The sequence below is a fragment of the Amblyomma americanum genome, chromosome 1, assembly GCF_052857255.1.
Source record: "Amblyomma americanum isolate KBUSLIRL-KWMA chromosome 1, ASM5285725v1, whole genome shotgun sequence".
Classification (NCBI taxonomy): Eukaryota; Metazoa; Arthropoda; class Arachnida; order Ixodida; family Ixodidae; genus Amblyomma; species Amblyomma americanum.
The window spans coordinates 193,433,057-193,721,414 of record NC_135497.1 but is presented as its reverse complement, the minus strand read 5'-3'; the positions used below and the strand labels follow the sequence as shown (position 1 = coordinate 193,721,414).

General features: G+C 45.4%; 5 protein-coding genes across 11 annotated transcripts in view; 1 reads left to right on the top strand and 4 right to left on the bottom strand.

Annotated features, from left to right (window-relative positions):
* Syn1 (Syntrophin-like 1) overlaps positions 1–57,845 on the bottom strand; it is a 102,395-nt gene extending 44,550 nt beyond the window's left edge. Inside the window, exon 1 of one of the 2 annotated variants that reach the window (XM_077648164.1) lies at positions 57,266–57,845. In XM_077648164.1, the coding sequence (XP_077504290.1) occupies positions 57,266–57,713 (448 nt within the window). In that variant the 5' untranslated portion in view covers positions 57,714–57,845. The remainder of the gene's footprint in view (positions 1–57,265) is intronic. The other variant, XM_077648163.1, reaches the window with a different exon arrangement.
* Positions 57,846–60,097: 2,252 nt separating this feature from the next.
* Positions 60,098–70,321, top strand: LOC144114428 (Fanconi anemia core complex-associated protein 24-like). The gene is made up of 5 exons (XM_077648165.1): positions 60,098–60,392; positions 63,534–63,673; positions 67,564–67,716; positions 68,349–68,493; positions 68,608–70,321. Exons 1-5 carry the CDS (start codon positions 60,260–60,262, stop codon positions 68,706–68,708), a joined length of 672 nt encoding a protein of 223 aa, XP_077504291.1. The 5' UTR covers positions 60,098–60,259; the 3' UTR covers positions 68,709–70,321.
* A 3,147-nt stretch (positions 70,322–73,468) lies between these two features.
* On the bottom strand, positions 73,469–75,545 carry DENR (density-regulated protein). 4 transcript variants are annotated; one of them, XM_077648162.1, is made up of 3 exons: positions 75,408–75,545; positions 74,141–74,464; positions 73,469–73,747 (listed from the first exon to the last, which is right to left on the bottom strand). In XM_077648162.1, exons 2-3 carry the CDS (start codon positions 74,458–74,460, stop codon positions 73,516–73,518), a joined length of 552 nt encoding a protein of 183 aa, XP_077504288.1. In that variant the 5' UTR covers positions 74,461–74,464; positions 75,408–75,545; the 3' UTR covers positions 73,469–73,515. The 4 variants fall into 4 exon arrangements, with proteins under 4 accessions (XP_077504288.1, XP_077504287.1, XP_077504285.1 ...); XM_077648161.1 differs by lacking the exon at positions 75,408–75,545 and adding an exon at positions 74,687–74,943; XM_077648159.1 differs by lacking the exon at positions 75,408–75,545 and adding an exon at positions 74,735–74,941.
* Positions 75,546–81,009: 5,464 nt separating this feature from the next.
* On the bottom strand, positions 81,010–243,078 carry Piezo (piezo type mechanosensitive ion channel component). 3 transcript variants are annotated; one of them, XM_077648156.1, is made up of 43 exons: positions 242,669–243,051; positions 237,134–237,323; positions 235,522–235,620; positions 232,179–232,305; positions 228,380–228,525; positions 227,524–227,842; positions 219,012–219,192; positions 215,869–215,994; positions 201,871–201,906; positions 196,341–196,714; positions 193,903–194,092; positions 193,063–193,141; positions 191,618–191,835; positions 190,217–190,365; positions 189,512–189,661; positions 186,514–186,770; positions 179,274–179,410; positions 175,997–176,170; positions 175,782–175,898; positions 175,514–175,714; positions 173,176–173,377; positions 172,989–173,090; positions 170,975–171,146; positions 168,849–169,034; positions 165,797–165,854; positions 159,638–159,743; positions 155,866–156,089; positions 151,404–151,524; positions 144,366–144,496; positions 133,831–133,992; positions 129,594–129,908; positions 120,713–120,922; positions 114,918–114,985; positions 110,192–110,263; positions 106,390–107,008; positions 102,891–102,951; positions 102,703–102,766; positions 96,266–96,413; positions 94,668–94,715; positions 94,191–94,522; positions 88,937–89,342; positions 84,364–84,965; positions 81,010–82,155 (listed from the first exon to the last, which is right to left on the bottom strand). In XM_077648156.1, the coding sequence occupies exons 2-43, from the start codon at positions 237,195–237,197 to the stop codon at positions 81,891–81,893; spliced, it is 7,818 nt and encodes a 2,605-aa protein (XP_077504282.1). In that variant the 5' UTR covers positions 237,198–237,323; positions 242,669–243,051; the 3' UTR covers positions 81,010–81,890. The 3 variants fall into 3 exon arrangements, with proteins under 3 accessions (XP_077504282.1, XP_077504283.1, XP_077504284.1); XM_077648157.1 differs by lacking the exon at positions 242,669–243,051 and adding an exon at positions 242,019–242,127; XM_077648158.1 differs by lacking the exon at positions 201,871–201,906 and having other exon boundaries at positions 242,669–243,078.
* Positions 243,079–249,908: 6,830 nt separating this feature from the next.
* Positions 249,909–278,415, bottom strand: LOC144114423 (N-acetylated-alpha-linked acidic dipeptidase 2-like). Its single transcript, XM_077648155.1, has 18 exons — positions 278,007–278,415; positions 276,150–276,569; positions 275,598–275,863; positions 274,444–274,600; positions 272,186–272,311; positions 270,170–270,485; positions 268,935–269,034; positions 268,426–268,509; positions 265,654–265,736; positions 264,721–264,932; positions 264,194–264,257; positions 263,729–263,793; positions 261,150–261,232; positions 259,211–259,292; positions 258,069–258,327; positions 256,099–256,180; positions 253,584–253,679; positions 249,909–250,171 (listed from the first exon to the last, which is right to left on the bottom strand). The coding sequence occupies exons 1-18, from the start codon at positions 278,286–278,288 to the stop codon at positions 249,967–249,969; spliced, it is 2,982 nt and encodes a 993-aa protein (XP_077504281.1). The 5' UTR covers positions 278,289–278,415; the 3' UTR covers positions 249,909–249,966.
* Between the last annotated feature and the right edge of the window lie 9,943 nt (positions 278,416–288,358).

Here is a 288,358-nt window from a genome sequence, read left to right as displayed (position 1 = left end):
ATTCGTCGACAGCATATCATTGCTCAAGACGAAACATGGTGTTTTCAATACGATCCTCAAACAAAGAGGCAGAGCGCCGAATGGCGGTCCACAAGCTCTCCAGCGTCGAGAAAGGTGCAGCGGCAACAGAAGAGCAAAACAAAGATGATGCCGATAGTTTTTTTTCGATGCCAGAGGTGTCATACACCACGAGTTCGTCCTACAAGGGCAGATGGTGAATCAGGAGTTTTATATCCACGTTCTCCAACACGTGTGATGCACTGCGCGCCCTGACTTATGGGCATCTGGACAATGGAGCCTTCTCCATGATAACGCAAGGCCGCACACTGCTCTCAGCGTGACAAAATTTCTCGCCAAGCACAGCATTACTGTACTTCCCCATCCGCCATACTCACCTGACCTCTCCCATTGCGATTTTTTCCTGTTTCCTCGTATGAAGAGAGCCCTAAAAGGTCGCTGGATGGGGAACGTGGAGGCTATTAAAGGCGCCACGACAAAGGAGCTGACAGCCCTGCCAAAAGAAGCTGTTCCAACTGTTTCCAAGACCTCAAGAAGCGTTGGAAGCTGTGTATAGACTGCAAGGGAGACTATTTCGAAGGGGTGCTGCACAAATGATTTCAGTGTTAAACGCATTTTTTAATGAACTCAGTCTCGGAACTTTACGGACATAGGTTGTAATTAGTTAATTGGTTAATTAGTAATACTAGTGGTTAGTGTAGTATGTCATAACTGGGAACTCAGTATACGATAATGCACTGGGCTTCAGCCTACTGCGCATGCGTGTGACATCACTGAGTTGCGCCGCCATCGATCGAGAGGAGTGCTCCCTAAGAAATTTTGCCAGACGCCTCCTGAACGCCGATCTGGAAGGATAGCGCCTACAACGCTCTCCTGTGTCTCCAGCAGCCAAGCATGCGCGCGCTAATGAATGACAGCAAAAGTGTCATGAAGCAAACAGTTGTGTCGTCTTTAATCAACATCTTCACCACACATCAGCGACACAAGCAGCAACACCGAGCTAAAGGCTTTCGTCTCACCGCACTTTAGGTCAACAAAGTGCCCCCCCCCCCCCCCCTCCCCCTGGATTTTTCTTCATTCACGGCTTGAAGCTCTTTCAGGTTCCTCCAACTTTTCTTAGAATCCTTTCAGCTCCCCAACCTGTTGTTCATGCCTTTAAATTCTTTCAGTTGGCTCAAGAGCCGACTGAAAGCACCAGGAGCATGGAGATGCCTGCTCGACGTCCGGCGTGCACGCGCGTACGCCTAAGAAGTCTTCATCAAGTTGCCGTTTAAGGACTCCCTGAGTTGTGCATTTGTTTTCCCTGGGCCATTCGCGCCTTTACTGGCCAAACGCGATCACATGGTTGAAAAGCCACGGCTGGTCTCGAGGGTAGCGGGTGCTTTTCTTACGGCCTTCGCAATGGGGTGTATTTCCGCCTCGCGCCGCACCTTGGTGGCGTTGCCACTGCCCCACCGCTCCTAACCACTCCGCCACTGCGACCGCCGTTCACTCCGAAGGAAAATGCGCGCTCGCTCCCAGTTCGGCCCGCGTCAGTGGTAACCATCAAGCCTTTACATTTTGCCCCTTATGCTTAATGCAAAGACCGCGTAGTCAGCCCCTTTGCCATGGGAGAAATCTGAAACAACAGATCAACGTTTGCGCGCTCTCTCCTTGAGCCCGACTGTGTATGGTCGAACGTATGCTTCGAGCATAGACGTCAACACGTTCTACCCTTATATTTGGCTAAAAAACAAGGCTTCAGCTTCTACAGTTCGTCTTCCGGCAGGTTCTTTATGAGTGCGTAGAATGATATGCAGCTTGCAATACTTGGATGGCAAGTTTCAGAGTAAAGAATTCTGCAGAGAAAATACAGCTACTAAAATTTCAAGCGCAGCTGCTTCAAGTTTGCACAACAGCGGCATTAGCAAGAATTCACAGTGCTGCCCAGGAAAACGCGTCATGTCATTCGCGAAAGGAAGGCTTATAGACGGAACCCAACCCTGGCTGCAGGAGCAGAGCACGTTGCAAGCATGCGACGTCCAAGATTTCCTCTTAGAAAGGCATTTTGAAGTTTGGCGGCGTTTCACGACCGCCCTTCCCATCCCATGACAACGCGAAAATCAAGTCCCTTGTTTACAGTAACTGCAAGCATGAACTAACTGCCAGCAAAGCAAAATTAGTTAGGAACTGCGCTCTGTCTTAACAAAATCGGCCTTTGTGAGCGAGCAGACTTATCTGTGAGGCGAGGTGATGACTACCAGCTTTGCATTATTCTCCTGCATATCTGCAGTCTCGTCATCACTTTCGATAAACCTCCGTGAGCATGAACTTTCCTGACGTCATTCAGGAAACAAAGTAGCAACACAAAAAGAAGTTTTCCGCAACTTAACGGAGCTCCACTAAACCTCACAGCAATGCGCGTTATACCAGCTGGCTTAGCTTACAATGTAAGGAACTACTAAAAATGAACATTTGCAATGCTTACATGTTAGTAAAAGCTCTTGACTTTAAGAGAATAGAGGGCATTGGGCATTCAAGTGCATAATCTGATGTCTTTTACAATGATATTTAAACCAAATATTTTCGGCAGTTTCAGGACACGCCGCAGGTTGAATATACGTGGACAACAAAAAATGGTGCTCTTTATGGTAGCTGAAGTCACTCATTGGACATACATACTTTCTGATATTGCAATACTCAGTACACGTCAATATCTGTGCCAGCGTACACAGCTTGTACTGGTTGCTTCTGTATGTTCTATTAATGTTAGTCAGGCCAGAATGACGACAAGGAAGCTTGCGTCCAACTAGAAAATTGTTTATTGGACTCGTGTCCTCAAACAGAAAGCATGCAGTTCAGCGGCGCAGCGATAAAACAAGTGCTCGGTCACCAAAGGTCAGAATGACGGTCGCCCTCGCCCTTGCAAAATTTAAAGGTGACCAGGAACTTGAAACATTAGACGCCTAATGCACTTACGGCAATTTTGAACGTGGAGAGAGACTTGCACGCGGCTACAGTCAATCCAGAGAAATCTGGTGGCCTCTTGTTTGACAACAAAAGCAGAAAGGCCGCAGGCCATTGGCTTCGAGCAGAAAACAATTCATTAGATGCTTCTTGACGCTTGCTCGCACATTAGTAATTAGCATTCTTTTGAGATATCAATACAGGCCTCTCGTTTAAGGAAGTTGTGACGTATAAGAGGATGAAAATAAGTTCATTCAGGACTTGCGAAAAGCGATATCGGCGTAATTCAGATTCAGTACTATATACACCTCCCAGCAATCTCTCAATTTATCTGACAGTTCAACGACTCAAGTATCGCCTCAAGCCACCAGCTACGGCGCTATTGGATTTACGGCTCAAGCGTCGTACAGAATTTTTTCCGCGATATAGTACATTTTTATGTTTTATGGGACGAGCACAAAACTTTTGTTCTCCGAATTTTCATTATCTTCCTCTTAGCATTAACTTGTCATTTAATCACAAACCATGATATATACGAGAGGAAACGATCAGAGTATTTCCTTCTGGATTTAAAACCACAAATGCTCGACATAGTTCTGAGGAATGGGATAGTTCTGAGGAATGGGAGAGTGATTCCTCATTTTAAATGTTTTCATCGAGTAAAGTTTGCGACGAAGAATCTGTGCACATGTGGGCTATGTTGCAGATACGCAGCTTAAGCATCTGCATTTTGTTTTCTTTGATTTCGGTGCTGCCCTCACCATGAACCAGCGGGCTACAGCGCGAATCCAGGCAAAAGCCACTCGCCGTCGCAGATGCACGCGGGGAGCGAGCGGTGGGGTCGTCGCGCCTCTAGCGGCGGCGGGCGGCGTAACTCCCGGAGAAAAACTCGCATTGCTTCCGCGGCGAATGCGAAGGCCGTATGAAAGAGCGCGCGCGCCCCCCTCGAGACAGGCCGTGGAAAAGCATGGAGGAAAATAAAACTGAGGAGGGAGCATCCGGCGAGACTTGAAGCCTAGTCGTAAAAAGTAAAAATGCATTAAAAAGAAGAAAGTCGGTTCCCCCTCCCCTTTCCCGTGACCACGTCACGTGATAGCGTGCGGTGATATCTAGCGCCGCTGGGCGCGCGCATGCGCGGACTAGCGCGGCAGACTGACTGTAGATCAACCTCATTGCTGTACACGCCCGCGCTACAGTGAACTAGAATATTGGATAGTGTGCTCACTCCGCAGCGGCTCAATCGGGAGGGGTGGCCCCGCGAATGTCGACAGGCTTCTGCTTCGCGGCGCCGACACGAGGTGGCGCCACAGTAGTCTTCACGGTAGGGTTTGCCGTCGCTGTCATTGCGCCGCGTGTGAGCTTGCGGGTTCGTTGTTGTAAATTAAATTAAATTAGTTTTTTGGAGAAAGGAAATGGCGCAGTATCTGTATCACATTTCGGTGGACACCTGAACCGAGTCGAAAGGGGAGGGTTAAAGGATCGAGGGAGCGAAAGAAGAAAGGAAGAGGTGTCATAATGGAGGGCTCTGGAATAATTTCGACCACCTAGGGATCTTTAGCGTGCAGTGACGTCGCACAGCACACAAGCGCCTTTTGCGATACGCCGCCATCGAAACGCGGCCGCCGCGGCCGGGTTCGAACCCGAGTACTCCGGATCAGTAGCCGAGCGCCCTAACCACTAAACCACCACGGTGGGTCGCGTTTTTGTTCCGTTGTGCGGTTTTGAGCTGGTTTGAGCGCTTCTCGGGGTCACTTCACGTTTTTGTTCACGTATGGTGACGTTCACGCATGAAGGCATTTTTAACATTCCTTGACAATTGGGAGAGGCTTGTAAAAAATGGTCGTGGTTTTCTGAGCGCCTCAACAGCCGCTGTTCTTCGTTTGAATATTTTCAGCACACTTCAGCTGTTGGCATACCTGACAGAACAGCTGAAGTACAGATATCTGATGACTTCAAAGCTTAGCCAAGATCCTCTTGAGAATCTGTTCGGAATCATAAGGCAGTCTTCAGGATGCAACCAGCACCATACACTGACCCAATTTTTTAATCCTAGGCAATTGCCTTTCATTTTATGGGCTCATAAAATGAGTATCGCACGGTAATCATCCTGAGACAGTGCTAGATTCTCTGCTAGACTTTGAAGACGGAGGTGATATGGAGCATATGCCCAGATAAGCAGCCTTCAAATGCAGTGTCAAAGCCTTCCATCAAGAACAGAATTCAGCTTCTATACCAGCGCATGACCACGATGAGCACGTTGCTAAAAGTGACTGTAGACTTTTTTTTCTACCTAGCAGGGTATATTGCACCTAAGTGTGTACTGAAGACAAAAACCTTGCTTACAATGTAGTCTCCCGATGAAAACTTTTTCCTTGCGAGGCTGGCAAAAGACCGCGACCACGGAGGACTGCTAGCTGTACCCATCGGCGCAGCTTTATGGCTTTGTGTTGAAACTTGAAAACTTCTTCACATAATGGTTTAGCTGGAATGAATTGCATTCCGAAAGTGTTCTTGATGTGTTGGAAGTGGTTGGAATTAAGTAGACTGCAGAAAGAAGTTGGTTGCCCCGTTCACCCAGAAGACATCTCTGAATTAAGCAGTAATAGGGTTTTACCTAATAACTAGACTGCACTTCTCTATGTGAAAGGAGTTAATTAAAAAAAGAGGCAGAAAAACGCGAACGGGCGAAGCACCTTAAACTGAGCCGTTGCTAACGCTAGCTGTGACGTGCTAGAAAAAGTTGAAGGAGAAAGAGGCGAAATGCAGCGAGCATAAATACATGAATTGGTGACAAATCTGCCTCATTTGTTTCAGTTAACAGCAGTGGCTACATGGCTGTCCAAATAACTAAGAAGACACTGTTACTGTTGTGTCTAAATGGCTTGCGGATATGTGTCTACTTGCCGAATTCCTTCTACCTATCGTTTTGCTACCCCTCTGTTTTCTGTGCATCTCGGCTCCTTGCGAATGAAAATAATTGTTGCCGCCGTCACTCTTTTAATTCCGCGTTTGACCCTCGCATGAATCAAATGCCGCTATAGCACATGCTACTACTGTTGGCGTTAAGTATTAATAGAAAAAGCTGTACAACCCCTCTGTGCGCAGTGGATTATAATCTCGAGCAATGCTCCCTCATGCAAAGTCCCTTGTGAACATTTGAGGAAGGAATAAACATGTGCACAGGCCAGAAATAAAGTTCCATTCAAGGTCCGCTTAGCCATTTCGGCGACACCCACGCGAATGTCGCGATAATAATTCAATTCGTCGGCGTGGCTACCACGCCAACTGCGACGCCTGCCGAATGCGCCCCTCGTTTTTACCAGTGAAGACGCGTGCAGCGCCGCCACACGCTGCCGCGCCCCGTCGACATCGGCGGGGTCACCCCGAGCCGTGCCGCCATTAAACCCGCGCTACGGGCCGCGCAGGCACGCGCGCACTAAAACATACCAACACCAAAATACTAAGGACTGACTGGGAGAGCGAAAAAACGGGCGAGGGAGGGGCTGCACGAGCGCTAGGCTTGCGAAGGCTGACCGCTTGGCGTCGCGCTCCCTCAGTTTTTTTTTCCTCCATGTTGAAAGGCATCCATGAATTGTGGGAAGAACTCCTTTGCATCGTTTAGCACCATACCGTTGCTGACAGTAATTTCGCACACCTACTGTTCTCTTGCTTTACATTTTTTGGGGGCTCCCAGAGAACATGTTATGCACGCATGGCAATGCGAACTTGCCTTTCGGTCCCATGATTGTCATAGTTTCTTTGTCACGTACACCTCCCGTCAAAGGTATACACGGCCCAAGGGGTTTGTTTGTTTGTGAGGCCTGTTGCATGCCTCGTTATGCATCCTCAGCGACCGTGACCTCTGGAGAGAGGAATGGCATCGCGTTCTCAATCCTTCCAAGCTATGGACTAGTAGATATGATAGGGAGCCCTGCTAGACAGCTTAGAAGCAAACCCCTTGGGCTGTATACCTACTTTTGACAGGGGCTGTACGTCTGGCATTGAGACGATTTTAGCATGCCGGACACTCCGACGCATGCGCAGTTGCCCCGCCTGACCCCACCCATGCCACTGCGCGTGCGCGGGAGGGGTCCGGTAAACCGGTATACCTCTCCGCTAATACGTCTCCGGTATGCTGAAAACATCTATTAAACCACCGTGACAGAAGCATATAACGTTTTTAGCATACCGGAGACGTTTACCGGACACCTCCTGCGCACGCGCAGTGGCTCCCCCTCACCCCAAAAATGCCACTGCGCATGCGCAAGAGGGGTCCGGTAAACGTCTCCGGTATGCTAAAAACGCCTATTAACGTTCCGCTGTTACTACGACGCATGATCACAATGTGCAAAGCAGAAACTCTCTAACACAGGAAAATAAACAGAGCAACGCGACTTGCGTCTTTTAAAGCGCAGAAATTCTTTCCGGCACCCTGTGCTCCAGCAGCAAGTGGAGTCACGTGATCACCCTTGCCGCGCAAGATCGACACCAGCGCTGCGAGCGCTCCGCGTACGAAAGTGTACGCTCGCGTTGCTCCGCTAACTCGATAGTCTTGACTCGATGACCACTGGAGCAACTGGCCGCTGATGTGACGGGGGCATAAGCCGAAAGCTATGCGTTGGCGTGTCCAAGTGGAGACCATCACCAGTGTTAGCTGTCCCCGCTTATAGTTACCTAATTTGAGTTTCGCAAATCGACACACACTCCGTCTATGCAAGGCGACGTATTTGGAGGGTTTAAATTAGTTTAAGACTGACCAATTTTTTTTTTTTACTCCGGAGAAAGTTCAATACACAGATGTGTTTGCATATCGCCCCGAACGAAAGCGATCCTGCGACCTCGTTCCGGCAGCACGACACCAAAGCCCCTGGGCCAGCGCGCCAGGTCACGGCCGGTGCATGCTGCGGAGGCGCTGAGCCGACGTTCGTCAGAACCTCAGAGGTCGGTTCCGGCTGCAGCGACCTAGCGATACCTCGACGTGATGGCACGGAACGCCGAAAAGCGTGCTTAGCACGCTGCGATTCCGATATGTGTCGATGAACTGCACGCGGCCGGTGGAAGTAAATCCGGCCCTCGCGACAACAGAGTTTCGCATGCCCGTGCAGAGACTCTGCGCGGAATTACATATTCGCATACCTGCGGCCCGCTTCCCACCGTCTCGCAAAGCCACGCTCGCATGCACGGTAAGTTGTTTCCAATAAGCGCGTTCAAGAGGTGCGATCAGCCAGTTCTTATCAATCGTGCAACGCGTGGCAAATTCGTGCACTCCCTTCGCTGGGCGCGCGCGTAACAGAACGCGAGGAGGCGTCGTCGTCGGCCGATGGATCGCAGCTGGCCGATAGTCGGCGGGCGGGCTCGCGCGCGCCAGAGTTCCCCTATTTAGACGCGGCCAATCCATAATGGGGGCCGGCAGAGATCCACCTGCGCACCTGCTCACCCGCATTACCCGCATCTCCGGCGCTCGGCACGTCAAGTCACACGCGCGGGCAAAACAACTGCCGGAACGAGCTGTTACCGCGGCTCCTACTCCCACACACGATTACCCGACAAGTGCGAGCGAGAAGCACTTCTTTGCTCGTTTTTTTTTTTTTCCAAGTGCTCTTCGCCTAGATGCATGATACACTTAATGCCTTTTCAAGTTCGAAGCAGAGACGAAAAAAAAAATGTAGCTATCGAGTGAGGACGGTTTCCCTTCAGATTCGTCGTATACAAACCTAGACATACTTCGGCTAGAGAGCCGAAGCTGCGCAATTAATCCACTTTACTGGCGCCATTTACCAATGGCTCCTAACCACTGCCACCACATCGCGCACGCGCTTCTGTGTACCCCTCCGCTGTTCCCTCCGGCAGCACCAAATGTCGCCAACGCACACCGCAACGCGCTGTTGGAGCACAGTAAGCCTGTACACGCGCTCGAGTCGACGTACGAGCAACGCCTATCGCCGACCGACAGCCCGGGTCGGTGCCCCCTGGCAAAGAGCGGTCGCGAGTTCCGAAAGCGGGAAGAACGAGAGCGTTCTAGCGACTATGCGCTGCCACGCTTTCCCCCTGGCGCAAGCCGAGGTCTCGCGATTCCTCGAAAGAGCGCAGGGAATCGTCGAGGGCCGGGCGTAAGACCGCCGCGACCACCAACGAAACTGCAGCATGAACACAAAGTACGCTGCTCTTTCCGTTACAGTGCCGAAATAAATAATTAGGGAGTAATTAATCACTGGCATCCACCCAAGCGCAGCCATACGGCCTACAGAGGAAAACTACACAGCTTTCACAGAAACTTCCTAGTTGCAGAAAAATTGGTCCTGGAACTCGGGACCACCGTCTGGACAGTTTTTATACTTCGAGTTATGCTGCTAAATTCACTCTCGCCCTGCCATCTACTTCCCCTAAACATTGGACTTAAGAGTGCCTTTCTGCGACAAACGACGTAAAACGAGTACACTACGCAGATTTAGAGGGGGGGGGGGGGGGGGGGGATCGTTCCTCCTTGCCCAAAACGAGATATTTTACTTAGGAAAACTATGCTGAACCCCCTTTTTTTACGAAAAATGTCCCGAAAACATGGTTCAAACGGGACTGCCCCCAACTAAAGAGGTCCACAAATCAACCCCTGCAGGAGAATGAACAAAGTTTTAGTCGCCGGAAAACAAAGGAACGACAAACAGAAGTTCCTCTATTTGTGGCCCTGATTTGCGGCAGACGTTGCACCCTCGGAATGGGCCACTTTGACGAAGAATCCCCGCGTCATCTCGTCCCAGCGGAAGAACCGTCTCGAATTCTGTTCGCAGAACTTGAGGAAACCGCCTTCGACGACACACGGCAGCCGCAGTGTTGACAAGGGCGTGGTAAACACACCTATATATTACAATGAAAAAAAATCGAATTGTATTGAACAATTCGCTTCGTTATGGATACGCATTAACGAACACTGCAATGCGGAACGCCGCCGGTAAGCCCGTGCACCCCGTGACTGCTCCGGAACTAGAAATACCTTTGCTGAAATCGATAGTGCGTACTATTTTGAAACATTTGTTCGCGCTCACACTTTCAGAGACTAGACGTTCTTGGCTCGCACGCAAAAAAAAAATTAAAAATGGTACACCTTTGCAGCCTACAACGGCGCCATCTGCGATCAAGGACACCGCAGCGGCAGCGCGCCGCTTCAGCTTGAAACGCCAGTCGTACGCGCTCTGCGCAGGAATTAATTATCTGCCACCGGGGCGAAATGCCTGCCCAAGAGCCACACCGTCGCGCGCACCACACAGCCGAGGAGAAGCCGTGCGGTGAGACCTGGGGGTGGAGCGAGGAAGGCAACGGCGGGAATCCCCCCGCTCGGATTTTCGCACTCAGCGAAACCCTATGGCACCGTGGCCAGGAATATGGAACCAACGGACTCGGGTTAGCTGTGTGGCGTGGCGCCTTAGGCACTGCTTAACCAGGGTGACTATACGAACAAGTATCCAAACGACACAAGGTAGAAGGAAACGCATGTTCTGGCTTTCATGCATCCCTGCGCGTTCCTCGCGCGAATTTTCCGCCTGATGAAGCAAAAAAAAAAAAGCGTTTTCCAACGGTACGTACTATTAGCGTAAAAGCAAGAGCGAACAAGATAAGTGAAACGCAAACTGCAAGATATTACACTAGGGAGGCAGAATACCATCGAAGGCGTAAAGACCGCTCTTTGCAAGTGTTAACAGGCCAGGCCTGTGTTTCCTCTTCAGCCGCCAATATTTTCTGTTGTTTCTGCTCGCGTTTCAGTTGTTTCGTTCGCGTTTCATTTGATGCTGGTAGTACATAACAGTGTCACGCCACAACCGCTATTTAATAACAACCGCTATTTAATTATTATTAAATAGCGGTTGTGGCGCGACACTGAGCCCGTGCGAAGTGTCCGACTGACAGCACCACATGTGCGAGGGCAATCCGTGAGCTGCCAGCCCGGAAGTCGAGCTTCCATACGAGCACACGCCGAGTCGTAACCTTTGCTTCAAAATTATACGTTTAATTACTTGGCCCGAAACCCGCACTTTTGTTATAAGCAAAGGGAGGTGTGCGCTCTTACTCCACCTCGAATGATCTCTCTAGTCGAATAATGAAAATAATGGTAACAATAATAATTGATTAGCGGGAAAGGCGCAGTAACTGGCACTCAGGTTGGTCGTCTGAACGAGTGAAAAACTGAGCTTGCGGAAAAGAAGCGGCACTCAACGATCGCGGGTACCACAGCAGCCGAGGCAAACTTGCACGTCCCCAATCGGTACGCGCTCGCGAGGACCGCATTGGGGGCGATATGGCATGTGCCAGAAATGAAGCCCTGCAGGGTACACCGCCACAGCCGCCGCAAGTACGACACTTGAGAAAGAAGGTGCAAAATGGGCTACCTTGATGCTCAACGCCGGCTGCGCAGTGCGCGACTAGGGTGTCATCGGGGTGGAGCTTCGTGTCGCATCCGATAGATGACGCCGCGACTTAGACTCAGCGGTCGCATTCCAGTGGTTCCGGGCGGCATTGTGCATCCTCTCTAAGCGACAGACGGTAGACTTAATCGTGTTTTCAATAAGGGGGAGAAAGCGTGCACGAAGGCACGTCGGCGAGAAAAAAAAAAAAAGGAACGGAGGGGGAGGAGATAACACGCAAACGCTGAGCGCGTGATGTCAGCGTCTCACTATCAGTGCTTGTTGAGTAGGGGCTCCTGCCCACCTTACTCCTTCACTCAACAAAAAGCGATGAAAACATCGACTGCTAAGCAGAAGGACAGCACCGTAGCGGGACTTAACCGAGTACGCCGAAATACTCCGTGTAACGTTGCAATGAAAAGGTCAAGTCAGTCGAAACTTACGGCCTATTCCAGTCGGCGATCCGGAACAAGTTTTCTTCCTCCGCGAAACCGAAGAGCGTGTTTCAAAGGACGTTTCGGATTCACATCCTGGGTTGTGATTGGACTGCAACGGTACATGACCCCTAGACTCGCAGACACGGTGCTTCCCCGCAGATTCAGATGGATGTCCCGGATCGCCGTTTAGAATTCGCCACAAGACTTTTCTTCCAATTACTGCGCCGCTCTCTGTCCGAAAATGGCAGGACTGATTGCTTTATTGCTGCCCGTAAGAAACGTGCAATAAGGAAAGCTCAGATAACCGCAGCGTCTTAGTTTGTTTCGCGCGGATGCATGTACAGCCTTTGTCAAAAAATATACAGCCCGAGGTGTTTGCTTCCAAGCCGTGCAGCGGCCTAAAGGTAACGCGTCTTTTTTATACCGCGGTAACTCGATCTACACGTTCCGAGAATTCTTAGAAACTTGGAATTATTGTCCTGTGCGGTCTATTTCCCTAATTTAAATCGGATTAAACGCCCCGGCTCCTGCCTTTTTTTGAACTCAACGCTGAAGGTGGGAGAAGTCAACCAACGCATGGAGTGCCTTTGAGCCAGTCCCGTGGAAGCTTCCCTTTAGATTTTATTTTGTTTTGTAGGTTTCTGTTAGTAAATATTTTCAGTCGCAGACAGCATAGCCGAAAATCAGGTCCACGGAAATAAAAATACAAGTGGACTCTTTGAGTTACGTATCACTCCGCCGATGGCAGAGCGGCAAGCCGCCACGGGACTGGCTGAAAGGGACTCCACGCGTTGGTTGACTCCTCCTACCTTCAGCGTTGAGTTAAAAAAAAAAAGGCGGGAGTCGGGACGTTTAATTCAATTTAAATTGGGGAAATCAGCCGCATAGGACAATAATTCGAAGTTTCTAAGAAGGCTCAGAACGTGTAGATAGAGTTCCCGCGGTAAAAAGACAAGTTCAGATTCCCCTTCAGTGCTCCTTTAAGCACATCGGACAGTCGCTTGGGAGGGTTAATGACTTAAGTTCCTCCCGCCTTCGTGAGAATAGGGGCCCCGAGCACACCAGAGGAGCAGCGCTGAAGGGCTCAGAAGCAGACCCCGTGGGCTGTATACTTTTGACAAACACTGTACGCCATATACCTGACTGTAGATAAAGTTAACACAAAAAAAAAGAAATGGCGTGGCGTCCTTGCCTTTTTCTAACTACACATTAATGATCCCGGAGTTAAAGCACACTGCTCGCGCACTATACAGCTTCAATTCATCGGTGCAACGCTCTCGGTCAATCATAGCCAATAGGTCAAATTTTAAGGTTTATGCTTTTTAGGGTTTAGCGTCCCTAAGCGACTCAGGCTATGAGGGAGGCCGTCGTGGAGGGCTATGGATAATTTCGACCACCTGGGGTTCCTTGTCGTGTACTGACATCGTACAGTATACACGGGCATCTAGCATTTCGTCTCCATCGAAATTTGACCGTCGCGGCAGGGATCGAACCCGCGTCTTTCGGGTAAACATCCGAGCCCCAAACCACTGAGCCACCGCGGAGGCTTGGAAATTTGGCGGGGAGTCAGTGATGCGTCATTCGGGGAATTGTTCGTTTTTCTGGGAATGTGCTGTTTAAAATGAAGCCATAATCTAATTTTCGTGACTTTTCAGAGAAATTTCGAAACGAACAAAACAGCGCAGTAACACGGACAAACACAAATAATGAGACGCACACCAACGCCGGCTACCAATTGAAAATTTATTCCACAGCAACATGTTTAAATACGCAAAACTAAGGGGCGGAAAACGAGGTACTGCTGCGCGGTCGCCGGGAATCAGTGTAGTCACGTAAAAGGTTACAAGAAGGACGCAAAAATCAAGCGACACGCGATAAAAACAGACGGTGTACAGGGCCGTGACAGAAGAATAACGTGTAAAAACTATATAAAAGAGTTGGCAAAAGGGGGCGGGTAAAAGCTTCGTTTAGTTTATGGGGTTTAACGTCCCAAATCGACTCACGCTATGAGGGACGCCGTAGTGAAGGGCTCCGGGAATTTCGACCACCTGGGGATCTTTAACGTGCACTGACATCGCACAGCACACGGGCCTCTAGAATTCCGCCTCCATCGAAATTCGACCGCCGCGGCCGGGGCCGAACCCACGTCATTCGGGCCAGCAGCCGAGCGCCAGAACCACGCAGCCACTGTGGCGGCACATCTTCCTTTGCCTATTTCAACATTCTGCTCCAAAACAAATTTTCAGTTGGCAGTCAGCTAGCCCTCGCGTGCGTCTCACTATTGGCGTCTGTCCTCGCGCCGTCTCGTTCGTTGTGCAGGATAAACTATAGCCCAACACCTCGCTATAGTGAATTTTCAGAATTAGCGAAAAAAAAAAACGAGGAAATTTTGTTCGTGCGCTTTTCCTGCAAAATTCCCGCACTTTAGCCTTCACTAATCCCGACAAACAGCAGTGATTAATATCAATAACAAAAACAATATAAATCATGCGGATAAAAATGTAGCGATATTATACCAGGTGTTTCAGGGAAGACAGTAATTTTCAAATACAGGCTTTCTGCGGTAAAAATATGGCTTTTGTGGCACAGTATTACCAGCGCTGGCGGACTCCGGAAAGCCGGTGAATTGCCTTCAGTAGTAAGCTGGTCAACCAGCTTCTGATAATTAGCTTTTTAATCATCACAGCTAGGCAACTGGTTGCAATTAGAGATTTGTACCCGGTCGTTAGTAATAGCCATATCAGTCTTTTTAGAATTTCGAAAACTCGAGCATCCTCGGTGCTGTGCCTCGACAAAATCTCGCCGCATTGTGCGAAACTACATGCGATTTCTAAAGCATGCAAGCAAAGGAACACCTCCAGTGCACGTAACTAGTCAAAAAAGCCAAATTTTGTCGAGCCACAGCGCCAAGGGTAATCGCGTTTTCGAAGTTCTGAAAACTGATACGGCTATTACTAACGACCGGCTACAAACTCGAATTGCAACTATAGGCGCCTAACTCTACTAGTTAATTATTAAAAATTAGTTAACCACACTAGTACTTAAGACGATTCACTGGTTCTCTGGTGTCGGCCAACACTAGTAATACTATGCTGAAAAAGCCATACATCAAAAAACCTATTTTTGAGAATTACTTAAATTCTCCCCTGAAACACCTGCTGGTATACCGCTTCAGAAAAAAAGTTCCCAAAGTAGATTTTTCAGGTCTAACAAGAGAATGTTTGGTCACAGCATAAAGTATCACTGCGTAGCACACCCGTGTTGACTGGCCTCGTGGCAGAGACAACCCAACTGCATGGAATTAATGCCCTACGAAACTACACCCAGGGAGACTCGACTGTCGCTTGGATGCACCGGAGCTGCTGTCAGTGCAGATCTTGTAGTAAAAAAAATGTCGATGCTCGCGTCCCGCTGCCGTCGACATAAATGCCAGAAGCAGCAGTGACAAAGCTGCAGTGCCGACAGCAAGCGAAGGGAACCAACGAAGGAGTTTCTACGAACGAACGATCCGAACCGAATCAAGGAGCTCTCTGCATGTACACCCGTGAGCAAGACGAAGAAGAGCCTGCCATTTAAGCCTCATGCGTACTCTATGACTAACAATGATGGCAACTCCACGTGTGCTTTTGCGGCTTGCACGTTCCTGACTACCAGCTTCAACAACAGCCGACGTGCGCAGCATCGTCATGAGGGAGTTCATAGGCCGCTCTAAATGGCAGGGGAGGCTCTTATCCTTGCTCGCAGCTGCACGTGCTCGACGATTTACATACCATCCCCAAACGACCCTCACTCGCTGTTACAGATGGCACAATTCTGATACATTTCCACCGAGACTCCCGCGTGAGAGCTGCAGACCCGCCGTGGTCGCTCAACGAAGGCACACGAGGAGGGCGTAAAACTACATATAGAGTGCAGTTCTCCATCTCCCCAAACACCCCTTCCACTGCCTTGGTATCCCGATCACGACAAGACTCTTACTCATGCGCTGTCATCCATTCTGACAGGCCCGCTGGTCTGGCAGAGGCAGTATACGCGCAGTTCGCACTCCGGGCTATACGCGTACAAGCGCGCCTCTCCAGTGCGGTTAATCTTCATCTTGGGCGCCCCCTCTGGCGATGAGGCGAAGGTGTAGGGAAAAACGCGGAAAGGGAAATGCAAGGACAGCCGAGATGAAACGTCTCGTCGCAGGCCCTGACAACTATAATGCGAGGATTACGCTGAAAAGAACGCGCGCAAAAAAAGAAAAGGAACTACAAGCGGGATAAGCCACGCCGGCAGACTCCCACAACGCAGCGGACGATCAAAAAGACCGCGCTGACGCTGCGTGCGGCGAATAAAACCTTGCTCGGATCGGCGTATACAGCTGCCGCGCATGAAGAGAGGAATGCGTGCCTCGGAGAATGTCGAACGAGTAAAAAAAAAAAACTGGCAGCAAAAACAAAACGGCAAAGGAAAAACCGAGCGGGAAAACATAACTCGCGCAGAAGAACTTGGCACCGCTGACGGCCGCCAGCTCCGGCGTGGCGGGTGCACCGAGCGGAGCTTAATAGCGCGCCGCCACCCACACACACACTACACGGCCGGGTAAAACCAAGCGAGAAGTATTAAAAGAAACGGAGCCGTGTCGGGACAGGCAGCAGAGGGGAATAAATAAAGGTGCCCACGAGAAGGCGCACAGAGGCGGAGGCCAAAGTGAGGGCGCAGGCATCTGCGGAAAGCGCAGGTATGAGGAAATGTCAGCGCGCGAAAAATATATTGCCGCGCGGCCCCCTTTTCTCCGTCGCCCTCGGCCGCGACCACCTTGCGTTCGCTCTGCGTCGGAATTTTCATCTGGCCCTTTTATATCTGCTTCCTTCACTCAACACGCGACCACCTCGCCGCTTCCTCTCCCGATGGCGGATGGCCCGAAGCAGGTGCGGCGCGCGAGGTTTCGAAAGTGCCAACACCTGTTCTTCGGGGGGCGCAAGAGCCGAAGCGGAGCCTCTTCTGGTCGGCACGCCCCGCAGAATCGGTGGCTCAGCCCGAGGACGCGAGACCGAATCTCGGCCGCATTTCGGCGGATGCCAAGTGCAGAACACGCACTTCAGCCCTCCACTGCATCTCATAACACACATGCATTTTTGGCCATACCGGACTCGGACGCTTGCCGCTTCGGTTCATCAAAATTAGCCACCGCAAGCTCATTTCAGTTCAACAAACACTCACTCGAGGAAACGCGTCCCAGAGGCCCCCCCGGAAGGTTAGTTCAAGAAGTATTTTACAGTGTACGGTGCGCGATTAGGCAATGCGCGCGCGATGCTGTCACGAAGCATGCGGCAGCACGCAAGGCGGGAAGCGAAGTAGGTGCCCTGTCAGCATGACATGACTAATTTTCTCCGGCGGCAAAACTTAATTCTGCGAATTGAGAACAAAGAATCTGCAATTTCCCGCGGGAAGCCTCCCGCATGTTAGCGTGCGCTTCCTTTCGCGCAGAAGCTGCCGCGCGCTTCGCCTCGACGGCCCAAGGTCGCGAGGCGAAGGGTAACACACACACACACACACACACACACACACACACACACACACACACACACACACACACACACACACACACACACACACACACACACACACACACACACACACACACACACACACACACACACACACACACACACGCACACACACGCACACACACACACACACACACGCGCGCACGCACGCACGCACGCACGCACGCACGCGCGTGTTCGTAGATGGGTTCCAAACGTAACGAGGGGTGTTTTTTTTCTGAAGCAGATGATTCAAGAAAAGAAAAAAACGCCTTACATATCAGTGCTGTTTTCGACAGACGTCAGTATCGTCACTCATCCCATGCAAGCGTTCGGGCGAGTTGTTGCCAGAACCACAGCACTTGACGCGCTTACGTGGATGGGGTGCAAGCATGTGAGGGCATTAGCAGAACTTCGCTCGTAATCAGGTTCTACGCTTCAATAGAATGCAGACAATTAATCACATTCCCATCATTCCTACTGATGTCCACAAACGCAATACCATAAAAAAAAGAACGTGCCTGCTGACACGATTGCGCGAAAAATGCTAACCCGCAATTTTTCGCGGAATCGTTACACATGACAGCGTTGATAACCGACGAGTGACAACAGGTATCATGGACGCGTCTCCAATTTAACTCTGGCGCTCCACAAATAGTAATAATTACCACACACAGCTGTCACAAACGTGGCAGCATTTATGCATTGTAATGTCTTGTTTAATTCAACATATGTCGGCGGCCCGTGTGGTTTACGTATACCTTAAGCTTTGGGATGTAGTTCTATTCGTCGTGTACGAGCACACGGTATTGGGCGTACGCGGTTCCTCTGGTCAACACCCGGGCACAGAGGAGAGCGTATGCCCGTGTCCGCTAAGTGGTTAGAGCGCTCGGCTACTGATCCGGAGTTCCCGGGTTCGAACCCGACCGCGGCGGCAGCGTTTCGATGGAGGCGAAACGCCAAGGCACCCGTGTGCTGTGCGATACCAGTGCACGTTAAAGATCCACAGGTGGTCGAAATTATGCCGGAGCTCTCCACTACGGCACCTCTTTCTTCCTCTCTTCTATCAGTCCCTCCTTTCACCCTTCCTTTACGGCGCGGTTCAGGTGTCCGCCTAGATGTGAGACAGATACTGCGCCATTTCCTTTCCCTAACAACCAATTGTTATTATTATAATTATTATTATTATTATTATTATTATTATTATTATTATTATTATTATTATTCGTCTTTTTTATTTAAATTAAGAGTAAAGGAGAGGCTGGTGCTGCATAGCGGCTCCGGCTACTCCTTTTCACCAATTCGTAGCAACCACTTGGTCCGACGATGTACAGCTCAACATAACAAAAACACAAACAATACACAACATATAAAATAAAGTACATACAAGAGTCAGTAAAAGAAGCAATAACGAGAGAACAAGAACACCTTGAATGTTAAGAGAACAGTACACAATACAATATACATAAGAGATATGAATAAACAAGGACAGAAGAACATCAATAAGCTGATTTGCAGTACACACAGCAAAAGTATAGATATACGCTATTAAAGCACTAACTCATCAAAAACAGAAAAACAAGAAACAAAAATGTGTCTCTTTCTTTTGGTTTTTCTTTTCTGGTCTTCATTCAAGGTGACCGATATAAAGTACGGAAGTAAGGGTGCACGTGACTTGTTTTGTTTGTTTGCGATGTACTTTTTTCGGTGTCGAGGCGATCCCAACCACCTTCACCCCGCTGCGACAAGAAGGCCAAGCAGTGGCAAAGTGGTGCGTGAACGTGCGCAATGTTTGAGGGGTGGGGTGATTGGTGAACAAAAAATTCAGGGGGGCACTTTGTTGGCCTAAAGTGCGGTGAGGCGAAAGCCTTTAGCGCGGTGTTGCTGCTTGTGTCGCTAATGTGTGGTGAAGATGTAGATTAAAGACTACAAATTAAGAGCTTTTAGGCGGCACCCTTCCAGATCGGCGTTCAGGAGGCGTCTGGTAAGATTGCCTGGGGAGCGCTCCTCTCTAACGAAGGTGACGCCACTCAATGACGTCACACGCTCATCAGTCACACGGCTTTCTTTGCGATGCCACCAGACTTATCTCGATTGATCGCAGCTGCGCGCAGCTGCTGCAGAATGTTGTAGTGGCTTTGGTGCCTTATCTCGATGACGTCATTTAGTTGCTGGATGTAACGGACGCCGGACAGATCCATGGCCGCGAGTATGAGCCATTAAAGGCTTTCGCCTTAAAAGACAGTGTCCACGAGGGACCGTTATCTGCTTCAGTACGCCCCTCGGGGGTCGGGGTAGAACCGCCGCCGAGCACTCCCGGGACTTCAGGCCGCCGACGACACCGCATTTCCCTCGACAAGCCGTTTGCTGTTCGGGAAGGGCCACCGCCTTCGAGAAACGCTCCGTGTCGTGGTGAATGGACTGTCGCTGCGCCGCCGGTCACCGTACGCTTGTTCTCAACTGCCCTTCCATTTGAACTTTTCGCTTCATTATATTATTTATCTGTTTTATTTAACTGTAATCGCCTGTGCGTGTGTAAACTGCATGCACCTCAGCGGCAGAGTGTAAATACGTTCGCGTACACAGTACTCTGCCAGCAGCCGTCACTTCGTATTACCTGATTAATGTAACGCCGTGTATGACCTGCCTGAAAATTGGAAACTGGTTTTTGGCGAAAGGAAATTGCGCAGTAATTATCTGACATCTCGGTGTGTGCGCGTTTTCCTGAAAATATATTTGTTGTTCTTGTTACCTGAATTCGTGGCTCTCTCACGTTGGCAACGCCGAACATAAAACCGGCTAGCGCTGGGCGTTAAACTCCACACCCTTTTGCCTCAGTACGGGAAGGTGCTCGCATTTCTCCCGAGCCGTGACAACACCCAAAAGGCCGCCATCAACCGGCACCATAGAGAAAATGTCGCGGTGAAAATCGGTGAAGATGCTCCGAAGGTGTTCCTTGCTCCGCTACTTTCCCGCCCTCTTTCTACCAAGACACGCACACATCTCCGACGACGCATCTTCGGCGCCTTCGCTCGCCAACGGCGCAGCTCCGCGCTTGAGGGGACAATGTGAAGCGGAATGGTGCGCTTTCTTACAGACCGCAGTGCGAAAGCGGTGGGCTCTCAAGAATGCGGGGCGCGACCGTGGCCACAGCCCTCCCTCCAACCCTCAGCAACGCCAGCATCCGCAGAAAGGGACAGACGCTGGCGATGTCACTGGGAGCACAGCAATGGTGAAATTCGCCGGCTTCCCAAGTTGCTCGCCAGAGGTATACAGTGGTACAACTCTTACGGACAGTTTTCAGTGTTTTTTTTTCCTTATTACACAAAGAATCACATTCTCTGCAGCAGGCTGCGCGTGATAGCATACGTGCCGGAATTCAGTAATACACGGTTCAAATGGAACCGCCCCCCTCCCCCCTCCCCATCCCAATTGTCCCCTGTGCAGAGTGGCCCATTATTCCGCCCCTGCCCCTTACCGCAATTAACACACGGCGTTCAGCTGCTGAGCTGAAGGACACGGGATCGAATCGCGGTCGCGGGGGCCGCGTTTCGATAGGGGCGAAATGCAAAAGCGCCTGTGGTAGTGTGTGATGTCAGTGGTCGAAATTCATCTGGAGCTCTCCCCTACGGTGCCGCTTTCTCTTTACCGCCTTTCACCCCCTCATCTACCCCTTCCCTCACGGCGCGGTAGAGGTGGCCACCGAGAATGGGGCCGTCACTCCTTTCCTGATAGCCACATCTCAGTTGCTCTCGCAGTGTATTCAATTAGCTACTCGTGAACATTTGAAATAACGTACTGGCTTCAGGCAACTATACCTCAGTCATCGAGTGTGTTAAAAAAAGCTTCAGGAATATACTATCGGCCAATCTTCCCTCCACCACACTACAGGACCATGTGCATGGTAAGGAGTATTAAAAAGGGTTGAGGTATTGTGCTGTCGGGGACTAAGGTCTCTGGACCGTGTGTCCTGTCAACGAAGCCGATAGTTCTGTTATTAGCCGCCGGCTCACTACAACGCTCGTGGAGGAGAAAGAACAAGGATTTCCGACTTTCGCCTTCACAAGTGTGGTCTCCATCCGCCGGCTATAATTAGAGCTATCGGCTTCGTTTACGAAACATGTGGTCCAGAGAATTTTGTCCCCGATTGAACCTCCCGCAGTCGAGATTTCTTCATTGCACGGATCTTTGCTCGTAAAAGCGTCATTGGAAGAGAAGGTAACTTTTCCTGTCGGGAGCGCACTGCTTTCTGTGTAGGAAGAATAAATCGGCATTTGCGTAGCATGTTTCCTTTCCTTGGCATGCTGGAACACTTCTCCTGCGACGCCTTCCAAAAGACCTACCATTTGTCGTTTGATCCCCCACCGAATCAGATAACCTCTCTCCCGACTGACAAACAAGATGATGTGCCGTACTATCTTGAAATGGCTTCGGGCCTGCACAGTTCATGGTGGAGCAAAATGGAAGTGCGTCATGCAAATCTTGACGCACGCCCGGTTTAACAGCACACTAAAGAGTTAATTGCAATCTGCGCTGAAGTTAACTATTGAGAAATCAGCATCGGACTGGATCCCTTCCACCGAATCCCTGAAGGCAGTTAAAGCTTCCTAAGTCAATCACAGTGCGATTGAACATTTCGCAGTACCCTTTGCGCAATATATGATTCAAATAAAGAAAAAAAAATGCTGGCCCGTGATGATTGCGTCCAGTTCCTGATCCGTGAGTCATCAGTATTATTACCGGTACGTACGCCACTTTTAACAGCTTCTGCGGAAGACTTACTAAGCCCCAAGAAGGCGATTTGTCAGGGAACGAGCAGTTAAAACCCTTCGCGCCCAGTGACAAAAAGGACGAATTTCCCCCAAAGAAACTAACCTCTCGTGCACATATAATGCTTCTTTGCTCGGAGTGTAGTCGGAGAGGCTCGCACGGCGTACCTTCCTCGGCCAGAGCGGAGGACAGGGCTCGTGTGCAGCACACGAGAAAAAGCCTCGGAATTTTTAACACTCGGCACTGCCGCAAGCAATTACAGAGTTTTGCACACACCGTCTACAGACAACGTGGCAGTTACTTAGATGCTGGCAGACCGGATGATGGTGATGACGTTTTTAATGGCGCAGGGGCAACCTGAACTTGGGCAAAGAGCGCAATGGCACAGGGCGTTTCGCTCTACAAAAGAAGTCGAGCAGCGGACAATTAAGCTTAAGGGAAAGCATATACTCACTGCGAAAGCGGCGAGTGCCCGGCGGCACAGGTGATCGAACGCCGCACCTCTCACATACTAGGCGGATGCTGCTTTATGATCTAAGCAGACCATAAAGCAGAAAGCTTTTTTTTTTTTTTCACCAAATGCTGGATCGTATTCTCAAGCGCAACATCTCTGGTTCACTTCAGTTGACTTTCATACTTTGCCCGTAGAGGGTGCAAGCACTCCTTCCTTCCCCGGCGCCAGCTCTGTCGCAACCTCGGAAACGCTCTACGGACGTCAACGCCGCAAGCCCCATGAAGCCGCAACCAAGAGATACCGATCACCACAACGCGCTCCGACTAACCATACTGCACACCGTATACGGAATGGAAGCCTACATACAGGCGCAGTCATTCAAATAAGGTCTACCAGTACCGCAGGGTATCCACCAGTTTCCAACATGGGTGCAAGCTTTTCCCGAGCCTGTTGCTCGACTACCCTTCGGTGAAATGTTCGGGAAATGGGTCCTAACCCCAACTTGTGTAAGAAAGAAGAACGCCTTGTGGTATGCCGCTCTTTGGTCACAGCTGCCATTGCGCCATTAAAATTAATCGTCATCAAAATCTCACCCCTTTCCATTCTCTCTCTCTCTAGAGCGAGAGGCTGCAAAGAAACTTTCCGCTCGCTTCCAGTAACAGCCTCGACAAGACTTGCGCATTTCGACGTATCTCGCTAGCCCCGTCCTCAAGTCACCCTGTCGTTCATGCACCCAGAGCGAAAAATTTCAACGGGCGAGGACAGAGGCTAGACGACACAAGCGCTACCTATCAAACGAAAACTTCATTGAAAGAAAAACGAAATATATACACCTCGTACAGAGTCACCTTGTCGCACCTGTCCTGTATCGCGGCGTGCGTTTCGCGATAAGCCACACGCCGGCGCAGGGCTTCCCGGGGCGCGACGCACGGCGCATTGCGCACTATCAGGCGCTGACATCGGTCGACGGCCCGAGGAAGGCGGAGCTGTGCCACCGCCTCCAAGACAACCGCGGCCCGACGAGAGCCTAGCGACAAAAGCGAGAACAGCGCGCGGCTCGGCTCAAAGGGGCTGCGCGCCGAGAGACAAAGCGGAGCCACTCGGGCGTGCAGCCCCGATAAGGCACGCCCCCACACTCCGACGACGATCAGCTTCCGAGCGGCGCGCCTCGACTCCGTCAAGAGCTGGTCTCTCCGCTGCTGCATCGCTCGAGGGGTGCTACCCGCGGCGATTTTGCTGCACACAAAAACGTCACCACGGGCAGTATAAAAAACAAGGCGGAGTTTAATGCGCCGGCAGTACACACAGCAATCCTCCCGTGCGTTCGCGCAAGAACGGAGGAGCACACCTGCAAGCTCGTTGTTGACGCCGCAGTTGTCATGCACGGCCCCCTCCCTCTTCCCATCCACTCGTTTGCTGAAACACGGCGGGAAGCCGATGACTCATTTAAAGAGGTACCACGCATTACTTTATACGCGCAATAAACAAGCCAACAGGCGCGACGAATAATCGGAATTTTCTTAAAAGAAGAGTTCTAAGAAGCTACGTTGAGCTTCGTGCGACAACGAGGGCACGAATTAAATTTGTCACGCATTTCAAAAGGGATGGCCAGAAACATTTCCCCTAGCAAGAAGCCAAAGATTTCGGCCCCAACAGCAGTGATGTGCGGATCAACACGGAATCTAGTACACTGTGAGAAAACTAATATTCACAGTTTAAATATAAGTGTCCATCTTGCACAAAACCAACCAGGGTGTTTGCAACAAACGCGAGTGCCGAGCTTTGAATTTGTACATAGAGCTTAATGCAAGCAAAGCGATTATACATCTCGCCGCTTTGTCGACGAAGCCGACTATTTTCGAGCATACCAAAACGTTTGAAGCGCAGGTGTAAACAATGTGAAAGCGAACAAGCATGCAGACAATAACACTGCTGCCAAAATAGGAGTGAGTGGCACACTTCTTTTAAGTATAGCTTTTCTCCGTAAGCGCAACTCCTTTATTACTCTCTGTACGGTTGATGCAGAAGGAAAAAAATGTACTTATTTCTTGGACGCAAACCAAACGCTCGCCTCTGTATTGCTCACGTGAACCTTACGCAAACGAAATTAACTTTGACCACAACGGGGCAAAACTCTGAACTGTGACCGTAGCTGTTGCCCGGTGGGCATCTGAAAGAAACTCTGAACGTGCGAAGCTGGTAGACGAATTTCAATAGCCCGGACCGAAATTTTGCAACCTATAGCAGTGGCGCAGCACTGTTCCAGTTCACCCACACGAGCAGCGATTACTTCGCGCAATCCTCGGTATACCGGGTGTTTCAGCGAACACTTTCGAAAATTCAAAAATTTTTCAAAATTTTTACCGCAAAAATTTTTGGGGTAAAAATATGGCTTTTGCGGCACAGTGTTGGCGGACACCAGAAAACCGGTTAATCGCCTTAAGTAGTAAGCTGATCAACTAATTTTTAATAATTAACTTTCTAACTAGTAGAGTTACACGCCTAGTTGCAATTAGGGATTTGTAGCCGGTCGTTAGTAATAGCCGTATCAGTTTTTTTTTATAATTTCGAAAACGCGATTATCCTTGGCGCTGTGCCTCGGCGAAATCCGTCTTTTTTCGACTAGTTATACGTGCACGGGAGGGGTTGCTTTGCCTGCATGCTTTCGAAAGCGCCTGTATTTTCGCACGATGCAGCCATATTTTGTCAGGCCACAGTGGCGAGGGTAATCGCATTTTCAAAATTCAAAAACTGATATGGCTACTACTAACTACCGGCTACAAATCTCTAACTGCAACTAGACGCCTATCGGTAATAAATAAAAAGTTAACTATTAGCCTTTAGTTCATCACTTTATTAACATGATTCAGTTTTTTTGACGTCCGCCATTCCAGTATTACTATGCCGCGAAATGCTTCTCTTTAGAACGACAGAAAGCTGGGCAAGTTGGTTGCGATCCACGGTATCACAGCGAGGAACACGAGGACAAACGAAAAACCCGACAACACGAGCGCCGACTTTCAACTAAACTTTGTTACACACTTGCATATATTTATACCTTTCCTGCCAAGCCTAAGTTTAAAAACCAAACCTGCCAACACTGACCAAGCCCTACAACACCGCAAAGGCACCATCCAAAAATTCCACTTCCGCGGTTGTCAAGTGATAATGACGGTTCGCTGACACACAAAGCACCACCCTAACCAATATGGTAAGTCTCGACTATCTCCCTTACCGTCTGATCGCTATGTGTGAAAATGACTGACGATTCACGAACCGTTTCTTTTCTCTTTACCTAAAAAAAATAATTTTTTTATTTATTTGCCCCTTATATAAAAAAAAAAAACACCAGGTAATACCAGTACGTCAGTACCAGCGCCAGAATTAGAACTTCCTCGCAGCTGCCGCCAGCAGATCCCTCACTTACAACTCCTTCGTCAGAGATTCGGAAATAGTTGCTGCAACGGCAAGAAAAAGCTTCCCAGGCGGAACAATAGCGGGACGGACCGAAAAAAAGAAGTAAAAACGGAAGCTCTCGACCGCGACAGACGGAAACCGATTTGCACGCTTCGGCCGAGCGTTCGGCGCAATCGTGGCATCGGACTCCGAGAAGTTAGGCCTCCTTTAAGCAGTAAGAAGACACAACGGAGTGAGACAAATGAGCCGACAGCAGAACGCGGGGCGCACAGCCCACCTTCTGTGGCCGCCGCACGAACGGGCCTTCGCGAGCGCGCGCGCGCGTCCCGATAGAGACCGCTCGCACAGACGCTGTTGTGACCAACGTTTATGGTTGTGACGACGACAATCGGCGCGTCGCACAGTGCATTTGCTGAACTTTCGTCGTCGGAAAAAAAACGGGGGCCAACGCGATTTTTCCATGGAAAATTTCGAGCGGAAAAGCACAACTGGTCGCGACGGAATTCCCACGTTGCTACAGCGCACGCCTTCCACGAGACCGCGGGATCGGATATCGAAAGCGACACCGGAAACGAGACAGCGCCAAATCCTTTCGTACTATATTCAGACAATAATCGAAAGACAACACTAGCGAAGGCTTCAGCGTAGAAGGGAAAACAATGCCGGAAGTCTGGACGACTTACAGTGTGGGAGGTGAGCCGGAGGGTAAGCCTACATAGCCATGCACAAGCATGTGCAGATGGCCTGCTACGCTGCGCGCGCTTTTCCTGCGTGACCACTATGCCAGCAGGAGCCCAGTGTAGCACCTGCGATATTTTCTCACCTTCTAAGCGCAGGCTGTGCGTTTTTCAACGTAACAGATGACTACGTAATCAGTATTTCATCTCCGACTTTCAGTCAATGCCGCCATTAGCTGGGCGAAGTCCACTGCAAATAAATCAACTTTACAAAATAGAAAAATCCACTACAAAAGCAACTCGATAGCTCATCATTATGTGGCCTCACCTAACCCGTGACAGCCTCAATACCGGTAGGCAGAAATCGTTATAAACTAACACTGTAAAATTATATCTAGCCAATGATCCGTAGTCTGGACCGAAGTCGACTGACTGTCAGTGTCCTTATCGCTGAGTGACAGACAGGGAACCTGAAAAAAAAAAAAAAAACGGAAACTAGGGCGGGATCGATGGCCAGATTCAGAACAGCCCCCCCCCCCCCCCCCACCCTTTTTTTTTCCCCCTGTATCCCTTTTCGCTACAACTCAGAGTGTCGACGCGACAGCCGAAAGCGGAGCCCCCTGCTCGTCGCTTATCTGCCCGAGATTCCTCGCGGGGGAAGCTTTGACAAGTCCTTCGCATTCCGCGGGCGCGTGCGTGTACGCGCTAGATATGCCTCAGCGGGCGAGGTCGGTCATTGAGCTCGAGACGCGGCGACCATCAGGGCATCGCGCGGGGACCACATACACAAGCCGCCGCCGCGACTCGGCCCCGGCGAGACGACAGCCGCGGGCCAGCGCCATTCAGCGAAGTCGGGGGCCGCCTGGACTCGATCACGGAGCTACGCCCGACTGAGGGAACCAGCGTCGGCGCAGAGAGAAGAAAAAAGATACTTGAGAGAGGAAGGGGGCAGGCGGAACTCCCCGTCATTGCGAGGAGCACAACGAGCAACGGGTGTCCTCGGCGGGACGGGCCCATCAACGTCGCGCGCTGACGAGAAAGGGAAGGCGGATTTCAGCCGCGTGCGCAGTGCCGGGAGAGCTGTAGCACAATTGGTTTACTGTGTACCACCAATGCTGCTCGCTCTGATCCACAACTCAGCACGTTTACCACCCACACACGTAGGCTGCCACAGCCGGAGCTTCCACGATTCGCCGCGTATATTCACGAATCTGGAATCGACAAACTGGTGCCCAAATCTACCACAGCCACATCAAACCCGTAGTTGCCGAAAGTATTATACTAGAGCGCTAAACGCAACTTCAAATTCATGCAGACCATAGCACACATGCCACTTTTTCCTCGCAATTTGAGCAAAGTCATCCCGCGTATCAATTCCAACCTCAACGACTGTTCTCGCGCCTACACTGAGACAAGTTACCGACACCACAATGTGCGCATGTACCTGTACACACAGTCGTTAACTTATTTGCACTCTCCACCACAGCAGCCGCAGGTGTCGCCATCAAAATAACCCCAACACTCGATGCCTACGAAGCTCTGCGCTCATCTGACGCCCCACGGAGAACCGTGAAAGTCGACTGGCGAAGCACTACCGTTTTTTTTCCTACGCTCAACTTGCTGTGTCGCCACATTCGGCGCGCAGGGATAAAAGGCGTCCACCTTGAGTAAGAAATAAGTGAGCGCAGACACCGCGTCCTTCTCCGTTTGAAGCGAAACTAAAGATCGGATGACGAGGAACCCGCTTCCCGAGCGTGGGCGGAGAGGGCACCTGCACCTGACGGGCCCGGGTGCGCGAGACGGCGTTTTTCGCCGACTGCCTCCCCGAAGGCAGCATCCGAGGCGGCGGGATCGATCAAGTGGCCTCCTCCTCCCCCTGCCAGCGGGAGGAATCAAACCGCATTTTAATGGACTCCTAACGAGCGGCTCTAATGAATTCTAAAACGGCCACCGCCGCAGCGCTGCTGACCACAGCGTATACGCGACGCGTGGACAGCGGTGCATACTGCAGCATGCGCACACCACAGTATGGCTCGCCGTTCCGCAACCTCGATCGTCGATTCTCCGGGGCAGCCGCCCGAGGAAAGGCGCGCCACCACGTAGCTGTGACGAGTGGCCAAACGCGCTTAACTTATTCGCTCGCGCCTTCCCGAAAAGGTGGTATACGCGTCCGACAGTTATTACACTTAGCGTAATGGAGACGCACCAGCGTAGACGTATACCAGATTACCGGCTACCCACGCGCATGCAGTGGCCTCGACTGGCCCCACCTCTGCCACTGTGCGCGCGCAGGAGGCGCCCGGTTTTGGCTGGAAAACGTGTATTGCCAGCATCGAACCATATATGAGGGCACTATACTAGATGGCCCGGTAAACCGGTACGCGCCTGCTTAATCTCTGATCAGGAAGCCTCAGAAGTACAGCTATATAACAATCACCTCGTGTTGACGTAAAACGGCGAAGGCACATAGTACAGTGACCGAACACGCTATCTAATAGACGAGGAGTCTCCTTACACGCATTATACGGCGACAGCCACACGTCTCCGAGGCAAAAGGGCGCAGTGTGTACTATAGTAGGATACAACCTAAAAAAAAAAAAACAGCAGTTGCTGACAATAGTAACGACAGCAAAGGAAATCCGCTTTTTGATGTTTACCTAATCAAACAAGCCAGATGCATAAAAAAACTCTTGAGCTCATAATTTCGTCTGGCTGTTAGTTCCTCGTTTAGGTAGCAAGGAAAAGCTTTACCAGCGAACTATTTTTTTTTTGTTACGGAGGAATTCCATGCGGCGGTCACTGTTCCGCGCACAAATACGATTGCGTGCAACTACTATTGCGTGCACAAATATGATCAATATGAATCGCGTGCACAAATATGATCAAAGATAGGTTTTTATTTTTTTTCCCTTGATCGCCTGTTCGAACCCCCACAGGCTGTGACATGCTGACGACATGCGACACACTGTCGGGAGAAAGAGGGGAGCACAGTACCACGCGAACTTCGACTAAACTAACGTTCCTCTACTGAGTGCTTCACCTAAGATGTTCTGCAATGTAAAAAAAAAAACGCTTTTGGAGTTCGAAGAGCACTTTTTTCGGCACAGCATTGTCAGCGGTGTAGCGCATCAGAATACAGCTAAGGCGTGTAATTAGTATGCTGTTTAAATAATACTGAGTAAACTTTTACCTATTGCTGATAGTCTCCTTATTTACCGGGAGTATCCATATCATCTTTTATAATTTCGAAAACGCAGTTACCCTCGGCGCTGTGGCCGAACAACGTCTGGATATTTCGACGAGTAACGTGTGTATTCAAAGGGCTACTTCGCATGCATTTTGGCGCGATGTATAGCAAAATGTGTTGGGCCACAGCGCCGAGGGTAACTGCGCTTCCGAAATTCTAAAAAACTGATATGAACATTACCCACGGTGGGCTACACGCCTGACAATAGGAAGACTAGCAGTAATAGTTACAAAGTTAACTAAAGAATATTAGTTAAACAGCATACTAATTACACGCCTTAGCTGTATTCTGACGCGCTACACCGCTGACAATGCTATGCCGAAAAAAGCGCTCTTCTAACTCAAAAAGCCTATTTTTAAAAAATGCAGAACATCTTCGGTCAAGCACTCCGTCTACTGAAGGTAGCGCCATTCTTTGCCAACCTCGTGAACCCCCCGACAATCGCGGCAGAAAAGTGCGGCAAAAGATTCGCGTTTCTTAAATCCGCTGACGAGTCCACCTGTTAGTGGTGGCACTGGCAATAAGCAACGGAGAAAATGAGCAGGAAAGATGCCGCTACCGTCTACGTGTAGAGGGACATTAAAGCGCGCATCTCACGCTTCCGGCTTTTCGGATCGGCAACAGCGCGCCGCTACCGTCAACGTGTAGAAGGGACATTAAAGCGCGCATCTCAAGCTTCCGGCTTTTCGGATCGGCAACAGCGCGACGACCCGCCGCGGTGGCTCAGTGGTTAGGGCGCTCGACTACTGATCCCGAGTTCCCGGGTTCGAACCCGACCGCGGCGGCTGCGTTTTTATGGAGGAAAAACGCTAAGGCGCCCGTGTGCTGTGCGATGTCAGTGCACATTAAATATCCCCAGGTGGTCGAAATTATTCCGGAGCCCTCCACTACGGCACCTATTCTTTTCTTTCACTCCCTCATTTATCCCTTCCCTTACGGCGCGGTTCGGGTGTCCAACGATATATGAGACAGATACTGCGCCATTTCCTTTCCACCAAAAACCAATTATTAATTATTATTAACAGCGCGACGCTGTGGAGCGAGGAAACGGGCGCCCACAAACCACAGTTCCCACTTTACACCAGGCGCGGCCGCGATGTGCGATGCAGTTCAGTCGAAGGTCGCGTGGTATGCAGCACCTCCACTCCCGGGAGTGCTATCCGGCCACGCACGTACATTAAACCGCACAATAGCCGTGCAGAGACAAATTTTATTTTTCAAAGCATCTCCGTTGGCCCGCATATGAACGCGGGCGTTTCCGCTTACTGCATATTACGACGCCGACGCCTTCTTGTTGCAGCGACAGCTCTTGCGAACAGTTTTCCCAAGATCACACAGCGTTGGCGGTCTTGTCCGCAGATGAGTCGCACGCAGGGAGCAAAGCGCCCGCGAACGCGCGCTTCTTCGCCTTTCTCTTCGCCACTGCCCCGAGCAGGCAGTGCTCACACTGGCAGCGGCCTGCGGGCGCCAGCCCCTTCGGAGCGTGCGAGTGGTCTTGAGCGATGCGCTTACGTGCCGCAGTAGACCGCTCGGACAATGCAGTGAACCCCAGTGAGTGACCACGGAGATACAGACCCTGTGACGCAGAAGCTTCATAACGGACACGAGAACGGAAGAGCCCGGTAAGATCCGGCATGTATACATGCCCGAGTAGCACTTTTTGACGAACAGAGGGAGAACACGTGTGTCGTGTATGTTCTCCCTCTGTCCTCGTCTCTTAAAGTTGCTTTTCAAAGTATACATATGCACTGCAAGCAAAAGAGTGCGCCAACGTCGTTGTGCCCCGATGTCGCCGCGGCACGTGGACCTTCGCAGAGAAAATCGCCCGTGCCTGCCTTGAAGCTGTCGCCGCAAATCGCGCTGCAGGTGGTAACTATCCCTGCCAGTTTTTTTTTTTATCACTCACAAAGCGCCACATAGTCACAGTTGCAAAAAAAAACAACAATAATAATAATGACGTAGCACAGGTATTCGTGCACTCCTGCTTGCAGTTGGCGAGAAACGAACAGAACTGGCCCGAAACCGAGTCCGGCTGGGTCGGCGAGATGCTCGCGCCGAGGGACAAGGCGGCGCCTTGTCCTCGGCGTTGTGCGCCGCTCGAGATGAGCCGCGGCAGATCGATCCCGCTGGACGCAACGGTACACGCAGCGCCGCGAGGCCCAATTGACGCGCCAAGGCGGCGAGCAGCGCGCGAACGCGCGGCTGTATGGGCGAATTAGCGGGCAATTCGATTACGCTTGCCGGGAGCGCCGCGGCTCCATCCCGCGTGTCGCCACACGCACCGCGCACATCGGCGGCACCCGCTCCGCCGCTGGACTTCGGAGGCGGTTCGACGCGGGAAAGGAGACAAAAACCCACCTCGCAAACGAAGAGAACCTCCCACGATTGACTTTTTCTCGGCAGTCTTTCAGCCGCCAACGCAATTAGGAAACGATTCTGCGCTGCGCGCTAAAGGGTGAAATGCGCGCTGCCTCGACTGCAACCGAACGTATTTTTTTCTTCCCGAAGCGCCCCGCCTCATCGCTCTGAAAATACGCGAGTGCACTGACGGGAGGCAGACATCGCCTATTTAGAGAAAAGCGGGTGTGCGCGAGGAAGGATGAAAAACAACGGGGTGAGGAGGGGGTTTAATGAAGGGTGCAATTTTAGAGCACTTACACGGCCGCGTTTATAAGCATTTAACCGATGTAGGCTACCAAAGTTGCGCGTTATCTAATCCCGACGTTTGTTAGGCCAGTCGCGGCATGACGTTTGTTAGGCCAGTCACGGCAGGGATGGCCCGACCAGAATACACGAACCCTGGCTGTGGACCCAAGTATGACGCCTGCAGTCAACGGCCTGGTGTCACGGCAGGCCGAAGCTCTTGACCGCCGCCGCTCCCTCGCCGATTGCATTTTCTTAGATTTTTTCCAAGGTATTCGACAAAGTTTGTCACAAGCTGCTACTATTACAATTAGCGCAACTGAACCTTGACCCCCCCCAAAAAATATAACGTGGCAAGAACACTTGCACTGTCACCGTTCACAGTTTTTAACTTGTAACAATTATACTTCAACTTGTAGCTCGGTCAACTCTGCATGATGTACCTCAAGGCTCGGCTTCGGGTCGCCTTTTCTCAATTACATTAAAGACCGACCACTGCACGTAACTTCTAACATTTATCTGTTCGGCTGATGACTGCGTTGTGCTCCGAGAGATCATTACTGACCAGGACGTTAACACGCTACAAGCATCTAAACGCTATTTTTTTTATTAGTGCGTGTATCCCGTACTGAGTCACGTCCAGTTGTCTACCATCTTAGTAACACTATCCTTGAGTCAGTAACATCGCTACCTTGGAGCCCATGTCACGTCACACATAACATGGTCCCTTCACAGCCATATAAAATCCAACGCTACTCGCCTGCTCGGATGCCTACGTAATTTTTCTTCTGCCTCCGTATCACTAAAATTGCTTCTTTACAAAACATTAGTACGCATTAAACTTGAGTACGCCTCCTCTGTACGGGACACGAGATCTGCTAAGCTTACTTACACCCTCGCTCGAACTTGTTCTGGGTAATTCTACTCGGCTCATTCTTCAAAACTTGCTGCCAGTATCTACCATGCACGAAACAAACCCTGAGCCTACCGGCACATGCTTCTCGCCTCCGCCTTTTGCACAAAATATACTTCTGTGGCACCCACCTGCACAATGAACTAATCTCTAATCCATCCTATCGTTCTACCGGCAGTGACCACTCCCACAATGATGTCTTGTCGTACTGATTGCTGCTCCCACAGTTTTATTCCAGGCACATAACAAGACTGGAACCGACCTCCCGGACTTATCGCCGCCGTTGAAGACCATAAACCTTTTTTTTTATATATAAACAGCCTAGCTAACACTGTATAATTAGGAACAGAATTTGTATTTTTCATTTTACAGCGTTCCTTGGTTTTGTTTAATCTGCAGTCCATTGAATCACCCCACTCTGTAATGCCAACTGGCCCTGAGGGTATAAATAAATTACATGAAATGAAAGAGTAACAGCAAACGGGTGCCTTTAGCGCGCGCGTAAAAGTGCAGACGGCCCGGAAAGTTCGCGTGTCGCAAAGGAGCACGTATACCAACCGGCAAGTGTCCCGCCGTATTTTCTAGGTTGTTTTTTGTATTAGCGCAGAAGAATAGCGTGGCGTGACTAGACGCCCTGTGTGAACGCAAGCTAGAAAAGGAGGCTGCGGTGCCCTGTCCAGGAGCGACTAAGACTCTATGACCCGCTGCAACATCCCGGAGTAAACACTGAAAATCACACAGCCAGAGTGACAATTACGCGAGCGTATCTCGACAATGGCCATAACAACGCAGACAACATAGCGGGACGCTGAGCGGACGTCCATAAACGAAACGGCGCCCAGGGAATACTGGACGAGCCTGTAGTTAGGAATGGCGTAACGTCCCAAAAGTACGAAAGTGCGGACAAAAGTAAACGGAGCACGCTATACGGCCTTCAACTCCTATTTACGCACTGAACTGGGAGGCATTGATTTCTGACAGCGTGACTGGACTCCCAGTGGAATAAAATTGCGCGCTCCGTTTACATATGTCGGCACCCGCACAGGCGGCCCTAGCTCTGTTCAGGCACTGGCACTCGTTCACAGTGTCAGCGGAGTGCAGCTGCGGAATCCGCCGACGGTTTCGACTCCACACCACCGGGGCTACGTAGTCTCGCGCTGCTCACGGAAACAATTGAGCCGCTGTCTGACTTTCGGTAGCACACGGAATGCAGGCCGATAGTCGAGACCTCGCGAAAAAGAACGGAATCCTCGCACAGTACACCCCCAAACTGGCCCTTTTCGCGCCCTTTTGGCCCTAACCCGGCCAGGGCAAGACTAGTGAAGTGCCACGAGAGCCCAATGTGGGCGTGACGGAGGCCTTTCCACGCAGCTCAAGTTCTAAAACAGGTGCGCACGATTGGAACTTGGCCGACGATGCACACTGCGTCGAGACACTCGAATGTGACTTGTGACCTCAACACATGATAAAGCCTCCGCGGAATACCAAATTGCGTGGTGGACGCACTGCAACGTATCCAGGCGGTGCACACCGTCAATGTACACCCCTGTCAAGTGTATAGAAGCATCTGTAGCAGGTGTTTCTACGCCAACGCGACCGCGGCCGGAGAGCGGTGGCCTCTGTTGAAAAGGTGGCCCCGTAAATTTGCTGCGCGAACCTGTGAACGACAGCCAAGTTTCTCGGATATCATTACAGCAGCCTCCATGGCCCCGGAAACTTTTGCGCCAGGTGGTAGCCACACACCAGCGACAGCTCTCGTCACGCGCCCGGTGATCTGCGTACACAAGATGGAGAGGATTGCACGCATACCCCCCCCCCCCCCCCCCCCCCCCCCCCCCTTCTACGACCTTACCAGTGGCGCACAGATACGAACGCCGAGTTTCCAATGGAACAAAACCTGCAAGATCGGTGAGAAATACGACAGCCACAGCTCGGGAGGTCTACGCGCCGGATCTTCCCTCTCTCAATAAAAAGAACAAAAGCCACACTGGTACGCAACGTTCATTAGAATTCAATCGCCCCTCGGTAACCTATACGAGAGAAAGTCGGCAGGCAGTTCGGACCGCACAGAGACGCAACTGACACCAATCGAAGCGGGACAGGCGCCAGCTGCCGGCTCGACAGCGCGGTCGACAAATGCGCCCAGCGCGAGCCGAAGAGGTGGTGTCGCAATGGACTCGCCACCGGAAATTCTCCGGTCACGCGCCGTCAACGTCGCCGCGCAGTACGAGCGCGGAGGCCACGTTGACGTGCGCACATACACACGCGACACGACGCGCCCGGGGGCAGCTCGAAGGCCTCGTCGCTGGGCGGCCCTTCCACGCACAGAACGCAGCCCAACACGCACAACACGCTCACTCGCAGCGCGGTAGCCCGCCTCGATCTCGGGTCGGCAGCACGGACCGCGCCCCGGCGAGAAGAGCACCGCGGCCGCTACGGTTGTGAAGGCGCGCCGGTCACTTTTCACTTTTCACGCGGCATCGGCGCCGCTGGCTGTGGGCGACAAATCCCCGGAGAAGCAATCTACGTGGCAGGTGGGCCACCTAGGTCACGTTGCCTGGTCACGTCATCCAAATCTGCCCACCGGATCCCTCTGTCTGCCCTGTGTCTGACCAGCGGTGGCAGCACCTGCAATCGCAGGGCGGTGGCGCATCGCTCAAATTCGCTGTATCTATATATGATGACCTACGAATGTAGAGCAGAGAGTCACCAATTAACGCTATCCCGTCATACCCTTAACGCTGAGCTTGAGAGGTCCCCCCGGTCTTTTCTTGCAACCCGCATCCGTAAGATACTGCACACTGAGCGTAAGCGGAACGCACACTCCCCGCTCAGACTGACAAATACTGCGATGGGACAATCAAAATAAAAGAACACGCCCTGTCACTGCGCGTAACGGGCTTTGTTCGCTCACAGACAGACAGAAGGTACGTACATCGAATAGGAAATAGCACGTGGACACACTTTTACATTATGCTGGCGCCAGTACAGCATTTTTTTTTTACTTTTCCCTGCAACTGATCGCACACGGGTTTCATAAAAAAAGAAAATCAATAGGAAAGCTAGCCTCAAACTTCGTGTTCGGCACTGCCTACGTGAAGCTACGCATTCCATAATGAAGCCTGAACAAGACATATCTTGGTGAGACGCTCGTGAGTAAACTATTACCTAGATTAAACAGCAGCGCACGTCTCTGGAACAACGCGCGCACCGGCGGACGAAAGGCGTAAATGACGGCAGCGGCTTTCGCCCGGGGGAGATAAGACAGCGTTAGTGACTTTGGCGTTATACGGTGTATAGGATCCGACTAGGATATGATTAACTAAATGGGAGGTGTGGAAGCTCTGACGCCGAATTTATATAACCGTTATAAAGACGTTACTCGAAGAAATGAAACAGATTAAAGTATCCTGTGAAACGTGAAAAAGTTTGAAAGTATGTCGAATGGAGCCTCCGGTCACTCGGCTAGTTCTAAAAACATAGGGTGTAGCGATAGTCAGTGCTTGTAGAACTTTACGGCGGTAGTGACGACCCATGCTAAAAGTACAAACATAACAGCGAGCTCATCTGCGCAGTAAGTTCACAAAGGTGGCTACCTCTTCGCTTCTCAGTAGGTGGTTGTGTGTTATCGTGGTACGACCCATTCGTAATCGACGCAGAACGACTTTGCAATAATTGTCTCTGTATCGACAGCTTCTCAATTCAGACATGAATGGTTCGATGAGGCGTGGCTTATTATTGGCTTCCAAATCTCAACGCCTCCGCCACAGAGCCTGATGCTCTTTCTAGAAACACCCCTAGAATCCCGAAAAAGGGAAAATTTAACGTTTACGCTAATTGCACAAATAGAGAAATTCAGCGACAATTAAAGCCTAAACGTTGTCGATACATCTCTTTAAAAATACCTCTGTCCCTTTCACACATTCCTTGATCCTGTGAAGGTGTCCACCCACTGCAAGACTGCCTAACGCGCGTTTCCTGTCAACTATAACTTATAACCCCATACCATGGCGCGCGCACCTGTGGTTTCGCCACAGCGAGGCCGCTCGCGCCTTCGGCTATGTTATGAATAAAGTGTGACGCCCACCCACGCACTTCCGGTGGACGTAGAGCAAACAGCTACCGCTGTAAAAGGAGTACGCACGCTGTTTACACCGGCACGGGCAACTGCTGGGAGCAACGAGAGCAGGGGCCGTATTCCGTAAGCTGCCCATTTTCCGCTGTCCATTTAGCGCCCGTCTGGTCATCTGTCACTCAGATGTACCCGCGGCTTTCAAGCGTCTGTGGCAAGCGACCCGGACATCGGGTGCTTGGCGACCGGACCTCACCAATGACTGCACATCGCAGCCAATGGCAGCCAGCGGGTAGGTCCGACCATGCACCTGCTGTTGGCAGAGCGCTGCAATGCACCTCACTAGTGGCTGCATATTGCATCCAATTTCAGCCAATGGTGAGGTCCCGTAGCCAACCACCCAATAATGGCCAGGTCGTCTGCCAAAGAAGCTTGGAAGCCGCGGGTATGTCTGAGTGACCGCCGACAGAGGACCGAGTGTGGGCGAAATGGACAGCTTATACAGAATACGGCCCCAGGCATATGGCGCGAAGCGCGGTCACATACATCCCCGATATTCATAGCAGTAGTAGTAGTAGTTTATTATTGAAAAAAAATACAAAAAGGAAGGAAAAGATGCTGCCATCCTCGGCAATTGCTATCTATGGATATAACATCTTAAACACCAGCCGCGGCCGGCGGAAATAAAGGGACAGGGAGAGAGGATAGCATGCAGAAATACAGCGCTGGCTGGGCGTCGACGCGCACACAGCAAGCGCACCGCTATCGCATGACACGAGCATTCGCAGCGCGACAGCCCGCCTCGATCTGTGAGCTTAGCGGAAAACAGCAGCCGGTCTTCGAGAGGCCGGATTTTTTGGCACTAAAAAAATGCATTTTTTAGGCGCGTAAAATAGGCAGTGAAAAGGACAATTTAGGCACTGAACGGATTAAAAATAGGCAAAACAAATTTTTGCAGAAGTGCAAACGATATCTGGTCTGAATATCGGCGCGCAATATCTGGCCCGAAATAAATAAAAGGAGAGATGATTTGGGATCAGAGCAAAGATGCAAATATTAGAAGCAATTTTTTACGGCTGTCCCGCATCACATTTTACGCTTCAGCAGAGGGGGGGGGGGGGGGGGGGGTCTATTTCTGCCGCGACAAGTCTTTGCAAAATGGTGTTGCCAACTCTTTAAAAATACTTTTGATGCGCGTGAAACAAGCAATCAAATGCAAATACAACTGCTGAAAAACCTCAAGGTACCTAATAAAAGACGAGGTGTTCTTTGTTTAGCGCTAGAATTGGCCTGCCATGCTACATAATTAAAAACAAACAATGAACGCCTTTATCGAACACAGTTATCGAAAATGTCTACCTGCCGGACTAATTACGGTCGACAAATGCTGCATGGTCTGTTACCACGTATGTTAAATGACTATATAAATCAAGGTATCGACATTTCTTAACTGCAACTTTCTGACCTCATCGCCACGCCATGTTCATCAGCTGAATCTGTATTATTTGTGTAGCATGTGATATGCGCTAAATTAGTGCCGTGTGATGTAGTTTATTTTGATAAGTTGAATGTTTGTACCACTTGCTACGGTTCCTTTTTTTTTTGCTGTATATTTTGCTTTACACTGACTGAGCTAGCTGCGTCATATAAAACATTACTTTTTGTGCTTTTCTCCCTGCTGCCACTGCCTGATAAGTGGGGCCAAGCCGTGCTTGAACGGCTTTTTCCTTGGCTCCTTTTTTTCACTATATAGTGAGAAAAAAAAAGAATGATTGATTGATTGAAGTGCCTTAGATATGAGCTCAAAAATCTTCACTCACACAGAAGTTGAACACATCTATTGTAGACATACACGGTTCTTCAACATTAATAAATAGGTTGCCATTTATGAAACAGTGTTTTGTGGTTAGTGACTGAAGCCATCACCTGCTAATGGTGCTTGCCGTTAGAAGGCTCCGGACACCAGGAATACCAGCTGTGAGAGAACACAGTGCTGCTTGACGCTGAATACACCAGTAAAACTTAAAATGTAAGTCTGCACGGGCCTGCGCACGTCTGCTGAGGGTACATGATAAACATCGTCCATCTAGAAATGACTTAAAACTTTGAAAGCAGCAGCACAATCTCCAGGCTGATGGGACCGTTTTAGAGCAGCTTTTGGAAAAGTTCGTTAATGGCCTTGAAATCATTTATGAGTGCTTCATAAATATGGTTGAAGCCCACGCGTTAGGCAGGTGACATGGCCCACCTGCGGGTAGAATGCCTTCAGCAAAAGTGCAGCTTTGTGCATGTAGGTTGCTGCATCCCTGTAAAGGAGCAAAACCTCGTCCGCCATGCCATTTGGGTAGAGTAGCTTCAACGATTGGTTAACCAAATGGGCAAGAGTTTCTCCCATTTGGCCCTCTCCAAAACCTTAAAGCATACAATGAAAGACCTTGTATTCTCATCGGTCTCAAGCTTTCCTGCCAGGAAGTAACCAACAAAGCGTCCCTTCACATCTGTTGTTTCATCTACAGAGATCTAAATGCAGGGGCCGCCGAGATCATGGCAAAATGGCAGATAACAGAAAAATGGTTGTTGCGGTATTTTCGGCTGACGCGGTTGGCCTTGTTTACATAGCCGGCGTTGGTGCAGTGTGTACCACAGCTAACTGACGAGGTCACCTAATGTTCCCACGCGTAGGTACTCAAAACCGAAAAGTATCTGTAAGAAAAACAGCACTGTAACAAAACAGGGCATTTCTAGGCACCAATGTCGGAAGCAGGCATACATAGGCAGTAACACTCAAAATAGGCATTTATAGACGCCATAAAAACAGTGCTAAAGCTATCGCCAGCACCTAATTCGCGCTCAGATATAAACATGGTGCGGCTACGATGCATTGAAAAAAAAAAAGGGCATTTGCCCAAAATTCGGTCTTCAGCTAAACCTTCCAATACGGCAAGCCCCGAAACGGACCCCGCCGTGCTCGGGCCCGCTCTCACGCGCGCCCCTCTTTCCGACGCTGAACAGCCACGCGTTCAAAACGCCCGTCGCGGATATACGACACGAAAGTACAACGGCAGAACTACGACAACTGCCGGCACGATCTCCTGTGCACCGCCGCCGCGGCATTCGTCTGGAGTGCAGCCAAGACGGCGTCCCGGCATTCGCCACTCGCTGCAGGCGGTCGGTCGGGGCGTCATGCGTGCGATACCCCCGAGAAAAAAAGTTCTTAACTGCATTGCGCGTGCCGCCGTCAACCCGTACCTGCAGAGACGCGCGAGCGAAGCGGATGCGGACAGGCGTCACAGCAAGCCAGGAGCTTCACCCGGAGGTCTTCCATGCAAAAGTAGGGGCATTGACGAGCAAAACCATAGCGCAGTTTTACGCGAAAGTGTAAAGGTCCCGTACCGTAGAAAAGCCGGTGTCGGCGTTGCTGTCGGCGTGACGGAAAAACCCAGACTGGTCGAAACGGTGGCTGCTACAAGAGGCTCCCATAGATGGCGCCAGCCACACAGCGAATCGAAAACCCCCGACTATTCACTACACCCCTGACCCTCGGGTTGCGAGTCAGACGCGCCACGCCACGCGGGCACGTTTGCACGGCTTCGTTAAAGCGGGGCATTATATGTATGTCGTGTGGCCTTCCCCATAATGGCTGTGAAAGAGGAAGCAGTGTCCGTGTTTGGTGGGCAAGAGGAACCGCTGTCGCGCCATACCCTTAAAGGCGGAGCTTAAGTTTCCTCCCAATTTGAATCCGGGGAAATCCGCCGTGAGGACGGCAGATTGAGGCACGTGCCAACGAGCTGACGCATGCCTGCCGCGTCGATATCAATCAGAATCGCAGTGAGGGCGCCAGATGGCGCCACGTGCAGGCAAACTAGGTGCAGCACCACGCCTGACTCGTCTTGACCAATCAGCGCGTGAGCGTGGCTGCGGGCGATACGGTAGCGATAGGGGCTATGCAACAAGTCTCTATTATACTGGTACCAAAGCTAGCGTCCTCGTTTATTTCACTGCCTACTTCATCATTTGCCTCATAGCACCGTTCCAAGGTCGGACAGACACCCCTCCCCCCTCATTTGTGCGCGTTCTGTCTAGGCACGTGGCCAGCACCTGTACAGCAGGCTGTCCACACGAGACAGGCTCTTTTAAAACATGCGCTCCTTGCCTATACTCTCGCTGAGTGCAACTGCACCAGATTTCATCCGGCGCTCGAGACGGAACAGCTTTGACTCGCCTCTGAAGATTTCACGCGCAAACTGTGTTGCTATAACATAGGAACACAGAACTATGTCATAGCAACACAGTTCAGCATGCATGCATTCTTGCAACTGGGTAGACTAAGTAAGCGCAGAAGGGTTGAAATGCGGGCCAGTTGGTACAGTGTAACTTGAAAAAAAAAACACACACACACACACAAAAGACAAGGGACAAGAGAAGGAGTGTTCACGTCACAACGACTGGACTCGCAACCGATTCGTGTTGGTTGCGAGTCCATTGGAAGATAATGGTTAAGATCTGGAAATCGTAGTGCTGGAGGCAAGTGAGACTTCTGCACGATTGGTTGCGAGTCCAGTCGTTGTGGCGTGAACACTCCTTCTCTTGTCCCTTGTCTTTTGTGAGTGGTTTTTTTTTTTCAAGTGACTAAGCGTAGCCCGGATTACACCGCAGCTTTTTTCTATTTTGCTGTTATTACTTTGTTTTTCAAAAGCAGCTCTCCGTATATTCGCATCTTATTTAAATGCATATTAAATAATGAAAAAAAAAATCCAGCCGCTGCATATGACATACGGCGCTCCAGTAAAGCTCCAAACCGCCAACCTTACAAAATGGATACCTCAATTTCCATACGCAAATCACTGCAGGCCGACGGACATTACGGCATTAACTTCGTGGGTACGGAAGCAATTGAGCCGTACGATGAAGTACGGCGGCAGAAATCGAGTTTTTCGGACAGTTCATTTTGCTGATATGCCAACGAAAGCGCTGCCGAAATCGGGTGGCCCTGAGATGAGACTCCAGCACCACGAAGATCGAATTACGGGGCTTAAAAAGGTTTGCGTTTCGAATGGGGCCCGTCGTCGAGTGAATATATATATATATATATATATATATATATATATATATATATATATATATATATATATATATATATATATATATATATATATATATATATATATATATATATCGTCCGCGGCGGTCGGATTTCGATGGAGGCGAAATTCTAGAGGCCCGTGTACCGTGCGATGTCAGTGCATGTTAACGAACCCCAGGTGATCGAAATTTCCGGAGCCCTTCACTATGGCGTCCCTCATGGCCCGAGTCGCTTTGGGACGTTAAAACCCCATAAAACCAATATATATATATATATATATATATATATATATATATATATATATATATATATATATATATATATATATATATATATATATATATATATATATATATATATATATATATCGTATTAACCATCACTCAAATTAACTAACAGTAATAATTACCTTTTAATTAGTGTCAATTGCAAGTTGGTAGCCATGGAAAAAGCGATGCCATATAAGTTTTTGAAACGAACAAAAAAAAAGGCTCTCTAAAGCCTTGAAGCGCGACCACATCTGGTGCTTTTTTATGCACAAAACCGAAACTGAGCCCTTGAGACGCGCGGAAGTTCACGTACTATATAGTAGGATACAACTTAAAAAAACAGCAGTTGTTAACACTGGGCCACGGTCCGGGGCGTACTGTATTACTCCGCTAGCCAGTCACAAAAGTGAACGAAATCAGCTTTTTAATATTTGACTTTATTAAACAAGCCAGGTATCAAAATTCTAGAGCTTATAACTTTTTTTCTCATGGTTAGCTTCTTGTTTAGGTGACAAGAGAAGTTTTAACAACGGCCTACATTTTTGTCGTGGAGGAATTCTGTGCGCCGGTCCTGAATGTGGGCGGAGCTTCACTGCAGACTTAAGTTGTATCCGACTATAGCTGTGTTCAGGGTAAACGCGACGTCCGCTGGCGACGTGTTGCAATGATTCGAACTGCATGCGCTATTGTACAACGGCATGCACTTCAGTTTGCTTCTTCGCTCCCAGGAATGACGGCAGTGAGCAGCAAGTAAGAAGCAGCGAAGAGCTGCTTAGAAACAGTCACCTGTTTAGAAACAAACTAACAACAGAGAGGAGGTGGCTGACATGCAACAAGAGGAAAATAAGCAGCGCTCTCATTTACACCCCGAAAATACACCGTGGCAAGGAAATCCAGGCAATGCGGCGACACACGTCACCGTCGGTAAGCTAGTTGGCTATTCAGGAGCGACAGACCATTTGTCGGTACCGGACACTGACGTGCACACATATTTTCTTGAATGGACAGTGGATATGGGCAGACTACCTCACGGCTGTTTTACATGACGAGAGTTTTTAAGAACAAAATATCGATTTCTGTCACTTTGCGACTGGAACGGCTGCCGCTCTTCTCGCGAGTGCTCATCGAATGGCTTTCAACAAGTTGGTCGCGCTGTCGCTGCGCACATGAGACGGCGGCGGCTATCTTACCGGGTTTGGCGTGCGAGCAACTTGAGAAGGGCTTCGCAATCCCAGTGTTCAAAGAAAAAATGCCGTCTCGACTGTGCGCACAAGTTGAAATTTATTCCAGAAAAAAGCAATACACTCTGCCTAATGCGACGCTTCCCGAGAGCCGCAAGCCACACGACGTGCGTGCTGCTAGCAACGATGCGTATCGTATACGGGTGATTGTCGGCACAGTCGCGGCGGCACTCAATATCTCAATATAATCGCATCGCGACCTGCGCGCCGGATCATTTTTTTTTTAAAGATGATTTCGCAGAAAGTGAAGCAGCCTTTAGTGTACGTATACTATATCGCTACAATAACAGCGCAAGTAACTGCTTCACATAAGACTTTTTCCGCACAGGAATAATTCCACGGGCTGTGGACATGCTTTTAAAAGAATTAAGACTGACGCCAGCCTAATTATTCAACGAGAGGTCGCTCGATGCGCGTGTGTGCGCGAGGCGGTGTGGACTGGGTACTCCTTTCCGAGGGTTCCCACTAGAGGCATTCCTTTCCGTTATATTTTTCTCACTCAGCAGGTCGTTACGGTGCCGGCAACGCAGAGAAAAAGATCAGAGCGCGCGCCGAGGAGTTGCAGGGCTCCCACAGTTTGTTTTCGAGGAGCGGCGCGGCATCTGACCAGACGCGAAGGTGATAGTAAACACTCCCGAGGACACTGCGAACGCGCTGACGCGTCAGAAAGGCGCGTACTCGCTGCGCGACGCCAAGCGAAACGCTATTTCTGCCCTCTCGCTCAGCCCCTTCTTGCCAGAGATAAGAGACGCCTACAGCAGACCGCTAATACCCGGTCCCGGCATGCCACAAATGCCAACTTTACGACCGTCCTCGTATCATGGGCGTTATATCACGGTAAGGTTTAGAACTTTTTTTACACAGCACTGACCTCGACGTTCACTAACAGGCACAGAGACAGGTAAACGACCACAAGACATAGCATACCCTTCTTTATAAGTCATCAAAAGGCGCCGTGAAGGTTTTTCGGCCCCAGTTTCGAAACTCAACGCCCTGCAGCCGCCGAGACTTCTTTGCCAAAATTTCCGCGTCAAATTTACGATGCATGCGGTCAGATACGCTAACCGGTTGAGCATGGCGTGTGCATAGAAGGAGACGCCATTCACTTGTAAAATCAACCTAATGACATTTCCGTCTTTTAAAGTAGGCTGCGTTAAGTTGCAACCAATGAAAACTTAAGGCTCATCGATGTCAATAACTTCCCGAGAACGAAGCAACCACCTCGATACCTAACAAGTTTTTTATTGTTGTTAGCCGAGTTTTATGGCACATAAGCAACTTAGGCCATCAGGCACCAAACGCAAGGTCTATGTGAAGGAATTCAAAACGTTTTTAATTACGGAATAACCTGTTTAGGAGCGAACAGAAAAAACTAACAGGAAACGTCAGCGATAACGTTTTCTACCATAGGAATAAGATAGGGTGGAACGGGATATATTCTGTTCATCATAAACTCGTCCAAAGTGTTTTTAAAACCTTCGTTTTTCAAATTTTGCACACGAAACTAACATGTGGTTTGTGGTGACCACATCGCCGCATAGTTGGCATGTTCCCATGTAGGTTTCTCTTGCTTTGTTAGGATAACGTTGAGTGTAAAGTACGTGTGCCCAAGGCGAAGACGCCTAAAATCACTTTAGTGAAACGTTCTTGATGAGTGCACGACTCCCGTTCTCCTAAAATGGCCTTTTACCGCCTGTAGCTTAATACTCAGTTGATTAATCCACATAGACTGCCATTTCTCCCTCATTTCACTAGCGCACTAAATTCACGTTTACTTTCTTGATTTCCTTGCTGCGAGCTTGTGCAGTGCACACGTCTCCCGTTGCCATCAATTCCGAAGCGAATTGCAGGAACGCACAAGAACTGCGAGAAAGTAGGGAAATAACAAAGGTTATACCGCTGCGCGCATAAATACCCGCGAAAGCGAAGCAGGGCAGACAGCCACCACCGTGCTGTCCCGCAGCTGGTATATGTAAGGCAGCGCACGAAAACGTGCCGGTGTTTTTTCCTACTTTCCTTCGCCTCGATCAGTCGAAATGGTTAACTATTGCCGACTGTCATGCTAAATAAGGGGACGCTACAAATTCCCCTACGATTTCCTTCGGGTCTTCCAACGAATGCAGGCTCATCGAGCATCACTCCTGAAGGGCTCCGGTGCTAATGCCGACTGCGCAAACAGCACTTTCTCACTCAGGCCAGTTCATTTTTCGGGTAACTCGCCGTTTGCATGGGGATAAAGGAAGAAAAAAACTGTGCAGCGGGTGCAGCCTTCCCTACATCAGCTGCACCGGTTGCAAGATATTAGCACAGCTGTGCACACAACCCGAAGCCAGGGCGTGCCAGGCGCCGGGCCCAGCTAAAGTGACGCCCCTGGACAACCGACCTGGATCGCCACCGCCATCATCAGTCACATACGGCACCCATGGAGGACGCGCGCCCATCGAAGCGACCCGGCAGCCCCGCAGGGTTCACTTCGCTCGTTCCCATCTGGACTAAAAATAATCCACCCGCGTGTTGCGCGCACTCGGCCCAAAGGTTAATAGCGGCGAACAACATTCGGGCCAGGCGCTCTATATACGACGGAAACCCGAAATAATATAGTTGGGGAAGACAAAAAAAAAAAAGCCGTTTCGAAGTACCGCTGCAACATTCGCAAAAACAAAAGGAAAAGAAAGGGAGAAGACAGCTCGGACGTTCTGGCACACAGCGGCAATATTATTAGGTACAGTCACGGCCACGCTTCGCCTGTCAAACCCTTCTCGGGCCTAATTGCCTAGCGAAAATTAATAGGTACTCAATATGCTACCTCACCTTGCAGGCGCAAAAAAAAAAAAACTGATATTTTCTCCACGGAGGACGTAATGAAAGCTCAAACGCCGAAGCGCGTTCTGTATTATTTGGGCCGCACCTGTAAATTATACGGCTACAACGTAACGCGACATTAAAACGGGCTAGAAATAAAACTTTACTCACGGACTTCAACAAGAATACGGTAAGGTATGCGCGGGGAAGGGGGGGGGGGGGGGGGTTAACGTGCTGAGGGTTACGAGACAAGCCGTATAGTAGAGGGCTGCGGATTAATTTCGTCCACCTGGGGTTCTTAAAACCGCACTGTTATCGCACAATACACGGGCCTATTTGGCATTTGCCTGTATCGTAATGCGGCCGCCGCGGCCGGAATTCGGTCCCTCGACAGTGGGCACGGCAGCCGAACACTAAAGCCAACTGAGCCACAGCAGCAGGTAAAAGTGCACAGGCAGAACCAAGATTAGGCAAAAAAAAAACATCTACTTATATATAAGCAAAAAGGACAGCTGCGACATACCCGCGAACGCACGCTACGATCGAGTGTGCGAAGCTATACTACGTGCCGAAAAAGTTTAAATTACGCGCACTTATGAGCTGGAGTTTTTACGAGCGACATATATGTCTAGTTAGTACAACTCATTCACTCCGAAACAATGTGCACATACAAGGTGCGCGGGAGTTTTAAAGGAGTATAGACACCTATAGCTCTTGGGTGCGTGTTTTTTTTTTTTTGTAATGATGTTTAAGGCATTATTGTACATGCATTACCACCTGGTATTCTTTCTACAACCACTAAATAATTTATAACTGCATTTCTTTTTCGTGCTGTTTCGGTTGGTTCGGTTTCAACAGCCGAATGAGGGAGACGTCAACGTGTACTTACAGGTCACGTGAGACATTAAAAACTGCAATATAAGCGCTGCTTCCCCATTCGTTGTCATTCCGGCTCTTGAGGAAGGCTGGCTTCAGCACTGCAGTAAATTCAAACAATGAAGCAGCGATTTTATGCACGTTTTCTTTCATGCCTCACGTGACAGAAAAGCACTCTTTTGCGCCGCAGCCATCGTTGGGCTGTTGAAACCGAAACAGCATGACATGAAGAAATTCGATTATAAATTATATTAATTGTTCGTATGCGAATATCACATGGTGATTCATGCGTAGTAGTCTTCCGCATCATCGCGGAGAAGAAAAAAATGCCACCAAAATTAGGTGTCTATACTCCTTTAACACTTTCTCACTTGAGGAAAAACGACCAAGGCTAAAGCGAAAAAGTCCAGAGTTGAGAGACGACTAAAAGCACCACTGCCAGCTGGTTCGCATTTTTTCTGCGGCGCTATTGCTGCAGAAAGTATAATGCAAGCATGTGTAATGCTTGCAGCCGTCTATCAGTATGTGTTGGGGAGCAGTCGGCGTGGTTTACATTATGCAACCATGCGATTAAGGAAAATTTAGCGAAAAAATTTCTGGTGGTTTAGCTCCGGATAACCCCTGGTCGAAAGCGAAAAGCTGCATCTCCCTGGCTACATTTGTGGTCGAGTCGAGGCGACTGGCGGTTTCCGTAGATAGCCAGCCAGCCCCCCCCCCCCCCCCCCCCCCCACCCCCCCCACACACACACACACACACAGTAGTAGACATTTTTTGTGTGAAAAGTTTATATTTCATTCTTCGAAACGACATTAAAGGCGCTCACAAAAGACAGTATATAGTTACTAAAGCTTCGGTGATATTTACAACTGTATTATTGCTCGTTGTAAGCGGAGATATGGGACCAAATCCGGTTCCAAACGATGCTGAAACCCTGCAGATAATTTCAGAAAGCCAATTTGAAAAAATAAATTGTTTTTTTTTGGGAAAGGAAATGGCGCAGAGTGATACAGGAGTAATTTCCTTTTCTTAAAACCAACTTTCATTTTGCTTTGCTTACGTAAGGCGCGGTTCGCGTGTCCACCGATATGTGAGACAGGCGTAATTTCCTTTCCTTGAAAAAAACTTTATTTCACTTTCCTTCCCTTACGGTGCGATTCGGGTGTCCACCGAAATACGTGAGACAGGCGTAATTTGTTTTCCTTAAAACCAATTTTCATATCATTTTCCTTCCCTTACGGGCGCCATCGGGTGTCCACCGAGATATGCGAGACAGGCATCATTTCCTTGTTTGACCTCTAGCAACATTCAAGGTCAAACTTGCGGGCACCGCTGACGGCTCGAAATGCTGGCGTAGTGAATCTTTTCGCTTCAAAACGTTTCAAGAAAGAGCGGTGTTTCTGCTAGCTAGACTGTCAGCACGCGAACTTTGGTTAACTTTACCGAGGGTTTCACACGGCAGATATCGGGCTCAGCACCTACCCTCCCTTCGCATTATTTTGCTCTAGAAGTACAAAAGTTGTTCACTTAACACGGGCAGTTCCTTCAACTCTTGGTTGTGTATTCTGGAGTTAAAGCACGGTTACACAAACGAGATTCCCTTGGGCGGTGCGGTTGCTCCACTGTAAAGCCAGCCGATTCCCAGCTGTAATTTTCCAGCCAATGTAAGCCGAGCCATAAATGCTCACCTGCTTCTAGCTGTGACGAGGCGCACGGTAAAGCCGATATGTCACCGCGAGGCACCTGTAGGTCTCGCTCCCTCCCACGTAATCGCTGCTAAAACTCCTCACCGGCGTTTCTAGGCGGCATATGTACTTTTAGGGAAACGGGGAATTATGAATGAATGCCTTTCAACGACACATCCCTAATGTAGCCAGCCGGCATTACGCCAGTGATTAAACGACGCACAAACGGCAAAGCACCCTTGTCTGTGCATGCCAAACACGTACAGTCCCCGCGTCTTCGGCACGTCACATGGTGATCACTTGTCTTGAAGCAATTTTAAAACGGTAGCTGTACATGCGATTTTTACTGGTGTAAACTGCGTCACCATCGTACATCCTAAAACTCGCATTCACCCGCTGACCAATACTATCGTGCTATTCAGGTGGGCTGGGGCCGTAAGGGCATTGTGGGCCGGGACAAGCCGCGCTCCTCGAACTGTCCCGTATGTGGTCACGTGATCCACACGGGCATGTTTGTCTTTTAGAAGATTTTACGGCTCTTTTCATCGGACAGCCGTGTATACACCATATCAGGGCTTAGGGAGAAGGGGACAAGCCAGTTACACTCTAAAACACGAATACGCCTATATGGGAGTAAAAAGAGAGTAAGCTGTCCTCTAGCGCCCAACATTTAATAAAAGTGTTGGTTTATGTTCAAAGCGACTCAGGCTGTGAGGGACGCCGTAGTGAAGGGCTCAGGAAAGTTCGACCACCTGGGTTATTTAACGTGCACTGACATCGCACAGTACACGAGCCTCTAATTTCGCCTCCATAGAAATACGACCAGGAATGCGCTAGCGGACAACTTACTACATTTTTACTCCTTTCTGTTTAGAGTGTAGGGAGAGGCCCCTTACCCCCGATATGCGCTTCGCTGATTCTGGTCAGGGCACAGTTTATGCTTCTCGATTATTTCGCCCGAAACACGCCCAGGTCCAGCATATTACGTACCCCAGCCCCGAAAAGAATTTGGCCTACACTGACGTCAGTCCGCCATGCTAACATGGCATTAGGAATACGAGACAGCCACAAAGCAAATGATATTGCTGAAGCGTGCAAAGTCAAGACATTCTCCCTTGCGCCTTGACACGGAACTCTCCTGTTTCAAGGCCCTGTGACAGGACAGGCGACGCTAAACCCCAGAGGGGCGAAGTTGACATGAGCGCTTTAATGAAACGGAATCGGAGGAAATTCGTCAGACACGCCGCGGTGGCTCAGTGGTTAGCGCGCTCGGCTACTGAGCCGGAGTACCCGGGTTCGAACCCGACCGCGGAGGCAGCGTTTCGATGGAGGCGAACCGCAAAAAGGCGTCCGTGTGCTGTGCGATGTCAGTGCACGTTAAAAAGTCCCAGGCATTCGAAATTATCCCGGATCCCTCAACTACGCCACCTACTTCTCTCGTTCACTCCCGCCTTCCTCCCTTCGCGGCGCCGTTGAAGAGTCCATCGAGAAATGAGAGTTACTCGCCATTTCCTTCGCTTAAAAACCATTAACCACTACCTCGTCGAGGAATGCGCAGCAGATATATGCACTACGTTTACTTGGTAAAGGGAAGGAAAAAAAGTTTTAAAACACTCCTTACGGGCAGCAGATAGCGTCATTGCTAGTGCAACTTTTTCAAGTGCTCCACCCTGACATTCCACGCAGCCACGCAACCCACTAGAAGTACTGGCACTGAGCTGGCAACTGATCAACTCCTCCACTTTAATCGCAGTGACAGCGTGGGGCCGATGAGTCGTCGTGGTGCAAAATGATTGGTCGTATAGCAACGTTCTTGCCTGCTCCTAGTTTTTCTGGAAGGCTACTTACTAAATGGCAGGAAAACTCAGATATTCCATTCTGCAGTCGCCGATTCTTTAAACCAACCCAAGCTATCTGACACCTTGCTTGAAAAGTGTGACCATCTGTTTTCAAGAGTTCCTTGGCACAGTGACCTCCAATGATTGGGTTCCTTCACGGAAGACGCAAACAGATGGCAGGCCCGTAGATTCAAGACAACCTTAGTGTATCGAGGTTTCCGTACCAGCCACGATGTCTGGTACACATCGAGAGTCGCGACATTAAAATCGGTGCCGTATCTAACAGGTCCATTACACTCGTGTCTTTCTAGCCTCTGTCAAACTGTGCGGCAACCACCGACATGGAACGTTTTTCAGACGAAGATAGTCGTGAAGAACAGTTGACAAGCCCGGCCGATTAATCATTAGGTCCTCTTCAGTGTCCCCATACACCAAGCGAAGGTCCTAACACGCTTTTCTAGAGCAGCAGTGTTTTCTTACACCAACGACTTTGATGGTGTGCCAGTAAGCAGCGCTTAAATTCGCCGAATCAATTAACGAAAAAGGGTTGCACGTGAAGGCGCATCGTCTCCAAAATCACGCGACAGCAGCTCGAGTAACTTTGGCTCATTTAAGGTACTTCTGAAATTACAAAAAATCATCGCTCGAAAACCCCGCCCCTCGCGGTCAACGGCGAGTGCTGAACTAGATCAGAATGTTGCAACTTTCTCGGGCCCTTGGCTCACACCGGAACGCACCATGCTAAGCTACAGGGACCTCGGTACACTAGGCAAGGGTGAAGTTTCGTCGCCAAAAGCTTGTTTCCTACTTGCAATTTTTCATTTCGCTAATGTCAGAACTTTTTCACTCGTGCGAGTGACTTAGCGGCGAGATCTGAAAGCGTGGCCTTGTAGTCACAGCGTGCACAGCTCCGCACACTACCGAGGCGTCAACCTCCGCTTAATAATAATTGGTTTTTTGGGGAAAGGAAATGGCGCAGTATCTGTCTCATATATCGTTGGACACCTGAACCGCGCCGTTAGGGAAGGGATAAGGGAGGGAGTAAAAGAAGAAAGGAAGAAGGAGGTGCCGTAGTGGAGGGCTCCGGAATAATTTCGACCACCTGGGGATCTTTAACGTGCACTGACATCGCACAGCACACGGGCGCCTTTGCGTTTCGCCTCCATAAAAACGCAGCCGCCGCGGTCGGGTTCGAACCCGGGAACTCCGGATCAGTAGTCGAGCGCCCTAACCACTGAGCCACCGCGGCGGGGCCTCCGCTTAAGCGCAAACCTCAAATCTTTCGTCCTCCGTACATATTATAATTCGCCCTTCGGATGCCCTCAGCGACCGCCCTATCCTGAGAAGAGCTGGAATGAGCAGAGCTAAAGCAACCAACCGGGATAGGTTTTGCTGGTGGCGGTGACGCTAACGATAACGCCCCGGTGCCCTTTCGAAGCGAGGTGCATCCGTCATCGTAACAAAAGCTAGGCCTCCGGAGTGTTTTTTGTGCAGTTCCTCAAGCGGAGGACCTTCGAGACGCCCGGGCGTTGAGCAGTAAAGCACAAAGCTGCAGAAACTCCAGCCTCGCAGCGCGTGACGCAAGGCTACCAAGATGCCGGCAGAGCAGAGCAGTCACAGAGACCACGACCAGACTGCGCACATGACCCGCGTCCATGAGAAGCTGCGGCGCGTACCAAAAACAAGACCTCAAAAGGGGAAAACAAAGAAAGGAGAATGGACTTCCGCCCCGTCGCCCCAACGGGCGAAAACCAAAACTTCGCAATGCACTGGCACGAGGATGGTATCCTGCTCGATGCCACGATGCTCCGAAACGCCGGGACATAACTGTGTGCGCGCAACAAACAGCATCGGCTGAGTCACGTCGACCCGCCCCCTCCTCCTGCGCACCCCTATCAAACGGACCTTATCCTGAGGGAGATGTCTGCGCTGTCACATCTAAGTTAGGGAACTCAAAGGAGTTAGCGGAGGGAGTTTGTCGATCTCCCTTGCACGTTGAAGGGAATACACTAGCTCACAGCAAGCATGCGCTATTAGTGAATAGTTCGCGATAATTGTGACCGTTAGCGGTTAGCGAAAGTAAAAAAAAAAATTTACTAGCACGTTTTCGAAGCTATTCTTGCACCCGACTGCCCTACGTTCTCTACCTACGTGGGCGTCGCAAGCGGCCGCAACAATCGACTTCTTGGCTCCTTCCTTGTAGATATTTACTACGTCGTGGTGTGTGTCTTTCATTAGCGCTGGCGGCTTCAATTTTGTGCTGTTCACTGAATCACGATTTCGTGCGCTAACTTATACATGCCCCATGAGCGCGATGAACACTCCCGTGGCACGCCGCTCCGAACCTTGGCACGCAAAGACTCCCCACAAAGCATTTCGTGCAGTCAGCGTGCAACCTTATAGGGCCGGTGTCGTCTAGGACAATTAAAAAGCGAGACTCTCAAAAGCGGCTTAACGAAGACGGATGGCAGGTGGGAGAACTGAAGTTTTACCTTTTCTTTATGGGGGTTTAACGTCCCAAAGCGACTCAGGCTATGAGGGACACCGTAGTGAAGGGCTCCGGAAATTTCGACCACCCGGGGTTCTTTAACGCGCAATGACATCGCACAGTACACGGGCCCCTAGAATTTCGCCTCCATCGAAATTCGACCGCCGCGGCAGGGATCGAGGCCGCGTCTTTCGGGTCAGCAGCCGAGCGCCGTAACCACTGAGCCACCGTGCACGCCGGCTTGAAGTTTTACTGAATAAACTGATGAAGTTCGTAGGCAGATCTTGCACGTCCTCGCTTCGCCCCAGACTCGTCACTCATATTCGTGAACAGAAACCCTGACCATGAAACAATGCGGTTCAAAAAAGCTGTACATTCCACCGGTTCGAACAGCTTCAATGCGCATGATAAGACAGCTTTGCTGTGTTTAAAAAAGTGGGTTTCCAATTAATGTTTTTGACATTCACTCAAGTCGCTATTTAGCTATTTATTCCGTTCTTTGTGGACGGAAGCTCCACCAAAGTGTTTTCCTGTTAAATTAAGGCAATTTTCTATTTGTGTAAACATCAAATAACCAATGCCTAATGAGCCCTTGGTGGCCCCTGTGAAAAGCTCCTTGAAGGGAAGCTGAAGAGGTTTTTTTTTTTAGAATTCGAGGTTATTTAAGAATTAAAATGTGTGAAACTAGGAGTTGGAGGTAAAGCATGCCACATAGTTTTGTGCTCGTATTTAAAATGGTGACGTAATTACCGAATAAAATCACGACAATGTTCAGGCTGCTCGTCACCACGTTGGAGACATGCGGGGAAACTCGTTATTGTTGCTGAAATTTCTGATGTCCACTGCCCTTGTCCACATGCTGCAGTGTGCTGTCCGATGCCGCCAAACAATGCTCCATGGGCTTCACCTTCGGCGACGTTAGTCTTCCTCCTTGAAGCAATAGTCTCTTCGCTGCGAATGAAACACTGTCGCACTTAACATAATTGTTGCGGCCTCTCCCTGTCGCTGTGCACTGCCGAGAAGCCTGAACGGCAACACGGCTTTACTCGGCGATTATGTTACCATTTCAACTGCTAGCACAAAAAGACTTTGCATGCTTTGCTTGCAAACTTCACACACTCGACCCCTTTAAACCCATCAAATTCTAAAACCTCTTCAATTGCCGTTTAAAGATAGTACGACATTAACCTTCCTTCCATTGAAGTGAATCTCCCTTGAAGGCCCTGTATTTCTTTAGTTCAGGGGTTGGAGGGGTTGCTGTGGGCCAGGGGTCCCTCCACTTCCCAACTGCTACACACTTTCAGTGAAATACTACAATTTCAGCACATAAAGCCCTCCAAACCGGTCTTGCTGCCCATGGATCCCGCAGAACGGCTGCCACCCACTTGTTGCTGCTCACGGCCTTAACGCACACGGCATGCACCTTATACTCTGATGCCACAACCCGAACTCACATACTTTGTTACAGTCACACCAGCAATGCTCTTTTGACTAGGGACATGTCCGTGCAAAATATGGAAAAAACAGAACAACTCGTAGGCATAACTAAATGCAGGGTTTCAAAATAATAAGCAGCAATCAGAAAAAACTTCCCAAACACCACTGAGCATTTGTCCAATTAAAACTACTGAAAATTTTATTTACATACAAGTCAATGGCTACAGAGTGGAGAGGACAAACGTTTACAGAGAGGAAAATTTTTCAACAGTACAATGCTTCTGAAACATATATAGCATGAGCTCTCCAAAGAACTTTGCAGGCTGAGGCAGCACGGTTGAGTGCTTCGCAGGTATCAAGAATAACAGGCAGACATGCTGTAATTTTCTTTGGTGCCTTCACATCCATCTTTGAAGAAATAAATATTGTTTCTAATATAGGTGCAGATTAATTGTGCCATGGGTAGCAAGGAGGCACGACTTGCACGCAACTGTCCGAGTTCTCCCATGCACGAAAATTAACAAAAATCTGTAGATAACACTGAAAGATCACTACACCACAAAGCTGGTTGAAGCATGCAAACAAATACTGAAGTGAAAAAGCTACGAAATGTATTCTGTAGTGCTCAAATACTTCACAAAGACGCATTTAAACCTATTAATTGCTTGTTTCAAGGTACAAAAGTTTCAGAAACATTGAAAAAATTCTACACCTACAACAGAATATTTAGCCATTTTGTGGGCAATTACTGTGAGTATAATTTAAGAACTAGCACACTGATAGTACATGCATTTTTTTTTCAGGAAAACTAAATGCACAAATACTTACACTGAGTAAAGAAGGGAAATACATGCTAATTGCAAAACTTTGTAAATGGCATGATTTTAGCAGCTGAGCTCAGCTACTTTCATTCCTTTCTTCAAACAGTCTCTTGCATTCATCACAGGATACTTTTCTTGGTGACAATGTGGCTTTTATAAATTACTATAATGAGTTTAAGCCTTTGTGTTAAAAAGCAGTCAACAGGAAGTGCCCTACAACAAAAATGTAAAAGTACAACATCCTGAACAGGTTAGCCACTGCACGCACATATTGTTTCAAATTGCACCACTGCCTCTCTGTGTCTCACCTGTTTGCTTTCCAGAACCTGCTAACAAGCAACCTGCTGCACAGGGGAAACGTCCGATTTTGCACATTTCAACTTCAGTCAACACTGTCAGTGCTGATCATGAATGCTAATCACATAAGCAAGAAAAAACGCGTATCAGGCGCTTTTCCCAAGCCAATGCTGGCCTTGCTTTTGTCATGAGCATACAAACGGCGTCGAAATTCGACAGAATGATGCCGACAGAGAACATCAATTGCAGAAAGCTCTTGAAGCACGAGTATAAACATTTGTTATACAATCAGATTCATTCAGCGGCCCACACTTTAAAGCAGCTGAAGACAACATATTTTCAATGGAAGTAATTCGCTAATATGTCGAGGTCTCACTTTTCTGTACGATGAAACCATTTCAAGAATTTGATATACAAAGGAACGAAGAAGCACGCACTTGTCAACCAGAAACTGTCATTTACAAATCGAAGACCTAGAAATCTTTAGCCGACGACATGGTTATCACACGGCATGAAAGGCGAGTCTCGAGTCATGTCTATGCAGACCAGCCAGCACAACTGCACGCAGAAAGCCAGTCTACCACTTGAGAAAATGAAAATACGGATGGATGGCGCAGCGAAAGTGTGCGTCACTGGGTTCATGTAGTACTTGCGCTTATCAAACTGCCACGTTACCGGAAAGCGAACAGAGCGAGTGCGCCCAAATCACAGCGCGCCCAACGCAGCGCCGGGGTTTGGGGCCTTCGCTCCCTTCGCAGCAGTCAAACAGGCCACACGCCCCCCTCCAGGCGCGGCGCTTGATCAGTGATTGCGGGCGGAATGTTAGCGCTGCGGCGCAAAGATTAGCCTCGACCGCTTTGTGTATGTCGCCAGGCAGTGGCCGACGAAAGTGAACGCTAGCCGCCTGCTTACCTTCCAAGTCAACAACCTTGCCGGCACGCTTGAGGGCCCTGACCGCTTCGTCGTGTGTCGCGTCCCTCAGGTCTTCACCGTTGACCGACAGGATGGCGTCTCCGACGTAAAGTTGCTCCGTTGTGTCCGCTGCCATGCCTTTGAAGATCTTGCTGATGAGGATGGGCATCTTGTTCTCTTTGCCACCCTTTATGCTAATGCCGAGGCCGTTGTTGTCCTGCTTGACTACACGGACGACCCGCTTGGTGTTGGCAATGCTTTCTGGGATGTCGCTCGGCTCACTATCCGAAAGCGTGCCGTTGTTGGTGATTGGAGGTACTTCGTAACTCTCGTCCAGGCACAAACTGAGATGGTCCTCTTCGAGCGTCGCCAGCACCTTGTGCCATTGCTGCTTGGCGTACACTTCGAGCACACCCGTGCGAGTGTACGACGACGTCGTAGTCGCCATCTTTACCCTCGGCGTACGACGACTCACGAGCTGCAACTTGTCTGCTACTGAGGGCGCAGCCAGCAGCACGGCCGGCCGCGCAGGCGCAACGACACACGGAACGCGGAGACGGCAAACGCCAGCGCCCGGAAGAGCCTCGGCGCGTCGGTAAGTTGAAGCTCGCAGCGGTGGCGTTATGAACTAAAAGATGATACCGGAACCACAACTGTTTGCCGCTTCCCTTGCAGCACTAGGAAGCTTCGTTTTTCGCCGCACGCGTTCGTTCTGTCAAAAAAAAAAAAAAAAAGGAAAAACTAACATTGTCCAGAGTTCTTCGTCTTGCTGAGTACTTCCACAGAGCGGCCTAGTAGCTTGCATTTTTCTCGCTATTATAGGGCTTCATATAAGAATTCGTCAACGCAGTAGACGATGCAGTTTCCAATCCTTTAACTCACAAATGAACTTATTACGAAGCTGGCAATATCTGGCTGGCCAAGCTGGCAATCAACGCAATATCGCACCTGCTAATGGTGCGGACCGGACCGATCTTACTATCGACCACTTTCGACTTTCACATTTTCATTTGTTGAAAAAGTCAGGAACTGTGAAATATAGTGCCAACTTAATGAGTGACTGTGCGAAGTGTTCTAGGGGTTCAGAATGAGTCTATCAGCAACGAAAAAACTGAAAATTGGTTTTTGAGGAAAGGAAATGGCGCAGAGAGAAATAGGTGCCGTAATGGAGGGCTCGATCCGGATTAATTTCGCTCACCTGGGGCCCTCAACGTGCACTGACACATCGCACAGCACATGGGCGCCTTTTGCGTTTCGCCTCCATTAAAACGCGGGCGCTTTTCGATGGAGGCACCTCTTTCTTCTTTCACTCCCACCTTAGTCCTTCCCTTATGGCGCGGTTCGGGTGTCCACCGAGATGTGAAAAATTTACTTTCCTCGAAACCCAATTTTTTTTCGTGGCTCATAAACTTATTCTTAACCTCTAGAACTGTTCACACAGTCACACATTAAGTTGTCATATTTCACAGTTTCTGATTTTATACAGACTATATAGACTTCTACGGACAAATAAACAATGGCTTCCACATGCACCACTGCCACGCTTCACTGCAAAAGAGTAGTAGTGGCGCCACCTTTTTGGAACAAATTCTTCAAGGCTGTTCTGCCTGGATTTGCTTAGACGCTAGCTGTTTTGTGAGTTTTCGACAGATGGCATTACGTTTAAAACAAAAACTTCACTTTCCATTTTAGCGTTTTGGATGTAGCGCCTCAATGCATCATACAAATAACTGTCCATTTCCATTTTGAGACAAGAAGTTTGCACAGTTATAATTAGAGAAGTTGAACAGCAGACGATAACAATGCTCGATGCAGAACTGTTTGGCTCTATGCGGTTGCGGACATACAGTATTGTGCGTTTTTATCGTGAAGACTTTCAAAAGTTTCCCCGCCTCAACCGCTGGCTCATTTGCGATGAAACTGCACACAGAGCTTGCGGATCATGGTAACTTTTGTATCGTAGCAAGTTTGACAACGGTACTTACTTAGTTGAGCCGTGCATGATGCGAAAACATAATCGTCTACGTAGAGATCGGCAACCAAAACCCGCAGACGACGCTTTTTCGCTGAAGGGCGGCAGTGGCGCCATCTGTTTGCGATAGCGCAAAGCGTCACGACAAGGCCGTCGAGGAGAGCGTTGCAAGGAGCGCGGGCCCTTTGAATATGCCGTTCCTGTCGTTTCGTCTGCTTCTACTGAAGCGCTTACAACATTTTCGACTAATTAAGCGGAAAAATATCAGAACAAATGATTTAACGAGGCTTTACCTTTTAAAGAATATTGTTTGCAATGCTCGCCTCGGCGGCCTTGTGGTGACGGTTTCTACTGCCCAAAACAGATGGCGCCACTGCCGCTCTTCAGCGAAAAAGCGTCGTCTGCGGGTTTTGGTTGCCGATCTCAACGTAGACGATTACGTTTTCGCATCATGCACAGCTCAACTAAGTAAGCACCGTTGTGAAACTTGCTACGATACAAAAGTTACCATAATACGCATGCTCTGTGTGCAGTTTCACGGCAAATGAGCCTGCGGTTGAGGCGGGGAATTTTTTTAAAGTGTTCACGATAAAAACGCACAACACTGTACATTCTTTCCTTCCTTCATGCGGCCATACTTTTCCTTCCTTCATGGTTGCTGCCGTTGCGGCCGACGTTTGTTTGGTTTGTTCATAAAGTTAATATACGTATTTGTTTGCCGCTATGGAGGAAGGAAAGAGCGCAGTTGCAGACCAGACAGTCTTCGACGCCTGCTGAGATGGCGCTCGTTACCATGCCACCGTCTCCTAGCTTGCTTGGCCGCTGGCTACATATGAACCCTATGCTTGGTGTGACGTCGCGGCATCATCGACGTCATATCAAACTTCGCAGCGCGGGCGGCACGTGCAAAAGCAGTTTACGTTGGCGTTTTATGTTGTTTATAGCCTGAGGTTTTCTTTTGCTGTAGTTGTTTATATTCTGTCATATGTGGAAAGTTTAGTTGTAAACGTTCGGGCTGCGCTATGAACACAAGCATCCGGGGACAGATTTCGCAGCCAACATGTGACGCTATCCGAAAAGACGTCCGTGTGCCTGTAGGGCATGTTGTGATTGCTGAAAAATGGGCCGGCAGCGAGTTGCATATCGCTCTAAAGAGTGAGAATTTTTTACCTGTTTTATTTTAGACTGGCGCTCTTATTTTGCAAAAATTATGCACCATCTTGCGCGTATTTGCACTCGTAGGATGAGAATTTGGCATTTGTGAACAGTAACCAATGTTCCACTACCGTTTTAACTCGCTACTTATTTTATTGCACTTTTTTATTGTGGGAATTGGCACTGGTAGCAGAAGTCGCTGCGTGCAATATTTTGCCTTGGCCGCGTGAGTGGAGCGTTCGATTACAGGACATTCGTATGTATGCGATGCTAGATACATGCATAAAGTAACAGTACTGCATTCGTGACTAGCCTTCCTTCCTTCCGTGTGCCTTTAAAAAGGCTCTCAGTATCCTGTATACTACGCTCACCTCGCGGTCAAGCCCCAATTTTGCTAATGTGGTGCTTGGCGAACGTGCGTCTGAAAGCCTTGCATATTCTTTCTTCTCGTGTCCCGTCTACGTTCTGCAATGTTAACATCGGGATGGAAAACCAACAAGCCCAGATAGATAGATAAAGAGGAAGAGGGAAAGGCAGGGATGTTAACCAGAAAGGAGTTCCGGTTGGCTACCCTGCACTGGGGAAGAGGGATTAGGGGACTAAAAGGAGGAAGAGAGAAGGGAAAAAAGGCATAACACACACACACACGCACAACGCTGTCACAATTTGTCACTCAATCCAGTCGCTTTCAAGTAGACAAAGAGTGCCTTGTATGCCTTGAGGGCAGTCGACTGCTGTGGCCACGGACCGAGGATCTTTTGCTCTGTTAATGGGCGAGGATCGAGGCGGTCCAGGGCACAACACAGTGTATGTCTTGCACTCGCAAATGCAGGGCACTCACAGAGAAGATGAGCGATGGTCTCCTCACAACCACAGCTCTCACAGGCAGGGCTGTCGGCCATCCCCATCCGGAAAGCATAGTAATTGGTAAATGCAACACCGATCTATAAACAGCATAACGGTGTTGCGTCGTCGCGACATTCTAAGTTACGTGGAAGACGAAGGCGCAGTTCAGGGTCCAGTGCCTTGAGGCGGAGGTTGCAAAACTCTCCCGTGTTCCACGCTGAAAGTGTGAGCTCCAGCGCCAAAGGGCGAAGCCCACACGCAACGTCAGGTCTCGATATTGGGATCCTCACTGCAACAGGCCTACGCTGCTGTTCTGGCTAACTAAAAACACACTATGCAAAAGCTGCTTGTTTGGGTCACCAGTGCTGCAAACGGCATGGATTTATAATTAATTTTGATCAAATTAAGAAAGTACATCTTCCAAACTTGGTATTGAAAAGCAAGACTGTCGTATGCCATCTCTGCATCAAAGAAGCGGGCAGTTTAACCGAGAGAAGTATTTTGCAGTGCACATTTAGCGCTTCAGCAGTAAGGAGGGCAATGTCATTAGCAGTGTGGATAAGATTGTTAAAGTAGCCGAAGAGGTCTACACAAATCTGTACAGTAGCCAACGTAATCAGAGCGTTAATAAGAAAGACAATCGCGTACAGCAATGCGTCATCCCACCAGTAACGAAAGAGGAAGTAAAGAGAGACTTAGGAGCAATCGAAAGGGGAAAAGCAGCTGGTGACGATCAGTTAACAGCAGATCTGTTGAAGGACGGAGGGAGATCGTGCTAGAAAAGCTAGCCACCCTGTATACGCAATGCCTTATGATCTCGACCATACCAGAAGCTAGAAGAACTCAAACATTATCTTAATTCATAAGAAAGGAGACGCCAAGGACTTGAAAAATTACAGACCGATCAGCTTGCTATCCATTGCCTACAAGGTATATGCTAAGGTAATTGCTAATAGAGTCAGGGCAACTTTAGACTTTAATCAATCAAATGATCAGGCAGGCTTTCGTAAAGGATATTCCACAATAAATCGTATTCACACTATCAATCAGGTGATAGAGAACTGAGGAGAATATAACCAACCTCTATATATAGCCTTCATTGATTACGAGAAAGCATTTGACTCGGTGGAAACCTCAGCAGTCATAAAGGCATTGCGTGATCAGGGTGTAGAAGAGCCTTATGTCAAAATACTGGAAGATATATAGCAATTGCACAGCTGCCATAGTCCTCCGTAAAGTCACCAATAAAATTCTAATAAGGAAGGGCGTCAGGCAAGGAGACCCGATCTCGGCAACGCTATTCACCACCTTCTTACAGGAGGTATTCCAAGACCTGAATTGGGAAAAGTTGAGAATAAGAGTTAAAAGAGAATACCTAAATAATCTGTGATTCGCTGATGACATTGCCTTGCTGAGTCATTCAGGAGGTGAACTGCAAATCATGATCAATGAGTTAGACGTGCAGAGCAGAACGGTGGCTCTAAAAATAAAACATGCAGAAAATCAAAGTAATGCTCAACAGTCTAGCCAGGGAACAGCAGTTCGCAGTTGGCAGTGACGGACTGGAAGTGGTAAGGGAATATGTCTACTTAGGGCAGCTAGTGGCCGCTGATCCGGCTCATGAGAGGGAAATAACTAGAAGGATAAGAATGGGATGTAGTGCATATGGCAGGTCCTCTCGGATCATGAATAGCAGGTTACCAATATCCCCCGAGAGAAAAGTGTACAACAGCTGTATCTTACCGGTACTCACCTATGGAGCAGAAATGTGAAGGCTAACGAAAAGGGTTCAGCTTAAGTTAAGGACAACACAGCGCGCCATGGAAAGAAAAATGGTAGGTGTAACGTTAAGAGACCGGAAGCGGGCAGAGTGGGTGAGAGAACAAACGCGTATTCATGACATCCTGGTCGGAATCAAGAGGAAGAAATGGGCTTGGGCAGGGCATGTACTGCGAAGGCAAGATAACCGCTGGTTCTTCAGGGTAACGGAGTGGATTCCAAGAGAAGCCAAGCATAGCAGGGGTAGGCAGAAGGTTAGGTGGTCGGATGAGGTTAGGAAGTTTGCAGGCATAGGGTGGGCGCAGTTGGGAAAGAACATGGTTAATCGGAGAGACATGAGCGAGCCCTTTGACCTGCAGTGGGTGTAGTCGGGTGATGATGATGATGATAGATTGCATTGCTTTGCTATAGCGGCTACTCTGTTTTCTCTCTGCTTCGCATTAGTTTGAGCGTGGTTTTAAAGATTAAGATTTAAACCTTATACTGTGGGAGGTAATACCGTTCTTTTTGTTACAGGTTTGCTTCAAACAGTTGTTTCTGACCACCTGGGGTTAATTGATTTCTATCCATCAAGTAACAGTGCTGTTCTGTACATCTCGGAGGCTGAACTTCTCAATGAAAATGCTGTGAAGCGAAAGATTGTGAAACTGCGAAAGGTATGCAGCTCATTTTTGGTGTCAAGCATGCAGACTGCAAGGGGCTATGACGTTTGGCAGCTGAGCTCAAGGTAGTGGGATTGTATCTCAGCCACAGTGGCCTCATCTAAGTGAGGGCTAAATGTGAAGGCACATCTGTGCTTAGTTATGTAGTGCACCGTTAAAGAACTACAAGTGGATGAAATCAATTCAGAGCCACTCACTGAGGCAACTCTTATAGTCTACATGCAGCTTCTGGGCATTAAATCCCACATACCATACTGTGGTGCTCTACATAGCGTCCAATGATACTACTACGTCAAACTACTACGATAGACTGAAGCAGAAGTAGAATGCCAGACTGGACAAGTTGGTGATGGCCTACTATTACAAACAGCATGCAAAAGTGAGGACAGGTTTGTGCTACCTTGTTTTTGTCTCATCTGTCTCTTGCTGTAATAATAGTGACAGAAACTACTTGGATAAACTAGTCTAAAAAAATAAGGAGGCTAACAGTCATAGCCAAAAAGTTAACTATTCAATATTAGTTGACCAGCCTACTAGTTAACACGCCTTAGCTGTATTCTGATGCACTACACCGCTGACAATGCTATGCTGAAAAAAGAGCTCTTCTAACTCAAAAAGCTTATTTAAAAAAAAATTGAACTTAGGTGAAACACCTGGTATATTTCACTTTTAGTGTCAGTCTTGAGGAAAGCGATGCCTGTTTTTGTACATTCTAGAGCTATGATGTTACTTGAAAATGTTCTTTCAAGAAATTTTGAGAAATTCAAGAAAGCAATTTAGTATATAATATTACATATTCACAAACTTGTTTAATAAATGTATCGCCATTGTAATGTTACATTGCACCTGTAAATGCAATGTTAGAAACAGTGACCCTAAACATTACAATGGTGACACTGAATATGCAATATTATATAGTAAATTTCTTAAGACCTTCCTTTTGTTCATTTGACCTTGTCTTAGTGCAAAAAATGGACATTTGGGAAAAGTTTAAAGATAATGGCGATAACAAAACTTGTCGCTAAACTATGTAAGGTCTGATGATGCTTTTCAGATACTCTTTTATGCCATGAGCCGTTTTACAGAGCCCACACTGAGTCGTCGTGCGGATGAGGTCCTCCAAGGTCACCGACCGAGGTGGCCAGGAGAGGAAGATGAGACAATGAAGAAGGGGGCTGTGGTGATAGGAGAAAGAAGGGGATAAATAAGGTGGGAGAAACTGAAGGGATGCTGTCGCGGACAGAGAGAGAACTGCTGTCTTGGATTCCTCAGCGTGAAGAGCTGCTGCCACGCAGCCCAGCCGTCGGCTCACATCAGTTGTTTAGAGGACTATAGACACCTAATTTTATTGCATGTTTTCTTCTTGAAATGATGCTTTAGACATAATACATGGATCGCCACGTGGTATTCGCCTATGACTGGTAAATAATTTGTAATTGAATTTCATCTGTCATGCTGTTTTGGTTTCATCAATTGAATGATGGCTGCTACGTGCAGTTGAGCTTTAGGTCACGCGAGGCACGGAAAACTGCAATATAAACGCTGATACATATAGTTTTAACTCACTACAGCGCTTAAACCAGCCTGCTTCATGAGCTAGAATTGAAACAAACGACGCATGAACAGTTATATTGCCATTTTTTTTGTGCCTCAAGTGACCTAAACGCAACTACACATTGTTGACGAAACTGAAACAGCATCAACAATAAATTCAATTATAAATTATTTAGCGGTCCTAGGTGAATACCATGGGTGCTCCATGTATACCAGTGTCTTAACGCATCGTGTGAAAGAAGAAAACACAAAAGAAAGCATATGGTTTCTATAGTCCTTTAACTAGGCCGTTGCCTAGTTTAGCCAATTTTTATTTGCCTGCAGGTATGCAGGAATAGGTGTCATACTTTGTGCCTTCTTTGTGTCTGTTTTCCACAGACTAACATTCTGGAGAACGAATATGCACTGTAAAGAACAAATGAATGCTGCTTATGCCGGATGCCAACAGTCACTGAAACCAAGGAAAGCATATGAGAATGGTTCTTATTTTTAAAAATTTCTGTTGTTGATCAACAGAAAATTAGTAAGAATTTTATGCCTGAAAGATGGTTGATTAGAAAGTAGAAAAAAAAACTACATGCCACCAGTAGGATCTGAACCCACAACCTCCTTATGTTGCGTACAGTGCTCTACCAACTAAGTTTTGGTGGCGGCTGTCCAATCTTCTACTTCCGGAAGTATTGATGTTGCCTGTAACCTAACGTTGAGAGCGTTCACCAGCGCCACCCTCAACTGTTGAGGCGTACATATAATGTCCTGTATTATCGCTAGTGCTCCTTGGAACGTGATCGAATGATGAGGGTGGCAGCCATGCGAGAAGCCTCTCATGCTACCTTTTCGTTTATTGATGATATAATTGATACAAAAGTGCACGAACAAAGTTAGTAAAGGTGGTCCCGCAGTGAAACGGTCAGGGAGACCTCCTGTAAAAAACACGTAGAGAACACACTTTACAAATAACTTGGAAGAAAAATATAGTGAAGATTGCAAATAAATGTTGTTGGTTTTTGTACATACAGTAGCAAAACAATACAAAATACACTGAAAGAGTCGCTGTGGTCACTTAGTAGTTATGATGCTTGGCTGCTGACCGAAAGACAGGGCTTCGAGCCCGGCCGTGGCAGTCGCATCTTGATGGAAGCGAAATGCTAGAGGCCCGTGTACTGTGCAACGTCAGGGCATGTTAAAAAAAACCCGGGTGGTTGAAATTACCCGGAGCCCTCCACTACGGCGTCCCGTATAGCCTGAGCCACTTTGGGACGTTAAATCCCATAAACCAAACTAAGCCGAAGAAAATACTCCCTTGTCAAGAGCTGTGCAACCCAGCGAACACAAATTTTTGTGTATCCCGTTTTTTTTTTTTAATAGCATTGAGATGGATCCTTTTTCTGTACGTCTCTGTTCCATAATCTGCGTCGTGGTAATGTATCTGTTATTTTGAATGAGTTCATCAATAAATGATGCATTTCCACGGTTGCGACGCTTCATGGCCTACCTGGAATTTAATCACTGCAGGTTGGCATAGCAGGGTATCACGTTGATCATGCACAGTGGCTTAGATGAAACAGGAAACAAAAGTTTGATATGGGTTAAGGTATAAAGGACCAATTCTTCTGCTTACAAAATTTAATTTCCCTAGTGCTTATTATCACCAAGCTACAGTAGATTGTGTTACTTTTTGACCGACCCTTGAAGAAGAAAAAACAACCACATACTGCCAGTGGGATCCGAACCCGCGACTTCAATACATCGTGTACAGTGCTGTACCAACTGAGCTATGCTGGCGGCTGCCCAACCTTCTATTTTTGGGAGTATTTATGTTGTGTGTAACCTAATCTTGCGAATGCTGACCAGTACCACCTTCACCCGTTTCCTCTCCTTCAGTTTTTTTTTTTTGTTTTTGTGATTGAATTAAATTTTTCTGATAATTTAATTTTTGCTTGATCACGCCTACTAGATCAATTTTAAATCCTTTTTCAAGAGCCTGGATTCAGTGTCTGCCATCAGGATACAAAAATTAAGCTGTTAAAACTAGTGCATTGGAAATCGGGAGAGAATTGGTACACATGAGTAGATTGCCTTGAAACCCTTTCTTAGTATCTTGTGCTAAAAGGAACTTCCTACATGCAGCCATGTGCGGAAAAAGAAAAAAAAAAGAATATGTTTGGTATAGGTCAAACTGCAGGTTTTTGTTGTGAAATGGTTGAGTGTGTTACTACACTTGTAATGGCCCAGAAAAGTGGAGTGCCAGCATGCAGCTGTGGGAGAATGCTAAAGGCAGTGTGTAAATGGGAAAGTTGATAATTCCTTTGTGTTTTTATATTTTGCAGAACAATGCCAAAAGGCCATATGTCATAGCTGAACAAGCTGCGGCCCTTCAGGAACAGTACAACAACTTGCAGCAGTTTGCTGTGATGGAGTTGGGAATCCCTCTTATTGCTGTTCATAATCAGACTGAAGCAGCACAGCTTCTTGCTCAAATGGTATAAAGCACACTTCAAATTTTTCATCCTTCTACCACTAAGTAAAGAAAGGGGCATGTTCTGGTTGTTAGTACAATTCATGACAGCTTTCATTCCGAGGAACTTAGAAAAACTGACTTCAGATAAAAGTAAAAATAACAAAATTGTTGAACTGTTTTACAAGTAGTCTTTTGTCACGATCGTTTCAGCATTGGTTCAAGACCCCCAACACTTCCCAGACATACAGCAGCCTTGAGTCGTTTTGGAAAGTTCCCAAACACAAAAACATGCAGCCTTCCATTTGATAGTGCTTAAGGGTGCTGAGATAGAGCTTTACCTTGAAGGCAGCCTTCTTCCCACTGACACTTTGTCTCATATTGGTTTGTCCAAAGCTACGTCAAGCATAGTTGCCCAGTTATAGCTCCTAAATCACATATCTTGATGCTGGCGTTATAAATGTGTAAGAATCAATGTGTGCCAGAACGCTCATTAGCTGGCAGCACCGTTTTATTTAGTCTGCATGCTTGTAAAAATCGGTACTACGTGGGTCTGTGCCGAGCAGTGTTTCTTTCTAAATAATTCGTAATTAGTATTCTGCATTTTAACATAGAGAAATTAAGTAATGTCTATGTTTCTTACTTAATCACCTTTAGGAGGCTGTGGAGAGTGGAGAAAAGCAGAACCCCTTTTTAGTGCAACGGCGAGTGGCTCCCATGGGTTCTTCAGTAACTACATGCCTCCTGCGAGTTCCAGGCTTGGGTGAAGTCAAAGCAAGGGCCTTGCTGCAGAAGTATCCCAGTGCGTTATCATGTGGCGAAAATTCTCTTTCCTACCTGTATTGTATTCAAACAGAGCAGAAGTTGCCGCCCTTCCACTGTGCTACCTTCCTCATGCAAGTTTTTTTCTTTACAGGCCTTAGAGCACTCTCTCTGTGCACTGTGGATGACCTCACTAAAGTCGTAGGCCCAGCATCTGCAGCAAGTGTTCACAGATTCTTCAATGGTGGCAAGTGATGCAAGGGACTGTGCTCACATTTGTTATTAGAGCTGCAGTGACTTACTGTTTTTGTGTACCTCAGGTGTGCATGGTTTATAAATTTACAAATGAAATGGAGTAAAATGTTGCTTGAATGTGGCACTTGAGTGCGATTTTACACATGACTGGAAGCTTCACATATAAACAAAATGGGGAGCTCTAATTGCTTCATGTTGTGGTTATTTGGTAGCCATTCCACTCTTCTTGCATCTGTTCTATGCATCAATCGATTAGTGCATTTTCTTTTTTTTTTTTTCCAAAGTGGACAGTATGTGTCTTCCTATTGTGAATCTGCTTTTTGCTAAGATGACAGAGGCTGTGTTTAGAGAGGCAGAAACTTCTGTGTTTAAAGCAAGCTTTGAATGCACTTGAAATCTTAACAGGGCACAGATGTATATACCAGGTGATTCCTTTTAATGTTTTCAGATTTTGTTTTAAAAACTGTGAGAAATACGTCTGTGCACATGTATTGTACATCCAAGGCAGACATTATGTATGTGATGCAACTTAATATACAATTAACTGAAATTAACATATCAACTTTTAAATCTGGCTTTTGGGCTCAAGATTACATAGAGAAATTGAAGGCCATCAACACTGAAAGTGAGCCATTTTTAAATTTTTGAATCGGCATTGTGGTTTGAATATTGAGCATCAAAAATACACTTTTGAAAGCTCGTTAATAGGCTTTTCTGTGTTGTGCATTAATAAAATGGCGTCGCTGCTGCGTTTGGTATTGTAGGTGAAAACGTTAATTTCTACTACATGATAAAATACACACAGTGTCTGTATTTGCTGCATTAGAAATGCGAGCTATGCCTTTTTATAAATATGCAAGGCAGGAAACCCAACTTAGTGAGCTTTCAAAAGTGTATTTTTGATGCTTGATATTTCGAACCACAATAACAATAAAATTTAAAAACTGGGTTTGCCTTCGATGTTGACGTCCTTCAGTTTCTTTATATCTTGTGCCCTAAGACCAAAATTTTTGACACTGGTTAGTTAATTTTAGTTAACCTTTTAATTGCCGCACTATGAAGCAATGTTTCAAAGCCAAAAGTTACTATTGACAATTCACATATGCTTTCTAAAATAACCGTGAAAACAAATGTACCCATATTTACACTGATGCATATTTTTTTCCTGTTGTATTTTTAGAACATTGGCATTTCGAATATGAGGAGCATTTACGGGCAATGAAATTGCAAATTTTTTCTTGCTATCTGAACACAACCTTCGCAAATTATATGTAAAATGACTGGGCTTGAGTCATCTTTTCTTTCATCGCGAGAGCTGTATCGCATTCAGTGTTTCAGAAGCTGCAATAGGCAGACAAGCACTTCTTGAGTAATGGCTTTTACATCATAGCTATGATATGCATGTCCCACTGGCTGCAGTAACTTAAAATGGATTGAATTGAACTTAATGCTAAATATGGCATAAAATTTGCAAAAAGCTGTCCTTATCAATAAAATTCTGCTGAATGTTTCCTACCTTGGAATGTTCTACAATTCAGAGGTACTAGTAGAGCCTTGTTAATATGTTTTCGAAAAAATGCGGGAGAAAAAAAGAGTATTTTCTGGGAAAACGTATGCCCTTTTTGAAAAACTGTGCCTGAAGAATGAATTAAAGTAATTTATGCTTTCACTTCCTATAAAGGCCAGCGAGTGCTTGTTGGCACAAGATCTAAGAGGCTTTTTATGGTACTTGTAGACTTCTATCGCCATTTGTGTTGTCCTTAGCATGAAAGAAAGTTCGCTACGTATCCAGACTGGCGACAGCAAGGGTGAAAAAGTAGCTGGGCCCTCTTCTGTGTAACTGTCCTTTTCAAATTCTTTGCCCGATTGCATGTATACACTATGGAGAGGCAACTCTCACACCTGACTGCCATTGTGTTTGTCCATGCTCGGTGTGCTCTTATGTTCACACATTGTCATCTTCGGATGGTTTGCTCCATTGCACTGACGCAATGGGGCAAACCCCACCCCCCCCACCCCCCATGCGCACGCCTGTGTATATACCTTAACTTTAATGTGAGTTTATTCCATTCATGGTGTACTGGTAACAGCACTGGGCATCTTACGATAGACAGTAGCTAGTTCCAGAGCACCGTCCGGCCTAGCAATGCCTAGCGAGCGGTGCGCTGCCAGCGCACCGGCGGGCTGCACGTTGCTGCAAACGCGTCACTAGCGTTAGTGTGATGTATGCTCTTGCTTCTGGGTTATAGATAAGATGATCCATTGACTTTTATATACCGAATTATTGATATGTCGAACTATTTCACTATCCCCTTTGAGTTTGATATATCCGGGTTCGACAACCACCATTCGCCATTTTGGCTTGCTTCATCTATCTTGTAATGCTGCATATTATTTTCGAGTGTGTTGCTGTTTGTATTTGTGCCCTACAGTGCAGTGCCTGCATTCTGCATCTGGTCATGTTTTATATGTGCACCACTCATGGCCACTCGTAATGCAGATATGACTTTGCAGCACGCATCTGTTTCAGACAAATTGACCAGAATATTGCATGCATCCATGCACATTGAAGCACACACACTGGTATTGCCAATATACAACTTGCTTCTCAGCATACTTTTCACGTCGCCTCTTTTGCTTTCAAATATACAAACATTTAAATTTAATGCAAGACACCACAACTTGTTTACAACTTCTTCAGATTGTAGTATGATGCGTAGCTTGATGGGCCAGTCGGTGCATGATTGTGGAAAAAAACCAGCAGAAAAGACACGCTCACAAGAGGAAGGAGCAGACAGGACAATGCTGGAGCATCGCGTCGTCCTGTCTACTCCTTCCTCTTGTGAGCGCGTCTTTTTTGCTGGTTTTTTGTAGCGTAAGCTACACCGGCTGAGGTTGACTAGTTTCGCGTGCATCCTGGAGAGCCGTGCTGCACATGCGCGAGGAGCAGTGACGTCACAAAGGTGAATAAAAAAAGCCCTGTGTCGAAGCTGGGAATCAAACCAGGACCTTTGGTGTTTGAGGCGGAGACGCTACCACTCCGCCACGACGGCTCATTTTTAACCGTGAATAAAGGCGCAAAATAAGCGCAAGGTATCCGACATAAGGAAGTTTAATATGGAGAGAATCGAGCATGCTCTAAAAAACGGAGTTAGCCTAAAAGCGGTGAAGAGAAAACTAGGCATAGGGAAAAACCAGATGTGTGCATTAAGAGACAATGAGGGCAGTGTCATTAGCAATATGGATAAGATAGTTCAAGTAGCCGAATGAGGTGAAGCACATATGGCAGGTTCTCTCAGATCATGAATAGCAGGCTACCAACGTCCCTCAAGAGAAAAGTGTACAACAGCTGTATCCTAATGGTACTCGCCTACGGGGCAGAAACGTGGAGGCTAACGAAAAGGGTGAGGGAACAAACGCGTGTTAATGACATCCTAGTCAAAATCAAGAGGAAGAAATGGGCTTGGGCAGGGCATGTACTGCGAACGCAAGATAACCGCTGGTCCTTAAGGGTAACGGAGTGGATTCCAAGAGAAGGCAAGCGTAGCAGGGGGCGGCAGAAGGTTAGGTGGGCGGATGAGATTAGGAAGTCTGCAGGCATAGGGTGGACGCAGCTGGCAAACGACAGGGTTAATCGGAGAGACATGAGAGAGCCCTTTGACCTGCAGTGGGTTTAGTCAGGCTGATGAGTGAATGCGTGCCTTTCATATATTAACTCTTCCGAACCAGATCTCGCTGCGCTTACGCTATATATATCCTGGCCTAGCAGGGTTAGGCCATCAATTTTTTTTCCACACTATGATGCATGTCATGGATATTTGTGAGCCAGGTACGCTTTGCAAACTTTCTGAAAAAGGAGTATCAGGATAAACATCTTGAACGAAGAGCCACTGAACAAAATGCATAAAGGTGTGCATTCTAAATATGCACACTGTGCGGTGAGGATGGAAAGCAAAGCTCCGTGAAGGTGATGTGTTCACTCCAAGAAGCATATGCTTAGCATCTCAAGTTCATAGGGCCAAAATAGGATTTGCCTTGAGATGAAAACCTCTCTTTTCTTACAACTTTTCAAACTACCAATATTTTTTTGAGCAAGATAATGAAAGCAACACACATATGCAGTTGTACTATTTGCAACAAATGACAAATGAAAGCGCATGGTCTTCCATGAATACTGTGTCACAGTGAACTGAGAGTACAGCTGATTCTCATTAAGTTGAACTCAAAGGGGACTGGAAATTTGTTCCAATTGTGCAGAGTTTGAATTAAGGAGCCTTTTTAATGCACTTTATGTTAACGTGACCAAAACATATATTCGAATAATCGGAAGGTTGAATTAACAGAGGTCAACTTAATCCCATAGCGGACAAACTTTTCCCCGAATGTGTTACAAAAATAGTCATTGTCACCCGTGCTGCAATTTGTCTGCAAACCAGAAACATGCTTTGGACAAGTCCTACTTGCCTTATACTGGTCGCACAGTGCCAGAAAACACAAGCTGGACTCGTCAAGAGACAGAAACGACAATATGCTTACGACGAGCCTTCCTGGTCGAAACCCGCTAGGGGTTAGAGTTTGCTGCACACACTCTGAAAGGTGGCAGAAAATATAACATGCACCTTCAAACATCCTTCCTCACATTACCCTTTAACGATCATTTTTTCGGCTAGATGTTACGCAGCGCACAACATGTGCCCAACCACACACTAATTATCATGCACCATATGTTGCTGACCACACTTCAAACATTGCAGTTGACGTTTTACCAGTAGCAGCAGTGGTAAATACCATTTTATTCTGTACAGGCCTAGCGGGATTGATCGCCAAGATCTTCTATGAGGTCTTCATCAATTTCTGGCCACTTTTCGCTGATGACATCAAACACGTCATCTTTTACATCACCCTGGATAACAATCTCATCATCTCCAGTCACAGACGAACCGCAGGAGAATTTGTGAGAAAAGAATTTTGATGCATCCTTCAGGTCAATGTCAAAGGTGCTCAAGCCGGTCACCACCGTCACAAACTTCTTCTTTCCTCTGTAAAAATAAAACGTGCGTTAGCAAGCGCTCGGTTGAAGGATAATCAGAAAACAGCGGTTACGCATTGGTTGCTGCGACACTTGCAGGAAGCATCAAATAAAATCTGTGGAAACTTTAGAAGGCGCGTGATAAGCACACGCTTGTTACAAGCTGTCATTCATACGCGTACGGTACGAGGCGTGGCAAAGAACGATCTCGGTATGCCCACGTTTTCGCGCCTGAAACGTTGGAGTTGGCCATTGCCGCTGCAGAATATGCAGTCGGGACGATAAAATGAATGGCAGGATATAGCTACATAGCATTTGCAAAGCCACGTTCAGGTGTCCGTAGCAGAATGGCAATCGCACAATGGTCTCGTACAACGTAACCGTATGAAACGCGTTTACTCACCGTGACGCTCTGGACAGGCAAATTCGCTTGTCTTTTTCCACCCTCTTTTTGGCTTTGACCATGCCTTTGCCGCCACGCTTCTGACGTTTCTTTTCTTCATCGCCGCCTGCTCCAGTCTGCGGTGCGTCACTGAGGTTCATTCGCCTCTCGAACTCCTCGGGGAGGTTCTTCTGAAGCCATTCCTTACACTTTTGCGAGTCTGGGTAGTATTCGCAGTACTCAAGCGGCATCGAGCACTCGCCGCAGTATATCACTTCGATGGGGTACGACACGCCAGGCAACGGTCCCGTCGGCAGACCTTCCGTGCCTCCTTCAGACATTTCCCTGCAAATGATTCGACGGCACGCCCTTTACCTACGAACACATTTGACTCTGCTAATTTGCCTCGTGGTGCGGTGTAATCCGCGTATACACGAAGCCACGACCTACTAAACAACCTACTGTATTCGTCGTGCACGAAGCTGTACCAGCCACTTTTTTGCACCCGGCACCACACACCCACACACAATCCTGCTTTGTAGTGTACTGAAACCAAGGTATATATACCGAACATGGGCTATGTCCCGAAACAAGCCGTATGGCCAGTATACTGACTGGATTGGTAGCGATCCCTGCGCAGTTCTGCGATTGACGCGAATTGAAGGCAACCGATAACTGTTTCGTCACAACCACGTCGCAGCAGGCACTGTCTACGCCTGCTCAGGCGCCTCGAAACACGCTTTTCAGAGCTTGTCCAGCCATCTCCTATGGCGTGGTGGCTAGAATTGCGGTTCCTGGGAGCAAGCAGACGTTTGCACCCCCTATAAACAACGTTCATGGCTCTCAGATGCTCTTAGTAACCTTGTGTTCAGTTCATCCGGGCGCCTGCAGGTGACGCGACAATCTGCAAATGTTTGATGAGAGTGAGTAGTAGTTCGGAAAGGAAAGGTGACCACATTCCAAAATTGCACGTATGTGTAGTTTCGCAATTGGCGTGATTGGAGAAAATTTTTGCAACTAAAAACCATGTCGAGCGAGGAGCTTCGATGTCTGCCTTAATACGTGTATAAAGATTTGCAAATGCCTTCTAGCCATGCTTCTAACAGATCTAGTGGCTTGGGCCGGCTAATATAGTAGCTCCACTTTCCTTTCACACCGCCTGCACTACAAAACGCAACATAAAAATCACGATTTACGTAATGCTGTAGACATTTCAAATAGCCCCTCTATTGTTATTTTACCACATAAGCATAACCTGTAAGCATTGTATGTGATATTTTTACAGTACCTTCAACGCAAGATACATAAAGTGGGCCGCTCCCTCTTTCACCTTTTCCACCTCCGGGCTGCAGTATTTGTTGATCTTGCCGTTTCATCCCAGAACCTCCCGACTTCCACCTACGTTTTCGGCGCGCCGGTTTATTAGCTTGGGCGCTTGGGTATCGGCAAGTGCTGCAGCAGAGGTAGAAAGGAGAGTGGTGTAGCATTGCCGGCGTGCTGGCAGTGCCGCTTCGAAGCAGTCATGGTGGCCTGCCTCAAGGGGGAGGCGGGGAGCGCGCGCGCGCTCTCCTCCTCCTCCTCCCAAGATACCTCAAGGTATTGCCCAGGCCCATCCCAGACCGGCCGTCGCGATGTCAGCCTGTCATAGCTTCGGCGAAGTGATGATGGTCGGTTGAGATCACAGGGGGACAGCACTCTACCGCTGTCCTCCCTTCCATCTGACAAGGCAAGGGTAGCCTCGGCCGGGCTCGAGTAGCAGCAGTGCAGCTTACTGACGCCTCTGCGGCTGCTTCTGCCCGTACATCGTAGCTTGCGAACAGCCCGAGTCGCGTGAAGAAATTTCATATTGCGGCGAGAGTTGCCATCAACCAGAAATCCTCGTTTTCCTGAACGAAGTCGTTGCATGTATTGTTTAAAATTTACGAATATGCACCGAGATTTTGTCCTGTGGGCTTGACATTGGCTAGCTGTGTTCTTTCATGCGATAATTTCGACCTAAGTTTAGGTTGTTGTTCGCTTCTGGTGGGATTAGCCTTGCAAAATTAATGTTCTGCTCGCAATTGCTTCACCACGTAGCGACACTTATGCGTTGATTAAAATCGGCAATAAACGGGCATGTGCACAATCCCCACAATAGTCAGCTGTAGCTGTCATCATCTGGAGTACGTCCTTCACAGTCTCAAAAGAAATTTTAGAAGGTGGCAAGCCACCTTTTTGTATGAGTGCATGGTGTACGTGCGGGTAAACGAGGTCTTGAAATGAAGCGTGTGGCGCTCCTGCCCTCTTGACGGAGTGAGGAAGACACACCTTTCGGCGTTGAAATCGCACATGTAATTTCTACATCACCGTGTAGGACACAACGGAAACTATGCGAGGGGTTGTCTTATGCATATCCACGCGGGTGTGCTAGCCGAACCCGTGCGAATGCGGTGTAGTACAGTGGCTCGGTTTGGTGGACACCTCGGGGAACTAAAATGGCTGAGGAACATTTCTTCGAAGCACCTTTTTTACATCTTGAGGCACGTATACGCATGGGCGCCACCGTATCGTGCTGTAGTTGAGCTGCACTTCACTTCGGAGTACAAGCTAGCGCTAGCCACCTGGCTATGCACACTTTTGCAAAACTATAGAGTAAGCAGCAGGCGCACATGGCTCTGAAAAAAAAAAAAAACGAACACGAAAGTGCTGCCTTGAATAGAATTTTTCGAGTGACTCTGAACAGGTGCAGCAAGGAGCGCTATCTTTTGGCAGTGCCCACGTGATGTGCGAAGTAAGAAGGAGGAGGAGGAAACTTTATTTCAGGCAAATCGGACATCAATGGGCTTGTTGCCTACATCATTCCAAACCTTACCCTGCTGACTGTGTCCCATTTTGAACGTTTGCAACTACATCAGAACCTGAGCCATGGGCCCATCCTTGCTACAGCAGACTATGAGCACTTAAAATTGCCATGGAATGTTCGTTCATGTGCTTCAAGGCAATTTGAGGTTCCCATTATGCTATTGCGCTGCAAGATTCCACGTCTCGATCTTTATTTATGCCGTTCTGGGATCACGCTGTTGAATCTTTGCGCGTCATGCGGGGACGTTGAATCCTTAGATCATTTCATCCTCTCCTGCCGGCAGTTTACAGGGCAGAAAGTTAAGTATCTGCAAATTCCCCTCGCTCGATTAGGGCTGGCGTTTACTATTACCGTTCTCCCCTCCTTCGGTGCAACTGTCAAAGGGCATGCCCTTAAGCTGGCGTGTGAGCTTCATCACAGGTATGTTATCGAGACCGGGAGGTTTTTGTGTCAACTCTTCATTCCCTTTACTTTTCTCTCAAAATTTATTTATATATTATGATTACTTTTTAATTAATTTATTTTAACCCTCGCCTCTTTGCTTCCTCGATTTTCATTCCAACCTCCTCAAAATCTCTCAAAATTCGTTATTCGTTTTCCCAGATTCCTCAATTTTTATTTATGAAGCACTTGAGATAAGTCTGGATGAATATTTTCTCCCGTTTGGATCTGTACCAAACTCTGGCCAATCCCCCACCATGGGTATGTGCCATCGCATCAGAGGCAACAACAACAACTAAGGCCCAGTGAAGAAGAGCGCTTGCTCCGCCAAGGCCCGCTGGTAATCTGCCGAGTCCAAGTGAAGCCATGCTCTCCAGGAAGCAGGGGGAGGGTAAGGGAAATAAGGAGAGGTAATGGCAGTGTTACATGGGTAGAGAACGTGTTCTGTGTCTGCCTTGATCTCTGGACAGTTGGGACAGTGAGCTGTGTCAGGCTATCCCCAAGTTGCAGAGCGTTAGTGAGGTGAGGAGAGTGTTAGTTTGAACTTTGCGAAGGATATGTGCTTGTTCCGTGTTCAGCGACAGGTGAGGTTGGGTAAAATTGTGCGATTTTTCCTGGTGTACTGGTAGTGTTTAGTTATTTGCTCTTCGTATGTTGCGGCATCTTCCACTGACTATGGATTTGGCCGGGGGATCGAAGGCATCCGGATGTTGATTTTGCGGGCCCATTGATGAACCAACTGATTTCCCTCGATCCCAGCATGACTAGGTATCCAACGCAGGGTGATTGTAATGTTCGGATTGCTGTAATAGGATTCTGCCAGTAGTCTGCGCTGTATGTTGTAGATGGCTTTGCTGGAGTCGGTATAGATGTTGATGTTTGTATGCATTATATGCACCTAGACAGACAGAACCAATCACCCGCACAGCTGGGCCATTTTCCAAACCCTACCAACATAAGCACTCATGAAACTAACGTGATAATATATGCCATACAGGAAGCGTCTTTACCCAGTAATAAACACAAAGTAGGAACATATGCGTCGCTCTGCTGTTATGGTATGTGTCTTGGGTAGTTCAGTTTTTGCTTATGGCTTTGTGATGCTCTATATGATCCACTTGAGGCATTTAAACCCATTTCTTCCACAGCAAAGCACAGTACTGAGTGTTCCATTGCTCAGAGAAAACTGAAAAATTTTTTTGGCTCAACTACTTGCTTGTTCGGGCTCAGTTACCACACAGAGGTGGAATTTTGTGGCAAGTTGTATTCTGTGCTACGACTGAGTGGGGAACTTGCCTAAATCAGTGATAATTATTGGAATGTCTGCAACATATGCGATGATGCCGGACCGAATACCCCAGCCGTCATTCAGTGTATATATTGGCACCGTTATGAACACCACAGAAGCTGGTACCGATCCAGTTAGAGCTAAGCGGTCACTGGATCTCGGTGAAAAGATACTAATTGCTACGTGGCAGGTGGAGAGCTGTGCATCATGCTAACACATATTGACTAGTCTATATACACACGAATAGAAATGCAAGTCAGGTTTACGCACTGGTAAGGTTTTTTTTACTGGTGCATGATAGAAGGCTAGAAAAGAAATGTGAAAAGTACTTACTGCAAGAGGTCCACGAAATAACACCTATACTTGGTGACAACGTTTTGCAGCTATGAAGCAGAAGCCATACAATTCCAAACCTGCATGGGTGAATGAGCGAGAACTGCCCACTTATGAAAGCCATCAAATTGCTCTTAACTTGTTGTGCAGAGCCACAAAAAGTTGTCCACAAATATAAAACCATGTTCGAAACACTGTAAACAAATTTTGGCATCAATGACGTTGCCTAAAGGGCAGCTCTGAGGGTTTTTCAAGGTCATCATGTTCTAGTAAAACTTCCAACCATAGGTTGTTCTCTCGTATCTGGTTATTTGCACAAAGTTTGGCAGCTGTCCGGCATTTCACTCCGGCTCAAGTTCATTTTAATGTCTGCTATTTCCGTGGCCTCAGTTCAAATGATTTCTACGGGCAATACTACATTTTTGACTTTGAGGCTTGTATTAGGTCATCTCAGGCATTTTATGAAAGCGCTCATCGTGTTCAGTCACTTCATTAAGCCCACATAACAGGTGTTTTTCTAGTAATGTTTGTGACAAAATCGCTCTATCACGTGAACCATTGCCTCTGGCCACGGACAGAGTTCAGTTTTGGCTTCCCGTCTTAAAATAGTACTGCTCAGTATTTTTAAAAACTGTTTGTTGTGGTGGAGAGAGCGAACTGTTGAAAATTTTCAAAAAACCCCAGGAGTTTCCCTTTATAAAAAGAATATATACATTTAAAGGAACACCAGTGACAACTCGACCCAATTTTTGTTATTAAAAATTAATTCTACGGCTTTCTCGCTATGTTGATGTTTGTTCGGTACCAAAAGATGAATTTATTACAGAGAAAATTAGATTTAAGAATCAAAAAATTGTTTCCCCTACTAATGGACGCAATACCTGTTTTGAAATGAATGGCAGTGTAGCCTAGCAATCCATTAGCAAAAAACTGCCCAGACGTCATAGCAGTTTGAGTGTGAAAATGACCAGTGGAGGTGATGCCTGTACTCAATTTTTTTGGTTTTTTTTCTAGCTTATAAAATTCTAGTTTCAGTGAAAGTAGGCTCTTTGCCATTAAAATGCAGTAATTTGCCAAGAGAACCCAACTTCAATTTCTCCTCAGTGCCTCTCTATAAAAATGGAGTATATAATGTAATCAAGAAGACACTGCTGACAATATTCCAACCTTCTGCTCTGGCTGAGAGAGAGAGAGAGAATTTTAACACATAGTGGATGCTGAAGTACTTAACTAGAGGTACAGAGCCAACTACGATTTTCTGAATCACGAGCAGCCTTTAGCAACATAATCAGCGATAACAAGGCATTGGTATTGGTCTACATCTGCAATTCGTCAAGAGATGTGCACAAGCCTTTTCCCATGTTACCATGTGTAAAGAAACTTAGAAATGCACTACTTGCACAGGTTGCAGTAATCTGATACCTTAATTTCTTGGTGGGCATATGCCCAAACCTTGCAAAAAAAATGGCCCATGCTGACCAACAAACAAGAAAAGAAGAGATACAAGAAAAAATGCCTGGTATTTTTTGCATTTAGTTGTGCCACAATGTTTGTCTACACATGTGCCATGATGCAGACTGTACCATGATGCAGACCACTACAGGATTGAGGACGCCAACCATACTGTGCAGCCTTGACCAAGCAACTTGTACGTTCTGTTTGTCCTTGTTTGGTTTGGTTTATGGGGTTTAACATCCCAAAGCGACTCAGGCTAAGAGGGTCACCATCGTGGAGGGCTCCAGATAATTTTGACCACATGGGGTTCTTTAATGTGCACTGACATCGCACAGCACAAGGATCTCTAGCATTTCGTCTCCATCGAAATGCAACTGCTGCAGCCAGGATCGAATACGAGTTTTTCGGGTCAGCAGCCGAGCACTGCAACCACTCAGCCACCACGGCGGCTGTTCGTTCTGGGTAATGAAGACAAGCACCAATGGATGCCAAATCATGTAAATGAGTTGAGACCAGTCTTCTCAAAAGATGAGGTCAGATTTTTTACTTCTTTAAAACAAATGGTAATGTGCCTTTTTATTTTTGAAATAGAGGGAGTTACAGTTTAACAGGCTTCGCTTTGTAAATACAATTTGACACGAGCAATGGGAGTACCATTGACACGAGCAATGGGAGTACCAAACTTAAAAAAAAAAACTGCTCTTTAATTGCAGGCTGCTTAAAATTAGGAATAACATTTAATTTCATTTTATCACATATGAACAAAGTCAACCTCAGAAACATCTCGGTATTCAATTCATGCAGCCCCCCCACCCCCTCTCACATGACAACGCTTCAATAATATATGTATATATATATAGCTAATAAAAATGCTCGAAATTTCACATCCGAGCTCATCATCATTAGGAACAGGCCTGAACTACGCAAACTCGTTACATTAACTATTTCAAGAAACAAAAATAGCTCAAACACAATATCAGGCACACATGAACAAGACTAGTTATTCGAGTGCGATGTACATCATGTTCTACGCATCACAGTACAAAAATATATTACAGATGGTACAAAACGGCACACCACCACGATCTGAAAGACTCAGGACACGTGCCTATAATTAGGGCACCCGCCTATAAATGACAAGGCTTTCATCTCATACAAAACAACGTTGCATGCCATAATAGTACACTATATTTTGCATAGTCAGAATCCAATGAGAAAGACTGGGTAAGTATTGCAAAGCCTATGCTGTAGGCAGGCACATCTTTAAAAAGTAGATGGGTGGGTGGGCGTGGCAAGCACATTTGGTGCATTAAGTTGGTTGCCACAGTCATGAATGCCATAATATGGCAGCAGCCTTACAATGCCACAACATAATTAATAAACCACAACAATATCCGCTGAAATGCACATAATTAGGCCAGTGGTTGCTGATCCGCAGGACGTGTCCATTTGATTAACGTCTCTGGAGAACGATACAGGAATATCAATTTGGCGAAGAGGTCTTCTTCAAGGCTTAATTCACGGCTTTCCCGCACAAGATAGATATCAAGGCAAAGCTGAAGCACACGATCCACATTGGGCATGTCATCAAACATGATGCTGAATGCACTGCCAGCCATGAAGCCTCGAATCAGACGAGACACGACGAGCACAAAGGTAGTGTACAGCCCTGCAATTCTGAAAAAAAAAAAAAAAGATCTTGAGGAACGACAATACTTCACATGGGTACAAAAATGTACAGCTGTGCTCAATGTACAGGCTTTGTCAAAAGTTTAGAGCCCAGTGGGTTTGCTTTTAAGTCGTGCAGTGGGGCTTCTGTGGCATTCCCGAAAGTCCTACCCATTGGAGGGGGCAGGAACAAAAATATTTTCACCTTCAGCAGATTTGGAATGCTGAGGATGCATTGTGAGCCACAAGGTGTGGCTCGGAAGCAAACTTCCTGGGCTCTAAACTTTTGACAAAAGGTATATCTTTGATAGAGGATATACAGGAGGAACCCACTTACAAAATACTGCAAGCTCTGTGGTGCTCAGAATTATTGCATTTAGCTATAACTGAAAGAGAAAGGTTCCCTGCAGTGTCTTTGGATGTCTGGTGCTCTGCTCCATGGTGCATAATCTGACAAGTGCATATTGCAGCATGGCTAGCACCAGTGTGCCACAGGCCATATCAGACCTGACTGTACATTTGCAATGAACTGTCCAATATCTTTAATGATGATTTGTTACAGACAGAGACAAACACTAGAACGAACACTAGAACCTGCAGAACCTGTTCTCTTGAGGTCCTGGCGGTATTTAGAAGTAAAGCTTTACTGATGGAATTTTTCTTACATTTTGCATCTGCTTTCTGTAATGCATACGAATTGGCTATAGAAAGGCGGCTGTGGCACACCACTGAAAATAAGGCTTCAAGAAGAACCATCACAGAAGAAAGAGTTGATTATACGACCTCGAGAGAATTTTGTGACTAAGCTACTGTATGGGTGAAAAAGGGTCACATGACATGCTTTCTTGTATTCTGCCACATCTTAATGGAGAGCTGAAGAAATTCAGTGATGACACAGTGTACTCATGTTGTACAACAACCCATTAAATTACACACTTGGCTGCCGCCCCGCTTTCACACAGCTATATATACTTAATGCATTTGGCATATATGTTGTGCGTGTGCTGTACTAGTAAGGCTTATATCGGCAGACTCATGATTGTCATCTAAAAGCAAGCAATACTTGGCAATTGTTGCACAAAAAGAGAGGTTGCTACTACTGCCTACGCACATGCTTCATGCCCTATTGCAGCTGCCACACCAGATATGAAACTCCTAAAAATTGGTATCTGCCCAACCTTCATTTCTCTTTGATTATGCACTGCCAACACTAAATGCAAGCAGGTAATGTGTTATCTAAACTCTGCACATGGTCACAGAGACACGCCATAACTATTTTGCATCTCAGAATGATGCCCTTTTAATGTATTTTGTAAAGTCAGGGAGGTTGAGCTGGCTGCATTCTGCACACTTGGCCCCTTGAAAATATAGTCTGGTCATTGCTTTCTTTTTCTACAAGGACTGTTTGAACTGCTTAATCATATGACATCTATTTCTCTACTGCACATTGAAGCCCGCTCCCTTGCTGTAATGCTGGTTGGCTGGATTATGGGTTTAACGTCCCCAAACCAACTCAGGATATAAAAGACACTGTAGTGGCGGGCTTTAATTTAGACCACCTGGGGTTCTTTACCGTGCACTAACATCGCATAGCACACGGGCCTCTAGCATTTCATCTCCATTGAAATGGGACCACCATGGCTGGAATCCGTGTCTTTCGGGTCAGCAGCCAACCACCATAACCACTGAGCTACTGTGGCAGCCTGCTGTAATGCATTGGCAAGGTACAATATAAATAAATGAAATAAAATCAATTTTCCTTGGTGGGATCACAGTGCTTGAAAGCAAGAAAAGTTAAACGTTACAGCTCCTACAGCCTCAAAAATTTTTGTCCTCACTCTTTCAGAGCACCACAGAAATAGCTCTAAATTCTGGATAGATATGTTCTCCAGTAGGCCTTCAAAAGTAAATCACCTTAAGGCATACCTTGAGCACTGCTTAAATGCACAATTTATCTATCCCTCAATATTTCCTTTTCCTGCTTTTGCAAGTGCAGGAGATATTTTTTACGTGATTGCAAACTGCACTGTAGTCTGTGAAACTGCATGGGCACATTACTAGTAATACCAACACCAGCATAGGTGATGGTACATTAGTGCTTTTGCAAACTTTTTGGTATAATCAAATAGCAGCCAAAACACTACGTTTTCAATTACGTTGCCTGCTACTATTTATGTTTTTTCACCATAAAAACACAGAGAACAAAAGAAACTGTACCCATATCCAGTGAGTTGAGAGAGTGCTTGTGGGAAGACCTTGTCATTGAAGACAACCAGACTTAGGTCAGTGCATGAGCCTTCCTCGCGTAGGAATGGGTACGGATACGACTCCGTGCAGAACTCCTGTACTTCCCACCACTCGCTGCGAGCACTCAGGTTGTTGAAAGCTCCTGTGCGCAGTCGCAGAGTCAAGTTGCGGTATGGTCCCATGCCAGGCGTGTCCAGGGCCCGAATCACATCTGACTTGCCCTTGCGTGGCACCAGCAGGAAGCGTGGCAGGATTGGTGGCACTGTGACATTGTTGGGTGTTCCACGAAGCATGTCTGCCAGGCTCTGCCGCACATGCTCATCTGAAAGTTGCACAGTGCGCTCGTTGCTCACTACCTTCTCGGCATTGGTGTTATCCACTGTGCGAGAGAAGGCCCAACTGAGACGTAGAGGCACAGCTGAGCGGCGCAATTCTGCTATGAGGGCTTCCTGACTCGGAGGGCTCACTGTCCAGATTGCAGTTGAGTTGCCGTTCAAGGTTACCACGGCGACATCAGCTGCATCATAATTAGCCAAGAAGGCCTGGGCTGCTGCATTGGACTTGTACTCCGCCTGGATTAAAGCATACAACCATCAGAATACTAGCTGCAAAGTGAACCTAAATAAGGCAGTAATGACAGAGCAGAAGCCTTAAGGGTCATTAGAGGAAGGTGGGAGCCCGAAATTATGTTAGGCTGATAGATTGATCTTCGGGATAACTGCCACCTATTCTGTGCGAAACAGCTCAAAAAATCGCAAATGAAGCCTCCGCCTCTCCCCTTAAAAAAAAAAAAAACGTGTTACAGCATTGTTTTTGCGACGTCATCAATCGCACAAAATGATGAATCTCTCAAGTAATCAAAGAAAACAACTGAAAACAACACAGTTTTTTCCACCTATCACAGAGGCCTAGGCTCCAATATTTATAACTAGATGTCGCCATCACACTTTCTTGCCAATAAATGGGCACACAGACTACAATGGCTAGACTACAATGGCACACTGTTATTAGACCTGCATGAAAAACATGACCTCATTATAGTTAACAGAGAAGGCAAATGTGAGGGGCAAATAATGTGGGAATTGAGAAACCACAGTCAAGCACTGACTACTGCACTGTCACTGAAGATATTTATGAAAAATTAAAGAAAATCAAAATAAATGAAGAGAATTTGTACAGCTTACGGAGTGACCATAAACGGATTACCTCTACTGGGGCAACACAGACAGAATGACAGAGTTTGGCCAGGATGAGGAGAAAAAAAACCTTGTGACCAGCAAACAAGAGGCAGACATCGTGGAACCAGTGGAGAAAAAAGTAGCACAATCCACAAGGCTGGACATATGAAGAACTAACTGGTTTAATCAAGAAAGAAATGGTAAAGGTGGAGCAAAAGAACTTCCAAAAAGGCAGCAAGAAGCCTCAAAGTTGGTGGAATGTGAAAATTTGGAAATATGGAAAAAAGGCATTTTAACCTTCCAAAGCAACTCAGGCTATAAGGGACGCAGTTAGTGGAGGGCTATGGATAATTTCGACCACCTGGGGTTCTTTAACATGCACTGACATCACACAGTACACGGGGCTCTAGCATTTGGCCTCCATAAAAATGCGACCACCGCGGCCGGGATCAAACCCGCATCTTTCGGGGCAGCAGCCAAGCACCATAGCCACCGAGCCACTGCTGCGGCTGAAAAATGGATGAGCACAGGCGGGCAGCCAAAGTCTTCAGGTATTTGTACAGTAAAAAATGTGGACACTTGATGGAAGAAAAGGACTAAAAGCTTACAAGAGGCTATGCAGGCAACAACGGGGAAAAAGAAGTTATCACAAACTTCAAAAGAAAGTCCGCAAAACCGATATAGCTAAGTGGAGACAAAAAATGGGAACAAAAGAATCACTGCATGAATAAAGAGCTGAAAAGAGCAGAGTCCTGAAGGAAACGCTGTATGATGATTCTGAAGGAAACGCTGTATGATGATTCAAGAGGTAGTACCCTTTTATTTGAGGCTAGTTCAGGTTGCTTTAAAACGAGGCAATATGTGAGAACCACGCGAGAACCATAGCTGGAGCATACCCCTGTCACGATTCCGAACAATAATCACATTTCATTTCTGTACACTAACATCAAAAGTACGCTACTCAAGCGTGACAAACTTCGCAGCCTCATCGACACAACAGAAAGCAAGGTACTTGTACTAACTGAAACATGGTTGAATTCATCCATCCAAGACTCTGAGGTTCTTTCATTTCTCCCTCGTTTCAATGTTTTCCGGCATGACCGCAAAAACAGACATGGCGGTGGAGTACTAACAGCTACTGATTACAGCCTTCATTGCAGTGTTATTAACCTCAACTGTCCTTTAGAAGCCATGTTTGTGATCTGTAATGTGTCATACCTGCCCATTATTATTCAAGGTGTTCACTGAAAAAATTATCAACATGCCGTAACGACCCACCCCTCATGTAATACCCCAACAGGGGCATTTGAGGCATCAATAAATAATAAATAAATATAGAAGTAAGTATGAACAAGGAGATATATTTATGTAGCATGCAGAAGCAGTGCAGAAAGCATTAAACCTGTTCTGGTAGACTGTAAAGCTGTACATTTAGATGCCGCGTTTACTCTCGCAATGAACACGCTTGTATAACGAATGCACCCCTTACTCTGGCAGCCAGATAGTAAGATTTATTTTTCCTGCACCCCATCCTTTATTAAATGCTCTCTATCCTTTTGTTACACACTCTGCTCATGATTATAGTGAATGCCAGCAGGCGCATTTTTTTGAACACAGAAACAGCTACTCCATCAGTCGAATGTCAAGACTTCTTCATCATACCCCACAGGACGAATAACCAATAAGAATATTTCATGAAGAATCCGAGAGCCAATAGAAACCACACCTGGTGACAGAGGGTTTCTCTCTTTGACCTGCCAGGATTGTAGCAACTTTTTACGGTTAAGATTTGCGCTGAATGGTGTGAGCTGTACTGGAGTGAACTCTAGTTGTGCTCTTTTTGGACAGCCTGCTTGCGAGCTATATGTGCGGATTTAAGATAAAGGTTACTGAATATGCTCTCGAACACTGAAACCATTCTAAAGAGTGGATTATGTATTATTTAGAAGGAGAGTCGTACTGGAAGAAGTATTTATTCCACCAGCCTACTTTCTGCCGTTTTTTACTGCGTCAAATTTTTTCTGTATGTTTGACTCCGCATAATGAACACACCCTTCCAAGTTTTTAAGAAATTTTAGGGGAAATAAGTGGGTTCATTATGTGAGTAATTGCGGTATCAGATAGGATATACGATGAGCCTTCCAGTAGTTTTGGGTTTTAGGCATAGTGAAAGCAAAATTAACACATCAGCAGTGGAGACGAGCAAGAGAAGACTACAGTATTGGCGATGTAAAAGCAGAAAGGAGAAATTGCATACATAGTCACAACAATCAAATAGCTTAGAACATAAAAAATAGCCTTGAATGGGGAAAAAAAAAAATAAACAGAATAGAATTCAAAGTAAAAAAAGAGAAAAAGTATGAAAAAGATAAAACAGCCACTTTAATTTATTTGACAATGTGGCACTTGCCGTTGCCCCAATACAAAGGGAACGCCAATAGTTATCCATCTAGCTATGAAGTCCAGTTTATCATCTTTCATGCTATTACTGGCCTCACTGTTCAGCTAGGAAGAGCACTAATGACTTGGAGTTTGTGCCTGGCTAGCGCTTCTAATTTGCTGAGCATGACGGCTTCACAAAGATTGACTGCGTGGCATGAAAAGTGGATGAAGCTTTGCATTCTTTTATCGCAACAGCAGTCATTGCACTGATATTATGAAAATGCTTCCCATCCCTCTCAAGTAAGTGTTTCATGTGAAAGCGATCGGCTAAACACAGCCCATGAAGAATTCACTTGACCAGATACAGTTACCAAAATTCTTGAGGAAATCGTTACAGTTACACTTTTAAGCACCTTTCTAGGTTATCAAAGCTCTGGTCTCAAAAATGAGATTTGGGATCTTGGGACATTGATCTCAATCAAGCTAGGCTTAATATTTTCCTTTAGTGTCCCTTTAACCTGTTGTAGTAAATTTTTGCAGTACTAAAGCAAACTTGCTAAGCTTCATTAAAGAAAGAAAGCTTTAAAATGTACTATAAAACACCATATACCCATGCTTGAGCAGACTCATTACTCTCAATAGACTGATACCATAAAACTGCCATCTTCACAAGCTTCAACACAAATGAGCAATTAACGCAAATTTAGTTAAGCTTGGAAGTGTGATGCACTTTGATTATTAGTGCTGTACTACAGTGGATAAATATACTGTGGCTTTTCCTGCTCCAGAATTCTTAGTAACACAACACAATATTGATGCTTATGACCTTATATTGCTCCGTGGCACGGACATGCAGATGCCAGTTCCGAGAAACAGCATTTATTGTGTATAAATAATTTTTTCATCTCATACAGAAAGCGTAAATTAAAAAGCCAAGGCTGCAATGTGGGCATGAATACCATATCAAAATATGCAGCACTAACCTGCAGCCGGACCCAGCTGTCGTAAGGCAGCTGCCGCAGGTTCCCCTGCTGTGCACTGATCTTGAAGATTGGCTCATAGCCACCAAGGCTCAGCTCCACGGTACAGTCATGTGGAAGAAGAGTCTGGCCAACCGTGTTGCCCAGTGAAAAAAGCAGCAGTGGGAACCAGATGACCAGGATAATGGCAAAGAGCATCACACCACCCAACCCATACTTGGTGAGTGATGAACGTCGAGAACCCCTGGGTGTGGGATATTCTTCTTCAGCTCGTCGCTGGCACTTGAGCAGGAACACATTGGCAAATATGTCTTCCATCTTGAGCCAGTTGGTTAGGTTCATGCTTGTGTCCGTCCAAATCCAGTCCATGAGTGAACGCAGCTCATACAGGAATGGGATCAACATGTAGCTGCAGGCAACATAAAATAATTAATTTCTAGAATTCAAAAACAAAGCATAATTGCCTGAAATGCTCAAATGAACTCAAACCAGGCTAAATCTTTACTTTTACGCATCTAAACTTTAAGGGGCTGCGAGGTGATTTTTGAAGACTTTTGTGTTACCACAATAGAAAGCTCCCCGACCAAGTACTACTCAATTCTGCAGTGATTACATTGATGACACTCAAAAATTTTTCAAATAATTTTTTACATGTAATCTAAATGTATGGACAATGACTACTGAGAGTAAAACAAATTTTGTGCCAAAAAATGAGAAACTGAGAACTAAATGAGTGTGACTGCAGACTTGTCAAGCTTTTTCTTACCCAATGCGACTGTTATCTTTGTGAAACTGTTTAAAGCACAGCATACAGCTGAATAATTTTCTGTAATAACATGACAATACTTCCGAGTGCAACATACTGTCAGCACTGACGTGTCCCACCATCTCATGTTTGCTTCAATGTTTTATTCAATGATCTGAAGACAGCGCCACTCTTTACAAGTTTTTTTTTAACAGGAAAATGCGGCAAAAAAGTAAAAACGGTGTTGGACAGAACTGAGGCTTGGGAAGCGCCAGCGGCCGATGACAAAAGAAGACAACGACACAGTGTGGGTGTTGTTGAAGAAGAAGCTGACGACGTGTCGAAGGCTAAAAACGCTCCTGTGTCGTGCCATACCGGGTTCCTGGTTGCTGAAGGACCTCTTGGTTGAAGGCCAGTAGACGTCTTATACTACAAGTGGTGGGGGTGCGGGGTTTTTAGCGGTTTTAGCGTTCGGCACGTCGTCGGATTCTTCTTCAACAACACCCACACTGTGTCGTCGTCTTCTTTTGTCACCGGCCGCTGGCGCTTCCCAAGCCTCAGTTCTGTCCAATAACGCCAATAAAAAATATCACATTTCTTTCATAACACAATGCATGCACTTTACAACAGCTCATTTATGCGTATCAATGTGTGATCATATAGTGGTACTTGACTGCATACTCAAGTTTCACTACACGCTGCTGATTTGCAAACATTCTGTACTGACTGGAAGTTAGCACTCCTCTTTCTAAGTCTAAAGACACTAAGATGAAGCACTTATATCAGTTTTAAGCCCTGTACTATTCTCCCTTTATGCTAATGGCTTCCCTTTCTGTTGGGTACACTCAAAAACTGATGTATAATGATGAGGCTACAACAACTTTCACAGGCAGTACACTAATAAAAGTTGAAACTAAGAAAAACAAGTTATCCTATATATCAGCTTAGTTTAAAGGTAACACACTGACAATAAGCACAGCTAAGACACTGTACATTCAATTTAGATCTCAATAAAAGTGTATCAGCCCTATTTAGTTACAAGTACACTTGCCGTCAAAAATTTATGGAAGGCGACTCTGCCGAAATCATTAAATTTCTAGGCATCGAAAGCACGTAGCTTGGGATTTAAAGCTGCACTGTGCAATTCGCACACTTTAAATAAGGCTGCAGATACAGCAGAGCCTCATTGATATGTTCCCGGCTGATACCATTTCCCAGTTCATACATCAAAATCGCAAGCAACATATATATTTTTCTTCTGGTTAATACGTTCTGGGATAATATAATTTCCTGGTAAGCACATTCATTATTTTGTCAAATTGTTATCGTATGACACTCTGAGTGACGTATGGAGGGTGCGCTAACATGCGACTGGGCCAGCCCAGGGGGTATGCGACATCAACAGAAGCTCGGCGGCTTCTTTGCAGTGCACCCGTGCAATGAGGCGAAACATCCAGAAACTGCGATGGTGCACGCGGATTGAGCCTTGGAGCGCGTAAAAAGGACAGTGAAAGCGCAGCGCGAGTCAGGTGCCAGAGTGGCTTCTCCATGGTAAATATATGTGATGGGGCAAAGCATCCGAAGATGACAACGGCAACAATGAAACAATCCAGGCTCCTTTCGCCCTTGCCGGACTGGATACGTTGCGAAGTTTATTTCGGACAAATGCGGATAAAGTCTACAAGGATTAGAAAAGCTATTCAATAAATGTCTTCATAATACTTGTTACATGACAGCGTTAAGGGTCCCGCTGAACGGAAAACCCGGTATCGTCATCGTCGTCGTGAGCGAAAAATCCCCAGAGAAGTAACCTAGATGGGCCACCTAGGTGGCAGGTAAAGCCCGCCAGCGACCATAGAGGGGCTTTAGTCGAAGGTGGGCCACCTCGGTCACATAACCTTCTGAGTTCATCACAACCTGCCCACCGGATTGTGAGCAACTGCCCACCATGGCAGGTCGTCGTTAAATTAATGATTGGTCGCGAGAGGTTGTTCCGGAAGAGCAGCCTGGGTCTTGCAAGCCCCTTTGGTGGCAGCACCTGCCATCGCAGGGTAGTGGCGCATCGTTTAACTGCACCACTAAAGGTAGGAGTTGTATGACGACTCCCAGCAATCTACGAATGTAAAGTAGAGAATGATCAATTCCGCATATATGGGCATTAACCCATTAATGCTATCATGTTATACCCTTAAATCGGAAATTAAGTGTCCCCTCAAGTTTTTTCTTCAAAATCTGGGTGTGTTTCGCTCATACGTTCTTCCGGATAATGCACTTTTCCCTTGCACTTTCTTTTTTAAAAACGTATCAACGAGGTTTTACTGTATTTATTCCAGGGTACATGGAAATAGAATTTTTTCGTTAATATTGCCTTTTGTAAACTTTTGACTGTAGGTGTACATCTTGATAATGTTTTGACTGAGCAGGTGGGCTCCATAAAATACCTTGGCAAAACTATCAACCTTAATTGCCAACTACCATACCAATCATTTGTGCATGTGTAAACTTGCCTCACCTAAAGTTATTCTTCTCTTTTTTCATTGTCATCTGACATACTTCTGATAGTCTAATGGGCAACTATGTATGAAACGTGCATAGAACTAATAATTTACAGAAAAAGGAACTGCACATAATTACATTCACTAATACAGGAGTTTTCAAATGGCTCCATTGTGATGCTTCATGTCCATCATGCAAAACCAACTCGCCAAACAGTCTGTGCTTTCAAATGGTTCCATGGAGCCCTTGTGTTCCTAAAAGTGCTTTTTGAGTTCCCCAAGCACATAAATCCATGTGCATCCGTACCCCTATCTTTTCTTTACCCAATTTAAGTGCGACAGCATTATGGCCCCCTTTTGCTAAGGTTGTGGTGGTGTCGCATCTGTTCAAAGCAACCACCCCAGCGCCCCTAGCACACAACTCAACTAGCGCTCGCGCCAGTTCCACAGGAGGTGCGGAGGGGAAAGTGAACTGGTTTGGTTTTTTTTTTTAAATAATCATATTGCAAATGCTTAGATGACATTGTTTCCCTGTAAGGGCAGCCATTATTAATTGAATTTGGGCATTTTTTGAGGCACTATATGTCAGCATGCCCCTTTTTTTGCATGAATGTTAATGTTAGGCAGAAGTAGACAGAAGCCAAGGCACACGGGCTCTTATAGCACCTTTGGAAAGCCATGAGGGTTTGGCTGAGAGCACCTGCTCTAATGCATATCAGTTAAGTGCACGTGCACTTTTGTTTACTAGGTAGCAGACTGCTTTTTCCTCTGATGTCTGAGATTACAATTGCAGCAAGAGTGCTATCAGCAACAAATGAAACATGAACAAGACAATGAAAACATGAACAGCAAAATGACAAGACCTTAGCCAGGGGAAGCTCAATACTTCCGCAGGTTATTTTCACTCTTTAGGCACAAAGACTGTTCTTTAAAGTGTTAAATCAACCTTGCTTGTACAGTCGTCGACACACCTGTCTATAGCGCTCGAGCAGCACGCTGTGTTGAGCATTCATGACAGTCGCTGCTGCCTCGTGGGATCAATATAACTTGACATAAGGAGCTAAGCACGATCCATGGCAATGCGAACGCAAGGTAAGGTCTAGTTCCGAGCCCTAGGCCACTAATAAATGGCGCCAGTGTAATGTCTGGTGTGTCGTTCAGGTGCTCTAGACAGGTCTGTGGACGACTGCACTTCCTTTGCAGGAGCTAATACGTTTGTTTTCACGTGTTTATTTGTTTTCTTGCTGGTGTCCGATTTGTTGCAGCACATCATATAGAATAATTACCCACGTTCAATTAACCTCTTTGTACTGCCTAACAGGAATACTAGAAATGCAAGCGACTTAAATTTCTATTTTCCCATCACTCTTAATGGTAAGCAGAGTGCCTAATTCAGTACTGCGGTACAGAAGTGTGGAACTCACTGGCACTTGAAGCAACTATGGCTGACAAATTTTTATTTTACATCGAATGTTTTTACTTTTTAAAGACTGACAATTAGTTTTTGTTGATGGTTTTTCTTCTGTCCTGGCTCTTATCTGATCACTGTCGTCTTGTTTACATAACTAAACTTCTCACTTCTTTTCACCGATCCCGTATAACTGGGTTTCCTGTTCTTTTATTTCGTTGCTGCAATAAGAATGTGCAAGCAAAGGGCCTATACCAGCCTCGTCTATTTGCCCAGCAGTTTTTGCAAATGTTCCGATGCAAGCCGAGAAATAAGTTTAAAAACTATGATGATGATAAATTTTTATGGCGCAAGGACCTCTGCGGCCAAAGAGCACCATGGCACAATGTGTTTTCGTCTATTCAAGGTGGGGCCAAAGACCCATTTCCCAAGCATTTCACCCCAGATAAGCCAAGCACCAGGCAAGGGGAAGCTTGTACCAAACTGCATCACCAATGGGTACCCAGCAGCACTGGAGATCGAACCCCACACCTCCCGCATACAAGGCGGGTGCTCAAACAACTAGGCCATTGCTACAATACTTTAAAAAATATATAGAAATGTACTCACCCCTTGAATAGGAAGTAATTTATGTAGTTGTACTTTTTGCAGAAGAAGTTCCCCAAGATCCGAGTGGGATAGCCTGAGCGTATCTGATATGCTGAGAGGATCAGGTAAATACACTTGATGAAATACCACAACTTCGGAGGCAAGTTCTTTTCTTCCACAAAGGATCGTTGAGAAATGCCTGGCAGTACGAAGAACATCCATATGTGTATGACAAACACTATGAACACCTGGAAGATAAGCTTCCCCAGGATATACTTGCGCAGATAGAGCGCCCGGTCAATCACAATAAGGGCAAACTGGGCCAGCAGCATGATAAGGAAAGGCACAGGGACCTGCAAGGAATATGTACATCAGCTCAAAAGTGTCCACAATTAAAATTAAGCAGGCTGTTATCACTAATGGCATCCCCATTCAGACATAGCCATTGTCACGCAGTTGAAAGCACTACACAGGCGCCTGAAAAATTTGAACACCTACCTCATTCTTCTGAAAATACGAGGCAACACCGTCTTCAGATCCTCCAGTCTGCAAAAAACATTTCTATAAGTGGACTAGTCAAAGAATAAAGGGAACACATCCAGACATTTTTCCCCTCTACCACCCTCCCCATCATGACAAAGGACTGCTCCACACAGACCCTGCCATCTGCATCAAATAACCACACAGAGCAGAGAATCAAAAGCACTCAATCCCTAGCCAGCCAGGATAATATTCTCATGGGCCAACACGTGAACGTGGGAGTTTTAAAAGTGCCCACTCAAAGGCTCACATGGGCCAAGCCCACCCGAGTCACATGACCACACAGGGCACAACACTTGACAGTGCGCACACCTGGATATTTTCAATAGGAAGCAGTTATAACTTCTGAAAGTGAGGCCAACACTGTCTGCCCAGAAGAAAGTCCCCTGTACAGAAATCGTCATAAATGTGGTGTGCTATCAGCCAACATTAGACAAACTAACGCTCCTCACAAACAATAAAACATCTGAAGAAATCCTAACTGAAGAAAGCTATTTGAAAAATAGCAAGATTAAAAGCTCAGTAGTTCTCTGTTGCAATATAAAATCTGACAGCTTAAAGGGACACTGAGCACAACTGCGTTGTTAGGCCAAATGTGAATTTTTTTCACGATTGTCCTTTTAAGCAGCCCATCTTTACTCTACAATAAACCAACTTGTCCAACAACTCATCTTGCTGGTAGGCAGGATGCCCACCACCCAGTGGGCAGGTGAGCAGCCTGCCACAAACACGCAATGGATAAATGCGGAAAATGCCCACTATAAGTGCTAGCGCACTAAAATTGATTCTCTGGCTCTTTCTGCCTATGTTGATGTTTGTCCAGCAGCAAAAGACCCATTTATCGCCAAGCAAATTGATTTGAAATCTTCCGGCCAGTCGATTCAAACTTGCGATGTCCTTGCTGAAAAGGATGGGTTGCCACCGTTTTGAAGAGAATAGTGGTGCAGCGTAGCCTCTGGGAGCCGTGTGTCCACCAAAAATCGGTGCAGATGCACACATCTTACTTGCGAAATCGGCTGGTGATAATAACACGTTTTTTTCCCTAGCTTATAAATTCTCCATTTTAAGTGACAGTGGTAATGATAAGAGTGCAGTACCCTATCCATAAAGGTCAACTTCTTTTTGTCCTTAGTGCCTCTTTAAACCTGCATACACCGTGTTAAAAATGCCCGCTCATGCCTTGTCCCTAGTACTGATCACGCTGTAAAGAGAGGATACAGCATGAAATGAAAGGCGCTCAACTTACACAAAAATCGGTCCCATAGCCAGTCATCAAATCTGAGCAGCTGGCCATACTTTGCATTGCAAAGAATTGGTGCCTGATCTGTTATTACTACGGGCTTTTCACTAGAGAATGCTGACACACCTGCTTCAAGCTCTCATACGGATAGAGAAACTCCATTATAAAAATTTCTGAACTACAATAATTCGGTCCTTGAACCTTATTCTTCCTCCATCTTTCAAGAGCATGCTTTATAAGCATAAAGAAAAAGAAATTTAGTACGCAACATGGTAGACTGAAGTACAACATGGTAGACTGAAGTACATATACGTACACCAAAGGCCCAGTAGCCGAAGACCATAATGAAGAAATTGATGAAGTCGCAGAAGAACATGTAGGCATAAACATCTGTAGTCACCCTGTACACTGGGTGCAGCAGATTTTCAAAGAAGTTGCGAAATGGTTCCACATATCGGGATATGCTGCAGAAAAATAGTGAGAGAAAGATGTGATTAAATGATGCAAAAATGCTGCATAAGAATACATTTAATCCATACCAACCACATTTGAAAACAATATCTATATGAAATGAAAACCAGAACCACAGGCTACCTCAGTGCATCGAGAAACAATACCCAAAAGAAGTAAGTAGTCGAGAGTTCAACAGAAATCCATCAGGTCAGGCATAGTGATCTGACGGAATGAAGAAGCAGTCAATGACCATAGTCGAAAAAAGTAAAGACGTTACTTATTATGAACGGGAAACCTGTGCAGGCTCTGAAAAGTCTTTATTATTATTTTTTTTTCAGCTATGGTCAGTGACTGCTCTTTCACTCCATCAAAAGAGGCATAATGTATAAAAAGAGTTGCAAGTGTTATAAACACAAGGTGAAAAAATAAAGTTTTGTACTGTTAGGCTGTGAATAAGGTTGCGGTGGAAAACCAGCTTGCGCCCCACTATGCTGTGCTTTTTCTCAGCAGTGCAGTGTATAACTATAAACCAAAAGCAAATATTACCCGGAACTAAAATTTTGAAGCGCCCAGCAATATTAGCTTTATGCTCAACTGGTTACATTCAGCTCCATATACAATACTCCCTTAATGACTCCTTAGTTTCACAAAGAAAGCCAAGGAAAAAGACTGTTGCTGAGCTTTTATGTTTTACTGTTTCATACGGCAGGAAAGGAAAGAAGGCGAATGGAGTTGGGCTAAGGGAGTACAAAAGATGGAGGGGGAGCAAGGCTATCAGATCTTGTTAGCAGTAACAGCAGGAGATGATGGAGCATTTTTGTGGAAGAGAAGCGAATCTGCACTATCACAGTAAAGAAAGCATTTGAGAAAATGCTCTTGAGAAATAATGGTAGCAGGTTCAGAAGCAATTTTCTAATAGTTGTGAGAGTTATGGTCCATTTTCTGCTACAACCATGCCATAATGCCCTTCGCTAATGGAATTTCACCACCTAATCCAGTGCAGGTTCTGTCTACTGTCCCTTGTCGCAGTGCTGTTTTTCTATCAAAATAGTCTCTTATCACTGATTTGTTGCAAGCTAAGCACTCGCTCTGAAGAACAAGATAACGACTGCTGCTATCCCAAACAAGTCTGGGAGTAATGTGGGCGCTTTTAACACAAAGCAACTAATCTTCAAACTCTTTCAATACAACAGCAAAAGATTACATGCCTGACTGCTCAACATGTGAAGGTCAAATACGGCCAACTTGAGAGAGTATTTACGTGAAACATACAGCAAGGAGCAGTAGTAAGGAGGGAAAATTTATATGACTCTACATGGCCAGGAGGTAAGTTTGTGCAACTTCCAAAAGGAGCTGCAAAATTAAGGAGAGACTCAGGGATCAGATCCGAAAATCTCGAAAAAAAATTGAATTTTAGAAAACATATAAGGTCTTCTTAGCCACGTTCCGAAATATTTTTCCAGAAGACTGCCCAGAAGCCCAGAAATGACTTTAAAAAATATTTCTGCGACTGTAGGTAGCAAAAAACTGGCTGAAATCTCTGAAAATGTCTATTTTCCCAGTGTTTTTTGACCCAACTGCCGTGCTTTCAGAAACTGTAGTATGAAAATGGCTTCATGGATTTTCATGTGGTTTGTTGGATTGTGTTCCTTGATAAATTCTTTATGCAGTGATGTTCCTATATTGTTGAATTAGTTTCAAATTTTTTCACTCTACCACTAATTTGACATGACGATAATGAGTGCACTATGCAAGCGTGGATATTACAACCTTTGTTCGTAAAGTTCCGAGACTGTGAGTCCATTAAAAAAAATGCGTTGAACATCGAAATCATTTGTGCAGCACCAATTCGAAATAGTCTCCCTTGCAGTCTATACACAGCTTCCAACGCTTCTTGAGGTCTTGGAAACAGTTGGAATACGCTTCTTTTGGCACGGCTGTCAGCTCCTTTGTCGTGGAGTCTTGAATGACTTCCACACTCCCCATCCAGCGACCTATTAGGGCTCTCTTCACACGAGGAAACGGGAAAAAATCGCTTGGGGAGAGGTCAGGCGAGTATGGCGGATGAAGATGTACAGTAATGCTGTGCTTGGCGAGAAATTTTGTCACGCTGAGAGCAGTGTCCGGCCTTACGTTATCATGGAGAAGGCTCCATTGTCCAGATGCCCTTAAGTCAGGGCGACGGCGTCGCAGTGCATTGTGCATGTGCTGGAGCACGCGGATATAAAACTCCTGATTCACTGCCTACCCTTGTGGGAAGAACCTGTGGTGTATGACAACTCTGACATCAAAAAAAAAAAAAAAAATTATCAGCATCGTCTTTGTTTTGGTCTTCTGTCGCCACACCTTTCTCGACGCCGGAGAACTTGTGGACTGCCATTCGGGGCTTTGCCTCTTTGTTTGAGGATCGTATTGAAAACACCATGTTTCGTCTTCAGCAGTGATGCTGTCGTTGAATGCGGCATCCTTCTCTGTCTCAGAGAACAAATCAGCGCTCAATGATGCCCGCGTGTCCTTCTGGTCCTGTGTGAGGGAGTGCGGCACAAGTCTGGCATTCAGCTTTCGTTTCCCCAAGTTCTCACGCAAAATTTGATGGCATGTTGTCTTACTAATATCGAGAGCATCTGACAGCATGCGGACTGCAACGGTGCGGTCTTGCTGTATGATCTCCCGTATCCGAGCCACGTTGTTTTCATTCCGTGAGGTTGAAGGGTGCCCCTGCCTTGTGTCGTCTTCCACCGACATTCTCTTCGAAACGAACCTCTTGTGCCACTCGAAAACTCACGCTCGCAATAATGTCTCATTGCCGTAAGTGTCACGAAGGAGCTCATACGTCTGTGCGACTGTCTTGCCAAGCTTCGCATGGAATTTTATGTTTACACGCTGTTTGAGGTGGATGTCCATCTCTCCACTTTCACTCACAGTAGAATGCGCAGACAACAAGTGACAATGTATTTTTCTACATGTAGTGCCATCTAGCGGCTGCCACAGCAATTACCATAAATAGCTCAGGTTAGCCCGAAAAGATGGTGCTACACATACGCACCAACTTTTCTTTTCGGGGAATCATTTCTAGAGAAGAAAATAAATCAGTCTCGAAACTTTACGGTTGTACATTCTGTGCAGAAAAAAAAATCAGGCTATTAAAAATATTTGGAGAATATCACAGCATCAACCATTCCTTTGGGTAAAACACTAAATGACTGTATACAAATTTTCACTCATATTCCTTCAGTAGTTTTGACATAAAATTTTTATGTGCGTCATTGATATACTAAACTTGCAGAAAGTCTGGCAAGACAACAAAACACAGCAGAAGCCTAGAGTTGCTTTTAAATTTTAGCCAATGGAATGGCTCATGCAGTGACATTCTGCAAATATTTTTTTATTCGAAAGCTGCATCCCCCCTTCACTTATTGCATGAAATTTGTCCATACCGCATACTAAACAATACAAAAGTACACTCTCAAATATATGTAAATAACAACTTGCCAATATTCTTGCACTGATGAAATTCCATTAATATTTCTGATATATAATAATATTAATATTAATATTAATATATTAATATTTCTGATATTTGCAGCTTCGTGTTCATGTGCCTTAATAACTACGATTTCATAAGCAACTGACAACTTTGCTTCGTTCTAGCAACCTGCAGTTTTCTGCACTTATGATCATGTGAAAGGCGTCAGGAACAGTCATATTGCCATCACCAACCATTTCTCAGAATCCTTAGATGTTGCGCAAGCATGCCAGGCAATGCACAGCACCCCACACTGCTATTGTAGCAGAACTAAATAAAACACAACTTTTTGCCCCACTGCATGAAGAACGAATGGCACCAGCTGCACCACACAGGGTGCCATGCCAAAAACGTAAACAATGAGATTCCTCACCCCAACCCATTTTGCAATGTGACCACCCCAGATGCTGTGCTCCGACGAATTGGCTGTCTAGCACACCCTTGTAACTGAACAAAATGTCATGTGAGGTGGTGATGCTGCACAGTCTCCAGTTGCTGGTGTTTCCACCACTGCCAACTCCAGAACAACCTTCCTCACATAGCTATTGCAATGAAACACCAAACTTTCAGAGCACCTTTCAATTAAGGTGACTTCATGTTGCATAGAGCAGACAAGGGAATGGAAAAGAAGGGCTTGTTATGACATACATGATGGAAGCCAACAGTCACCGAAACCAAAGAGCATAGAGGATATTCATTTATTTTTTAAAATTTGTGGTGTTCATCAATGGGACATTAACAAAGTGATTATTTTTGAAGATGGGATCTGAACCCTTGACCTCCGAATTTCGCGTCCAGTGCTCTACCAACTGAGCTACGCAATGGCTCTCCAATCTTCTGATTTCTGGGGTATTTACTATGTTAGCGTGTAACTGAACCTTGAGTGTGTTCACTAGCACCACCCTCGTCCATAGCGGCGGACGTAGCACGTCCTGTATTGCTGAGAGTGTGACGTGAAACGCCATCTAATGTTGAGGGTGGAAGCTGTGCGAGAACCCTCTTATGCTACCTATGGCATCAAGGCTGCCAGATAGAACACTCAATAGCAGCAGGCCATACCAACGAGGAGAACAGGAACATGGTAAGCACTACTCAAGAGTAACTTAAACAAGAAGAAACATGCTTTTAAAAGCATATTTCTCTTAATTCAAATCAAGTAAAACTGCTTTTTCAGCTATATACCCATTGATTCTAATGCTGCCCAATGCCCCATCAACCATACCGGAAGCTCATATCAATTGAGTACAACTATATTAAAAAAAATGACGGACAATTTAGTGCGTTTAGGCCAAATGTGAATTAGGTGCACTTTCACTTTGATTTTGACTCGTTTCGGTTTGAGGTTCAGTTTAAGAGGGCAATGCGATAGTGGTGTGTTCTGGATACAGTGCGCACGGATGGAAGTTGATAAAGACGATGACATCCAAAGCACAGTGTGAGAGACTGGCAGTTAAACATGCGGGATATTCAGCTGCAGCAATGATGTAGTGGCCTCATGCAGTGGCCAGCGAAGCTGACCTGCTGGTGCCACCACGGGTTTGAAATGCACTTGTGGCCATAGTGTTTTGCCATGAAGTGTTTTGCATGGTTGGTCATAAAGCCTGCTGGCAGGTTGCCCACAACTTGGTAGGCAGGTTGCCACCTGCCAGAGACTTCGGACAGGCAAACATTGGCAAAATCTGAGATTGGGGGTTTTCGTGCTAGCGCATTAATAACAACATTTCAGTTCACCAAAATCTTTTCTACTGTTGCAACAAGCTTTATTTCTTCCTTTTTTTTTGTTTGCTTCTGCAAAGGTAAACAGATTTTTTCTTATACACTAAGGCACCATAAGGTGTTTGCACTATTTTCATCACTGTCAAGGGCCTCCTAATGCTTCAATACAACGGTCCGACCAAACACCAAAATACAGAGATGCCTTAAAGGTGAGCCTATGATGACAACTTAGACCATCTTGAATTGTTCTCAAAAACCGACGACTAGCCCTTGACAGTTTAACTTCAAATACATAAAAATTAATTGTGAATCGTACATCTACACCAAGATTTATTTGGCAGTGTGCTATGCCCAATCTTGCAGTGTGTCAAGAAACTGCCACATTACCAGAGCTTGACGATGACATTATTCCATACTTAGGAAACCACAGGGTGTTAAAAAAATATTCTTGAAATACTGCCACTGTGGCCAATAATAAAAAAAACTTCAAACAGCAAGCTGTTTCCTCAGAACAGACTGGTCTACACATTCAGCACAATGACTGTAAAAGGAACTGCAACCCCAAAGAGCAAACAAGAAGAAACAATTAATAAGAAGAATTAATACAAAGCTGGCCCAAAAATACTTGAATGTGCTAAAAAGTGGTCAAAATGTTGCTGCGCTAAAAATGCTGGTTAAATATGCTCAATATAAATTTTAAAAGTAAGAAACACTTCACACACTGCAAAAAGCTCACCAATTCATGAATCTCTCTGTCAAAGCGAAACACACTATTAAGCTACACAACCCAGAAATTATAATTTTGTCCTTCCACCAGACACTTTTTAAGAGGTCACAATACAGTTTAAGACCATGCAACAATGTTCTGCACACTAAATTCCATACCACATTGGAAGTAAGTTGCAATAGTAATCTTGGGATTACAAAGGGGATGGTAAAAGTTCAGTTGCTAAGCTAGAACTAGGCAGCCTTTTCCTCCAAATAACCAGTCACATTTGAATTCCAATGTTGTTGACTGAAGGATGCACAAGACAGGTAAACTGTGAATGTGTACTTACCCATCAAATAGTTTGCTCAAATGGACAAAGCTTTCATCCAGGCCGCTCTGTCCAGGAAGGACGTCTGGCAGTTAAAAATAAGGCAGCAATGAGAAAAATGACACACACTTTTTCACCTTTAACCCATCCCAACACTTCACCCAAGATCTTGCATTTCTTATGCGTGGGTAGCAAGGTTTTCAACTCACCATCATAGCACCTTGACCCTGACGAACCAACGTCCAATGGTAGAGCTGCCAGTTCTAGGGTCTGCAATCAATAACAGCAAACTTGGTAAGTACACTTCTAACACTGGACATAAAAACAATAGACTTTAAATCATCTGCAGACACCACACATGAACATTTTCCTTCTTTTCATTTTCTATATTTTTATGTAACCTACTTAACTTGTCTAACTTTATGTATAACAGCATCCCCTACAGACTCTGGGGATGAGGGTGCCTTCATATGCACTCATTCATACACAGCATGTTAGTAGCTGCCTGCCCAGCTCTATCTCAATTGGCTTTCACCTTGGAAAGTGCTGCCATGCCTGACCTGCATCTAGTTCCTCACAAAAATTGCATCTCAAATGGCGTCTAAGTCATGTTCAAACAAGATGAGAGGGTGCTCCTGATTGATATTTCAATGGCTTCCTTCATTCTCTCATCAGGTTTTCTTCCTTCCCGGGAGGTGTACTTTCACCAACAGAAAGTCACTCCCAAAGTCTGCTGCTGTAGGCTGGATGCACACCCATGATCCTGTTAATGTGTTTGCCTGGTAAATAAATAGCTTGGTGGCCAGCCAAGTTCAGCAGCTGTGTGTGGTTCTTTAATTATGTACGAGCTTTTGTCCAAAGTCCACGGCTGTTGCACTGAGGAAGCGCTGCATGCTTAGGTCAGCCACTCTGCTTCTGCTAATCTCTCGATTCAGAAACCTGCATGTATTGCGTCATGCCAATGAACACTGCCACAACGGTGCAAAGTAATTGCATGTTTCACAGCCTCCGAACTGGGTGTGAGGTGTACTGAAGCATCCCTGCCACTCACAACCCACAAAACCACCTTTCTTTCCTTAGCTCTTTTTACTTGGCAGAGTGGGAGAAGTTCAGAAATATGGATGCTAAACAATATGGTATTTTCCAGATCTATTTCCATGAAGCCTCAGTAAGTCCAGCCTTTCAATGTACTCATGTGCTCGCACATAAAGAACACAAGCAAAGGCATGTTTAAAGCACTTCATATAAGCATGGCAGGTAACACACATCTGAACAGTGAATACCCTTTTACGAACATCATTAAAGGAGGACAGACACCGATTCTGTTAGTGTATTCTTTGTGGTGGTGAACAAGACAAACACATATAGTCACATGGAATTTGCCTATGCCCGATAAATAATCCGCAACTGAATTTTTTCGCTGATGCTGTTTCGGTTTCGATTTTAACAGCCAAACAACGGCTATGACGTCAACTCTGACTTCAGGTCATGTGAGGAATAAAAAGACATATTATAGCTTGCTCATTTACTGCCATTCTAGATCTTGGGACAGGCTGCTGCAAGAGTTGAATTGAATGAAAATGACGAAGCAGCGATTATACCACAGTTTTTTTATGACTCGCGCTGACCTGAAGTAAAAGATGATGGCATAACCCCATTTGGCTGCTGACAAAAACAAGGATAGCATGAGGGAAGAAATTCACTGAAATTATTTTGCTGGGCGTAGGCAAGTACCATGCGGTGACACAACATACATAAAATAATTTCTTGCGCACCATTCAAAAAACCAAATCACGCACCCAAAAATTTTGTGTCTGTACTCCTTTAAGTAAACACAACTCTAGAAAATGAAGTACGCATGCAGCCAATGTGTAATGCAACCCTCATTCGTTCTACCAGGTGTCCGAGCTAAATTTAGCCAAAGACTAAAAATATACCAAGCCACATGAGAAGGCAGCTTCAACCATGTTGACCACTATATGCAGTAAAGCTAGTATTTTTTTATATTTTGTTTAACCGAGTAATAAATAAATTTAAAAAAATTAACTTTTTAGCTACTCCGTTTCCAGTGAAAATTTCAGTGCCAAATTGTACAGCGTCCTGAAAAATGTCTAATTCATCAGTTTTTATTTTGACGTGTGCTATAGGTTACTTCTTCCACATTGGAAACAAAGCCCTAAAAATAAGAAAAAAAGCCACCATGACCATGCAGTCACGCACCTCGACAGTAGCACTCTCAAACGTGGAGTTTGTGAATATAGCCATGTTCGATGGTGCCGCAAATATGACGAGGTGAAAACAATGAAGTGGGCACTGGTGGCAAAATTGAAAGTAACACCCGTTACCTGGCCACATTCAGCATGGAAAACAGTGGGTGACCTGGTTGCCAGTTGCTGAAAGCAGGCCGGAACACTAAGTAAACATTCCTAGTGGTCTGTCGGGCCAGAAAAGAATCACCATTATCAGAAGCAAGCAATGCACCGGAATGCAAAGAACGCTGTTTTCTGTACTGTACACGGCTAGGTCGCAGGTGTTACTTTCAATTTTGCTGCCAGCACCCACACTTTATTGTTCTCAACCTGTCACTTTTCGTGGCACTATCGAACATGGCTACGTTACAAAATCCATGTCTGAGCACGTGCTGTCGAGGTGAGTGAGTGCATGGTCGCATGAGATTTTTTCATATTTTGCGGGCTTTCTTTCCAATGCAGCAAAAACTAATCTATAGCAGATATCAAAATAAAAACTTATGAATTAGAGATTTTTTGTGATGCTCTACAATTTGGTACTAAAATTTTCACTAGAAATAAAATAGCTAAAAAGAAAATTTTTTCAATTTATTTAATAAATCATCTGGACAAAATATAAAAATAACCTAACTACATACAGTAGTCAATAGCATGGCTGATGTTGTCTCCACCTGTTACGCTACGGTAAATTTTTAAACCATGGCTAAAATTAGCTGGGACACTTGGTATATTACTTGCTCATAACCATCCTGGGTCTTCATTTTTATTAAAGCGAGAGCTTTACTACGCCAGCCAGCGAGCCATTTCAGCTTGTTGCGCACTTCAGCCGTATGCCGTGGCCGCCGAGCGACCTTGAGTCGCCGTTGCCTAGCAATGCCGCAGCCGCACTGCACCAGATGGCACCACCGTCAACGCCACTGTCGTCGCCGCTCGCTGAACCAGATGTGCTCCGCTGGGGTAGAGGGAGAGGAGGTGTCGCCTCGCGGGGGTATATATATGAGCTTCGCCTCAATTTATTGTAGTCGTTATGGACAAAGCGAAAGAGACGCAATAACAGAATGAAGCAAGGAAGAGACAACACGCTCAAGAGACGCCAGAAGAATGCGCTGCATGACTCGAGAAGTGCCGTAACGAAGGTGCGGCTAGAAGTCGTGCCACGTCCCGGAGTAACTTTTTAACTGCGGAAGAGACTGGTTTGAGTTCTTGAGAGCATCGGAATGAGACGCTGTGTAGACGACGTGCCGAGGAAACGAAGCTTTTGCAATTCAACCAGGGTTAACCAGAGCTAAACCACAGCCAATTTTTTATATTTTGATGCTTGGACACTTGCAAAAAGTTTAATCAGCTTCCATCTCACATCAATTATATTTCTGAAGCGTTCTATCACACTGTACCCTGCACATTTTCATTAGTTCGCAACTATTACACCTTCGTATTACGGATACTTAAGCAGACTTACCCCGCTGGTTCCAGGCTGCTGATCAGGTGGCACATGTGTGAGCAAACCGGGTGCAGCTTCGGAAGGCCGCCTGGCTGCTGTGTAGTACTGTTCCTCATTTGACACTGGCTCCTGCTGCTGGATAGCAGACACACTCACACTTCGGTCTGTGTCCTTCCAGAGACCAAGACTTTTGAGCATGAAGCGGTGGAAGAAGACCAGCAAGAGCAACAGCAGGTCATAAAGTGCATAGTCATTATCCTCCTTGCGTTTCTCAATGCCCAGGATGCGTGGTGGGTCAAACGGTCTGTTCACAGGTACCGAGTCGTTCCAGTCAAAGAAGTCAAACTGGAAGAGGTATTTGACGACGACAATGGCTTCAGTGTAGGTGATGATTGTGATCCAGAAGGTCTTGGTTGGCCGTGGCACTGACAATGAGCCCCAGAGAAATGCCATCAGAGGTAGTGGCAAGGAAAGCAGGCTGGCTGACTTCATTTGGTTGAGAACGATGACTAGGTAGCACACAACTTCAGATCGTGACACAATTGCATAGTAGCAAGCAATCAAGAAACGCACTAATGATGGCCGATGCTTGTGAACATCATGCTTATCAGGGCTGTCTCCAGTTTCCATACTTCCACTGCAAACAAGAAAGAAGAGGCAGAAATTTTTACGTTATGAAAAAAAAAAAAATACTTTCAAGCTTCCTTTTATAACCATCACAGCACATTGCATTCTAAATATTCTCCATGATTAATGAGCAGAGCAGCCACAAAGCTTGTCACAGTGGGTTAAAACCACAGAACCACTGTGTCCAGTCTCATGCTAGCTATTTAACCAGATGAGTAATTTTAATGCACTAGCATTACTACTGCCATTTTCGTAAAACTTGTCCATCTGGAATGTAGAGAGGAGGTGCTGCTGATCAGACTCAGTGGGAGGAGGAAACGTGGTGGCCAACCAAAGAAATGGAGATGGGGAGGAGGCGAGGGGAAAAACATGGCAGCCAGTCACAGAAGTGGAGTGAGGGAAACATGGCAGCCAGTCACAGAAGCAGAGGGGAGGAAAGTGCAGTCCACACACTCTAACACATCAGCAGCGGCTCCCACTCTTTCTGTCCATCTGTCTAGCCTAGTGTGGGAAGAGCACTATTACTTTATGAAATAGCATAATGAGCTCGTCAGACCATTTTGTGTTGATGTTGTTATGTCACACCGGAGCCTAGGCAGTATGCAATGATGTTTTGGTATATGGGGGTGCTGCAATGCTGTGACAAGTGTGTATGTGTGTTCAAGTCAAATGACTAGTCATAACCCGTAACGACCAGAAGTGACATCACCTGATCGGAAGTGATGTCACCTAAAAAGCAGTGGAGTTAGCAGACTGGAAATGACATCACTAGACCGGAAGTTTGTTGCGCTCAGGTGCCAAGCGACGCTATGTTTCTTTTATCACACATGTAATAGAATTATGTGTTTGCGTGTTTGGTTGTCTTGTACCGTGCATTAAATATCTGTGCTTGTACCACGCTGGTGTCCTCATTTGTTTTTCTTCATTTTTTATAGCTGTTCCTAATGCATGTTTGTCTGTGTGAAGCCTCCACCTTCCGGGCACCCTCTGGGCCCGGATGGTACCTCCTCCGGGACACCCTCCATGGCTGCGCATCCAAGCACCCACTGGTAAAAATGCATCTCCCACCTACGAGTGCCCACCCACCTACCAACCTCCACTCTCCAAAGGCTTCTAAATGCCTCCATTTGACTTCCAGAAGGCTCCACCCACCCAGAAACCTCCAGAAGCCTTCCCGTACAACAAACCCATACTGAATGCAAATTCAATGCTGCAAATGGGTCATCTAGCAGCTGAAGCCAAGTACAGAAGACTCAAATGCCAGGCACAATCTTATGCATATGCATAAGAGAGTGCCTGGCATTAACTCACATGCCATTACATTATTTGCATTCATCGTTAGTGCCATTTTAATGCGATAGCATCAAGGCTGTCATCATGCAGTTTCCAGTTTCTCCGTAACGAAATTCCCCAATTGGTCAATTGAGGTGATGTGGCCCTGATCACCAGTATCACATGACCCCAACTGACCAATCAGAGAGCATCACCAAATCTGAAATTTCCTGGCTGGTCAGTTGGGAGATGATGTCATCAGGGTCATGTGACCCCAAAGAAACCAATCAGAGAGCATCTTCAAATTACCAGCTTCGCTGTCACGAGAGAGGCCATGTGACTTTGTGACGTCATTACAACTTGCCCACCAGATTGTGAGCAAACTGCTCACCATTGCCAAATTCAATGCAGTAGCCACCTGCTCACCGTGGTGCTGTGCATGAGCCTTTTGAGAGCTTGGGAAGGAAGAACAACCTAGGTCTTACAAGCCCCACGGTGGCAGTGTTTGAAACAGCCACCTACTGGTGCAGAGGCACATCACTTAACCGTTGCACCACTGCGCCAGCAGGGATATGAAGACTCTCTGTGATCTATGAAATGCAATTTAGAGGGTTGTGACGTCGTCAAGACCTTATGATCACCAGCGGACCAATCATGGGCACTGTCAAATTTGGAAATGCTAAGACCCCAAAACTTGGAAGTTGGCCTACATTAAAAAATTCTAGGACCTTCAAAATTTCAGAAGCAGAAAATATATTAACTCTTTCTGGTCATCTGTGGCGTCGCCCGACAGAAGAAAAATGTGCGTCCGGTCAGTTGTTGAGCATGGCTCAACAACTGGCTTTCCTCTCGAGGGATGGAAGCATTATACTTATGCAAAAAATATTTTTTGATCACGTTGTTTTGAGGGCCTGAATTGGCACCAAAAAATCATGGCATGACTTCCTTTCCAGCAGGCATGCTCTATGTAAAGTTGTCTAATGACTTTGTAGAAATCGAAGATTACTTTAGCGACAAAGTCAACTATGTGCCTCTTTTGACAAGGACTGCACTGTCTGCAGTGACAGAACATCAAAAGGCGGCAGATGGGAGACTGTATATTTTTGAAAGGCATGCGATAGGAAGCCTGGCCTCCACCCAGGAGAGTGCTTCAAGAGTTACCACCAAGAATTTCTGCTGAAGCCCTAGAGAAACTGAAAAAAAATGGTCTAAAGATATGTTTATAACCAAATCATAACGTGGCACTCCCTTTCTTTGCAAGGGGCTAAAGGCCCAAAAGAATGCTGAGTGGTGTAGTTGTCACAGGGGAAAGTACACCTGACCGGAAAGGTTAAGGGGATTAGTGGGTCGGATCAGTACAATCTCATATGATAATCCAATGGAAGGTACTCAAACATTCTAGAAGGTGATGATTCCTGCACACCATATAAGGGCAATTAGCCTGAGTCGCTTTGGGATGTTAAACCCCATAAAACCAAACCATATAAGGGCAATGGAACTATTTCTAACCGAAGTTTTGGTGGGAAAATTGCAATAAGAACATTAGACACACATTGTAGACACCACAGCAGGCAACCTAAGTGCTATTGCATTTTCTTCTTTAAGAATGTGGTTAAAAAGGCTCCAAGTTTTTTTCTGCATGGACTATAGGGCACATTTCATGGTACTACAATGCCCTATCAAGAAAACCGACAAAACAAAACCCTTTAAGAATACATGTTAGTCATGCAAGGCTTATATGTAAAACAACTGCACCAACATGGAGACACTAGAAGACCAGCTTAATTTTGTTGCAATTTCGTATTACCGAAGGGTATCAGCAATTGAACAGAACCATTAAATAATAATGAATTATAAACATGCAAATGATATGGAGAATTTCAAAAGCCAATTTCAGTGACAAGTGCTAAATTTCACACACCTCAGCAGCATGTCTTCACTGGCTTTCTTGTCAACCACAGCTTGCGGATGGTGGGCATCTGCAGCTGAGTGCCTGCAATAATAAATCAACAGGTAAAATATACAGCCAAATTTAATTCAACATAGTCAGCAATAGTATATCAATAAGAATTATCCAAAGTTTAAATAAAAGGATGCATTAAAATTTTTGAGTGAATTAAATTCCCATTTTCTTGAAACATCTAATGATGAAAGTCTCCATGCATGCAGGGAAGCAGAGCAGGCACTACACACAAATTTGCAATGCTGATATGCACCGCAATACCGAGTCTGCACTGCCAATGCACATGACAAAACCATTCAACAAGTTTAACTACAGCTTTTGCAATGTCCATGATCAACTGCAGTTCCTGGAAACCATTATCATCCTTGATACTACTGATGATGAGTGAAACCATGTAGCTTTGTAGAAGCCAGAGCTTCCATCAGCTAAGCAAGGTCAGGAAGCTGCCTGCATGAGAGGACAGTGCTTGACTGGTCACGGCTTGTGCGAATTTAGGCTGTGAGAATAGTGAATAAGACAAGACAAGTAAAGCATCATCCTCTCATTTCCTCACACTCACTTCCTCTGGCTGCAGAGAGCCACACTTTCTCACCACAGTTGGCTAAAATGCTTTTCACTAATCACCATCTCCATGATAAAACAAGTCTAGAAACCTGTATTTGTTCATTAGCAAAAAGAAACAAATATCTCGCTGCTGCTTTTAAGTACAGCTATTAAGCTACAGCACTGACCCCCATAAACCAAACCAAACCCTGTTTTGGACTAAACAATTGAGAAAAAAAAGCGGTTATACGTTTTTTTTAATTTGTGTATGGGCTGCATCTCCAAAATTCACACCCAAGTTGAAAAAAAAGAGTGCGGCCCTTACATGCGTTTATATGGAATTTCAGCAAAAAATAGAGTGGCAAACATTGTTACCTGAAATTCAACAAAATTACACTGATTCAGCACCATAAAAAAAAAAATGAAGTACACAGAAATGTATACTTAATTTGACAGGAAAAAAATACGCAACCTGTAATGTGGTAATGAAAAATCAGTGTGAAATGAAATCTATAAATTTCTGCATTACTGGCAGCTATATATAGCATCGGTAGTAAAAAAACTAATTAATTCAGACTTCAAAGCACAGGCAGAAATGCCCGAATTATCCAAAGGTTGAGTTATCAAATGCCACCTGAAAATGCGATGAAGCCTTGTGAGGAAGCTCTATCACACAGACAAAGAACTGCCCATGACGAGCAAGCAATTTCGGTGTGCTGGAATAATAGTAAGGACAGAAGTGAGGAGAGCTCCTAAAAGGAACGAGTGATCACCAGTGACATGCCAGTGGGTCTCTGAAAGTAGCGTGCATTTGGACGGCTGGCCGCAAAGCTCAGAAACCGAAACTCACCCGGCAGACTAATTTTTGGCCTGGTGACAGGTGCCCTCCCATTATTGCCGCACCTACCATTACGCGCATGTTAGAGGTACACGGGTTACAATGCATCATGCAATAGGCGGGATTTTTACACTATCGCTGCCCTTCGGGAGCCTGTGCCAAATTCCACAAGTGGTCTTTCCCGCATATTACAATTGACCAAAACGAGATTGCAGAAATCACGCAAGAAGAGTTGCAAGGCGATAGGGTGAGTGTCATGGGTGTGGGCGTTAAGTATGCAACACATTATGGAAAGATAAAACAAGAAACCGCGCACTTTCTCATTGGGATTGTTCAAAGCAGGTGTTCGGCCATCTTGTTTTCACCACATGCGGTATATGGGAAAGCACACTTGCATAATTCAGCACGAACACCAATCCTAGCTGCATCAGTATGTCAGCAGTCCATGAGATAAATGACGTAGAGGAAAGCAACGAGGACACCTTAGCACTGTTTTCCTGACACTTGAAACTTGAAATTTTACCTAGGTATTGTGGTTCTGCCACGGTCAGATTTATGAAAGTAGGCGGTATTTTCAAATACTCATTTCTCAAATCGAACATGATCAGAATAAGGAAGACATTCAATTTGTACTCAAAACTTAGAATATCCGCATATCCCGAGTAAAGTCAACACTTTACATTAGCTATAGTATTCAAAATTCTCTACAAATGGATATGTAAGATGATATTTCGGACTCATCTGCACATGACTATAACCTGCTTCTGAACCTTTGAGGACAAACACAAAAACACCCTTGTGACTAGGGAGTTGGAACCAGGAAACACGCCACAAGTTGCATTATTAACAAATGGCGCAATGTTACAGTATTTTGCAGTTACAAAATAATGGCACACTGTGGGCATCACTTATCTTCTGAGATTATCACCCAATGGAAGAAGAAAAAGCGCAAATTACCACATGCTCATAATCATCCTTTGTCTTCATTTCCAACACATTTGGAAGCAATACATAAAGTGAGGAAAATTGTACTGCTAACCACTAGGTCCCAATTCACACAGGAGATATCTTGAAGGTGCAGTGAAATTTTGCTGTTACACTAGCCGGCATTTCGCTGTTCCTGTCGTTGAAGGGCAACTGAACGATGCACCTAAAGGGGTCGAATATGTGAGACTTTCAGGTAAACCATGTGAAGTCTTTTTTTCAGCTAGCGTTTGAAATGGTGACGTAATCACTGATTAAAACCACGACAGCTTCTGGGCTTCTCCGGGGGCGCATGATGACATTGTCTGTGGCGCACTACAGTTCCAATGCAGAAACGCTTGTTTTGGAGGAAAAAAACCAAAGCCACTGAAGGTAAAATTCATGACGCGTGTTTGGCGGCCACCTAAGACACATGACTGGGTGTGGGCAAAGACAGCAGGAACTGAAATGTTACCGTCCATAACGTCACCACTGAGCTTTTAAGCAATTCTCCGATACTGTGAAGAGAAGCCCGACCTTTAATTGCCGATTGCATCACTATTTTAAATACCAGCATTAAAAACTCTGCATGCTTTACCTACAGCCTATATATAGAACTGTAACCTTGAATATCCCGGAATTCTCACAAAGTGTTTAAGCTCCCCTTTAAATCTTCACTTACTGTGCCCATTGAGCATCATTAACCCGCTAACGATGATTTCGCGCTTGATTTCGGAACCTTCCATGTTCCTTACGACCATGCTGCACTTCTAACTTGTAGTCAAAGAACAGAAGTTTTATTTCTGATGTAGTTCTCTTTTGTCCCACGAGGCGGCATTTTTTTAATGCGCTGCGAAGACGCTAAGATGCAGAACCGCATTCATTGCCGTCTAACAATGAATTTCGCTGCTCGACTACGGAGCCTTCCACGCTGCTTACGGGCAGGCTGCATACTCTGGCTTGTAATCAGACAAATAAATTTCATTTTTGATGTAGTTCTTTTTTTCCTGCAGGGCAGCATTTCTTGAATGCACTCTGAAGATACGTTAGCATCAAAGTCGCTTGGCAGTCTCTGCATGCGCGATGGGCACTCTAAAACATCGCAAATCTCCGGACTCTGCTTTGTCTGCGATTGATTTTATCAATGACGTGAGCAGCAGCGAGTCTGAAGATACTGCTTTTTCATCGGGATTCAGTTCTGACATTGGCAACAACGGAAACCAGGCTGGAAAAGAGGTGGCCACGTTCCGGTAGTTTCCTCCAGTGGTTTCGCTCCGGTGGTCTCGTTATTTTGTAGCAAGAATACTATTCAAGACAGAAATATGATTTTTTTTCACAGATAGTGGCCATTAGAATACCAAACATTTGACATATTTCAGAAAATTCTTAACATTTTTTCTTTTTAGGTACAGTACAAATGTGTCCTTACATATTTTGTTAAATTTTTACGTAGAACCTTGTTTTGACAATTAAAGCTTTCTGCTGCAACGTGCAATTTGTTATTAATTTTATATGCCTAAAGAGCACATTTATTAAGCTTTGTTTTCGTATACTGCATTCAATTTTAAATATAATAGTTCTTGCAGAAAAAAAAGAGTTACTGAAACCTACAAAAAATGGACATTTTCACCACGGTAAGGAAAAAGTTAAGGGGCAACTGAAGAGGTATTAGAATTCGAAGGGCTTAAAGGGATGGATCGAATATGTGAAACCTGCAGATAAAGCATGCGAAGTATCTTCGTCCTAGTATTTGGAAATGATGATATAATTGGCGAGTAAAGCCAGGATGGCGTTTAGGCTTCTCTTCAGCGTACAGCGCCAGGCAGGGGTCACAGTGATGATGTCAAGTATGGCGGTGCTACATTTCCAACGAAGGAACGATTGCTTGAAGGAAGAAAACCAATGCCAGTGAAGGTAAAGCCCACATAAGCGTTGTCTGGTGGCGTTGTATGGCGCATGGCGGGATGTGGGCGAAGGCAGCAGAAATCAGAAATTTCTGCAACCATGACGTCATTATAAGCTTTTCCGCACTTCTTTGACATGGTGAGAAGAAGCCTGAACAGCATCGTGGTTTTAAATGGCGATTACGTCACTATTTTAAATGTTAGTGGAAAAATACTTGGAATGCTTTACCAACAAGCTTAATGCATTTGAATCCTTGAATCCTGTCGAACTGTCAGAAAATATACAAGCATTTCAGTTTGCCTTTAACAGAACAGAATCCCATCAATTCAGACCATAAGACAAGTGAGTAGTTCGAAAAGCCAGACGAGTATTGCCAAGTTCACAGTAAGTATAAATTGAGAATTGACAAACAGATGTAGAAGAGATAGCACTTACTCATGAAAGTGGAACTTCCTGCTTTTTGCAGCGGGCTCACCGAGTGTTGTGGCAAGGCCATGAACAAACTGCACAAGAACATAAAGAAAGTGAGTTCACATGAGCTCTCCTCACAGTGCACAAAAGCTCTGAATGCATTCATGTTACTATCATGCAGCTTAGACTGCCAATATTTTTCATTAATAGTATGATAATGATAACACAAGTGCTCAATTTTGTATAGTGAACACCCTTTAAGATGGACTCTGTTGATGTCAACTCTCTGATAAGCTGATCAGTTTGGGGGCTTTTGTTTAGTTTCTCATAAAGGCAGTGCAAAATCTGGTTACCTCAGATCATCTAACTTCTGCACACTGATAAATCTGAACTCTTCCAAAGCCACACTGGCATTATACAGCACCAATTTGTTGGCAGTGGGTTTCTGTTGGCATGTTACACTGTGTCAGGAATAAGAATGGAATGAAGGCAGCAGTTACAAAAAAAAAAAAAAGATACCGGTGCTTCGTTAGCTGCACTGGATGAAATATATGGCAGGTACGTCTTCAATGGCATGGCATGTGTGACTGCTTTGATGCATGTACACATCGTATGATACAGTAAAATCTCTTTTATATATTTCTGGTTCATAAGATTTCCCAGTTCGTAAGCTCAAAATCGCAGGCATTAAAAATGTCCCACAGAGTTTAATTATTTTTTTCCTGGTTAATACATTCCTGGATAACAGCATTTCCCAGCTACTACCCTCAAAAGTTCAGCAAATTCTGGTCATACAATACATTTAGTGACCGATGATGCACTCCTGATGTCGAGACTGGTGCAGTGTGCAGGCATGAGCAGAAGTGGACAGACCACGGCTCCGACGGCTGGAACGGCTGCGGAGCCACACTGCGGCGGTGCTATGTCTTGCCACCCGCTCGCTGGGAGAGTGCCTCAAGTGACAACAAACTTCGCCCTCGCTTCCGCGCAGGTGCTTATCAAGCTTGATAACTTTCTAGTGCGACATTCAGCTACTCTGCTGCTGACAGTCACGACGAAGGGAGCAAACGAAGGAACACAAAATACATCGCAACTTCGCAGTAGCCAATCAGAACTTAGGATATGATTCCAAATCACCATTTTAAATGTACTTTTCGATTCATGCAGCAAGAAAACTTGTTCTGGATCGCTGATCAGAATACGCTGTTCGATGCATTAGAGGGTGAAAACATCGTGCAGATGAATTCGCAACTCAAGGTCAAAACAAACCACTCTTTCTTCAGTATGAAGAAAATGCGAAACATCGAGCAACTAAAATCAAACTGGCCTTTACCACTCAGAAGTGCAAGGGTTTGATGCCGCATTGTTGACCGGTTGCTCCACTACTGTGCGACAGCGGCATGTCCTGGACACTGCAATGTGTGCTCCCCTTCGTTGTGACCGTCAGCAGCAGAGTACAGTCGAGCCCACATATAACGGCCTCACTTAAGATGAACTTTTGCTTATAACGAACGAGACCTGCATGACCGCCAAAATATACATTGTTTCAATGGCACAAAATCACACTTACAACGAACGTCATTAAGCCCTGCTGATCGGTTACAGCGAATGGACGGCGTAAACCCGGCGCCGCGATGCAAGATAACCTGCCTCTGATCCCTTTGTGCGGCCAGCGCGTGGCATGTTCTCCCGAGACTCATCGCAGGCCAACTGTCCGCCCCGTTTCGCGCCGCTCTCGAGCAAGCTACCCTTCCCCGCCGACGCACATTCCAACATCGCCCTCCCGCCCCTCCTTGCAACTCCGCTCCCCTCTCCTCACACTCTTGCAACTCCGCGCGTGGCCTCTGCGATAAACCACGCCGCCACCAGTGCCGATCGCGGAGGCCGTGCTCCATGAAGCAGGCCTTCCGTGGGAGCCAAGAGTTGGCTGCACTGATGCTCACGGACGCCCCTCATTGCTCTCTGCTGGCGCTGTGCATCTTTATCTTTAGCTTGATTGGCTTGATTGCCGCCTGTGCACGTTGCACGTCTACCCCATCGCGTGCTTTTGTCACTCTTTGTTGCGGTGCGGACGTTTCGATGGCTTCGTTGAAATCTCGGGCCCTGGTTGTAATTCGGGATGGCATACAGGAACACCATGCCCATTTCCATTGTGTTCAGTGGTAGAGATGATGAAAGCGGCCTGGGCTAAGGTGACGGCCACTGGCAAGCGGAACTGCTTCCGCAAGGCCGGCTTCGTCAACACAGTGTCTGATGCACATGTCGGAGTTTTTGTGCAATCCATCTGTTGCATTTTGTACACCATCTGTTGCAATCCACGACTGTGAAATTCGGTATCTTAATTCAACACAGTGATTCGTTTTGTCATTTTGGGGGTAGGCGCATGCGCTGCAGGCTAACTTGTGTGAGCTATTTAACCTTGTGTTTTTTCCAATAAACTTCAGTTGATAGTAGTGCTTGTCCTTCGTGTCTTTCTCTTTGTGTCCCCTGTCGCAGCGCTTTCGAAAGTTTTCAAAGATGTACCAACTAGCTCAATTGTCCATGTTACACTAGAAATTTATCACGCATGATTGGCACCCGCGCGAGATAGCAGCGCTGGAGTGCATCCCTGCAGCCTCTCCTGCCACCAAAGCTACAGTCTCTCCACTTTTGCTCACGCCTGTACATATGACCAACATACAGTGTGCCGAACTTAGGGGGTCACGTGACATGAAAAGCTGGAATGCAGTGGCAGTCACCCATCACGGTGGCTTCTTTGCAATGACTAGGTACAAAGAGGCGAAGCACTACAAAAAGAAAAATAATAAATAAATGAACCGCCAACATACGAGTGGGTTGTTTGTGTGGTGATGCAACATAGACAGGAGAACTAGAACTACAAGCTTATGTATGAGGGGTCTGTACTCGGGGAACACAGCATTAAAAGCAAGAACCCTATGACGGTTAGTCTCCCACGGCAGCTTTTGCACAGTACATAAGTGCAAGGGGAAAAACATCCAAAACTGATGAAGATTTTGGCCACTTTCGCCATTGCTGTCGACGGGCCACATGTGTTGCTCAGTTCTTTAAGACCTCGTGGCAAGAAATATTAACTGACATTTATATAAAGTGAAACTGTCAAAAAATGTCTCTGTGCCTCAAGCACCAGCTATTTTTCCAGAATTAGGCGGTTTGAATCATAAGTTTTGCCAGATAATGAATTTTTTTCCTTTTTTTTTACATGTATCAACTCGGTTTTATTATTATGGGCGTGTTGTTGGATTAAATTCAAATTAATTTAGTTCAAATGAAATGGTGCACAGAATTTGGTGGATAAAGGCACATCTGCCATCCTGAAATCCAGAAGTATAATTGAAGAGACCTGCAAATGCAAACGTCCTAGCCTGGAAAGAACAATAGTGAACTGCTGTTAGGCCTGCATGAAACATACACAGTTACTAGTGCTTTCAAGAGATGAAGACTGTTGAGTGACATGACGATGAGACTTTATAAGGATCAGTGTCGCCCGTATCAATCACCCACCGTGGAAAACGCCATGCGAAAAAAGGCAATCTCGTAGTCAGCTACTGCAGTCGACTCAGGAGCATGCTGTTGCTGGCCTTTGTGGTGCCGCAATTATAACTTTGCCACAAACAGCAGCTGTGTAGCATTGATTGTGTGGAAAAGTTCATACTGCCTAATGCCCTGAAGTGTCGCCAAACCAAAATAACATTTTTTAAATAAACTGGATTTTGCACTTGGCCACTACTTATCCTCATGACACAAGCTGTCTGCATTTTTCTTTTGCAACTGCATGTTGCAAGGCAAGCTTATACATAATTATAACAAGCTCCCGATTAAAGAACTGTGCTTTTTGGAGCTTCGTGTTGTTTATATTTGAGCACCCTTTGCTTGGGCTCACCTGAAGATTTAATTGCACAAATTTAAGTGCATGTACTGTCAAGACTAATATTGCATATAACAAATTCATTTTTGCTTCAAGTTTTACTTCATTATCCCCTTCAGGCACCAATTAAATATGCTGAAAAGAAAAATCTTCTTTTGAATAAATGACAATCAGTAGACTAAGTAGAAGTGATGTGCAAAAAATTACGCAAAAATATTCATATTTAAGCATATTTTATTCGCGTCCACATTTGTGGACATAGCGCCTTAAACCTGATACATGAGCATAAACACTGCTACATTTTCTTGCCTTTTATAACTGATCGTTAGACATGAATAAATGTTTAGCTCTGGAAATATACACTTCAGGGAATTATTCTGCAGGTCATGACTTATAGAACTGATAAAAGCAGTCATTCTGTGATGACAGGCAGAGGAATATTCGGTACTTCGAGCCCCGAACGTGGCTTTTAGATGTGCAGCCTTCACGTCGGCACCGTTGTGTAATTAACGCGTTCAGAAGCTGCGGCCAGTGGTTGCTTCCATAATAAGTAATGCTTCAAGTCAGGCTCTACTGAAGGGGTCTCGAGTGATCTGAGCACAGGTGGAGAGAGACAGAGACAGCATCTTGCGGCCTGCTTTACACATGGTTTTTGCAAAAATGAGAAATCATTTTTAAAGGTCGTTTTTTGATCAATTTATGTCAGAGACCTGAAACAAACTGTCCCCTCGCTCTATGAATGTGCCGATTATTGTTTTGCAGCCTTGTAGCTTAGCGGCCAGCTATGAACTGACCATGGTGTGAGGGCACGGGTTCCCCCTTTTCATCCTCCCTTGTGTAGTGCTGCCACTTGGTATTTTTCTCCGTCTTGGGTTTCATACATAATGTAATGATTCTTGCTAAAAACCGCAGAAAATTTTCAAAATAATAGAGAAAAAATGTCCTGACCGTCACTGAAAATGGTTGCTTTCTTCGGATTCATGCATTTTACAATCTAGCGCAAATGGTCTCAGATCCCTTTTTGAATATTGGTAGGGGCCTAAGACTTTCCCAGACCTCCCTGTCTTTAAGCACTGGTCATAGCGCACTGTGTTTGCTGGCAGCGGTTCAGCTAAGTGGAGGTTCTTTGCGACCATCTGCGGGTCTTCATTGCTCGATCGGCTATTTTCATGAAAAACGCTTCAGCACTGGAGTCGTCCAATGTTCTCTTTGTACAAGCATAATTTTCAACGCCCGTAAGGAGTAAGCCCATTTCATACCATATGTGCACAAAGAAACGGCGCATTCTAGGGAGAAAACGCCACTTAGATATTTTCGGCATTCAGGCGCCATGTCTACATTTGTGGACGCGCCACTCTGAACGTCTACTGCTGCACTTTTTCTTCGTCTATGATGATGAAAATTGGTGTGCTGTTTTTACATTAACCTATCAACACATTCAGAGCCCTAAATTGCATCATTCATGATCATTTGTAAAAAAGAAGGCCAAAAGAAAAGCTATTTACTTGTCCCGCCAATAAACGGCATGACGCACATATTTTCTTTTCTTTTACAAACACGTTTCGCTCTAGCTGCAAGAGATGGCACCACAAACTTGACAAGGAGGGTCAAAATGGTAAGAGCGCCGAATTCAAAGGTGGAAATTCGCATTGCATACGAAAATATGAGGAGGTTTAGTTTGCATCCACATATGTGGACCCAGCGCCTGAAGGGGTTATAATGAGTTTCAGCTGTACAGGAACTTGAGAAAGATTTTCTTTTCATCGACACAAATTCCAACGGCACCAAACACTCACTATAGAATGTACAAGGATTCAAAAACATTGCACTTTGCTCAAACTGCGTGGGCAAGCATATCCATTTCTTCTCATTAAGCCTTAATTGTTACATTGCACTGCATACCATCTCTAATGTGCAGCCACACTTCGCTCACCTGTGCCTTGACAATGCGCTTCTCATCAGCAAGCTTTCGTGCCACGTAACGATAGTCACGAGAGACTGAATTGAGCTTGGCAGTGGCACTGATCAGCATGCTGTCAACAAGAGCCCAGCCAAAAGCCAGGAGGCTGCGTATCCTCTCAGCATATGTGTCCTCTGCTGGTAGTGGCTGACATTCCTGTGGAGCTCCTTCGCCAGCTGCCACCTAGAATGCAAACGTACACTAGGACTGAATCACTATTCCCCGCAGTGCAAAAGTCCCATAGCAGATACGAGTATACTACATGATACACAGGAGTTGCACTCCCACTCAAGGGGCACTTCCAGTGGTGGAAATGGTCAAGTGCATTTTGGAGCAGGCTTCGTAGCAGGGGCAAAGTCAATTTCGAGCAGCTACCTCCTGATTTGTAGCAGGAGCCCGACATTGGAAATACAGAAAAAAATGTAAATTTAACCTCTTCAACACTGAGATACCTTTTACTGGAACCAAAGAAAGTGGAGTGACTCTCAGCAAGCAATACATTTAAAATGGGAAACTCAGCGCACAGGTAGAAACTGACCAGGAAATAAACATGTGATAATGAAGAGAATTTCTGCTGCATGCATTGGTACGCAAATTTTTTTTTGCTTTTTCACAACCTACTATGAACACTTGCAGTCTCTCAACCTTGAGTGTAGATCTTTGCTGATATCCTGCGGCTTGTGTCACAATCGCTTTCACCTTTATCCACGTGAATGTAAATAAGTTCGCTCAGTCATTCTTAGCACTAAAAATACTTGCTCAGGCCTGGATAACATTCGCAGGCCCCATAAAAAAAATCATCATAGCTGGTATATTCGCACATTATCAACCTAATCTTTAAAAATGGCACTTTTCCATAAGACTTGAGAAGAAGGAAAATAATTTTATTATTTAAAAAGGGAGACCAGGCATTAAAAACTAACTACAGGCCTATTTCTACACTGCCAATTTTCAGTACGGTTACTTAAAAACTATTTGAGTTGCGCCTTTGTACCTTCCTTGAGAAGCACAACTATTAGCATCAAGACAGTTCGACTTTTGTTCCGGTTTTTCAACTACTCTTGCATTACTGACCTGACCAATAAACCGAAAACAGAAATCGATGATGGCAAATGCATAGGCTTTGTTTTTTATTAACTTTACTAAAACTTCACTGCATTAACCACAACATACTTGTACAGAAACTGGCTTCTTATGGTGTAACCGGACATCCTCTAGAGCTGATATGCTGCTAATTGTTAAATCACGAACAGAAAATTAGCATATCTGGCATACTTTCAGACACCCACATGTTACATGTCTTCTTTACGCAGATGATACCACCATCTTCACATCTCATGACTCCATCAATGCATTAACAGCAGAGTTTAATTGTAACCTTAATAATATCAGTACTTGATCGCCAAAGAATTGTCTGCTCATTAACCAGTCTGAAACCAAATTTGCTATTTTCACCTCAAAATCAAGAAGTGAGAATAATATTAACCTCTCATATACAGACTCCCTTCCTATCATGCCTACTGACATATCCACATTCCTAGGTGCTCAGCACATCAATATGTTGGAAAAAAAAAACACTGACTCTGAGTGCTTCTAAAAACCCATTATTATACTCTCGTCCTAACACTTATCACACTTTACTATGCTTTCATAGTCTCCTTAATTATTGCATCACATCATAGGGCCATACATGCCACTTCCATTTAGCATCATTAATATGCATTCAAAATAAAGTAGTTCAAATTATAACATTTAGCATTTATAACTCTTATGTTAGTCAAATTTCTCATTGTCTCAACAGTGTTCAGCTCTCAAAGCTTATATTTAGTTTATTCTACAATCCAGAAGTCCATAATCCAAACATTTTCTACATCATCAGTAGAACTTCTTACGCTACTGAAAATAAGAACTACCTATGAAAAACAAACTGATTTTCTCGTCATAGATCTGCGCAATGATTTACCTGCCCATTAAGACCTCAGCAACCTTGTCATGCTTCAGAAAGCTATTTATAATGTTTATTTTACAACTGTACACACATCAATGTTTGTAAACTCTATGCATTTTTTTTACCCTTGCTCTTGTTGTGAACTGTGTGTATGTTGCTCACAGTGATTTATCTTGCTAATTTCATGTAGCTTACTTTTCAGTTGTTCTGGCATGAAACTTATCTGACCAATTTACTGTTTGAACCAAATAGTCCTTTATGTAAAGAAATTAGCGCAAAAACAGAGACAAAGGACAACGGAGGAGACACTTGGGATGATTAACAAGAGCTACTACAACCTGTTTTATTGGGGTGCAATGCAGAGAATAGAAGGAAAACATGAGCATGCACAAAGACGGTCGGTAGTACAGGCACACGCATCACGCAACCGCAGTTTGATGTGGCAAAAAGGAATGGAGATAAACGCATTCAGAATCATAAACCTGCTAAGAAATGTCACTCACGCAGCGATCAGATAGCTTTTTGATATGGAAAGCCTCTTGAAGAAGCCGAGCATTTGCACTGACACTCCTTGGCAGGATCTTCGTTTATCAAATCGAGCCCTACACATGCTTACACAAAAATAAAAATGCAGCACAAGATTCAAGGTTTTGTAGTTATTTTCTATATTTTTTGCAAGCTCCTGGAGCCGGTCAGTGATGCAGCAGCCAGTCTTCTGGCCTGCATATGAACACCCGCATGAAACAGAGATACCGTAAACCACTCCTGTGGCACAGTTGACATAGGCGATGCCATGTCCCTTTTTGCAGCCCTGTCGCAAATGCTAGAAATGTGATAACGAAGCTTTGACAGCTTGCTGAAGGCTGAAAACACCAAAGGCACGTGGTGCCCGCTGGCCACTTCCAGATTGTGCGACACCTGGTGCACATATGGGACCACCACCGGCTTTGAAGAAGGGAGATCAGGTCTATTTTGGGCACCTTTTTGTTTTTGCAGGAGGGTTTCAGCGACTGCTGATATGGCCGGTCCAGGGAAGCCTGCTGTAAAGTGGCTGGAAACTCGATTGTTTAGGCTATTCTGCACTCTAAGAGGGCATGATTTTTGAAGCAGATTCCAAGCAAAGAGAGACAATAGCTCTTTTCACTACCTTGGAGTGTGCTGAGTCATAGTTCAACAACTCTTTGTTGGCACGGCGGGAGTACATAGAGCAAACATGGCTACTACAGAAAATCGGCTTCAGATCTAAAAACGGCAACTGTTGGTTGTCTGGGAGTTCATGGGTAAAACCAACCCTCGTCCTTGTTTATTAAAAGCGGTTAAAACCTGCAAAACAAGGGATGTAAAGGTCCCCGACCTTAAAAGGAGTAAAATATCATCAACATATCTAAAAAATTTTAAGATCGGACCCTCCCGGAGGGTTTGCTCCAATGATTGGTCAATAAAAGATAAGAAGATATCACACGAAATAGGAGCTACACAGGAGCCAATGTAAATTCCTTTGGGCTGCAGAAAAACCGGTTGTCGTGTAGGATAAAAGTGACATGCAAGTAGGGATCTAGAAGCTTCAAAAATTATCTGTGGAAATGACAGCAAAGTTCTGGAAGGCTATCGTCCCCAAGATTTCGCTTGGCTCGGCTAGACTTCTTCTTGAGGCTTTCCGTATCAAAAAGCTATCTGACTGCTGCGCGAGTGACACTTCATTGCAGATTTATGAGGGAAGATCAATAAGTTTTGCAACTTGGTTATAACAAAATATATGACGGTGATCTCTATAAAGCTTTTGTTTAGGTCATCTCTGCAGCCAAGCAAGGCCTGATTATCAAGCCTTCCAGTTCGTTACTTGGTCTGCATAAGTCAGTCAAACATGGCATCCTCCTATGATTTCAAACTCGAGTATCGGAGTGTTATCAAACTTTTGTGAAAGAAGGAAATTCCTCCAAAGAAATGCACAATAGCATGGTGAATGTGTATGGCAGTGAATGTCCTTCACATGCTACAGTGACTCGGTGGTTCAATGAGTTCAAACGTGGCCATGTGCACGTGGAAGACTACCCAAGGTCAGGGTGGCCGACCACTTCAACAGATTTGGATCATTCAGCCTCAGCAGAGAGCCCTAATATGAATAATCGCCGACTCTAGGTGTCCGATGTTGCCGGACAATTGAACAATTCTTATGGCAGTGCTTTCACTATCATCCACAATATGTGTCTTGAAGGTCCTCGAAGGTCTCGGCAAGATCAATGCCACGAAAGCTTTCACGCAAGATCCGACACCACCGCATGCATTCGTCAACGGAACTTTTGCACTGTTATTCAAGCGACCCATAAGATTTTCTCCCCCGCCTTGTGACTGGAGATGAGACGTGGCTGCACCAAGGGGACCCAGAAACAAAACAGCAGTCTATGCAGTGGAAGTATTCGGGGTCCCCTCCCCTAAAAAATTGAAGATCTAACACTAAGGGAGGAGAGTGATAGTGACACTTTATGTTACACAAAGGGAATTTTGCCCACTTAGTATCCTGAAAACAGCAAGAGGCAAATATTACACCAACGTTCTCCGAAAACTGGACTGCCCACCCTACAGTTTCGATCTGCCCCCGAGCGACTTTTATTCATTTCTGAAATTGAAGAAACACTTCAAGGGAACAAGGTCCGATGACTTGAACTAGCTTCAAACTGCCGCAGAAGAGTGGCTTGGCAACCAGGAAGAAAGTTTTTGTTTTTTTGCACAGTATCAAAAGCCTTCCATGAAAATGGGAGCAGTGCATTAGTGTGAGGGGAGATTATGTTGAAAACGAAATTTTTTTTCCAAGGTCTGGCAGCTTTTCCTATATGCAAGTTGCAAAACTTTTTGATCACACTTCGTATGATTCTGAATGCGTTTATCTCAATTCCTTTTTGCCATATCAAACTGCGGTTGCATGATGTGTGTGCCTGTGCTGCCCACTGTCTTTGCACATGCTCGTGTTTTCCTTTATATTCTCTGCATCGCACAGCAATAAAGCAGTTGGTTGTAGTGCTTGTTTATCATCCCTGGTGTCTCCTCCACTGTCCTTTGTCTGTTTTTTATGCTAATTTCTTTACATAATGCAACACCAAGTAACCTGACAGCGCACCCTTCTGAAAAAGTTTTGTCACTTTTTGCTGCATTTTGTAATTTAAGTTTTACGCATTTACCAACAAGAGGTCCCGCTGCAATAGTCAACTCTAGGACCTCTCTCTGCATAATATACTCCTAAGCACTGTATTATAATTTTGATGAATGAACTTATCATTCTGATCTGATTGCTTCATTGTCCTGAGAATCACTGCAGTTTTTCAGGTTAGCATCTTCAAGCAAAGCAACCACTACACCTTCCTAAGCCTGCATTTTGATTTTACTACCCCTTCCTTGCAGAACAAAGAAACTGGGAATATGATAACAGGGGGGAGGAAAGTGAATGAGCAGAGAGTTTGTGCCAGTTGGCCTGAATGCCACAAGTACAGCCGTGATACCGAGCAGGAGAGACAGAAAGAGATGGCCTTTTGATGGCACATTATGCACACAAATAATGACATCAACACTGCGCACGAAAAAGAAACGCAAGATGCTCTAAAGGCCAGAAACTCATGTGCCAGAATCATGAGGTAGTAGCCGAAACATGGTAGCAAGGGTGTCTATATCCGCAGAGGATTTATATCAGTTACAATGTGTACGAATTGTGCAAAATTGACCCTAGAGTTAATATCAACACACCGACTCCACAGGGCGTGTGACAGCATCGCAAAAAAGCTAGAAAAATCTAGTGCATGTCCCAAATTTAACATTACATATCCTTCTTTTAACAGCAAACCTTTTTTCATGTGTGTTTGTCATGATTATTTCTGTTCATGTAGGCAGGGCCGCCAGGGCACAAAGGAGCAAAATGCATGAATGAGTGAAAAAAGTTGGGCGAGTTGGTATATATTCATGATTCAATCATGCAAAATGCATGCGCACCATGGACTAATAACAACAGGTGGTAAAATGTATGAGAGAGAAATAGGGTCGGACTTCGTCGGTCACCTATTTCATCCTTTATCAAATGAATATATTGCAGCCATGCCTGTGCATGACAGTAGCCCCCGCCACAACTGGTATTTACGGTGGCCCCTGTTGATTGTTAAAATCTTACTAGTGGCACACCTGTGGCACAATTTCACACACACAAAAAAAAATGCCCATCTGCACCAGCAAACGACAGGTTTACGCAATCACACAGTTTGGCGCAATACGCGGGAAATTTTGGAGGCTTTTCACATCCGCTTGGAACCTGATAGCTGCATTAGTGAGCCTTCTGTCACACTAACTGATAAAGAGATGATGTTCTTATCCGGCCAAGATGTGGTCTCGCGCTCGTGCTGATTGTCACCGTTGTGGGCATGATTAGCAGCTTTGTGTCATTTTCTTTTGGTTTTCCCTCTTGTTTGTGTTTGGCGTTCTTAGTATTTAAGGTGCTTTGACGTGAATTAAAAATCTAGTTGCGAGTCAGCGCTTGTGGTGTCCTCTCTTCGTTGTGTCCCGTTGTTTTATTGCGCTGTTCAAATATGAATCAATATATCCACCACTGCACTTTCTTGAAATAAACAACAAATAAGCTGCTTAAAAAGAAATTCACATTTGAAAAAACAAACAAACAAAGAAAGCACAGCCTCCTTCGTGAATGAAATAAAAAAATATATATATGAACGCACATACAAAAATCCGCACAGTAAAACATAGGCTTATGGGGTTTGACAAAGTGATTCACGCTATTAGGGCCATCACAGTGGCAGGCTCCGGATAATTTCGACCACATGGGGTTCTTCAACGTGCACTAACAGCGCACAGTACGTGGGCCTCTAGCATTGCGATGGAAGCGAAATGCGACTGCTGCGGCTGGGATTGAACGCACGTCTTTCGGGTTAGTAGCCGAGCACCATAACCACTGAGCACCACGCAATAAAGCATGCTTTTTCCTGTGAAAAATAAATTAACTATACAACACTTGTCACTGCCCTTCTGGTAATAATAGCTTTAAACATCTGGCTTTCAGAAAAGTGTCATGCACTGAAAGCGACTGCACTGAAGTGACATGTACAAGTATCACTATAACTGCCTGCCATTTTTTTCTCTGATGTGTACAAAACTTGGGGTTACACAGTAAACCCTCGGTGATACGTTCCTGGTTCATATGTTCAATATCGCGGACATTAAAAATGTCCTATAGAGTTGCACCATTTTTTTTATGGCTAATATGTTTAACATGCAACATGATTTGTCAGCTATTACATTCAAAATTTCGACAAATCCTTTTTGTATAATACATTTAGTGACCAACTGCATGTGTGTAAACATACGAGTGGGCCGAACCTAGGGGCACATGACATGCAAGAGCTGGAATGCAGCGGCAGTCGCCTGCCATAATGGCTACTCTGCAGTGTTTTGGCAACATGGAGCGAAGCATAAAAAATTAGTTCGTTTACATGCAAGCGGCCGGTTCCCGCGAGGACGCGACATGATGAGAAACGCAGCAGCTTCTTTGGAGTGCCTAAGGGTAATGGAGCGAAGCATCACGCTACTGTTTATACATTTAAAATTACTAAATTTTTACTTTTTCTGAAACATCTGTAGAACCCTGTATTATTTAATTTTGTTTCTTCCACACAGAAAGGGGTAGAGGAGGTACACAAATATTCGTGAATATGTCTAAATGACAGTGACCTTCTCCAGAGATGCCTTAAAAGTAGGCATGAGCGAATAGTGGTTTTTGGTTCAAAGCGAATAGTGATTTCTTTGAATAATTTCGAAGCATATATTTCATATACTCCTGGCACACAAAAACGGCTGAATGGCACAATAGGCATTTTCAAAATCATGTATTTTTCGAACACACAAGGCCATTCATTACCTGAAAGAAAGAGAAAATGCACTGAAGCTTTGTCACACTTACTGAAGCTGTGTAGACTTTCTGCAAAAATGGCCATCAGAAATTGGGGGAGCCTACCTACGTGCGGTGCCGATGTATCTGTGGGGTGTGAGAGCTACATGTGGGGCCTCAAACTACTGCCCTTAATTGAGACTGCGTCGTTGTGCAGCTGTTGCTGTTAAGCGGTAAATCCATGATACCTGCTAGGCATACGCACCACACGCCAAACACCACTCAGCATCAGGCGTTGGAAAGAGGCACCCATCTCCATGTGTCTCATGCCAGCTGCCCTTCCTGCTCGCGCCGTTATGCTTGTTTAATGAATTTCACGCAGAGAAGAGCGGCTGCAGCAGCTGCAGTCAGCTCCCCGTGGGGAGTCACTGTGCATGTGCAGATCGCTCTGAGGATGCCACAAGGTGCCAGCCAGTCAAGGAGCTGGCCACCTGTTTGCAAGCCTGGCCCGTTGGGCTCAACCAGCGCGTGCACACTGGTGGCGCGCGGAAGTGGATCATGCTATGCTACGTGTCTCTATTGATGCATGCCGCCTTGTCAGTTACGACAAGTGAGCACTGTGGGTAGTGCGGCCGTAAACAACTGGCAGGTACAGATCTGGACAGTGCATGCATCCATCTGCTCATGTCTGTTGCCAAGAGCATGTGCAGAATGGCTCCAGCATACGCGTGGGCGCACAGGCATGCGGAGCGAAGTAGGGGCTTTGGGTGTGTGCACGCCGCGGTGCCATCTCAGAGGAGATATGCTGAACCGAAACCACATGCAGCAAGAGTTCCAGAAACATTCACTCCAGACAAATACTTCAAAATTTTGAATACTAATCATATGAATTGAATCGAATATCGAATACTTTACTGTTCAATCGAATGTTAAAAATGATCAAATGTTCGCACATGCCAACTAAAAAAATTTGTTGTGCACACTACAGCACTCACAAATGGACATGCACTAAATACTGAACAACTTACCTGGCCGGGCTCTTCAAGCTGCACAGGCTTGGAAGCAGCGACAGCAGTGGTGGATGTAGTGGCGGGAGCGGTGGTGGGAACAGTGGTAGGAATGGTGGTGGCAACTGTGGTGGGAGCGGCAGTGGGAGCGGCAGTGGGAGCAGCAGCAGCAGTGGCAGCAGTAGCGGCAGGAACAGCAGGCACAACAGCAGTACTGGGAGCAGCATCAGCCGTAGAAGCCACAGGCCGAGGGTCTTCCGGGAGGACCACCTCGTCAGCACTTGTTGACGGCAAGTCACTGCTGCTTGGCAATGGCTTGCTTGATGACTTGGATGGCTATACGCATAAAAAGGCTTATCACTGGGCAGGTCCCTTAAGTAGGCTTAATAAAGCACAGAATCCGATGCATATACACAGCACAGAGATGCTTAAGACTAACCAGAACTCACTAACATGCTAGGTTAAGTACAAAGCCATTCCAGTACTAAAACACAACTGCAGTAACAAAAAGGAAAGTTAAAAAAGTACCAACAATGCTTTCAAGATGAGTTATACATGTGCTTTGGTTTGTGTACAACTGACTCCCAGGAACATAGTGGGATCCTATATTACACTTCTTCAGCTTATTGGAAGTTCAGCTTGATAGAAGTGCCAGAAATATTTGTGTAAGAGCACATGTATACTATTAACAAACATATAATCAGAGACACAATTACAGAAGTGTCTAAAAAGAAACATTAGGAGCTTCAAAAAATGCTGTTATATATCCTACACAGAAACTGCAGTCAACCATTCAGTTTTTTTTTTCCTGCAACAGTGCTAACACATAGGAGGACACGTGTAATAGTAGTCGCCAAAGATAAGGTCAGCTGTTTGGGCGAGCTGGTTGCTCGTGACAAAACAGCACTTGAAACACGAAGCACTGCAAGTTTTAATGGGATAGCATTAGAGGTCCCATTCTCGAGAAGAGCTGGCTTCTGTCCATCCATCCATGTGATCAAAAACCAGGTGGCCCGCTGTAGCAGGAGGCAATTAAAATAATGATTGGTCGAGAGAGGTCGTGTGACCTTGCAACGTGGGGGACTGGTTGAGAGACAGACGGCCTCCCGAAGAACTATCTCTGCAAATGTGAGCTTTACGGTAGCTCGGGAAGAGCAACCTAGGTCTTAAGGAGGCCTAAACCACTTTTGCCAACCCCTTCCAGGATTTCTTTCCATTCCTGCCATTGCCTCTCGCATTAACATGCCTAAGGCATCTAATTTTCTGCAGCATAAAATTTCAAACTCCATGAATTGACAACAATGATCTCCAATATTCTGCAAAAAGCTTCCTGTGTAGTAATGCATGTGGCCTGTCGTGCAGCAGTGGCTGCTATGTCGCCGTTTCTTGCTTTGCTGTTTCACGATTGACGCTGCACACTTTAGTGTGCATTTTTTTTTTTGAACAGTCCACTTTGTGACAACTGCGGCTCGATTGAAACTGTGGAACATATCCTGCTTGAGCGCCCTGTGTATGATGACAAGCATGGGTGCTATGAACATTGCATAGAGAAACTCTCCCCAGTGCCTCTAACAATGGACAGTGTTTTTAGGTCCCTTAGCCTGCCTTAGGCAACAGAGACATGCAGCAAACTTTTTGTTCGCATATTTAAATGACACTGGACGTCTTGACAAGCTTTAATTTCACCTTGCATGTTACCCTCATGCATTCTTTACGCAGTGAACGCTGCCAGCCCATTTGTCGGACTATGCACTTCATCATCTTATATGCTACATCATTACTCGTCCATGCACCTTAGTATGCATTTAATGGCCGCATTTTATCTTCTTCACTTTTCTTTTATTTTACCTTTTCCGCACCGCTCTCCTTCAGTCTTTATCTCCTAAATTCCCTTCCCCATGCAGAGTAGCATTCCAGCAATTTTTAAACGCCGGCTAAATTCTCTGTTTTTCATTAAAGGGTTTCTCTCTCTTTTTCTTTTCTTCCCCTTCCCTACTCCTCACTGCTCCTTCGCTGCCTTCTCTTTTCTTCTCAACGGCCTGCACTGCCTTCGTTCTACATTTGTAGCAACTCTCCCACCAATGCGTGCCCCGTGCTTTGCCTCAATGGCCCAAGGCCACTTTTTCTTGCTTGCAGTTCAAGAGCCTGGTGGGTGAGCTTGCAGAGGGTATCTCCAAGAGCAGAAAAAAAAAAAAAGAAAGTTTCATGGTATTTATAGCTTGGTTTAAAATATTATGCAAGGTGCTTCTGAAGCAGATGATTTAAGTGAAAACTCTCGTTATATTCATGCAAATATGGTAATATTGCTTTTTATTGGTGCCAATATAATGACTCATCTCATGCAAGCATGTGAGCGTGTCGTTGCCAGAGCCCCAGCACTTTATGCTCTAGCTTGCTTGAGCAGATGGGAGGGGGAGCAAGCATGTCAAGGAATCAGCAGAGCTTTGTTACCAAATTCTACTTTTACTTGGGAATTCACGCGATTAAATTACAATAGAGCCCCTCTATAGTACAGTCACTGGGACAAGCAAAATCTTAACTATATCAGTTTTTGGTGATGGCATGGCTCTGGTAATTAATTGGCTACTAGCTAAACACATAGTGTTGGTTAAAAAAGGAAACACTTGGAAATACCTTCCAACCTGCTCTTGTTGTCCTTTTACGTGATAATTATTTATTCTCAGTTATTACATTTTACGTTATAACGTTTTTGATTTCGTCTGTCTTGCGGAAGTACCGCATTTACTCAAATAAAGCCCGGCTAAAAACAGAAAGAGTTTGATTCCATACGAAAAATAAAAGCTTTGTGTGAGCATGGAGGAGTCTTCCACGGCCTCGGAGTTATTTAAGAGGCAATAGTTAAGAAACGCGTGACAAAATCGAGCGCGGCGAAATCACCCACACAGTGCCACCGTGCCTCCGGTTCTTGCCGCCACTGGCCCACTGCCTCGTGCTTCGCGCTAGCCATTTTCTTCCCTTCTCCTCACTGCACTTTTACTGTCTTTCCTTTCTCAGTGGCCTGTGCCACCTTCTTACCACATTCATAGCCAGCTTGCTTTATTTTTTTTAAACGTGGTAGTGTTAAAGGTTCCATGTTGCAGAAAAGCTGGTGTCGTCGTCGTTGTCTGTGAGCGAAAAATCCACAAAGAAGAAACTTGGGTGGCAAGTGGGACACTTAAGTCACGTGGCCTTGTGGTGTCATCACAACTTGCCCACCGGATTGTGAGCAAACTGCCCACTGTGGCAGGTGGCAGTTAAATTAATGATTGGTCGCGAGAGGTTGCCGGGGAAGAAAAAGCATGGGTCTCACAAGCCCCACTGGTGGCTGTGTTTGAAACAGCCACCTGCTTTGACAGTGGCACATCGCTTAACCGCTGCACCACTACGCCAGGAGCGGTATGAGTAGTCTCAGCGATCTATGAATGTAAAGTAGAGAATGACCAATTCCGCATCTATGGGCATTAAACCATTAACACTACAGCATCATACCCTTAAGGCGGAGCCTAAATGTCTCCTCCAGTTTTTTTTTTTTCTCCTGTGCATGCTGCGCGCTTTGCCTCACGGTACCAAGGCCTTAAAAACATCGGCTTTTCCTCGCCGCTTATCAGCCTGGTGGTAAAGCCATCTAAAAAAAAGCACTGTTTTATTGTCTTTGGTATAAATATGCCTCAATGTTGACCTCGCGATTAGGCCATTTGATGTCTGTGGCTCTGGAATGTCCTAGACTGTGCATGTGCCACGATGTCATCATTCGAAGTGAAGTATGTCGCAATGGTCAGACTCTCTTTACTGTAACTGTTGCTTTAATAAAGATGTCTTTACTATACATAAAAAAAAGTACAGTGTTAATTACAGGCTTGATGACTGCTGCAAAATGAAACTTAACTGCTTCCAATTTTGTCGAAGCCTTAAAATGAGTTTTTTTCACAGCAGCTTGCAAACATTTATTTTCTTTTATGTGTAAGAACAATCAATTGATTATTTTCTGAACACATTTATAAAGGAATAGCACAATACACAGCTAAATGCATGCTCCCTTAGCTGTATACTGAGATGAGTGAAATTAAGCATTTAGTCAAATTACCACTGCAATTGCAACAAAAAAGATAAAAAAGTAACAACAAGTCCAACAGCCTTCATTCTTGTAAGCTATTGCTGGTAATGAGAAGAAATTCTTGGTGATGTTGCACAACCTTGAAAAAGGGTCTGAACTGGCATGCATGCTTGCACATTGTGAAGGAAGAAGAAAAGTCAGAACCTGTGATGTTCCCGAAACAGTGCGACTGAGCGGTGACCGGTCCATGCTCACAATAGGGGACAGGCGGCTTGACTCATTCAGATCATCCGCCTCTTCAGACACCAGGCGCGCATCTTCGGATGCACATTTTATGGTGCCACTCTTCATTGCATTGCTCAGCAGCTGCAAAAGGTAAGTACAAGAAATGAGCTCCAATAGGCAACAGTTCTTTAGATGGAAGTTCATGTATGTGCCATTCACTCATGGTCACTTTTTAACCGGTTATCTATGAAAAGCATGTGCTGCAAGATGTGCTGCAGCTCCTTTCTCTTCGTTTTGCCACAGCGACAATAGTAGACAATACAGTATTTACACTTTTACTAAAACAACCTAGAATTTATCATGCAGTTTTAAAAGTAAGCTCAAATTTCCAAGCAATTCTGACTAAACAAATGGCTATATGTGAGCCAGCTAAGCTGTATGCCAGTCAGAAAGTGGCAGGCAGTGCCAGCAGCAACGTAGGAGAAATACAAGAAAATGGCTCTGGGTGTCTTCCATGTATCAATGGAGTCAATTAAATTTAAATGTGTAGCGTGCTACTATTTTCATTCTCAGCAACATTTTCTCTGCCTAGTAGTTGCCAACAATTGCATGAAAAAATAAATAATGTCCACTACAGCAGTCAGCATGTTTCTTCTTTAATTTTAATCAGGACTTCTCTTAAAAGGAATGCAGTTCATCCAGAAACCTTGGCATGAAGAGCAGTCTTATAGTAGCCCCTTTAGTTGGCAGCTATTACTTTTATTGCAACACAGGTTGCTGCAGCCCCACAGCCAAAATTGCTAAAAATCCTAGATTCCCACTGCTGTCACTCAAAACTCACTACTGGATAGAAGCAGAATTCACGAAGGAACCACAAGCTCAACAAGTAGACAGCCTTCAAAGTCAATGGATCAAACACTCCCAAAATGCATCTTTAAGTGAACTCCCCAATGTGACCTAGAAACAGAAGCCATATCACACATGCTCAAAACAGCTAGTATGCACCACACTGCCGCACGACTTGGGTTACTAATCGGGGTAGCTACCTCAAATATACAACACTCATAATTTTCACTAATTTTCCTAGAGCGAGTGAACAAAAACAAACTAAGACATCTATTTTTCAACATAGCTTTTGACCCTTTTGGGCCGTGGTTTGACAGCTTACTGCTATTCGTATCGTATGACCTTAATGCCAAGGATGTGTGTAAATTACCTGCTACTGTACGCACTATGCCTCATATATGATACGCAGTCTCCACCCAGCTTTTCAAGAATTTTTGACTGTGCCCCTAATGTCAGCGTAGTTGATATTAACATAAATGTAGACCAAGTGACCAAAAATGAATAAATCAAAGCAGTAATGTAGTGATGACCAAAGCTCCATATCTATGAAAGCATAGAGTGAGCGAGCTCGTAAAATGCAGAAACCGGAAGAGCGAATCAGCACAAGAGACATGCAAGAAAAGGCTGCACAGTCACACCTCTTCTTTCCTCTTTCTCGTGCTGTTTGTACTTCCAAGTGACAATATAAAAAGTGAGAAATTTTGTTCCGACACACAACTGAATAGCAGTGGAAGAAAAAGCGAGTTCTAGTTTATCTTTATCTCTAACTGCTAACTCAGCATCAGAGCAAACAACATGCAAAATTAAGAGCAACTGAATTCAAACTGCAAACATACAGGGTCTGTCCTGAAAGTGATGAGACAAGTCGTGGCGTGACATGCGCATGCACTAGATTGGGAAATGGTTTTTGGAGGAGGGGGAACCTTCAGCTTCACAATGCAACAAGCTCAGTTGGCTTCGAGCTGGCGAAGCGAGTCCACGTGTTCAAGTGTGTACCCCTGTTTCGTTGCTGTGTCGAGGAATTCATGGAGCGAACGTTGGAACAGCACTATGTGGTGAAGCTTTGCGTTAAACTGAGTAAGCCACCTACCAAGACATTCGACATGATTGAGACAGCATGTGTGGATGGTGCAATGTCAAGATCGCAAGTGTTCCAATGGCACAAAGGACTTACAAATGGCCGTGAAGACGTTCAGGACAACACAATCAACACGACCGTCCATAACCGTCGGTGACTGGCACCCGAACTGTTGCCCGTCGTGAAAGTCTTCGCAGCCGTTCGCAAATGCTTTGTGCCTTTGGAACACTTACTATCTGGACACTGCATCATTTTCACATGCTTTCTTGATCCTGTCCAATGTTTCGGTAGGTGACTTACTCAGTTCAATACAAAGCTTCACTATGTAGCGCTGTTCCAACGTTTGCTCCATGGTTTCCTCGACGCAGCGACAAAACCGGGGTATACGCTCAAACACGTCCACTCGCTTCACTTGCTCGAAGCCAAATGAGGTTGTCGCATTGTGAAGCTGAAGGTTCCCCCTCTTTCTCCCAAAACCGGTTTCCCAACCCAGCGCATGCGCGTGGCACGTTGCGACTTGTCTCACTGCCTTCAAGACAGACCCTGTATATGCATACCATCCATTTCATGTAAAAAGTATACACGGTGTTTCACCCAAGATTTTTCACCTTTTTAAGAATTAGGCTTTTTGAGTTAGAACAGCACTTTTTCAGGCATAGCATTGTGAACGGTGTAGTACATCAGAATACAGCTAAGACATGCTAACTATCAGACTGGATATCTAATAGTGAATAGTTAACTTTTTAACTTATTGAGACACGTGTAGCCCACCATAAGTAATATCCATATCAGTTTTTAGAATTTCAAAAACGTGGTTACCCTCGGCACTCTAGCCCAACAAATTTTGGCTCCATAGCGCCAAAATACATGTGCTTTTGGGAAGCTTGCAGGCGAAGCAACCGCTCCAGTGCATGCAACTCATAGAAATGGCCAAAATTTGTTGGGCCACTGTGCTGAGGGTAACCGTGTTTTCGAAATTCTAAAACTGATATAGATAACACTAATGGTGGGCTACATGCCTCTCAATTATTAAGGAGCTTAACAGTAATAGTTAAAAAGTTACCTATTCAATATTAGTTAATCAGCCTGCTAGTTAGCATGCCTTAGCTGTATTCTGATGTGCTGCACCACTAATAATGCTATGCCGAAAAAAGCGCTCTTCTAACTCAAAAAGCCTATTTTTCAAAACTGTGCAAAGTCTTAGGTGAAACACCCTGTATTACAAGCATTAAAGGACCTTGTGCTGATCAACTATATATATTTTTTGATCAGTGGAAAGCTCCGTACCCAAATAAACAAATACCCAGCTGTGGTGCTGAGAAATACAGTAGAACAATTCAAAACCAAATTTTTCCATATAGTAGCCTTAGCTTCTCAATGGTAGGTAGCACTTGCAATCCCTGACATCAGGGACAAAATATAAAGTTAGTATAGTAACCCTATGCAACTCCATGGACATGACGACTGCCGCTACACCTAGGCAACATGCAGTGGCAGTAAATAATGTGACATCACCCAACTGCATAGATTTTAAAACAACAGCTGAGAGCACTAAGGTGGTTTTAAAAATAATATATATAAAAAAAAACTGGTGATATCTACCAGAGAAACCAGCAACCGCTTTTGACTGCAGGAGTGCTGCCGACAGCAGCACCACTGGCTTAGTTGGTAGAGCTATTGTCCAGGAAAGGTAGTGGTCCTGGGTTCAATCCACAGACCAGGACAAATTTTTCTTCAACTATGAAGTTTCTGTGGAAGCTGTATAGTTTTCCATTGTAGCCGTATGGGAGCACTTTGGTAGATGCTAATGAGTAATTACTCCCTTATTTTCCATGCCTTGTGTTTGAATATAGTATTCAATAAAATATTTACAGACCCCATTTCTCGCTATGAATAATTATACACCTAGTCCCATACATCGGAAATCCTATTTAGTGAAGACAGTGTCGGCCTGAAGGACGTACTATGGTATAATGACCACTCGCTACTCCAGCACCATACAACTCCTAAGAAAAAAAAGAGTAGCTCGTTTTTAAGACTTGTTTTTTTTTGTGACAAATGTCACCCAAGTGTGTGATTTTTTTTGCTCCGCACAATGCATATTGCCATAACAGTTAGTAAGGAACACTCAACAAGCAAGTAATTCAAACGTTGCTCTGAGCCTGTGTACCAAGCCTATTGTAAATAGGCTTAAATAGCATTCAAAATTCAGGTAACACTAACTCTGCCCTAAGCAATGCATATCTGTAATAAATTTAAAATGCTTTCTTTCTTACAGTATAGTTTTTGTAAAAAAAATTGTAAAATGTGGGGTTTGATGTCCTGAAATGACACATGCCCTATGAGGGGCGTCTTAGTGGAGGGCTTCTGATTTAGAACATCTGGTGTTCTTTAACCCGCGGTGACAACACACAAGACACTGACATTTTTGTATTTCACTTGCACCAAAATATGGCTCCCATGGCTGGGATCGAACCCCCAACCTTGAAGTATAGTTTTTGTTTTAGCACATGCCTTAACTATTTAATTATGTTGCATGAGCCCATAGTATGCTTACCAATATTAATACAGCCATACAATATTTTACAAACAAAAAATTAGGAAGACATGTGTTCCTCTGCAAAAATCTTTTGTTTAAATCTTGTTCTAAATTATAAGTAGACACCCTTTAGAAAAACTTGGAAGGGACCATCAAAATTTATTCACCTTAGCAGAAGTGTCCTCAAAAAAGAAATGTGAGCACACTAGATATGTCAAAATATGTCACGTGAAACAAAGAAGTAGCCTCAGAGTTAGAAGATAACTGCAAATAGAACTGCGCAATGCATGAAGTGAGCTAAAGAGCGAGGGTATGAAACAAGCTCACACCATGCCACTTGAGAGCAGCATTGGTGTAGTTTCTTTTTCCCCATCTCTCTCTCTCTCTCTCCTGCAGTGGTTGCTATTTGTGTTCATTTTTCAATTTTTTGCTTTCCTTTCGGCTACGGCTGCTCCAAAGGTGCCCGGTTGGCTAGCTGTGTGGTACACGCTCTGAAGTCACCATTATAGCCTTTCTCTCTCATATCCCGCTCCTTCTGGAGCATAGCTGTTACCGACATCACTAGCAAGTACATCGCACATCTCTCCGCTCGGCGCAGACCATCCTGATATCTGCCATGTCGCATCTCTGTGCCATGAAAGTGTTTTGTAACACTGGGCCTGCTGAAAATTCAGCTTCCATCTAAGTTAACAAGCCAACACAATCCACATCTATGTGCCTTTTCGCCCACTAAATGCAATGCATGGCATCAGTTGCACGTGTGAAGCCAAGACCTGGCCATGCAAGATCCCTGAGCTGCTCGTAGGCAGGCGTGAAGGAACTCTGTCCTGCCTTCACCGCACCCACAACAAACCATCCTCACAAGAAAGCTTTCCTGAACTCTCATGCAAAGGTGCGGGGGGTGCACTTTTTTTGCAGGAAAACATTCTTGTATTTTAGTAAAAAAGCACTACTTTATGGGGTCAAACCAAACCAAGACTCGTGTGGCTTGCATGACCTTGAGGCTTCAGAAATAAAATAAATACTGCTGAGACTGGGTTTCGAACCCATGTCAGCACGAACAGATCAGTTTCACTGCCACTGCACGAGAGCACTATGCTATCGCCATGTGTTGAATTGCACCCACTCTCGTACTGTGCATTGCACGTTGTCGTCTTCATCAACTTCAATCTACGGCGCGAACAGATCGGCTCAGCTTAACCTCGATCAGAGCTTAACCTGATTCTAATATCGTTGCCAGACGTGCTGACGATCCACCAAGGCAAAACCATGAGCTAACCAGGCTAAACACATGCTTTCGCACGTCTACCAGATAAACTTGTGTAAGGGCCGCACTTTTCTTTTTAAATTCATTTTGAAGGTGCAGCCCATAAACAAAAAAAAAAATGCGTTTGCTAGAAATTTTGCCCTTGTTTATAGTGGCTTGACATCTGTATCCTAGTATTCTAACTTCAGTTGTATGTTTCTTTATGTGTCTTTTAATGAATGTCTGGATTATTTTTCACAGCGCTGTTTTTTTAACTTTGTACATTACTATTTATAGCAGTTTGTTATTTTTGTTCTGCAAATCTGTTTACATTCTTCGCCCTGATAATCTATTTCATTTCCATCAAATAAAATATAAAGTTTCTCTATATAAATTACCATTGTTATTACTGCTAAATGTACTTGTCTGTGTTGTTGTTTGTTATTCTACTTAGCATTGATTGACCGGGGGTCCTGTGACAGTCGCTTGACTTTGGGACCCCCGCCTGTATACCGAATTTATGTACATACCCAATATATACCTAATAAATTCAATAAATTCAAATTATATTTTTCTTAATTATCTAGTTCAAAACAGGGGGTGCGGCCCATACATGGGTGCAGCCTTTACACGAGACTATCCGGTACTTGGTTTAACTAGCTTAAAACCCTACCACTTTTTTTTTTCTATCTTGCCTGCCTTGAGAGTGCTGCATGGACATTCCACGAGTGCCGATATTTGCAGCATCTGTAAAAATTCATTTTAATAGAGGAACATGCCAAACAGTTTGCCTTAAGAAGATTCCTTTATAATAAGACTGGAGAACAAGCCAAATGTTTTCATTGTCATAAGCGAGAATTTATCTGAAAGGAGTACAGACACCGAATTTTTGGTTGCATGTTTTCTTCTATGCAATGATTTACAAGGCATTTAATTTGCATGGATCACTACATGGTATTTGCCTGCAACTGGTAAATAATTTATAATTAATTATTTTTTGTCATGCTGTTTATGTTTCAAAAGCCAAGCAATGGCTTTGACATCAATGATCATTATAGATCACATGAGGTATCAAAAAAACTGCAATATAATTTCTGCTTCTCCATTATCGTTTTGGCTCTCGAGAGATGCTGGTTCAAGCATTGCAGTAAATTAAAACGATGAAGCAGGGATTATACTGTAGCTTTTTGGCTTCACACGACCTATACTTAGTGCTGACGTTTTGGCCTTCACTTGGCTGTTGAAAATGAAACAGCATGAGAGAAAAAATTCAGTTATAAATTATTTACCAGTTATAAGCAAATTCACCAAGGTGATTCATGTATACTGATGTCTTATGCATCATTACAAAGAAGAAAATGTGCATCCAAAATCTGGTGTCTGGTGTCTTTATGGGAATCTACTGTATTAAGGAACTGAACGTTTCATAGGAATATTAGTAATGAATCATGCAGGAAGTGATATAATGCACTGCTCTTGTATATTTAACATGATCAATAAATGCATAAGGTTTGCTTTCCTAAGTACCCAATGAGCAAACCATGGGTGGTAAAAGCTACAGAAAAAAAACCAAAAGCAGCCATACATAGAGAAAATAAAGCACGACAAATACTGAAATTTCCTGCAAGAAGCATCTTTTTGAAAAAAACTTCCCATAAAGCTTGTGAGTTCCTAATTTTCCAGTAATCATCCAAGTTGATACAAGAAAAATGAGAGTACCACTGTCAAGGAAAGGTGTTTCCCCCCCCTGGATGGGGCCCTTGTTTAAAATAAGCTTTCACAAGCAAAACTCCCACATCTGAGCTGAAACAACTTTCAGGTTTTTCATTATTTTTTCAACACTGCTTGACATCTAGTTTTAAGCCACAGCTTCTACTACTACAGTATGTTACAAGTATTTGAGAACTAAAGATGTTACAAATCTGCCTTCTACCCGACTGTGCAGCTGAATGACTAGCAGCCATAAAGGACACAGATGCAGAGTAAAAGTTAAAGGGAAGCTGAAGCAATTTTAGAAAAAAATGAGTCCCCTGCGGCATTTTATAGTTTTTAGTCTGCTGAAAAAAATATATCATTCAAAAAGGGTGGAAATAAACGCAAAAAGCTGCTTTTTAGAAGAAAACACGCCCTCTCGCCTCACGGCACCGAGCAAACGCTGCTGATGCCCGCGATTGGCTGGGTCTGTCGTGACGTGATCCACGGGGATCTACAGCCAGCACCGACGGTGTTGCTGCGTAGCGCATTGCTTTGGCTGGCTTAAGAACTACGTTTTGGAAATTATAGATAATTCAAGCAGTGCTGAATAGTTTGGACTCTCACAATACATGTTCGAGCCATCGATCAGAAGCTTCAGAAAACGACGGAGCCGCCGCCGCTGCGGAGTGTGCCGGCAGCGAAAGTCAAGTCGCGACATTTTCACGTGCTGGAAATCTTGAGTGATACATATGTTTTGCGTAGGCGCATGCGCGTGCATATCTTTTGCGTAGGTGCATGTACAAATGGCAATAAAAAAAAAATCGCGTCGAAACGTCCTTGTGCACTCGCTGCTGCACAAAGCCGGACAACCAACATTCTGTATTGCTTGTAAACATGATCGAATTCAAATCGCCGGCATGCTTACAAAAGTCGTGCGAGGTAAAGCATTTGTTTGCTTATTTATTAATATTGACGTGCCTAACTACCCATGAAAGCCTTTTAGAACTACAAAAGAATGCCAAACTAAATGAGTTGGAGTGGGTTCACTGCTGTACTGCAGTGCGAAGAGACGAGACGACGGAGGAAGCTCTCATGTGCGCTACTGCTTCTGGCGCAAGTTCGGGCTACGGTTCAACCACGAAACTTCTGCACTTACCCCCGTACGTTCTTGTTGTTTTTTTTGCATGCTGAACACGCTTTTGAACAATAATTATGGCTACGTTTCGGAGCTCGCAGTGCTGCTCATCAAAACTATAACGTGCTGCGAGATATATATAGTTGCTGCTGTTGCGTATCGAGATAACCAGCAGAACTTATGGCAGATATATGTGCACCGCAGCTCGACGACTTTGCCGTCCTGACTCAAGGACAAATTTGCATGAATTCTGACATCACTGAATGCAAATGACGTTTGTGAATGCAAATGTTAGCATTGTTTAAGTATACTAGGTTGATATAATCAATTTTTTGTTCAATTAGGCGCAGCTGCATGTGCTGCATGCTGATGAAAGATTAAGAGCATTGTTTGTGCTGCCAGGAGGTGCAAGAAATCAGCAAAAAGCAAAAAGGCGCACACTGCACACTCAGTAAGGCAGTGCTGGAAGTGGCTTTAGCTCAGCATGGATGTGAACCAGCTGGAAAAGGCAAAAAGTTTACAAACAGGTAAGAAAGTAATATAACGAAAAGAGAAATATTGATGCAATAAACATATTGTGTGCAGGGAGATTCGGAATGCTGTGTACTGCCAGTTTGCCTGGTTAACATGAAAGAGGCTGGAGGAGAACAACCGATGGATTCTACCAAGCTGTGTGCTGAGCGCTGTTCGAAAGAAGTACCATACTAAAACTGGTTTATATACAGGCTTTAAGCATTACACAGAACACATGAACTAGCTAAAGCAAATGGCACTGGCAGTAGATAGCGTTGCTCACCAAAGCATGGGCCGCAGCGGAGCAAGCAAAACAAGATGGCCGGCCAACTCTCAGTGAATAGCGTCACTTCTGCCAGTTCTCCCTTTTTGCCATCCCCACACCTGGTGCTTCCGGAAGCGACTAGGGTGTGTCGGCAGCGAGTTTTTGAGACGTGATTACAGCTCTTTTTGCGGAAAGTATCAAGAAAAAATTTACACACGATTTCCAAGGTCCCTTCTTCCCAACCAGAGTGCTTCATGCAATTTGAAAACTGTTTCAGCTTCCCTTTAATAGCATTAACTACTGCACGCATGAAAGCCAGTTAGTATCAAGTATAGGTATGAAGAGAATGTCAGTGCATGAAGAAAAAAGGAGTGGTAGATCTCAAAGCACAGTGCTACTTCCAAATACATGAGCTTTACCAAGGGCAGAATGACCCTTTCAAAAAAAAAAAAATGTTCAGAAGGCAAAACAAATTCTGTACACTAACATGGCAGTCTAGTATTACAAAGTACAATATTACAAGCAATCCATATGGGCTTCAAGTTATCTGCATAGCGAAAGATTCACTATTAGGCTCTTTGAGTGCTGCTTATGAGTATGCTTCCTTGAATGAGACTGCATGGCATTACGAGTTTGTATGACTAAAGAGGCTCACCTGAGCGTGCGTATAAAATCCCACTCTCTGTGTAACATCCCAGTTTAGAAAATGTATGCGTCTGTTGATCTATAAAAAAGACTAGTTAAAGCACTTGGTGTCTTGTGATCAAACCACACAAAAAGTTTTCCAATTATATTGCAATCACCATGCGACTCGAGCAAAAGAAATGAAAGAGAAGTTATTCACTAATGTGAGACTAAATTTTAGAGTAGTTAGAATAGAAGAACAGGATGAAAGAAAGCAGGTTTAAAGGTGCATATGACACTAGTATTACAAATGCACAGGAAGCATTCATTGCCAAAGTATAGCAGTTGATGTGAATCAACTTTTTCGTAAAACAACCCTAGTGTAGCCTCACTACTGCTTCAAATTCAGCATGTCCTTTTAATATTGTCCCAGCAATACCTGTTTTGCCAAAGTCACCAGCGAACAGTGCCAGTGAGCAGCACTCTTCATGCCTGTACCATCACCACACAGTCCACATGCAACACCACATACAGCCCTGCACAGGCAAGTTTTCATTCCACACATCCACTCACAGCATTGATGCCCCGGACTTTGACATCAGCATCTTCCTCTTCAGCAGGTTTCCGGCTTTTAACATCAAGGTCTAGATCAATATCCATCCCAGCAAAGTCATCAAAAAGATAGTAGTCACCAGAGCGTATGGCTGCAAGGAAAATAGCAAAGCATTACTTGGAAGTGTCTAGCACTGCAAGGTAGTGGTGCAGGCAGTGCTAATTGTGCAAGCAGCTGTAACCAGTCCAGAGCAACAAGCTTCTTTGGTGCACATCAACTGCCAACTGAAGCTGCAATCTCACAACAGCCAAAAGCAAACATGCTGTGAGGAGTATAGGCATTGCCTGAAACACCCACTTCCTAGCAGTAGTAATTAATAAGAAAAATAAATATCAGCAGTCAGCAGTGAACAGTTGCTCGTACTAGGATTACAGTTATTTATTAGAATTTACTATGACAGCAATGTAGGGAAGCCCAACATGGAACAGCCCAAAGCCACAAGACAGATAATGCCTACCACCCGCAGAGGTGGCAGCACCACACAACGAGGTCACAACAGTGTGCACAACTACAACATCAAGAAAAAGCCTGCCAAGTTCTAGACCTTACATGATGACTCTTCAAGCCAAAAGGCTGCAAAACCTGATCTGCCTCTTCAGTTTTGAGAACATAAATGCTAGATCACCAAAAAACCAAGGCTGTCTTGTTTGCATCTAAAACATTTGCATAATGAGACTGGGTCGAGAGCAAAGGGCTGATGCTTAGTTATGTAAAACCTGACAATCTATCTCTACCTTATGGTGTACTTTGATTCCTACCAAAAATAGATAAACTACAACATGAGATACTATGCACAGGAAAGTGGAGTGCATTTAGTAAAAGCTGTTGTTCTTTATTTCTTAGAATATGCTGGCCTACAGCATCTCGTCTGTGGTGCTCAATGCAGCAGTTGGCTTGAGAAGTCATCACGCAAAGCAGGCAAGCACAAACGGGCAGCTAAGGACAGGCCAGCTTTACACGCATAGTGTGATGAGCGACGGCTGGACCCCTGACGCCGCTCTGGGGCAACGGCTGAAGGCCGGGGCACGCTGGCAAGTCGCACATGCGGCTGCCCGGCTGTTGACAGCCGAGGCTCCATGTAGCTATCCAGGTAGGCAGTGAAGCCCGCTGAGACAGGTGACATTGTCAGCTGCCCCATGGATGGAGACTCACCCCCACCAACAGGGGGCTCTTCTTCCAGTAGAGACTGCCCCCCCGCAGGGGTCGAGTAGGGGGTGGAGTACTCTGTTTGCAGATCACCAGGGGGTTTCACGACAGGAAATGGGGGGCTAGGGGCGATTTTTATTTTGCTACACTTTCTTCTCAGTGTTCAGCCAATTTTATGTGCAATCATATATACACCCACTTAGTATATATGTAATAAGCTAAACCTACAAACTAGTCAGACCTTTCTTGGCTGGGATGAATAACATTGAACAAGGAAAGAAAATATGCAAAATGAAACTTCTCCCTGTCTTGCTGCTGATACCAGTATGCACTGTAGGCTGTAGGCCCTGCCACTATAGTGATGAGCAAGAAGCAATTAATGATACCAAAGCTAGAACCACAAAAACTGCTTTTTGGCTAGTTCCAGACCTGGATGAAACATCAAGATCTCAAAGGCGACCTAAAGGAAATCATGCTTGGACTACTAACTTCTGTGCAACAAACTAAGACTGCACGAACACTGCTTCTCAGCCCATGTAGCCATCCCTGTTGACCAGGGAACAAACATTAGGTCACCTTTCAAGTCATCATCAAAGAAAACAAAGCATCAGGTGCTCCGAAGTACCAGTGCCACATTTCGGTGACCTGAACACACTAAACCAACAAAATATAAAAACATGACATGGATACTTGCTTTTTGTGGGCTACACAATGCATACGATGCCTTCATGAAACTAAGAGAAACTACCAAATTCACAGTGTTGAAAAATTAAAAAAATACAAAGGAACAAGACAATGAACAGTGAGGGTCACTCCCCTTTTCAGACTGTTTTGTGGCAACATTTGCATTGGGTTTTACAAGCACCTTTCAACTGAAACAGAAAGTTTTTACTAATATTCAGTGATACTAAAATGCTAACGATAGTGCCAAAAACCTTTGTAATGTTGTCTGTTATGCTCAATGCCATCGACATGCGGCTTTATCAATTTATTTGTGACGCAACACGAGACCAGATTTATCTCGAAATGATTGCAGCCAGGCAGAAGTGATTCTATACTGTTCGAGACTGTTGTGCTTACTTTGCACCCTGTACCTCAAAAGTTCATTGCCAGCTTTTAACTGAGTACGGCTGAGAGCGGTGGCCATGCTGTTTTACGACCGCCGAGCATGCTTGTTGCTACCGCCACAGCCGAGCTGTGCAGTTCTTCGTGGGCACAAGTCTGCCCCTATAAAGAGTTTGGAAGCCTTTCACTATCTTCCTGCTTGCCGGACTGCCATCACTACATCGTGACAACAGTTCAAGATAGCATGTTGCTGGAAAAGTTAGTAGTTCACTATTAAAGAAACTGCGTGAATGAAGACACGGACGAAACAGATCATGCGACTGGATCTTCTTGAGTCTGTGCCTGTCCCATACTCTGTTTTGTCCATATTTATTTCTGCTGCTTCTTTTTGAATGATGCTAATCATAGAGCTAGAAATGCAAAGCAACTGTCGTGATGTCAGCAACAATAGAACCACCACCTGAAATCACATCAAACACTTTTCCCAAATCATTTTATGATAAAAGAAAGTACCAGCATTACACTGTTTTATATGAAATGCTGCCAAGTGTGTCAACCTTCTCTCACATGCCACCAGATTTCACAATGTGGTCACACAATGATGGTGAAATTGTGCTTTAGAGAGGCACTGAAAACAAATTCAAGCTGGCTTGTATCGGCAGATTACTGCATTCTAACGACAAAGACACTACATTCACTGAAAATGGAACATTTACCATATAATCTTGTGTAATTGCTGCATCTGTGTATGGGCCGCACTCCCTGTTTTCGGCTAGATAATTGAGTAAAAAATATGACTGTACGTATTTTTTTTTTTTGGTGTGTGGGCTGTACCTTCAAAAATCACACTCAAATGTTTTTAAAAAGTGTGCCTCTTACGTGTATAAGGTATAAACCAGAAAAGGACAAAAATTTATCGACGATTATGGTGCTCCCTAATGCAAAATATTAGTGCTGCTTGATTTTGTGATATACTGAGGCAGAAAACTTGGACAATGCTTAAGCTACACTTCAGAGTATGATGCGAAGCACTGCTGCTTTGTCGCACAAGCCCTCTAAACTGATGCACTGAACAAACGCTCCTCAGTGGTGCAGAGAAGCGCAGCGTAACCCTTGCCCTACTGTGATGTCCTCTCAGGCGTTTACTGCTCCCTGCGATTGCAACGTGCTTGTGTCATTGCTTCAACGAGGAAGGTTGAAGCCACAAAGGACGTGTCTTCATTTGGAGCGGGCCAAAAGGTGCATGGCCTGCACATTCTGAGTAGCGCATGCTTGCTCCAATGGTAAAAGGCATGGACGAACAGGCCCCACAGGTGCCCATGCATGTGCTAATTGACAATTCGACAGCCGATTCTTGGCTGACTCAAGTCACGACTAGGAGTTTTATGGTAGATCTTATGCTGATTCGAACAAAATCAGCCATGCACCTTTGCAACAATTAAAGGGGCCCACAATCTTTGCACAAACAATAGCATCACTTAGGCAAGGCATTGTGTCGTTTTCCAGAAAACCTCCAATGTGTGCCGCCTGAAATGGAGGTGTTGCAGGGGTCCTGCTACTGCATCAACTGCAGTCGCTTGTGGGCAGGTGGTTGCGGTGCATGTACTGCGCATGACGGCTATTTGTAAATGCGTTTAGGAAGTCACTATGCAACAGCCGGCACAAACTGAGAATGCCCCTCTCGCCTGCTCCTGCCGGACTTTCCTCCTCCACTTTCCATCTTACGCTTCTGCCTTTCTCACTTCTACCACTACCCCCTCCTCTGCCTTTCAATTTTCGCCCTCCCTTCGTTATAGACCTACTTTCATCCCTTGCTGAGCTCTTAACTTTGCTACAGATCTGGTGATTTGCCGTGCTCTTTCCTTTGATAGTGCTCAGGCGGTTACGCCACCGCCGCTAGCGCCGCCGATGTGCTAGCCAGGAACGGGCACTTAAGAGCTGTGCTCCAAAATAAAACATAGGTGACGCAATCACCGGCCGATTCTGCAAGTAAACTGCGGTTTGCCAATGGGACCGTGGATCTCAGAGGCTAGGCTATGCTACCATCACTTCAAAACGGTGATCAAAGAGTGGCTTTAGGTGCCAACATTGCAAGTTTGAATCAAGTGACGGGAAAACTTTTAAATTCAATTTTCTCACCAATAAATGCGTCTTTAGCTGCCAGACAAACATCAATATACCAAGAAAGAGTTATAAAATCAATTTTTACTAAGAATGAAAATTGGATGGAGTTATCCACAGACTCCCCATAATCACAGAGTCCACTACTCACGGCACTTGATTATAAGTTTTTTTCCTCTAGCTAGTGTGCAATAGAAGCCTGGCCCACACAATGAAAAATGCCCACACAATGGCCCAATGCTGCTTTCTTTCTACTAACTGAGCATCTCGTTCTTCACAGGCTTTAAGCATATCATCACCAAGTACTACCACATGGACCATGTGGTAACAGCTAATGTCTTAGTTTTTACGAAAGAACTCTGCTGTAACCCACCACAAAAACCTGCTACCATCATTAAAGGTCAATGGTATGCAGAAGACTTAACTGAAGAAGAATAAATGCTGTCTGAACCAAAATAAGCCTAAATAAATACAACTTATAGTTTTACTGTAATAAAAGTTAACTGAAGCCAGGTGCCACTAATATGAATCTAAACAGAATTGATTTCTTTCTACATCAGCTTCACATGGAACATTTTGAATGACACAAACAAAAAGCCGTTGTATGATTACATGAGATCTGTATGTATAAATTAACTGGGCAACTCAATCTCAATGAAACAGTGAATAAAAAAAATGTTTCAACAAAGGGCTGATAAGAGCAGGAAACACATTCACGTATGTTGCACAAATTTAATGAAACTACTACACAAAAAGCAGAAAGCACATTGCTTTGGGCCACCAGAACAAATAAGATTCTTGTAAACAAATTTTTAACCAATTTAATATTGTCAGTAATAGACTGGTAGAACATAAAAGTCAGCCAACAAAAATTTAAGAAATGTGCCCAGAGTGGAAAAAAGCTGGGTTTAATGAAAATGCAATGTAAGCACTGAATACAAAAAAATAAGAAGCAGGCAATAACGATAAATAAATGACAATTCTTGATTACAATCTGAGCACATTTAGCAAATGTGACACGATATGAGACCTTGCAATTCAGAATTTTAAGAGCTCTAAAAGACACATATATAAAAAGGCTAAGTTAATTTCACTGAAACATTAGTGATGGTCACAATTAGGAGTAGTCATACAATAAGTGGAAAACGCTAAAAACTGCCTTCGCATTAAACGGGCAATGAAGCACTGTTGAGAATTTGACAAGATTAAAGGATTGGAATGTATGAAGCTTGTAGGTAAAGCATTCTAACTTCCTCTTGCGCTAGAATTTGAAATGGTGACATAATCGCTGATTAAAACCACGACGATGTACAGGATCGTCGACTCTCAGTGCGAACATGCAAGTGCGTGTGGTCGCGCATTTTGGAGGGCCACTGTGTCCGACACGGCCGCTTATCACAGTAAAGTGCCACAGGCGAAGATGGATCTGGAGGTGGTGCTTAGCATCATCTGCAACTTCGCTTCAGTGAATGTCTATGTCGGATGCAGTGACCCTCCAAAGACCAAAGAACATGACCACGTACTCGCATGTGTAGCAGCGCTGGCATCGCCAGCAGCGCTGATGAAGATGAAATTGGCAACAGAGGACAACAGAGGACGCTTTCAACAACCGGCCTGGCCAGCAACGTCGACAGCCCACTCTGCCGGCTCACCAGCCGCGGCTACCGGGACTCCACTAAATGTGGACCTTCCTTCCACACGTTTGCACTAAGTGTGGACGACCCCGTACAGGCTTGTCCAGACAGCTTTGTGTTGTTCAGAGAAGCTCTGTGATGATGTCATGTTGATTTAAGACTTCCGGTGCCTTCGCCGACCTATTTCAGTGCATCATCGAATGCCGCCAAGCAACGCTCTGTGGGCTTTACCTTCAATAGTGCTCTATTTCTTCTTTCGAGCAAGCGTTCCCACCTTGGAAGTGCACTGCCCCCTCCATATGATGTCATGGTGCTCCCTATACTCAGCGCTGCACAGTGCAGAGAAGCCTGGATGCTGTTGTGGCTTATTCTAGCACAAAAAAACTATGCGTGCTTCCCTTACAAGATTCACACATTCAACCCCTTTAAGATTGTAGAATTCTAAAACGTCTTCGGTAGCTCTTCAGTGCAGTATTGCGATTCAAAGGAATCCATGAACCATTCAAACACACCCACCCATGTCCACAACTGTAGTTATGGTGCATAATGTGCAAAAAAGTTTTTCCTTGCCAATGCTAGGCTTCAAACTTGCTTTTTCTGCATTTTGAAGGCAGTTCCTCAGGCCACTCAACCACAATACCATATGCCACAAGTTGGTGATGGTGTATTTTGCATGGTAATGAATATATGCTAGTGCAATTTCTACTTCAGTCAAGAATGTAAGTTATGGTTACAAAAAGTCAATTTGTAAGCTGCAAAAATAAATCTTGAATTCCCAACAGCACTGCATATCTAAAAACCTGTCTCTAGCTCAACTAACCACCATCAAGCAAACATAATTAAATGGTCAGTCATATGTGCTTTAAAATCATATGTGCTTTAAAATCATATGTGCTTTAAAGCAGTTTACAGTGAATTCATGTGATTCTTGCCCATATTTGTCACTATAGTAATGGCCAGGGTCGCTTGATAGTTTTCTACTATTCCCAAATCTTCCCCAAAGTTTCATGTCAGGGAAGCAAAACCACTTACCCTGAAAGTGTGTCTCTGGTTCAACGTATTCACCAGCCCTAACCTTATGTTGATTTGCACGTATTTTGTCCATCTTGCGCTTTATCTTTTCCATTATGTCTCTCTCAGCTGCTCTTTGTTCCTGCACAAAGAAAAGGAAATCATAAATATCTATTACTGATGCAGTTCAAAGTAAAAGCCACAAAACTGCCAAATTTAACCATTGCAAACATGTCATGTTTACTCTCGATTCCTCAGGTTTAAACATTTTTCCTGTGGTTTAAACATTTTTCGAGGAATTGTGTGTTAGCAGTCAGATTCTCTTTTCTGATGCTACTGCTGTTGTGAACATCAATAGAAACAACAGTAAGATGGAAAAATGGCTATTTTACCTTATTTGCATGCATGTAACAGAATGTAACACGAAGGGGGACTTTGAGAACTCGGGAGAATTTTACAAGAAATATTATTACGGTCATAATGCAGTCGCAAACTGTTTAGGGCGACCACAGCCGAGGTTCCCACCCAACAAAAACAGACAGCAATCTAAAAAAACTTGAGGGGACACTTAAGCTCTGCCTAAGGCTATGATGTGATAGCATTAATGGGTCCCTTCAGCAGTCTGGGGTCCACTTCGCATATCACTTCGCAGACATGGACACTGTTCTTTCTTTCCCTATAACATAACACTTGACTTGCCTTCAAGAGTACAATGCGATAACATTAGAGATCCCTACCGCGCAAGTACTCTTTCTCTGCCACCTAGATTCTGACTAAATGCCTACTTATGTTGAATTGATCATTCTCTACCTTACGTTCACAAATCATGAGAAGACCGCATACCGCTCCTGATGTAGCGGTCGGTCCATACCACTCCTGACGTCGCGGTGCAGGGGTTAAGTTATGCACCACTTTTCCGGCAGGTGGATGCTTCAAACACAGCCCCCTGTTGGGCTTGTGAGACCCAGGTTGCTCTTCCTGGGCAAACTCTTGCGACCAATCATTAATTTAACTGCCACCAGCCAATGTGGGCAGTTAGCTCATAGTCCGGTGGGCAGGCTGTGATGTCACATGGTCATGTGACCTAGGCGGCAGGTGGGCCATCTGCTTTTCTTGACATGCCGGCGATGCTGGGGTTGGCACTGAATGGGACCCTTAATGCTATCATGTCAAAACGGAAGCAGTGGATGTGTCGATGTTATCTGAGAGGCACTGCTTCAGATGCGTGCACCACAATCGAGCAAAGCCAAGTCTAATACTTTAAAGGGACTATGCAATGAATAAAAAGTCGCTTGTAAATGTTTTCAATGCTTAGAAATGAGGCTAAGAAGCATTCACACCAAGTATGAGTCTTCGGAACTGAGCCGGCAATTTATTATGAATTTTTAAAAACCGTGTTTTTTAAAATTCGCAGGCCGATTGGTGTGCTCATAGTGACCGATTTTGAAACTAAAATCGTGAAAAAAGACGTCACTGTACCCATGACGTCGCCAGGCCACCACACGCTCTCATTTGCTGAAGCCATGGCAGCCACGACGCCATGGGCACACTTTCGGTAGCCGTGAAAATCGTCTGCTCGTGCTGCGGCGCGACCCTCTTGGGCAAGCGCGAGCCAAGGCATTGCCTTCGCGCATATGGTTTCAATTTTCCTCTGCCGCCTCCTTCTGTCGGGAGTTCCGGAGCCACTCGCAGTGGCTCGCCGAGTCGCTACTGTTTTCGCTGGCGTTCAGCCGGTATGGCGTGAATGCATAGGGCTCGATGCCCATCGCGGCTGTAAGAGCGAGCAGTCGCACCTCGAGGTCCGGGTCCATTACTGCTAACTACAACAGACGACAAGCAAAGAAACCCGACGCGCGCCGCAATCACGCCGCCGACGCTGCTGCTGGGGTGCTAAGAGCGACAACCGGAAGTTGCAAAAAGAACGTCAGCAGATGACGTATTCATGGGCGGGGCCCAGACCCAGAGCTGTTTTCTTTATTTTTGTCTGGTGCCCCGCGTGTTTGAGTTGAGGGGCGAGAGGAGGAGAGTAATTTTTAATCGTCAATATCTTCGGTGTTATTGATGCTAGCTTAAAAATTATTGCGTTGGGGTGACGAGTGATGAAATGCCTCTCTCGTCTGCTTTACGTAATCTAAATTAATTTATTGCATAGTCGCTTTAATTCATGCAGCCTCCCGCGTAGCAGCAGCCGCTGTCACTGCTGTGTCCCTGCCACTCGGTGTCTCAAGCTGCCCAGTCCTGTGCCTGTTTGTCCTTCTTTGCTTTCCTTACTCAATTCTTTCAAAGACTTCGCTCTCTAAGCAATCCGCACTGCCTTCTTTCAATATCTATAACCACCTTCTCCTTTGCACAGCACCTGCTTTGTCCCAAGGTCATTAAAAAAAAACACTGGCTCCTCCTAGTGGCTTTCAAGCCCAATGGCAAAGGCTGCTTTACTTTATCTGCCTTGAAAAGCTCAAGGAAAAAACATTATCACTATATTCCTACCTTAGTTCTGCCTGAAAATAATGCGAGGTGCGTGCATTCCGAAGTATTATCTTATGCCTCCCATGGAATTTCGCTGATTCTTTGTTCTCAATTCGCGAAATTTAAAATTTTCCACTGCAGAAAGTTAGGGGCCTTTGATTTAGTAACTTAGTTAAGAAATCATTCCATCCACATAAATTTGTAAATAAAATTACAAATGTGCACAAAACTCCCATGGCAGTTTTGTTAGGCTGCTGACCGAGCAGCTCTCTGGCGCCAGTCCCTCACTGCTCCTTCTTAAATGCACCTCCTCTCAATGGAAGAACCGCTTTTCTCTTATTCTAAAAGACAGCTTGGTGGGCTTCGCTGCCTATGGTTTCTTGTCTTTGCTTTTCCTAAGCAGCTAGGTTATGTGTGGACCTCCATGCCAAGTGCATTTGACGGTACAGTAAGTTCTCTCTTACTAGCCTTGTCAATGGCCAGCAGTTGTTAAGTGGCTTTGTTGGGAGCCTTCACCTGTACACTGCGACAATCACAGGGACTCTCTATATACTACATGTTGTAAATGAAGAAATAATCCCTATATTGTTGATTCAATTCCTGCAGCCTTCGCTGCAAGGTGCCGACGAGCTGATGAACCTCCTCTAGTGTCTCTTGTGTGTTGTGGAAAAAGGTATGTGTCCTTTTCAACCTTAATTAGCCAGGTTTGGGCCCAGCATAGCCCCAACTCCCTTCACCAGCAGTGTAGCATCAGGTGCTATTGGTTTTAAATGCTCACTGAGCTGCTTAGTATAAAATAGAAAAAAAAAGACAGTCATAAGTACTTAAAATATCTGAATATACTTAAATGTCAAAGAAAACTACAAAAGAAAAGGATGTACTTCATGACACATTTTTTTTTTTTTAAGTTTAATGCAGTGCTAGCAGCCAGAATGGGCCCTCAATCCAGGACATCCCTGTAGAAAAGGTGAACAATGCAACATGTGGTGTCTAGAAAACGTCAGCATCTATTAATGCTGAACCTTATTAAATATATAGAAAAACTAAAGTGCAGCCACTCACAACCAATGAAAAAAGCGCTGCTCGTAAATGGTGAGCAAGCAATTAGTCTTGCAGGCCAAGAACCTGAGAACACTGATGGGGATCACAAGGAAGTGGCAGCGAACCTAGCTTTACAACAACAAACCCAAGAAAAACTTAGGGGCCTTCTTAACCACATTGTTACAGAAGGAAATGCTATAGTATTAGGTTGTTTCCTACAATGTCTAATGTTCTTGTGATTTTCCTGCCCCACAGCTCCGGCTGAAACCCTGATTTCATTGCCCTTACTTGGTATGCATGAGTAGTCATCTTTTATAATGTTCCAGTACCTTCCATTGGATTATCATATGGGATTATATGACAATCAAGCCAACTAATCCAGATTAATTCACCCACTAATTTACCTTAATCCATTTTCTGCCTACTCCTAAAATTTTGGGAGTCCTTTAGAATTTCTGGGGGTGGGCCAACATCCAAATTTTGGAGATCCACAGATTTTCAAATTTGGCGGTGTCCTATGATTGCTCCACTAGTGGTCACGTGACGCCACAACTCTCAAAATCGCATTCATAGATTGCAGGAAGTCCTCATGCCACTACTGGCACAGTGGCGCATCGGTTAGCAATGTGCCACTGGCCAGACAGGTGGCTGTTTCAAACGGAGCCACTGGTGAGGCTTGTGTAACCCAGGTTAATTCTTTCTGAGCAACCACTTGCGACCAGTCAGTAATTTAACTGCCACCTGCCATGGTAGGCAGGTTGTGATTATGTCACAACGTCACGTGACCTCTCTCGACCAATCAAGCATCTCACGACAGAGAAGCCAGAAATTTTTTGTGAGACGACCTAAATGCTATCACATGAAAAAAAATTAATTTTTAGTTACTGTGCCTAGTGTACCCAGCTCAGCATAGCATCTGCATCACTCGTGCACACAACAATTTATGTGGTACATTGTCATGCCTGCCAGGACTTACTTGCACATCCTTCATTTGGATCTCGTGTATCATTTCAGCTCCTCGTGAGGCCAGCTGCTGTTGAGCCAAGATCTCAATGATGAGGTGGTGAAAATAGTAAGAGGTGAACAGTCGCTTCTGCATCAGCAGGAAGGCCAAGCAGATGCCGTCCCAGAGCAGGCCTGCCTCATCCAGGGGCACCCGGCAGGTTCCGCCTGATGCATTGGGCAAAGCAGTGCTGCCACCTACAGCCACATTACGGTAGCGATTACTGGAGCAGCCAAGTACCAAGCCACAGCCACGAGCAGCCACAAATTCCCCTCCGTGCAAGCTCAACACAGTGCCCCAAGTATTTGGAGACAGCAGCACTTGGCTTCAGTCATTACACTGCTACTCAGCGGAGATGACCAATGCCAGCTGCATATCAACTTAATTTCCATGTTAAAACATCTGAAGCAACAGAATGATGGAACCACGATTGCTGTACTTGCGTGCTTGTTTACTTACTGGTTTCAGGATCCACGGTTCCTACTGAGGAAAAAAATCCTAGTTGTGTAAACTACCTCACCATAGTTCATCACAAAATGCCTAAGCTTCAGAATGAAAACTTGGAACACCTAATCTTACCCACAAGATCTCCCCAGGCATCATTTCCACAATAAGCAAGCACATTCATTACTGCCACTAACATGCACTGTCACAATGACATTGTTGCGTTCACGATGTGCTAGACTAGAGCCTGTCATAGAGCGTCAGTCACAGCTGCAAACAAGAGAGGCTAGGAGACTTCTGAGCTATTTGAAACTGACAAAACAAGAAGGTACAATACTGTTCATTTAGACTGCAGACAAAAACTGGCACAAATTTGTGAAGAAACCATGAGATGAACCAGCTGCCATAAGATATATATATATAGATTTGCATAAGCCATGCACTAATGCAGACCTACCAAGTGTCAGGCAGCAATGTTTAAGAGTTCACCTGTTGAGTTATTGACACTTGCCATGTGCAGCAGAAAACTAGAACCTGCCAAATAACAAACTACATTTGACATCAGGGTACCAGAATTACTACACAATAATATGAGGGCCTATTAAATGATAACATACCATGCTAGAGAGACAAAAAAATAAGCCTAAACAATTTGGAAAAAATCGCTGCATAAATGGAGTTCAAGCCTGCTGTTTGCAGGTCTCCACAGAACAGCACTATCCTACTCCAGTAACGAGTTTGAAAATCTTTATGGAAAAGAAAAAAGTTAAATACTACCCAGTAAAACTGTACATCAATGTAATATGATGGTGACTGGCATGGAGCACAAAAAAGTTAAAACAGCTGCTGACAACCACTTTAGATAAAATCAGATTTTTTTAGTATAGTATATGTTATTATAAGCCTGACCTCACTACATTACACTAGAAACACTCCACACCGGAATGCCACACTATATTTTAGAATGCAGCAAACAGTCATGTGCACCAATAAGAAAGAGATGGATACACACATCATTTTTCTCTGCCAGTATTTAGAACTGTGCTCACACGTGTACTGACTTAAGTGGCCATTTTGCACTAGTTTTTTAGGAGGCTATGGCTTAACATTTTGCACTGCGTTTGGCATCATTAGCAAGAAGCAGCACAACTTCCAAGCTTCTTGGCAATTTGTGATTATGTTACATATAAAATGGGTAAGTAGTGTGAGCTGTTCTACGCTGTCTTGGCAGTACAAGTAATGAGTTCATTTAAAATGCAGCAATTTACAAAAAACTAATTCACATTCTATTATAGCAGTTGCACTGCACTTCACTTGGCAGCTGTCGATACCAGATAAAGAACAAAGTGCATGCATATGCCGCATCAAGAGTTAGTACTTTAGTCTAGAGACCTTGAGTTTTCGTATTAATCAGGAAAACCATGCCAGCCATCAAGTAGACCCTGCCTCTTGCTCTGTTTTATAAGGCCTGAAATTTTTCAACACACAAAAATACCACATGTTGCAAAGCACAGCAAGTGATCTGCTAACCAGACTACTGCATGCCTCCAAAGAGGAGATGCATACTGAATGTCACTGCAGAGATTTTCGAGAAATGCCTTAGAGCTACACTGTGACTGAAGATTACCACTACCATGTTCCATCCCATCCTTCCTTAACTAAGATGCAAACAAAGGGATCTTGGACTATGCAAAAAAAAACAAAAAAACTGACATGACAGAAAAAACAATGCATATCCTACCTTTTGGTTCTGTGCAAAGCAAGTATGGATATATTATAGGCAATGTAAAAAAATTTGCACAAAGAAACAGCATCCAGAACAGTACTGAGGCCACAGATACATGCAAGGCAGGGTGCTTACCTTTGATTTCAGCTGGAGCATAAAATTACACAACTATCAGCAACCACAAAAATTCAAGAGTTATAGCTCTATCATATTTAAAGCTTCTCTATATACCAGGTGTTTTAGCTAACACTTAAAATTCGTAAAAGCACAGTGGTCAAAATAGAAAGGAAATCTTTTCAAGAAGTGTAAGTCTCAGCCATGATGGACGTCGGGAATAAAAATATCACACATATTGTACACTAGCTAATTTAAGCATACTAATTAACATTTCAATTAGCACAGTCTGGCAGTTAGTGCCATTGACAAGTTTGTAGCCACAAACAAGACTAAGCCATATCAGTTTTTTAAAAGAATAAAAAGTCATTCTCGAAAGCCTTGCAGCGTGAGGAAGTGCAGCACCTTTTTTTCCACACAAAACCAAAACTGAGTGTATGAAGCATACAGGAAGGTCAGTACAAATGCAATGCCCATTGTTGATGTGCTGCAAAGCCTAGGGCTCCAAATTTTAGCTGCCTGTGCTACTGTACCGCAGCATGCACTTTCTTTTGCTTCGTTGCTCTCAGAAATGATGGCCACATAGTTTGCGATGACTATCCTTTTTCTTACATCAAGCGACAAAGCAGAACAAAGTGTTTGTCGCGGTAAAATAGCACAGGCAGTCCAAACTGGCTGCCGTAGGCACTACAGCAGATCACCAGCGGACGTTGGGTTTGCACTGGACTTCCTGCACACCTCATGATCTCAGTTTTGGTTTTGAGCGGAAAAAAACACTGAATTTCCTTGTGTTACAGGGTTTTAGAGAATTAAATTTCCTTCTGTTTTGAAACCTGCTAAAGCAGTGTCTGGCCATGGCTTACTGGCTACAAACTTGCCATTGGCAATAGCCACCAAAATGCATTATTTTTTATATGTTAATGAGCAAGGATTAGTTAATTAGCTAGCAATTATCATGATTTAAAAAATAACATGTCTGTCGTGGCTGACACTTGTTCACAAAACGATTTTCTTCCTATTTCGAACAATCTATTTTAAGGAATTTATAAGTGATTGCTGAAACATTGAGTATGTAGACACTTTTGAAGCTAGAGAATGTGACTTTACTAGTATTTAAAATAAGCCTGCCTTGTTTAAAGGAGTGAAGTCAGCCTCTCAGCAAAGTGTGCATCACATTTTAGCTCACTTATGTTTTACACACATGAATGAACAACACCACACACAAACACATGCCTTTTTTTAGCAAGCACATGAAAAAATTCCTAAAGGTAGAGTGTACAAAATAGCTACCATTTTTTTTTTTTTTTTTCAGCTGTGAAAGTGACTGGGAACCGATCAAAAGTCCAGCTGACTTAAAGCTGTTGTAAACACGAAATGTGCTGGCAATGAAAATCAATGTAAAGGGGTGCCACAAAACTGGTGGGGCTATTTTAATATCAAGACCAACATAATTAAGCTCACCAGGAAGAGGCTCATTTTGCACCCGCTTAAGACAAGCAATGCCAAACAGCTGGACCATCCAGCAGGAGTATTTTGACAGGTAGTCCAAGAAAACACAGCCAACCACCTAGAATTGAATGACGCTATTAGTTGTTAACTCTTAATTTTTCTTCTAAAATGAATAATAATGCATAATCATCTACCTTATATGTAATGCATAAAACACTGAGAAGTCCACCCATTCTGCTAGATGCTACATATAGCTTTACCTAACCCAAGCAAATATGAAAATCAGAGGGACACTAAACAAAATTACTTAAGATTGTTGATTAAACTTCAATGTGACAGCAGAGAGGGTACAAACAGACATTGTTTTGAAATAAATGCAAGCAGGAAACAGCTAATTAAACGATCTTGCTAGGAACTAGTGCACATAGTTGTCACCGCTAGAAACAACTAATGTGACATTAAATCATCAATTGCCTGCAATCAGTGCTTCACTGGCCAATCTGTTCTTTTCTTCTGCTCGTTCTGCTCTCATGTTTTGATTATGGGCCTAAATATAGAAAGGTTGCTTCTTGTACTTCACAACTCAGGCTTAGACACTCGGCACAACTTTTATAAAATGCCGTGGCTCTGCTGCATGCAAGCGCACGGAGACGACATTGTCAGGCTACAAAAGGTGCAGGCTGTTTCACGCTTGGAGGCAAACTCAAAGCGTGTGACCACCAAGCTTCGAGAACTGCTGCCACCACGAGAGTTGGAGAGGATGGGTGGCAGCAGGCGCATGCGTGGAAGACACAGCTGGCTGTGCTTACTGCACATGCGCCTTTGCCGCTGATGGCAAAGGCGCTTCAGGAAGCGCGGCGGTCCGCACTCCCAGTTTTCCTCTAAGTGTCAAACAGTGTGTACAATTAGTTGTGAAGCAAGTCGCTTGTACACTTCTGTGTAAATTTTTCTAATTATCTGATAACCAATGTTAATGAGACAATCAAAAGCATGGCACGGGTTAGTGCTTCTCTGAACAAACCCTTCAAAAGAAGACTGCTCCTGGTGGCCAACACTAGCAATTCTGTTGCCAAAATCCTTGGGCCCAATAAGAGCTAGAGCTCAAATAGCATTCAAACATTATTTGGTTTTGTAAAGGACCAAATCACTTTTCAGCTGCTCCTAGATATGACTTATGTGACATCAAACTTACTGTCCTGCTCACTCTCCACTGCAATCACCTGGAAGGGTTGACACAGTGGTGACATGACAGTGGTGACATAACAGGGTGGGGGGGCGCTGACACTTGTCAAGCTTGTCTATGCCTTTTTGCCAACACCCTACAGAACTGTATCAAGCTTCTCTACATAAAGATTTGATGTTGGCCATCTTTCTGCTTTATTTGTTGCTGCCTAATTAGCCCCTGTGCCTCAATCGATGCTTCAATATTCAGCATTTATTTCATTTATGATGATGACGTTGCTAGGTTTTTATGGTGCAAGGGCATCTAAGGCCAAAGAGTGCCAAACACGAGGTTTTTGGTCGACCTAGGCTAAAATATGTACAGATGATAAAATCAACACCAGGTGCATAGGGCCTAAGAGTAGTGAGTACGTGCATGGTTATAGTGTGCGAAGAGGATGCATAAATATCTGGTGGAATGGCTTAAAGTGATGTGTAGCACCTAAAACTTGTTTTAAGAGGAGTTATATATAAAGACGAAGCCAGGTAGCCTCAACCACAGTCCTTGCTTGAGCAACAAGAGCGAGGCCTATGGCAGCTATGGGTAAGCTTAGCACTCTCCTCAGCAATGAGGAGGTGCTGAGGTTACTTTTAATATAAAGCCTCTCATAAGAATCCTACATCAGTTAAAAATTTAAAAACCCTATCTAACGAAAACATGCGGTTATCACCTAAAAATAAAGAAGGGTGCATTGGTATTTCAAATGTGTAAAGCTCAGGGAAGTGCTGTCGTCTTTGTGTATCCAGTCTGGGGCATATGATTAATGTGTGGACAACTGAGATGTGGGCTCCACATCTCGCGCATTGTGGTGCCGGAGTATTCTGTAAAAGATGCGAGTGTGTGATGTATGTATGTCCTATCCTCAGTCTACAGACAGCAACTTCTTTGAATCTATTTTGTTTTTCTGTGGCATACCTCCCAATTCATGGTTTTATTGTGTGCAGTTTGCTGTTTGTTCATCCCAATCCTGCTGCCACTCTTTGCGAAGTTCGGTCCTAATATATGGCCCGAGGTCCTGGTATGCAAGTTGTTTTATATCCATCCTACTCAATTCGGCACCTGATGCTGCAAGCCCATCAGCTTCTTCATTACCATCTATTCCACAGTGACCTGGTGCCCAGCATACTGTAATTTTAAGATTTAATGTGCGTGCAGACATAAGGCATTTCAATAGGGAATTTATTAGTGTTTTTACAGGTTTTCCCAGAAGACAAGGCCATAACCACACTTAAGGAGTCTGAGTAAATAACAGAGCTTGGGACTTTGTTTTCCAGGATGAATCTAACTGCCAACAGAATACCTTGACATTCTGCAGTAAATATGCTTGTGTGTCTATTCATTGTTTTTGTTTCAGAAAATTGACAACTGTGAACTGCACATGAAACTGAGGAAGTCTTGGAGGCATCAGTGTAAAACCCTGCAGTGATACTTTGCTTGTAGGGATAGGAAATGCTGCTTTATACCAATTGGCAACCCATTCTTGCCAACGTCATGAAAAGATGTGTTGCAGTCAACTGGATACACTTCCCAGGGAGCAATTATGTCTTTAGAAGAAGTCACCAGAATATTGGTACCGTATTTACTCGAATGTAACGCGACCGCGAATGTAATGCGAGGGGTGACTTTACATGCTGTCTAGCGGGAAAAAAATAAAAGCACGAATGTAACGCGAGGATTAGGGACACAAAACAAAGTACCTTTAATAGACATCGTGGCCAACATGTTTACTCATCTTCCTCGCTTTTGGAGGCCGAGTTCTCAGAAATGGAGTCCTCCTTTTCGCTATCGAACTCTCCCGGTAACTTCTGCCGCATCAATGTTGTTCGCCGCAGAGAGAATCCATTCCTCTTCATGAACGTTTGGGCCCACCCACGAGATGCTCTGAACTTCCCATCTCTCGAGCAACGTCTCTAACTTTCCCACGGATCAGCTCGACACTGACCCCCATGAGACAACCGGTTGCGCTGCTTGATAAAAAAGTCCGCCACTTTTTTCTCCAGCTGGACATGAAGGCCGTGGCAAGGCTCACGAAATCCTTCGCGGTCGGTCTCACATTTAAAAAGCCCCTCCCGCTGCAGCCGCCATCCGTGGATGGTTGACTCTAGTGACTCTAGTTGACTCGTTGAGGTTAAGTCTTCGAGCTGCCGCAGAATTCCCGACCTCTTCAGCTAACAGGATCACTTTTCTCTTAAAATGAGCGCCGCATTGAGCCCGACACATTGCCATCGTGTGCACTGAATCAATACACCACGAGCGACGCCACAAGAACACGACGCGACGATGTGTTGGGCCCAAAGTCGCAACGAACACAAAAAAATGAGAGAACAACGCTGACAACGCTTTGACATTGGATGGATGAGATTTGGCTTCCCTGGTACCCATGTTGCCAGCATAAGATCGCAAAACTGTGGAAACCGAAACCAAGCTGATTGCTTTGAAATGGCTGCACCGCGGCACTGCTTTAGTCCAATCGAAGTGCGGTATTCGATTATAACGCGAGGGTAAACTTTAAGGAGAAAAAAATCCGGGAAAAAACTCACATTACATTCGAGTAAATACGGTAACTGGTATGTTCATGTCTTGGAGAAGTGTGGCCACTCTCATCGGTAAAGGTGGGGTTTCAGGCGGTTTCAGATTGGGTTTCGCAACAGCACATTGCCTGGATGGTCAGCATGAGATAATACCTTCGTAGCGTACGCTATACTTGTGTACTTCCGTCATTGTTCAAGTGACCATCGGTCCGCCTCAACTGGCAATTGGGCTTGTTCGGAATGCACCAGCAGGCCCAGATGATACACTGCTTCGAGCATTTTTAAGGTGCTTTTTCGTGCTCACTCGTACACTACTGAGCCGTAGACTATACGTGATAGAACTACACTATTTAGAAGACTCAGCAGGCAGTCTTGATCTGTACCCCAAGACTGGTGGGACAGGATCTTTAGAAGGTTCATTGATTTCACGCATTTAAGTCTTAACTGCTTAACGTATGCAATGAATGTTACCTTTTCATCGTTCTATGATGCCAAAAAATTTGTGCTCTTTTTGGACGGCAATACTCTGATTTATTTCATTTATCGTCTCACTGCAGCCTCTGAATTAGTAGGCAGAACCCTCGATTCAAAGGCTCTCCTACACGCAAGTATGTGGAGTGGGTATACCACACTGACACACACAACGAAACATTGCGAGAGATTAAAGGCTGCACAGAATATGAATTGGTGCTGCACAACTAATGCACCTAGTATGAGTGCCATTAAAGTGACTTCAACTGCTTGGACTGCTTTAATTTCAGGAATTACATATGTGACCAGCCCTGTGTTGCTTTGAAGCTTGGGTAAGTCAGTGAGAGACACCCGAAGCCTGGTACTGTGCATTATGGTTTAGCGAGAAAATGAAATGAAGACAGGGTCAAAGGTGCACCTCAGAAGAAAAGATCAAAGGAAGTTAACGTTTTTAAAGGAATAGTGACCCATCACAATAACTGACATAATACTCAATGTGAGGCTGGTCTACTACATCACTGGTAATACTGATGCATTTGGCAGAATGGTGCAACAAATACTGTCATGGTATCGCAGTAATCTGCTACTATCGGCTAAGTCAACCTAAAAGGATTATGGCAGCAATATGAGCATGCAGCTGTCACCAATACCCAACACTAACCGATACAGATGTCTAGACGCGTTTTTTAACACATCATGCTAGCCGATTCAGTAAACTGCACACAACTCATGCTCTGAAGATTTTGGAGAGGCTAGCTATACTAGTAACACGGACAGTTGAGCGAGTTGGTATATCATTTTAAAAACTTTCGAAAGCGCTGCTACGGGGGACACCAAGAGAAAGAAGCCCTTCCTAGTAGTGGGTCCTGGTCCTTCGTTTTCTTTCTCTTGGTGTCCCCCGTAGCAGCGTTTTCGAAAGTTTTTAAAATAAGCTATACTAGTCTTTCATGAAATTCATTAAACTGCTAGCCTCATTTGGTCACTTTGCCTTTGGACACAAGAAGTTGAGCCTATGCTGATTTGGAACCAACTTGATGCAAAAAGCCAATAAACAACATAACAGTAGTATGGGGCAGTCACACACATATGATTTTCTTGTGCACAGCCACTCGAGATGCCACTCTACATTCAAAAATAATACCCTTTGCCCCTGCTGCAACCATGTCCTTTTGGACACTCAAAGAATGACAAACCATAATGTACACAACTGTGAGCCAAACATTGCGTCCTTTCTGATCTGTTGTAAAGCTAGTATGTAGGTTTGCATGCAGAACTGCAACTAAATGCACGCTCATAAAAAAAAAAGTACAGCCAATGCATTAAAAATGCTTGAACTAGCAACTGTGCCCGGAGGTTGTCAAGTCATATGAGAAATTTCTGTCATTTTCTTTAATATTTCTGTGTACCTTCAAGTAACCAAGCACTGTCTTGTTTTGCTCTCCAGAACAAAAGAAAACACCAATTAGTCAACAGGAAAAGATGCCAACATTTTATGCATGTATACATTAATGGAATATACTGAACTCTTGCACACCAAGTTGCGATATGTGAATTTAAGGATGTCTGAGAAATAAGAAATCACTTTCTGTGTTAAGAAGCGCGGAAGGCTCTGAAGTCGAGCGGCTAAGTCGTCGTTAGCGGGGAATGAGCACTGTCCTGTGTCTTCGCATCTTCGCAGCGTGTTAAAAAAATGCCACCTCCAAAGAAAAAAAACCACATTGAAAACAAAACTTCGGTTCTTTGACTACAAGCTAGATGCACAGTGTGGTCATAAGCAAAGCAGAAGTTTCCAAAATCGGAGCATGAAATCATTAGTGGCTTAATGATGCTCAGTGGATGCGGTAACACATTTTCGACAAATTGAACCAGACTAAATTTTTCTTTGACGTAGTTAAAGACTACACCATGTATCATACAGAAAAAAAGTGCTTTCAAAAGAAGTATTACCTGCAAAATGCACTTTATAAAGATGACAACAACATTGTAGGCAAGTAGTGTATTCCACCTGGAAAAAAGTAAATTATTGTGATCAATTAAATGTTAGTTGTACAAAGCCAACCCACACCTATACTAATAAGCTTAAGTACAAAGTAAACCAATGCACTAACATACATCAGCCCAGTAATATGGTCGTCAATGAATAAAATCTAACAATGCAAATACATGTCCCATACTGCAATGTGCACGATGGTGAAGCACACGTTTCTGAAAATGCTCATGAACATGTGGGCTGTACATGTACTCCTGCATCATTCATTCGAAGCTGTTGGTTGCCCCCCTCAACCCTCTCCCCCCAGTGCAGGGTAGCCAACTGGAACTTTCTTCTGGTTAACCCCACTGCCTTTCCTTCTCTCCCTCTCTCTCTCTGTTGGTTGCAACCCGGCATTGGCGGCTTTCGGTTCGTCTATCTTGGTGCAGACAATTATGAGCTTACATCATGCATGACTGAACCAGGTAAATACTGTTCTCAAACTTACTACTAAGCAAAAGTTACAATAACGTGCAGTTTCATCACCAGCAAGCCAGCGGTTAAAGCGGAAAAAGTTTTAAAAGTCACTACAATAAGGATACACAACACTGTACACAGAATCTCGACGACATAAATACGGTTGATACGAATTCGTAAAATTCCCTGGTTGAGGTACACTGCACACAATGTGCAAAATTTTGGGTGTTCTCAACACTCTCCTGTCCCACTATGGATGATATGAACGTGTGAGCCACAACCCCACCTTCGAGTACTAAGCGCTGCCCTCACATCACTGATGCTGTGATTACCAGTCGTGCGGTACGGACCGCGAACAATGAGCAGCGGCCTGCACATTGCCGATATCCCAAGTGAGCAGTGGCGCATGGCCCATACATCGCTGACGTTGTGATCACCAGCCATGTGGTACGCACCGCGAGCAGTGAGCCGTGGCGCGCAGCGGTAAATAAATCCTGTCAGCCATAAACACATCTGTGTGAATGTACTTCCCATGCTTCTAAACGTATGAATTTTGTTTGTTTTAAGTGATAGGAATATTTTTAGTGACCCTTCACCAGCCTGACTCATCACCTGACCTGATTCATCAGCTGACATCAGATTACCTTCGTCAGCCTGACTATGCCCACTCAGGGCAAAGGCCTCTCCCATGTCTCTCCAATTAACCCTGTCCTTTGCCAGCTGCACCCACCGTATGCCCGTAAACTTCTTAATCCCATCAGCCACCTAACTTTCTGCTGCCCCCTGCTACGCTTGCCTTCTTTTGGAATCCACTCCGTTACCCTCAAGGACCAGCGGTTATCTTGCCTTCGCATTACATGCCCAGCCCAAGCCTATTTCTTTCTCTTGATTTCGACTAGGATGCCATTAACCCGCATTTGTTCCCTTGCCCACTCTGCTTGCTTCCGGTCTCTTAACTGGTTTGTTCATAGAAGGTTGTGGCCAAATACTAAACCAGGGTGGACAAATCCTGTTCTGGTGAGGGAATGCACTGTCTGTTCTGGTCATTGAGATCAGGCAGCACCAGGCTGAAAATAAGGTTAATTTTACAATCATAAAAAGGATGGGGAACAAAATGTCTCTTTACTCAACCTCAACCTTAGTAAAGTTATTTTCAGTGATGCTAATGGCAACTCTTGATTTGGAGCAATTTTGTTTGTCAAACAACATTTTATTCACTGAACACTAGCTCCCCAAGCAGCATGCCATACTATTACAGATGTGTGCTTGACCAACTGCAAAGTCTGACGCAAATTTTCTGAACTTTGTTCGAGGCCTTTTAGAAGTTCCCATGCTACAAAAACCTTTTGGCATCAAGAAAGATTGAAGCAGCATGCTCGATGCCACAAAAAAAAATGTAGTAAAGGCCCAGCACAACATTCCATAAGCTCCACATATAACAACTCAAACATACTTAAAGTCTGACTGTTACAAATGTAATGAGTGCAGGAATTATCACACTCGAACAGAAAAAATAGGCACCACACACTGCTTTCAAAGCCAAAATATCAACAACAGTGCTGCCTCGCTTCCAAAATGAGAGAAGAAAAAAAGCCATGCAGGCATCTGAAATGGCATTTAAGACTGTAGTGCAGCAGGTAATAGCAAGCGCTGTCTGCTTCCATTTATTACTTTTGGTCAGCAGATTGGCTATGCGTGATGAAATCTGAAAACTAAACATTTTGACAGATTTGCCTGTCTGGTTGGGTTTGAAGACTCATAATAAACTGCACAACTCCAACCAAAAACTTTAACTTTAACCCAACGTTTCGAAGCCGACGACTCAGCTCCTTCATCAGGGGTGACTGAGGGCAGTAGCTAAGCGTATTTAAGTATGGAGGGGAGGAGGGGGGGATCAAAGGAACGACAGCTGTGTCGCGAAAGGCGCAGGGGAGGGGGAGGGGGGTTTAGGCTGTTAGTCACGCTGGCGTACTGCAGGGAGGTGCTGAATGGCGACTTTTTTTGCGTTGAAGAGCGAAGTCCCTGGGCATATACTGGGGGCAGGTTTCCTTTTGTGCGGTTGATATTGTTCGGGGTGGTTTGGATATGCCAGGATTCCAGAAGGAGCCTCTTGTGGTAATTTGTTTCGGTTCCGAGGATGCGGGTTTCTTCAAAGTTCAGCGTGACTAACAGCCTAAACCCCCTCCCCCACCTCCGCACCTTTCGCGTCACAGCTGTTGTTCCTTTGACCCCCCCCCTTCTTCAAAACGTTGGGTTAAAGTTAAAATTTTTGGTTGGAGTTGTGCAGTTTACTGTAAGTGATGAAACCTGAACAGGAGCTGAATCTAAGCCAAGCAGAATATGCTAAAGAATTCTGAGTTGCTTATTTTGGAGCAGTTTGGCACAGTATTGCTCATCTTCATCAAAAAGGTTCAGCAAAACCTGCTTTTTCAGTTTTGGTGTGGCTATGCAGAGTGGACGTATTTAACTGCGCTTCACATGCAGTACCTGGCACTTTTGAAGCACATTGTAACCTTCTGGAAGATAACAGTGACAGGCCAGAAAAAAGCTTACATCTTCAGCAGAACATTCATTGGCTTGAGGTAAAATTCATTGCCATTCCACAGGAAGAAGAAACAACCTAGAACATAGCCCATGGCAAACAGGCTAACACGGTTGGTGCCGGCAAGGAACATCACTGCCAGGGTGATCCAGTAGAATGAGAAGAAGAGGAACACTTTCACCATTGATAAATATGACCTGCACAGAAAAGTAAAAAAACAGCAAGTCAGAAAACTTCTGCACTTGTACGTGGACCAGTTATGCACTTGGAGTAAGCTACGAATCACAAATTCTTAAAGAGCTGGAGACACCAAATTTTTCGCTGGCATTGCACATTGCCCCACGACGCATAATATGCACTGCACGATTCATATATGCGCAGTAAATACAAGTTTTTATTGTATTATTTGCACCAAGCAATTTTGGTTTCATAGCACACCCCGGCGCTCAGAAACCGACATCATGACCAGATTACAGCAGCAATCCTGGTCAGGTGGACCCCAAAAGTTGACACACTAACTACTGTGCCGTCTGATCCCGTAGACATGCTGTGCATATCAGCGCCTGCCGGAATGCCGGAAAACTTGGTAGGTATTGCGATATGCTGAAAAAAGCCAAGCGAGCGAGGGACAACACCTAGTTCTGAAACCAAGCGGCTTGCTTGCGCTGATCTCAGTCAGCATCCCGCGTGTGCCAACATGTTTATGAGTTGTATTTTGCTTTGCCATACTACGCCAACGCTCGGCGGACGTCTGTGTCAGTGGCCCATAGCTGACAGCGCGTCAGTCGGCGGATCCCCTGCTCACATTACAATGACAAAATGCTTCACTGTTCGTAATGACCAATACCCGTCGCTACCTTTACTTTGCTCCGCCCGCACAGCTACGCTGCAAGACTCCTCAGGGTCCCGTGGCTGCTGATTATGATATCTGCTGCTTGTTCTACTTAGGTTAAACAATCTCTTCTCTTCTGCTTCGGTTGTATGCTTACTTGTTTACGCTTTGCGATAACTCTGCAAGAATTGCCAATGAATGCAAGCGCCAACCTGGGGAACGTTTCACAGTCAGCTAGGTTGTTGACACCGTGCAGGACACGTGTTTCTCACTCGTAACTGTATTTTCCGAAGCGTCTACTTGACTTTAAATTGGTTTATCTAGAAGTATGTTCAGCACCCATTTTCTACAATTAAAATAGCTTAATTTGTTGTCCTCAAGCGATGCTGATGAATGCTAGCTGCCGGGCGGCTGCAGCTAGCATTGATCGGCAGACTGGGTCACTCCGCCTCGCAGTGGCGCTTCACGCTTGATGTATTTGCGTCCCAAGAAGAAAACAATCCTTGATTTCAGGTCACTATTGTCAACACTATGCTTGATGACCATTTGTATTCGTTAAAACTTACGAACTTGCTCTCCACAATTGCAGACATCGCAAATACGAACTCCCCGGACTCGCTAGGCCTAGTCGTACCACTGGTGAGATTTGAAGTGTGAACATATGAAGTGTAGTCACTCGTTTTGCTTATTCGTAGTACGAAGAAGGTGTAGACAAGAGCAACTAGCCATCGTCTCATTGATGTGAAGGTTTCATTCGGCCGCTGATGCTGGCGCTGGCTGATGCGTGAGCAACGGCATGTCTGCCGATTAGCACACCGAACGCCGAGTTGAAGAGAAAGCACCTAGCCGATGTCGTGAGTCACCGTTCATGGTATCTTACATTACTGTGCTGTGATGTCATTAATATTCACCGATATCATTCCCACGGTTAAATGTCACCAAGTATCGCGCTAGCGATTGGTCTTGATCAGGAGAAAGAGCATTTAGGGGCTCTTCGGAGCTGAATTAAAATATATTTTAAACGTTGGTCGCATCCAATACTTGGCCGTGGGTGACCCGGCTTCCATACAAAGGAAGCCCATAACAAGCTTTTTATAGCCTCAAAATTCAGTGTCTCGACCACTTTAAACCTGAACAGCTTCTTCTACAGCAAATGAATAAAACGAAATACAACAAAGTGATCACTTGGATGCATTTGCTACCACAAGCTTGCAATTGTGATTACAGACAGTTTATCTTCCCATTGAGCAGGGATTTCTATAATGAAGCATGAGGAAGCTGCTTGGGAGGACTGCCAGTGCTTGCCTTGTGTAAGTGACGAAGTCAGGAATAGGGTTGGGTGTCTGGCCAATGTAGCGGCCAGTCTTGTCATAGATTTCCTTGTTGGAGCCACCCTCATATGCAATGCTCGTGTGTGAGTTTTCCAGGAAGAACACGTGCAGCTGACAGCAGCCAAACAAAAGCTGAATGAAGTCCACTGAAAAGAGAGAAGAGCTGTACTAAATCAAGAACTGAAAAGCTTCGTAACAGTAGTACTGAAAAATCCCATATGGAGTGAAATTGGTGCACATCACTAATGAGTGCACAGTGCATAAAGCAGCAAACAATTTACACTGTGGTGCAGTGTGACAAACTCTGCAGTATATACATAAATGGTGGCAATGTATTAACCTGAGTAAGAAAACATGTTACTGGAAGTAATTTGATGGCTAGATAAATCATTCGCAGAAACCAAAGATTAGGCACTGGCCAATGAAACATTCCTTTCGGCTGTGCACATCAGACAATGGTAGTTCTTCAGTTAAAACCATTCATTAAACCATGGTCCCTAATTGTGCAGAACATTTTAAAAGAACAATACAGTGCGTGGGAAACAAGCGCACCCTGCTCTCCACCACCGAGGAAGTGGTGAGCACACCAGGGTGACGAGACAGCACGTGCTCACTGCCGAGAGTGAGGAGAGAAGGCACTCCTGTTTCTCACCCCACTCTGTAGACAATGATGTGATGTCACGACAGCTCACTGGCCACTTAGGGAAGGGAACATTCCAAAACTCGTGAGTAACCGATTGCTCCTGGTTGGGCCATACCGGATGGGTTAAAACAGGAATTTGCAGTAAGCAAACGCTCTCTTGCCTGCCTGCAACCTGTGAGCCTGGACGAATCTCTCCCTGCCCGCCGATCCACGAACCAGACATCGGTTGAAGACGATGACTTGGCGAGCCTACCGAACTTCTATTTTACCGAATAGAACATTCTTCCGCAGTGTGCTTTTCCTCGCCTTAGGTTAGTAAACTTTTTTCAATCGTCCACTGCCATTGCCTGTTTCATTGGAGCCTGCCGTCGCTGCGACTCTGCGCCAAGGGTTGGGGAAGCATGTCCCGTATGATTGGTTTAGTTCATGGGGGTTTAACGTCCCAAAGTGACTCAGGCTATGAGGGACACCGTAGTGAAGGGCTCCGGAAACTTCGACCACCCGTGGTTCTTTAACGTGCACTGACATCGCACAGTACTCGGGTATCTAGCATTTCGATCGAAATGCGACTGCCGCGGCCAGAATCGAACCCGCGTCCTTCGGGTCAGCAGCCGAGCACCATAACCACTGCGCCACCGCGGCAGCCTCGTGTCCCGTATGAGTAACGCCTGCGTATAGCTGGCATGAAACTTGCCTCCCCGGCTGGCTGGACGTAGAGTGACCAAAGTGTTGTGTATCTTTACAACATGTACGTCTGTACGAAAATCCAAGACTGAAGATTAACAACTTCGAGCACTTTTGTATCGCCCAATGTAACACATCCAGACTTGAAAAAAATTGCACGCTTCCAAAATTTTACTTCTTGGGCAGTGCACTTCCCTCTTCACGAGTAGTGGAGCTTGCAAGGACAGTTAGTTTGTGCAAAGCCTCTCTCATTAAACACCAAGGTGCAGAGAACTGCAGTTATACAATATGGCAGAAATGTGTTGACTTTGACCCATGAATGGATAAGAGTGCATGCAAGACTAATACCACATGCAGCATGTTGCAAGGTGGCTGTAGTATGGATGCATATGACATCAGCTTAGCATATACAGCTGCAAAAAATAATGGCCACTATAGGCTGCCTCAGGTTTAAACAAAAAGAAAACAGATGAAATATTTCTTGAATTTTGTCACATTTTAAAGAGACACTGTTGATTCAATGCAAAACTTATTTTTAATATAAAGTTTACATAATACAGCCAAACAGTAACATGCTGCTTTGAAAGACAAAAAAAAAAAAACAAAACAAGCAGGAAAGCTTTCATGCCAAAATATTACGTGGTGCTGAAAAAAATCCTACCAAGAATTTTTCTTGCCAAAGGTGGGTCTTGGTAGTCAGGCAGAAAAAGCCACAGTGCAGTCTCCCTCAGAACTTTTTTCGATGGATCCCACCAAGGATATTCTGCAGCATGATCACAATAAAAGCAGTGAATACTTCATGGCTCCTTTTCTTTTCAGAGTATGCAACACAGTAACAGTCAACTCACCAATGCAAAGACCTGGGGGCAGTCCAACAACCACCAAGTACTGGAGGGGCAGTACAAAACAGAGGTATGCCACATAAAATGGCCAGACCTTGGCAAGATTTCGCCGGCGCAACAGGAACATGGCACAAAGCCACAGTGATGTCATCAAAGCAAAAACGTCAAGCCGCACTCCAATGCAAGTAACCATTGTTACAAAGCATACCTGTCAAAAGAAAGTAAATCAACAGTTCAAAAACATACACAGGGAATGATAAATTTTAGCAGAACTTTGAAATATGATTAAACCAAATGCTAATTCGAATTTCAGATCAGATAACCTCACCAAAAGAAAAATGATTCAAGAGGTTCACAGACACTCTCCCAGTCACCACAAAGATCAGCTACAAGTAATCTACATGGACACCTTAAGATAATTATAGCTCACTTGTACACAGTATGGACTAGCAACTCAGCACATGTACATGCCTGATGTATGCATCATTTTGTAATTCTTCATGAAAGGAGCCTACAGCCCTTTTCACTTTGAATTTTCTTCACTCAGTGCCATTCCCTTTTTTTCTTGCACTTACAATGAAAGAGTTCATCAGTAAAATGGCACCTAATTTTATTTTTATAATTTAATTTAATCCAGTAATTATGGCAACACAACTGCAAAAAAAAAAAAACAGCTTGCTCATCACATGTGGCCTCAATGACAATAAATTAAAACTTGCAACTATTCTTTCACAAGTATACGACACTACAACTTAGCAGCTTTTTTTTTCAGAATATATCACTGATGCTACCATTTTATTTCTTTTCCTAATGAAGCAACACCAAAATATAAGTGGGCATTGGACAGTGCATTTAGTATTCTGGCACCACACCCAGGTAGATATATTAACCTGTTTCCATATTTAACAAAAAAAAAAAAACTTGTAAATTGAGCAAGTTTATTTTTAAATCTCGTTTCAGTGCTGAACCGAGTGTGGCATTGTGCTTGATATAAGAGACCTTTATTACTGAAATTTAATGTTTAAGGCTTAGGGAGTGACCGTGAGGCATGCCACAGTAGAAAGTTTTGGATTAACTAATTAGGCCTATTCCATTTTTTCAGCAAAATTACAATTTCTCACGAGTATGAAGGATGTTAGCAGCTTCAGAAAAAGGCAGACATCTTTCTGCGTGATGGAACTGCAATTACAGAAAAGGCTAAAACCAGCTACAACTTTACAATAGACTACGGGTGCAAAGCAGATTTTTGAAAATATTAATATTTTTTCTTTCACGTTTAGTAAATGTTTCCCTGACCCAAGTTATGCTCATCTCACTTCGTTTACTAATAGGGTATATTAGCCCCAACAGAAACTCGTATTTAGGGCATTTTTATTGAGCTGAATCTATGATAAGCTGAGAAGCCTCACGAGGTCCTATCATATTTTTCTTAAAGAGGGCCTGCAATACCAGAACAGGCAGAAGAAGAATGGTAGGAGTCAGCAGGAAAAAGTGACACCAAAAAGTAGTCCCTGCAGACTACATAACATGGACAACATGTGGAATGCTAACAGAACTGACCTATATTGTGCAAGCTATGCTTCATGCAAGTTACCAGCAAGACAGAGAAGACAGCTCTCAAGGTTTCGAAAAATTTCAACAATCCACTTCCTTTTTATGCAGATTCAGCTGGTTGCTCAAGAATAATATCGGATGAGGCACCTGTGGTGCTGCTGAACATATGGGTGAGACACGTGTGGCTGCAGCCTAAGGGTTCCCATGATAATGCTGTTCACCGCTATGCAGGAGTTCGCTAGTTCAACTGCTAGCTGCAGCAACCTCATTCCAATAAAGGTGAAATGCAAAAAGGCCCATGTACTAATACTATTTCACAGTGCATCCAAGAACCCAGGTGTCCAAAATTAATCCTTGTACTCCACATTAGTGAGCCTCAAAGCCCAGGCATAGCTTTGGCATAAAAAAGTTCATTAATCTTTTCACAAGTGAGGATGCCAATCAGCAGCCGGCTGGAGACAAAGCGGAATGACCCTTCCCCACATGGGCGACACACTGCAGAAGTTAGGAGGCAAAAGGCTGCGAGCTTGAAGCTGGCGGCAGGTAAGTTCCATTTAATCATTCATGTGCAAACAACACAAAAATTCTGGCTGGCTTTCGAACTCAGCAGCCAGCAAAAAGTTTCAAATGATCACAGTTTAACTGCATGAAAATGTTTACAATGTATTAAAATTATGGCTCAGAAAGCACAGAAGTTACATCAAACTTCTGTGCTTTCTGAGTCATAATTTTCTGAGTTATTAATTCAGACAACTAGGGACTTGCAAAAGCTCAGACTGCTTTCACTCACCTCCACACCAAACTTGTAGAAGAAGTAATTGAGCAGGTACATAAGGCACTGTTTGATGCCATCATCTGCATTCGAGCGATTGGCTTCAATAAAAACCACTCCAGGACGTGGCTCTGGAAGCTGGTGCCGAGTTCGGTAGAAGCGCTGTCTGTAGCGCACCATAGCATGGGCTGAAAACACTACTATCAGCATTATGTAACCCTAGGAAGAAAAAAAAAATCATTTCAATGGTAAGACTCAGGAAGCCTTGAATTGAGAACCCTCTCACCTTGCAGTATGAGGTGAGATTGGTAGTCTTTTGAAACCCAATCCAAATTCTATTGTCAATGGTAGCATTGAATGGAGCTGGGAATTCAGTTGTGTTTCCATCAAATCCTGTGACACTCTGCAGAGAGACAGAATTATGCAAAAAAAAAAATGCGATGCCTGCATATGAACACCAAAAACAATGATTTTGGATTGATCCAATGTTCCTGCACTTACTGAGCAGTTTGTGGCCCAGCCATAGCGGTCAACAAAATTCAGCTGGTATATCATCTTGGAGAGCAGCAGCATGGAGGCCCACATAGAGCAGCAGTGTGTAAGGAACAGCTGCATCCAGCGGAATGGCAGGGCCACCACAACTAGTGCCACGAATATGATGTGCACAGCACACACCTGCAGGAGTTGGTAGAAACGGTGGCTTAGCAAAAAAAAAAAAAAAAAAAAAACACTGCCATGTCACACCTCAAGCGGGGAAAGCTTCGCAGGCAGTATAAATATGTTTGCATTCTACTCCAACAGCTTCGGGGAAAATACTTTTGTGCCACTGAGCTCCGTGTGTTCTTACACAGTTGCTTCAGTGAATCTACAATGCAAGCTGGTGAAAATTCACCAATACATTTTATGTCAGACAGTCTCAGAACTGTAATACAGTGGCGCATCACTGTCTTAAGAAGGGCAATGGCAAATTAAATGGCCAAATTGGCCAAAGTTTTGACTGCCCAAATTTATTTATTTTTTTTGTGACCCTCAGGTCTTCATCTCTCTCGTGACAAAAACTTAGTGTAATATGCAGTACAAATTTAGAAATAAAATGAGTTTTTGATGAGTGGTCATCAAAAAATGTGAGCGAATCGCGCTCCAGGTGGTACTGACGCACCGTGAATTTCAATGGTTTCTCTATGACTGAACACCACAATCTTAGTACTATCACCATAAAGAGGAAAAAATCATAAGATCAGACCTTCCGTTGGTTGCTATGCTGCATTTCTCTGATCAAAAGTAAAAGTACACGAGCGATAAATGAGACGAATGAGGGAATAAACTTTAACCGTTTGCAGCCTATAGTTAGGCTTCTCCTGACGACGTAATACGGCTGTTCCAGTCTGCTGTCAGGCGCTGCCTGACAAGCTTTGCTGTGTTTGAATTGCACACTTTTCTCACTATGCGTGATGCGTCATCTATTAAGCCACATGCTGTCAAAATATCATTGAAAGACTTGGCTAGATGAAGAAACACTAAAAATAAACATTCTATAACTTGTTCGTGCATAGTTCTTGTTTTCTTTTGCAGTGCCAAAAACTGGCGAAACAGTTTCGGACCCCAAAGGGTTAAGGTTGGCTTTCTCAGCTATCACGTTCACTGCAACTGTTATCATTCATCCCTTCAGCATTTCTTAAAGAATGACAATAGAAAGTTTGTTTTTTCTGCACGCATCCCAAGACATTGAGTGCAATAAAGCTCTCGATTTTTATACGTACATGTGCAATAGTTTTTGGAAGTTATCCTGGTAAGAAACGTCTACACGTAAATGTGCATGCGGGAGTTTAACTTTTATTTCCGTGAGTACTGGGCATCCAAAAAAAAAAGAACTAGTAGATTTATAGCACAGAACAGGGCTTTATGAACATGCTGACCTAACACACTTGTGTACTTTCTTCTTAATGTTTTATGGCCCAGGGATGACTTTATGAGGGTCTTAATTGTAATTACTCAGCTACTGTACCAGCTAGCTTAAATAAAAATACAGTTCTGAAATTCACATAAAAGTTACATACTTGCACCCAGTTCGGTTACTTTTCATGCATAAATAATGAAAATAGTTTCAATTGACACATCCCCCTTGATTGCATCATGCTCATAAGGAGAGACTATGAATGGCGGAATACAGCACAAAGAAACATGGATGGGAGGCGAGTGCTCTTTGCACTGTAATCCAGCATTCAAGGTGAACCAAATAGCCCAACAGCAAGCTTTAATACAGAGACACTATACTCTGGGAACAGCTGACCATAGTCTGACAGTGAAGTTTTAGTATTTTTCAGCCAACTTATTCAGTCCAGATGCAAAAGGCTGGAAGGCCTTCAAGCTCTTTTAACACAGGTCTGAACCACTGATACATCACTACATAACACTGCTTAAAAAAAAGTCGCTTCCAGTAGCAAGAATGTGGTCAGAATGGGCACTGTGTCCAACTACACAGTCGAACCCAGATGTAAGGAATTCGAAGGAAATCACAAAATAGTTCGATATATAAAAATGGCAATATATAAACTAATTTGTACACTAGAATCAAGAATACACTGGGCCCAAGCTAGTAATGTGATTCTTGCAGCAACGCGCCACCTGCCGGCATGCTTGTACTGCACTGCTCATTAGGCGCCAGAAGGCCTAAAGTGCTTTGCATTGCAGCCACAGCGGACATTTTTCACAACTAGCTACGGCTTATAATATGCCTAATCCTGCTATCACTACACTTTAAAGAGAATAATCGCTAATTAAAATTAAGGTATTGGTTTTCACAACGCCTTCGGCAAAGAAGCAATCAAAGCGTGCCAGTTGAGAGCTGCCACTCGGCTCTAGCTAGCAAGGTTGGCTTCACTACGTGACAGCAAATGCAGCATGGAAAATGAGTACATACAAGAGATTGAAGGCCAACCTCCTGCACACACCACGTTCACCTCGTCACACGGCTTCACAGAGCTAGAGCTGCCAGCAGGTACCTAAGGCCGCCAGCAAACCCTTCTCCAAGTGTGAAAAGTGATCGAAGAGCATCATTGGGAGAAGCGCCACAGGCAGAGGGAAGCGCACAGTTTGCTTTATCGAATAAGTAGCGAAATTGGAGTGCAATATACTGTGAGAATTCCCTAAAGTTCTACAAAAGATTTTCAAGGGGATAATCTGTGTGTTCAATATAGACAATAATTCAAAATATCCGGGTTTGGCATACCAGGGCTCGACTGTATAAAAAAAACCAAGGCAGTAGTTAAGCAATTCTAGGTTTTCGCACATGCTACAGCAACACCTGCCCTATGAAACATATCTGCAGTGGGGAAGGGGGCTTCCAATTAATTTCATCCATCTGGGACTATTTATGCTCCGCGTAAAAATCTTAGTAAATGGGCATTTTTGCATTTAGTTCCCACTTAAATGTGGCGTCAAAGGATGGGATCAAATAAGCAGTAGCAGAATGTCCTCGCCACTGAGGCCCACAAGAGGTAGTGGTTCATAAAACAGTTACCGTCACAAAGGTGTCATATAAAGTACCTACACCTTGCAGCTGCTTAAAATGAAGTGCTTTGTGATATTAGTGGTTTTTAAAGCAGAACAAAGGAAGCCTTTACGAAGTAAACTTTTGCTTTCAATCAATTAATATTCCTTCAAGTGCCAGGGATCAATTAACCAACGTCAAGCAAAGACAGTGATTGCAGTGTTGCTTATACCAGAAGCGCAAACTTGTACCAGAAAGTGATTAGGGCCCATGTACACACCAACTTACATCATAAACTGCCAGAATAAAGACTGCCAGCAGCACAGCTTTCATCATGTGAATTTCAAGCAGGCGCCAGCACACTTCGGCTACTCTGGACAGCATGCTTCCAATGCGCTCGAGGGACATCCATGCTGAGTCACGACCTAGCCAAAACAAACATACATGATTAAGCGAACAACCTGAACAAAGTGTACCATCTCGTGAATGGCACAAAATGCTGAAAGCACAGAACTGAAGAAAAGCACAGCCTGCGGCAATTTTCAACACTACTACAAGCAGTTACGGTTTCACAATTTCGTTTGCACCGCTGGTAGGTGCAATGTAAACAACCACTCGAAAGTGCCCCCACTAAAAAAAAAATCACCTTCGGGAAAGGCGCTGCGTGTCTGCCGCCTATCCTCTGTAAAGCACTTTCAGGGCACTGGCACTAAGAGTGCGGACACACAGCTCCATTGAATGTATACATGCAAAAACAACGTAGGAAACTACCTTTTCTGTGCACTGCTTTTGCACTATTCCTTCCAACTCACTTCCCATGCAGCCCTTTTTATTTACGAATGGTATGTGACATGAAACTGTGAAACTAGCCAGAAATGAGAAGAGTTCAGGACACATTTTTGGCACAAAAAACAGCTCACGCAGTCTAACAATATGCATGGGCACAATAAGAGTGGTTGCTTAATTTTTAAAACAGAGGATCAGTGCATTACTGCGATATAAACACAGGCAAATAAACATCTACGGTGAAAAAGCCAGGGGAAAAGGATATGGTTTGGTTTGGTTTATGGGGGTTTAACGTCCCAAAACGACTCTGGCTATGAGGGACGCCGCAGTGAAGGGCTCCGGATATTTCGACCACCTGGGGTTCTTTAACGTGCACTGACATAGCAAAGTACATGGGCCTTGAGAATTTCACCTCCATCAGTTTTGACCGCCGTGGCCGGGATCGAACCCGCGTCTTTCGGGTCAGCAGCCAAGCGCCATAAACACTGAGCCACCGTGGCGGCCCGAAAAAAGGAAATGGGTAGCACCTAATATGCCCGAAGCAAGACTACTTATCATTAAACGCTTCTTTTGCTCATTCATTAATGTATAGAACATTTCATGCATTTAGACAGCCTAATTAACAAAATTACTGAAATTGAATCCATGCATGACATGTATGCAAGGAAAAGCAATGTTATCTGCAGATGCATACATAGATTATTGAATTGTTTTAGGAGGCAAAGCAAAACTGTAGACTATAAGGCATGCTGTAGCGGAGTGCTTCAGATTAATTTCAACCCCCTGGGGCTCTAACATGCACCAACATCTAAATGTAATGGCATTTTTGCATTTTGTCTCTATTGGAGTGATGCTGCAGCAATTGAGATTGAGCTTGCAAATTCGTGCCACCATTGCAAGTCATACGTAGCACACAACTCAAAACAAGCAAGCGAAAAAAAAAGGTAAAAAGACACCATTACGCAGTGAAAACGCCTCAATTTTTTTTTACTCTTTACATATTAATGCCAAGGAGGCCATTTTATTTTATTTCACACAAAACGATACCAAAAAGAACTATCAATAAATAATTATGTACCTTGCACCTAAGAAGACAAAGAGGATAAAATAAAAAGGCAGTCGCTGAGAAGCACTCAACGAAACTAGAAGGCGCGTACTGCATACTGTTAGATAGCACTTCAATGCTCAGTAAAAGTACCATCACACAGTACTCTGGATACCGCCTTTCTTCAACCCTTTGTGGCCTGAAACTTTTACCCACTGTGTGGCTGTTCCGGTCTACAAATATTATACTAGTTTTGAGCACAAGGAAAGAAAACAACTGCGCAGGAACTCTTGGAATGTTTATTTTCAGTGTTTCTTTATGTGCCCAAGTCTTTCTAAAATATTTTGGCAGTGTGTGGTTAACAGATGGTGCACCATGCATAGTGAGAAAAAAGCACACAATTCAACCAGGGGAAAGATTGTTAAGTGCTGCCCAACAGCAGACCGGAACAGCCGTGTTGTGTTGTCGGGGCAGACCTGACAAGGGACCGCAAAGAGTTAAAATCTGCAGTCAGTCTACCACATGCACTGTGCAGCAGGGGAAGGCTAGGCAAAAAAAAAGTACACAAATTTATTGCTTCAAAAATGAAAAATGAACCAAAATCAATTAGCTGAACAGCAAGTTCTCTTAGGAATGTAAGAACAAAATTTCCTTGTATTCATTCAGACAATTTTCCAAATATTTTCTTCTATACTACTGGCTTGTCCATTCTAAAATTTTGCTCAGAGCTTGCATTCTGACTTATGCTTTGTACAGCAACCCATTTTGTATTGGTACATACTTGTCTGGCTTGTTCAGTACAAATGAAAAGCCACACTTTGTGGGGGGGGGTTGAGCTTGCACGAGGTCCATTCCGAGCTATCCAAAGCCTAGAGAGATGCGCAGCTTCCCCACTCCACGGGATACGAGGGACACAGTGACGGGTTTGTCGAGAGGTCAGCATCGTGCAGGGAAGGCTTCAGGTGGGAACAGTCAACTAAAGGGGTTTATTGCCTAAATATGTACACTATATACAAGCCCTGGGTGGTCGTCAACCAGTCTGGTTGTAGGCAGCAGAGAGAAAAAGAGGTGGGATAGGGGTGCTACGGAGTGCAGTGCTCTCTCCCAACAAGAAAGAGGGGCTTTACTGATGGGGCTAAGGAAGGCCACTACAGTCATTTCCCTCAGCACTGAGCACAAGGGCGCAAAGGTAGGTGTGTTGCATGGGCAGCGTGGGTTGGTGCATGATGTCACCTGCCCAGAATAGCGGCCCCTAGAGGCCTTGTTGGGGCGGCTAGGCCTAGTAATGAGCAAACAGAGAAATGGCATTCTAAGGATCCCCACAACTTAAGAAAGCAAGTCTAGCTAGACGACTGGACTGGTACTGGTGTCTGTTAGAATAGCACGACACCCACAAAACCAGCTAAGGGTTTGGCCAATCAATTTTCCAAGAAGTTGGCAACATTAGTCCCCTCTGCTACTTAAACTCAGTTTTCCAAAGGATAGTTTGTTTTCCATAGTGAGGGACTGATGCCGAATGCAATAATATACAAAAAAACATCAAAACGCAATCTCCACAAGAATTTCAAGTGCGAACAGAACAGTGGTGTTGTAAATGAAATTTTTGAAATATGTCAAAATAAACTTGCCGGCCACCGTTCTAATGTCCACCTCTCTTTCTAAAAAAATACCACCCAGAAAAGCATATGTTAGAACCTCATGCATGACTGAAAGCTGCCTAAAATACAGGTCACAAAGCACACTTAGAATACAAGATTCAGTGCAGAACAACACCGTAGGCAGTTTAGTGCGTGCATGCATTGAAAAATGATGGCATTTGAATATATTGCATACACAACCCAAGATGTGTGCTAAAGTGCATATCCTCCAGACAGGTAGGGCACAAGGGCACAAGTGCCCAGGACAGAGCATGGATGGGCTCAGTCCAAAACTCTTCATAATGAACAGAGGTTTACATGCTGTCCATAGTGACTAAACACATTCTTTAACGAGCTGGACAAGCCAAGCATGACAGAAGGAGAGTGAAAAGCTGCCCTAGAATGGCAATGTTTATACTCATCTAAATAATCTTTGCTTAGTATTATGTGAACTGAGTTTTTCCATTTAATGGCAAAAAAAAAAGCTGCTTTTTGGAAGAAAAAGGGGTGGCGGGGGGGGGGGGGGGTGGGGGGGGGGCACACTAAACTGGATAAATAAGACAACTGACTACTAATAGAAGTTTAGCAAAATAGACAAAAAAAATAAAAAATATAAAGCAGAGCACAGATGTGTTTTTGCAACAATAAATCAAATCAATTTATTTCCCATTTTATACATACAGATGGGGGGACTGTAGAAAAAAGCTGCCCCTAGGCAGCATACAGAAATTAACTGTTTAGCCTTAGCACTGCTTACTGTTTAAATGTTATGTTATACACCATAAAAATACAATGACCTTCTGAAATACGTTTCACAGATACTGCAAAACAGCAGGCTGAATAAGTCATGCCTGAAAAAAAAAAAAAAAATGGAAGGTCAAGCCCAGCTTTACAAGTGCTTACGTCTCCGAAGGTAGCGTAGGTGACTTCGAAGGCTGTAATAACTATAGCGATGAGAAGCCCAGCGCAACTTGGACTCTGCAGGCAAGTGCGAGGATGAAGAAGGGTGAAGGTGATCATGCTCATGAAATTTACAGAAATGCAAGCAACAGGAAACAAACTGACAGGTCTCTTCCCAACCCCACAAAAGCATGCAATACAGGTTTTGCAGTTACAATCAGAGAAGATGCAAGCTGGAAAAGACACACAATGCAAAGCTGCATGCAAAAATAAAATAGTGGCAGTATGACAAGACAGAGGTGCAGGGCAAATAGGTGCATGCAACAAGGAAACCCAAGCAGAGAATAACGGTCTGTCTATACACTGAAGCAATGGTGGGCCTCTGCCCTTGAAACTAATAAACAATCTGAAGCATCATTCAGATAATGACTTCTTTAAGTATTCGATCCTTCATAACTTTCTAAGTAGTTTTGTCGGTAAATATGTAAATTTTTTTAGAACTACTCTAGCTTAACTGTAGAGATAACATTTATAAGTAGGGGTTGCACTTCTCGTTTTTTATATTTAGAAATTCGGTGGACTTCTTTCGGTGTTTACTTCAGAACCCAGTTTTTATTTTATTTGGCAAATATTTTTTTTTTCCAAGTAGGAATTACCAGCTCTTTTCGGTGATATAATGTGGTAATCCAAAGAGGTCAAAAGTCACTTAAAAGTTTACCTTTGCCTTTTTCCCAGTCCAACCATTTGATTTGCAAGTATTTAAGGCACAAATAGTCATACTCTTAGCACTGTTGTAGAAGGAAATGCCATCACTATTTAAAAACGTTTCGCAGTTAAATGAGGTAACCATCCGACAAAAACTCAATTGGAAGTGGACTTCCAAACTGTGGATTGTCAAGATGCTATTGTTGATTTGTTGTGCTGGGTTGAGCGAGAGGACTGGGCATTGCATGGCCTGCGTGTTGACGGAAGTGATGGAACTCTGCTTAGCAGTTGAAATAGCCGGAACACGACACATTTTTGTGACATTTATGTGTGATTTCGCATCAGTGTCCTTATATGCAGTGGAGAAACCCCCAACTCAACAAACTAACTCTCGTAAGCGGGTGATGACAGTGAACAGCACTAGCAAACGACACTTGCGAGAAAGCATGTAGAGCCTTCCGCGTGTAGACGTGTGTAAGGTAGCAGCGCAGTGCCTCAAAATGCACTACTGTGCTACTTAATCCAAATGTACTACCATCTCACTCTGCCCTGCCTGGCGTGTTTTGTTAATGTTTTCCTTTAATTCTGTGTAACTCATACTCAACAGCCACCTAGCTGCAGCATGCATGTCATAGATACTTACCTTTTTCAGTTAAAACAAAATTTTGAAAATTTAATTTGCATGTTTTTATCTTCTTTTTGTTTCAGTTTAAACCGAAAAGTCCAAGTGCCATTTATAAGCTAACAAGGTGACCAAAAATTTTCTTCATGTGAAAAGCAATTTGATAAAAATTGGATACTACTCATATACTAAAAGGTATTCTCAGACTGCTGCAGAAAATAAAGCCCACTGTACATTTAACTATTAAATACAGACGTATTTGCTGCATACAATGCCAACTTTCAGTCTCGCTGAACATTCACTTTTAGTGAAACAACCAAAATTTTTTTTATCATGCTTTAAAACTAATTTCTTTTCAGTACTTCAGATATTGTTACAGTAAAAACCTACATCAAATCATAAAAAAAATCAGAATTCGATTTCTAGTTTATTTTAAAACAAAAGAAGCAATAAAAATCAAGTGTGAAGCTAGTGGTGCAAGCTTGGCACCTTGACAAAAAGTGAGATGTGCTCACGTGACCAAATTTTTAAATTTCCTCATGTCAGCATTTTCTGTAACAGTACCATCCCCAGTGCTAGATCCTGCAATCAGGTCTAAATATCTCCATTTATGTGCACTGGTAATCCCAACAACAAAAAAAAATTACAAGATGCTGGCAGTTCATTTTGAACTGCGTGTGAACTAGAATACTGAAAACGGAAGGAAAAGAATGTTTGCATTTTTGAAATTCAAATTCGTGCCTTCTCACTGGCAGCCAGAGATTAGTACATGTCCACTATTTATGCACTGCTGCGGAGTTTCATTACCAACAACCCTTACACACTGATGCTACAGAGGAGGTGCCTCATGACGTTTATAGCGCATTTCCCGATCATTGTGTTAGCCTTGTGCCTCTTGCTCAGTTGTCACTTGGACTGCAGCTGAAAGAGTTTTTGAAACAGCTGAAACTAAGCAGATATGCGAGGATAACTTTACAAGTGCATGACAATGATAACCTAATGTGGACAGCACTGGAGGCACCCTTAATAAATTAGCATATCACTTCCAGAATATCAGCAATATATCAAATAAAGATTACTGTTCAACAAAAGTCTGCATTGCTAGGCCAGTCATCCACAACAGCAGCAGTCTGCAAGCACACAACATGCTAATACTAGGCTCTGCAAACTTTAATACAAGATTCTAGGCAAGTTTTTCCTTCTGAATGCTAGGGTACCATGGCACAACACAAAATTAATGTGCTGATAACTTGGCCCACCCAAATGAAGAAATTGACATGCACTACCGCTAAGATGCACTGGATGGTACTGGAAAGTGTGCTTGGCGCACTGTCTGGCAGCACTTCAATGCTCTGCATCAGACTGCCACTGGATGATACGCTAGAGGTTGCCTTTTGAACTGTGGTCTGGAAAAAATTTGTAGCCTTCAGCTCAGTAACCAACCACTACAGCAAATAAGCCACTGCAGTAGGCTGCAGGAGTGTGTTTGTCCTGCTCAGTTTTGCATGGATGGCATGTCTAAAAAATTCAAGTACTTCTAGTTGGAAAAATAGTGCTCCACTGCATGAACTACTTTATTTCTTTGGCTTTAAAGCCTTAGCAACACTTGATAACATAAAATTACATTTAGAAACAAAGAAGTTACTTAAATAGTATATCATGCTGACAGTAATGCAACAGGTTAGCTAAAATGCCAATTATTTTCTACTATGCATGTTCAGAACTATTAAATACTGCAAAACAATTTATTGGGAAGCTAAGGCTAAGTCACAGTGCGGTGATGAGATGACAGATGCCAACACGAGGGGCACTAAAGAAATTGTATGTGCTTACTTTTGGGTGAGAGGTTGTCTTCTGGTGGCTGTGGCTGGTTAGCCTTGGTGCGTGGCACCACAGTGGCAGGTGTGGCCACCTCATCAGACTCCTCAGCATCTGAGTGAGGGTGTGGCAAAACAGCTGCAGTCATTGCTGGAGCAGGTACCTCTACAGGAATGGCCACAATGCCCTCTTCTGCCTGAGCAGGTGCTGCCACTGGTGGCTGAAGCCTTCGTTCAACTCCACCTGCCTCCTCCTCATTGCTGCTTGGAGAGCTGCAATGTGGAATAGAAGCACAACATCTCAGCTCAACACACACCAGCTCTCCTCAGACAAGACATCCGGCTTTTTCGAATAGAAAGTGTTTTTAAATCCCAAAAGCAGTTGTGAGGATAGTATGCAATGCTGTCAATTCTTGAAAAGGATGTCCCAAGTCTACAGTGTGTACAGAACAAAAAATTTCAGCAAGAGGAGAAAAGGCAGGGGTAAAAAATGACAGGAAAGCATGCACCAATCCAATGCGTCAGACCCACAAAACTCAGTTTTACTTTGACAAGGGCACTGTTTGTGGCGACATACATAGCTACAGTTTTTCAGTTTCTGAAGGCCAAACAGTCAGGTGTGTAGAGCATAACGAGGGAGTTTTACCTTGTGAACGCAAGCACTTCCACTTGCTCACTAGTCATTTTCCAAGAATGGTGGCTACACACAATAGCTTCTGTAATAACCTACACTATGTAATATTATTTTGTTTGGGTATGCTTACTTCCAGCAGATGCCCCCTTAGTAAAAAGAGGCCATTATACCTTACAACAACAACCAGCACAAAGCAGATAAACTACTACAACATGAAAAAATTCTTTGCTATTAATTAGGATTTCTCCCATTGCTGTCCTTGGAAAAAAGCATGTCCTGCATTCTTAATACATGTATTTTTGAACAAATTTTTCTGTACATGACAATCAAGAGAGCACTAAAACCTTATTGCCACAACTGCTAATGGGGCTTGAACTGGAACACTGTGCACCCAGTCAACCAGAGACAATCAAGACACCTCGTAAGTACTGAGTGTGGCACATAAGGGGCAGCACAGAAGGTTCAATGACTAACTGACAAGGCTTAGACAGGCAATCTGAGGAAGAAGCCAATGAAACAAGCTTATTCCTGAAAAAGTACCATCTGCTGCGAAAGTTCCCAGGACAAGGGACCTGCATCCAAAGTGAGTGCATGGCCATACACCAGCACAGCGTTTGCTGACACTCACTAGTATTGGGGCGCACCCGACGACCTGCGCAAATTACCCGCATAAAATAAAGCAGGTTGCCAGATCAGTTTACTGGCAAACGTCACGGGATTCTAAGTTAAGATCAAGATCCTCCAAAGATCCAGCCCTCAACTGACAGGGCCGGATCTTGGGGGGGTGCAGCCCCGTGCAGATTTGCTTCATGGGTGCATGGTTTTGCCCAAGTAGTATGTTATACTGGCAGCTGATAGACTATAACTGCCTGCAACGCTCTGTACGACCACGCACAAGTCGTCCCGCACGCCGATTCCGCCTGGAACTGCAAAAAAGTGGAGCCTCAGCTAACTCTCTGCTAACTCTGCAAGCTCATCTTGTGTACTTGGCGTTTGTGCCAGAAAGGGCAAAACGTTATGCTGCACAAAAAACTAGAATGGGGAGTACCCATGCTGGCGGCGTGTTTCCTTGTGGCGATGCGCCGCCTGCCAGGCTCAGGTGGTAAGCATTGTAGTAGCGTGCCGTTCCCCCGGTTTTGCTATGCCTGGCATGCTCTGCATCGAAGCCGCAGTGAAAGTGCTTTGAATCTAGTCACAGTTATTTACAAAAGGTATAACCTTGTTACCAGTTTACCCCCTACAAATTTAACATTAAAAATGAACATATAATTGATTTCCTTGAGGTCTTCGACAGTGAAGTGCGTGGAAAAGCAGGCCAGGCAAACGCCACCTCACTTGACGGCCGTGGGTCGCATGAGTGGCGTGCCGCTCCGAACAGTCGGCCAAAGGCATCATTACTGTCAGTCAAGGGCTGGATCTTCGAAGGATCTTGATCTTAATTTTGAATGACGTGACGTTGTCCAGTAAACTGATCTAGAAACCTGTTTTACTTTATGCGGGTAATTCACGCCGATTGTCGGGCACGTCCCATCATCCATACTTTCAATGCATTATGCATTTCAAAGATTTGTCAGGACTTCTTTATTAGTCAGAAATGTCCACTGCAGCATAAAAAAATAGATTCATAATCAAGGCTTTGCTATGGCGGGAAAAATTTTACGTAAAAATGCCCGTCCCTAGTAAGGCCGCACCTTGTCAAAACTACTGAAAAATAGTGTGACCCTTACACAAGTATATATGATATATGGTTCACTGTTTGTGAAATCAGCCTCTGCATTGTGCGACTTGCAGGATTTTGTGGGGAGAATATGAGTAGGGCAATATGGCGGCACAGGTAATCGCCAACACTGCTCAGGTTCTCAAGTTCTCAGGAGGCTTGCTCAGGGTCTTGTGATGCAGTTAAGACAGCGTGTTCTGGTGACTGCACTGCCAGCAGGCTAATGAAGGACAAGATTGTCGTATGTGTCCTCACTGCCTCAGAAGATGATGCTGAATATAAGGGGCTCACCACTACCGTACCACACTGGCACAGAGGCCCTTGCCAGTTTGGAGCATACTGCTTCGACATTCCTGACTGTACACCGAGTAAATCATTTGACAGAATTGCAAAAGAACGACGTTGCCATGCTGTTTCCACCTCAGAAGCAGATGACCACTGTCATTTTTCACCAAATTTACTATGATGCTAATTGTTTATGGCAGTTTTGAGGCCATTCAATAATTTGAGTTTTTGGATAATTTGGAAACATTTTTTTCCAGTCCCTTGAAGTTCAAACTAATTACGTGTGACAGCAAAACTAAATTCCATCAATAAGGCAATCACATAGCCCAGCTTATCAGCCATTATAGTTATAAAAAATAGAAAAATGAATTTTCGCACCGGTAGTTGTCTTCATTGAGCTTGATAAATTCTTGGTGGAAGTAGTGCAGTTGGATGATGGTAATTATCAGAAAAAAAGTTGGTGTCAGCAGTTTCAGGAACAGAGTGCCGGGGTCTGACTGGTACACCTCCAGGCCAATGTCTTTTTGGCTGGGGAAAAAAAAATAAAGGCACTGTTTTACCACACAATTTAACACCTTTCTGGGTAGAATATTAATTACTGGCCTTCACTGTGGACTCCTTACACTACTATATAACATTCATAATCTAATGCAGGGCAGGTCAAACTGGTTACTGCTTTTTCACTAACAGACCATGTCTAGCTATGGCATGTCAAACGATTCTTGGAAGAGTTTACACCAGTTTTGTGTTTCTTGAACATCATCAAGATTCCACAGCACCAACAGAGATGGTTTGTCAAAAAGCATTTGTTTTAAGCCTATTGTTTACACTACAGTGACGTAACTGGCTTAGGTAAGTTTGAAACACCTTTTGGAGTAGCAAAATGAGCGTTTTGAGCAAGTGTGTGCGGCTGCATATGTGCATGCCCAATTTAGCGTGTGCATGTGTGCAAGTTTGTGACCACGTGTGCGTGCATGTACGGGCAAGCATGAGCAAATACTACAACTGCGAATACCAGGACCGACCCGAACCTGGCTTTTAGCAATCCAAATTCCGAATTGCCGCCAAAAAATAAGGACTTACATTTCTGGAGGTATGTGCAGATAGACCTCCCAATAGTATGGAAATTTTTCAAACTGGTATGTGTATATGAGAATGAGCACCAGCATCGAGTAGATGATCACTGTCAGCCAGAAGCCATACATGACTTTGATCCACAACTGGTACGAAACCTGCAGGCAGTAAAGACATCACAATGTGCATACTAATGCTATAAAAATTGGTGTAACAGCAAGGTGAAAAATTTTGCCGAATTAACAGTTGCACCAAAACCTGTTTGTGCACTTGCTACACGAAAGTCACTAATTATGAAGCCTATCAAGTAGCAAGATAACGCTTATAGCAAGTAACTTTCTGTCACCATCTCTCCTGTCAAAGAAAGACTGCATATGCTACAGTACCGAAAAATAACTGGAATGACAATGATGGCTAAAATAAATATAGAGCACCCATTTCGTTTTTTTTTTGAGAATGAAAAAAAAGGGATGTTTGTGCCCTCAATATGCCCTTAGGATCAGTGGCTGTACCACATGTATACTGCTGAAAATAAATATTTTGTCAGTACGGTCATAAAATAACAAAACTGTATAACTGTCGAGTCATAGATAATTACATTATTATGGGGCAAAGAAAAATACTTCTTCAGGTACTATGCAAAAGGCAGCACAAATAAACAAAAGCTACTGCATACAAGGGATCCAACAATGGGCATTTCCTTGTTGGTCTTTGAAGTCTAGAAAATAAATATTGTTGAGAAAAAAAAATTCCACATATAATAAACAAATTGAGGTGCTAACTCAACAAAAAGAGTGCACATCAAGACAATAGTGTGTATTAGGTGAACTAACACAAAAAACATTTACTAATGCTATGGCCTCAAGCCAGTCATATGGAGTCAATTGCTCTGTTTGAAAGGCACCTATAGTTACTATTATCTAAAATAATGCATCCTGAATACAATTAAATTTAGCTGAGGTCTTTCACTTTTCAGAAAAAACCTGTAGTTTGCAACACCAATGAATTGAAACTTACTCAGACACTGCTGAAATAGTGAAATACAACCAGATCATTTTAATTCTTGCAGCATGGATTGTAGCAGGAGTTGGTAAAACCGTGTAACTGCACAATTATTTCACCAATAATACATATGATAGTGCTTGTATAGTGAACCCAGATCATTCTGAGAGTAAAACTGACCGTCCCATAACTGTGCACACAGTGTTACCAGCCAGGTGTCATTTTCTTCACGACACACTGCATCATGGCACATAAAGATGATGGTTGAGAGAAAGCATACCTTGCTGGCACACATACACTCATATACACACAAAACAGAAATAGGTACTGTCCAAGCAAAGTCACTAAGGAAATTTAACAAGCACAACTGCCTGGACATCCTAATATTTGTAAGTAGAGAAGGCATACCTGGAAGACAAGGATGAAGAACAGAAATAGCAACATGTAGGCAATGCGGTAGAGGACCACCTCGGTGCCACCCAGCGAGATCACCATTAGCATGGTAGCCACCACCCAAATCCAATAACGGGTCAACCACTTCTGCACCAGGCGGCCCAATCGGCGTACATACAGCTGGGTGCCCATACCAAGGCTTGATGCACCCATACTCATCTGTCGCCGAAGCTCTGCAACACAAAAGACACGCCATTTTGTTAGGACAGCACATGCAGATCCCCATGCACTCACACACTGTCACTGTGCTTTGTATCACTTTAGTGACAAAAATGATGAAGCGGATCACACGCCCTTTCAGATTAAAAGTATTTTTTGACATGTCAGCAATAAACATGCCATCAGATATTACATCGGCTCACTTTTTTGACAAGCCAGTGCCAAGGCTCAAATTTCAACTCTGAAAATATGTTCCATGTTCCCTGTTCAAAAAAAGCGACAACCGCAACTACATACAAGCCTGGGCCTCTCATTCTGATGAAGGCAGTAGAAATACAGATGTAACGGCCCTCACGACATTTGTATGATAATATTCGCGGCAGTGATGCAGCAAATGCCAGAAACAGAAAGACCTGCCCTGTATCAGTGTCTGGCAGATGTCTTTGTTTACAAGACCATGAATTTTTTTTTCATGAACAAAGGGACCCATTTGCTAAGAGGTTCACACCCTGCTACAGTACCTGGGCTAGTTGAGCTGTTAGTTAAAAATAAAATATAAGACTAATGTATATGTGCACTAATACCTTTTCCTTTCTCACTGTCAGATTGAAAAACAGCACCCATTCTTACCTAATGCTTTCTGAGTAATGCTCCCCAGACAGACTTGCAAGGGCAATTCTTCAGAAATAAGAACAAGCCACATAACATGGCCTGAACCAGAAAACATATGTTTATCTCTGCCAGCTGGCACCCAAACAATACTAGGCCCTACTTTAAAGTCTCAAGGTTTGTTTAAAACTTTGGAAATTTAAATTCACAGGCTACAGTTCTCCAGTAAGCTACTATTTTCAACCATTAGGAGTGCTAACAACAGTAGCGGCTGAAATATGAAATACAGTTGCTTAAAGTAGTTTTCAGAGCAATAACAAGATTAATCAACTGAATTTCTTCACAACCTAAGCATACTGCCTGTATTCTCGAGGGGTACATGTCCAGGTTATGAAGCAGTTCATTTTGCTACATCTTCAAAAAAACTTCTGCGCATGTGGCTGCACTATTTATCAACTGCAGAGATTATTGCAACTGCATCCATCTTTGAAATGAAGGGCAAATGAACAAAATTTTTTCTATCAGGCATTCAAACTAAACTGAAAGCTATCATCAAAATTGAATGCACATTTACACGTTACACCTAGAAACAACTGCCAGTTTGTGTATACCAGCCATGATTCAGCACTCACCTATACCAGGTGCAGGAGGCATGCGCTGATGTTCCACATACTGGCGTAGTGTAATCCAGAACATTATTGTGTACAGTATCTGTCCACAAAAGAAAAAAAAAAGCTCAGTAACAGTCCAGCATCTGTGATTTTAAGCATAGCTGGTATTTGTCAATACCACTAAACATTGCAGAGGTGTGAAAAAAAAAAGCAACTGCTTTTCGCTTCCACACGAAACAAGTGACAGTGATAGCAGGATTGATTAGAGCACACCTATTCTCATCCAACTCCCCATTCACACCACAGCCAAGCAGCTGACCAGGGCCTTCATGCCAGCTATCGAAGGCTGTCACGTGAGACATCGTCACAGAATTTTTAATTACCAACACCTCAAATCGCCTGTTACATCAAAGGCGCTGTTCGGGCATTGAAACCGATACCAAAACGGCACGAGAAAACATTATAAATTATTCACCTGGCGTAGGTGAGTTCTGCATCGTGACTCATGTACACTACTGTCTTGCACACCATTCCAAAAAAAAAAACAAGCACCCAAGAATTTTGTGTCTACTCTTTTAATGCTACCATGGGGCAAAGGCATTCCCAGTAATACTGACCCTATTCAGGCAAATTTCCTAACCTTACAACTTTGCCACTTTCTTTGCTGTTCTTGACTATGTTCCTCTCCCCTTGGAATCAACTTTGCTAGTTTAACAAGCCACTAATTATGTGTGCCACGCATTGCATATTGCAACCATGACTCAAATTTACACTTTAGTTTTCGGTACATCACAGCAGTAACTCACTGAAATCAACGGCAATTAAATAAATTTTTCAAACAGACAAAAAAAGCTCACTAACCTTGACAGCAAGCGGCTGATATGAGTTGTAGCCATACTTGAACAGGCCCACCTGGGCCAGATTGACTGCATTCACCTTCTGTGGCAGCTCTTCATCAGTCAGGTCCAGGCTATACAAATACTGCAGCAGCAGCAGGAGCTCCGCATAGGCCACCAAAGCAGGCGACGACCGCAGGCACGCCAGACGGGAGCTTGCATCATGCACGCACAAATCACTCACTTTGCAGCAAACAAGACCGCAGTGAAAAATGAAAGATTTTTTTAGCTTCTAAATCACTGAAAACTGGCACTTCACAACAAGGCAAGAAGTCCACGATAAAAGAGTACAATCCTTAGTGTGGTAACATTTTTTTTTTTAATTTTAAATCCTAATAAATAAACTGTAATACATGCGACGTTATCATTGTCACAAAAATGTGCCTACTTGACTAAATAAAAATTGATTGACTTCTTATTAATTTTAGTGCAAATGTTTATACTAAAGAAATGAAGCCAACCGTTACCTTAGACTTAACTCATTTCGTACAACTCTATCAGAGTGCAGCACACGTACATGTCTCCTGAAATACATTCTGGGCGTTTCCCCTAAGATGTCCTGCAATTTTTAAAAGTAGGTTTTTTGAGTTTGAAGAGTGCTTTTCTCGGCATAGCATTGTCATCAAAATACAACTAAGACCTACTAACTTGTAGCCTGGTTAACTGTCCGGAGTTGTGTCTCCGGGTTTGAACTGAGCAGTCTCTCGCTGATTTTGGCTTGGGAATTGGAGGCCCTGAAGGGGCAAGCTTTTAGGGCACTCGTATAGTATGCGATTTAGATTGGCTCTAGAAAAACTGCATAAAATGCAGCAGGATTGATATACCGCGATGTACATGAGGGAATATATATAAGGGTACGGGAAGGCATGGGTTTCCAACTGCCTCCAGGCAACTTTCTCAGATTTGGCTAGGGATTTATGGTAAGGGGAGGGGGGTATTTTAATTTTTCATTCTGGTAATGGAGGGTGATTTCATGATATGTGACCATGCGTCCCCTTGCTGATCACAGGTGCAGGTCGCTTACTGCACGCTCAACGAATCCTCAAGCATAGTTGTGGGTGGCCGTGTTTTCCAGATGGGAGGAGTGGGCAGAGACCCATATGATGTAGATTGTCTGTTTTAGCGATATAGCTTTGGCTAGGATAGACAAATTTGGTGTCTGAATTCTTTTAGCGAAATTTCTGATTGCAAATTTGGAATCACTAAGAATGCATTTTGCCTTTATGATACCAGCACTGACAGACACCAGAAAACAGGTGAATCATGTTACTAAGTAAAGAGTAACTACATTATAATAGTTCAATTTTTAACCATTACTCATGGGCACGTGATTGTATATAATGATTTGTAGCCAGCAGTTATTATTAGGCATTTCTCTCGCTATTTGAAAACTGTGCACCTGTGGAGAGCACACAGAGGCGTCCATCAAATCACGTCACTCCAGGCATGCGGCCTGCAGGTGTGCGGTTTTCAAATGGTGCAAGAAGTGGCCCAAAGTGGTTGACCTACAGCGGCAAGGGTAACCGCGCTTTAAAAATTCTAAAAACTGGTATGGCTTATACTAACGGCTAGCTATAAATCTCTGAATACAAACAGGTGCCTATGGATAATAGTTAGAAAGTCAAATATTAAAATTTAGTTAATCACTTTACTAGTTAACATGCTTTGCCTATTTTTTGACGTCCGCTAACACTGGTAAAACAATACCACAAAAAGCTTCTCTTTGCCTCAAGAACCTCGTTTTTAAAAATTAGTGGCGGGATTCTCAGAAACACCTGGTATATCACGCAAAATGTCACTGACCTCACTGAACTATGAAACAATGAAGGCTGCTACAACTGAGCTCAAGAAAAAATAAAAAAAATGAAGCTCTCACACCTCCACTAAATTAATATTTCCAGCTGATACACCCAACAAGCCCCCTTCCCTTTGCCAGTTCCAATTGGCACTGAGACATGCAATCACTAGCTGGCATCACACTGATGCTGAGGCTTGAAGCCAAATTGTTTACAGTAAACTAACAACTAATGTGAAGGCTGATGATGAATACTTCAAGGAACATGAATGATGCAAGACTAAATACAACAGTCTTGAATATTAATAACCATTCACCCTGCAACGTAAACATGCATGTGATAGTAATGCAAATTACTCGAAAAGTTAATGGGATGAAGACAGTTATACCTTTGTAAAAAATGCTCCAGCGCATGACCTTTCCCTTGCAGTGCCTATTTATACTAAATTACTAATGGTCAGTGCATTGGGACCCAATTTCAATGCCTTCCAAGTGCCTTTCTAACATGCAGTACCACCTACAAACGCTCATGTTAGGGGTTACTGGTTCCACACATTCCTCGAAAACTGATTTTCAAGCCACACAAGACGTCACAAACTGGCTCCCACCTGGGCATCATCCATAGAACACATGACCACAGCAGCAGGACAAAGGTGAGCCATGAGTGATAGGTGATGCTCCAGGCCATCATCATGATGAGGGTGACCACATAGCTGCCCCGTGTCAGCAGCCGACAGCCCTGCAGCACCATGAGTAGCACTAGCTGGCGGCTTCCAGGGCTTCGGTCTGGCATGCTACCAGCCATCGTGTCATCCTCGATTCCACATGCACCAGCGCCAACTGGTGCTCCAGCAAGAGGCGATGCTCCAGCGGACCCCACAGTGCCCTCGAGAGAGGACCAACCACCACTGCCGCTGGGCTCCACACTGTCCTTGGCAGCCATGCTTTGGTATGACCGACCCACATGGTCATTGTCCAGTAGCTAAATGAAGGCACAAAACATGAGACTGTAGTCACTAAGTGAACATCACACCCTATTTTTTAAAGCAAATGAACGCCCTCATGTTGATCACCACATTTGTAAAAAAAAAACTCTACACTATATTACTAGCCAAATGCCATAAGAAATCTATGCAACAGCTCTATCTGAACAGGCTTAACAAGGGTCATAAGAATGTGGCAAAGCCTACATACAGTACTACTCTGCACTGCATGTGTGCAGAAACAGACCTTGCGTCTCACACCGCAAACTAGTTCTGATGCTGAAAAAAAAAAGCTTTTTCAAGCTCTATGTTTATTCATACTTTAGTTTTCTTTTCGAACACCTCATTCAGAGTGACGCCAAATACACATGGCAGTTTTGTAGAATAGGTGGAGCTTCCACTCATCATGCTATGATCTTAGAAGTTAGCACATCCATCGCTAAGGCTACAAACAACCAAGCAGCCACTGCAGTGTACCTAATTAAGAGATTTTTCGATGCAGAGTGCTGCATGTGTGCAACACTGGGCAGCAAAGGCAGTCACAGTCTGTAGTGCAGATCTGAAACACAGGTCTTTTTCTACAGTGCATGGACATTATCTGACAACACTTGCTAGGAACGCTGACTGTGTTTGACTGATTGTGTTTTTCTATGCCAGGCCATGTCTTTTTTTTTTCCTAGAGACAACTAACTACCTCAACCCCTAAAACTCAAGTGGATGAGTGCACAGGATGTGAGAATAACAAAAAATGTGGCATTAAGTCTACATACCATGCCTCAAGATGGGAACAAAACACATTAGGTTGTACCAGATTACACAAAGCCCTTGCCAGCACCAAGCCAGCTACCATCTCCGGTGGATGAGTCAATGGTGAATGTGTGAAGGTGCAGGTCACTTACTCGGCAAGCAGCTACAAAAGCAGGTTTGCATTGTCTGTTGCACTCACAGCTGTCATCTACTTCAGCCACCTCATTCTTCAACTGCAACTTCTGGCAACAGTGCCTACCTATCACTCATCCCTTTCATAAATTGTAGTGCCCACTACTGTGATCTCTTAAAAATTTGCCAAACTTCAGAGCTCTAGCAACAAGTTTTAGCTTTCAGCCACTTGTCTTTTGTTTCAATTTGGAACTTTTTGCACTTTACTCATCAGAAATGCACATCTCTCGCTATGGAAGTGGCAAGCATTCTTTCTTACTGCACTTCATGCCATCAAGAGTGGCTTCTCTCAGCAAACCCTTCCACATTCCTTTCAAAACAGAACCTTTTGCCTTCATGCAGAACACTCCCCTTGGCAGCTAGCACCAGGCCAGGGAAAAGCTTGAGCCCACAGGAAACCACTGGGTATTTGGCATCACTGGGGATCGAACCCAGCACCTCCCGCACACCAGGTGGATTGTCTAACCATTAGGCCACCTTTATGGTAAAGAAGGCTGCCGCTAGCACTGGTGCTATTTTCCGATACTATACTCGCTGCATCATCAGAGAGCCGAAAAAAAAAAGCACCTTATTTAGTAACAGGCATTGCATAAGAATAAAATAGTTTGATAGGTAACACAAGCATTTTCGGCATCTAGTTTAGTACTGGCTTTTCTATCAAATTCTACCAGCGGCACATTCATTTCTTATCAAGCTGCTGCGATGGTGCCTAAAAATGCAACGTTCAAGCATAAACAATTGTTCAACAAACAAGGCACTAGTCAGACTCGCCAAAAACGTTCCATTCGTGTTGCTACAAGGCTGCTCCTCTGCCAATCTGGCTAGCAGAGAGAATTTGCCGGGGAGGTAGGCAGGTAGGTAATTGGTTTATGTAGCGCCAAGGCAACACTACAGGCTACAAGGCATGCTGTTATGAAGGGCTTTGGATTAATTCGAACTAATGGACACCAATAATAGTCCATGCAAGCAAACATGCGTGCACAGTCATGCTCTCTATACAGTGGCACACCAGGCTTCATGCAAAGAACCACAAATGTATTTTGGGGTACCATCAAAAACGAGAAGGTTTTAAGTTTTGTAGTCCTCGCTCATTACTTTGCTTAGACTATTACAAAAAAATAGCTTTCCAAAAAACATAGTGAACTGATAGCTTAATGCCACCAGTGCCCACTGTTGCACAACAGCAACATTCTGCATCTCTGACACCATGTCATAGGTCTGCATTTTGAATGCCTACAGACACAACCTCAAGAGAGATTAATCCTACAGACACAACCTCAAGAGAGATTAATGTTGCGATAAGACCTAAGCTGAGCAAGTGGCAAGAAAGTCAACACAGCCTGGTGGTTCTTCTGTGCTACATATAAAAACATGCACACACATAAAAAATATGCAAATCAAGAAATAGCACAATTGTTCAAAAAACAAAAAAAAATACACATAATTAACAAGTTTGTGTTAATGTTTCAATCAATACACAATGTTTAGACTAAGTATAAATGGTCAAAACGAAGGCTACAATAAGTATTGCACACTAAAATAGAAAGCGACACTTAAAACACATACCCCTAGACAACAGAGCATAGCTGCACATTCACACATCTTACACTTATTAGCAGCAACATGGAACACATTAGCATGAATTGCAGCAAAATGCCTCCATCCTACATCCAAGAATTTTCTTGGATTAAACCTGACCTACAGAGGTAAAATATCTCATGAATAAACAAAATTGCAGCCGATTGATTACACATCTGAAAAAAGGATTTTTGTAATACAAAATACAAGGAGACGATAGCTTACCAAGTTCTTTTCATGAGAGTAAAACAGAAACACAAGGATAAACTTTTTAATAAATGTTTAATAATGTTCTTCTTGGTCCACTTTTTCAGTGACCAGCAATATGTAGGAAATGGCTCTATCACAATGGAAAACTAAACTCCTCAAAGGAACTGATAGTGGGATTTTATGTATCTTGTGGCATAGATGATGGCCCTAACATTTAAAAGTAAAAAACTGTTCAAACTTTCCAGCAGCAGTAGGTCATGGTGGACACAAGATTGAAAATGTTGCTCCCAAAACATATGCTTTTGGAGAAAAGTGGGCTGCTTGACAATGTAGCTTTTTTCTAGTGAGATTTAGCAACTTAAGCCATTTCCTGAGAAAAGAAAGCTGGCAAGGCTGAATTAGCACTGCAGGCTAGAATTTGTTAACGTGCACAGAATCTTTTATATTGCTAAGATGTTTGGCATGACACGTGGCATAGTGAAATGTCATATATAAACATGGTTTAATATCCTAGGCATTTTGTAGCCATGTTTGCCATGTTTCACGATAACCAAGGTTAACTTTCAGAAACGTTTATATAGTTATGCCATCACTGCAGATTCCATGTGATCAATATTATTTGGCTCAAAAATTTGTGCCATTTATGTAACAATGCCACAACTGTGGAACCCTTTGCTTCTCCATGCGAGTATACTTGAAGTGCGATGACCACACTCCATGCAGCTGCAGTGAACTGCACACAAAACTAAAGAAGAATACTGCTTCTTCATGAAACATCCAATAGGAAATATGTTTGCACTCTGTATTCTGCCATTCCTTTCCCACCTGTTCATTTTCTATGCAACATAAAGCACAGTGCATTGGTTTGTTTCAGCTGCAATCATCTCAAATTAGGTCACTATTACACCTGTTTCTTAATACCAATATAATAAGCTTTCAAAAGGAAAGCATGACAACACAGCCCAAGGAAAATATTTTGCTGTGAAGCATGCTGGTCATGCTGAGATGCCTTGCTGGCTAGCTAACCTGTATACCCTTCAAGCAACAAGTTATTAAGTTTAGTATGCCTGACCTGAAAATTACTCTCACTTGATAATCATTGTTTACATTACTTCAACCCTACTATCTCCCAGCCTAACATACCTAAATGTCATATCCCAAAATTCGTGCAAAAGCAAAGCAGCATGCTATTCTATATTAGAATACACAAATGAGAATGTAGGCGGGCAAGACGGCACTTACGGAAGAACTTACAGCACAATCCATAATTAGGCTTACTACCATAAACAAGCAGTACCAACTAACCCACAATGAATAATGCAGGGAGGATTATGCAGTTAAACAGCGTTCCTAAGCAGCCAATTGCAATTATGTTTCCTGTTGCTTATGACATGTAAGAAATATTGCCAGCAGCTAAACATCAATGCAAGCACTTTTAACTTGTACTGCCGTGTCCCTCTTAATAGATCAGTATAAAAAACATGCTTGGCCAACCTTTGCAGCGCTAAGCTAAGCAATCGCAGTGCTTAAGCATATGCTTAGGTTCTGAAGTTTAGTGGGCTGAAATCTGCAGCATAAAGGTCATTCAAGTGCCAAGGAACATGCAAGGACAGACATGACAAATAGAAAGATGCTGATGAAAAAATAAAGTCACAAACACACAGAGCTTAAGGTGGGCACAGCTAAAGCCTAAGTATTTCTTCATGCAGCGATGCAAGCATAGCATGGCAACTGAGTAGCCCCACCCGTGCTGCACAGGAAACCTGCATTCCAGCCAGACAGTGCTACACAGTGCAGCAAGAACAGAAATGGAATTGTTAGCAGAAAACTATGGCAGAAGCATGTCCTTCACCGCTGTTAATTCAAGCTCCCCCATAAATAACATGCGAATAAGCATCACAAGACAGAACACAGCAAGCGTAAGATTCAATTACTTATATAAATGATATTATCAAGGTTATTCAAACAAATGAGGTCAACAATGTTACAAAAAGAAAAGCCAAACGTAAGTTGAAGGCACTTTCCCGAGATCATCACATCTATCAACTTGGAGCGAAACGAGACTATTTGTGTTATCTAACCCTTGCCAGTACAACAAGACTGTACATAAAAAAACTGCAAGGAACATTTTTTGTAGACAATTTTGTGCAATTTAAAAGCAGATGCAAGTAAATAAAAAAGAAACAGTGGTGCACAATGAAAGATTTCTGATAGCAATGCTAAAGCCTACCCCCAGCCAATGCCAAGCGTTCACATAACCTAGAATAAGTCATTACCAAGTCAAGTTCCAAATAAATGCTATGCACTATGATAGTACATCCTGCCCAAGGGGCCTTCATTCTTTGCTCCAAAGGTGACAGATGCAAGCTCTCAGGAAAGCAGCCCCTGAAAGAATGAAATGGCAGATGCAGTCAGCTTGACTACGTACTGGGGCCTTCTGGATGGCATCTTCATCTACCACGGCCTATCCGCACAGGCCAATGAAAAGGGGAGGAAACAGCATGCCCAAGAGCACAGAGGAAAAAAAGAACAAAAATGGGAGAGAAAAGAAAACAACATTAAAAGCAGAAACACAAGCGTCAAATGGCAGGTACAAAGAAAAGTAATGCCGTCAAAAGCAGAATTGCAGCCATTTAACGATAATATTAAGCAATATAGAAAACAATAAAATATACATAAAAAGGCATATAGGTACAATGAAGCTGCTAGTTTATAATAACAAAAAAGATATCTCCCAACACTCACGATCCTCAATAGATTAGAAATGCAATATAGTTACCATGGAAGATAAATGATGGCCATGCAGTAAAAAAACGTAAACTCGCAGGGTGTAGAATAAGTATGGGTTGCTATTAGACGGTCACATCAGACACACTTCAAAAGCACTTTATTTTTCTAGACGTGTTTTATGAGAGAACTCCTACCAATTTCCTTATTCAGCATTAATAGTACATTTACATTTAAAATATGGCAGCCAACCATCCCCAGTCAATGACCTCTACCATGGCAATTACCGTAGAAAAACAATAAACTGGAAAAGGACAAAAATCAATCAAGACTACAGGATGGGCTCGGGACTGCCCACAGTCACCTATATATCCACATGTTGCAAGAACAACAAGAAAAGGTTGTGTCAAATCCAAGAACATCACTAAATAAAATAGCCGAAGACATCCACAATGACAGAAAATCAGAACAATCTCCCTTTTGCATTTCCTTGTGGTTCTAACATGCAGGAGCCACGAGAAATGAAAAAGAAGGCACAGCAGCAGACTGCCAGGGCACATAACATGAGACGCACCATCGGAGTGGAGGCAGGAAGAAAAAACGTGATGCAGTGACCGGCTGAAGTGATGAGGGCGCTGACTGACAAGTGCATGCTTTTTGTAAGTCGGCAATGAAAACACTTTGAAGAAGATGATGATGATTGTGAATTTTTACGACACAAGGGCACATGCGGCCAAAGGAGTGCCATGGCACAAGGTTTTAGTCTTCTCAAGGTGTGGTCAAAGACCCATTTTCCAAGAACTTCACCCTAAAGAAGCCTAGCACCGGGCCAGGGGAAAGCTTGTACCCATTGTATCACTGATAAGTACCCAGCGGCACTGGGGATCGAACCCCGCACATCCTGCTTGTGAGGCGGATGCTCACACCACTAGGGCACCGCTCAAAGAGCTGGGAGGTACTGCAGCCAAACTCACAGTACTGATTCTTCTTCAAATATAGCTGCATTCAATTCAGCTGTGGTTCACTGCACCGCCTGCACCGGTTGCCCTCGATTCCCAGCGCCCTCTGTACCGCCGTCCGCGATTGATTTCGGTGCAGCCTTCGTGCCGCTTTGGTGCAAGGAACCGCGGCACCAGCCTCCAAGGAGGTGCAAAAAAGAAGTGCACGTGCAGATGGCTTTCAGCAGATGACGCGCAGACGACGCATGTTAGCTCGTAAATATTGAACGTGAATTGAGGGACGTTTTCGCTGTTGTCGCCGGGTTCGATGTCATTCGGCGCGAAAATGGTGCTGAAACCTACGCGGCAGCAGGCAAATTTCTGTTTTGTGCTGTAGCTGCTATGTTAATTGTGGCAGGCCATCCATGTACGTGCGAGTTCACACGAAACTTATGGCGCAACGACGGTGTGTGGGCTGTTAGCGAACTGAAGGCAGGGCGAATCTGAGCGTGTTTTGCTACAACCGAAACCGGTACCTGTGCCTCCTGCGTTAAGCATGCAGGCAGATGCTGCCGATTCGACGCTGCCTGGCGATTCAACAAAGGAATAAAAATGCCGGGACGTATACAATGCCAACATAACTCTTTTACAAGATAGGCAGTCAAAAACGCATGCCTTGAAAGACTACGCCTAGTGCTGGTGGAAAGGCAGCAAGCTTCTCGTTACCATCAGTCTGTGTGCAAGCATGGATGGCAGCGAGAGGGGGGATTGCTGTTTAAGTCTCGCAAGTCGCAGCGCTTTGGCAGCGATGTTCTCATACGCTACAGGCAGATCACGAAGGCCTGGAAGACAAAATACTTTTTTTTTTTTTACTCTATGAGTGCGGGGGGTGAGGTGCGAGTTGTTCATTCAGTGGCTTGTTACAGTTGACCATGACATTTAAAAAAATAATAAGGTCCTGCTCATGCTCCACAACTTTGCAGCATAGCACGTGCTGCCTTTTTGGATTGTGGTTAGCGTGTTTTTCTGCCACTGAATGTGGTGGGCAAGACCAGCCACTGGGCATGGGTGTCACTCCTGCACTGAAGGTGTCCTGTCAGTAATGTGTTACCAGCACATGCTGATAGCAACTGACAGACCAGATGGTGACGCCATGGAAATGATTAAGGCTGAGAGGATAAAACTGACCGTGGAAATGTCACAAATTTGTTGCCTATGGACCCAGGAATGACAGAAGATGCTGTTGAATATCTACATTATCAGACGCATGTGGATTTGTGGCAACGTGCCATTGATGCACATCTGGCCAAACACGGTTTTGCCTGGGATGACTTCATTAATGTGGATGATAATGATGCTGACATCACGGAGCCATACACTGACGAAGGCATTGCACGCAAACATAGGAGCACTCTACTATAGCCAGGAACCTGATGAAGATGCCAACAAGAAGGCCGATGTACCACAAGTTGCTGTGAACACTCCAACTTCAATTAGGCAGAACGAGCCCCTAAGGCAGCATGTTGGCAGCAAAGTTCTTGGCGAGGAGCACATGACCAGGGTGGTGGAGAGGCTGGAAGGCGCCATGCTAAGGTCTAGTTCAAAGATGCAGATGCATATAATGGACCTTCAAAGAAAGAAATGCCACTTTTGTCCAACTTTGTATTTTTGCCTGCAATAATGGAAGTTCATTTACTATGAACCCCGATACAACGAACGATATCAGTGTGACCATCAGGTTTGTTATAGGTGGGTTTGACTGTATTGACAAAATACTATGTTTTAAGTGAAAACTAATAACTTCAAGTAGGGACTATACTATGCCACGTAGGAAAAGATGGCATGTTTCAGCTAAGTGGCTTTCGCTCCATTACCAGCGAAAGTTGTAGCAGAGTATAGCAAACATTGCGCACACTCCTCACCTTTTCCTGTGATGTAGCCTTATTGCTCTGGTATCTTTTCAGCTAGCATAGGGTGTCTAACTTCATGCGAATAAGTGCTACGAGTGCTGTCATTCTTATGGCTTCCCACATGCCGACTTGGCAGCAGTGAGAAATAGCGCCAACCACATTAGTTCCATCAAATGTCACACCAGGACTGTGCACATGCAGATTTGTCATGCAAAAAACTGATATACGGAAACAGCTGCAGCTCTGCAGTTTTTATCCATAAAAGTGCGTCCCTTCCAAAGCCAACAAAGAGACAATGGTGTCCCGATATTTATACAATGGGTGCTTGTGACATCTGCCCCCTCCCCAGACTGCCATTTAAAATCCATGGTTCAAAATGAAAGCCCAATCAAGCGACAGCTGTCCCCGAAGTAACCATGTCATTTGCAATGACAGTGAGGTAGCCATTCAAAAGCAAGACTTATTATGACAGATACCCTGAGCCAGCACAATGGAGTGAACGCTGAACAGTGCCAAGAACCCCATGCTCATTTTCGCAAACTCAAAAGCCACCCAGTAGAACCACCTTAATGATGTGGTAAAAAAAGTTTGGTGCCCGAGATCAATTACTTTTTGTAATCAAACCACGTGTTCCAAAATGATTCAGCATGAATTCAAAAGGACAAGACTAAGCAGCGTTAGTGCAGGAGCAACCTTCGGAACATTATGCCAGGGCACCAGTGGGGCCTCCCAGTACAACCCAAATCTAAACTTCCTTAACTACACTATTCGGGAACTATCAGCATGCTTGAAACCCCTTTTCACTTTTTTGGTGTGAAAACAAGAAGAAATGAATGACTACTTGTGGTGCACCACTGACTGTTTCCAATGCGACCTGACCTACTCAAGCACATTGCCAAGGAAAGCTGTAAAATGGAGCAGTTATAACAGTTACAAGTGAAAAGCATCACTTCTGAATCAGCAGAATAAAATCGCAACAAATGGTGCAATTAGTCAATGCAGTAATTCTACTCAAAGCAATGAAATAACTTGAACTATTTAAAGTGGCCTATACTTATTCTACACCCTGTATTAGCCGTTGAGGAACTTGTCAAATAAAAACTATACCATTAAAGAAGCCTCAAAATTTGGCTCAAAATATGCTACAATGCATGTCACATGCTCATAGAAAAGCACGTAGCTTTGACAACATTGCTTCCTAGTAGTACGCCCACTCTTAGCCTAGCTAAACATAAATATTAGAACTAGTATGAAAACAACTTTCATGGCCCAAATATTGGAAGTCACATTACTCAGTTTGAAAAACTTGTACCTACCTTTACAGTCTTACGCTATAGCTTTCACAACCAGCCATTATATAAAAAAAAAGCAGTGCTTTCACAACACAATGCTAACAGTACCTGGCTACTAGATAAATATGCGGTAACAAAACAATCTAAAAATAGCACTTGTAAATGTGACAGCAAATGAACCAAAACAATAACTGTGCTCTTAGACAGTGGGTTTTTCTCTTTACTTGTTAAACTCCAGCATAAAAAAAAGGCTTCCAGAGCAGTAACATATGTTGAATAACTTCACCTGCAGTAACGCATTAGTGTGCATTCACTGCAGCTACCTCAGAATACAGTAAAATCTCATTAATTAGAAGTCATTGGGACCGCAAAAGATGTTCGAATTAAGCAGGTGTTTAAATTAACCAAACACTGCAAAAAATGAGACCCAGGCAAAAAAAATTTAATTGCAGGAAAGCACAGTCTTTGTTGAATAAACTTTGCAATTAACTTAAGGTAATCACAAGTGCTGGTAACCTAATCCCCTAACCACATCACACTACACAAAGAAATGGCGCAGCCTGGCGTGACATGCAGTCAACCTGTTAAGGGCATGGAGCAAGACCTGGTGTTTGTATATGTGCATGTACGCGTGCGTGTGTGTGCATGTGTGTGTGTGTGTGTGAACATGTTTTTTACATATGCTGCCTCGATGAAGTGCCGAGAGCACGTGACACAGAAACCTGTGCCTTCTGCTGCATTGCAGTAAAGCACGTCTTCTCTCCAAGCAAGTGTTTTGGCTGCCCGCGAGTCATACTGTCACGGAGTTCTCACGGAGAGACGCTTCAACAGCTGGAGTCGGCAAGAGGAGACGGTAATGGCGGCCGATCCACGATAGCACGATCGCAACCTCATCGTCTTCGCGGACAGCTTGCGCCACCTGGCAACACTAGCTGGCATTAGTCCCCCCTCCGAAAAAGAAGGGCATCGCAGTGGGGCCGCCAGCAGCGTAGGCGCGCTAAGGTTCAGAAGGGAAACAGAGAAGAACGCGAGGAAAACGGAGCACACACAGAGTCACAACGGAGGGCTGCTAAGCCGTTATCGGGCATAGTACGGCTTAAGCCGCACAACGTGCACAATGTCAGAGCTGTTGGGCTGTCGACGTCTCGGTTGCGCGGCACCGTCGGGAACCACTTCATAGGTAACATCACTGATACGCCGTAGCACTTTATAGGGGCCAAAGTACCGGCAGAGTAGTTTCTCGGACAAGCCCTGGCGGCGGACAGGTGTCCACACCCAAACTTGTTCACCGGGATTGTAGTCGACCTGTCGGTGTCGAAGGTTGTAACGGCGCGCATCAGTGCCCTGCTGCTGGCCGATGTGTACGCGGGCAAGCTGACGGGCATCTTCAGCGCGTTGGGCAATTTCATGAACATCGGGTGCGAGTTGGTCGTCATCGAGGCATGGTAGCATCGCGTCAAGCATGCTCTGGACTTCACGTCCATATACAAGACGAAAGGGAGTAAAGCGTGTAGTCTCCTGGAGGGCCGTGTTGTACGCAAATGTGACGTACGGTAGCACCTCATCCCAAGTTTTGTGCTGAACGTCTACGTACATTGACAGCATGTCCGCAATGGTCTTGTTTAAGCGTTCGGTTAGCCCATTGCTCTGCGGATGATAAGCTGTGGTCTTGCGATGGCTAGTGCAGCTCAACGTAAATATATGGTCGATTAGCTGCGCTGTAAACGCTGTGCCTCTGTCGGTAATAACGCACGAAGGGGCTCCGTGCCGCAAGACGATGTTTTGCATGAAAAAGTCGGCGACCTCTGAAGCTGTGGCACAGGGTATCGCCTTGGTCTCGGCGTAGCGAGTCAAATAGTCAGTAGCGACTATAATCCACTTGTTTCCTGAGAGTGACAACGGAAAAGGACCGAGAAGGTCCATTCCTATTTGATCGAACGGAGAGCGGGGTGTAGTAACGGGCTTGAGAAAACCTGCCGGCTTAAGCGGTGGCGTCTTCCGGCGCTGGCATTCACGGCAGCTTTTTACGTACCTTTGGACATCGTCCGAGAGTCCGGGCCAGTAGTACATGTTGCGTATCCTGGCGAGCGTCCGGGAAAAACCCAGATGGCCTGAAGTGGGCTCGTCGTGGCATGCCAATAAAATGTCGGCGCGAAGATCGGCCGGAAGTACCAGAAGGTAAGCTCTTTCTTGGCCTCTCGAGTTCTTCTTGTATAAGATACCTTCGCGCAAACAGAAAGAGCCGAGACGTCGAGCGAAGTGTCGTGGTAGAGGCATGGCGTGACCTTCAAGGTTGTCAATCAGCGGTCGGAGGTCCGTGTCAGCCCACTGCCGGGCTATTATGTCCGATGCATTAAGTATACCGAGGAAACCGCTGTCGTCGTCGATTTCGGGACTGGAAGAGTCGAGTGGTGCACGCGACAGCGTGTCGGCGTCTTCGTGTTTACGGCCCGACTTATATACGATGGTAATGTCGAATTCTTAGAGCCGTAAACTCCAGCGGGCCAATCGTCCAGACGGGTCTCGCAAATTAGCCAGCCAGCATAGGCAGTGGTGGTCGGTTACGACTTTGAATGCGCGGCCGTAAAGGTAAGGGCGAAATTTCATGGTGGCCCATACGACAGCAAGGCATTCCTTCTCTGACGTAGAGTAATTGCGTTCGGCGCGGGAGAGAGTACGGCTAGCATAGGCTATAACTCTCTCAATGCCCTCTTGGTGTTGGACAAGGACAGCTCCAAGACCGATATTGCTGGCGTCGGTGTGGATCTCGGTGTCGGCCTCTTCGTCGAAGTGTGCAAGAACGGGAGATGTCTGAAGGCGTTGGCGGAGCGAAGAGAAAGCCGTCTCTTGGTCTATTGTCCAAACGAAGGAGGTGTTGCTCCTGGTGAGGCGCGTCAACGGCTCTGCAATCTTTGCGAAGTCCGCAATAAACCGTCGGTAATATGCACAGAGACCCAGAAAACGCTGGACAGCTTTCTTGTCAGTAGGAGTAGGAAAATTGGCGACGGCGGCTGTCTTGTCGGGGTCGGGTCGAACTCCGTCGGCGCTCACAACGTGACCGAGGAACCTGAGCTCTGTGTAACCGAAGTGGCACTTCTGGGGCTTCAGCGTAAGGTCAGCGGAATGGAGGGCTCTGAGGACAGTTCGCAGGCGCACGAGATGCTGTTCAAAAGTTTCTGAAAAAACGACAACGTCGTCCAGGTATACAAGACAACTTTGCCACTTGAGGCCGGTGAGGACAGTGTCCATCATCCGTTGAAACGTCGCTGGCGCAGAGCACAAGCCAAAAGGCAGCACTTTGAATTCATAGCGGCCATCTGGTGTAACGAAGGCAGTTTTTTCGCGGTCCCGTTCGTCCACTTCAATTTGCCAATAACCGCTCTTCAGGTCAATGGATGAAAAGTACTTAGCACGCCGTAATCTGTCCAGGGAGTCATCAATGCGGGGCAACGGGTAGACGTCCTTTTTAGTCACATTGTTTAATTTACGGTAGTCCACGCAGAATCGAAGTGTTCCATCCTTCTTTTTAACAAGGACAACAGGCGAAGACCACGGGCTTTGGGAAGGTTGAACTACACCGTCGTCAATCATCTCCTGAACTTGCTTTTGGATTACTTCCCGTTCTTTGGCGGAAACACGATAAGGCTGCTGGCGGATAGGGCGAGCGTCGTCATACGTAATGATCCGGTGTTGCGTTAGGGGCGTTTGACGAACTTTCGACGAAGAAGCGAAACACTGTTTATACTCCAATAGCAAGTGCTCTAAGGCCAGGCGCTTTCCTTCGGGGAGGTTGCAGTTGATGTCGACATTCGGAACAGATTGGTTGTCAGTGGCGCGCGATGATTGGTCGTCAGGGGCCGCTGCCGCGAACGCAAAGCAGACCGGAACATCCACAACCGCTTCAGCGGTAGCGATCGCAGTTCCAGAGAAAAGGTGCCGGTGCTCTGGAGAAAAATTTGTAACAAGGATCGCAGACCGGCCAGCGCGAATTGTTAGTAAGCTTCGAGCGGCGCAGATGCCTTGAGTCAGGAGGAGCGAATGATTAGCCTCGGCGACTGCTTCAGCGTCGTGCAACTCAGCACAGGCGACTTCAATCAAAACACTGCTACGGGGCGGAAGTGTGACGCTGTCGGCGAAAACGCGAAGTGCGGCACTGCGTTGGCAGGAGTTGTCGAGTTCGGCGGCTTGCTCTGTGGAAAACATGACGATTCGGTTGCGCAGATCGATAATTGCTCCATACTCCCGCAGAAAGTCGATGCCGAGGATTAGGTCCCGAGAACACTCGCCCAGGACGATGCAGCTGACGACGAACGTGGACTTGCTGATCTGAACGCGAGCAGTGCACATACCCTTGGGCGTAACCAGATGACCGCCGGCAGTTCGAAGGTGCGCGCCAGGCCAAGGGGTAATCACTTTTTTCAGAATGGTCGCCAGTTGTCCACTTAAGATCGAATAATCGGCCCCGGTATCAACTAATGCGCTTACTCTGCGACCATCGATAAGAACGGGTATTTCTAAAGAAACGCGGTTTTTTAACTCTGGTGATGGCGTCGGCGGGTTTTTGTCGGATTGTAGCGGCGACGACGGGAGGTCTTCAGCACAGCGCCCCCCAGCGACCTCGCCCCCGAAGGTCGCGGGTTTCAGTTTTCCCGACGAGGACTTGGCGATCGGCCCGGTGCCGCTCGCGAGAAGCCGGGAGGTGTCGGGGAAGAGCGCCTCGGTGAGGGTGAGCGCGACTGCCGCTGCACTCGGGATGGATTGCGCTGGTCCGCAAGGAATTCTTCAATTTCAGGGGGTCGTTCACCTTGACGGGGTCTCGGTGAGTCGGTGCGGAAGCCTTGGATGCCGATGCGTCGGTGATAACAATTTCGATAAAGATGACCTGGCTCTCCGCAGTGAAAACAGAGCGGTCGTCGGTTAGGTGTACGCCAAACGTCGGCCTTTCGGAGAGGTGCTCGACGATCCTTGAAGTACTGCACCGGTTGCACAGAGGGCCGCGGGGCTTGAGGCGTGGCGTGAATTGGTGGCGGCGAAGCGGGAGCCGGACGCCTTGCAACTTCGGCGTACGTCGGACGGTGGTAGTCCCCAGGCAGAGGTGGTACGTCGACCACAGGAACAGGGCCCCGGAACGCCTGTTGCACCTCCTCTCGTACAAGAGCGGAGATGGAACCGAGCGCAGGCTGCGACGGGCTACAAAATTTGTGAAGCTCCTCACGCACGATTGTGCGAATAAGTTCCCGCAAATCATCAGGATGCTGTCCGATGGTGGCAAACGATGATGTGACTGCAGCAGCATGCACGGGCCGGTCGTAACTGGCGCAACGCTGTTGCAGGACCTTCTCCATCGTTGTGGCTTCCGAAAGAAATGCAGCAACTGTAGATGGTGGGCTGCGCACGAGGCCTGCGAACAGCTGCTCTTTGACGCCTCTCATTAAGTGCCGAAGTTTCTTCTCTTCAGGCATGGCAGGATCAGCTCTCCTGAAGAGCCGCGTCATGTCCTCGACGTACATTTGTACGCTTTCGTTCGGTAGCTGGACGCGGGACTGGATTGCCCGCTCCGCTCTTTCGCGGACAGCTTGCGCCACCTGGCAACACTAGGTGGCAATACCATAGACTGGATTTATTCTGTGAGCAATGGAGCTGGGCGCTTCGCATATCAAGTATTGGCATTACTATGCAGCACCGCCTCGCAGCTATGAAGGGTAATCTCTTCATTGGGTTTGTAGCGAAATCAGGACTGGGGATTCCCTCATATCTTCGAATTAACTGGGTTGGTGCAGGCCGCCAGTCTAAAATGTCTGGTAAAATTTACATTTGAAATTACGAGACCGCAGAAGTTCTTTGAATTATCTCGAATTTCGAATTAGCAAAGTTCAAATTATTGAGGGTTTGCTCATATTGTATCAGCCCTCGCAAAGAACAAGCTGTGTCCTTAATCTGAGCTAAGTGCAACGAAGAAATTTTTTTTTAATGCGAATATCCTACAACAGCAGTCTTTGTATAGCCATTAAGCAATGTTCCTGAGGCATTGATTTACATGCTAGGTCAGCTCAACACTAACCGGTACCTTCAACAAGAATTATGATTTACTTATTTGCATCGGTGTTGTCCTAACTATGATATCTAACCCTTCAGAAAACTTGATGTTACAAAAAGCAATTTGCAGCCTTTAACGTATAGTCACCACAGTGTGCAAAACGTATCAGTGCTTTAAATTTTTTCTGCATTTTTTTTGTGTGCGCATGTATCCACTATACAGTGTACTGTAAACTGTCCTGTATCAAAGTACTCAATAGCAGCCAAAGAAATGCTCCTTTAATTACCAAATGCAGCTTAACTCAATCGCACTTCATGTTACTGCAGAAAATATCTATAAGGGGCTGCAGAAGGCTCCGCACTATTGAGAAAAGCTAATCAAAATCATCAAAACTATTTATTATCAAAGGATAATAAAAAGTACCACATATACACAACCAGTGAAAATGTTCTATGCAAGATAGTAGCTCTTTAGGTGGCTGCAGTATTAACAAATATTGAGCAACGGTTCTTCAATACAATTACAAAACAACAAGAGGAAAGGAAGATTGCAGAAAGGCATAATATGTGTAATTTGAGTGCTACACATGGTACCATCATGTTGTAACTAAAAAAAAAAAAAAATTACGCAGATTTCAATTCCAAACCGTTCCTAAGCCATCATGACGGAAAGTGATGAAAGAAGAGATGTGAACAAAGCGGCCATGAACATTTAAGCGCTCATGTCAAACTTGAGAGACCACATGAAGCCCTAAAGCCAGCTATGTGGTGAAACAGAGCTGCAAGAGCCTCGATCATCAATTACTTCATTCACTAGGCCTTGTAAGATGCGCAGCGAAGAGAGCCCAAAGACATGAAGTCCAAGGTTTAATGAAAAACCACTTGGTCCTGACGATGCAAGGCAACAGTAAAAATAAAATGTCAACCAGACAAAATGAACTAAAAGCTTTTAGAGTACAAAGGTCAGTAAAATTTTTCTCGTTTTTTTGTACATCCTGCAGAGAGTATTATATTTTCACTAATGCCACCTCAAGGACTCGCAGGAAATTACGGTATTCAGTTAACATGGCGACATTTCGGCTACCTTGTCAGAGACTAGAGATCTTGAAAATACACAAGACAAACAAAAATATATAGTACTAATCAAAGTGGCACAGCTGTTCGTGTGCCTTGTTAACCATATTTTTGTGTATTATGCTTCTGGAAGCATTGAGTCAAAATTAGCACTACAACTCGTGTAATTTTTTTCTGTTTCACAAGCCAAATGACAAGGATGCAGTCCTTGCTTAATGCTCAAACTGCCTGGCAGTCAGTTTGATGCTAACACCAGCATGAACCAGGTTTTTTTATTCAGACTCATAGTTTTAAAGAACTTGAATTAGCAAATTATAGAAGTTATTCACACAAAAAAACTGTAACAGTTAGACACGAAACATCAGAAAATGAGGAGAATTCTGAAGTTGCTGTGCACTATTCTATGCCTGCATTCAATGTTGCACTCCATACTTGCACACACATGCGTTGAGTTGAGTTTAATGCATACACATGTATGTATTCACACATGCACGTACATATGCACGCATGTGTGCGTACGCACATGCACACACACATACAAAGTTTCTTTTTAAGATGCTGCCAAACTAAACATACATGTATATCAAAAGCAAAAACCATGTGGCGAAATCAAGCCTGTAAGTTTAGGATATCAATTCAATTCAATTTATTTTGCATTTTTCACAAGAGTACAAAAATGCGAGAGCAAGCAACAAAAAGCTGCTGATTAGCAGCTTGACGAAGGTTGCTGCCCCTATATTTGACAGCTCATGGTTCCACATGTGAACCTTTAGCTCATGCAACACATCAATAGCAGGGTCCAGTCTTATTCATCAGCATACTTTTCAAGCTGGAGCAGGAAGTGAACACAGGCAAGATGCACGACACCTGCTATTATAATAACTGATCGATTTATATGTGCAAGACCCAAGAGAGTGCCTAAGATGCATGCCGTAGCAGAGGTCAGTGGACAAACTTCGGCCTCCTAGGATTTCATGTTTCTTGGCTGCATTTCACCAACGATAATATGTACTAGTCAATTTGGCCAGACCTGCTTCCATGTCACTTTATCAAAGACACAGAAGGAAAACATGCTGTCTACCTCAAATATTTTGCGACCAGGAAGTACTGGTGACTCTACAGTGTAGCTATGTGGGAGCAAGCTTGATAAAGCTACAAACACTGTGGGCTCTCAGCTTTTGACAAAGGCTGCATTGTTATGGAACTACCTACTTCAGTTTTATAAACCCAACACACAGGGATTAAAATGAACATAAGTAGACAACCTGCAGACTAGCTAGGCTTTACTTTTTAACTTAAAATACATGTGTACGACGATGTGCTTGCACAAGTTTACAACTAAATACAAGAAACACAAAGTGAACAAGGGAGGGGGAGCCTCACGGTGCTTAGCCAAAGTTTCGACAAGGGGACTTGCCTTCATCCAGTTGAAGACAATTCTCTTGACGAAACGCCAGCTAAGCACCCTTAAGCTCTGCCTCTCTTGTTCACTGTGTATTGTCAAGAAACCCATCTATCTGCCCTCTCTCTAACATGAAACACAAGTAAGTCAACCCCCCCCTAACAACCCGCTCCCCTCCCCTTTTACCATTGTTGTACTTATTCTTTGCCCTCTTTCACTCCTCTTCTCATGGCAAGGTTGAGGTGTCCATTGAGGAGCAAGACAGTTACTGCGCCTTTCCTTTTCTCAAAACAGTTTTTTTTTTAATTCTCAATGCATGCTCCCAATCATTTTCCATCCTCTCCTTGTTGCAATGAAAAGTTCGCTCAACCATTTTAGTACAAGTCACTGTCACCTTGGATGCCTCAAAGCATAACTAGGGAGCCCAGTGCATGAACAAGTAGTTCAGCAGTTTCACAAAGGTGTGGGAGGGTAAGCAAGGAAGCGCAATTCTGTACTATCAATGGTACAGTCCCTGATCTTCTAGTTAAGCAACACCACATAGTGGCAAACAGGAGAAATTTCATGACAATGGGACCACAATTAAAAACACCCCCTGGTTCTGTGACACAATGAACTAGCACTGCTTATTGTAATGTGTACGACAGCAAATCGAAACCATTTGCTTGGATTTTTCTTTTTTTTTTTAACAAGGAATTAACAGCATGCAATCATTTACCCTTCCTCCTGGGTGTCAATTACCGTTTGAGTTGCATTCCATGATGCTTTTGAGCCAAAGTTTCCATTTAAAAAGCTCTGCGATGAGCTGACAGGCAAAACCGAAAGATCAGATACTGTACCACTGACAGGATGGAATTACACATGCAAGGAAAGGCTTGATGTTAAAAAACGCTAATGAACCGTCACCAGTTCATGTGCTATCCACCTATGTCTTAGTCCCAGTACCTATGTTTATGTTCGGACACTCAAGTTGTACCTTCCATTGTAACACGTATATCTGCCAACAAAAATTGCTGAAAATAACCAGAGCACCATGGCCAAAGTTACCCCGCTTTCTCTTCTGTGTCTCCGAGAGAAGGACACTGCTGATCGCTGAGAACTGCGCTTTGAATCCTGGCGAGGAATATGGCCTCCGACGCCGCCTGCTGCCACCATGCCGGGAGACTCGTAAGGCTATAAGTGCAAATGAAAAAGATATTAGCTGCACACACTTGGTACAGAGGTGCCGACACAGTTAAAATGAAACAGCAGATCACCTACGACACCTAGACGTACCCATAAAGAGAACCAACTAAGCTGTCAATTATATTTGGCAGTATGCCTAAGCATGTCAAAAAGAATTGGTTGGCTCACAGAAAAGCACACTTTTAAATTGCAAAAGGCTAATGCCTAATACCCATCCAAATATTCTCTAGTTTTCATTTTACATTTGTACTTTTTAGGTACGTGTACCACACATGCAAAAGAGATAAGCAGTCAGAGGTATATCTGACAACCCAGTATGTTAGGTTACAGTTCCTCTTTTACCCAACTGACTAAACACCTCAGTCACATTTCTGCATGTTTTTATTGCAATACTGACTAAGAAGCAGGCAGCACAATTCTGGGCATAACTTCTAGCCTTTTATGATACTATGGAGCTATTCATAATTCAACTCTAAGCAGCCTGTCTTATCAAAATTACATCCGGCAGATCTCATCTGTGCTCTACCCTGACAACTCACTCCATTATTCCATAAATCTGAACTCACAATCCTGAATGCATGGTATATTGCTGAGCGAGTTGGTTAAGAGTCATTCTCAGAAGAACAGCGCTGGCAGACAACGAACGAGGACAAGCAGGACACACAACTGCTATGTGTGTCCACATTTGCGTCCACAGTTTTGTTAGCAGCACAGTTGTGTGCCCCCTTTATCCTCGTCTGTTGTCTTCCAGCGCTAGCAGACAATGTATGAGGACAAGCAGGATGCACAACTGCGCTGCGTATCTGCAGTTATGTCCGCAGCACAGTTGTATGTCCCCTTTATCTTCATCCATTGTTTGCCAGCGCTGCTCTTCCCTGAATGCACCTCTGAAAGGACTACAGACACCTAATTTTAGTTGCATGTTTATTTCCCTTTTAATGATACATAAGGCATTAGAATATATGGATCACAACATGGTATTCACCTACAACCATTAAATAATTTGTAATTGAATTTCTTCTTTCATGTAGTTTCGATTTCATCAACCGAACAATGGCTGTGACAAACAAGGTGTGTTTAGGCCATACGAGGCATGAAAAGAAACACTGCAAAAAAAGTGCTGATACATCAATTGTTATCATTCCAGCTCTTGAAGCAGGATGGCTTAGGCGTTGTAGTGAATTAAAACGATGTATCAGCTATTATACTGCAGTTTTTTTCATGTCTCACATGACCCAAGCACACCTTACATGTCACAGCCATCATTTGGTTGTTGAAATAGAGACACAAATAACATCAAGGAGGAATTCCGTTATAAATTACTTAGTGGTCATAGGGAAATATTGTAGGTTATCCGTGCATACTAATGTCTAATATGTCATTTGAAAGAAGAAAACACGCAAGCAAAAATTTGCTGTTTATATTCCTTGAATGAAGGCGATACTGAGCACTAGTGCCGGCAATGCTGTTATTGTCTCTTGGGGCTAGCAGATGTCAAAGAAGTGAGATGGCCAACTTTCCCAATAGCGTGCAGCCTGTGGGGAAAGGACTGCTGGGAGAGCAGCACCTGTGAAGGTGCAAGCTCGAAAAATGGTGAGCAAGGAGTTGCAGGAAGAGAGACAGAGTGCACAGTTACATACTGACCACATGATGTGCCACAGCCCACTCAACTTGGCAGAAACTAGGCCCACAAAGCAGCAAAAATAGAACATGTTGATTGCTGTGACAAATGCAAGCACCATATTTACTCGCATAATTTGCACCTGAGCATAATTTGTGCACTCCCAACTTTTTAACCGCACTTTTTTTTTTAATTCTAACTCGCATATTTTGCACACTCTGCTGCACCAGGCCACCAGCGTGTACACAGATGCGCGGAAGGCAAGCTTGGGAAGATAGGCACGGCTGTGTCGCTGTGTGCGCTTGTGAAAGGCGCGAGTGGTGAGGGCACGATTTGTGCGCCATATGCTTGGCTCACTGACACTGGCGGTCGCTTTCCCGGACGAACAGTTGCGCGTGCACCTGAATCCAAAATTACCGAACAGTTTGCATTTCAGTTTGCCACTAGTCAGTCGGGCCGCACGTGAGGGCCCTGCTTTATTGCCCGCTCTCTTTTTTGTCTCCCACTGCTGGCTTTGTGATTGATCATTGCGTGTTTGTTGCTTTGAGCTGCACACGTGCCGTCATGCCATCCCGCGGGGAGCTAAATAACATGCAGCGGGATGAGAGGGGGTATGCGTCTTACACTTGAAGTAAACTTTTTTTTTTTGGCCAGCGAGGGGTGCGAGATTGGGGGGATCTACGTAGAGGCGGCAATATACAGTAAATATTGCACGTTATCACCTTTGTAGCATTTTTTAAGACTTTGACAAAAATTTGTTCAAGAATCTTTAAAGAAAGCAAGAACAAATTGTTAAATGCTTCTATTTTAACACAGAGGAAGGCACCTTAGATTACAAAATGCTAAATTAAAACTGTCAGTGAAGTCAGTTAAAAAAACGAGTGTTGCATAAAGGACCACACTACCTGTGAACGTGGCAGCCGTTTCCATAACATTAGCTCAACTTAACTATTGTTGTCTAATAAGAGCCTTCAATATCTCTGCACGTTTAGCAATGACACTTTTGCAGTCTTTGGTCAAGTCTGCCTTAGCATCATTAAACTCAAATCATCATCTCTGCATGCGAGACATTCTACCATCCATCCATCGTGCAAAGTCCTCTAATGAATAAAGCCATTTCTTCATTGCCATGACAAAGCATTCATACACACAACTGCCAATGGCTATTAAAAGTTGTGGTTTCATGTGCAGGTCAACTAAAGGGTGAAAGTACACTTCTTTTGAAAAGTCCTCAGTCCACTTCACACTGAATGGAATAGTAACCATGCCATAAAAAGGAAAAAAAAAAGAGCATCACTCTAAACAACTTGACAGCGTAAGCATGTAGAACCAGAAAAAGTAGAAATGCAAAATCAAGCCAGTGATTACTTGGGGCATCACTTACCAACGACTGCAAGAGTTGTAGTCGAGTTACGGTAGCAACCGTAAAATAAAAACAGAGCACCACGAGGGGGCTGACGTAGAGTGTCCAGTGTAGTGACCGAAACTGCAGAACCCTTATGTCAACATCTGCTGGCTGTGTCGAATTGCAGGCAGGAATACGCAAAGAAGTAAGCCCCAGGAGTCTGCAATGCAATGCAAAAAAAAGAAAAGTGCCTTCAGCCTTACACAATCTTGCCAAGCATTGCTTATGGGGGTGGGATGCAGCTTTCAACAGAACTTTATTTCTTGATGTCTATACATGAAATTTTGTGAGCATATTAGAAATAATTTTAGGACTACTATAACAAAATTCCACTGTTACATATATATCCAAAAATTGTATTCTAATAAATATTTTTCCTCTGAATCTTGTGAAAAGGCCGCAGAGTTAAGAAAATGTCGCATAAGGCTGGTTCAACATTCACTGGCATATTACTGGTCAGGACATTCTTAAATGTTTTTTTTTTTTTCACAAAGCACAAACTTCGGTTTAGAATTTTTGCAATGCAGTATCTGTTGACGTATCTAGAGTAAAGAAAATTTGGTTCGAAAAATTTAAAATTCACAGTTTTGGAAAACATTGTCTTGACCTACACTATGACCCTAGAAGTGCAACAAAACAAACCTGGTCAAAACAGAAAAAACAGTTGTGAACAAATCTGCTTCACAAGTTATCTCAGCAGAAAACCATAATGGAGGAAAATGCCCATTGTTCGAGCATTTCCTCACAGCGCATAGCCACCACAGTTCATGCAAAAAATTTGTAAGAGTACTTCCCAGTCGATTTCAGCACTAACACTTCAGGACAGCATAAAAAAAAAATGGGGCATATGAGCAGATAAAACAATTACCCAAAAAACAATTTTTGGCCATTTTTGGAGATTTCAAAGCCGTGTCCCTCCTAAAGTACAGGTGTGCCCTGTTGTTATGACCGTCATTAATATGGACGACTCAAATAATGGACAATTTTTCTGGGGACCAAACTTTCTCAATGTAGTTACAACTCATTAATATGGAAACTAGCTGCCTCTACAATGGACAAAAGAAAAATGCACAGAGCTCATTGGGGCCAGTGTGTATTAGGCCTCGTGTAGAAATCCTCACCTATCCCGACCAGATGTTTCCTTTCCTGAGTTCTGAGAGCAGGACACCAGACAAAGACAGATAGTAAGGTGGAAAGAGAGTCTCTAATCATACCACTCGTGTACCGCGAGTTCCAGCCAGTCAGTGTGAAAGTGCAAGTGACTCATTAACAGCCTTTTTTTTTTTGCTGGCTTCATGGTTTAAATTGCAAAGGTGCCTGGTCGAGCGCCCTTCTATTCGTGATATTGAATGAATGAAATTCCCTGAAGGAAGCTTTCTAAGTCGCTGTTGGGCGAATGAGTACAGATATGTAGTTGTGGTTCGTGGAATATGACCAGTCGTAGTAGGAGAGATGTCAACACGCCATGTCTCCTGCACCGATGGGGGCTTCAAACTGCACTGCATGGTTTAAGGTAATGGTGACCAGCTTTTTGCATTTGGAGCTCCTAAAATATTGTCAAATTCCCACTTCACTTGGCTATGAGCAGACCTTAATCAATAAGTGTTACTTCTGAATATTTTTTCTTCATGATTCGTTATTGCAGACAGCAGACAGCCTGCACCATGAATTTTCTAAAAAAAAAAAACTGTTCTGCATAACATTTCTGAATTACAAGACCTAATCCGCATGGAAACATTCCACATTCTACTAATGGCAATAGCACCGCCTTAAAGCACTTAAAGGGCAACTGCACCACCTTTTGAGAATCCAGTGATATTCAAGAATTCAAATTTATATAGGCTGTAGGTAAAGCATGTTAAGTGTTTTTGCACTAGCATTTAAAATAGTTATGTAATTGATGATTAAATTTTAGGCTTCTCCTCAAATCACCGAAGAAGTACAGGCAAGTTCTGTGTGACGTCGCGGAAGGTAAGATTTAAATACAATAATTTAACTTTCTGTTTAAACGTATGCTACGTATATTTGATGTATTTTATATGCTTGCTAGTGTTTTTTAGTATTATTTTCTGTTCACGTTTGCTGTCTGTACAAGATGTATGGTATATGCTTTCAAGTTTTGTTTTAAATTGCACCTTGTCGGCTGTTACTGCTCGATAGGGCAGGAGCCCGTCAGGCTACGCCTTTAGCTCCTACTCTATTGCGCGTTTGTTATCTGTTAGCAATGAATGAATAAACTTCAAACTTCAAATTACCACTGCCGTCAACCAAACCCTGCCGTGCCTCTTTTGATGATGCCAAAAAACTCTCGGCGGGCTTTGTCTTTAGTGGCGTTGGTTTTTTTCCTTCAAAGCAAGCATTTATGTGTTGGAGATGTATCAGTACCTTCAATGACGTCATCATGCGCCCCCTACTTGGCGCTGTGTGCTGCAGAGAAGCTTGAATGTCATCACGATTTTAATTGGCAATTACAAAACCATTTCAAATGCTAGCCCAAAAGGACTTCACATGCTTTATGTTAAAGTTTGACACATTCAACGCCTTTAAGCTCGCTGATTTCTAAAACATATGCAGTTTCCCTTTAACCAATATGACTCAAATACACAGACAAAAAAAAAGTATGTTAAGTCGTATTTATACTGAAATACATTAAGTCATGTTTATTTTGAAATCAGCCCATTTTGAAAAAAAAGGTACCTAATTGTGCTTTCAAACCACATACAACTGAATAAACAAAACAGCAATGCTTAAGTATATGCCAGCTGTAAGACAGGTAGCCTTTCATTTACTTGAAACACCTATGAACAAAAACAACTGCCCTCAATACTTTTACCCAAACCTATTTCTTCCTATCCATGTAGCACACACAAATTTACTTCTGGAAAAGGACCAGATAAGAGGATGGTGTCCGGATCCCACTAACGTACAAGCCCCTGACTAATGTTCATTGTGGATGGAACAGTGCTAAAACAATGAATGACAAAGGAAGAACACACACAGGAGAGCGCTGACTTACAACAAATTTTTTATATAAAAAAAATTATGCACAAGAGTCATGTCAAGTGACCTTATAGAGACTAATGCACATGCACAAATCACTTTCACGGGGTGTTAAGCAACCTCATCAGCCACACAGTGAACCTCCATCAAATCACGCCCTCTCCCTTAACCTTTTTTCATTCCCTAGTCAAAATTCAAAATAAAAAATTAGCAAGAAACATCATTATCAACCAGTACTAAAGCTGGCTGGCTGATGATTTGTGGTTGTCTTTTTCGGTTGAAATATGGTTCTAATAGTTCTCTCATTGTTTGATCTCTATGACGAAACAAAATGTCTGTGTGGGTAGTCGATAGCTTGCACTTTTTCTTTTCCTCTCTCTCACGATGAAAGATAATTGCCGTAACAGTGAGAAAGAGAAAAAAAAAAGTGTAAGCTTTTGGCCACCCACACAAACATTTTGTTTTGTCATCGAGAAAAACAACAAGTAATAGAGCAGTATTTCATCCGAAAAAGACAACCACAAAGCATCAGCCAGCTGGCTTTATTCCTGGTTGATACCAAGATGTCGTTTCTTGATAATTTTTTTATTCTGACTAGGGAATGAAAAATAAAAGGGGGAGAGGGCCTGATCTGACAGAAATTCACTGAGTGGCTGATGAGATAGTTTAAGAAATACCCCTTGGAAAGGCTTTGCACATATGTGTTAGGCTCTGCAAAATCACATGACATAACCCTTGAGTACAAATGTACCTTTTTAGCTGCAAGTCAGCACTCTTCTGTGTCTTCTTCCTTTGTCATTCATCATTTTAGCACTGTTCCATCCACATGAACTGTTACAGACTAGCCCAGCTTTACAACCATCCATCCCCTGATTAATGCTTTCACATAAAGCAGCGCTTCCTATACTCCCTGAGAAATCGGACAGCTAACCTATACTTCTAAATCTACCGGCGCTGTGCTCCATGTCAGTAACAAGAACACAGCTGCCGACACATTTTCTCATGCAGAAATCAACATGACTGACCTCATACAGTTCACAGTCAACTTCACTGCAATGCATTAACACCTCTTTTTGGACCAGTTGGTGCATACTTGAATTAGAGAAAACCTAGCGCCAAAACCATGCAAACCACAAGGACGAACAACGCGAACACAATAGCGCTTGTGTCTCGTCGTTGTTCGTCCTTGTGCTTTGCATGGTTTTGGCGCTAGGTTTTCTCCAATTCACTGCAATGGCTGCTACCTAACATAACACCATGGGCTATAGTGGCTTTGCAGCAATGACAACTCAGTTGCACAAGAAAATGTCTTACTTCATGGCTGCAACATTCCTTGATATACAATGCAGTCACCCTCAATTATATGCACATAAACTATACCACTGGAGCTTCTTTGATGCTCTCCTTTGTTTAGCCTGCCCTGGAATTCATGCAACCCAGCAACTAGCAATTTCCTGTAATCTTTGGCCTGGCACCAACATCAATGTTCGCTACTGGTCACACATGTGCCTGAAATGTCAATAAGTCAAGTATACTACAACACCATGACTCCGCTTGGCATATTACATCATTGGACACTCTCCCACACCTTCAGCCACCTACATATCAACCCTTTCGATCCATTCACCACTGCTGGGGACCATCGGTACCTGTTAACCCTTTGTAGGACAGTAGTACACATGTACCACTTCCTTGCCCCATAAGGAAGCAATGGTGCACCCATGTACCACATTTTTGTGTTCCACCATCTATAGTGTTCTTAAACAATAAGACATGTTTTTATTTTTCGCTAACAGGTGTCGATGGTATACTGTGTTTTTGCAAGGTCATGTGTATACTCCATCTTAGTAGTTCCTTGCAGCACTACCAAGGCTGTGACGAGTGCACAGGTAACATTCCGACGCTGCAGAATGTAGTGCCAGTATAAAATAGGCATATGGGGATATGGGATGTGTGCTTTAAAGTGTGCATGCATGAAACGCTATTTCATATCTAGTCTTAACATATGCTCGTGTTACGTACGCAATTTCCAGAGTTTAGCGTGAGCGACTCGTGAGTACGTTCAAACATTGCTTCCAAATTGGCGTCGCCCTTCGAAGCTGGACCCCTCATCTCGGGCTGATTTCGTCGTTGTTACTGCCGTTTTCAGCACATTCACTTGCTGTAAATAGGCCACTGGGCTTTCAGTTTGTCTCATCTCATCTATAACAAAACATAAGAGCAATAAATTCCCTTTATTTTTTATTTAGAGCGACGATTCTGTCACATCTAGTCATAAGAGGAGTGTCGGTCAGTTGAAAAAAATAGTTCCTGTTCTAACAACCAGATGGCGTCACTGGTCTGAGCTTATCTTTGCATCTCCGTTTTCAAAAGCTGAACTAAAAATACAAATGTGACAAATGGACTCACAGAATTCTTGTGTTTAGCACATGTAAGGGTGCATACGTTTATGGTACGTAGAACGTCGATTTAGCCTCTTTTCTAACCATATCTGTGTAGGCCATGAGCAGACGAGTCACAGAGGAATGCATTTAACGCGCTCTCCTGATTGGCTGAGGAGGCCTCTACTTTCCAAAGCGCTGCAAGGAACTTATGAAATGGAGTATAGATTTTGAATCTGCACAATTTGGCATTAAAAAAAAAAAAATGCTGGGACATGATAATTCCCAATGCCTGGTAAATGTCCAAATTTACTCATTTCTAAAACAGTCCTTAGTGATTCAATTCCAATTATAGACAAATTTATTTGGGCTTTGAGGGTGTAATGTTTTTGATAAAACTGCTAGTGGGTTAGGTTTGGCCTCATAGTACCCTCCCTAAGTGGCTTGCTTGCGGTATCAGTCTCAGCAGTGCTGTGCTTGCAAATAGATGTGGAGGTTTTTGAGCATAATAGAGAAAATGTGTACTTTTCAAGCTGGTACCTTACACAAGAAGAGCCTGTGGACCTCTTGTATGATATACCTGACCACCCAGAGCTGAGCGAAGATGACTGCAAATGCACAAGTGATGAATTCGTTTCAGACTGGGCACTTACGGATGAAAGTGAGGCCAGCAACAGTTCGCGTTGTTGTAGCACTGCTGCTCTGAAGTGCAAGCATTCATAAGAGCTAAAAAACCCTCCGAAAAAAAAAAAAAAGAGGACACGTGTGGTAGCCTTCAGTGGTGCTCTCTATGACGATGACGGTGCATCATCGCAAAGCTAGAAAGGCAATGACAGGCTTGATAAGTCCATTCACTTGCAAATGAATTGGATGAGCATTTTGCAGGACACTATACTCCTTCTGCCCATCAGCCTGTGAATGAAAGTATGGACCTGCATCCTGACTCATCCGCAACACCAAAACTCAAAAGGTGGTGCTTGACCACGCAAAAGAAGATCCACATGAACTAACTTCTTGTGCCAAAGCTAGATGCCAAGTTTTATTGTGTGTCTAATGCTTTATTTGATTCCACCAGTGCACCAGTCACATTTTTGAACTTTTCAATTCTAATGCAATTTTTTTTTTTCATATGTCAGAAGGATAGCGGTACGAATATGTACCACTTTTGAATTCTTGCTATGAAGACAGCAGTACACATGTGCACCACATTTTTCTTCAAAACCAGTGGTTTGAATGAATTGAAATTAATGTCACTCAACTACTAAAGTTATTCTGAATAATATTTTACTATTTGTATGCATGTGAAACAATAAAATTTCATGCTTCACAAAGGGTTAACGTGCACTGACAGGATCACAAGGCGGCCTGAAGCGATTCACTGCCCAGATATGATGACAGAATCAGTCGCTTATAGGCTCCTCACTCTGAATTAGCCATTAAAGTGTGCCCCCAACTATTACGGCTGACCATGGTTGTCAATTCGAATCAATCACATTCAACATCTTACCTCAACTCCTCGAGGCCAAGCGCGTCACAGCAACCACTTATTCGATATACAAGAGTATTATTCAGCGTCTTATTCAGCAGCTAAAGACTTTGCTGACGACATAAAATTCTCCCACATCATGAATGGAACTTCTTTCTTCAGTTCTTCTTGGTGTCTGCATCTCCCTTCAAAGTGAATCATTGTTCTGCACCACAAAACTTACATCTGGCACCACCTTCATGTCCTAGGAGAATTTTTTTTAACCTCACCAACCCCACGTGCAAATGCAGCTGACTATGTCAGCTGTCTATCAGCTGCCATGAGCGCCATCATTCCCGCTCCTCAATGTCAACATTCTCGTCGTGGCTATATAAACACTGGCCTTCAGCACTGCACACATATTCTCAGTGCCCTGATGCTGCACACCCGCCCTTGCAGCCACCCTTTAATGGCCATAGTTCAGGGCACTGAAGCAATGTCTCCTCTTCATCAATGATCGTCAAGACGGTCTTCAATGACTGCCCCAAGTCCTCAAGCTTAAATGCTGATGACATCAGCAGCATTACCATCCCATTGCCTCCTGAATGGAGCACCCATATCCGCTGCATCCAGTTTGTACCAGGCACCATCTGTTTCTCCCCACTTTATAAAATTAGCTCACTTGTCTCTCTCACAGCTTCCCCACTAGAGGAAGGGCCCCGTAGCATGCTCAGAAGGGCAGGTGAAAACGAAGAGGCTGCTCTACAGTATGCTGCAAACAGATCAGTTCTCAGAGCTAGGTACTTGGCTGTTGGCAGTGCACAGCCTTTGCTCACCAACAGTGCTAATTCCTTGCAGCTAGGATACTCCTCGTCTAACAGTACATTTATTGACAAAGACACTATCTTCTATCTGGGTTTTCTCCACATACGGTATCTTTCAATTTGTCGAAGGGCTGACTAACATGAAAAAGATATCTCATTCTGCTCCAAAGGTTCAACACGCTTTATGGCACACTTACTTTTTGCCTTCATGACAGCATAATCATTATGGTCCAGTTAGCATTAGTTTGTTCCCTGCAGTGCTTTTATCTCATTCTGCTGCAAAGGTTCAACGCACTTTATGGCACACTTACTTTTTGCCTTCATGACAGCATAATCACTATGGTCCAGTTAGCATTCCTTTGTTCCCTGCAGAACTTTCAAACACCTTCACGCTAACAACACATCATGAACAAACAGTGCAAAAAAGCAAGAATAGAGAGAACATAAACTAGCAATGACTCTCAACTAGGAACTTTACTGCAGGAAACATTTGTACACAGGGACCATGAGACACAAGAAAAAAAAGTTTGCATAGGTCTTGCCACTGAATGAGGCATGTACGCATGTGTCAGAACTAATCCTGTGTTCCTTCTCTCAGTGCCTACTGCTTTTCTTGCAATTTGTTCATGACAAGTTATCAGCTTGCCCAATCATTCACTCTACTAACAACACAGCAGTGTAGCCACAAACAAAACAGTGGCTGCACCGTAGCAAGTAAGGTCCCCAAACATAACACACCAAAAAGCATCAGTTTTCTCCACATGCCGATGCAGTTTTTTACATGTAGCCACAACGAAAGCAAGCGAGGATGCACAACTAACCTAGCTTGCAGGGTGGCAGGTGGAATCACCTCCTGCATGTAGTCCAGCTGATATGAGTAGAGGGCCACAAAGTGCATGGCACTGTAGAGCAGCAGCAGTGTGCGCATGGCCCGGTAGCCTGTGGCCAGAGGCCGGTGCATGCCTAACCACGTGGCTGACCACAGGAATGCCACAAAGTAGGCCAGCGAAGAGAGAGATGCATGCAGAATGCCTGCTGCTGCCATAAGAAGCAGCGCGAAAAATTCGCCCAGGAGCATGAGGAATGTGTGTCGCCGCCGACGCACCCCGCCTCCACTACGTGGAGTTTCATCAGGCGTGGCTGGAAAGAAATAAAGTGTAATGAAAACACACTGTGATCACTGTTGAGTTGTGCAAAGCAAGAATGTACCGTCTTCGCCAAAAGTAACCAGGCAGTGTAGTGAAGCACTTGTGGCATCCCTTACGCTCTTAGCCTGTGTAAGCAGAAAAAAAAAACACTTGACCTCCACTATCGAGACTTTTTGGTCTTACGGGTGCCGTAGGGGCTCCACTATATGGCTGAAAAGCAAACTCCATTGCCTGGTCACTTTTGGCAAAGACTGTACATAAGACGAAAAGGCAAAGGCACTTCCCTCCATTTTGAAAGTTAAAGAACATAACATGGAATGCAAGGATAGCTATGGGCTATCACATCCTGCATTTTTTACAAACAAGGTCCCACAACTTCGCAGAGATAACCATACATTTAAATTATGTGCTACCTCCTTGTGACTTTAAGCCTTTTTTTTTACAGCTGCACTTTGCAGCAATGTGATAAACATGATGGCAAATGTCACATCTGAACAAATATGCAAACAATTGAATAAACCGTGCTCACCAAGCCTTTCACATATCACCAGGGTAAATATGGCTGCAAAGAGCACCACAAAATCGATGCCAAAGAGACGCAGTGCCTCTGGAGCCTTGATTCCATCTGCTCGATGAAGACCAACCAGTGCCAGAAGGCGTTCTTGAAGGCTACAACTGGACGTAAAAAAACAGCAAAATCAAATGCTGAAACAAGTCAGGCTATCACCGACACTACTCCTTTGAGAGAGCGAGAGAGAGAGTGAGTGAGTGGGTGAGTGAGTGAGTGTGTGCGTGTGTGCAGCGCCTCCTCTATTTTTACAATGCCAGCCGCATCGCCCGCTTAGCAATGGGAGCCGCCGGTATGCCTCACATCAGTTAGTTGCTGCGCTGCGGAGCTACCAGGATGGTTGGACTGCTTGCGTCATGCTTGCCAACGGTCGCGCGGTTCTGGCGTTATCTCTCCTATTCCTATACTACAGACCTACACCACGCGTCTGTCAGATTCCTGCTTCATACCCCTTCTTGCGTAGCTCTCGATTCATCCGTGGTGCAGTGCTTTTTCCAACGACGATCGGCTTGAGCAGCAACTTTGCTCGCCGTTTGCAGAGGTGGGCTCAGGCGTTCGCTCTGCCTATCACTTGAGGATGCTGTTCCTTGCCAGATGAATAGAGCGTTGTAAGTTGTTACGTTTGTTCGCTTTGTGGCACCATGATTAACGAAAATTGTTTTGAGCAGATAAATGCTGTGGTCCACGATGCTGACGAGGTGTCCTCCCAGCAGCACTAAAATGGCACCAGTTAATTATGGCAAGCACGGCTGCTGCTTTCAGTTTTGTGCGAAATGTGGGAAATTTTACGCTCCTTTGTAGAAAAGAAGGGGACGTTCACGTGCATTTATTTACATATATTTACAACTCTTTACAGCAACAGCATATACAATACTTTGCATGTGTCTGCTGCTATATACATTAAAACTCTGTGTTTATAGCCATTTACATTTCTTTCTAGAATTTGTGTATTTGCTTGCATTGACACTTATTTACAGACATAAGAAATATGCATTGTAGCGCAACCACATTTGTACGCTCGAGGAAGACAAAGCATCTCGTGTGCAAGCGGAACAACAGTGAACGAAACAAAACACACCTAATGCCCGACTGGACAACCAGTTCGTACACCCTCGTGTTTTTGATCGCCCTCTCCTGTGGCCTGAAGCAATAACGACGGTAAAATAAACGCTGATGCTGCACCGAAGAAACGCTGCCTTGTGGTTCGGCCTTTATGGTGACTGTGCCTGAAGACTTGCTCAAGCGGACTTGATTTCGATTTTATCTGTCTCCCTTTCCTTCAAGCACTTTTTTTAGTTTTGCATCGTTTTATTAGCGCCTGGTTGTAGTCAAGACCAGGCAGAATGTCCGAAATACTTTGCCATCAGCTGCTGCGCCGTGCTTTTGTGACTGGAGTTCTTTTCGCTTCTTAAAACAATCGTAGCTGCAGTCTGCCAGGCACAGAGAAAAATCTTTATCTAGTTGTCGTAACGATGACAGCTTAGCCTGAAAAAAGTAGAACTACCACTTGAAAGCTACTGCTACTTGGCAGTTTCGAAAAATGCCTTCTCGGGAAGATATATCATTCCTTCTTTATTTCATTCTTGCATTTTCCTTACTCAACATGATTGGATCACAAATCAATAGAGTAAAATATATTACTAACTACCTTTACCCTCTGATTTCATATTTCTGCCAAGCAGTTTCAGTACCTCTCCCGGAATGTTTCAGCGTAGTAGCTAAAAGACAAACATGATTCGAACAAGTCGCCACAGCCTTTCATTACAATCCCAACGCCACTGCACCGCACTCTCTGTGGCTCCTTTTACAACCAGCGCCTGCAGCGTCTCCGCGGTGAGCAACGCCACAAACGGCGCGCTCTATGACGCTTCATTACCTGGCAGGCAGCCTGATTACTATGAGGGATGCAGAGCACCGAAGAAAGAAAGAACGTTTAAAAAGTTGTCTTCATATGCTGTCCTGTCCTGTGTGTGTGTGTGTGCGCGTGTGTGCGTGCGTGCGTGTGGGGATGCAGAGCGCCGAAGAAAGAAAGGACGTTTAAGAAGTTGTCTTCGTCTGCTGTGCTGTCCTGTCCTGTCCTGACCTGCGTGCGTGTGTGTGTGCGTGTGTTTTAAAGGCATGACTGCTTGTTGCCACATCCAGTGCCCAGTTATACAGAAGCACTGAACAGTTTGCTTCAAAAGCTCAAGAATATGCCTGTTAAGTCATGAAAAGGCAGAATAAAATTTTTCTCAACCATTTCCTTCTTGCTATTGTTGTGCCCGGACAACCATCCCAGATTCCACATTTACAAGATGCACAATTTCTCCTACGAACGCCCTTGGACAAGCCCGGTGCTGCGCCGCAAGGCACAGCGCCCTAACACTCCATTGTCACGCTATGATGCTGCACCGCTAGGCAGCGGCGCCGTATGGAGAAGCATCGGCGAGCGACATGTTCAAACGTGTCGCGAAGTGCTAGAAAGCCAGGCGCCAGTTCCCCTTTCCCCCTGGGAGTCAACGCGCGCGGCAAACTTGAAGCGGGTGGCCAGCGCGGTCGCTGGTTGGACCTCTCAGACGGCTGTCAAGTGCTGGCTTTTTATTGGTCCCTTTGTGTGGCGACCGTTTCTCGGGGCTACATAAGCCCCAACGCTGCCGCCTGGAAGGACTCCGGACTCCGATCTTCCGAGCTCGTGCTGAGTGTGCCGCTCCCGAGTGGAGTGTGATGTGTGACGCGTTGGAGCCTCGCCGGATGTCACCGTGCGAGAACAGTCGCGTTTGCTGCTAGCTCTCGGCCCCTGTGCCGATCTCGTCCTGTATAATGCTCTGTACATATTGTATAAAATCCCTTTCGTTGTTCTCACCGACGCCTGACTTGGAGTCTTCACTACTGACTGAGAGCTGGCGACGCTCTGTCACAAAACGGGTGGCGAGCGTTACGGGACCACCTCAAAGTCACAACACTATACACATGCGCATCTTCAAAAATGAGTTACACAACAAACTGTTATCAAACAACTTCTGGAGAGACTTTAGTATTAACTCCAATGTAACGCGTACTTGAGGTCTATCATGACTGGGCCATTAACTGTCCCACCCGTCTGCCCCTGTGACCTTATTCTCGCTGATCAAAATTATGCTTTACAGAATTTTTTCAAATTAAGCCCTGAGCAGTACGTGAAATCCACCACTGCACAAAAGTTATGCTGCCAGGAGGACACAAAGTGAGATGAAAACTGTGGCCATCAGGCACTTAATTATTGAAAGTATATTAATGAACCCTTTTGTCACTGCAACTAGTGTGAATGTTTATATAGAAAACAGAGGCGGTCGTATTCCTCCACAAGTCCATTTGGTAGACGCCTCCGAGCATGTGTGTGTTCAGGGATATTCACTTCCAAATTTTCAGCTCGATCCGTGCAAGGCAAGGCGGTACCTATCGGCGTGAAATTCCTCCAGGCGTGGCGTGTTGTTTCCTCTGCCAATGGCATAGAGCAACCAGTGCAGCTCTTAACTGTTTCCCTTTCACTTTCAGTTATCAAAATGAAAGAAACGCCCGAAGCAACAGCTGCATCTCACTAAGAAGGAGTTTCTGAATGTTCCTGAATTTCTGAATGTTTAGGAGATTTGAATAGTTCAAATAGTGAAAGTGCAGTGTGAGTCGAATAGTAAACACGATTCACAAACTATTCAAAGTTTCGAATATTCGCACACTTCTAAAAAAGGCATAGTCACATGTGTCTGACAAAAAATGCTTGCTTCGAAATCAATAACTAACTCACCTGTCAGCAAGCGTGTGATCTTTGCTGTAACTCTGCGTTGACAGCAGCACAATTTGGTAAACCACTTGGGCAACAGAAAACAAGGTGCTTGCAGCCACAACTGCTTTGACGTAGCAGCTCGATCGTACTGAAAAGCATAAGAGCTAGTTAAACGTTCATAGTGCTGATGCATAAACAACAGAAAAAAAAAAGTTATACTGTCAGCTATTCAACTGATTCTTGATTTATCATGTAAACCTGGAAATGGTTTATGCAACAGTGCTAGCACACTTCCACCTGAAGGTGAATTTTTTTTAAGGCAGTGACCCCTTCCTAAACCACTGAACTGCAAACTGAAAAGTGCACATCTACTGCCCCATTGTTCTGGAATGCATTGCTTGGCCTGAAGCCATTCTACCACCATAGTGTCAAGCAAAAGGCAAGGACCCAAGTGCCTTATCAAGGCTATTTCCTGCCACCAACACTCTGGAATGGGGTCGTAAAAATGGGGAATGGGATTTAGGAAATTAAAGACATACCTATGCCCAAGAAAAAACTATACAGCTCGAACTATGCAACATATTCATTGCATATTCAGTACAACTTTTAACATTTTAAAATAGTTATTTCAGTGGTTTTGAGTAGTGTAGGAGCAATAAACTGGCAAAGACTAGGACAATATGTAGCTGTATATGTATATCTGCCATCAAAAGATTACAGAACATGAGTTTGGTGAAAATTTTATCTTTGCATTTGGGGACCCACTGCTTGAAACTGCTGCACTGCGTAATTTCAGGAATTCTTTTTTTTTCCCGAAAACTGGATTTATGGATTTATGGGGGTTTAACGTCCCAAATCGACTCAGTCTATGACGGACGCCGTAGTGAAGGGCCTTGGAAATTTCAACCACTTGGGGTTCTTCAATGTGCACTGACATCGCACAGTACATGGGCCTCAATAATTTCGCCTCCATTGAAATTCGACCGCCACGACTGGTATCGAACCTGCGTCTTTCGGGTCAGCAGCCGAGCGCTATAACTATTGAGCCACCGCAGCGGCTTTTTTTTTTTTTTTTAATTGTACCAAAATGGTCATTTAGTACCTGTGCAGCCATCTGTCGGCAAACCAAAAACAAATGCTTTGGAAGAGCCCGACTCGCCTTATACCAGAAAAAGAGTGCCAGAAAACACACAAGCTGGACTTGTCATGAGCCACAAATGATAGTCTGCTTATGATGAGCGTGGCTAGACCAAGTCCAGTTGGGGGTTAAGGTGCATAATGCAATGTGTTTCACTTAAGAATGTTACCATTTTTCAAAAATAGGCTTTTTGAGATAGAAGCACGCTCCCTCCAGCATAACGCTGTCAGTGGTGGTGTGCACCAGAGTACTGCTAAGATGTGCTAACTAGCAGGCTAATTAACAAATATTGAATAGTTAACTTTTTACCTATTACAGTTAGGCTGCTCATTTACTGAGAGGTTTGTAGCTTACAGTACACAACAGCCATGTCAGTTTTTAGTTTTCTGAAAACACCTTTCCCTTTGTCGCTGTAGCAAAAGGAATTCTGGGGCTCCTCATGGGTGAACCTGGAACCATGCGGCCGGAGAGGGTGCTAGCCACACCTATGAGAATACTGCATTCTTTTAACTCTTAACTCTGGGTATACACTTACAAACTAACTCACAAGTGAGAAAATGTGAAGATTATACAATATTTAAATGAGATATGATAAACAGATTAAAGAAAAAAAGAAAAACATTTTTCTACAAACATGAAATGACGACAGCAGAGAAAGAAAGGCAAGCCATAATTTTAAAAATGCAACCGATGAGTAACAATTTTGAAACCAGCACTAATCACGAAATTTAATTTTCCTCAATGGAAACAATACAATGACTGTCTACTTGAATAACGTTGAGGGTCAAAAGGTAAGCTAGCACACTAAGACCCGAGTATATTGAACTCAAAGGCAACTGTGAATTAGTTCTATATATATATATACACATCGATCATTCAATACCTAAAAATGGCAGCAGATAAGCTTTATCTGTGACATAGAAGCAAGAATATTTTGCACCTAGCTAGTGCTGACCACACCTCAGAGTTTCAATATTACTTAGAGGGAAAGTAGGCGACACTGCACTTTATCCACCATGAAGAAGCACAGGAATGCCGGTAAGATGAGGTTTCGCATTTAGTTTGGATATTTTTGAACACAAAATGTCGGTTCAGCCATAACAATACGGTTGTTCTCGCGGTAAACCTCAAAGCCATGTTGTGAAAGATTCCATACCAGCCTGACACTTGTGTTAAATTTATTAAAAAAGCTAACAGCACACTATTAGAGGAAAGCATTGTGGCACACAGCAACACACCTGCCGATTCAGAGGCAGAATCAACATTTTTGGCCCAACAATAGCCATGCCAAATAAGAAAGTCTTCCCAGCATTCCCATGATGGATGAAGCGCTCTTTAAGAAATACGCATAGACGCTGGCACCAGCTTCTCCTCTAGTTAACAATGAGAAACTATGGACAGTGCAGTGCACACTAGACCTAATCTGCTTTGCATCAAAGCCGCAGTGGATGAGGTTTTGGAATTAGTCGCCGAATCTAAGATGTCTAAGCGTGTTACCGGTACACTATAAATAGAAAAACTGCTCATTAAAATTAAGGTACAGTTCGTTTCCACAATGTATTTGGTTAGCCGCCGCTAAGCTTTAGTTAATTAGGCTGGCTTCACCTCACGACAGTGATAAGGCGTGGAAAATTAGAACAAGAGACCAAAGGCAACCCTCAAGAACATCCCACATTCACTTCACCACACGATTTCACAGTGCCAGTTCTGCTAATAGGTGCTGAAGGCCATTCTGACCCATCTCAGCGCGCACAGAAAGAAATCGAACAGTGCCATTAGGAAAAGTGCCCCTTGCCAGGATGCAGCATGCAGGTCAACATACTGAACGACTGGCAAAATTGCAGTTTACAATATTGCACGACTTTCATATAGTTTTACATATGATTTTAAGGAAATAATCCATGTATGATATAGTCAATAATTCGATATATCCGGGCTCGACTGTACACCGTTGCAAAGATAGGTTTGGTTTATGGGGGTTTAACATCCCAAAGCGACTCAGGCTATGAGGGACGCCGTAGTGAAGGGCTCCGGAAATTTCAACCACCTGGGGTTCTTTAACGTGCACTGACATCGCACAGTACACGGGCCTCTAGAATTTCGCCTCCATCGAAATTCGACCGCCGCGGCCGGAATCGAACCCGCGTCTTCCGGGCCAGCAGCTGAGCGCCGTAACCACTCAGCCACCCCGGCGGCCAAGTTGCAAAGATACTTCAATAAACTCACCTATGTTTGTATTTCTGGAATTTGGTCCACGAACTAATGGATTGGCCAGTAGAAGAAGTAAGTACACAAAGGAGAACACATTGTAGCGAAACAGCACAGCTGCAACAAGAAAATACAGTACATGCAAAGATTAAAACCAAAATTTTTATATGTAAACACTAGTTAAAAATAAAAACAAAGAAAGACTACAATTTGAAGTTGCAAAATATAAGTTTGTGCTTCAAGCCTGTGCTCATAACCATCGACAACCCAGGTATACCCACTAAAGGACAATGGCCTCTCCCATTGACCTCCATTTAACCATGTTCTGTGCCACCTATGGCCACCCTATTCTACGATATTTCTTAGTTAACCATTTCATCAGTACAAGTGCCTGCGCTCTCTCTACTGTGCTCTCATGAGGCCACATCTAGAGTGCACATCAGTAGCCTGAAACGGTGTCTCCGGTAGCTATGTAATCAAATCGAAAATGTTCAGTGCGAGTTCATGCATATCTTTTATAACAAATGTTTAGTCACTGTTGCTTCTACGACAACGATTCTCTTGTAGCAGACCTCAGTATGTCTACTCTTCACGAGAGGTGACTCACGCATGACAAGCAGTTTCTTCACAAAGTTTCCTATAGTTCCACTGACTGTTACCAGTTATTGACGTCACTGCTATTTTGTGTGCCTCATGAAAAGCCGCCAAATATTGACATTTTTTTCCTGAGAAGAATGCCATTTGTCCAATTACTCATCTGCAAATCACTTATAATTTGTCGTTTTATAACACAGACATATTTGTTTTAACTGTTGTTTGAATTGCCATTTTCTTTAGATGCTTGTTTTCATATTGTCTGTAATACGACTGGTTCATGTCATGGACATGGTGTTAGTACTTGACCCAATGTGCACTCATTTAAGCCAACTGGCTGTTGTCCTGATCTCCATCTGCACATTCTCTCTCTGCCCTCCCCCTCGTGACATTTCCATTCTCACGAAATGCACTCTATTACCCTAAAGAACCACTGGTTATCTGTTCTTCACATTACATGCCTTGCCCAATTTCCCTTTCCTTGTGTTTTGTTAGGATATAATTAACTGGTGTTTGTTCTCATATCCACTCTACCCTTTCGTTTTCTTAGTATTACTCCAATCATTTTCTTACCAAACTTGTGCTATGAGACTAGCAGTCATGACATATGCTGCCACAGTTAATATACACCAAAAGTTTAACACTTCTTTATAGTTATTTTACAAAAGGATCCTAGGCTAATAACAGCACATGCCATCCTAGCATAAGTCAAAGCTCAATTCCTGATGTATTCAGGGTGCAGAAAAATCCCATTTACATGTCAAAGCTTGCATCAAATGAACACAAAAGAAAACAGGCAGTTTAAGTAAACACATTTTGAAAGCCATAACTCAATCTTGTGAACTAAGAAACATCTTGGCTCAGGTGCTTCCTTGTGCTGTATCTCATTTAACAAAAATAGTTTCATTAATAAAGAAAGAAACAAATGAGGTCAACAGAGCTTAATTAGAACAGAAATTATCCTATTATCTAGTCATTACAAAACAAGTTTGACAGCCACTTCTAAACAAAGACTGCTGAATGTTGTCATACGCACCTAGCAACAAAACAACAGGAAGTGCAACTCTAAACAGCACTTGACAAACAACTGCCTTGACCATCTTGATGTTTTCAAAGCAACAAACAACGTGGGGCAAAGGAGAGCCTCTTTGTCGTTGCGTCTAACTTGGTAACAAGCTCATATTCCTTTTTCCAGCCTTGTGAATCCCACCATAGAGTGCCAGACACTGAAAGAAAAAAAAAATGATATGAAGTCGCTATCAGCATATTTAACTGTTACAAGGTACACATGCTTGAAGTTCAGAGAATTACAAGGTTTGTCGGTCAGAAATTTGAATGACCTCGTTCAGCCGAACTGCTATGATGTTAAACCTGTTAAACAATGACACACTATTACTATTGCATTATTCTCAGGCCTCTTCATTCAGCCAGAAGCATGAGTAGCCACAAAAATTACAAAAAGACAGGTAAATGGTTTACGGTTCATGGAGTTTAATGTCCCAAAGCAGCTCAGGCTATGAGGGACACAGTAGTGGAGGGGTCCGGATAATTTCAACCACCTGGGGCTCTTTAATGTGCACTGACATCGCATAGCACAAGGGCCTCTAGCATTTCACCTCCATCGAAATGCGACCACCGCGGACAGGATCAGACCCGCGCCTTTTGGGTCTGCAGCCGAGCACCCTAACCACTGGTTGAGCCACCGTGATGACTAAAAAAAATATATAGGTAAAAGAGGCACCAATGTAAATGTTAAGAAAACAGAAAACCAAATGGATGCTGGCATCATTGATTAATCATGCAACCAACATTTTCAGAAATGAAAGACCAAAGACAACCCACATACGATAAGTTTTCGTGCTCCATTAGCTAGGTTTATAACTTTTTCTTTTCAGTGTCTCTGAAAAACAACTGCTTCAAACATTTTATGCATTAATTACCTTTAGGTCTGCCAAATCTTAAGTGCCCCCTTAGTGAGGTTGAAAACTGACCTTCAGTTAGAATGAAGGATAAAAAGCCAAAAAATGCCCCCTTGAATTTACACAGCCACAGTCATTCGCTGTTCTTGGCTGCTGCAATTTTGGTACCAGTCAGGTAGCAAGAAGAGGGAAATAAGGGGCTTAGCACTGAACTAAATGCGCAGATCAAGAGGCTATTAAAAACAAAGCAAACAGAGGCTATTTATGGTGTTTTAGGCAAACAGTAAAACTATGATTTGAAAGGAAGAACATAGAACAAAAGCCAGCATGTTACCGAACAAAAGACAACAGTGTGGGTGTACTAACAAGCAACTTCTGTTGCATATGGAGGAGTACTGACTAACCACTACCTGCCCAGTGCTCTACTTCTGCAAGAGTTCAAATGAATGAACAGTACGCCTTGAAAGGTGTTTAACAGTAATACTCCTGCCAAAAGGGGCAGAATGCATACACCTGAACTCAGGTCGGACTGCACATATCACACAGAATATGATCGAAGCACGGAGAACAAAACTGAGCCAAGCACCATGATTGGATGCAAAAGCAGTGCTGGTTCACTCAAGGCTAGCCAACACATTCATAAACAAATATGCATGAAAGCAGAGAAAAGGACAGCCAAAGCCATTGTTAAGTTGGTAGAGATTTTCACTGCTTTGTGCACATATAAAGCTCTGCAGTAAGTTAACAATTTCCTTGACATCAATGACTGCAGGTCTCTTCTCGTGTGTCAGGAGAAATACTTAGTGGATAAAATTAATTTAAAATGTCATGTAACTAACTTTAAAAATAATGTGCAGTTCATAAACTATGAGCTGCCACTTATCAGAATTTGAAATATTCTAAAAATAAAAACTAAATTGTGTGCAAACGGACTTTCTTTTGCTGGAAGCTACATAAACGAAGTGCTTTTGCCCCAGTAAAAAGACAAACTGAATCAACAGTTTGATTCTGTACAAAATGAATTTTTTTTTTATATTACAGCAGACAATTAGCATTGAAAATGATCTGCAACACATACCATCCCATGCGACCATCTGTAATTACCGTATCCTCAACGAATATACAAGGAACATAGCCTTCCAGTATGCCAAATCCATTTGAACTACTAAGTGCACAAACCTTGGCACACTGGACTTAACCCCTCACATGCAAAGTAAAACAAAAATCAATGAATCTACACTTAATTCTTTGTGACTTCAGGCTGGTCTACAATTTTGCAGCAATTGATAATCCCTACACAACTGGATAAGATGCAAATGCAGTTGCATGAGAGGCCAATCTTAGGTACTGAACTAGGAGCCAGAATGAATAAAAAAAAAGAGAAAATTGAACTCCAAAAAAGATTAAACAATTTTTCAGTTAACCCTGACAAGCTGTTGATACTGCTTTAAATCACTACTTTGGTCTTCAGCATGACATTTCTAAGCCACAATACCAAAGGTTTCAAACAGAAAATCACTACTGAAAGAAAGCCAATGAAAGCCTAAAGTAAAACTGAAATGAATGGAGGTGAAGGAAATTTAAAGGAGGCCGATAAAATAATAATCCAGGACTGAAATCATCTGATTAATATCATGTGAAGGCCTTGCATTAAAGTAAAGATACCAAAAATAAATAGCATATTCTTGAAATAATGCATCTACAATCACTGATCGTAGATTTAAACACCAAATCTACTGGTAAGCAATGATCACATTATCACAGTTTTCTTCTACAATGCCACATAGGTTTCTCAAAGTCTGGCATGCACAGGAAAAAACAGCAGTGCGATGTCAAATATTGGCTGCACAAACATAAAAATGTACAGTTTTGTGATGCACTGAAACCCTGAAGACACCCACCAAGTTCAGCCAGCTATGACCGTAGCTCCTGCAGCCCCAAATGCCTTCTACTCAATGGATATTCACTTTTACATACTAAAGTGCATGCAACTTGTTGCAAAAACTTACAAATATGGGTGTGCTGCAGCTTGGAGAGCTGATGGCATGTGAATCGGTTGACAATGAACCCTAAACTATCAGTAATCGAAATATAGAATAGCATGTAGAAAAAACTTTAAGGAAAAAATCTTTAAAATTATCTTCTGTAATTCATTTCATTTCATTTTACTTCCTTAAAGACCCCTCAGAAGGGTTAAATTTTCAGAAAATGATAATGGACAGGTGATGTCGACAATATGTTGGGGAAGGCAGCTCCAATCTTTAGCTGCACGTGGGAAGAAGGAGGCTGAAAAAGTAACAGTTCGGGCACGTGGACGAAAAACGAAGCATGTGGTTGGTGCAGTGAGAAATGTACGATGCTAGCATGATGTAATGGGCACGATTAAGTGATGAGTAACAGAACTTGTGGCACAGTGATAGTGTGGCTATGCGACGACGAACAGAAAAAGGCAATAATGCAGATTTAGTTTTTAGAGCTGAAACACTGACGTCAAACAAATAAGAATGAATTAACCTTGTAGCGCAATTTTGGATGGCTTCTCGTTTATGAAGTTAATATGATGCGGGTCCCATATGGCGGATGCATATTCTAGTTTAGGTCTAACGAGTGACTTGTAGGCAAGAAATTTCACATGTTGTGGGGCGAGGCAAAGGTGACATTTAAAAAATCTCAGTGTTTTGTTAGCTGATGATATCATGTTATTGACATGTGCATTCTATGTTAGGTAGTTAGATAATGTGACGCCTAAGTATTTGAAAGATGATACGGATTCTACGGACTCATTAATGATTTTGTACTGAAAGGTACGACTCTTGTGGCGACGGGTAATGGAAAGAAGCTTGCATTTGCTTGGGTTGAGGGTTATAAGCCAATTTTCACACCATTGTTCGATTTGGTTAAGGTCCTGTTGGAGGGTTTCTTGATCAGTAGTGTTAGTTATCCAATGGTAGATTGCGCAGTCGTGAACAAACATCCGAATTTGGCAAGATACATGCTGCAGGAGATCGTTAATATATATTAAAAACAAGAGAGAGCGCCGAATGTTCCAGAAAGATGGTTGGAGGACTGGTTATTTACGATGACTGACTGAGAGCAATTTGTTAAAAAGGCCTTTATCCACTTTAGCCTATTACGATGTAGGTTTAACAGAGAAAGTTTTTGTATTAACCGTTGATGTGGAACTTTATCAAATTTTCATTTCAATTAACTGGACCAAAAAAATACAACATATAAAGGTTCCTAGTTCTTTGCAGTGGCAACCAGTTTCCCTCTTCCAGTGGATGCACATACATTACATACTATAAACAGATAAAGACCACAAAGTGCAGACATGTTTATCCTGCTACAACAAAATAAAGAAAACGGTCAACACAATACCTTTATCTGAAGTCTGTCAAATAAAAGAAATCATATGAAGACTAACAAAGAAAACACCCATTATAAATTCCATTTAGCTGTTCAATGCAGTGAACAAGGTCATTAGTAATAGACAGAGCAAAACTCACAATACCATACATATGTCACAGAGCGTTTGCACTTCATTCCGAAAGACAGTATGTGTGTTAGCTGCACTATAATGTTTCTTATGCAAGCACAAATTCCTACTTGCGGGCCCGGCACTGACTATACAAAGCAAAACATGGCAAATGTATGACTATGGTGACAGTTAATTATGCCATCAAAGTCTTATTTGCACAATTTAGTTCACTTCATTAATGAGAGCAAAATAACAGTTGCATATGTGCACGTCCAGACCGGTTGCAGATGTGTTGCGACAGACTTCCGGCCTGATAACACAAAAGAGAAGGCGCACCTCCGACTGCTGCTCTGACTGATGCCGATACGCTAATACCCTATCACAGAGGCAGGTATCAAACTCCCGCACAGAACATAAGAAAAAAAATTGCAAATGTGGTCAAAGGAAAATGACATCTCACTTGCGCTTTCAACAACTACACATATTAGCTCTTTACCTACAAGCACACGAAATTCTTAACTAACCTCTGTGAAGTCCGCTGCACAATGCTAATAAACGTGCGCGTAAACAACTTAAAAATTGTTCAAGTGTTCACAAACTGTCGCCTGATGTTCTCAGCGTGATCTGTCAAACTGACAGCAGAAACGGCCTCGTATTGCGACGCTCGCACTCGTCACAGGGACGGCAGATGCGCGCTTCAACCATGGTCTGGGATTTATCGCACACGCATACGAAATCCTGAGGCCACATGACAGGTGGAAGACGCACTACCGTCCACAGAAGCGCAAGCAGTGGTGAGGCCACTCAGGCTATTGAAACGCAAAGCGAAAGCTGCCCAGACAGGTTCGCCGACAGCGCTTACACATCCAGAAACTCACTCATCATTCCGAACGTGCGCTGGTATCGATCCAATCAGGAAACAGTAACATAAAACAGCACTGAGCGTAGGGTGCATTAAGAAGCTCGCCCACACATTGCGTGCCAGGGACGGAGTGATGTGTCGGGTACCGACGTCAGCCACTGCTTCCCCTGCGAGACTCCATATCTACAACTGAGACTCGACGGTAACGCATGCCCCAACGCATGCCTCAACACACTTCTGGCTTTGAAACGTTCGCAACCAAAATGTATTCAGCACGCACACACACAAAAAAAAAATGCACGTTTTACTTACAGCCCGCTCCATCAGAACACCACCGCCGTCACAGACTAATTCGGCTCGTCCATCACCGCTGGGCTGTCACGGGCGAAATCACTGGAACTGAGCCGACGATAACGCGGTCACCCTCCTTTGCAGCTCGAACGCTCCAGCTGAACACGATTACGTACGAAGGTAGCAAACGCATTGCGTGAACCGCACAGCGATCTGCTCGATACGCTCTACTCAACGAGAGTGCTACGCCCTCTGCTCCGCTACCTCAGTGCCCCTGTCAGGTGTGCGGAATAGACACTACAAACGTAGACATCCGCTAGAGCGCCAGATGGCCACGATGATTGCTTATTTTTTACGTAGTGCTACTAAAGAGTAAAGCAGCTATGGACTTCAACATTGTCTGCTAGGTTCCTGCCTGCGGACTTTGGTTTAGTATATCCACTATTTTAACACCACTACTAAATATTATAGTAGTTCATATTTCCGCTGTAATTATGGTATCGCTAAAAGCGTGAACATTTTTTTATAAAGCAGTTTTGACTGATTGTTGAATGGCCTCAGATAAAAAAAAAGGAAGGTGAAACCGATTTCTTCATAAATGCTCTCCGTAGGTTCAGAAAAAAAAATAGTGGATACGTTAACTACGAGAAATAGGAACAATCTGGGTAGTGATGGCACCTTGATACATTAAAAAGCATATTTGAGGCAATTATCGCATTCATAATTTGTATTATAATTTATGACTAAGGCTACTCAATATATTTAGTTAACAATTTTCTCTGAAAACGCGTACAACTCTAATCTAAACCGAAACCGAAACTAACTTAGGATGCTTGTGGTGTTGGTTGTTGGCGGTTATTTGCTACCGCGAAACTACAGTGAACTAGAATATTGTAGTTCACTGTAGCGAAACTGTCTATGACGAGGTAAATGGTATTATTGCAACGACATTATTATTATGGTAAACTGCCAAGAAAAATTACAATGTTTGGTTGACGCTCTTTCGAGGGAGCCATGTACAGCGTCAAAAATGTTTGCTTGCAATAAAACAAATACATCGGTAAAGCAGCGGGACAATATATGTCCTGTTTGGCTTATTCTGATGAGCTGCACATCGATCCTGCGTGAACTGCAGACAGGCTACTTTCCGCTTGACGAAAGCGCGCCACTGTCAGCGACCACTCTCGTATTTCAGTTCTGGAATTTAGACCACAACTCGCAGCTCATTTTTATCGCTGCGCCCGCTTCTTGACCGGCTCTAGCAGCCAAAACATCGCAGCTGACCATACTGAGCGGCATTCGTTTCCGTCTCAGCTAGGTTTGTGCGATTGTCACGCGCGGCGCGTGGGGTCCCAATGTGACTCAAGAAAACAGGCTAATGGAGGAGCCAGGGACTTAGCGCCATAGCACCAGCACCAGCTTTCCGGCTCGCGGAAACCGAAAATCAGCAAGGGCTTGTCAGCCGGGCGCATGCTGGCGGCTAAGTCTCGCGGGGTCCTAGAATTGAGGGACCCCAACACAAACAATTCGTTGACAATAAAAGTTTTTTTTTTCTAATTCTCCTCCTCACCCGCATGCCGTTAACGTTTGCTGCCGATATAGTACTTAATGCAAAGCGAAAGAAGCAAGCGTCAGTCACTTGGAGCTCGAGCCTCACCCCCTCGAAATAAAGTAGGCAATATGGCTCCCCATCATGACTGTTCGGAGAATTGATCAATTATGTTCACCGGTAGGCTAGCATAGTTGTTGGACGAAAAATATTGAAAACGAATGGAAAGGCAGGCTCCTACTTCGAAAACCTGTAGATGCAGGGGCAGTGACGGCCGGTACGAGCGGGAAGAGGAATTTAGAGAGCGAACTAAAAGCATTATGAAAACTGGGGGAGAGGAGAGAAACTATTCAAGCAACCACAACTTGCGCCACGCACAACATGGCCCCTATGCTTGTCGCATCTGGGCGCATACATGAGCCATGAATGCTCTTCTGAAGGCAAACATATTATTCAGAATAGATCAGCCGGGGCAGGTAACACGTAGCCGCTGGTACTCTATTTGATGCATTCAATGCCTCGGTGGTTTTGACGTTTCTGTCCGGTGCAAGTCCATCTGCACCAAAGAGGAAGACCAAAAAAAAAAGAGGAGAAAAATCCAGTATTCCGGACTTCGATTGGCTAAACCACCTGCTTTATTTGTGGTATGCAGCGCAGACAGGGTTGCTATCTCTCGCTACAGACCGGTTGCTTCCCTCGACCTCTCATTTTTGCATGGAAACCGAGCTCTTCTGTGCACAAACTATGATATGAATATTCAACGTGTGAACAAAAGTGATTATCAAGCAGCTCTCCAGTGTACCTAGTAAGCAAGGTGTTCAACTAGCCGGCAAGCCATTTTCAATGCTTGGACATTCACTGCCGTCTTGAAAATTGGCCCCCGAAAAAAAGGTGTAGGTGTGGTTCAAGGAGTGATGCACTGAGTGGTCCTGCGCATTGGCTAGTTGAAAAGCTTCCCGGAAGAGCCACGCGCTTCATTAATGGTAATTAAGCACAGTGCTATTTCCACGCCTACTAATGGTAAGACGCATCTTTCTTAACCTAGGTTAATTATGGCTCTAGCTTGCTCTGTAATTGTACTAAACAAATACGAATCGAATCAAGGCGTTCACGCGCTCGGATGAAAATACAGCAGTTATCGCTAACGCGCAATTTCAGGCAGAAAATTCTTATCATCGGAGAGCGCGATGCCGTTCCGCTCCATTGAGAGGTCCGACTGGAAGGAGCGCTCAATCGAGATTTTCGGCTCGCCCACCATGCGCCCAGACGTCTCACTGTTTGTAAACAGCACGAAGTCGTCGCTTTTCCCCTTGATAGTAAAGCGGTTACGAACTATTTATTTTTTAGTTACGGGGGAACTCCGCCCTGATCATTCCTCTCTCTCCCTTTTATTTCGGGGCGGCATCGTTCACAAGGCGCCCGGTCTCAAAGACATTGCTCATACATGGTTAAAAAGACGGCGTTTCAGGGCCAATTTGAACTGGGTATACTGCCTTCATGCCTCAGAGAGCGCATGCATTTTTTCCAGAAACCTGGATATTCGGAAAAATCTGTACAATATATTACCCGCTCTCAGAGAATGTTGAATGTGGTACATGCTCGGGATTTCAAACATGCGTTGTTCACAAGCATTCCAAAAAACAACCTGTTCCGAGTCATACATATATGTCGTCCTTATTTTCCCTTAATTCATGCTTTCTTCGCGTCGCTTCTACTTCGAAGGGGTCGGGTTCTACGCCTTTTGTTGGCCAAAATGTAAGTGTGCCAGTTAATGATGTAGGGGCGCCTGGCTCCGCGACAACGTGCAGGCTGTGGACGCAGGCACCACGCACAAAAAATTAACTCGTATACTTTTTCGCGCGAAGACTCAGCACTCTGTACAAAACATTACGACGCGTATTGGCGCGTCAAAAGCGTGCATGACGCCAAAATTTGATTGTGGGAAGGCGCGCAGCTGCAAAAACGTAGCTGAGTGCCCCTCACCACTTTCCGTGATTGGCGACATCGAAGAGGTCCAGCTGCTTGCCTAGATTCTCACATGCCTGGTGGGTCGCGTGCGTATACGACTGGGCACTCTCGTCATATACGACGAGTAGTTCGCGCGCAAACAGCGTCGCCTGCGACAACCAACTCGCAGGGGTGCACGGAGACTCTCGTGCGACACTAAAATTAGAAATGTCAAAGGCACTCGACAGGCATTCCGTAGTAAAAGTCGTCCGCGAATAAGATGTATGATATGCATTTTTTTAGGGGTCGAGGGGACAACGGGATTGACATTATCAACAGGTCATTTGCATGTACCGCTCTAGCAATAATCCGCCTTTATTTGTGTACTATACGCCCTCAACGGTGCCTACGGTATTCTGCTGCTGTGCTCAAAGTCGCAGGTTCGATCCCGGTCGTGGCGGTTGCAGTTCGCTAAAGACTAATTGTTCAAAATGCCTAGACGTACATTGCCCCAGGCCTGCACTATTCCGTGCCTCGGTGGCCAAGTTATACCTTTGGCGCCCAGAAATTCAGTCACCTTTTTGCCCGTTCGCCGCGCGACTGCCGAAGTTATTCTGATTACTTCGTAGCATTCACAAACTTAAGTTGATTCTAATTCGCGCGATGCCTGACGGACATGTGGCGCGAAGCGAAGTTTAAAACATTTCGACTGATTCATGCTTACGGTATGAGGGAGCAAGCTTACACGCCATCTCGGCGCCACCTTTCTGGAAGCATGTAATGTAGCTATCGGCAGTAAAATTTTACGGGAGACGCGTACTCTGAACCCCCCCCCCCCCCCACACACACACACACACACACACACACACACACACACACACACACACACACACACACACACACACACACACACGCACACACTGTAGCGCTGCCTCGCGACCAAGTCATCGGGTATACTGGTTACTGCGCAGAAATAATTTTTTTGGTTCCGCACACTCGCATCCCGTAAACTTTTGCTGCCGATAGTACGAATGCGTAGAACGTTGTGAAATCGCGTGCATGCACAGACTATAGATGCAAGAAGGTCCTGCCATTTGTTTTTCTGAAGGCACCACCTTAATTCGTGAGGAATGAACACAATGCGGGGAATTTTGGTTAATAGCGCCGGGAGGAGCGCATGTACGCAAAGAGACACATCGTTCACAGCTGGCTTGTGGCGGAAGAAATGACGACTTCCACGCGAAGGACAGTATGGCGAACATTCAAAGAGCTAGGGCCAGAGCGCAAACATGGGCAGCGTGCAGCAAGACGTTGGCGCCGTGTGGTGGCGTCCAACGGAAGTATGTGACGTGTTGTCTGGCGGCGGCATAGAGCAGCACGTTTGCAGTCGCGGGTTTCGCGATCGATGTCTGGCATGAATTGTTGCATTTTTGGATGCGCAGATAGTTACACGAAGGGACTTCCAGAGATGTAATCCTACAGTTTCTCAACACGGCCGCGCTTCCAAGACCAGCGGGAGCGTTTGCAATTTTCAGCGTAGTCGCATAAAGTGAGCGCTTGTGTACAGGCCTGCCTAACCGAGCGCCCCTGAGCGCGCAACGAAAACGTAATCGCGCTTCTGTTATTTTATGCAGCGTTGACGGAACAGAGTGGAAACCAGCAGAGTGGTCTCGGCAAAGTGTCAAAACTTTTTGCGGACACCGCTTTTGGCGCGATGCGCCCTAAAGGCTTGAGAAACGTGTCCGGGACATGCAAAATTAGCGCATATTATGAAGTCGAAGCGAATTTCGCAAGTTCGGAAACCTTCCCACAAGATAAATACCTCGAAAGCATCATATAGTACGGGCTCAACGCAGTCAAAATCTACGTATACATAAGCCATGAGGCATGCGTGGCTGGCCGGTGTTGTATATAGACGTAGAGCGAAACGTCTCTGTCTGCCGTTTCGTGCAGTCGCTATATAATTACAGGTAATGTTGCTTGCGAGTGGTAGTTCGTCACACTGAAGAATACAAGAAAATGTATAAGCGCAAACTGTGACTGCGTACGGCACGCCTCTCGGTTCACGCTGGCTTGCCGCAAGCGTCGTGTCTTTAGAACGCTCTGCTCTGGGCTCACGCTTTGTTTCCTCACATAAAAAACGTGGACACTTCTGAGCAGTTTGCATCCCTTGCTCTCATTAGGCTCCCTGAAAGCACAGGCAGCGTCTACAGGACGCATGTGAAGTAAATAAACGGGAATAAACGGCTGGAACGCATGTGGGTGGGCGCTCCGTGCAGTGTTCCGGAGGCTTCTGCCGACCTTCTGGCGACGGGAAGGAGCGCTGGCTGGTCGTCAGCTTCACCTGCCACGGGTTTCTGGGGACGTGTCCATGTGATATGCTTTAGGGTTAGGGTGTCGCTGCACCAAGCCCGCTCGTTTTACGACGACTGAAACAATGCTCCATCGCGACCACGCATAGGACTTCAAGCGGAATCCGCTTGTCGGGTGCATGCGACCCCCGCGGCTGATAGCGACGCTTTAACAGTGGCGTGCTGTCGCCCCCTTTAGCCAGCGCACTCTCCTTGTATACTACCTTTCTGTATTGTTTCTTTGCTTTCATTTTCTTACTCCGATAAGCAAGCGAATATAACTTTAGTGTTGTGTAAAGTTTTTGGCTTATGGGTCCCAAAGCGATTCCGGCTATAGATATGCCGTAGAGAAAGGCTCCGGAAATTTCAACCACATGAGGTTTAACGTGCACTTACATCGCACAGTACACGGGCGTCATTGCGTTTCGCCTCCATCGAAACGCGACCGCCGCGGCCGGGATCGAACCGGAGTTTTTCGGGTCGGCAGCTGAGCGCCATAACCACTGAGCCACCACGGCGCCTGTTGTGTAAAGTGAAAGTGAAGTAATTGTTCGCAACCCTTCTCATGAGTGCTGGAGTCATAAACGTTGCTGGCGACACACACAAAAAAAATTAACTCACTACCACTTCTCTACCCTCAACACCACTCCTCCGAGCGAAATGCAACATAGGCCAGTGTGCTGTGCGATGTCGGCGTAGTGTCCCTAGCGCTCGTTAATGAACTCCAGGTGGACCTCCCTAATAGTCAACGTGCAGCTTCGAGAATTGGCCCCTCCAGATAGGTCACCGTTCAATTTTTGTTTGGGCGCCCAAATGACTAAGCACATATCAGGATCTTTAAAGCGTTGCATGTTTGTGAAGCGAGCAAACGAAAGCAGGCACTGGCCGCAGTCATACCAGAGCTGCTGTAAACGTGGAGGCAGCCACCTTAAAAAAAAATTTTCCGTTCTTCTAGAATGCCTGGCTCGATATGGTTTTATGCGGCTTGTTGCAAAGGGCCCCAGAAGTAAGCTCCAGGCATTCGCAGAAGCTTACACCCCAGCAAGATCCGAAACATACAAGTTGTGTACTGTCTGGTGGAGAAGTGGTATATAACATTCGCGGTTGCATGGTTATGGCGCCTTTCGGCGTTTACGCCAAGATGGAACGCCAAGTATAGAAACGAGTGAAATGACATGCCTCTGGATGAAACCGGTCGCCACCTCTATGTCCGGACAGTAGGCGCTGCTGGAAAGTGGCGCGGCAATCAATTCTAGCTGAAGCGCTTTCAAGCGCTATACATACATGTGTAGACACTGTGCCGAAAGGCGTTAACGAACCGTCCGATTATGCCTGTGGGACAGTGTTCTGTCGCGGTAAAGGTGCTGCACGATCGCGCCAACCGTGCAACACAGTGAGGTGAGACACAACACAATTTTTAAGAAAAAAAAGAAAAAGGACAGCACCACACGGCCGGCGTTTACTGCCGGAGCTCAGGCTAGACCATCGGACTCGATGAAGAGGGTCGCCTGCAGAAGGGCGTACGCGGCCAAAGAAATGTGCCTCCGCAGGTCTTCGGCGGCTTTTGCTTCGTCCTGGTCGGGCTCGTTCATCCGCAGCCGCTCCAGCTTGTCCCGGACGATCGGGAAGGCCACCATCCTCTCGTGGTTGGTGTCGGACTGGCCGAACACCACGTTCCTGCGGCGGAGAAAGGCGGAGTTTGAGGGACCCATCGAATCGCACCATAATTTAAGGAGAGGCCCGTCCTGTATTTCGTGTTTCTTCTCGTCGTCGTTCCAATGCGCTGTGTCAGTCTGTGTCGTAGAAAGTATGAGCCAACTAGCCCACCCCAGAATCCTCTTAGAGCAAGAGAGCAGAGTTAATCTATCCATCGGTACGCCAGGCAGCCCTTCTCTTTCTGCACTCTAAAAAAAAAAAGCGGAGTTTTGAGTGTCAAACCATTTAGGCTCTCTCAAAATCCCTTTAAATGAGACCGTCAGTGAAGTGACTCTCAACCATGGATGCTTTTTTCTGAGTAAACCGCGTGGGTCAGCATAGGTGACGTGAAGCCCAACGACCATAAGGAGAGGGGGGAGGCGAGGAGGTGGATAATAGGGCAAGTTTTCAGACTAAAAGACGCTGAAACGAAATAATTAACTTTATTTCACAGAAAAAAAAAGATTCCTTATCAGCTTTGTCTCCTTGTCTCCGCTGCAAGAAGCTGTCGGCGTGGCATTAGTAGAGGCTGCACAGCTGGCTGGTGGGCCACTGTCGCAGTGTCAAATGCTCAAAGGAGCTAAGGCTTGGTTTAGAACGAAGGGTGTACCGAGGACGCCTCGCGCGCCAGCAGGCAACGGTGATTGTAGTGGGGAGGTGACGCATTTACAGACTAAGAAACTGTGCAACTGATCAACAGCGCGAAACGAACCTCATTTACTGCTCCAGAAAGCTGATTCTCCTTTTATCTCCGTGGTCGATCAAACAGCGGAGGTGGAGAATACATAAGAAAGAGCACAGACATGAAAAGAAGAGCTATGCTGCTTGTTTTATTGCGCAGCAAAGTAAGTTTAGCTACATCGCGCCAAAATACATGCACTTTCGAAAAGGTTGCAGGCAAAGCAACCCTCACAGTGCACCTAACTCGTCGAAATAGCCCAAATTTGTTGGGACACAGCGCCGAGGGAAACTAAGCTTTATAAATTATAAAAGCTTATATGGATATTACTTGCGGAAGGCTACACGCCTCTCAATAAATAAAGAGACTAACAGCAATAGGTAAAAAGTTAGCTACTGAATATTAGTTAACCAGCCTACTATATTCAGTACATCTTAGCTGCAATGTGCTGCGCCGCTGACAATACTATGCCGAAAGAAGCGCTCTTCTAACTCAAAAAGTCTATTTTAAAAAACTGCCGAACATTTTAGGCAAACACCCCGTATATCTTACACCGTGGGTTAGAAAGAGCACACGCGACACCAGTTGCGCTCTGCACTGGGCCTGCACTAACGAAATGTGCCTAGTCATGATCATTGTGTGCTGATGCAGACTAGCTCTCGTTGTGAGCAAACCCTTTGCCCAGATCCCCTCACTTCCTGGAGTGTAGCAAATCCCCACTAAATCCTCTTGTCACCTGTGCTCCGTTTTCGGCACTTTACGCCCCCTTTTGGCACCGGAGACATTCGACTGCATTATTCGAGTGTCAGTCAAGTGATGACGGCTTGGATAACGCCGACAGCGATGAACGTTATTCCGTGCGTATGAATAGATTGGCTTGCACTACCGCGCGGCTTCACCCGAAATGTCGAAGTATATATTCGAGAACGTCGAATATTCAATTCGATGCGGTCGGATGCTTGAATTCGGGTCGAAGCGAATGTCCAATAGGAAAAAAAATTCGATTGTCATGTCTAATAATTCATTCGAACATTCGCCCGTATCTAGTTGGTCTACCCCGATCTCGCCTTCTCTCACTCATAGCTATCACCCTTGCTGGCCTATGAAGAGTGCCTGGCACTCCTGTGGTTCAGAACCACTGCTTAGTGAACGAATACAGCCGCAGAAAATGGGCGACAGAAAGCAGTCCGTGGTCAAAGGTAGTCCCAGACCCTGCCACAGAATACGCACATAAGACAAGCGTTTTGCTCCTTTTTAAGGGATAAAAAATTTCCACGTGATGCTTTTTTTTGGGGGGGGGGGGGGGGGGGAGGTTCTGACTGTACACCATTCTCTGAAGCTCACGCTGCGAAGAACCTTCCGTGCCGACCATAGTTTTGCACTCAGCCGTCGCCGGGGAGCGGAAACTATACGCTTGCACTGCAGATGCCGCTTCAGAACAGTGCAACAAAACGCTGTTCTCCCAGGGCTGCTCAGGCATACAAATACCTCGCATTCCATGTAGCATGACACCTCTCCTTGGACATGCACTTGGAATACATGTCTAAATATGTTACTTTCACGCTGGGTTTACCGCGCCGTCCCTTTACATTTGCAGCTGTTCCTGTAAAACCAACTTTACAAAGCACTGATAAGACCGAAAATTGAATACGCTTTCTCTATTTGGCACCTCGGCCACGTAGCACTAACACTCTTGAATCGGTGCAAAATCGGGCCACTCGCTTTATCCTTTCAAATTAATAGCGCAGAGCTAGCATGTCTGGAATGAAAACAAAGCCTGAGCTACCAGATCTTGCTTTGCGTCGCAAGTGCCGTAACCCTATTTCACCGAATTTATTAGTGTATCCTTTCCTTAAGAAGCAGTTGTGCCATGCCATCGTACGTGTCACTCCACACTGATCGTCATTTGAAAGTTAGCGTATCCCATTGCGCCGCACCAATAGCTGCAGCGATTTATTCATTCACGGCACTTAAAGGGACCCAGAAAGGGGGTCTCAATAAAGGTGCGATATGTCTGGGATGTTAAAAGACGACTGTTCATAATTATCGCCCAGCAAGAATTATTTCAATGCGTTTTGTGGAAGCTGAGTTATATGCAGACAAAATTTGAACTTCCGCGTCTTCGCGCCTTTCCCTCTCTCGCACGCCAAAACGGCGGCGCTCCTCCGCCGCCCCCCTCACTCTGCCCTTTCCCTACCTCCTCCGGCTGCGGCGCGCGCGGAGTGGCCGCTGCCGCGGTAGCGCGTGACGTCTGAAATGATTTGGCGCTGTGAACCAATGACAACCACCACCCCTGCTGACGTCATTTGCAAGATGTGACGTCGTCCGCCAGGTTTTCGCGCAAAAGCCCGGCACCGCGCGTCGCCGCGTGGTGCAAAAGCGGGAATTAAAAAAAATATAGTAAATTTCCCGCTCGCTTTTGATGTCTCGTACGCGGCATGAACACTCGGTGACCTGTACTCTAGATAGTGCAAACATTTTAAAGCTAAGCTCAAACACCCCCCTCTGTGGCCCTTTAAAACGAATGGAACCAACCTCCCTGCCGCCATCACTGCAATCTCTGATTGTATTAAACTCAAAGAAGCGGTTATCGATTTCATCTGTTCCCAACTCTTCTCAGCAATGCCTCCGGGTCTTGAAAAAGTGGAAATAAATAAATAAATAAATAAATAATCTCCTTCTAGTACACGCCACGTTCCCGTTCTGTGCACTCACCTCAGTCTTGACGGTGCTGTGGCGTTGTCCACTTCTTGAACAAAGCTGCGCTCCACGCCCATCATCTTGTCGTTGTACCGCCGAACTTCGAGGGGGCTTGGAGAAGAAAGGGCAAAGAAAAAAATTAGTGACGACAATGACACTTCGGAGTTCAGTGGTCACTCGCGACATCACTTTTAGAAGGAGCGTGCTGAGAAAGAACAGGACATTCGAGGGGTCGGCCTGACGTCAGATGTTCCAGCGACAGTCGTTCAACCTGGGCCAGTATTGCGCGGCGATCGAGTTCAGATTCGGTTCCAGTCCGGACTATAACGGAACAGAATCCAATGCGAAGACTGATCTCGAAGGTCAGAGAAGGGCAGGCGCACGACTCGGCCCTCGGAACTATCACATGCGATTGCTGAACCCAAGCATGTATACTTACTTATCCGATTTACAGGCAAGAGAATTCGCACCACTAGCGCTCACTGAAAAATGCGTGATTCTCACTCTGCTTCAAAAAGGAACGAGCAGTCAGTCAACGGTGATCAGTTCAACGAACCGAGCGCAATTAATGTCCGCGTCATGGCGCATGTTTTGACCACATCGCTGCTGTACGGGCCGCTACATGGCTTGCGCTTGTCCGCGCAATCGCTATCAACGAGTGCAAGCGGACGCTACCTCACGACCCTCCGGCGTTTCGCGCTCTTTTGTTCAGAGCAAGGGGAAAAAAACAGCTTCTAGAATAACGATATTCCTTCAGAAATTGTGCCATTTCATGGTTTGCTTGCCTAACGCGCAGCAACTTTGAAAAATTTGAGATTGAAAATTTTCTAGTATCTGCTGTGTAACGCTAAATAAGTACTTAGATCAGCTTGAAGTAGAAGAAAAAAAATGCTTGCGAGACGTGCATCGCACCTAAGAATAGCTCTCAAGCTTCATTTTTCAAAAGCCTGTACGGAGTACAGGCTTTTGAATTCTGCTTAATAATGACCCACAGATGCACAGAGGTGCACTTTGGAAGAAGGTAATAATGATAGCAGCAGGCAGCTGCCGTCATCTGGCAGCTCTCCAGGGAGCGTACCGTGCAAGAAAATTTATACACACGGGATTTTCGCCCCCAAATTCTTATCTTTCAAGTTGGGGGCGCGGCTCATATACGAGCGCAGACGCTAGTCGAGTGGGTACGGTATTTGCAGGTTGCTGCATAATTTACCAAAATATTTTTGGTCCGAACGCCCAACTAATTTTATGTTATTCCCTATATTACTATAGGATAGAAAAACGAGGCTTGGCGTGGCAAATGACTGTAAACTCCAAAAAGACTCCTACAATATTACATGTATACCGCGTAGCCAACGAACCTCTTAGTTGCAAAGACTTATACTTAGGTGTTGTTCTAATCTCTTATCTTAGGTGGAACGAGCATATATCATATACCGAAAAAAAATTGACACACGATTACGATAGCCGGTAATGCGAAGTTTGAGCGCAGCGCTTCACGCATTTCAGTTTTGCCACCCTTGGGATCTTCATGTGGCATCCACCTTCCAGCTGTCCATTCCATATGTGGCGTTTCGCTCTGCTACTACTACCTTCTACCTGCCAGGTGGCGTGTTACGCCGACGCCTAGTGGCATGGCAGGTGGCGTGTCACGCTGCTAGCCACCCTCCGGGATCATGCCTTGGCAGCCACCTTCCAGGTGGCGTTTCGCTTTTTTTGGACAACCAGTTACGCCGACATTGCCGACGACTACGACTTGGAAGCCAGGAACGGGCGCGTAAGAGCTGCGCTCTAAAAAAAAGCTTTAAGACAACTGCGTTGCTGCGTACTCGCGCTGTGTGCTTTAGAAATAAAAAGTGTAGGTTTTAAAACCTATGTATGGCTGCTGTTAGAATATGCTCTGGCTGTATGCGACCTGTGGACTTAGACTAACAAACTGAAGCTACGATTTGCCACGTAAAGCAGTAAGATTTGTTTGTAATTGCTTAAACTGAAATGTATCCCCAAAGGTTCGATTGCAAATTACAAGACTTGAACAGCTGGGCAAGCAACGTTATCACGGTGGATTAAAATTATTCTACCTATATTGTTACAATAAAATCAGATTAATTTTGTTGAGTATGTTGCTCAAAATAAGTGGAGCCTTTTCGTGTAAAACGAACGTTTTTAAAATACTCGCCTTTCCCTCGCGCTATTGTTGAATGGAACACACTACCTGCAAACATGGTCAGTTATGAGACAGTGAACATGTTTCTACAAGCCCTAAACAAAACATGAAACACATATTAATCTCTATGTCGCGCGAAGTGCTTGGCTGTGTCCTTGGTTTTGTTACTTTTCCTACTCGGTTTTGTACTGGATAACTTTATTTACTGTGTTTGATCGTTATTCTGTTGAGATATGCTTTTTTGTGTTTGCATAATCTCTGTAAGGATTCCTAAGGTCTGAAACACAGGCTGCAGTCACACGCAAAATCAGATACAGAGCTTACGTAGAGGCAAAAAGAAGAAGGAAATCAATGCCAGGAGCTTACTTCTTGAGGTCGACCCTTGTGAGGTCTGTTTCGAAGTGATTCAGGTTAGCCGTAAAAAGCTTGACGGCGTGACTAAGGCTATCTGCAAGGAGAAAGATACACGGCAGGAAAATGTATTAAGAACCGGCCACTGCCTTCGAAAACTTGATGCTTCATTTGCGTGCGGCACCTCGTGGGGCAACAGATAAACAAAATAATGGCCCATGACAGTACTGTCTTCGCGTATTTTCGTAGGAACAAAAAAAAAGCAAAAACTGCCGGCGTACGCAGCAAAGGCTAACGCCATTCATGTGCCGGTTCGTTTTGCGTTTAATGAAACATTTCTCCGGTTTCCGTCAAGCACCGGCGTCTTATTTCACATCATCGCCCCTTGTGTCAGCTTGTTCGAGTAGAGATAACTTCGTGCAAAGTCTTTCGGTGGTCTTTATTTGCAGTGGTTTCAGCGGTGCTGACATGCGCGTAAGGCGCAAAAAATCTCTGAAACTCTACACGTGTGCGTGTGGTTATTTGAAGTCCCTGTTGCTTATAAACAACAAAAATCTCTTTCTCCATCCTAATCCGGTGCCGAAGCTTATTGCAAGCGCGGCAATATTCCACAGACAGAGGTTCCGGTAGAAATGAAGCAGAAAACCACTGTCGTCGACGCATACTGTGTGGGCGTGCGCGCACAGATGTTCGACGCATCTGGATCGTCCGCGCGCGCACTCCGAACTGCGTGCTGGCAGAATAACAGATTGGCAAAGCCGCCGCGTCGTCGCGACATTTGTCGAGCCCTGTAGCCTTCCAACTTTGAAAAATGGTTGCGAAGCAATCTCTACATTATAGACATGAGTGAGAAACAGCTGAGTCGTTTGGTCGCAGATGGGCTTGAGCGAACCTTTCGGCGCCACCCGAAAGCAATTGAAGAGCTCTCTCATATTTGAGCACCGCGCAACTTAGATTGATGAGAGTTTTTTTGTAAGCTCAGCATGGTGCATGTCCTTTAAGCGTAGCGAGAATGTGGCTTCAACGCGTCAGGAGATCAACGCATGTGGAATGTAGAGCTGTGACGTGGGCAAGTTTGACACCATGTCTGGCAGAACAGCTGGTTTAGGTGCGATGCTAACTGTTCGTCGTCGAGTAGCGTTCAAGGCAAGGCATTCTCTAATCTAACCGTCTTTAACCTCGTCTTATGGACGTGAATTGTTCAACCGCCCTTTTATGAAACCGTTAGAATAGCCCCGAATGAAACAACGCTGCTTACGCACCCAAGAGAAAAAGAGAGAAACAGGAAAGAAAAGGAAGGGCAGGAGGGAAGGGGAAGGAAGGAAAAGGGAGGGAGGGAGGAAGGAAGGAAGCGTGACCAACTGTTATGCACGTTCACAGGTGGAAGCAGGTCTGTTGGTGTTCCTGATAAAGCGGAACGTCCTACGAAGCTGCGAATGGTGTTTGTGCTCTTGACGACCTCGCACGTGTGAGACGCTGAACCGTGGTTATGCTTCGTCGCCAGTCGGCGTATGGCTCGTCAACAATGGTTCAGTCATCACAGCACTATGCAAGCTATTGTTGCCGATTGATCAGCGATACGGCCGAAAGCCGTCGGATGTAGCTTTTGTACACGCCTGCTCGTGTCGCACGGAAACGGTGGCCTCCCAACTTCCTCCTGCTGCGCGTGACGCATTCCTTGTGGCGTTTCTGGGTGCTTTCAGAGCGCGCGAGAGAGAAACAAAAATGCATGCACTCGCACGCATCTGGTTTATAATCTCACACGACATGCGCGTGGCTGAACTGCCCTCCGACTTTTTGTGCCCTTATTCCTTGAACTTGTGTATATCAACAGATTCTTCGCGAGAACTGCAGTACAAACAAGCACGTGAGCCCCCTGCATGCAGTTGCCCTTGCTCCGCTTTTGAACCAACGTGCGCACAGCTTCCGGTGTGCCGCTGCGTTCGACTGCGCCACGGAGCGCGCGTGGGAAGGGACGCGGTTACCGAAGCGGATGCCGAGCCTCTCCACAAGCTCCTTGTGCTGGGTGCTGATCTCGCTGAACTCCTGGTTGAGGCGCGTGCTGAGCTCCTTGAAGTCGTAGGGCAGCAGGATGGCCTCGGACCACTGCCACAGCAGCGCGATGAGCAGTTCGCGGCACATCCTGTGCACTCGGTAGCCCGGGTCGATGAACTTGTCCGCCAGGTCGAACACGTCGTACGAAGTGCCCAGGGCCGGGTAGAACAGGCCCCGACTCTCGTTGTTCTGCGAGGACAGACGCCTGTCTATGGGCTCGTCGTCACGCCGCCACCGCTAGTTTCGAACCTTTACGGGGGGTGGCCTTACGCCCGCGATTATTGAAGATTTCAAAATGTCACAGACAGCGCAGTGAGTCTTCATAGCACTGAAGACGTGATTCAGCCACCGCAGGAAACGAGTCAGCAATTGGCTCATCGGAACCCGATGTCGCTGTCGTAAAGCGAGGACACAAGGGCGCTCGCAGTGGAACAAAGCATGCATTCGCCGTCGTATTTATCTCTGGTGTTGCGTTTCCGCTTACAGCGACTCGCTAGTATAGAGAACCAAAAAAGACGTGCCGAAATAAATGCACATTTTCTGACGGGAGGTGACTCGAAAGAATGCTCCGAGTCTTCGTAGCGGTAAGCTTGCTGTACATTAAGCACTTAGGAGTCATGGCCTGACACGGGACATCGCGTTACCAGGAATTCGGGCAAGCGCCCAGCCACTAACTCTAGATGCCCGTCACGTTCTGTTCTGCAGCCACTCGATCATTGTCTTTATGTCACGGATGATGTCAAACCTCGAATTCCTGGTAATGCATGATATTGAAACGACATGTATACCGTGCTAAAGGAAAACCGCGGCACTGATGCTGCAAGCCTCCTGAAGTGCTCTTTGATGTCAAAACCATGCTGCCCTCATAACTTATAATACTTTGGTGGACGCACTCCGATCAAACACCCGCGGGGTTGCAGTGGCGCTTCAGGGTACAAAATGCTTGAGGATTCATTGACCTAATCTACTCTTGCCTGAAGAAAATCGCTATGACATGGCGGCGGACCACAGCAACCGCGCGACTCTCATGACGTCACGTATGCGGTGCAGGTGCGACCAATTCTTCCCTTACTCCGAAGGCGACGTCCAGGCTTGGAACTCCAGCCAGCTGCACGAACGGAGCGAAGCCTCCCGTCTTCCGCAGCATGGGTAAGCTGGAATAGACGGGAGCATGTGCTTGGGACAAGGCAGGGACAAGCGCATGGTGTCACGGGGTGCTGCTGTCAGCCGCGCTGTCGGTGACACCGAGAGCGAAAAAGAGGCAACGAAAGGAAGACAAATGGAAAGAAAACACAGAAAATAGAGCGAAAATTAAGAGAAAGCAAGAAAAAATGGAAGACAGGGAAAAAAAAACTAAAAGTCAGGATGCTTGTTGCTACAGGCGCATGCTTCATTGCCTTCCTGGCGTTACTCTTGCGAAGACACCAAACGCACCCACTTGAATGATATGTCTCGGTAGGTGACTAGGGAAAATTGCGGCGTTCGATGCGAGGATAGGAGTCTCTGAAGAAAGGGAAAATATTAAGGGATAGGGATGCGAAATTATGAATTCAATTGTTCAGTTTGTGCAGTTTTTTAATCGAAGCGACTACTACTTGGCAACCGTACATTTGAAGCAAAAAGGCAACAAATTAACTTCAATCAGTTGTATTGAGGCTCTGCGGGCGATATTCTTGAGTGCTGTTCCGCTCATTCTGGGAACGAGAAAAAAGTAGGCATCAGGGGTTCTCCGATGCACCGAGGTTTATAGACACTGATTTGCCGCGTTTGTCTCCCTCGGGAACATCAGTGTGTGTTGTAATGAAACTTTAACCACGCGACTGGTGCAGTTCATTTGCCTACACGCAAGAACCAGGTGCACATTAGCGTCGAGTACACGGTGGTCGGAAGCGCACTAAAATACGGTAAATGTGGTGGTACGATTGGCAGCCTCATACGCCGCTCTCGTTTTGAAAAATTAACGAAACTATCGCTAGCATAGTTTGGGTGTCAGCGTTTACCTTCACGCAGTCGCTATTTGCACCCGCCGAGAGAAAAGGAGCCGGGGTGGTCAAACATGGAGAGTCCGATAAAAATGTGCGGCGGCGTGCATTTGGATTTAAAAAAAAAAGCGAGAAAACACGAGTTAAGTCACTTTAGACAGTGCTATCATGCGGTTCTTCGGCACCCAGGCCATTATTTCGAGCCCGGCTTTCTTCGTTGTGTAATAACTGAAGATGTGTTTTTTGGTGCTCCCATATTACAAAAATAATCCGAATCTATACGAAGTAGTCAAACGGTTAATCGAAGCCGAATCTAATGAAGCATCGTTCCATTTGATAATCCAGCTGGTTCAAATATTCTCACAAGCCAGTAAGGGAATTCACATTCTCGTTAGCATCCAAAGTGCTAGCTTACGCATTCGTACGAACGCGAACTACAATGAAAAACACTCATTGCCGTAGCCGAAACGCTGGAGCACCATGCGCAGCACACGAATGCCATGAATTTGGCCCCCATCGGTTACTTTCGGTCACCATGAGCTTTTGTGCAATTTAGATAGTGTAGGTAACCAACAAAAACGTTTCACCGCCGGAACTTAAACTAAAAAAATCAACAAAAACGTGGACTTCACGAAAAGTTTCAGCCGATATGATTTCTCTGACGGCTGACGAGGCGCCGGCAGTGGCCGCCACAAATTGTTGCTGCGCACACAGCTGAGTTTCGTCCGTCCGTGAACGTGCACGTGAACAGGAAAGCTCCCGCGTAAAAGAGAGGAGGTCTTCACGTTCTGCGGAAATCGCGGATGGACGCCATCTTGGATTAGTCAGCTCTCGCAGCCGCGAATATATATGCGCGCCGACTTTCAACCGGCCCGTTGTTGCAAGCTCCGGCGTCAACACCTGTTCCGCAGTAACGCTTCCTGTGCATGCACGCAACACACCACTGCGCGGCGCCAGCGAGGCGACACGTTTCGGGCCGGCGCGCTCGAGTGGCTCCGAAGGGCGGCGGCCCGCTGACGCAGCACTTACTCGGGCTGTCCGCTCTCTCCCGCGGCCGCGGACAAGTCCGTGTACCAGGCGTTGTAGTAGCTGGTGTTCCTGAAGTGCGGCACCTGTCGGGCAAAGTCGGGCACACCCCCGGTGCCCCCCGCGTTAGGCCCCACCTCTGGCGTGCGATGCCGGAGGCGAGGACGCATCCACGTCTAGGCTTGGCTCCAATCGATTCCCTTGAAATATGTAAACTAAGCCTGCCCCCTAATGACGCATTCTTTCGCTGGGCGTCCGCCATTAATATTACCGAACGACGAGTCGCCGAGCTCGGAGACCGCGTTCTATTTGTCAACGTGGACGACGTGCTAGTGTGCCTGCTACGCACTGCATGCTGCGAAGCCTACAAAATCCACCCTAGCTGCCGGAGAGTAATAACGACCTGTCGGTGCGGCAGCCAGCGCGGTGGGAGAAGCAGCGCCCAAAAAGTTTTCGCAATTTAATCACTCGCACCAGAGTTGGTGCACCCTGCGGTGATGAGCGTGCAGCTGGACGCGGCGACTGCAGGCCTACGCCATTAGGAAAGCACCTGACCTAAATCGTGTTTCACTGAATAAAAAGAGCGAAACGGTATATGGGCACGTGACGCGGAAGCAACAGTGGCGGTGCGTTCGGCTCTGCATGACGAGTTAATCACGATATCCAAATTAGTGTAGCACTGTAATCACGCGAAGACAAAGCAGGCGAGTAATGCGCACCGTGTATACATGCGTTACATGTTACATACCTTCTAAAAGACCTCCTCCGTAGCTCTTGTCTAGCGAATACCGTCTTTTTTTTTTTCAAGAGAAATTTCACGGTGTTTGTACCGGCTCAGATTTTAAGCGGCTACTTCCAAAAAGAAACTGAGTTGATAAACTGCAAATTGGGGGTTTTAATGTCCCGAAGCGACACTTGGGCTACGAGGAACGCCGTAGTGGAGCGCTCCGGATTAATTTTAAACATCTACACACGGGCGCCTTTCGTATTCCGCCTCCATCGAACTATGAACGCTGCGGCTGGGATCGAATCCGCGAACTTGTGAGCAGCAGCCGAGCTCCGAAGCCACTGAGCTACAGCGGCGGGTAAACTGTGATGATCCGCTGGTTGTTTAAGCTGCAGCGAATAGTTTGTCTATTACATGCTTTGTATTTAAATCTACACTGCAAAGGCGATAATCCTCAGAAAGTAAAGATTTTTCCCTATACAGACTCGTAACCGAGAGCCGTACAGTAAGAAACATAACGTTCCGCCTTTTCCCTGGGTCTTAATATTCAGACCCCTGTGCGACCGGGACCTTAGATTGCTCTTTTCCAGCTTTCACGTAGGAGGACAACATGCTGGTGCATCTTCGATACGTGTCAACAACGCGCCGGAAATAACAGCACCGGAACAAGCGGTCTGAAAATAAAGGCGATCAGCATGGCTTTCCCCGTGCGTTGCACGAGACTCGAGCACACATTTGTGCTGTCCCCCTGATGAACGTGCCTGTAACCGGGAGTGCGTTTGCTCTTCCGCAGTTCCCAATTAGCACGCTTACTGCCAAGCGCTGCCAGCTCCGCGTGCGCAGCAATAAATCTCATCCTACGCGGTCGTATGACACAACGACGCCGAGCTACGCGGTGCAGCTGAGCCTGCAGTTTGGAAATTTTCTCTGCGCACTATTTGAATTCCGATCTCATAACCCACCGCGTCGACTGATCGATGACGAAGAGCTAAAAGAACCGAGATACAATGAAATAGAAATTCAGTGAAACGATAGTACTTGGGGAATCCGGCAGCGTAAATGAGCGGGCCCATGTGCCAGCTTACAAGGTGGACGTTTTGGCACACATGCCAGCCGCGACAATTACTTTGTTTTTCGGTGAGCGGTTGGCAAAGGGAAAGGATGACTTATGGCGGTCTTTGCTCTTTTTCGAGCCGTTTTTGCGAATCAACAAAGCGAGAACGCTCGAAGAAAAATGCGGCTATTGCGATTCACTGCATTGGTGAAGTGAGCATCACAGCACCTCCACCACTGACTTCCGCATGTTTAACCTAGATAAGACCAGCTGCAGAAACTGCATCCGTCCTTCCAGGTATGGTGTAAAAAAAAAAAGAAAACACCTTGCGTTCTACACGCCACGAAACACTCGGCCCCGCGCAGTGTTTGTTACACAGATGCGGAATTCTGGAGCTGGCGTCCTCGATAGGACAGCGAACGCGTCGTACAGCGGCGGACCATATAGCAGCAGCTGCACAGGACGGCGCTCACGAAGAGTTCCGCCACGGTGGCTGAGTGGTTATGGCGCTCGGCTGCTGACCCAAAAGATATGGGTTCGATCCCTGCCGCGGCGGTCGCATTTCGATGGAGGCGAAATTGCCGAGGCCCGCGTACTGTGCGATGTCAGTGCACGTGAAAGAACCCTAGGTGGTCGAAATTTCCGGAGCCCTTCACTACGGCGTCCCTCATAGCCCGAGTTTTTGGGACGTTAAACCACATTAAACTAAACCAAACGAAGAATGCCGATACCCACTTTCGCTCAGGTGACTGCGCGCGTAGAGCAGTGAAATGCGGTCAGCGCTTGTGAGAATTGCCTTACCCACTTGCCCGCTTCCCTGAAAGCCCGCGAGAACACGGGCGACCCAGACACCGAGAAGGACTGTCCTAGAGTCGGGATGCAAAAATAAACTGGTTATTCTTCGCGCGCCAAAACAACGCTGCCGTCTGTGAGAAAGGCATTTCGTTTCAGTTCACCTATGTGCTGAAAAATGTTCGGTAAATACAGGAAGATATCCATTATGACTACACCAGTTCGGCAAATTAGCAGATTAGCAAACTGAATCTTTTGCTCTAACCATTGCGGTGCGTTAGAGGACCCTTCCAGGGGCGAATTTCGTTCACGCGCATACAAGGAAGGGACGAATTCGCTGGTGGGTAAAGCTGGGAATTCATGGGACATAATGAACATGCTAATGACGAGTTAATGGCGTAATAATAAAAAAATCAGCATATTAAGCGTGGTGATTGATTTAACGTTGGTTAATCATTCGCATCATATTCTCACCGGATGTGCAGATGTCTGAGTTGAAGTAGGCCACCGTCCTGGCAGATAGCTTGTGCCGGTTTCCCTGAGAAAAAAAGAAAGAAGAATGGCGACATTATCAGTACCAAAATATGGCGCGATAATTGCACAATTGCCAATCTCGTACGTCAAGACAAGGACAAAGAAAATGGCTATAGCATTTTCAGTTTCTCCGTGCCTTTTCCTCAAGAGAGACACGGACGAGAGTTGACACAAAGCAATGTTTAGCAGAAGATTGGCACGCAGCCTTTAAAAAAATTCGTCATACGTATGTATGGCAGGTGTTTACTCTTAAGGAGCTCGTCGCTTCCGGAAACGCTGGAATGCTGAGGCTTCCCAAAGGTAGCCACTATTATTAGGTCGAAGTGATTAGAAGTGTACCAAAAGCAGTCCAAACCGTCCAGCTGTTGGTATCTCCGGATGATTGTGCGCAAGAAAAAAAAGTAAAATAAAATTGAGGAAAAATACGGATGACCTCGCAGTTCGCTTGAGGCAGGAGCGGAGCGCACCTCGACAAACTCCGTGGCGCCGACCTCGCCGAACTCGTGCGCGTCCCAGGCGCCGAACACGATGGTCCTACGGGGCCGCCACGGGTGCTTCTTGCTCATGTACTGCTTGTTGATGATGTAGCAGAGGCCGAGCGCCTGCGCCAGCGCCGAACCTGGAGCCACGGCGCCGCCGCCCCACGAGTCCAGGGGCACGCCGAATACCACGTACCGGTCTGCGAGCACAGTAGGGGACAAACATGTGCATGACAGCTTACCGAGACGGTACGCTTTGTACCGCACGGGCGGTCGGCGGCCGCACAGGAACGTCCCGGGGGAACCCGCGAAATTTTTGCCGTCATTCGACGCAACATTTACGTGAGGCGTCACTTCGTGGAAAGCCCCGCGAACTTACACATTGTTTCCATAAAATGACGAGCATTTGCCTCCACTTTATGCCCCTTCTTCACAAAGTTGCTACGCTGCTGTAACAATGCGGGTGAAGCCGGGTATAGTACGGCACAGACCATATTAATTTGCGGTTCACCTCACTGTCGCTGTCGATAACCGGTGCAATGTCATTATCTGCACACTGCAGCAGATCCTGAACGCGCAGAATAGCTGCACTTCCTGCTAAAGGAAAAGCATTGCAGGATACTGGAAACTTATTCTCACTGTGAATCGCCGCTCGAGCGATGCTGTTTACTTAAGGAAATGTATGTTCTGCGTAAAAGTATTCAAAATTTTCAAACGTTGTTTTAGTGCGAGTGTTTTCTGCACAGTTGATAACGATTTGTGGGGAAAAAAGGGGCTTCTTACAAGGTGCCCACTTCACACCTTCTCAAACGACAGGACACACGTGCCAAAGCTGCCTTGATATTGCCTTGACTGCCTTGACACAATGCAATTTTCAGCAGTGACACTACGGAAGAAATAACGAGAAAAATTTTGATTGACCTGGTTCCACCTCTCCAGGGAAGAAAGCCAAGATGTTCTGGATGTTGCTGTCGTGGATGACGTTGTGAATGCTGACCGACAACCTATAAGAGGCAAGGAGAGAATGTGGGCGCGCAGAAATCAAGTCAAAATATTACAGAACATTGTTACAGCCCACAATACCTATGCCAGGCACTGTACGTAAGTAGAAACGAAGCTGCACGGCATAATACTCGACAAGTCAGGTGCGTCGAATGATGTGCTTTCCTTCGAAGCGAGCTTTGTTGCTTCATCAGCGGCTGACAGTGACGGGAAAAGAAAGCTCATACAAGGCAGAAAGCCGATTACGTACGCTCCAATCAAGCTGGCTTTTATTTAATTCAATTAGACTAATCAAGAATTCCATTTTACGCTGTCGCTACAGCCATTCAAGGCGGCCTTGTCCCTGTCTATTTTGTGCCGTTCTCAGAATCAGCTTTAGCTACGAACCAAATAGCCCAAACCAAAGTGCTACTTGAAGGTCGCTAATTGTAGAGATGAAAAAAAAAATTTCCTCACAGTGCAAGTCACTTAAGAGCTCCCACACTTTATCACGCTACGCTCTATCGCGCTTTATAGCACTTCGCAGGGTGCCTCACACAACTCAGGTCACGTACTGAAATAGAACGGCCCATCTTGTGCACAGTGAAGCGAACCTATTTTTGCTCCTAACGAGTTTGCAGACCCTGCCGAGCATCTTCCAAGAGACCGAACTCTGCGCGCGTTTGTTGCTCAGAAAAAGGAAGTATTGAACTAAAGATACGTATATTTTTATTTGTCGTTTTAGTGGCTGAAAATTGTCTGTTTTATCCTTACTAATAATGTCATAACATTAAAAATTTACTGCCACCAGGAATAAAGCGCGTTATTCATTAAAAAAAATTTATGCATGCTCACACCCGCGAACTGTTCTTCTATTTGTTTTTGAAATTTTATTTTCCTCTTTCCGAGTAACGCGCGCATTCGCACATGGTCAGTACACAATGGGCGCGACCCATTTGTAGCAGGACCAGGACGAACGTCCGGCGCAGATGCACAAAGTGTATAGCACTACATTCTCGTTTACCGCGTCTGTCATAATGCTAAGTGCTCTGTCGAAGTGTTACTCAGTGTTAAAAAAAAAGGACTAGACGTTCCGCCAATGATAACCTTAATTTTTAGTTTTTCAATTAAACAAACAGTTTGGGTTAATTTCCAACTCTGAGTTCACAGAAGATAGGAACGCAGGTTCAATCAACTGTTATTCCGCTAGTGTGAAAGCTCATGCGCGCGAAATTAGGATACCTGCAGCATGCATGCCTATAATTTGAACTTGGAGCTCTTGACGGCGCTTGCCGCTTGCTGCTGGCATGGACCGTCGAAGGTCGCGCAGTACAACTCTCGGAAAGCGTCTAACAGCGAATCTAACACCTTGCCGCTCCACACTTGGGCGCACGCTTCATTGCACGGAAAGGCGCCTAATAACCGCGGCGTCTTCTAAAACTGCGCAATGACAGTTCCGTACAAGCGCAGCAAATTTATGCTCACGTTGACGCGATTCTAAAGGCTTTAAATTCGAGTGAAATCAGCGGGTCCGAAATTCTAGTACACTCGTTTGCGACGACCTGCGACGACGCTGAGATAGCTTTACCCTGGCATATCGCGCCGTATCTTTAGGTCTTCGTGGCGGGGCACCATATACGGGACCACGTGCCAGCAGGGTCGTGAAAAAGTTTGCAGAGGCTGGAGTAGTGATAACGAAAACGTGGCCAGTGCCACGCACACACAGCACACTCACACAGCGGGTCTTTTGAGAGTCGCGGATACGTTTCCGACATTTCCTCCCTCTATATTTGCCAGCGGCCGCGCTGGCACTGATAACAGTATGTCGCCGCGGTTCTTTGACGTCGAACTGCAGGCGCTGACCAGAGACAAGGACCCGCGCCGAGCAACGTCCATCTGTCGCACGCGTGGAGCTTGAACTTATGGAGCCAGGCTTCCTATATGTTTTAGACAGGTACCGCAGTGGGGAGGCCATGCTGACCATACTCTGACTCTACACTGAGTTGCATAAGTTGCTGCTTTTCCGGGAAGCACGGAAGAATATGGGAAAAATTTGCCCCCCCCCCCCCTCCCCGCGCCCATTTGGGAGGCCACTGTTGCCCCCCCCCCCCCCCCCCCCATGTCCACGCCTATGCCGATGGCGCATCCAAGCACGATACAGAAGCTGACCGCGTCGCTGAGAGTCGCACCAAAGTATGCAGGTCGTCCCCGCGACGCGGGTATGCGCGACCACAAAGTGCGGCACGAACGACTGATGTTATATAGCGGGGCCTCGCTTCACACACGCGTTTATCGCAAGCCGTACACGAAGACAATACATATCTTTGTTCGCTGCGACAAACAGCAGTTCCAGGAAAAAGACGTCATGTGCCCAGGACCGTTCTCTGCCGTGACGTTTCTTCCATCTGCTTCCCTCTAGTTCATGCTCGTAAACACTCCGTCTTACGACTTGCTAGCGCTGAAGCGGGACCCAAATTTGGCGCCAGAAAATCTCAGACGGGACTAATGTTGAGCCTCTCCCTTGAAGACGGACTGGCGCAACCCTGTCACTTGGGCCACCTGGCGCAGAATAGCCGATGCCCGACCGGTCATGCATGCACCGCTTTAAAGCTTCGAGCATGCAGTGCTCGACTCAGTGGCACGAGCTTCCAGGAGTTCGCCTTTTGAAAGCCCCGTGGTCAGGATTGAAACGTCGGGCAGTTAATAACTTACTTTCCCTTGCTCGTGTCTCCAAGGTGGCACGGTACGCCGAATGCGGGCGCCCACTTGTCTGGACACTCTTTTCCCTGCAGGTTCCTGAAAACAGCGCGCGAGGTTGAAGACCGATGGACCCAAAATAAAAATACAAGGAGCAATAATTAAAAAATAAAATCTGCCGGATAAGTCGATTAAGCGACAGCGATAGCTGGAACGTACTCTCTTACTCTCAGGTGTGTGCTTATATCGAGGCGCCTTTAGCAAAGAAATAAAAGAAAATGAAAGATCTGCTGTGTGATTGCGAATTTAAATTACGAATCTTCGCTGTGTTCTCCGAAGATTAAGCTTGTTTTATGTGCTCTTTCATGCTACGCCCTGAATTTGTTCTCTTAACGTACATAATTCCAACTACGTCACCTTTGGCTGGGAGATCTGGAACGTCTCCTTCTCTGAGTGCAAATAGAAGCTCGCTTCGGTGCGCACTGCGCACGCGACAAACTTGCGAGTGTTGCGGGGCCTCTCACCTGAAAAGCTCCGCGGCGTCTTTGTTGTTGATGGGCTGGACCGCCAGCGTGGGCACCATGGTTTGCTCGATGGGCGCCCTGAACAGGTCGCTGATCGCGTCTGGGCACAGAGCGAATGGTGAGCGACACAAGCGCTAGGAACGCACGCGGACGGACTCGACTAAAGCTCCAAGTAATGCACAGGCACGCTCATAGTGGCACAGGTCGAGACCCCCAATAGAGCTCCTCTAAGCGAAGGCGTAAACATGCACGCGCGCATACGAGTGGTGCTGAAGGGAGCAGCTTTGTAATATTTCCGGTGCGCTTATATATGTCGCATTCCAAAACCATGAGCTAACCAGAGCTAGCGAGCTTAATCACCACAGCCGCAGTGGCTACTGCTCATCGGCACAGAATGCCTACAGGAAAGGGCCGCTCAACGGTGACTGTGCAAGTGCCCGCTGCCCATTCCCTCTACCCCATCTTGTCGGAATTCGAATAAGGTGGCGAGCGGCTGGGGCATATTTCCTCTTCGCTTGGTTTCAGCGAGGGCGCAAGATTATGAAATAAGCGCAGCAACATCAATGTCGCCAGAAAGTGCGTGCTTTGGATGTCGCCTTTCGCACGGCCTTCAACGCCACCAGCTGGACTTCGCACGAGCAAATACAAATGAGACAGGTCAATGCAACGCTGCCGCACATCTTAGAGCGAAAGCACCCGTACGATCACCAACACCGACCATGAGTCTTGTCTCTATATTTCTCGTGCCGTTGCCTATTAACAGCGACGCTATGTTCAGCTGAAAAGGAATCGAATAAATATCCATGACTGGGAGTCGAGCCCGCGGCGTCGCGAACAGACCAGCTTCGCAGGCCACTGCGCGAGAACACTAGGCTATCGCCGCAGCCGAACGCGCCTCGTGTTAAACTGCAACACACTGTCGCGCGGTGCATTGCACGTCGTCGTCTTCATCAACTTCCATCTGCGGGACGAACAGATCAGATCAGGTTAGGATCGATGAGAGCTTAAACATGAGTCTAATATTGTCTCCAGACGTGCCTCCGCCCAGCAAAGCAAAACCATGGGCCAACCGGGCTAAAAACATGCTTTCGGACGTCCTCTCGGTTTAACTACGTTGAAACCCTACTAATGTTTTTTTCGCCTTTCGCGTAAAATTGGGTTGTCGTCTAGAACGACACGGTATATATGGCGAGACCCCAAGTGCACGCTTCGAGGCTCCTTTTCGCCGCACTTACAGCGGGACGAGTAACCGGGGCTGGAGGGGTCTCCGATGTCGTGCGCGACGCGCACGCTGGAGCGGCGGATGGCCGTGTTGGGCATCCACCAGGACTGCGGGAAGGCGCTGGCGCCGCCCTCGGACACGTCGTGAGGGTCGCTGAAGAAGAGCACGGCCTGCACACCTTTCCTCTGCGCCGCGGTCACGGCAAGCCCGGGGCTCTCCGTGGTGCTGTAGCGGCACAACAGGGCGCCGCCCCACAGCACCTGGCCCACCGTCTTGGCCAGGTAATCCAGGTCCTCCGGGAAGCACCGGTTGCCGTACAGGATGGTCGCCTGCGCAGCGGATGGAAGGGGGGAGGTTGAGCAAAAGCAGCTCATTTCGCATAGTGTACACAGGCACACATGCAGAAACGAGTGCAGACGTTACGGTTAGGTCGCAGGAAGTTAATCTCGAATCGACAAAAGTTTGCAGGATGCGAATGCACGGTAAAGAATTTATTTAGACATGCGTTCTCCATCCGCTGGAACAAACACTAGCTTAGTGGCTAGCGAGGCAACGGACAATTACGTCTTTTTCCGCGAATCTGCGTCCCGCAAACATTTGTCCATCACACTGACTGTATGCGTGCGCCACTCAAGGCCAGGGCGACCGAAGGCTGCGACAATCGGGACCATCTTCTAGAGTACGTGATGAAGCACGTACAGAGATCAGGGCAACGCGCTCACCCTAAGCGTGCGTTCTTTTTTTTTTTTGCTTAACAGAACGGGCGGAATATATGTGCCCTTTTGAAATGCACAGTTTAGTGTTTCTTCATCGCATAAATTACACTTGTGAATTCAAAACTATCTTCGTCTTGCAAAAAACTTTTTTGTCAAGAAAGTTTGTGCGTTGTAGTGACAGCGAATTAAGACCAAAAAATATATACGTCGCATAAAAAGCTGGACGTCCAGAACAGGTGCTTGAGAAAAGGTCCGTATGGCGCTAAAATAAAGCAACATAAACTGTTGTTCAGGGAATGAAGGCCACCAAGCCTTACTGACTTGCTTATTACGCTTTGTAGAGGGCTAGACGCAAGATACAGCCAGTTTCTACCAGACTCCCTCCCACCTTACAGCGAAAATAACTGGAAGGTAGCTAAGCTCGTTATTTACACTAATTATTTGTTCAAGCCAAATTTAAGTGCATGGGTAAAGAATAAATGCACCATCACTCTTCTGTACCCTTAAATCTCGCATAGGCAATTTGAAGATGAAAACTACAGGGAGCTCCGACATACGCGATGAATGTACACGACACCGCAATCCTTTCGCCCGCGAAGATTCTTTCCACGCATATAGGCTGCTACGCAGTACTGTCTTTGAACCGCGGAAGATGCCGCAAAACGCGCATATGCTTCAAATACACTGAACAGTACACGGTCTGCAGCAAACCGGGCTAACAGCGCTCCTGCATAGCAGACTTTCCAGGAAGCTCAAAAACAATAGTGCCGCCGCATTGCACATATTATATTCAAAGCCCGCTCAGATGGAGAAACGGAATAGGGACAATATTCACGACACTAAAAGGCATACGCCCCGAAGGATCCCATTTGCTAGGCCAGCTTTCCCACACGGCTGTGCGCGAAGATGTGATGGAATCAGGGGAAATTCTTAATACCGCGAATCTGTGCTCACCTCGTGTTTTCCCTGATGCCGAAGAGAATGCGGCTTTCGTGATGACCGAAATGGGCAATTGTCAAGCTTTACAGTACTTAACCCTCGTTTGTCTGATGGCCCGTGCCGCGATCACTTGGAATTAAGGTTGGAAAACTGACTAACAAAAAAAAAAAACTCGTCGCGTTTGCAGCAATTATGTTCATAAATCCTGAAAAGACCTAAAGGACGCCTTCGCACTAAAAATTACATGTTGAACCTGATCTCTGGCTGTAGAAATCATGAGTTTGTATGGTCCGCGACTTAATACACCGATGTTCGCACCAGATCTCGCGTGCTACTGCGCTTGGAGAGATTTGAGTGCAGCCCGTGATTCTTACAGTAAACGTTCCAGCCCTCCCGTAAGCACTGTACGCCAGCTGAGGCCCGAGGTTCTTCCCCAAGACTGACGGCTCTTCGTCGCTGAAGGTGATGATAGCGTTGCCACTGCTGTCGACAAACTGCACCTGAAAAGTGAGCAAGGCAAGATGTGTACTGGACCGTACTGAGGCTGCAAATATGCGAGCTTAAATATGAAAGCAGAGGGATAGAACGAAACGTGCCTTTTTGGCCAGGCCAGAGTTTAAAAGCTAATTTCAAGCCACATTAAAGCATATCGGTCAAATGTTTAGGGGAATCCCCCAAGGTGGAGTAAATTTGTAATAAGGGAGTAATCACTCATTGGGCTCCACCCGAACGCAGCCACACGGCTACAAAGGAAAGCTTTTCTTTGAAACAGGTCAGCGCTAAAAACGACGATACGACACAGATGAGCGACACAGATGTCGTCGTTCTCTCGCCTTGTGTTCGTCTTTTGTAGCGCTGACCTGTTTCAAAGAAATGTTTAACCAACTAGCCCAGCACCAAGTTTTACTACAAGAAAGCTATACAGCTTTCTCAGAAACTACGCAGTTGAAGAAAAATTCGTCATGGCCTGGGGTTCGAACCCGGAACCACCGCTTCACGGAGCAGTCGCTTTACCAGCTGAGCTAACCGGGACGGCAAGCTTATGGTAGGGTGAGAGTGAATTGATCAATAACTCGAAGTGGGAACAGTGTTGGTGAGAGGTTTAGGGGAGTCCACCAAGGTGGACTACATCTGTAATAAGAGAGTAATTACTCATTGGCATCCACCTAAACGCAACCATGTGGCTACAAAGGAAAGCTGTACAGCTTTCTCAGAACTTCGCAGTTAAAGGTAAAAGAAAATTCGTCCTGGTCCGAGCTTCAGCGCAGTTTCAAGCGACACGTATCTATCACGATGGGAAAATTCTGAAAAGTGCGTGTTAAGCACTTTCAGTTTAGATTGTTCATTCTGGTTACGAGCCAAGATGAATGAAGATGCACGTAAAGGCACAGTTTACAAATAAGTACCCTGTTTGACTGCATTGATCCAAAAATGCTTTGAAGGTAGAAATGCTGGCTTTTGGGGGGTTTGCGAACTAGCCCATGCATGGTCGAACACTCAAAAACACACCGCATTCCACAGCGGAAAGAGCGTGTGAGCTTGCACGCATTTCAAGATATACGAGCGATTGAGTTCATGACAGGTCTTGAAGAGGTGGCTTGGAGCGCGCAAGTTCCAATGAAATGAAATGATAAAAACCGCTTGGGTGCTAATTAGTCTACTCAAACGCCTGTATGGGCGGTTGATGCTTAGGAATATCCTACTTGAGAACTGTGTTGATTGTCTTGGTTGTAAAATGAGATCATGTATGAATTATATCAGTCATGCAAAGAGAGTCATACTGCAGCACGCAATGCAACAAGCGCTGCGCGGCATGTGTTGAGATATTCCGGATTGAAAGAATGTTTTGGATGTTTTAACGCCTAATACTCCACCGCACAGGTGCTCGTGAAGGTTCTCGAAGCCCGAACATTTCCGCAAAGCGTAATTGCTTGCCATTCTAGACATGCTGCCACGAACAGAAACGCGCCCAGTGCAGTTGTCTGCTCGACTTGCCCAAGACACCCCTCAATTTCTGGTTGGGCCTTTAGGCAGTGAGGAAATTCAGGATTTTCGCAATTTCGGTGTCCTCTGTACAGCAGCCTATAGTTGCAGTGTGCAACGTTTTCTGACGCAAGAGTACTGAGTGGTTGGCCACCGCACGACTGTTGGTCATTCATTGGCATCCACCCAAGCGCAGCCATACGGCCACAAAGGAAAGCTATACAGCTTTCTCAGAAACTTCATTCAGGATGCGAAGCTTGAACTACGCTCATCGAATATGCCGACGACGAACAACATTAATTTCTTTATTTTTAATTTTAATTGGTTTTGGGGGGAAAGGAAATGGCGCAGTATCTGTCTCATATATCTTTGGACACCTGAACCGCGCCGTAAGGGAAGGAATAAGGGAGGGAGTGAAAGAAGAAAGGAAGAAAGGGGTGCCGTAGTGGAGGGCTCCGGAATAATTTCGGCCACCTGGGTATCTTTAACGTACACTGACTTCGCACAGCACACGGGCGCCTTAGCGTTTTTCCTCCATAAAAACGCAGCCGCCGCGGTCGGGTTCGGACGCTGGAATTAATTTTTTTATCCTCGGCAAAAACGTGTCTGTACTCATAGCCTGCTCGAGGGGTTGTTACCGCATAGTTACCCTGTTTCTGTTCGTTGTGCTTGGGTGAGAAAGGCTGACCACGTAGGTAAAGATCTTCGTGTGATTGAGCTTGTTGTCCTTCATGAATCTGTCGACGTAGATGGTAACCGGAGACTCTGTTTCTGTGCCGGCGATGTATCTCAGGTCTGTTATTGTCCTGCGTCAAAGCAGAATTTGAACGATTCATACATATGCGCAGCCCCAACATAAACATACGCGTCACCGCGCGGCATGTGCTCAAATATTAAAAGAGGTCCTTATTCTGAAGTTTCCACTTAGTGGCCATGTCGCAATGAGCGTAGCTTAAACTGGACGCGTCTTATTAAAGCGAAAATTTACTAGGCTATGTAGGCGGTTTTCTGTCATCAAAACATGTCCACAGCCATTGTGGGGAACTAGAAAGAGAACGTCTAAAAAGTGGTTATATAAGGAGGATCATGTGAGGATGCGGCGCAGAAAATTTGGCGACGATTGGATGAATAGTTAATTAACTAGAGCGAAAAATGTGCAAGAAGTGGTTGTGGCCGAACAAAAGTGGCGCTAATTTTGAAACGCCAGAAGTGTAGCACCACGTGACCGGAAGTGAAGGCAGAGCCAACGTGCGGCGCGAAATTTGAAATTTTGGAACGAAGCGTGGTGGGAATTAGACGAAATGCACAAATTTTGAGGCAAATAGGGGCAATAAAGGCAAAAAGGAGCAGTGATCTCGAATTTTTGTACCGCAAGACTGCAAATGCTGCCGCCGCCGTCTCGGATCGCGTTAAGTAGAAGCTCGCGCCATCTTTGAATCGAGCACAGTCTCCTGCTTCTCATGAACGCTTTAGTATTAATCGTAAATATTTGTGGCACAAGTTCTGCAATGCGCCCTTCAGCCGAGATGACGCTATGGAAAGATGCAACCGACACCTCCGCATATGGGGCTCCAACCAATCAGCGAAGACCAAAGTGGACATGTCTAGTTGGGGCACACGTCCAGAATACGAACCACAGTCGCCACCATCTGAATAATTACTGTTGTCCGCATGCAGAACGTACGAACTGCCTGCCGCATCCCTGCTATCACCCCCCCCCCCCCCCTTCTTAATATATTTTGACACGCATCATAGGAGGAATGCGACGGCGTGCATATATTCTTTATCCGGGGTCTGCATTACTTGAGGATGGTACGCAGGGACACTTCGGTGGGCAGGTCGACCTTGTACAACTCGTTGAAGACAGAGCTGCCGAATCGGGGCGAGTGGCTGAGCCGCTGCAGCAGATTGAGGTGCTCCTGCATCTTCTTGTCCAGCCGCGTCTGCCACGATGCGTAGAAGACGAGGATGGCCAGCAGCACCACAGCCAGCGTCACCACAAACACCCAGGTCATGATCCACTCCAGCAGGTTGTGCCGCTCCTTGCGGTACTGACGCGCCGCCATCACCTGCGTGTGCGCCGAAGGAGCCTGGTTCGCGCTGCTGTACACGAATTGTCCTCCGCACCAGAAGCCGCTTCAAACCAAAATGGCAGTGTGACCGAGTCGGTATGCCCAGGATTCGAAATTATCGCGCGACACAAGACACGGACACGAGGAGGAGGACAGGAGACATGAGCAGCACGCGTGTGCCCCCTGTCCTCCTCATGTCCACCTGCTTTGAGAAGCGATGGCGCGCTCGCCCGAGTGGAAGCCGCGAAGCATTCACGCGTTACGCTGAATCAAAGGTGCAGACCTGGCGGTCGGTCATGAAGGGCCAGGAAGGGGAGCGCGACCCAGACCGCGGTGACAGCGGGCTTATGGCTCCGGACATGCGTCGGGCCATCGGTGGGCCCGGGTACACGAACTGGCGCGACGGTGACTGCGGGGACAGCATGGGTGACATGGGGATCCGAGGCCGTGAGCCTGCCGGGGACACGGCGTACTGAGGCCGCATCGGCATCGGGGACACCGGCGCGCGCATGTACTGCTGCCCAGGCGGGGACGCGACGCCCGCAATTGGCGACATCGCCCCTGCGGACGGAGACAAGGCCGGCCGCTCGACGGAGCGCTGCCAGCGCGGACGCTCCTCCTCTTCGCGCTCCAGCCGTTCTAGTCGCTCCATTCGCTCCATGCGCTCACGCTCCCGCTCCAGCCGGTCCGGGGATATGGGCTCCTGCAGAAGGGCGCCAGTCAGCGGGCTTCGTGCGCTGAAAGCGGCGCGTTAAATCTTCCCTACTTGTCTGGCGCGTGGCCTTGGGCGTCTGTATAAAGTGCCACGTAAATTTATAAGCAAGCCCTTTATACACCGACTAAGAAAATAGTCAACCACGTGCCGGGGGTTTGGCACCAATGCTCAGTGTCTGCCAAATCAAGTTTGCCACGAATCACGGAGAAAGCGCTGCATTCAACTGAACAAATGTGCAACCAATTTCTGGTCCAATAGCGCGTGGAACTAAAGGCAGCGGAAAGTGGATAGCGTGCCGATGTTGACGCAGGCAAATCACCGAGGCGGCTGAGTGAAGCACGAGCGAGCATCAATGAGTTGTAGACAGAGGCAGCTCACAACTGACCCGTCCAGTGTGTGCGTTCAACTTGTTGGACCATTGCGCGCGAATGTGTTCGCGCACCTTTCGTAAGCTGTTTTTATTTCTGGTTCGGGACTTGCGTGTGAAAGAGCGGCGCTGACCAGTCCCAAAACAGTTTTAAGTGCGAAGACGCACGAGCAGCCAGCAGCGAATACTGTCCTGGCCTGCGATTTTAGTGACATGATGCCACACGCAGTAACGTGCAGGGACTGCGTCGTCTTGAGTGGAGCCGCCAGAAATTCTAGGTCGTAATGGGGCCGGCGTGGCGAGGGAGCGAACATTGTGCAGTCCGAATTGTGGATAACGCGCGCGGGCTGCGTTATCATTTTTACTTTTTATTATGTGACTGTTTGTGTGTATGTGTAAATATTGTTCATACTTCTACCCTTGTCCTTTCCCGGGCGCCAACTTGCAACTGAAGTTTATTGCACCAAACCCCTACATTTTATGCATCAACTAATCTCTTCCTGTGCCTTTATTTCCGCTGGCCGAAACTGGGCGCTTATGATAGTGGATAGCAATTTCAACGGCCATCCATACCTTTTCCCCCTTCGGTTTTTATGTTGTTCATAAACCACTACTGCTACCACTACGAAATGAACTCCCCATAATTTATGAAGTGCAGAGTTGCTTTCTTGTATGAAAGAGAGAGTCCTATATATTTTAATCTGCAATTTGGAAATACACCGTGCTCACGTATATCCAACGAACTGACCCCGGGAAGATCCTGTTAACTATGAATGGCAACGGCATGGTTCTCTGTTTCGGATGGCGTACACTGGAGCTGTAGTGTTGACTCCTTGCTGTTTGACATAAACAAGACGGAATCGAACACGACAGCTCACCGCAGCGCTTCAGTCGGCCATGTGTTTGTGAACATGATGTGCGGACGTAAGGAATTTTGCGCGGCGACAAGCTCGCAGCCACTGCTCAGAGTAAGAGTCGTGGCCTCCAGCGTTTTAGTGGCAGCCTAAAATCGCGCGATAAGAGTCGCGGGGCAGCGCTCGAGGAGCGAGAGAGCGTACCGAGTATCGCGGCTGCAGGGGCAGCGGCTGCGGTGGGGGCGCCGCCGGCTGCCGGTTGTCCTCGTCGAGCACCTCGACGTTGAGTAGCATGACGGAGCAGTCCCCGGCCAGCGCCGAGTCGTAGCTGACCTGCTTGGGCGGGCTGGTGGCCGACCGGGAGGCGTAGGCCGGCCTCTCCTCCTCGTGGAATCCGCTGGCGGCCGGGCTGAGCCGCTCTGCGCTCTGGCTGCCCATGATCTGCGAGTGCACCCGCACCAGGCGCCGCCTGGCCCACGGCAACATGGCTGCTTCTGCTGCAGACTCTCGCTCGAAGTCCTGGCTATGCCGCCGCCTCGACGCGTTCCTGCGCGCAGCTTTCTCTTCGTCGCGGCGCTCTTGGCGCAAGAAGCGGGGCGCGAGGTCCACGCGCTGCGCCGGGCTTCTGCTGCTTCTTCCACTGCGGACGCCCCCATGCGCTCGTTTTTGGGGGTATTTCTAGTGCAGAGAGAGACAATAAACATTTATTGCAAAAAAGGAGTCATGACCGGATTGTGGGCGAGGTCCTGCATGCATGCGCATTGTCATGGCAGATGCCATATACCTGACAGCTTAAAAGGTGGCCTAAGCGGTCGAGTGTGCGGCCGGTATATACGTCAGAGAGAAAGGAATAAGCTAGCGCCTGACAGATGTGATTAGATTCGCGGATAATGAGTAGTGCACAATTGGGAGGGAGGCGGCGGAGAAAGCGAAGCAGTTCTTTAAGTCTTTTAAGGCCACTTTTGCGTCTGCAGTTCGGAGCATGCAACGCTGTTGCTTCCGCATTGCACAGCTCACCTCGGTAGCAATGAAGACCACCCATGGTTTTAAGAGCGTACCCGGTACGCATGGCGGTGGCATATAGCGTACCCCACTTACATGAACGCGTACGTAGGATGATAGGTTATACATGCTATCCGGTTGAGCTTGAAAGAAAAACTACACGCGAAGGAGAGGAAGAAGTAGCATGCAGACGAACAAACAGAAGACGGCCTGTCCAATCCTCCACTGTGAGCATGCGCCACCATATCAGAGGCTAACAACAACAATAATAACAGCCTCCACATCATGCACGGCCTTCTGCTGCATGTGCTGGTATGTGGGGTTTAATCCCAAACCTGCACGTGAGGCTATGACAGCCGCCATATAGAGGAAGAGTCTGGATTAATTTAGACCACCCGAGGTTCTTTAAGATGCGCTGACACCACACAGGGCGCAGCATTCTCTCTGTCCCGCCGCGGAACTTCCCGGTACTATAGTTCATATCACTTGTTGTTTGCAGCACTGTGAAAGTGTCTTCTCCAGTCAGGGCCAAGAAAGACAATAAATAGTCCCTCAAATATTTGAGCAGTGTGCGACTATTTTTCAAATATTTACTGCAGTATTGAAGAGGTAGTTCAGTATGGTGCTTTGAAAGTGCATCGAGCGTTCCATTCACTGGTTAAATCAGCAGTGAAAGTCCGCAGGAACACAGCACTGCGGAGGTCTGCTGTGAAGTGGTGCGCCGCTATTCGTAAACATGGCACCCGCCGAGTCGGCCAAGCATGCGGCACTCTAGTGCCCTTTCCTTCCCAGGGATGGAGCCACCAGTTTCGGAGGTGAGGGGAAAAGAGGAACACGCTTTTTTTTTATTCGAGAAGTGTACGTGCCAAGAGGCATAAGTTGAGAAAGTGGAAGGAATGCAGGAGATAAAAAAGTGTTAAAGAAGGAATGAAGACCAGTTTCGCTAAGGTAGTCGCATAGGTTGCCGATGAAGTGATTGTTCATAGTTCACTTCACATAGTCACATTCGCTGTTTCACCGCAGGCCCACCTTCCTGAGCGGCCGTTTTCTAATAGCAGCCGTCGCTGGACACATCCACAACAAGTGCCGCACATCACAAACGTCCGGTGCAGCGCCACAGTGAGGGCACCTGTCAGTTACTGGCAGATCTTTTGCACGCCACCGATGACGGACAGATGGTGTCAGAGCCGCCCCTGCCCGAATCCGGCGCCCGGATACCTCCTCCTGCCGAGTAAGACTACGCGGGAGAGGGTGCGAACACGGAGGAATTAGAGCGCGTGTTCGCTGGCGCAGAACTTAAGAATCAGAAACATGAGACAGGAACGGATCTGGGGAAAGAGGGGAAAGTGGCGGGTCGTCTGATGTGTCAAGGTGAGTCATAGCATCCGCTTGAATGTTATGTGGATCCTGGGCATGGCCGCGAATCCAGTGTATGCGCACAAGACATGGATACTTTGCACAGAGAAGATGGACTGTATTGAATGTGGGAACGAGCGGGAGCGAAGCAATGATATTGCAAATGGCTTGAATTTCCAATGCCAAGGGAGTGCACGTATCAACTGTATACGTTGCGCGAGAGCTGAGATGTGGATGAGGTGGACTATACACAGCAGTAACTCCCCTCTCTGCAGTATGTGATGCATCCGTGTACAATAGGCACCCTTCAGGCTGGCATGTGGCTGATACCGACGAGGAAGCAGTGGGGCGATTGTCAGTGAGCTGGCAATAGGACCACGGGGGAAGTGTCTTTAAACGATGAAGTTGGAGAGACTGTTTTCGAGCTCTGTTTGCCACCAGTTGGTCGATGAGTTAACTGAGTGTATTAAGTTGGGCGAACTCCTGTAGCACAGGTATGGGTGTTAAACGAGGCAGATATGTTATGGCCCGCATAGCCTCACGATTGATAGCTTCAAGGGAGTCCCACTGTCTGCGGGTTAGACGTTGAAATTGTGCCTGATATACTATCCGTGGCTGAAGGATAGAGCGCACAAGCTGGCGGGCCGTATGAGCACGTGCGCCACCAGAGCGCATAGCTATGCGACGAATCAGACCTAGAGTAGCGTGAGCCGATTTACGGGTGGCTGTCAGCCACGGGGTGCCAGTCCCAGATGTTAGGAGAAGACCAAGAATACGAAGAGTTTCTACCTGAGGAATCGGAGAACTATCTATAGTAAAATTTAAAGAGGAAGCTTTCCGTAAGCCGGCTTTATTTCCAATGCGAATGAAACATGATTTAGTAGGAGAGTGTTAGAGCCAGAGGTGGGAGGCGAGATGTCAATACATCCAGCGCGTGCTGAAGGACTCACTCATGGATAGACTCATCTGGATGACAGCACCACGAGGTTATATCATCGGCATACGCAAGCACACGGATAGAAGGCATGATCTCTAGGGCTCTAACAAGAGGAATAAAAGCCACATTAAATAACGTGGGGGTGAGAACGGAGCCCTGGGGCACTCCTCTATTGGAAGTGAAGTTACCAAAGGGCTTTCCGGGGGCAAGCACACTGAAGGTTCGATTTGTTAAAAAGGCGTGAATAGAGAGGAGAAACGGGTGAGGGACCAAGAGTTTGAAAGGATGCAGGAATGGCAGAGTGAAGGATGTTATCATATGCCCTTGTTATGTCTGTAGCGATCACAGTTCGAACAAGGTTACTCTGCGGAGAGTGGTAAAGCACGTCAGCTGCCAAAATAGCAAGACCGTCCTTCATTCCAGTTTGTGGGCGGAAACCGATTTGGGAATGTGGGTAACAATCATGGGATATCAGTTACTACGACAAGCCACCAGCGCTATTCTGATTGGCTCAGATCGCCGCAGCCTTCCAAACAACTTTTGGGATGGAGTATAATGGAGGAAGGAAAGAATTTTTAACGCGAAAGCGTTAGTACTCCCACGCCGGGAAAAGCTGCCCGGCGTCGGCGTTGGCGACCGTTTGAAGCCTCGCAGCCGGAGCACGCAGATAGAATGTGGCGCCTGCCAAATAGGTCATGTTACCTTGTGACGTCATTACAACTTGTCCACCGTGGCTGGTGGCGACCTGCCTCCCGGATTGTGAGCAAACTGCCTACCGTGGCAGGTGGCAGTTAAATTACTGACTGGTCACGAGAGGTTGCTCGGTAAGAACAACCTGGGTCTCACAAGCCTCACCGGTGGCTGTGTTTTAAACAGCCACCTGCCGGGGCAGTGGCGCATCGCTTAACCGCTGCACCCCCGTGCCAGGAGTGGTATTAGGACCCTGAGCGATCTATTAATCTAAAGTAGAGAATGACGAATTCCGCATATATGGGCATTACCTGATTAACGCCATCGCGTCATGCACTTACGGCTGGGCTTATGTGTTCCCTCCAATTTTTTTAAGCCTGGCGTTAGGGCTCCTCCTCGCCAGTTGAGTTGGTCGCCGTCTCAGCTCACTTGCGAATGCACAGAAGACAATGAAGCAGACAACGCCGCTGCGCCCGACGTTACTATCGGCTGCATCATCACCAAAAAACTTACTCCTGCAAAAACGGTGGCTCAGTGGTTAGGGCGCTCGACTACTGATCCGGAGTTCCCGGGTTCGAACCCGACCGCGGCGGCTGCGTTTTTATGGAGGAAAAACGCTAAGGCGCCCGTGTGCTGTGCGATGTCAGTGCACGTTAAAGATCCCCAGGTGGTCGAAATTATTCCGGAGCCCTCCACTACGGCACCTCCTTCTTCCCTTCTTCTTTCACTCCCTCCCTTGTCCCTTCCCTTACGGCGCGGTTCAGGTGTCCAACGATATATGAGACAGATACTGCGCCATTTCTTTTCCCCAAAAAACCAATTATTATTAAAAACACGTGACTTCTGGCACATTTTTTGCCATGCAGCTCGGATAGCGAGGGCCTCTCCTAACCTTTCTTTCCTTTATGGACTATTGTGCTGCGGGTACAGCCAAATTTTAGAGCGATACGAGTAGCCTTCCGATTGCAGTGCATAACGTCACAGTCTGGCTTGTGTGTTGTATCGCTTCGCCTCCCCCTTTTTTCTTCTTCCTTTTGGCGCATTGGGATAGGCACGGGATGCATTAGCGTTAGCATTAGCAGCATTGCCCACAACGCACTCGCTCACTGCAGGCGCCGGTGAGCTCTAATGTTTCGCGCGAGCGAAGGCAATGCACGCCATTAATAGATAGGTCCAAATGAATACTATAGTATCGAATATATTAATCAGGATGGAGGGTTGGGCTTTTATTTTGATCTATTTAGAATTAGCAAGCAAAAACGCGAAAGGCGGCGGAAGAAGCGGCACACTTCCAGGGCTGCGCGAGTGTCGCCTCTTATGTTCAGCGCTTTGTGTTTTTCGCGGTGCTTTTAATTTCAAAATGGCACTGAACGGCACTTGGCTGCAGTTTTCGTTTAGATTGCAGTTATTGTGGCATCATGATAGCGCAGCATGCGATTCCTGGCTTTACCCATGGCAAGGAGGGCGTAATGAGCGAAATGGCTTCACCTGAATTGTGGCTGTTTTTCTTTTGTTGTTACCGTAGCACGCTGGTTTTAAGCTTAATTACGCTCATCTATTACTTTACAATGCTATTAGTCTTGTGTTATGAGCGGCAGACAGCACCTGCGAGACACTTGGGTCAACTGTATTTCAAGTGCACGCTAAATGACCTTCGCAATTGGCGCGGCGTGTTTGCTTTAGCAATAAATAAATGATTTTTATGCACTGCGATTTATGCTTTGCTCTCATTAAAGCCGCTAAGCATCGCTTTTAATTTAGAAAACGCAGTGAAGCAGTGCAGCTCTTGCACCCGCCCTACAAACTTCACATCAAGTATGAGTGTCGAAATCGCCAGACAAACCTTTATTTTCCTTCGAGCCCCGCCTTGCAAGGAAGAGACCTAGCGAGCACCGCTCCTTCTTTATGACATTCTCGCCAAAGATTGCGCTGACTGTTCGCTTCCGAAGCGCCGCCTGGACACGTTTGGGATCCCTACAGTTAATTAGCCGATCATCGAAGCATCATCATCATCAGCCTGACTACACCCACTGCAGGGCAAAGGCCTCTCCCATGTGTCTCCAATTAACCCTATCGTTTGCCAGCTGCGCCCACCCTATGCCTGCAAACTTCCTAATCTCATCCGCCCACCTAACCTTCTGCCGTCCCCTGCTACGCTTGCCTTCTCTTGGAATTCACTCCGTTACCCTTAAGGACGAGCGGTTACCTTGCCTTCGCAGTACATGTCCTGCCCAAGCCCATTTCTTCCTCTTGATTTCAACTAGCATGTCATTACCCCCGTGTGTTCCCTCACCTACTCTAATCGCTTCCGGTCTCTTAACGTTACACCTACCATTTTTCTTTCCATGGCTCGCTGCGTCGTCCTTAACTTAAGCTGAACTCTTTTTGTTAGCCTCCACGTTTCTGCCTCGTAGGTGAGTACCGGTAAGATAATGCTATTGTACACTTTTCTCTTGACGGAAATTGGTAAACTGCCACTCATGATTTGAGAGAACCTGCCATATGCGCTCCACCCCATTCTTATCCTTCTAGTTATTTCCCTCTCGTGATCCGGATCAGCTGTCACTACCTGCCCTAAGTAGACGAATTCCTTTACCACTTCCAGCACCTCGAACAGACTGAAGCGTTGACGGGATCATCCACAATGATCAAGCCTTCATACGCAGACTTCTGACATGATTCTGCTCCCTGCATTTTACCCATTACTCTCTCAATCATTAAACAGCCCACAAGGTTATATCTGCTCAAGGACAGCCCTCCTGGCTGAAGCAACGGCACCCGCCGATGGTCCAGCTAACGCCTGTGCACTGTTGACAATCAATCAATCAATCAATCAATCAATCAATCAATCAATCAATCAATCAATCAATCAATCAATCAATCAATCAATCAATCAATCAATCAATCAATCAATCAATCAATCAATCAATCAATCAACATGAACTGCAGTAAGTAGTGAAAAAAAATTAAAATAGACAACGTCAAGCATGCGTTACGGGCAGAGGTGGGCAACCTCATGAGGTGAGATCGGCGACGGCTCGAAATTTTGTGAGTGAGGTCAGCAAATCAGACCTCAACCTCACGCATGAGTTTGAGGTTGAGCGAGGTCGTCATTCAGTGAGGTCGAAGTTTTGAGGTCGAAACTTTTTGCAGTTGCCACGTCTTACTCCGGCAAGTGCCGCTTCCGAAGCGGAGTTGCAGCGCGTCACCGCAGTCTTCATGCAATGACGCTTGGTGTTCGGTTTTACCTGTCTAGACAACCGGATGCCGCAGTCCGCTCTTAACTTCCGGTGCTGCACCGTAATGTCCGTTCAGCCCGAGCCGACAGGAGGACGCACCCCTCTGGTCTTAATGGAAGGAGTGCTGCTGTCACAGCACGACACTCTACCTCCCCCTTGCTCCGCTGGCGTAGCACCCGTAGCTGCCTGCCGGTCGGCTCGAACTCCCGGGAGCGCGCAAACGTCATGGCTCTTGCCTTGCAGTCGAATAAAGGGGATCCTGCTGTACATTACAAGCTGACTTAACAGAAACTGAAGTAGTCGGTACAGGCGAGAGCATGTGATTCAAGCGGTTCCTAACAAGGACACCTGCTGATTTGATTTAAAAAAAAAACACGAAGCCAGAAAAACCTGTATAACACCATCGAAGCTTTTGATCGGTGACTTCCCCTTTCGAATCTCACACCAAATCTGTATATTCCCGTTCCGTAATGCAAGCAGATAGATGCAAATGTAATTCCACTTTTTAGCCTTCCGAATCACCTCTCTTTTGGTCTCCCGTTCCTTTTTCCTTTTATATGTAGTTGGTTTTTGGGGAAAGGAAATGGCGCAGTATCTCTCTCATGTATCGTTGGACACCTGAACCGCGCCGTAAGGGAAGGGATAAAGGAGGGAGTGAAAGAAGAAAGGAAGAAAGGGGTGCCGTAGTGGAGGGCTCCGGAATAATTTCGACCACCTGGGGATCTTTAACGTGCACTGACATCTCACAGCACACGGGCGCCTTAGCGTCCTGCCTGCATAAAAACGCAGCCGCCGTGGTCGGGTTCGAACCCGGAAACTATGGATCAGTAGCCGAGCACCTTAACCACTGAGCCACCGCGGCGGGTTTGTTAATAATAATTGGTTTTTTGGGGGAAAGGAAATTCACTTATTATGCCGAAACACCGCAGCACGAAGTGAACGTACCGGCATAGCTGTGTTGCGAAAAAATGCAAAACTATAATGAATGTATGGTGATGGGGTTGCTAATTCTTTTTCTTTTATTTTATTAAGATCTGTGAATGGAACTGATTACATGCTCGCACTTTGCTGCTGAGTCGCTGTTTCAAACCTTCTAATATGACGTTTAATGGGGCACACTGTTGTTGGCTTCTGTGTTTAGTGTGCGATTTTTGTTTGTATGTTTCTAATCATTCTCTTTTTTTTTGTAGCGATTGCTACATTACGGTAGCATTTCGAGCCTTCAGTGTGGCTGCGCCGCCACGCTGTCACGTGGTTGGTCACGTGGTGCGGAGCAGCTGCCGGCGGCGCGGCGCCGTGGCTGATCACCTGGTTCGTTACGTGATTGGTCACGTGACCAAGTTCCACTCAGCCAGCTGTAGCTATCGCGTCACTCGAGGTTTAACCAGAGCTAAACCACCGCCATTTTTTTTCTTTTCTCGTATGGGATCAGTTATTTTGGCGGCCTGCCTTGCAGACGACCAGGCCCTACACGTTATCTTTCCTTTAACTATTTTGCAGAGGCCCATCGTTCACCTTAAACGGCTTCGCAGAATGCTCGCGCGGTGCTCGCGGGTAAAAAACGTTAAGGATGCTGGCGTACCATTGATTAGTTCAGTTTTGAAGGAAAACAAATGATTGACATAAAGCAGCTTGTTTCAGACTGGTTGAACAAATGGTACCCAGAATTCTTATGAGGCATATGACTACATAGGCGGTTTTTTTTCCCACGGGGGGAGGGGCTCGGAAAAAGCTTTCGCTGAGGGGAAATTTGAGCGGAGAGCCATGGTGCTCTTGCCAGAGAGAGCGGTTCACGCTGCCCGCTCTAGGCCAGTTGTTTTGCCCCATGTGATTTTAATAGCTGTCACAGTGTTGGAAGACGTAATCTAGCCCTTTCTTTCAAAATGCCGCGGGTTCACCAAGTCATCGGAGAATGCCCAGTATTTCGAAACCATTACCATCGCCACCTGGAGGTTGCTGCGTAATGTACAATATTTAATCAATATTCTGGCAACTTTTAATTTGGTAGCGGTATATCAGACTTCCGCGGGCTCATAAGGATACACTGTTAGCATCATCACCATCATCTCGAGAGTCAAAGGCATGTGCCGTTGCATGATCTTTGCAGTATGTCATACATGAGAACTGGCGCGTTTACCTGCTGGACAATCCGAATGTCATAAGTGTGGACCGGGTTGAGGGCACTTTTTGAAATGCTTCATGCGCGCATGTGTAGTAATGTGGGATCCATATGGATCTTGAAATGGGGGTGGATGGGGGCCTGGTATGACGAGAAATTACATCGTTGTCACGTGATAAAGTGTGATGTCATATTACAGCGTCGTCACGTGACTAGGTTTGATGGCTCATTACATCGCTGTCACGTGACCTGGTATGACGTCACACTAACATGAGGTCATCACTAATTATACTAACTAGTATTAGTGTTGCCGAATTGCATTAATTAGTATTAATTGTGCGACGTCATCATCTTCGTCGCGTGACTCGTCGGCTCGTGACGTCACATGATGCCGTTTCTTGTGGGCACTTTTTTGCGAATATGACCTTGAAAGTGAGCCATCTAATGCTTTCTCATTAATAAAAGAAGCCGCTCGCTTCAACACAGACATAAATACAACGTGACTCTGTTGGTGTACTACATTCGCAGTTTGTTAAGTGTTTTCGAAGGCAACATACAGAGGACTAAAAAGAGCATTCTCGCTATGCCGGATAGAGGTGAAAAATCGAAATATACTGATATTCGTCTGCATAACCGTCGCATTAGAAAGTACATCGACGACCAATTTCTTTATAATCGGCAACTATTCTCAAGCTTGAAAAGAGTATCGTGGATACCTCCCCCTTCTCCCAATTTCTGGTAAATGGTGTAGAAAGGCTGCGTTTGTCAGTTGCCGGTTCGTGCGTGAATGAGCGAGATGCTTCCTATACAAACGAGTATACACGAAGCAGGTTCCCAATATTGACACATATTACTCACCAACGTACGGTGGTAACCGTGTATGGGACATCCGTGCCCGCAGGCCATATACTCTCGGGGGGTTCATGCCATATTATAAGCTGCTTCTATTGCGTGCACATCAATAGTGTCTGTACACACCTTATTAAATATCATTTTGGCTTTCCTGTCTCACAGGATTCTCAGAATTGTCTATAACTGAAAAACTTCTTAATCGCTTTTTGTTTTGTTTTTCGTTTGTTTTCTGAGGTCGAGCAGCCGACCTCAATCTCGCAATTTGAGGTTGAGGTGAGGTTGAGTGAGGTCAGCAGTGGCCTCGGGAAAAGTGAGGTGAAGGCGTCTAAGGAGACCTCAACCTCAACTGACGATGTTGAGG

Excerpts from the sequence above, each read along its gene's own strand:
- LOC144114428 (XM_077648165.1), top strand. The coding sequence starts at position 60,260 with ATGAACACAAGCATCCGGGGACAGATTTCGCAGCCAACATGTGACGCT. Across the intron at positions 63,674-67,563 it reads AGATTGTGAAACTGCGAAAG|AACAATGCCAAAAGGCCATA; the intron begins GTATGCAGCTCA and ends TATATTTTGCAG. Across the intron at positions 68,494-68,607 it reads CTTGCTGCAGAAGTATCCCA|GCCTTAGAGCACTCTCTCTG; the intron begins GTGCGTTATCAT and ends TTTTCTTTACAG.
- DENR (XM_077648162.1), bottom strand. The coding sequence starts at position 74,460 with ATGTCTGAAGGAGGCACGGAAGGTCTGCCGACGGGACCGTTGCCTGGC. Across the intron at positions 73,748-74,140 it reads TGCCTGTCCAGAGCGTCACG|AGGAAAGAAGAAGTTTGTGA; the intron begins GTGAGTAAACGC and ends TTATTTTTACAG.
- Piezo (XM_077648156.1), bottom strand. The coding sequence starts at position 237,197 with ATGGTCAAGGCAGTTGTTTGTCAAGTGCTGTTTAGAGTTGCACTTCCT. Across the intron at positions 173,091-173,175 it reads GCCCCCAGGTCTTTGCATTG|AATATCCTTGGTGGGATCCA; the intron begins GTGAGTTGACTG and ends ATCATGCTGCAG. Across the intron at positions 133,993-144,365 it reads AAGTCCGGGGCATCAATGCT|CTGCTGAGCAATGCAATGAA; the intron begins GTGAGTGGATGT and ends TACCTTTTGCAG.
- LOC144114423 (XM_077648155.1), bottom strand. The coding sequence starts at position 278,288 with ATGTTGCCGTGGGCCAGGCGGCGCCTGGTGCGGGTGCACTCGCAGATC. Across the intron at positions 272,312-274,443 it reads GCACAACGAACAGAAACAGG|GTGCAGTTTGTCGACAGCAG; the intron begins GTAACTATGCGG and ends CTCACTTTTCAG. Across the intron at positions 269,035-270,169 it reads CCCCGGTTACTCGTCCCGCT|ACGCGATCAGCGACCTGTTC; the intron begins GTAAGTGCGGCG and ends CTCTGTGCCCAG.